The following is a 240,000-nucleotide window of genomic DNA, read 5'->3' as shown; positions in this document are numbered from 1 at the left end:
TGTCTGGAAAGAGCAGACGCTGACGGACAGGTGACATGAAACAGCCTTCTCAGCTATGTCCTCTGGGACTCGTATCCTCAGCCACTGACTTCTGAGGGTGCATTCGCTTCTGCGGTTATACCATCTCCCTATTGTTCCTCGGAAACAAAGAACAGAAACATAAGATCCTTCCATTACCTGGTACAGTGCTCCATTCGGACACAACAAAAGGGAGAGAGAAGCCTAGGCTCTTCGAACAATGAGGAATTCACTGACCCTGTGAAAGAAATGCCCACAGCTGCCTTTTTCTTTTCTTACCCCCTTTCTTTCAAAATATTCTAGCCAGAAAAGAATATTTAATTCAGGGATGGAAAAGCCATCCGGAGACGTACCTTATTTAAACAGATATGATATTTGCATCTGTATTCTGAAAAGAATTTGGTGAAAAGACTAGCCTTGCCCAGGGAAGCAGGGGGAACCATGAGAAAGCAAGAATGGTCTGGGAGAAGGACACAGGGACTTCCTCAGTTGGTACCTGCTTACACACTGGTGCAAGGTCCACTGTGACTTCACATCCGCTGTTTCCACACATCTGCAGGGTTATTGAAGATAAGCCCTTCAGTTTGGAACAGGCCCTGGCAAAGTCTTGCCTTTCAGGAGAACTGCCCTGAGAGCCCACCATTCAAACACCATCCATTTAGAAATTAGAAATGGGAGTCACTATTTGCAGATAGAACATGGTTCAAAGCAGCAACTTCTGAACTAGGACAGATCATGCAAAGCTTTTTATTCGCACAGATGGATTGATTATTATCATAATTAGAATAGTTAAGCTGTGTAGTTATATACTGTCCTAATCCAGAAGTTCCCAGAAGCAAGCTAGAACTGTGGTAGGGACTGCATAGCCCCAAGAGTCCTCTTTCTACCATCAGTTCCAGGAATGGTACCCTGTAGGGGTGAATCTAAGAACCACCAGGCTGGATGCTGAGAAGAGTCAAGAAGTCTGCCTCTTTCAGACCGAGCATTGTGAACTGGAAGATGATGGGTGTAAAGAACGCACTATCATTTTCCTGTCCATGGGGCGTGCACACAGATTCCATGACCACTGATGTTACAGAAAATGGTAGACTGGCAGGCACACTGGAAGGGCAAAGATTGGTAAGAAGGATGTGACTGTTTTCCCTTTCTGAAATGCCTGCTCCTGGAGGTGCTGCTGGTAAGGAAGCGTGGGTGTGTGTATGTGTGCACATGTGTACACATGTAGATAAGTCCCAAAGACTGATATCAGGTCTCTTCCATGATCACTCTCCAACTTACTTTTTAATATAGAGTCTCTCTCTAAATGTGGAGATGGCCAGTTTGGCTGGCCCGAGAATACTCAGTATTGTCCTGCCTTCACCCCCTCCAACACTGTTACAGGTGCAAGGTACCACACCTCAGTTGTTACATGGGCTCTTGGAATTTGCTAATGAAAAAAAAATAGCTCTTATCCTAAAAGGGAGAAGCAGCCCATGTGGACAGCCACATCCATCACTGCTGGCTGCTACTTGAACATTCAGTGTGGGAGAAGGGGAGCAACTTGGAAAGTGAGGACTCTGGAGCAGTTGGAACCAGCCTCAAGCCTTGAAAACAGCCATATAACCTAGGCACTGAACTGGAGGTCCTTGGGGTGGGGTACATGAAAGCCTGTGTGACCATCGTGAGGCAAAGTGAGAGCAAACCCCAGGTCTCTGCCAGCAATCCACCAATCTCTATTGACCGAGAAATAGGATTTGAGAGTGCTGTTTTTAGTATATATGGGTGGTATGTTTAGTGTATGGGTGTGGCATACATGGTATATGTAGCATATATGTGATGTATATCCTGTACATGTGTAGTGTTTGACATGTGGCTTGTTTGTGTGTCATGCATGTGTGGTTTGCATGTGTAGTGTATATGTGTGAAGTGTATTATGTGTGTGTAGCATGTGTATATACATGTGTGTGGCATGTATGGTGTATCTGTGTGGTGTGTGTATTTACATGTGTGCATATACATGTGTGGCATGTGTGGTTTAGGTGTATAGCATGTATGATGTTATGTAGGTGGTAGGTATGGTATAAAGTGTGGGCATGTGAAGGTCTCACGTTTCTACATGTGGTATCTGTGCTTATAATGCAAATGTATTGACTATATGTATGAAGGTTGGCTGTGTCTGTGTGGGAGGTATCTGTGTGTGTTGCCTGTATATGGTGAGGGTGTGTGGGGGTGACACATTTGTGGTGTGTGTGTGTCTGTGTGTCAGTCAGTGTCAAGCTGGAATCTGTGGCCTGAATGCTCATAGGAGCTTACTTTGCTCAGGAGAATAGACAATGTTTGACAGCTCTGAGAAAAGCATACAGCCTGAGGTTCCCTCAGCAATGCAGTCAGAGTATGTGAATGAATCCAGTCTGGCAGGAGTGGAGGAGACCCTGTGTGAGCCCCAAATCCTCAGCGGTCTCATCTGTGAGCCCACAATAAAGACTGTGGGTTGGGACGGTGGGTTGTGGGCCAGGGTGCATCCGTACACCTACCCAAGAAGGAGAGTTCCACAGGCTCTCAGCCCTTAATGACTGTCTCCTGTGCCCTAAAATATTGATAGTCTAATGCTGCAAAATATTAATGCAGTAAAATACCTGACTCAGCCATAATCTCCTTTTCTTGTTCCCTGGAGATGCACGGATAGCAAAGTCCGGGTTCTTTATTTAAGTTTGTACACAGTTTTACACTTTGCAAAGCATCTTCCATACAAAATCATTTGTCAGTGACCTGCCCAGCCACTAGCCCTCCAAACTACCAACCATGCGTGCTTTTTAAAAATTTTGTTTTATTTTTCATTCCTAGTGTTGATCCTTCCTATGATGATTTCCTCTTCAGTTAAAATGAGGTCCACATGAGAATTAACTGACTCCATAAAGCCATAATGTTTGAACATGGTGTCTGTACACAGTAAATGACCAGTAAGTGGTAGCAACAAGATTTACTGCCTGGGAATGTCTTTGCTTTGTGTGCAATGCTTCATACTGAAGTTAGATAGTTAATCGATCTAGCTGATTAAAAACATGATCTCTGTGAACCTGAAAAGGTGTAATGGCTGACAAAAGGAGAGAAGGAAGAAAGGAAGGAAGGAAGGAGTGAAAGAAGAAGTAAGAGACAAAATGGAGAGAAGGGAGATGAGGAAGGAGGAAGAAAGCAAAGAGGGCCCGTGCTTGATAATTTTTTTCTCAACTTGACACAGGCTAGAGTCATTGGAGAGGAGAAAACATCAATAGAGAAAATGTCTTCTTAATACTGTGCTGTAGGCAAGCCCGTAGAACATTTTTTTAAAGTAGTGATTGATGAGGGAGGGTCCAGCCCATTGTGAGTGGAATCATCCCTGGGCTGGAGGTCCTTGGGTCTATAATAAAGCAGGCTGAGTAAGCCATGTGAAGCAAGTTAGTACACAGCACCCTCCATGGTCTTTGCATCAGCCTCCAGGTTCCGGACCTGAGTTTCTGTCCTGACTTCCTTTGATTTTCAACAGTGATATGGAAATGTAAGCCAAATAACAACACCCCCACCCGGAGTTGCTTTGGTCATGGTGTTTCATCACAGCAATAGTAACTCTGACTAGGACAAGTTGGAACCAGATAGTAGGGTACTGCTGTGACAGACCTGACCATGTTGTTGGGGGTGAGGATTGTGGAGGGACTTTGGAACTTTGGCAACAAACAAACAAACAAACAAACAAACAAACACAAGCCTTACCTAACGACCCAGCTATACCACTCCTGGGCATATACCCAAAAGATGCCCCAACTTATAACACGGACACATGCTCCACTATGTTCATAGCAGTCTTATTTATAATAGCCAGAAGCTGGAAAGAACCCAGATGTCCTTCAACAGAGGAATTGATACAGAAAATGTGGTACATTTACACAATGGAGTCTACTCAGCTATTAAAAACAATGAAATTCTTGGGCAGATCACAAAAGAACACACATAGTATGCACTTACTGATAAGTGGATATTAGTTCAAAAGCTCAGAATACCCAAAATACAATCCACAGACCACAAGAAGCTCAAGAAGAAGGAACACCAAAATGTGAATGCTTCAGCCCTTCTTAGAAGGGGAAACAAAATACTCAAGGGAGGAAATACAGAAAGAAAATTTGGAGCAGAGACTGAGGAAAGGCCATCCAGAGACTGCCCTGGGGATCCATCCCATATACAGACATCAAACCCAGACACTATTGCGGATGCCAAGAAGTGCATGCTGACAGGAGCCTGATACAGCTGTCTCCTGAGAGGCTCTGCCAGAGCCTGACAAATACAGAAGAGGATGCTCCCAGCCAACCTTTGACCTGATCACAGGGACCCCAATGGAGGAGATAGGGGAAGGACTGAAGGAACTGAAGGGGTTTGCAACCCATAGGAAGAATAACATATCAACCAACTAGACCCCCTAGAGCTCCCAGGGACTAAATCACCAACCAGAGTACACATAGAGGGACCCATGGCTCCAGCCGTATATGTAACAGAGGATGGCTTTGTTGGGCATCAAGGGGAGGAGAGGCCCTTGGCCCTGTCAAGGCTCAATGCCCCAGTGTAGGGAAATGCTAGGGCAGGGAGGTAGGAGTGGGTGGGTGAGTGGGGAAGTACCCTCATAGAAGCAGGGGGGATAGGGAATGGGATAGGGGGTTTCCAGAGGGGAAAGTGGGAAAGGGGACAACATTTGAAATGTAGATAAATAAAATATCCATTTTTCTAAAAAAGAAGTGTGTGTATGTGGTTACAGAATAAAAATATATATTCACTAAACCAAACAAACAAACAAGCAAACAAACAACACTGAGTGTTGAGAGCTCAAAGCTGATACATAGAAACTTAGAAGATAAGAATGTTGAGAACAGTTCAGATGATGGAGGCCAGGCTTGTGAAATCTTATAGGGAAGAAAAAAAACACTCTAATCGGGGTTCATTTGTTATTTTGAATTAAGATTCTGTGGCTCCAATTAACTGTGGCTGACAAATCAGCTGTGATTACCAGAGACCAGAACCACTAAAGTAAAACTTCTGCTTTGCAGAAACAATGGGTGCTGGTCAGCTAGGGCATCACTGAGGCGAAGTCTTCTGGGAAGTGTTTTCTCAGTCAGCACACAGGAACTGTGCCTCAAAAGCTGCCAAGGTTTAACTCCTGATGGTGTTGAACTTGGTAATGTAAGGGCCATGCAGGCAATACTGGTTTTGAAGGCTTCATGAGGTCAAAAGCTAAGTATTGGCCCCGTGAGGCCAGCAGGAACTATTGGAGAAAGTGTTGCCTCAGCAGCAGCTGAAGCTCCAACATTAAAAGGCTCTTGGAGAGAAGTTGAGGCTCGGACCATGAAGAGATCCGAGAAGATGCTATTGATAAAAGTATAGCCACAGAATATCTACCATTTTGGAGATGGAAGTATCATGGGATGGCCACCAAGAACAGCAGTAGCAGTGGAGCAGAGATTTCCCAAGCTCAACAGGCAAGTTGTGTGTGTGGCAGAGGGCAGCGTTTGAGAAGTGATGCCAGCTCCCTGGGGGAGGCCAGAAGATGGTGAGTGAATCCCAGATATTGAACACTGAATTATTTGCACTGTTATATTTTTGCTGTCTTCAGATTGTGACTGTGCCCTCATTCTTCTCTTTTGAAGTAAGGAAGTATCTAGTCAATTTTCTTTTCTTTTTTTTTTTTTTATAAAAGCCCACAGATAGAGGGACTTTGAATTTTTAAAAAGAGATTTTAAATTTTAAGAGACCAAACTTTTAAAGTGCTTGCATTGGTAAAGCTAGTGGGACTTTTAAATTTGTAATACATTTTATATTTGTGGTATTTATTAATCTGAGACCTAAGGAATAAACCTCAAAGAAAAGACCCACCTGATTATTCTGGAAAACAATTGAAGGCTCAAGTCCCGAGGAACAAGACCTGAAGGGAGAGGAGGGAGAACAGAGGGCTCTTCCAAGCCACAGAAGGTCTCCGTAAGCATGTTTCATGGGAACTATTACAGGATTTTGAACAGAGGATGGCAAGGTATAGCATGTTTGTCAGGTCCCTGTGACAACTAGTTCTAGTTTTATTTCTTTTGCTGTGATAAAACACCCTGACAGAAAGCAACTTGAGGGTGTTACTTTAGGTAATAAATAATTCATCATAGCAGGGAGGTCAAGGTGACAAGAACTATTAACAACTGGTCACATACAGTCACATTCAATAACAGAGAAGTGAATGCACGCATGAATGCTTGCTTGCTTGTACTCAGCTCAACTTCATTCATTCTACACAGTTCAGGACCCCACGAGGAAATGGTGCGGTAATGAAGTCTCCCATGGATATACTCACAATATAGACAATCCCTCATTGGGGATTCCCAGACACTTCTAGGTTGTGTCAAGTTGACAATTAAGCTAACTATGGTACCAAAGAAGATGGGGGTGGTATTGGCTAAGGTGAGGAAGACTATGGAGGCAGAGACCCCACTTTGGTCGTGTTGATTTGAGATGTAGAAATCCCAGTTATCAAGAGGTAAAGGGTAGAAGAGTGTTGAGTGTTCAAAAATCTGAGCCAGCACTCAAATCTGAGGGAATAGTTTACTATGTGATTCTGTAACAGCTGAACTCCCTAGAGAGTGACTGTTACTCCCTAGAGAGTGACTGTTACCCCCTAGAGAGTGAAAAGAGCCTGCCACTTGAATCTTAAGTGTTTTTGTGTGTTGAGGGCTTGGTCCTCATGCTGCACCACTGGAACATCAGGTGGGACCTTCAGAGACTACAGACTGGTAGGTCTTTAGGTCCTTGGGAATGTGTTGGAAAAAGGAACTGTGGAACCTCAACCCGTTGCTCTTCTTTGTGTTCCCTAGTCATGGCTGAGTGGTTTGTCTCCTCCACACTCCCAAAGTGATGTTTTACTTCAGCCCTAATGCAATAAGGCCAAGCAACCACAGGCTGAAGCCTACAAAGAAATGAGCTCAAATGAACCTTTTCTTCTTGAAAGTCAATTGTCTTAGTGACAGAAAGCTGATAATGATCCAGAAAAGAACCCTAATATCCCAAGTATAAGAAGCTTAAAGAAAAAGAGGAAACAACAGGTTTGTGTGAGAGAGAGACAGACAGACAGAGAGAGAGACAGAGAGAGAGAGAGAGAGAGAGAGAGAGAGAGAGAGAGAGACAGAGACAGAGACAGAGAGAACTGAGGAAAATGAAAACCCAGATAGAGAGGGCAGGGGTGAGGTACAGTGGTCCTTCCCAACATTTATGATTGCTAATGACTCTGGGCAAATGAGGGCTAGAATTCACCAACTTTGTGCTATGATTAAGATCAAATATTTTCATGCCCTAGATTGTGTTTTGGATGATTCAGGCCCAAATCATGCCCAGAGTTTAGACTCCACGTCTATCAAGCTCAGTGTCTACTGTTGATACACAGATCCAAAAAAACAAGCTTACATATTCAAGATCAAAACACCAACTCAAGATCCACAAATAGAATTTAAAAATATAAAATCCGAGTAGCTGTGATATTCCCAACAAGATATAAAGCAAGTTTGTGACCAGAGCACTATGATCATGAGGACTAAGCCACTAACCTCTCAGAGGCAATAAGACAAGCCTTCACTCATGTCTCGGTGAATACTGTGTTCTCCAACCTTAGGAAGAGTGGATACATGAACATGGAAACCGTGTTCTTCAGTCTTAGGGAGAGTGAATACATGAACATGGAAACCGTGTGTTCTTCAGCTTTAGGGAGAGTGAATACATGAATGTGGAAACCATTTTCTCCCACCTTAGGAAGAATGGATGCAGAACACAATTTTCATTCAACAGCAAATGACTTTGACAAAACAACAACAAATATCTAGAAACAACAATAAAGCAAAAATCCAAGGAACCATGTGGCAGTGTATCTTCTGGTTACACTGAGATTCTGAGATTCATTTTCCTAGTTTGTAAATGCATTTTTAAAAGTTATAGTTTTTCTTTATCCCTGTTAGTTCCCAAATGAATAAGACAGAGCCTATAAGATTTATTTGATGAGCTTTACAGCACAATAACTGGGTAGTCAATGATCTATTCTAATCCCCGAGATACTTGCATTTTAGTATTGGTCTGGCTCTCTGGAATTCAAGTGTGTTTTTCCATGTCTCTTCCAGTTCCCTTCCTTATGTCGAATCTTCTCTCCTATTCCTCCACCCCCTTCCCTGGCTAGTGGAAGTCTGGCCCTATTCTCTTTTTTTCCCCAGCCATTAGCTAATCAGATTTTATTAACAAGTCAGAGAATAAATGGGGAGCAATGTTTATACAAACTTGAGACAAGAGACACTTAAAAAAAACATTATAATGCCATGTCTAGATTATAACAGGATATTGGGGAGGGGGTAGAAAAATCATCATTTGAATAATACAAGGATAATCTTTATACAGTGCACAAAATATCTACACTGGTTGTTAGATACAATGGCCCTGCCAGGAGGATTAAAATCTTTGGTCTCCAAAGTTTCACTTTAAAATGTGGAGAAAAACACCCATTGCTTACACCTGTCTTGAGAACTGAGCAAGATACCCAGCATGGGTGGCTCATCAGCTTTATAACTACCTGGCTCCCCTTCCCAACAAGAATTCTAGTGCTGTCTTTGCTGGAAGCTTCCAATACAAGATTCACTACACCAGTTCCAGTGTCCAGAAATACCCAGAATGGGGTCAGCCCCTCCCAGCTTTCCTGAGTGTCACTGAGACTAGAACAATGGGCTCCAAGTCTGTGGATAAACACCTTCAGGCCTTATTCTATCTCTATCATGTTAGGATTGAGGTTCTTTACAGGATCTCAAATGGCCAAGAGCAGAAGTGCTAGCTTGTAATTCTAATTCTATGTTTACAACTCAAAAAGAAAACCCTTGCTACTGCACAGTGAATGCATCTCCATCCAGTTCACCTCTCCCAAGAGGAACATTTAGTGAGGTCACTATTACTGGTTAATACGAAATACAACTTTCACCTCAAAGAGAATAAGAGAGAGTTTAGTATGAGTCAAGTACAGCCATGTCTCAAGAATACAGATTCAAGGAAAGACCTTCCTCTGTGTCTATGAACTTTGATGGTCACAGAGCAAAAGGAAGTCAGAAGTTGATGCATTTATCAAATGTGAGAAGGTGGTGGTGCTCAAAGAGGCAGTTGTGGCAAAGCAAGGAAGTCTGCATGGTATCCCTTGTTGCTACCTGACAGCATTCCTAGATTTGGGGTTCGTGAAACAGTTTCCAAAGCTTTTGCCTGATAGTCAAAGGGATGTTAGTTAGTTCAGACACAAAAGTGTGATAAATAGTCATAAATCAAGGAGATTAAAGGTAGCTAATGGCAGTTTTATCTCTTGCTACCTCCTCTCCTCTTCCCTCTTTTTGCTGTGATAGGCCAATCCTTCTATAGACCCTTCATCACAGACAGAAACTTCAGTTCACATTTTGTTGGTTACTTTTTGGGGTGCTTGGGCACGAGCCCGCATCCATCTGAGGAGAAGGGTCTTCTCAGTGTCTCTGGAAGAAAAGCAGACAAACATTCTGTCCAGACCAACCTGACCACCTACTCAGGAGTGGCTCACATCTGAAGGCTCTTGGAATCTTCTCTCTACTGGGAGAAGAGCTTCTGATCAGTTTACTAACAAGAGCTTGAAATCACTAAGAATAACAAAGTTATTAATTTAAGCAATACCTTTTGGCTTGTAATTAAAGCATGGGAGTTTTATGTGAGGTGATTGACATGTTTGTATCACTTGGTGACGCAGGAAGTAGTCCTTCCCTCCCATTCTAGCAGAGGAAGCTAAGCTGTGAGGAGGTGTTATATTCTATGGGAGAGCACACAGCAAGGGTATCAGGATCCAGTTCTTACTGTGTGGCATGCAGAGTCCCTCACAGCTAAACTCTCGTTACAATCACTACCCTTACCCAGGCAGGACAATGGGAGGTAGCTCTAATTCTTCATTTTTGTCCCCTCTTGTTCATCCACAGTGCCTACTAAAAGACCTACTTGAAGCAATCTGGGATATTCTTTCTGTTATTTTGAGGTATTTGTTTTTGTAGCAAATGTACTTCCCTCTATTCTTGCCCACAGGAGAGAGAGTTCAGCTGTGCAAAATTCCAGGTTGCCTCCTCTTTAGTTTAGATCTCCCGACCCCTGACGTATAGTCTTCCGAAAAGATGTCCAGACCAACTGAAATGCAAGCATTCGTGTGAGTGCAGCAACATCTCTTTTTCATTTTACAGGAGGTTCTGGGGTTAGATTCCAGGACTTTGTGTGTACAGGCAAGGTGTCTACCACGACCTACACCTCAGACCTTGTCTTTGGAATTCTTATGTGTCCTTTCTGAAAATTTCCTGGCATTTGGTGGAACTTAATTATGTGTCTTAACCCCAAAGTAATCTTGCCTGGTTGATCCTAACTAACACTGTCTCTATGTTCTCTCCATTGCGTCCTGCAACAGGAAAGGACATTCTCTCAGACCTTCTTTGTCCTAAGTACACTCTTCCATCATTTCTATCTCTTTGCCTTTTTGGCCCTGGGCTACAATAATTTCCTGAATTGAATTACACAGAACCACTAATCCATCACCACAGATTTTACCTCCATCCTTCCTGTCCTTTATAGCCTCACTGGGTTTGTCTTTTTTTGCTCAGAAATTGTGTTATCATTGTTTTTATTTTTAATCTCCAATGATTCTTTTGAGCTTCAATTGCTCACTTTATTTTAACAATACAAGTTCTCATTTCCTTGACACAATCTTACAAAATTTCCCTCAGGGAAACATATGGAATTGTGAGTGAGGTTCTCCGCCACCCTCTCAGCCCACGGTCTTCCTGCAGCCAGTTTTCCTGGTGTGTCTTGTGTTTTCACATTGTCTACACATGTGGGTAATTGGAAGCTGATATTGATAGACACTGGCAGTTAGTGTGGGCGTCTGTTGCCTGCTCAGTGGTCTTTGGGAAAGAATAGGGAGTGGATTGGAGGGCAGGAACAGCCCTCATACTGTCCCTGAGGTGTAGTGAAAATGCACAGCTGTGAATCAACTCAAGGGTTTCTGGTTGCCCCTAGGACTCATGTGTGACACTGGGCACATGAGCTTACAGAAGTAGGGTGGACTATGTTTCTGAGGCATCCCGCTGTGGGAATGACTGAGTAGCTACCGGTTCACCCACCCAGCCTTGAGTCTCTTGTTGCTGCTGGGATCTAAAGGCCATGTTGATTCAGCCAAGGAAACAGGCAGAGTAGGGCTAAGCACACTCAGGTTCTCACTGCTGCCTAAGGCCTCCTGTCATCTTCACCACCACCCCAACATGATCATCAACCCACTCAAAAGAGTTCCAAAGTCCAAGCTGTCTCCACTTAAGTACTTCTGTAGGAGCCAGAAGGAGTGTGTCTTTGGGATTCCACAGGAAAAGGAAGTGACTGAGACCTTTAGACAATGAGCTAAATAATTCAGTCCACAAAAGAAGCTGCCCTGCTCAGCCAGTCTGCCGATGACCACCCACCAAGGACCCCATCACTAAGGCATCTTCCTTCTTACTTAAGTCAGTGTTCAGAGTCAGTGATGACAGGGCTTTCCGAAGAGCCTGACTTGTGGAGGATTCCACTCTCTCACCAGTGAGATCATCATCAAGTGATTCTCTGCCTGTAGAAGGGGTGCAAACTGCTGTCAGGGTGATGGTGAGGGTGAGAACATTCAGATCAATCCTGGAAAGGAGGTAGGAGGAAGAAAAACAACCAGGAGAGGTGCCCACAGCTTACGCACATGCATTCCAGTGGCCTTAAGCCTGAGGTAACCTTTTTAAGGCAGGGTAGTATTTATTTGTTGAGTGACTACCCCATGACCTTACTTCACCAAATCAAAAGAAGAAAAAAGGAAGAAAAAAAAAAAAGAATCTCAGTGACGATAGCAGCACACCTCTCCAGATTAATTTGCCCAAGGGGGCTGAGCTTATGCCTGCCCTATAATATCAATGCATTCTGAAAGTGTATATTCATTTTGTTAATAGAAATATATCTTAAATGCATGGGGAGGCTAGGTTAAACCTTTAATTCCCTGTATCTGCAAATGCGCCTTTGTGTGTGTGTGTGAATAGTGTGAGTATATGTATGTGAATGGTGTATGTATGTGGTGTGTGTGGGGTATAGTGCATGTATATATGTATGTATGTATGTATGTATGTATGTATGTATGTATGTATGTATGATGTGTATGTGAATAATGTATGTACATGTGTATGTAAGTATGTGGTATGGTATATATATATAAAAATATATATGTGTGTGTGTGCATGTGTGTGTGTGTTGTGTATGTGTGTGTGTGAATGGTGTATGTATGTGCTGCATGTGTGTAAGTATGTAGTATAGTGTGTATATGTGAATGTTGTATGTATGTATGTGTGTATACTTGGCATATATTAGTGTGTGGTGTATGTGTATGAATGGTATACATATGTATGTGTATATGTATGTGGTGTGGCATATGTATATATGTATGTATGTGTATGTGATTTCTGTATATGTGTGTGGTATGGTGTGTGTATATGGGTGTGTGTAAGTATGTGGTGTGGCTATATGTATATATGTGTGTGGTGTGGTGTAGTGTGTGAATGTGTGTGTATGTGTGGTGTGTGTGTATGTATATGTATGCGGTGTGTATGTATATGTATGTATGTGTTGTGGTGTATGGTGTAGTGTATGTATATGTATGCGGTGTGGTGTGTGTATGTGTGTGCATGTGTGGTGTGTTTGTTTGTGTGTGGTATGGTGTGTGTATGTGTATGTATGTGTGTATATGTGTATATATATGCATGTGTATATTTATGTGTGTGGGTTTGCATGTGTCTGTATGATTGTGTGTGTATGTGTGTGTTTATGCAAATGTGTGTCTGCATGCATGTGTGTTATGCATGTGTGTATGTATGTATATGTGTATGTGTGTATATGTGTGTGTTTATGCATGTGTTGTGGTGTATGGTGTAATGTATGTATATGTATGTGGTGTGGTGTGTGTATGTGTGTGTATGTGGTTTGGAGTGTGTGCGTACATGTGAGTCTGAGGTATGTGCACTCATGTACACATATGTGGAGGTCCAAGCAAGATAGCAAGAGTCTTTATCCATCTCTCTGTATTGCTTATTGCCAGGTCTCTTGCTGAACTTGAAGCTCATCTTTTCTTGGCCAGACAAGTTGATCAGCAAGCTCTCAGAATCTGCCTGTCTCTACCCCCTTCCCCCAGAGATAGGGTTACAGGCACACCCAGTAATACCTGGCTGTCTTAGTTTGCTTTCTGTTTCTGACAAACACTGTGATAATTAAAAGCAATTTGAAGAGGGAATAGTTATTTCATCCTACTCTTCCACATAACAGTCCATCACTGAGGGAATTCAGGGCAGGAACTGAGGCAGACAGCATGGAGGAACAGTGCTTACTGGCTTGTTCCCTATGAGTTGCTTAACTACCTTTCTTAGATAACCCAAGACTCCTCCTGCCTAGGGATGGTATGACCCACACTGGCTGTGCCTTCCTACATCAATAATCAATGAAGACAATTACTCACAGAGAGCCACAGGCCAATCTGATCTGGGTAATTCCTCAGTTGAGGTTCCCTCTTGCCAAGTCACTTAGGTTGTATCAAGATGGTACACATCGGCCTTCCTTAAAACACGAGTGCTGAGGATTTGAACTCAGGTCTTCATGCTGGCAGGGAAATCCCTCTTACCTGAGCCACCTCCCTGGCTCTCAGCCTTAGTGTTTGGATGCAGAGTATGGTCTCTCACTAAGGTAGACCCCTTCCCAGCATTTGCTTATCACGGCCTCCTGGTGTTGCAGGTCTGTGCTACCATGGCCAGAATTTTACCTGGGTACTAGAGATCTGAACCCAGATACTCAAATTTGCACAGCAAGCATTTTGTCCTCTGAGTCATCTCCTCAGATCCATCATAAGCAGATAGCAGGTTTAGGAAGAGAACATGTGCGTTAGAAGCCACCTTCCCCGAGTTCGGATTCAACTGGTCATTACTCAGTGTGATCTCAGTCACCAACCCTGTACCTCAGTGTCCTCCTGTGACACGTAACTGCATGCCGTGTCTCCCATGATTTGAGGAAGAAAGAAGGCATGGTTGGTGGCACCACTCTGACAGTGACCACGACCAGCAAAGTGTAAGCAGAAGGAATCTAGTCAGGTATCTGTAGACCACATGTGTCAATGATTATCCTTGGTGCTGCAAAAAATTACTGACCTAAGCAACTCAAGTGGGGTATATTTCAGTTAGAGCTGACACACTTCTTCATTGTGGGGAAGACACCACAGCAGGTGGGGTAGTCATGGTGGCAGGCACAGGAGCACGCTGGTCATATTACAACTGCAGTCAGGAAGTGAAGAATGAAGAGAAAAATGGGACTGAGCTTAAGCTCAAGGCCCATCCACAAGTCTTACCTCCTACCCCAAGGCTCTGTCCTCTACAGGGACCTTCTTCCTCAACATGCCACCGGCTGGGGCCAAGTGCTTCATCATGTAATCTGGGGAGCCATTTCACATTGTAAACACCTTAGGGGGCATTCCTAGGCAGGAAGTCCTGCCCAGCCAGCTGCCTGCTATGTTAGAGGACTCAGGCTCCTGAACCCCATGTGCTCGCTCTGTCTTCTGGGTCCACGGCCGTCTTGTCCTCCTGGTCCAGACTAGTGGACACAGGCTGCTCTCAATGCAGTCACTTTCTCACTGGTCCTCCTCTCTCCAGACTCACCACACCCCAGTCCCCTCCACCACAACAAGCCAGGCCGGGGTCTGGCAAACAGACTGCTCCAGCACACTCTGCTGGGAGGTGCTTCTGGGAGTTACTCTCCTACATGGGTCCAGCTCTAGTGAGTGACAGACAGGTGTACTGAACTAGTAAGGATGGCTTCCTTCTCTGGGGCCTCCAGCACCTCTCTCCTGCTATGTACTCACCATGCAGGTAGAGTTCTGGAACTTTCTCTGTATGGACCATTCTGTGACCTTCAGAAAGGTCATGAGAGCTCTATCCTGGGATGAAGAGTGCAGGCTCTGAAAACTGGACCCCGGGCTCTGAATACCATTCTCTATGCTCCCCAAATAGTAACGCCATTCCTCAGTTTCTTTAAGATGAAAACAGTGAAGGGTAGACTGACAGGGATATGGCTAGGGTGATACAGTACACTTCGGACCTTGCTTAAGATGCTACCAACAGACCCAGTATGGGAAAACAAACCCTGTTTACCATCTCATTGTGTAAATGCCCATTTGTGCTGAATAAGACTCTTTCACACACCTATTATAGCTGAAATTATTAGTAATACCATATTATATTCCTACTAGTGTTTACATTTCCACTTCATAATTAACTTCCATTTTGTTCCCATGCGGGTTTAAATAAGGTCCGCACGTTGCAATTGATTGGCAGTAGCATAAGGACCTTTAAATTGTCATGAGGGTGGATGAGTGGACAGTAAACACTCAAGGCTTTCTGGGCCATATAGTCTCTGCTACAAGCCCTTAAGCAAACGAGTATGGGTGTGTGTCCATAAAACTTTATTTATGGACACGGGGAACTGGCCAGATTCAGGTCCCAGGAAGACATCTGTCAACTCGTGGCAAATTGACTTGGTCACACAAAGGCTTTCTTCTTTGTGTAAGAGCAAACCATGTGTAGTATTGTATATGTTCACATTTGCCTCCCCTCTCTTTCTCTTTCTCTCTCTCTATTTACATATATATAGATATATATGTATTATATACACACATATGTATATATGTGTGTATGTATATATATGTGCATATACATATATGCATATATACATACATGTATATATATCTATATATATGTATGTATTCACAAGAGCTAGTCTAGTTTCATTTTTGTTGCTATGATAAACTATCCTGACAAAAAGCAACGTAAGGGTTAAGGGTGTGCTCTACTCTCACAAAGGACTTCATTTCAGTTCTCAACACACAGGTTCCCAACTCTAGATTCAGGTCCAACGCCCTCTTCTGGTCTCTTCAAGTACTTAACTCACATGTACACATACACACCCTACATACATATACACATATTTTTAAATGATAAAAAAGTTTTTGAAGGAAACTTAGAAGAAAAGAATTTATTTCAGTGCACAATTGCAGGTGAAAGTTCAGGGAAGTCAGAGCAAGAACTTGAAACAGCTAGGTTTTACATCATATTCACAGTCAGAAACAGAAAGAAGGAAACACAGGAATGCCCACTTGTTCTCAACCCTCTGCCTAGGGGACATTGCCACCAACAGTTGCCTGTGTTTTCCTACATCAATTCAGACAAACTCTATAGACACTGAGGAGGTCAACACAGTGTAGACAACTTCTCACTGAAACTCTCTTCACAGATGATTCTAGGCCACAGCCTATTGACAAAGTTACCCATCACAGGGTAAAAAAATGGCAATATTCTAATTATATAATTTCATATTCACATATTATGGGCAATGTATGTCAATAATGAGAAACATGCCCTTTTGTAGGATTATAGCTGGTGCCCATTGTAGGGTTATTGTAGTCCTGCTAGAGGGCTGGGGCCACTCAGGGAGGCAGGATGCCGGAAGTTGAACACGCTTACCCCACGCAGCCGGGTGGGTGTCCTGCTGTGAGGAGCCCTGGGACACCGCTCCGGGGATGGGGAGCGCAGTCTGGGAGCAGGACACAGCTGGAGCTGGCTTGGGAGTCCCGGGGCCTGCAAGGAGGCTGGGGCTGTCAGGTTCTCAGGCTCTTGGGCCTCCAGGAGCCGCTGTGATGCTATGGAAGAGCTGAGAATGGAGTGGGGGCTCATAGGGCTGGTCACCGGGGTTTCAAACCTCCTCAACCCAGAACCAGGGTGCCTTTCATAGCCACACACTCTTCACCAATATTTTTCTTTAGAAGGAGACATAGCTTGTACAGGAATCAAGAAAACAAATGCTTGATCCTTGTCCTTTCTCTGCCAGCTTTTAAATGTAATGAGTTGGGTTCCTTAGCATTCTCCAACGCTAATCAATGTACCTTTAAAAAGAACATTCCAAGCAAACAGATTTTTAACATAATTGAAGTGTTTGGAGCTACTGCAGTCACTGTTACGCGTGACATTTAAATGTCCCAGCTTCACCCTGCATGTGATAGGACCTCAGAACTCTTTGATAGCAGCCCTGCCTTCGTGTTCTAGGTTCCCTCACTCACTCTGTGGAGTCAGCCTTTTCTCTCTAGTTTCTTTTGGAGGAAGTATTTAAAAAGCAAGCAAGCAAACAAACAAACACCAAAAACCACAAAAGACAAAAAACAAAAAAGCTAATCTGAGTAGCAGCAGGAATCCTCAGTTCCTGGAACTTTTTCAGTAGACAGCAAAGAAGAGACAACCCCAGCAGAGTTCTGAACCCAAGGGGAGGATGCGCAGGATAGGTATGTGTAGAAGAGGAAAGAAGGCTTCGGCCCACAGATGCAGTTCACACACACTCTGGCACTGAGACAACTCAGGTCGTTTTTACACATCTATTTTTTTTTCCACAGCTGAAGATGGTTTAAGTGCATTTTCTCATGTACAATCACTTTTACGAACTATGTTTAATAATAATGTGCACAGGGTACTTTTTCCCCTCCCTCCTACTCAATCCCCGTGGTTTCCTGCTAACCCACGAACTGTATAAGAAAGATAAAACATGGCTTCAGCAAGCAGTTAATACCTAACCTAGTACATCAGTACATAACCAGGAGACCGTGGTTGGCAGCAGTTGTTATAACAGTCCAGAGAGGTGATAGATTACATACCCAGGAAATTATGGTTTGATTATTGGCCTCTAGCATGTCCCCATATTCTGATCAGGAGATCTAATTCCTTTAACGCCCAGGGCTCTCAACAGATTAGCAACCTGAGTCAGTTCCTCATTCTTGCTTGTCTCATCTCTGAATGTTCCCATCAGGTCTTGGAACCAATGATCCAGCAAGACTCTGCTAACCTTTTGTTAATCAACTAACTTGTTTGGAACAGGTTGATGGGCAAACTGTTGTTAGAACTAAGTTTTCATTGGAAAAGATCATGTGGGTGTTAGCTGATTGCCCAGACCTGGGCCTTGTGTTGACTTAACCACATCACCATCGTTAACAAACAGAGGAGTGGTGATCTATATCATTCCCATAATCCTCAGGGACAAACAAGAATAAATCATAGCCCAAGGTTTCCTTTTCTGGTTCTGGGGAAATGTCTGTCACAGACGGAGTGAACGTAAAGACTTCCAATAGCAATGCAAGGCAAAAGTGAGCCAAGCATTCCCTTAGGAAAGGACAGGAGATTCTGTGTGAATATCTATCTCCACAAACCTTTGCAACCTGGGCCTAACACCTCAGGTCTTAAGGAGAGAAGCCTGCATTACACTCATGTACCTTTCCCAGCAGAGATTTGGTCATCTCCATTTTAGTTTTACTTTTTCAGAATAGAAGGCCCTGGGACTATACACTGGAATTTGGAACCAATCCAAGACTTCAGCTGACATTTGCATCTCATTTCTTCCAGGTTTAAATCTTCCTTTCAACCACTTTCTTTGTTTTTGTTTTGTTGTTTATTTTGTTTTGTTTTAATTCTAACAGTGCTGGATACCCTCCCCAGGCCACCTGAATGGGATTGTCTGGTGAAGAGCTGAAGGCAACTTCCCTGGGTGATTCTAATAAAGTCACGAGGAAGGGCACAGTCACCAGTGTGGGTGGGGTGCTGCCCAGGACTGTCGTGTGAGAATCCAGGCTGAGAGCTATCTAGGGAAGCCCACAGGTTTTCAGTAGGTGGACATTGTAAGATGAAGACTGAGCGAAGGAAGGCAAAGTTGATAAGACAGAGGTATAAGGTCAGGGGAGAAGCTCATTTGGTAAAGAGTTTACCTTGCAAGCAAGAAGACCTGAGTTTCACCCCCCACCACCCACTTAAAAAGCCAGCCTACACTTATAATCTGTCACTGGGGAGATAGAGACAGGAGGATCCTTGGGCCTTACTGACCTGCCCAATCTAACCTGATCATCAAGTTCTATGTTTATTGAGAAAACTCTTTTTCAAAAAAATGTGAGGTGGAGAGAAATTAAGGAAGGTGCCCAGCACTGACCTCTGCTCTTTTCACACAAGCAGACATACGTGAATATGTCCACATGCACTCAAAAACACGCCCAAAGAACTGTGGCTGGAAAATTAGGAGACAGGGTAATGTGGGACCGTGAAAGGCACCCTGGTTCCCGGTTGAGGAGGTTTGAAACCCGGAGACCCCGAGGGATGGTAGGCATTTCACCTGACTCTCAGGAAACCAGGCTGGTCACTAGCTACGTGGATTTGTGGCCATCAATCACATAAGGGTAAGGCCCCAAGCCCCTCCACAGGTAGAGGACGAGACCAAGACAGAATTCCATTATAATGAGGTACCTAAAGGCCTGGAGGCTTGGCCAATGAAACGTCCCTTTCCAGACACTCCTCCCTGCAAAAGGTATTTTAATCTCAGGCCCACTCTGAGAAGTGGGGTTCGGTTTTACTCATTCACTTTATGCCATGACAATAAATGTCTTAAAACCATGGACTGCCTCTTTTTATCGGGATCTACTGTGGGAAGCCACAGAGAAGGGCTTCGCCTACAGAACTGCTATCTAATCCCCGAAGAAAACCTACCTGCGCTCCCAGAGGCATTCCCCGCTAAGCTCAAGCCTAACTTGTCCAACCAAGGACTACTCCCTGTTGGACCAGCTGGAGTTCCCCCTCCTTTCTCCCTGGTCCTGGGCTAGACCCAGCCTGTGGGCCCCGACTCCATTCTCAGCTCTTCCGTGGCATCCCAGTGGCACCTGGATGCCCAAGAACCTGAGAACCAGACAGCCCCAGCCTCTTTGCAGGTCCAGAGACCCTCGAGCCAGCTGTGTTTCCGCACCTCAGACCATGCTTCCCCACCCCCGGAGCAGTGTCCTGAGGCTGCCCCAGCCATATGATAGAGTGGACGAGGGACCACTATCCTATAGGGTAAGAGTAAGAAAGTCTTCAGTGAGTGGAGGATTTAGGACTTCCAGGAGCTCTGGGACATGTAAGAGGCAGACAGACTGAATACAGACATAATTGGGAGGATCTGGATGTCTTTTATTAATCAAGATAGTAAAAGAAATTTTACATGTGTAATATTACTTCTTGCAGTAAACTCTCACCGCAGTGATGCAATCTTCATTAAAATGTTGAATTGGGGCCAGAGAGACAGTGCCATGGTTAAAATGCTTGCCGAGCAAGGGCAAAAGAGTGGGTGAGTATGGCAGTCTGCCTGCAATTCTGGCCTTTCAAGGTAGAGACAGGGCATTCCCAGAGCATGCTGGTTAGCTAGACTAAATCATATGGTCGAACTCTGAGCTTGATAGAGAGAGCCTGCCTCAATGAACGAAGTAGATAGTAATCAATAGAGGATAGTTCCCAACATCAACCTGGGACCTGCACATGTATGTGCACAGGGTCCAAACATGAAGATATGCATACACATCAAACTACACACACGCACACACACATGCACACACACACACAGACACACACACACACACACTCGGGGGGGGCATTGGTCACTGTGATATATTTGTTATTTTATTTTGTGTTTATATCATTGGGTATGTGCCCCCTCACATGTACTTGTGGAGGCCAGAGGTCAACCTTGGGTAATGGTCCCCGGGAGTTATTTTAGTTACTATTTTATTGCTGTAAAAAGACACTATGATCAAGGGAACTTTTAAGATAAAGCATTAACTTAGGGGCTTGCCTACACTTTCAGAGGGGTTAGTTCACCATTCTCATTACATGTGTGGTGGCAGGCACTGTAGGGCTTAGAAGCAATGGCTGAGAGTTTACATCTGATCCTAAGGCAGCAGGCAAAGGGGGGCGGGGGGGTCTACAGTGGGCTTTTGAAACCTCAGAGCCAGTGAGACACCTCATCCAACAGGACCACACCTCCTAATCCTAACGAACACCTCCAACAACTTGGAAACAAGCATGTGAACGTATGGGGCCCAATCTCACTCAAACCACTCTAGGAGCCCTCCATTTTGTATCATTTGAGGCAGGTCTCTCACTGGGACCTGGAACTTGCCAATTAAACTCGACTGGCTGGCTAGTGAGCCCCAGGGACTGCTTCTCTCTGCCTTCCCAGTTGCTGGAATTACAGGAAAGTGTTGCCATGCCTGGATTTATAAGCGGGTGCTTGGGATTAAACTCAGGTTCTCGTGTTTGCAGAGTAAGCACTTTACCAATTGGACCCAGGTGTGTTTTTATTTTAATTGTTAATGTCTCTCATTTCGGATTCACGGTTTATTAAACACAGATCGACATACCGAGGCCCTCAGCCGTTTGTAAGAGTGAAACTGGGTCCTGGAACCAGAAGCTGGAGAAGTTGTGGTGTGAGAAGAGCTCTGAGTGAGCAGAGCCAGCTCTCTCCAGGGGATGCCAGAGGCAGCCCAGGTCAGGAAGTGCGGTGCTCTATGACTCAACTCTTCCTGCCTGGTCCTGCTCCTGAGCCTTGTGTGAAGAAAGCTTTTACCTGGAAGTTCTTCAAGGCTGAAAAGTGAATGGGAAGGAAGACCAAGGGTACCTCATGAGGAGACATCAAAGACCACTCCCCAGCAAACAGCTGGAGGTAAAGCTATCATCTCTCCTGCAGCATCAGCCAGCAATGAGGATGGAAAATGCTAAGGCCACACAGAATGAAGACAAGGGTCTGGTACTACCACTTCAGGGCCTGGCCAGTACTTACTTGACAAGATGGCCCTACCACTCGTTAAAACGGCATGTGCCCTTGATCCTCTCTCTATGTAGTTGTTTATATACCTCTCTTTTACCAGGAAAAGCTTGGGATATTCACCCTACAAGAACTAGGGAGTTTCAAAAGGGGTTGGGGATTTGGCTCAGTGGTAGAGCGCTTGCCTAGGAAGCGCAAGGTCCTGGGTTCGGTCCCCAGCCCCAAAGGGAAAAAAAAAAATCAGTCAAGAACTAGGGAGTTTCAAATACACACATTAATTAGACTTCAGTTATACAGATTTCCCTTGCGTCTTTAATGTCTTGAGTTCTAACTTTTTTTTTTTTCCTTTTCTTTTTTTTTCCGGAGCTGGGGACCGAACCCAGGGCCTTGCACTTGCTAGGCAAGCGCTCTACCACTGAGCTAAATCCCCAACCTTAATGTCTTTAATATTGACCTTACACCTTATACATCCCGTAGCACCTAGGTCAATGTCACCTTATACCCCCCCCCCCCGCCCCGTGCTTCCAAAAGGATGCTGTCATGCTGAGAGTTGTCTGGGTGGTCCCCAACCCCTCAAGACTGGACATCAGGGTTTGTAAATCACCACCTATTTTAAATTGCCTTTTTCTTACCACCTTGAATTTAAACGTTGTAAGAGCTCTTGATAACTATGCAGATTTATGGGGAATAACAATTTAGGTTGTATCCCGGGATTCAATCAGGCCTGCCTTCATGTGGCTTGGATAGAGCTCAGAGGGGAAAATGCAACTTATAACCAAAGTCATTTAGAAAGCAGAATCGCTGAAGATCTCAGGCAGAAAGGTCCCCAGTAGAGCGAGATAGGGTTCTGACACTGGGAAGGACCGAATAAGCAAAGGCATTTGTATCTGGAAGTTCCAGTCAAGTATTAGGGAAGCTTGGTTCCCTAATACTGTTTGAAGATGGTCTTCTTCTTCTTCTTTTTTTTTAACCAACATAATTCAGCTGGAGGAGACACAAAGATTTCTTCTGTTCCTTGATTCAGCAGAAATCGATGAGTTTAGCTGGTGTAATTGTCCCCCCTGCGTTCAGTACCTGAAATAAAATAGCCCTTTGAATGCATTTCTGTGGCTTCAGTGTCTGGCTAAACAAGTATTAATTAGATAATCTGCGGAGAGCTGGCGGGCGGATGAAAGGAGAGGGCTGCATGGCAGCCTCATTTGGGACCCTGATAGTAATTCACTAACTAGGTGGACTGGCTGGATTCCGGAGAGACTGAGCTCAGCTCCTAGCAGAACTGAATCTGCATTAAAGACAAGAGGAGGGCCAGGAAGATCAGGCCCAAGGCTACCTCCTCAGCGTGTGGTGTTGGGTTCAGGGGAGGGCAAGCAGGCAGGAGCAATAACCCAGACCCCTTCTCAGGAACTCAAAATCCCCTCACCTGCCTCCCGTAGCCTCCCAGCACTCCCAGCCTACATTGTACTCAGAGAACCAGCTAACTCCTAAGAAGCTGGAAGGGGAGATCCACGCGTGGGAGAAGCCCGGAGAGGCAGCCAGACCCTGTTGGAGATGCGCTTGACAAGCGGAGAGGCACGTTCTTTCACAGTTGCTTGCCCTGCGCTCTGACCCTTAAGTCATCCTGGCAGTTCTGCCTCTGCAGGGGTCAGTGGACCCCTGCTTACTCCTTGAACGCAGGGCCAGAAAGCCAGTTTGCGCTTTAGCTGCCCCTTTAAGGGTTCCCGAAACTTTCCAGCAGCTCTAGGCTGAGCCTCGTCATATCCGTTAGCCGTGGCCTCCCGGGCACGTTCCGGGGAAATTTTGCACTCCAGTTTCCCTGGGAAGAGGCGCGACCCGCGCCCATCCTTGACCTTGGCCACGGAGGAGGGGCAGGGCCTGCGGGGCGGCGGCCGCCAGAGGGGGCAGCGGCAGAGAACTTGCTCAACTCCGCACCGCCTTCTCCAGCCTCCTCCCCGTCCGCCCCGCCCCGGCCGGCCAAGGACCGCAGAACCGCGCGTTCGCAGACTCGCCGAGCCCCCGCCGCGGGGATGGGCGCGCTGCTTCGAGCACTCTTGCTCCCACTGCTGGCGCAGTGGCTCTTGCGCGCGGTCCCCGCGCTGGCCGCGGCGCCCTTCACGCTTCCCCTCCAAGTGGCCGGGGCCACGAACCACAGAGCCTCAACTGTTCCCGGGCTCGGGACCCCCGAGTTGCCCCGGGCTGATGGCCTGGCCCTCGCATTGGAGCCTGCCAGGGCTACCGCCAACTTCTTGGCTATGGTGGACAATCTTCAGGGGGACTCTGGCCGCGGCTACTACCTGGAGATGCTGATTGGGACCCCTCCGCAGAAGGTAGGATGTGGTGGTGGGGTGTCTAGGAATTGACTCCGCGTGGTTTAATGTCGCCCCTAAAGCTGTAGCTTTCCCCGGGAAGAAGAAGGGTCGGGGAGGTGCATGGGTTGGGTGAGGTGCGGAGGCGCGCGCTAGGGACGCACCGGGGAGCGCAGTCTCTGCCCCAGCACTGCTCAGGGGGTGTGAGCAAATGTTTCAGAACTTGGTGGCCCTCCTTCACCCCGTGGGGCTTGACAGCTGAAGGGACCTGTAACATAGTTCGTCCCCAGGAGCGACTCCTCCTTCCAGCAAGAGCAGTACTTACTGAGTGGGTGGGTGGGTGGGGTCTTAAAAAAAAGGTGCTGTTAGATGCAAGGAAATCACTGGAGTTGATATCGTCTCTGTCTGTGCTGTCTCATTGCTAAAAAGACTCTTGGACAGTATCCAAGGCGCGGTACCCTTTAAAAGAGATTTCTCCATGAGCTCAGCTAAAAGACACCCGGTTCCAAAGTGTTTCTTTGCCCAGCAGAGCCGCCTTCCTTCCTCGGAGTTTGTTTGCTGGCTTCCTCATAAGCTGTCTGGGCTGCCCAGCCTCTGGGAGCCCTGCACCCGCCAAGGCATGCATCCTGCGGGGGTTGGAGAATGTGAATGCCATTAGCTGCTGGGAAACACCGGGCGCCTACGGAGGCGAAGATAAAACAAATGCGGTCCAAACAGCTTTCTTCTCTGCCTTGTGCTGATGTTCATTTAACACGTGTATCGAGGGCACGCGGCCTCCCAAGCACGGAATCTGGCAAGGGAAGCAAAAGCCTCCCAGAAGTGGTCCGACCCTCTCCAATTCGAATTCAAGTTGTCTCATGAGTTAAATGCACCGCATGAAGATACTTTATTTTTAACATTGTCGTTGGGATTTTTTTTTCATGCTGATGTGATTGCCCATAAATAGAACATGCTCATGACTTTTGTATAATTCTAATTAAATTATTCAAGACTTTTAGGAGATGCGCCATGCTAATTTTTAAAACGAGAAACTGCAGAATAACTTCTGTAGTTGTTTAGACCTTCAAGCGTGTATTATTTTACCCAAAACGTTGGCAGCGGTTGCTGTACAGGGTCCTCGTGTGCCCAATCCAGAAGCGGCTGCAGGGCAGGCTGAAGGGGGGCCTGTGTCAGCTGAGGAGGCTTAGAGTCCCCTGAGCAGTCAGACCTCCACCACGTGAGCATGATCTCAGGGTAAAGGGAATCCTGTGAACTGCCCTTGGCAGGACTGCACAGAACCGGAGGGACCTGCCTCTTTCTTCTATACACAGGCCCTGACTGAGTCCTCATGTGGGAAACTTCTACCTTAGGGATGAAAGTTCTCGAGTTCTAGGGCTGGGGAAAGGGGAACCAGGGGGGAAAAAAAAAAACAAAAAACCCCCAAAGCTTTAAAGAAGAGAAGACTTCGCTCACAAAGTTCTCCTTTGCTTTGCCTTTGTTGGTGATTCAGTGGCCTTTACCTTAAACTTGGAGATGAAGTTTAGTTAATTAGCCAGGATGTAAGGAGCTCCCAGGTTTGTATCCTTAGCACAGCCATGGAAGTAGTTCTTCTGGGGTTATTTCTCAACTAGACTATAGCATGCTTCTAAGGAACGCTGGTCTGTGACAAACAAGTATCTTTTCTGCATATATCGTCCCACAGGGGTGAACTATTCCGTGTTGTTGCCCTGGCATGATGAAGGGATAAACTGCTTCATGGCAAAATCTGTGCATCGGATGCTTCCATTGTAAACACTAGGTGTTGGTGACCTGGTTCGTAGTCTGTTCTGCACTGTCTCTGGTACCAGCAGGGGTTTGCAGGTGGCTAGAAAAAGCAGTAGGAGGTGACTTCTGAACCCCAAAGACAGTTCCTGCTCTAGTAGTGGGCACAGGGTCAGTCATGTATTTCCTTTTTGTTCTCTGAAAACCTCAAGTAAAATGCTTCGAGAAAGAGAGGGAAGCGATAAATGAACAAGACTTCTTCAGTTGTTAATAATCATAGTGTCTTCAACCTCCGTGTGTGATGAACACCTTGACAGATGTGTTCTCTCTCACAACCACCCCCTTATATCCTAACTGACTTGTGTCGGGGGGAGGTGTCTGTTGAGGCATGCATGCATGTTAGTGTATTTGCACGAGCGTGTGTCTGCCGTGGAAGTCACACACTTGGGTGTTATTTCTCAGGGGGGTGCTATCCACCTTGATTTTTGAGACAGGCTCTTGGTGGGATTAAACTGGCCTCCTATCTCTGACTGTTGCTTGGTGCAAATATTCACCACAAGCCCCAGATTTTGTCCTAGCATTGCTATGTGCCTTGAGAATGGCAGGGGTGAGGTTTGGAAACATTGAATGACTTGCTAGGAGAATGGGTAAGAAGGAGAGAGGGTGGAGAATGGAGCCCAGGTCATTAGGCTGAAGAAGCTAGGCTTTGAGCCACGGGCAGATGATGTTTATCTGCAGGTTTTTAATCTGCTTTTCCTTGGTTTGTGCTACAATGTGCCATTAGTGCTCCCTGGCCAGTGCTTTGGCGTTAGGGACTACGTGTCTGACTGTACCTAGAGTCTTTCCTATACTCTGATCACCCTTTCTCTTTCCTTTGAAGGCCACACTTAAGGGCTATCTTAAGGAATAGTTGCATGCAGGAAAGTGCTTGAGTGGAAGGATGCTAGACAGGAGTCTGGGTGCAAACCAAAGCTCACCAGAGTCCTGCTACCCTATGGGAAGGCCAGCCATTGGAAGTGTGCTTACCCCTGTGTGCTTTCATTAAGAACTGGGATCCATTGTCCTGCCTACCGACTCCGTGCGGAGTCAGAGGCTGCCCAGCAGCCTGACAGAGCCTCAGAGCCCTGTACTGGCAGGCAGGCCCACGTTGGCATGGAGATGAGAGTCGGGGTTACACACTGATACCATTATGTGACTCCTATCTAACAGGAGAGTGACATCCACTGGAACCATGCAATTTGCTCTTATTAATAATAACAAGAGTGTTCAAAAGTTATTGTAATTATAGCAATTTACATTATTTAAATATACTCTCATGCTCACACAATAAATCCAACTGAAGATAGCAAAGGGCCACAGATATATGCTGTATGGTGTCTCAAAAAAGGCTTTGGGGGCTTTCTGTTGGAAGATTTCTGTCATCAGCATTGGTATAGGTGAAACAACTGGCCAACTGTGTTCACATTTACGCCTTCAAATATAAACATTTAACAAAGTGCTTTGGCACGTGCGCTGGGTTATTGATCAACCTCTTACCACGGCAATTGAAAGTACAGAATGAGACTCTATAATTTAAGAGCTTTTTTTTTTTTTTTTAAAGAGTAAATCACTGGGCTCCCCCAATCACATTAAGCTCACAGTAAGTGAGGCTAGAAAAAGGAAAGCGGTCGGGTGAAGGGAAACCGGACAGGAGGTCACTGATATGCTCGCAGTTAAAGATGATGAAGAAAGGGAACACCGGACTAGCTGTTGCCAAGTTATTCAGCTCTGGTAGTTGTCCTCAATCCTTCAGGTAAGATGTGGAGTCCGTGGACATTAGGAAAAGGATTCATCAGAGGATGCGAAAGACAGACAGACAGAGCTCAAGGAAACAACGCCAGCACCTACCCTTACTTCTTGGGTATCCAGTGTAGAATGTCAGACTAAAGGTTTTGGGGTTTTTTTTGGATGTCAGATCAAACCCACACTAGAAAAGTGTTTCATCATTGAGCCTTGTGTCTCTATTCCTCAGGCCCAGCGATCTGCCAAGTTTGTCTTGTTGGATTTCCATGCCTTCCTGAAGAGACCATACAGTCATTTGATTTAATTTTAAGATGGAGACAGACTTATCCAGACAGACTTACCCACGTCTCCACAGTCATGCCATGAAGGGGCGGGTCCATCCTTCCAATCAGATCCATCTACAACTGGGGCCCCTGTCCGAGTCTCAGTTAAAGTGACTTTAGAAAAGAGCCGCCTTCCCTTTTCTAAGTATTTTGGTGCTGCCGAGGACAGTGAGGTGCATTTGTACCATGGATGACCTGAAGAAAGTGTTTCTCCTTTCTGAGCCCTCAGTTCCCCGTGGTTAATGTTCTCTTACCTCTGCATTAGTGTCTTCTGCTTCCCTAACAAACTCCACGAACCGGAGGCTTAAAGCAATTGAAATCTATTCCCCCTTATGGCTCTGAAGGTTCGAAGCCCCAAGCCTAGGGTGTCAATGATGAGACCATGTATCCTCTAGAGGTTCCAGGGGAAGATACCTCATTTCCCAGCCTTAGCATCTTATGGTCTCTGGGGTTCTTCACTTGTAGCTGTATCGTTCCAGCCTCTCCCTCCATCTCTGCTGACTTTCTTTCCCCTGTGTGCATCTGTCTGCAGTCATTACAAAGACACGGGTCATTGGAATGCCTTACATCACCTCTTTACATCCGCAAAGACTCACATTGCAGACAGGTTTATGGGGCTTGGAGTTCCAACTCTGGGCTGTACAGATAATGGTGGTCCCATGGAACCCCATGGTCTATGATGCTGCAGCTGTCTGTCTTAGTCGCTTTTCCTGTTGCTGGAATAGAAGACTGATGAAAGCAAAATCAGGGAGAAAGGTTTGATTCCAGCTCACAGCTCAAGGAGAGTCCATTGTGAGGGGAACTCTAGGTGGCAGGAGCTTGGAGCAGTTGGTCTCGTTGCTTCCACAGTCAGAATGCAGCAAACAATAAATGCAAGCTGCTGCTTAACTCCCCTTCTCCGTTTTATTCCTAGGATCCCATCCAGGGAATGGTGTCATCCATGGTAGGCAGGTTCCCACCTCAGTTAATACAATCAAAGCAGTCCCCACAGGCCCAGAGGCTCATCTCCCAGGTGATTCTAGAATCTTGTCACGTTGACCGTTAATACTAACACTCGTGCCGTGTAAGCGTATCTCATTATAACTCTGCGCTATTTGCACAATCACAAAATCGTCTAATGCCACACCTCAGAACATATCCCCATCCAAAATCGGTGACTGCGTCTGCTTGCAGGAATACAGTTTTATTCTCACGTCTTTTCTAAGCTTGTAATTTTTAGATCCCACTTGTTAGAGGTCAACAATTTCAAGTTGGAATTTCAAGTGCCACATTCATTAGGATTGATGAGCAGACCGGGGTTTGGGTTGTACTAGTCAGGAGCCTGTGATAAGACAGTGGACTGGAGGAGGCTCAGTGGGAGGGGGTTTCTGCATTCTCATGTTAGTTTCCCCACTGGAGAAGAGTCTTATAAATGTTTCCCCTGTCTCCTGTCAGGTGCTTTGTTCTAGGGCATCTGGAATTTGTGTTTTGATTGGAGCTACCCACCTTCTGCAGGACCAGCAGTCTTTAAACCCTGTGATTAAGAAACTCTCTTGTTGAAATTTGTGCTCTTATCAGGCACCCCTCAAGAATCAGGATGTGTTTGATAGGGAAGTCCGCCCAAGGGCTCTTTCCTGACACACCCTGAGTATCTGCTTTCCTGAGTCAGAGGTGGGTCAGCCTAACCTGTTTTTCGAGGTTAGCTGCCCAGCCTTCCTGTTTCCTTCAGGATGCTTGCAGTTCGCACTAACTAAACACCAGAGGAAGACAGTAAGATTAGCTGTTGATATCTTTGTTTGGTTTCTGTTGCTAATAACAAAATGCCACAGACTGAGCAAGTTGTGGAGTTTATTTTGGCTGTTTCTAGTCCAAAGTTGAAGGCCTGTATCTGGGGCTGTCTCCTTGTTGGCAGAGTCCCAAGGAGACATGGCATGGAGAGGCCCTAACCAAACTGGCATTTGGAGCTGATCCACCCTCTCGGTACTTTTCACCTGTTATTCTTATCGACTGAATGCATTCAGGCGCTCACAACAACAGAGCCAAGACCAACTCCTCAAGGACCCACCTCTTCCTGCATTGTCATAGGAAATTAATGTGAGAGTTGAGGTGACCCTGCAAGTCAAACCATAGTCATTATTTTACATACTGGCTCAGCCCTGGGTGCTCTCTGTAGGGTCTGGTCACAAGCTATGGGATTTATTTTCTACCTTTTGTCTTCTGGGGTCAAGCCTTTGGCTTTGAATACAGGGTCTACCCTGCATGGCCTGGAACTGCTAATATCTGTCTTCTCCCCATGCTGAGGGTAGCAAGAACAGGGTGGCCCTGTATATGTTTCTCCATCCTATTTACACCTTACTTATTACATTTATCTACTTATTGTAGGAGGAATATGCACATGCCACAGGGCATGTGTGGAGGTTGGAGGACCATTGTCAGAGACAGGTCTCTCCTTCTATAGTGTGGGTCCAGCTATCAAACTCAAGTCATCAGGCTTAAGGGCAAACCTGGTAGTCCCTGCTAAGCCGTCTCTCCAGCCCACATCTCCTTTTTGACTAACAGTGGGCCTTCTCTCTTGCTGTCTGCCTGGTTCCCTTCTGGTCACCCTGCTCTGCTACTCAACCCTGGCCAGCCACTGGTTAAGTTGTGGATGCGGACAGAGCAGAATGTTTCTGTGAGGAAATGGTTTTTCTGGGCTTCTCTAACTCTGAGCTGTGAAGACACATTGTGGGTTGTGGGTGGAGTGCGGGAAAGGGTGAAGGACACATGTTTTGGGTCACTTTCCTGACCCTGTCAGTCTGTGCGTGAGACACAGGTGAACTGGACAGCACTCAGCTCCCCTTCGCCCACGCTTGACACTGTTGCTACCCAACAAAAATGGTCGTGTTTTAGAAGCAGTGCCTTATCATGCTGACATGCTGGACTGGAAATAAAAGCAGTGCTCTTGATTTAAAGACTGCCATCCAATGCAGGTCTCTGGGTGGATGTCGGACTTTTATTACATTGTATACCCACGCTGGGAAACACACAATGTCGGTGCTGCCGTGTTAGGGTGATGGAGAGGAGGATTGGGGGTGGGGAAGGCGATACCCTGGATCAGCTCCATCATTCCAGAGAGCCATGATTGCAGTGGGGAAAAGCATCTCTTTCTCTCTCACACTAGCCCAAGAGTCTCCTGGTCCCACCGCAGATCACCACTGGTTCCACTTGAGCAGTGGTTTTGGCAATGGGAAGGAAACAGGTTCTAGGTATCAGTCATGCCTACCCCTGCTAGAAGCCAAAGTCTTGTATATGGATGGGCTGGGGTATTTCTGGGACAACATTGAGGTCACTGGGACCTGATCATGTTGACAGAGACTTGTTGCTAGATATGAAGCCACATCTTGCTGAAGATGAACATAGATTCCAGAGGTTTTGAAGGACATCAGAACCTTTCCATCCCAGTTGGTGCCCAAGAGTTTTTCCCACTGAAAGTCCCTCTGGGGCAAGTCTGCCTTTGTGGTGTGGCATGCTCAACACTGAGTGCTGAACCCATATCTGTTATTTCTGGATTTTGGTTGCTGGGAGGAAGTTAATTAACTTGGCTGAGCCTCAGTCTCCCAATCTGTAAACTGGGTTATTTAACTCAGTGATCTGAGCTTTCATGGAAGCCTGGACCCTCCTCAGTTATGATCTGTTCTATTGACCAGAACCTTTGATGAGTCATTCGGGGAGCTTCAGAAAGGAAGGATCTGGTGTCCCAGTCGGCAGGGACAAGAGCTTCTGGCTCATAGACCACAACAGGAATCATTGCTGCTGGGAATCCACTGGCTCACAAGAGCTGGCTGCAATGCAGAGTTCTGAGACAGGGTCCGTGCTTCCTAGGTGAAATGCCATACCAGACCTGAAGTTCTGCCATGTCTCATGTCCTTCAGCCAATGCTGGATTCTATCCTTGGACTCTATATGGAGACCATTGCAGAGGCCAGCACCTCCTCTGACTTACGCACAGTGACCACTTCTCCTCTTCCTAGACAAGTACCTCTTGGGTAGTTCCCCTTCTGTCTACTTTAGAAATTTCTATACTTTAGGCAGATTGTGTTCCAGAAAAGTCCTTATATTGGGCAATTGGGAAGCCTGAAATGCAAGTCCTTTCGATGCACTGCTCAGAGTCACTGTGCTGAAGGCAGCCTTTTGAAATACTTCGTCTGCCACTGTGAATCCAGAAAGCTTGAAACGTCCAATATGCCACTAAGTAAAGCCAAATGAAAAAGAAAGAGCTAATCAGAACCCAGCAGATGCCCTGTGCCTCTACATTGACCTACACTTGATCTTAGCCAAAAGGAGCTCTATCTATGGTCACCCTGCTGCTCCCATGGGATTGTGACGTACAGTTGTAGGTGCTCAAGGATCTGCACAGAGGCAGTGCAGATGGAGTTGCTACCTGTGGTGGATTAACTGAGCTCCCCATTATCTCAAGTTAGACTGCTCATTGTACTAAAGCAGAGAGGTGGCTGTGCTAACTGTTGGGCTCTGTTGTACTCTCTAGAGCTGTCCTGGCTGGGAAAATTGAGACTCCCCGAAACCACACATGCAAATCCCTTTATTTTTCTCAAGATCACTTTTAATTTCTCGTGTGTATGTATGTGTGTGTGTGTGTACATATATGCATGATCACATGAGAACTGGGAGAGTCCAGAAGAGGCCATCAGGTCCCTTGGAGATGGAGTTATAGGCATTAGGAGTCTCCTGGTGTAAGCTCTGAGAACCGAGCCCTGGTCCCCTGGAAGAGCAATATTGGATCTTGAGCCCATCTGTCTTGCAGCTCCCTCTAAATATGTTGGAGAAAAGCTAGATGGATTACGGGCACCCTGTCATTCACGGTTTTGGTGTCTACCTGTGTCAAACATTATGGAGAAGGGCAGAGAATCCAGCCTGAAAAGGCAGCTTTCCCAAACATCCTGTTCTAGGCTATAGCCAGCCTTAACTGGAAATGGTTTGTTCTTAATTTTTACAAGGTTATTTATGACCTACAGCAGATTAGAAAGAAACAGAATTAAGAAGTGGGCTTGGGTCCTAGGGAGATAGACTAGCCAGTAACTTACTTGCCTGGAAGCAGGAGGACAAGAGTTCAGTCTCCAGAACGAATGTGAAAAGACCCAGCTCAGTGAAGCATGGTTATAATCCCAGAGTTAGAGAGGCAGAGAAGGCAGATACCTAGGGCTCAGTGATGGGCCAACCTAGTCAACCAACAAGCTTGTTAGTTCTGTCAAGTTGACACAGGTCATAGTCATTTGGAAATGGAGATCCTCAACTGAGAAAATGCCTCTAGAAGATTGCTCTACGGGCAAGTCTGTGAGGAATCTTTTTAATTAATGATTGGTGTGGAAGGTGCCACCCCTGGACAGGTGGTCTGGGTGCTGAAGGAAAGCAGGATGAGGAAGCCATGAGGAGCAAGCCAATAAGTAGTGTTCCTCTGTGATCTCTGCTTCAGCCCCTGCTTCCAGATCCCTGCCCTGCTCGAATTTCTATCCCAGCTTTCCTCAATGATGAATAGGGATGGGACATGTAAGTCAAAAACGAACCCTTTCCTCCCCAAGTGCTTTTGGTCTTGGTGTTTATCACAGCAATAGACAGCAAACTAATGCAGAGGTTACCTTTTTTTAAAAAAGTGATAGCAACTGAGGACTAATAACCAGAGTTTTATTCTAGCCTCCAGGTGCATGCAAACACATGTGTATACATGCATACACATGTGAACATATGTGTATACACATATGCACATGCACACACAGGTGTGAACACATGGATGCCCACACACTCAAGGGAACTAATCTACTACTAATACATGTCAAGGAAGACGAAGACAGGACGGATAAAGTATGTGTTTCATGTTTATTAGGAGAATCAGCTGTGGTCAGATGTGTTGAGATCTCAGTTCAGCATCAGCTATAGGGTAAGAGTTCCAGAAATCCAAGTTCCAGTGAGCAGAGGGAACACCATGCAAGACGCCTGTTCTAAGACCTGGGATTGACAGTTAACTACACAGAGATGGTTCTTGTTTTTACACACTCCGTGTTCATGTGAGGAAGACAGATTGTAAAGAAAGCAAACAGTATTTTTGAGAATGCTGTGCCAAGGTGCAGCCTGGGAACGCAAGTCCCGGAAAGAAGACTGCTAACAAGGCTTTGGGAAAGACACTGCTGAGAACGTGCAGATGGGGCTGGTCTGACACAATGAGAGGGATTAGCCTGGAGAACATGGGGCAAGGGTGAGCCAGAAGGTGCAGCTGGCCTCCTCACGCTATATGCGTGTGTGCTTGTGTGCATGCGTATGTTTGTATGTGTGCATGCTCATATACATGTTTGTGTGTGTGCGTGTGCATGTGTGTGTGTATGTGTGTGTATGCACATGGGCGTGTGTTCCCAGACCCTGCTTCAGCTCATCCTCTCTCATCTACTTTATAAACAGAATTTGGAGTTGGGCTTATGAGAGAAAACACCTTACAGAGCATGCATACATTATACCATATTACTTATGGACAGTGTGTGTGTCTAGGACTGAGCTGTGGAGGGTATTATTAGATATGGATGGCTTGGAAATGTCTGAATTTTAAAGGAAATTGAAAACCTGAGTGACCAGGGAAGCAGCATGGTAGAGACCATTTATCCCATTGAGTGTCGTTTGGTGGTCTTTTCATTTGGGGCCCTCAGGACAGGTGTGGAATCAGGAAATGGGTGTGCCTGGTTTACTGAGGAGATCCCAGGATATACTAGGAAAGCTATGGGTGCAGGAGATGGTACCAGGACTGAATAGCTGAAGCCCAACCCTCGATGGGACCTGTATTGGTTACTTTATGTTGCTATGATAGAACACCATGACCAAGGCAACGTATAGAAGGAATGGTTTATTTGGGCTTATGGTTGCATAAGAATACAAGTCTATTGCCATCACTGTAGGCAGGCATAGCAGCAGTCAGGCATGTGGGCTGGAACAGCAGAAAGAGCAAACTAAGTGGTGAGAATCTTCATACTCTCAAAGCCCCACTCCAGTGACACACTTCCTCTAACAAGGCCACACCTCCTAAACCATCCCACACACACACCAAAATAATAGTGCCACTGGCTGGGGATGGACTGTCCAGTTAAATGAACTAAAGGGAACATTTTCATTCAAACCACCACAGGGAGCCTTTGAGAGATAATGTCAAGTAAATACAGCAGGCTGGGCTGAGGACAGGGGTGCCAATGGGTGCCACCACCCACTCCTGTCTCTTATGGGCTGTGAATGATATTGCCCACCACCAAATGGGCAAAGTATAATTCAGCCCACCTGTCCTACATGAGCTAGAATCTAGTTCTGAATGCCTCTGTGAGCCAGACTGGAGTAGACTCTAGTTTGGGCTTTGCTTTGAACTTTTTCTGGAAGATGACAGTCTGATGTGTGAGGTACTGAATGAGAAAGGTTGGCCGTGGGGGTGGGGGGTGAAGGGAGATTATGTTTGAGGCTAAAAACAACCACAAACCTGCCTTTGAAAGACAAGCCTTCTTCACATAAAGACATTCAAAGGCTCTGGAATGTGAGAAGCCTCACATTGTCCAATAGCAGTGCAGGAAAGGCTTGGGATACTAGAAGTGCCAGATCTACTCACGTCCTGTGACCCATGGGCACACTCAGCAAAAAATATTTCTGGTGGTTTTTGCGCCAGAAAAATCTAGCACATCATAGTTTTATTGTACTCTTATCAACAAAAATTCTTAAGTATAGTCATGCCATATAGGACATTTTGCTCAACAGACAGACCACATATGCAGAGGTGATTGCTCAGAGCATGATGGGGTGGAACAATTCTAACTGTCTTGACACTACAGGCATTGTGGGGTCCTGCCACAAGGCATTGCTCTCATATTGATGGTAACGCTGGTATAAGCAAGCTTGTGTACCAGCCATCATACAGGTAAGAGCAGTGCAATTAGGAACAGTGATCATACTTTAGAAGTGTAATGGGAAACACTAATACTGGTTTATCGATGTACTATGTTCTTATGTTATTTTAGAGGATGTTTTCTACATATAATAAATAGGTAATAATACCCACCCTCAGGCCGGCTCTTCAGTGGGAGTTCTAGAAGACTATGCCATTCTAGTTCCTAGGATCCAAGTTGTGATAATATTGAACTTGACCCTACACGAGCCTAGCCTAGTCTGCCTATTTATGTCTTAGTTTTTAACAGAAAGGTTTGCAAAGGTTTTTATATTTTAGTCTAAAACTAGAATAGGGAGTATGGCTCAGTGGTTAAAGTGCTCGTTATGCAGAATTCACATACATCCTGGGTGTGCATGGTCTCCTGTCTGTAATTCCGGCCTTGAAAGGTGAGGCAGGGGATCCTTAGAACATGCTGTCTAGTGAGACTAGATGTATAACTCTGGGTTTGATTGAGAGACCCTGCCTCAGAGCAAACAGTGGAAGAGCAATTAAGGGATGATATCCTACATCAAACTTGGGCCTCCATATGCACATGCACACATGAACACAAACACCACCTGAACACCACACATACGCATGCTTTCATACACATACAAACATGGATGCCACATATCCGTAAAAAACATCTTAAAAGTGAAAAACACATAAACTAAGGATTCGATGAAGGAAAATGTTTTGTGAAGTAGTAGCACACTGTTTTACTAGACACAGGTAAAGACAACTAAAAAGTTTATGAAATAAAAGAGATAAGCATTCTAGCAAGGTAATTTGTAATTGAAGAAAGAAAAAAAATGTGGCCTACAAGCTCAGTGTAGATGATGTGTGTGGTGTCTTTAACCTAAGCAGTACCCCAGAGCAATTTACTGAAGACGTTCCCTCAAGTCATCCACCAAGGTAGTTCCTTGAGGCGGTTCACTGAAGTTTCCTGAGGTGGTCCACCAAGGTATTTCTCTGAGTGGCTCATTCAAGTGTTATCCTGAAGCAGTTCTCTGAGGCGGTGATTCACTGAGGTGATACCCTGAAGAGGTACACAGTAGGCCTCCATGCCTGCTTGCTTCTCACTCACTGGTTCCTACACACACACTTTGGTCCTCCAAACCCAATTCATAGTCAGTGTCTTTGCTTATCCTTGTACTCAGATATGGGTAGATTTAGAAATCTCAGTACAGCGCTCAGTACAGTGATAGGCTCATATAGATGTGTACCCTGGACCAGTGGTAGCATCAAGGTGCCTGGGTATGTAGTAAGTTGCATTGTGTAGGTTTGTGTAGATACATGCTGTGGTGTTACCACAACATAGAACCACCTAACACTTTTCATTGCTAGGTTGCATGACCGTTTGCAAACCTCAGGCTGCTGGGAGCCTGCCTGCTGCTGGTGTTTCTCGCTGGAAGGTAGCTGATTGACCAGAGCATCGGCAGTGTGTGTGTGTGTGTGTGTGTGTGTGTGTGTGTGTGTGTGTGTGTAAAACGTGGTTTTGTGAGTGTAAAGGTTGCTCAGTATTAATAATATTTACTCTCTTTGATTCTTAGTTATACTGGGACCAGAAGCTGATGGCTTCCGAGGAATTATCACCCTTTTGCCTAACAGTGGGAGAATTAGGTAAATGATTTATTGCCAGGCAGCCAGAAGCCTCTCTCTGGCTAGGCTGGTTAACTCTGGGGAACTGAGAGGAAGGAAAGGAAAAGAATTAAGATCCTTTACACAGGCAAATATGGACATATGCGTTCATATACCCACACTCTGGTCAGGCCCAACTGTCTGTCTAATCAGCTCCATTAAGTTTTCATGCATGCTACCTACATACATATAAACAAACAAACATATACATTTGGATGGATGGATGGATGGATGGATGTATGGATGGATGGGTGGGTGGTTGTATGGATGGATGTATGGATGGATGGGTGGATGGATGGATGGATGGATGGATGGATGAATGGATGGGTGGATGGATGGGGTAGAGCTCCACAAGCCACCACACCACCTTTATTTCTTTTCTCTGGCCTTTGTATAAACAAAAAGTTCTTAGAAAATTGCCTCATAGATAAAATGTTACACAAAATGAGAGTTACAAGAGAACGTTGATATTAAGTTCAAAGCAGTGTTTCACTCTATAAGCTCATTCTTTACAAATTCAAAGCAACAGTTTCAAATGGCCTTGTCTGATTATAGTGCACACCTGGGGACCTGAGTACTTTTCCTTGAACACAAATTTGTCCCAAGCCTATTTCTCTTTTTAGTACGATTATGAAAGTTCATTGTATTCCTTATTATGTAGACTTTACTTACTACCACGAGGAGTGGACATGGTCTATTCTTGATACTAACTTTATTACATCTTTCTAGCAAAACAGCTAAAACCATCTCTTAAAATGTTCTTCCTAAAATTATTTGAATAAAGTCAGGAGTTTTATCGAATCATTAATTCATCTAAACAGCATTAATTCACGAAAGTTTATCTTTATGATCTTCAGGAAAGCTCCTCAATAGGATGGGCTAATTAGCCCAAGAATTATTATATTAATTTAATAATGACAGGAAAGGTATATCAGCTGCAAGAAGCAATCCTGAGATGAAGTCCTTGCTGCAGAAGAGCTCACTCATCACAGACCATGCAAAAACTGATGAGCCACCTCCAGGAAGGCCACCTCCAAGACTTAGCCTATCCTAGATGTCTCCTGACATCAAGCTATACAGTATCTTAAAATTATTTTTATTAATAAATATATACACATTTTGGCGTAAGAAAGAACTTCCCTTGTCCTTCCTTCTGATTTCTCTAGATCCCAACAGTAGAGCCCACAATGCTGCATGGAGTAGTCAGGCTGTAGGCGATATTCTAGTCTGTATGCATAGAGGGCAGCCTCACATCGCACCCAGGAAATGAACTTCCTGTTTCCCTCCATGTCTGAGTTGATGCATCACTGGGGGCCCTCTTGTGTCCTTGCTGTCCTGAGCTTGTAAATCATGAATCTGGCTGTCCGGACTGAAAGATCCCAGTCTTTGCATCAGGTGTAGAGACTCAGCATACAGATCCTTTACTTTAAGCCTATTTGTTCACCAACCCAGTCCCGCGGGACTCTTTGGGGGAGAGGGGGTGGGGCTACTGGTCCTCTGCACATCCAAGGATACAGGAGTTTGCTCTTTTTCCGTGTCTCCTCGGTTCTGTAAGCACCTCCACTCTCCACTCTGTAGGAGGGCAGCTGGATTGTGGGGTCCCGGAATCTGGCCAAATAGCATCTGAATTTGAAGCTCTTCTACATGGTCTACACCGATGTGGACAACAAGCACGGTGCACTCGCGATGCCCGGGACTTTGTACTGTACCACTTCTTTCTTTACCCCCTGGAAACTTCTGGGACAATCTCAGACCTAGTGTTCACATTGTTATGAGTGATGGTTAGTGTTGTAAAGTTGAAAGGATCCTGGATCTCCCAGGAAGCAAGTCTCTGGGCATGCTGTGAGGGAGTATGTAGGTTAGGTTAATTGAGATGTGATGACTAAAGTGTGAGCACCTTCTTGGTTCCACGGGCCGGGGTCCCAGAGTGAATGGAAGGATAAAATGGGCTACCTGAGCATCACTCTTTAGTTCCCTCTGCTTCCTAATTGTTTTTCCTAATTATCAATGCCGTGTGACTAAATGTAATATAAGCCAAATTAACCCTTCCTTCTTTAGGTTCTTTTGCTGGGCATTTGATCACAGCAATGAGCCAAGTACCAGATACATCATGAGTTAGGTAGGGTGGGTCTTTTTTTTTTTTTCCTATTCCTTTTCTTAAATTCTGAACTTAGTGTGATGCTTAATATTGATTAACATTAATGTGGGAAGACAACCTTAACTGTGGGTGGTGCCATTGCACGGACTGAGGTCACGGGCTGACTAAAACGGAGAGCAAGCTGAGTGCAGGCACCCACCTTTCTGCCTCCTGACTGGATATAATGTGACCAAGCCTCTCATGATCCAGTCACCATGGACTGTAACCCTCCCTCCCTCACATTGCTTCTTGTCTGCTATGAGAATACTTACTGGTGAGCCTTTCCCATGTAGAAACTCACCACAGATGACAGCTCTGCTCCTCTTGACCCGTCTGTTGATATTGAACTCTCCAGTCTGGTGACCCTGGCTCCCGATCGTTTCTATTGAGTCTGCTTCGGCTTTCACTTACACCATGGTTTTAGCTTCCAACAGCGCTTTCTGTTTCCCTAAATGCTTTCTGTGGGATCTTACTTCTGTGTCAGCTGCCTTCCTTCTTCCTCAGGGGAAATTAATTATGATTTTGTTCGACATGTTCTTCCTGCCTTTCATGTTTCTCCTCTGAGAGCCTTTTCTCAGTTGAGGGACTCTCTCAAACATCTTCCCATCGTTCCCTTTCTGTTCCCGTCTGAAGGCGAAGCAGGGGGTTGTGGGGGTGTCGATGGAAGCTCAGCACTGTGCACATGGAGCCTAGAACACATTTCCATTGACACCCATGTGTAGTGTTAGAGACACGCAGTGACTGGGACTCTGTGTGATGTGACTGTATATATTATTAACAAACCAAACTCAAACTCCTTCCCATGTCTTCTTCAGACCCAAAGCATTTCATCGCAGCTTCCTTCATGATGCAGATTAGAGATACAAATAATGACACATGTGGTCCTTTCCTCCTGAAGGATTTAGGGAAATCAAAGATTGTTTTCTTGGTCAAAGTACAGGTGTAGCTTCTTTATATTATTTTTAATTTTTTTATACTTTTAACTGTGTGTGTGTGTGTGTGTGTGTGTGTGTGTGTGTGCGTGTAAAGAACCTCACTCTGTAGCTTAGACTATCCTATAACGTACTATGTAGCATGGTTGGCCTCAGGCTAATGGTGATCTTTCTGCATTAGCCTCCTAAATTCTGAAATTATAGCCTAAATATGGCCTCCCAAACACATTTTGTATTGTCTTGGCAACATTAATAGCAAGATACTTATTTCCAGTATCGATATTATAGACCCTGTTGAGAATCTAGACTGTGGGTATCATGAGAAGATATATACCTGAGGTACAGAATACTATCCACAGGCAAACCTGGCCCATGGCCTGATTTTATTAATAAATGTTTACTAGAACACAGACATGCTTGTTTGCTTACACATTGTCTGAGGCAGCCCTTTAGTTCATGAGCGATAACTGAATTCTACAGATAATTTGTGAAGGATGTTATGTAGCTTGTTGTTCTGGAGTCTGAGAAGTCCAAGGTCAAGTGAAGATCTTACTGTGTTATCACATGGAAGAGGGTATTGCATGTGATTGTAATTGTCATTACAAGGCAAGTATGCCAGTGTCTTTGTTTGGGTTTTACTGTTCACAGATACCATGACCAAGGCAACTCTTATAAGGACAGCATTTACTACAGGCTGGCTTACAGTTCAGAGGTTCAGTCCATTATCATCAAGGTGGGAACATGGCAGCATCCAGGCAGGCATGGTGCAGGAGGAGCTGAGAGTTCTACATCTTCATCTGAAGGCTGCTAGCAGAATAGTGACTTCCAGGCAGCTAGGATAAGGGTCTTAAAGCCCACACCCACAGTGACACACCTATTCCAACAAGGCCACACCTACTCCAACAGGGCCACACCTTCTGATAGCGCCATTTCCTAGCATAAATCATCACATCCAGTCAAAATCTCTTATTATAATAGAGTCACACTGAAGACTGATAACCTCATTTTATTCTGATTGCTTCCCAACTTCAAACACCATGAACGTATAAAACTTTGAGATTACGTTTTTGACATCTGAATTTCCAGGGCCACGTTCAGCTCTAGCAGGCTACAGAGTGGAGAGGTTGCAGGAGGTATCTTATTACCACGTCTAAAATGTTTTGATCTGACATGATACAGGAAGCATCTGTGGTTTACACTTACTTGCTGCTGACCAAGGAGGGAGTGTTAAGGAGCTACCTGTCCAAGAAGGCTTAGTCCCCAAATGGAAGCTTCAGGTGGGAGGCAGCCAGCAGCGAGGGTTGGGGAGGAGAAAACAGCTCTGAAGAATCCAGAGTGCCCCACAGGAAGGAGTCCACACCCAGGATATGTCCCTTGCAAATCACCCAAGGATTGTTCGCACCTATATCTCCATCCTCCCTGCTCCAGGGCTGGAGACATCACTGCAGAGTCCTAAGCAAAGCAGGGGAATAGTAGCATACTTAGCCATACCACCTCTCTGCTATAGGATGCAGGATGCAAATCAGGCCCATTTTATTAGAAGCTGGTCCCTCTCTGACTAGCCGCCAGTGGAAGCTGAATCCCAGTGACAACAAAGGTAAGTCCCGTTGGGCAGTGATTGGATTGGGACTGGCTTTATGAAGGAACTGAGGCTTGTCCCACTGGGTGAGCTGGGTCTCCTGGCAGTGAATTAATTCTTGAGAGTGTGAGCAGGTCCTTAGGAAAGAACATCCCCATGGTGGAAGAGAAAGGTGGCTGCACAGCTGGTTCCCTTTCTACCATGCCGTCAGGAAGCCTGGTGTTGACATCGTGTGTCTAGGATTTCCAGCCTCCAGAACCATGACCACAGTGAACTTCTTTTCTTTCCACAGTGCTCAGCCTTAGGGATTCTATTACAGGAACATAAAATGACTGAAGGAACACCAAGCAGGAGATTTAGCAGTTGATAGGGCTGGACTTGTAATGCCTAAACTCAGTATATATCTACAAAGCTAAACCCCGTGAGAGATTTTATAGCACATGTTTGAAGACAGATGCATGGTTAAGAGAAGCTTCTGCTGTAATGTCCCATAATGCAAACCCCATGGAAAGTAGCTCTGAAGTGTCTAGAAAACTTGCATATGCATTTATCTTTGAATAGATCCTCAGACATCTATTTCTGGGGGTTTTATGCTAAGGTTATGCCAGGGGAAAACACGAAAAGCAATTCATGACGCTCCACCATTGCACCAGTGGTGATGAAAAGTGGTAAGAGTCTCACATTTTATCGAGAGGGGACCCACTTATCAATCTGTGATCACTGACACATGACAACCCCATAAAATTGAGCAGGAATGCAATGTATGTGATTGCTGAGAAAGGAGAAGTGGGAAAGTATCCCACTGCTCATCTGAGAGCAGCATCTAGCATGTACAGGAGACTTGTTCAAGAAATGACCCAGGGTAGAGATCTCAAAAGTTGAGCTGGATATAGTCCAGGGAGACTGTGATGACCATGTTGCAGGCAGGAAGTAAATTAGAGAAGGTTTGCCTTGGTTTTTTTTACCCAGGAGAATAAGGAATGGGACTTTGCTGAGTTGTGATAAACTCCATCTTGTTGGGTCACCTGCCAGTCATGTAGATCACCAGTGACTGTGGTTCACCAAGGCCTGAAGCTCATAGCTGGCTTCAGTGTGCAGCCCTCCTCATGTAATTGACCTTTTTCTTCATTTGTTTGTTTGTTTGCTTTTTGGTTTTTGTTTGTTTTGCTTTGCATTTTCAAAAATAAGATTTCTGAGGAAATATGAGTTCTGTGTTTTCCCTCTCAGAAAATCAGGGTTGCGGATTTGCTGCCTGATCTTGTCAAAAACTAATGTTCTGTTTAGAAGGCTGGGAGGAATTATAAACACAATTCAATCAGGTCCCTATAAGCTGCTATTTTTACACCTCGAGAAACTACTTTTATAAGAACCTGGTGCTGTGAGCAGTCCTGAGCCATTATCTGTAAATATTTCCATTATTATGAAATGATGTCAGTTTACTGCCTACCAAAACACTTTTAAAACCTGAGCTGGAAACAGAATTTTCTACATACATAAAAAATCTCCCAAGGATTTTGGTTGTTTTAAACAAAAAGACACTATAGAAGGCCAGAAAGATAGTGTAGTGGGCAAAGGCATTTGATATAAAGCTGATCTGAGTTTGATCCCTGGGACCCACAAGGTAGAAAGAGAAACCAATTTCTGCAGGGTGTTCTCTGACCTTCATACATGCATTCTCTCTCTCTCTCTCTCTCTCTCTCTCTCTCTCTCTCTCTCTCTCTCTCTCTCACACACACACACACACACACACACACACACACACACACAATAATGAAAAGGTAAATACTAGAAGAAAACATTACCTTCTGCTGTATGTGCTAGATGAATTGGCCTAAGGGAAGTGACAACTTGCTAGTCACCATCTCCCCTGTGCAGATAAGGAAACTGAGGTACCAACTAGTTGCCTGGCTGAGATCCCAGAGTGTATGCTCTGGCTAATGTGCTGTTACATATTTGATAAATTTCACACCTGGGCCAGCATAATTCAGAGGAAGGACATACATGGGTCACAGGTCCATACACAGAGGGGTTGGATATGCAAAACTGTTTTCACTGAGGCACATTGCCAAAGTCACCTATCTGTGAAGGTTAGAGAGTGCTAGTTGCCCACTGGAGTCAGTGTGTCTTGGTTCTCTTGGCTCATGGTACTGAACTGTTGTAGATACTCAGTAAATATCAATTCATGAGTTCTTTGACTGATGAGGCCCTCAAGCATGACTCTTGAAGGATGCATCTGCTCCTTCATAAGTGACATCCTCTACCAGTCAGACCCAGAGCAAACCAAGGGCTCTTTGAAAGCCTTCCTCCACAGACACACTGGCTCCCAGCAGCAATCCCCACGCTGAGCATCGAAGCAGTATATTTTACATCTTTCCAATTAGATGGGATGATCACGCACCCTTGACACTGACCTGAGGCTCACTGCCTCAGGAAGGCAAAGTATTGGTGGTACTGCTCAGCTGTTCCCACTAATGGGAGAGATGGGCTCATTTCCCACACCACGAACTCATCTCCTTCCCAAGACAGCCCTTCCTGCCTCTCTTAACCTGAACTAGGGAAGTCAGGTGAGGGCATGGCTAAAAGTAGCTGAGAATGCTGCCAGTAGCCATCAGCGAGTCTAATAAGTGTGGTGCAGGTTCCTACCCCACACCTGGACTGAGGCATTTTATTTCGATATCTGGATGGAAATGACACCTTCACTGGGCTCCACCCATGGCTGTACAAGGAGTGAGGAGTCTCTTGGGACAGTTTGCTTCCCAACTGGACCAAGGAAACCAAATTCTAAGAGGAAGAGTCTAGGGGTACCGCCGAGGTACAGCCTCAGGGTGAGGAGGGTCCTGAGAAAGCAGGAACGGGAGCAGTGCTGATTCAATGATGACTCAGAGTCAGCAGTGGATGCAAGCTGTCAGTTCAGGTGCTCTCTCTGTTCCCTGAGGATTCTCATCACTCTTCCGTCTTCTCCTTTCTTACCTCTCTTCCTTTCTTCCCTCTCATTCTTCTGCTTTCTCCCTTCTTCTCATTCTTTTTCCTTCTCCCGACCAGAGGGCCTGAACCCAGTCTTTTATTGACTAAAGCTACATCATCAGGGCTGTGGTCATTGTTAATAATTATTTTTAGAAATCCTTAAACTTACATAAATTCTATGACTCCCAGGTCATTAATTCCATCCTCTGCTTCCTTAAAACAGAAACTAAACACAAAGCAAAAGCATATTTCCTCATAGTTTTACACAGCCTGTTCTTCACGGGTAGCTGGGAACAGCTCTCGTGGTTTCCTGATACAGCAGACAGCAGTCCTTAGTAACTATTTTCATGTAAAAACAAAAAGGCGATGACTGCTAAGGTTAAAATGATTTCTTACAAAGTTTTAAAGTGTATGTAAGTAAAGGAGCTAGCTTTTCCTAATATCTCTCTAGGCAGTGTTGTCTTCAATCCTTCAAGTAGCCAGGAGAACAAAATGCTAACATTTTATATGCTTATACATCAGCTTTTAATTCCTTGACCTTTGTTTCCTGTCCTAGCCTCATATACTCTTCTTCTAATACTATTTATTTCTAAATCATGTACAAGTCTTTCTCCTATAAAATAAACCATCTATCATTTACTTGTTTTCTATAGATTCCTTTTCTTCTGGAGATCACATCTTTAATGCCCCCATGTTCACCATGGCTAATTAATGCAGTAGTCATTAGACTGGAGGGTACATGTATCTCCTCATGATTCCAAATTCAAGGCCAAGTCTGGCAATGAACTATTTCTACAAAGGACCATGTCAGCTTTTATGGCCTTTGTGGTTATGTTGTCTAGATCCTTTCCCATGGCCTTAAAGGCCAAGAAGAAGACTCCACAGTCGCATGACCACCTCCATTCCTCATTTCTGAGAACTGCATGTTTCATTTACTATGGAATGATTGACTCTGAGTAATAAGGGAAATATATCCCCCCCAAAAGAGAGGCTAAAAGTAAAATAGAAGAGACAACAGATCAATTCAGGCCAACAGCACTCAGCACACATGGGGGGTCATGGGGATCAAAGGTCTGGTGATGCTCCAGGGGCAGGAACTGTGTCATAACTCCCCTTACGCAGCCATGCCAGACCGGGTAGGGTGCCCTTTCTTTATGGCCTCTGATTGGGCTCAGAGAGAGAGAAGCTGGTGTGCGATAGATTCTGATTGCCTTCCTTCCTGACTTCATGGCCTATATTTCACTCCATGAGGATAGGTTTGCGCCACACTCCAGCTCTGAACTCTCACTTTGCCCAGCCACGCCATGTGCACTCTACTTCTAAGACTGGGACAGGATAACCCCAACAACGGCAGTCACTCCCTGCCCATGCATACTTCCATATGTTGACTACACTCCTTCCTTTAAGGTGACTTCCCAGGAAGCCTCCAGTGGAATGCTCTCTGTCCTGATAACAATAAGATTAAACTCAATTCAGCTAAAGTTCATCTAAGACTTTGGGTCACATAAATTCAAACCTCACTTGCTTCAGTGACTCAGAGAAGCGAAGGATATAGTCGTATCCACTCTCCTCCTGACTACCATCTCTTACTGCTGCCTGTGTACACGTGTATGTGAGGTCATGGATTGATTGAAGCCGAGCTGTTGGCCAGATCTCAGGGCCATATCCTTATACTACTGTATTAACCACCCCCCAACCTGTGGGTGATTTTTGACCCCTAAATTCAGCAGTCTTAGAGTATCACTGTTGAGAGACAGTCTTTAGAGAGGTAACTAAGTAAAAAGAAGGCAGTGGGGTGGGCCTGATTCTGTCTGCCTGGTGTCTTTATCAGAAGAAGTAGTTGGAATACCATACTAGGATGTGCAGAGGATAGCTATGTACCAGCCAAGGGGAGCCACCTGTCCCTTAGACTTCAGCTCCCAGGGAGCGTAGCACTGAGGTGGTGTGAGCTGGATCTGTGGCATCTTCTTACAGCAGACTCACACCTACTTCTGTCCAAGCTCTTGGTTCTATAGTCACCCCTCTAGCTCTGTCCCCGACCTTGAACGGAAGATGTGAGGACATCTTCCGTAGCAGGAGCCATCTGGATCCCAGTGTTACCCACCACAACATCTCACCTTGACAGCAGTGAGGAGGGAGTGTCTTCTATGCTACAGCCTAGCATTTAGCCTTCCTCTCTGTGCTACAAGGAAATCTTCATACTGCATGTTAAACAGCATAGAAGCTTACCCATTAGCCACTAGACATTGGAAGCTATTTAGCTCCCATCACACCAGGCAAAGTTTTAAGAGAAACTTAATAGAGTTAAAGTTATTTGTTTTTTTTTTTCTTTTTTACGAATCAAGATACATCCACTTGGGGCAAAATCGTGACATTCTGGTGAATCTGAAATTTATGGCTTCTTTTATAGCCAATCATCCAGGAGTCAGGGCTGTCTGGCTGCCTGAGCTCTGAGCACTTGAAACAAAAAGGATTGGAGTGTTTGGTACAAAACCCGACACTTAAAAGCATCAGGCTTTCAGATGTGACGCTCTGAATGTCGCCTGCATCTTAGCAACTCATTGATCTCCCAGCCCAGAAGCCTCCTCCAGGAAGAGAAGGTTTACAAGGACAGAGCAGCTGCCTCAGATCTCCACTTTGTCCAGGAGCTGAAAGGCATAAGGGGTGGCTGACTCGGAGCACTCCCATGCCCTCTTCACCTGCAGCCTGCGGTTCTTCTGTGTATAAATCAGGCTGCAGGAGATTGGGTGGCTAAATCTTATTCTCCAAGTCTGCACTTGAGGCCTTTTCTAAAAGAAATCTGCTTGGGGGCAGAGGAGATAAAGTTTGAGTCAATTCTGAACATGTCAAACAGTAACCAACATTTTTCAAACTAGCAGCCACAGAGGTTTTCAGGGTAATCATCTATGCTTAAAACTAAAATTCAGTTGTTTTTAAGTCTCTGGGTGGATGCTGACTGCTGGCAGCCCTGGTTGGAATAGGGTAGGGGGTTGGAGTGCTAAGCAATTACTCTATGTGTAGGGTATGTTTGTGTACAGGTGTACATGCCATATGTAAGCATACATGTAGAAGCCAGAGGACAACCTCAGGTGTCACTATCCACCTATTTTTGTTTTGTTGTTTGTTGAGATGAGGGTCTCTAAATGACTTGGAAATCACCAAATAGGCCAAGCTGGCTGGCCAGAAAGCCCCAAAGGTCCACCTGTCTCTACCTTCCCAGTGCTGGGATTATAAGCTCATAGCACTAACTAAGGCTAGCTGTTTTTAAATGCAATTGTTTTTGTGATGATCAGCCATGACTTCGATGGGTATACGTCACAACAAGGATCATTCTTATCTAACATGTACAGAAATCATGTGTCACTTCATAGCTGGGATATGTTCTGAGAAACGTACTCCTTACTCCTCAATGAATGTACTCTTACCGAGGATGTCAGCCGAAGCACGGTGGGGCCATGGATACTAAGAGTTGCTAGGCAATATCATCCTTGTAAGAACATGCAAGTGTGTACTCAAACCCGCATGGTGTAGGTCAGTTACCTGTGGTGAGCATTAGATGCATGAGGCTGCTACTGATGTGACACCGCATGCATTTACAATATTATTGTTACTCGGAAATGATGGTTTTAAAATGGTGTGTGTGGAGCTAGGAAAAATGGCTCAATAGTTAAAAGAGTATTCGCAGCTCTTACAGAGAACCCAAGTTCAGTTTCCACATCACATGGCTCACAATCACCTGCAACTCCAGTTCCACAGGTTCCAGCCCCCGGCTTGCATGAGAACGAACCTGCACTCATTTGTGCATACCCACACAGAAACACACATGTATACCTCATTCAAATAATTACGTAGGGGCTGAAGAAATGGCTCAGTAGTTAAGAAAACTGGCTGCTCTTCCAGAGGACCTGGGTTCAACTCCCAGCACTCAAGTGGTGGCTCACAACTTCCTGTAACTCCAGTGCCATGGGAACATGGGTACCTGGAGGCTCCAAGGGCACTAGGTGTGACACAGGAGTGGACAAAACACCCATACAGCTAAAATAAAAGTAGATCTTTACAACGTAAAATTAAATAACAGATCCCTTTTTTTAAAAAGTAACTATATAAACTAGAAACATGGTTGCTTACTAGCACAATCAGTAATGAACTGTGTACATAATTGCAGGAGTGCAGTAGATCTGATTGCACTAATAACTGCCACTGATAGAGGAGGAACGGATTGCATATGGATTGTGAGACCAGCCATGTCGTCAGGTGATAGGAATTTCCCAGATGATATACCTCATTAAATTAATGGGTGCTAAAGGAATGTCTCAGCAGTTAGGAACACTGGCTGCTTTTCCAGAGAATCTGGGTTCAATACTCTCAGGGAACAGAGTGTGTTATACATTATATGTTGCTGGCTGAAACCAACTTGCACAATATATGGCCGTAGTTTCATGGTTTGATTTGTGGGTGTGGAGGTAGTTGGAGGCTGGAAGCTTCAAGGTCCCCAAAGAGACCTTAAATTAATTAATTTTCCTATTGTAGTAACAAAATATCCTGACAAAGACAACCTGAGAGAGAAAGGGTTTATTTTTGCCTCCAGTCCAATGTGACGCAGCTGGTAACATTGAATTTGTATGCAGAAAGCAGAGAGAAATAAGTGCTTGTGTTCAACTCACATTATCCTTTCTATACAATCCAGAATTTTAGCCTAGGGAATGGTGCTTCCCACCATGGATGGGGGTTCCCACTTCAACTCACCTGATCAAGATAATCTTCCATAGGTATACCCAGAGGCCATCTACCAGATGGTTCTAGACCTTGTCAAGTTGACTGTTGAGATTAACCATCTCAGACTGAGCCTAAACCAAGGTGATAAAAAGGCAAGAAACTTTGTCACAGGTCCAATACCTGGCACGTTCTCAAAGGAGCGTGCAATTTGCCTCCCTTGACCCCAGATATAGAGGTCCCGAACCTACAAGCTGCCAAGCAAAAGTGAATCACTGTGAGGTCATCTGGTCATCAGGGCTATGAAATAGTTAACTAGATGTATCCTGAGGACAGACTCTAAGTCCTTCTTATCAACCATTTGTCCCAAGAAATAGTTAGGCTCCTGGCACAGAATGGGGTTGGTAAATACTTGCTAAATTAAACTGATGAAGAGAAAATGTGAGTCTGGTGTGCTGAGCACACTCCGTTGCAGAGGATATCAATAGAAGCCTGGTTAGACCATCAGTGGTAATTGACAGCAGTTCTCCATTGTGTGAGTTGTCCCATCAGGGGCATTCACTCCTGGCTGCCACGCTATTCACCTGGGAACCCATTAACAGCCCAGATGCCACCTGTATTCTCTGGTTAGACTCCATACCTCTCTTGTAAATTTCTGGGCCAATCATTGTGATCAGCCAAGATGAAATGATGACTTCTAAGATTCCTCTCAATTTTTTGACTTTTATACTTAATAAACTAATTAAGCTGGATCAGGTAATTACTGTGGTTCCCCATGTGAACAAATACATTCAACAAATATCCAGTATACACTTGACATCGGCGTGGCCTGTGCAGGGCAGGGAGCTTACGACATTGTGCAGATAGGCAGAAGTCCTGGCCCCCTGAAACACTGTCAGTGAAGAGAAACAGACAGAACAGCCTGCTCTAGACCTGCTATGTGAATGTGGTGGCAAGAGGAAAACAAGAATGTCATAGTGTCCTGGAAGCAGAGGGAAGAAAGGATCCCTGGGATACGCCAATCCTGTGATGAGCAGAGGCAGAGAGAGTCCTGTGGAAGAGAGAATCCTAGAAGTATAAGACTCTGAGGGTTGTCGTTACAGGAATAAAAGAGCTGTTTAATGGGGTGAAGTTGGGCTCAAGTGAAAAAGACAAGGAGAAGATAAGGAACCCAAAAGAGCCCAGTCAGCTCTCTTCAGAGCGTAGCTGTCCAGGAGAACAAAGAAATGGGGTCAAGACTGGAGATCAATGTCAGGGGAGAAAACATGATAAGGTAGGGAATAGTCCACCATGCTTGTAAACAGTTTTGTCCTAGTTGGGAAGTGGTGAGTAATGATAAAGAGAAGGATGGAAGGTAGAAAGAAAGGGACAGCATCCAAGAAAAGGCCTGAAGCTGGGGTGCGGCTGGGAGCTCACACGGATGGAGCTCAGATGTGTGTATCAGTGATGTAGGAGTTCTCTAGGGTGGGTGGTTGAGAGATTGCTAATGTTTACATGTTGCAGTGTTTCCCCCTAAATTGTTTTTGTTTCCCCCACTTCTAGAACGTTCTAGAAGATCCCCATCTAAGTTTCCCGTACCATAATTAGGAAGACGTCTGCATTTCACCTGCATGTATGCAAAAGAGAGGCACACCTACCATTTCTCCTCTGGGGTTGTTTTCTTTCAAAGTACCTAGATATCTTAAAGATAGGTAGATGCCTATAGAGCCCTCACACCTATCCCCAAAAGAACTTACTTGGAAATTTATATAAAACAAACAAACAACAAAACAGCTCTTTGAGCAGAAAAAAAAATGGCATCTTTGATCACCGTATGCCCATTAAACTTGTTTTTTTCTTTTCTTGTGAGCTTACCATAAAAAGGAAGGAAGGAAAGAAGGAAGGAAGGAAAGAAAGAAAGAAGGAAGGAAAGAAGGAAGGGAGGAAGGGAGGAAGGAAGGAAGGAAGGAAGGAAGGAAGGAAGGAAGGAAGGAAGGAAGGAGAAAAACATTTGCTGAGCACATAGAAGTAGCCCATTGCTTAAGTGGCTGGCTTAGATTTGGCAAAGGGAGGCAAATTGGAAAGAGCAGCCTTTCTGTGTTGCTTATTCCAAGTTTGGCTGAGCGAAGAGGCATGAGGAAAGACGGATACGAGAGGAGGCAGGTGCATTTTAAAGATTCCACTGTAAGCGAGGTCACCAGTTTCCATGCAGAGAGGAGCCTGGGCTTTAGTGGCAGCCTAGATTAGCAACTGCCACTAGCATTCTGGAATGAATAAGCAGTAAGGCCAGGAGTGCCTATTCATTTGTGACACTTAGAACTCATAGCCATTCTGTGATCTGGTAGTACATATTCTGGGATGTATTTTTATAGATATAATCAACGTTTGAAAGGCCGTCCCTCCAGGCCAATCAGCAGGTTGGCCTTAAATACAAATGGGAATCTTGGAAGAGGCTGGCCATTGTGGTGCGTACCTCTAATCCTAGCTCTGGGAGACATACAGGAGGAACCTTGGGCTTCACTGGCCAGTCAGTCTAGCCAACCTGGCAAAATCTGGGCCCATGAGAGACCTTGACCCAAACAAACAAAAACACCAACATGAACAGGATCTAAGGAATGATAGCCAAGGTTGTCCTGTGGTTTGCATGCACACGAAGAAGGAAAGAGGGAGGGAGGGAGGAAGGAGGGGCAGAGTCAACTGGTAGAGGAAAGGGCTTGGAAACTGTACTTGGGGGTCAGTGGATAATGTGAAGTAAAGTATATTTGAGTCCTTCCCGTAACTAATTCAAAATGGATGAAGAGAAGGCTGGCCCTTTACCTTCACCTAAGGTCATAGTTCCTAGGAAGAGGGCGCCAGATCCCCTTCATCATCATGAGTGAGGGCCTGGTAGCTAGCTCACTATTTATTTGAAATAATTGAGACTTTAACAAAGAATCTAACGCACGGTCTCCAAGAATTACTTCCATACCAATGTCACAGCAGTATATTTCATGGTAGCAAAGGGTTGGAAGCCGGTCAACTGGCTGCTAACAGACGGATGAGTAGATTGAAAAATGTCAGTATGCCTTGGATCAGGTTACTGTAACAAAATACTACAGACTGGGTTTCTCATAACCCGTAAATTCAGGTCTCTGTGTTCTGGAGGCTCAGATTTAAGACCAAGGTGCCAGTGTCATCAGGTTCTGATGAGAACTTTCTTTCAGGTCATTGCCTGCTGACTCCTCAAACCCTTGAGGAAATGGCAGGAAGAAGGCAAGAGAACTCCCCCTGAGGTTTTCCTATAAGGATGATGGTCCTGTCCCTGGTTATTACTGACCACCGGGGTCCCCTTCTCACCCATTTATTATGAGGGTTAACATTTCAACATAGCAACACAGGCATTCAGCCTCTACAGCATGTGAAGATCCAGACTGAACATAAAGAATTCTGGTACATGCTATATTGTGGGTGAGTGGGAGCCCCGAGCCTCAAGACCATTGTACTGGGTGAAGTCAGCCAGTCTCCTCATGTGCTCCCTAGATCAGTCAGACTCATAAAGGTAAAATATCAAGGTGCCTTTTGGCGGGATGGGTGTGGGTGAGATCCAGAGCTTCAGTTTTGCAGGATTAAGCCTTCTGCTCTGAAGGGAGCTGGGAGTGATGCTCACACAGACCACAGTGTGGAAGGGTTCCATGGCACTAGGCTGGACACTCACAAGTGCTGAAGAAGTGCTAAAGAGAGAATCTCTTAAGCAATGGAAGCATAATCTGCCAATAAAATCTGGTGACCTATTAACTTAGACTGGAAGTAAGAAGATAGAGTTCTAGTACAGAGAGGAATTCTGGGATAGGGTCAGGCAGGGTTTCATGTGGGAGGGGGGGGATTTGCCTCAAACTCTGTGGAAGGTGGTCACATGAGCCCAAGGAGAGGTAACTAACCACGAGGCATGACTTAGAGTAGTTTGAATGAAATAATTGAGCTGTGAGCTAGCAGAAATGGAGTTAATAGCTAGCTATTGGCCTAGCCATTTATTCATATATAAGAAGTCTCCAAGTTGTTATTTCAGGGAACTCGGGTATGGAGTAGCAGGAAACCTACAGTTACAAATGGTGCCCAATGTGGAGCATAGAATATGAATCTAAAAAGAACCAGGCTTAGAGCCTGAACATTTCTGGGTGGAAGGCACAAACCAGTCCTCTCCGGAAGCAGAGCGGGTTCCTAGATAGATATGGGGAACCAAAGCCAAGTGCATTTCACAGGTGGGGCTCCTTTAACAGAAACCACCCACTTTACAGCAAAGCCAGCAGAGAGTAGTGAGCAAAAGGCCCATGAGCTGCATGGTTGGGAACTCTCACAACTTCTCTCAAGCACAGCACGGTTACAGGAAAAGGTCAAAAAGTGTGCTAGAGAGAGTTAGATGGCCCAATTCAGGTCCACGCTGGAGAAGCCTACAACCAGAGTTAGGCTGAGAAGGACCAACTCAGGAGGGACAGGAGCCAGGAGCCAGGAACCAACAGCCTGTGCAACGAGCTAGTTGAGCAGCAGAGAGATGCTATCTAAGACACGTGGGAAAGGCAGGGAAAGCTGAAAAGTCAACAGACTTGGTAAGATTCCTGGGAAGTCCTAAGGAGAGAGCTAGAGATTAAAAAGAAAAGTATTTTCTATATTAAGAAATGGAAAACGCAATGACACAATGCATCTGGATCTCATAGGATTTTGTTTTGCATATCAGCATACAAATAATTGTTTTTTTCAGTAACAATTACAATTTTATATATCCTGAGAGAGATCAGACGTAGATGAGGAAAGGCCTGAAAGATGGAATGTTAGATTAGAGGCCACAGAACAGAGATTCGATGATTCTTTAAATCAGGATAAACAGCCCTCAGAAGAATCCCATCTAGAACTTACAGTAACAGCAAAAAGGGCAGTTCTGGATAAGAAAATTCCACAGTTACTTGGGGAATTAGAATGGCAATCCATGGAGATGCAATATATTGAGTTAAGGGTACAAATTATGTTTTATGCTACGTTGCAACAAAGTCATGCAATAGACTGTATGTTTCATTTTGTAGAGTTTGGAGAATTAAGCTACGTGCACATGTTGATACACCACGCTACTGATCCATATTCAGAATTCCAATGGGCTTCTGCCTTGAGTTCTGGAAAGGAAAGATTCTGAGATTGCACACTAAATAAAGTTGGTGGCTATCTTAGAGATGCCTTTGCAGATTAAAGCTGATGATGACATGGTAATGGACATGTGTAGCCATTAGATTACAACAATTGTCTAGACACTATGGCATAAAACGTGTTACAGATGTATCTTACAGTCCTGCAGGTCAAGCAGTTAAGGAGAGATATAACATGGCTTTAAGGGAAATGTTCGTAGAACGGATGTCTCAAAGCTAGTTTACATAATGCTTTACTGACTTTAAAAATTAACTCTCAACAAGGCAGCTATCACAGCTGCTGAAAACATTATATTATGGGAAAAACTGCTGGACTAAATCATCCTGTTTATGTTAAGGATGCCCTAACCCCAGAATGGAAGGAAAGAAATGTGTTCCTTTGGGAAAGGGAATTTGTATTTGTTTCCACAGAGAGGGAAAAGCTATAGATTCCTTCCAAACTGATTTTAAAAAAAAGATTTTGACAGGGGAGGGGCTCCTGAATATCCTGGCTGATATGAAAGACATTAAAGAAATCAAGAAAAACGATAAAACAGGTAACTATATGCTGCTCCCTGGACATAGGAACAGCTCTGAGACAGCCTGAGACATGAAGAGGACTCCAGCCAGAACGTCAGCCACACAGAGCCAACAAATCCTGTGACTACAAAAGCCTCGAGACTTATTATGCCATCCTTTCAAATGGCATAGATAGAAAGTTATATTGCAGTTTGTCTATACCGTCCAAACTAACTTATGAAGAAAGACAGATGCCTTACCTGCTAGAACAGAGAGCAGAAATCATCTTTAACTGATTTGTGCACGATGCACATTTCATACGTACATCAATGCAGAAATGTCTGTTACTCATGAAAGTTGATATATTGACAGACACCCATGAAGTCCAGGTGGCCCTGACAAGAGTCACCTTTGAGGATGCTGAGATGCTGAGATGTATTTATTCCAACATCCTGCTTGATCCTACTTCAGACTGTCTCAAGGCTGTTCCGTCAAGGCTGTTCTGCATCTGAGACAATTTCAAGATGACTAGCATCCCAGAGTGTTCCAGTCAGGACTTCAGTAAGCCCTGGACTTTCTCAGCATGCAGAGAGTAGACAACAAATGCTACAGCTAGCTTTCCTAAGACTTACCAATGTCCCAAGTTTTAGTCCCCCCGCCCCTGCAAAGGAAAACAATGTCCCCAGACAGCAGGAAGCAGTTTTGAAAATGACACTCATATTCCCAAGAATGGGATAGATGGTTTTTCTGTCCTTCAGTGAGTGGCGGGTGTTTGTCGACATTAATGGGGAGTTGGCTGCAAGTTGCTAATGGCCTTGATCAGGGAAGAAACAAAATGAGGGAGGTTCAATTTAGAGATTTCTTTCTTTTTCTCTTTCTTTTTCCTTCCTCCATCTTGCCCCCCCCTTTCTTTTCTAAGTTAGGGGGAAAGTGGAAGAAAGGAATGAAAAGAAAAAGGGGGACATAGGAATAATATAAGAATAATAGGAATACAAAGAATAGATTATTGATTCTACTCTTAAACTACAGAGCTGATACTAGCCAAAAACTTACATTGGTATAGATCTTTGCATACTGATACAAAATTAAGGTTATGTTTGGTTACAACATACTATGTATCAACTCTTTTTGTGGTTTTGTACCTACATAAGTCTTAAAAATGCAATGGTAAGTTCTGGCCCTTTTGAAAGCTGCTATTACAAACTGTTTAGGAAAATTAAGCAAAGCAAGTTAATAGTTAATCAGTCAAACTTATGGTCATGTTAAATACTAGTCTAGTTTATTACAGAAATATGTTTCCAAGGTTGAAAAAATTATAAATAGCCAGAAACAAACAATTCAGGTATGCTATAGGTAGATTGTCTTCAAAATCCTCAAAGATCTTCAGATTTGGCATTTAAGAATGTTCTATTAACAAAAGGGCTCTCATGACAATGAGACGGGTCAGCTCCTGGCAGTACCTCACTCTACTTCAAAGGAGATGATGGGCCTTGAAGAACCTCCAAATGGAGCCTGCTTCAGATGCAGCAAGCCAGCCACAGGGCAGAAACTTTCTTTGCTCTAACTGTGACAGTATGCTGTCCAAACTGGACAAATGGGACACAGGGAAGTTGATTGCTGAGCTTTTCCAAGACAGGGTAAGCAGTCGTTCATATTTCTTGCTTCACAAAATTCTGTCAGGTATTGTGGGTCAGGAGGCTCAAGATGAGTCTCCAAAAACAGAGAGAAGTTGGAGACTGTTCAGGAAGCAAGGTCTCTCTGTCCTTTCTATACATTTGGAAGCCGCTTTGCACTTTCTGCATCCTCAGGTAAATTTCTTCCTTCTTAGGTCTCTGGTGGAGTTGAATACTAGATTGTAAAAGTCTCACATTTAAGCTTAATTTGTTTAGGATTTAAGAAAACGTTCTTAAGTCTACGAAGATGTTTTAGGTTAGTGATGCAAGTTATGATAAAAATCGAGTCAGGCACAGAACTCTGAGCTCACCAAGATAGGATAGAATACTTTCTCCAAGGTTGCCAAATGTATGGACTGAACCTTGTGAATGTAATCGAACTTGATAGTTTTCATAATTGTCATTATTGTTTCTAGTTTATTATTGTAAGAGAAAGGGCCTTTTAATGGACTAAAAGGGGGAAATGTTGAAAGAATATCTTGCATAATGCATGGGAGTATCACCTGTCAATAGAAGGTTGTTGGCCTGTTAACTTAGGCAGGAAATGGGGAGGGGGGTAGACATTCCTGTACAGAGAAAGGATTTCTGGGATAGATTCAGGCAGGGGGTGGGCTGGGTGAGGGGATTCACCCCAAACTCTGAAAAAGATGGTTGCGTGAACCTGAGGGGGTGAAACTAACCATGGGGCATGACTTAAATGAAATAATTGAGTTATGAGCTAGCAGAAAGGAGTGAAAGCTATTGGTCTGGGCACTTATTTATGTATAAGAAGTCCCAGAGTCGTTATTTGAGGGGACTTGGTTGTGGATGGAAACACCAGCGGTTGCAGAGGACAGATTTTATGTTCTGTATATTTTACTGCAATGAAAACAAATTCCTAAAATAAGTTCAAGGAGTAATTTTTTTTAAACGAGTAATGTTTTTAAAGGAACTTGAAATTTTCTGCTGCAGAGGCTGGCGTGTGTACTCTGCCTCCCTTTTGTGACATTTACTGAAAACTGTGGCAATATTTGAATGTTGGAGCAAAGTGAACTGTATCCTTCTAGTGAAGGTTTGTCTTCCAGCTGACTCTTCAGTCTTACTCAACAGTTCTAAAGTGAAGGAAACCTAGGAATCAAAAACTCAACAGCGTGAAGGGAAGCTTAAGTGCTTAAAAAGTGGACAGAGGAGGTCATTTCTAGGCACAAATGTCTCCTAAAACACCTAAAAATGTCTAATAGGCTCTTGGAGGTTGGGAAGGGCTGGCTTGTCATCTTAGAAAGACAAGGCTCGAGAAACTACCATGTCTGTTCCCAGTGCCACCAAACTGAGGACAGAGTGCCTTTTGTCTTTTTTAATACCAAAGTGGTTTAGTAAGGACTTTCTTTTCTGTGGGAAACAGATCCTTGTTTTTGTTGGTGGAGGTGAACAGAGTCTAGCCTTGTGACAGACACGTGACCGGCAATGTCTGTCTGTCTGCATTTTATCTGTAGGCTCATACCCTACAAAGGAGTGTAACCTCAGAGGCTCAGAGAAGGTTTGCAGCCCCAGGGGTCCTCTAGAGAAAGGGCCCTTTGTTCTCTTCTGCAGAGCCTCCTGGCCTCATGTCCTCCCTCCCCAGAGAAGGGTTCTGTAGGAGCATAAGGAACAGACCAATCAGAGGGTCAGATCCAGCCCCATTCATCTCATCACACAAGGGGTCACCTGGGAAGCTGGGTGGATATGAGGCTGCTCATAGTGTCTCTCCTTCTAGTCCAGGCTTCCTTTTTCTGTCCATGAGGCAGAGTGACATCAATGTCAGCAAAGACCATTGCTGACGGGGTTTGGACCTAGCCTGCCTGGTATTTCCTGTCCTGTCAGGCAGCATGAACTGGACTCCTCCTGGGACTTCAGAGGCTTGTCTATTGCAAATGGAGCCTGTGTTCTGTGTCTCCATTCTCAGCATCCTGGGTGGCTGAGGAGAACTTTGGGGCCATATTTAAGGACAATAGGCTTAGAGGACTGTTATTTATCTCTTTGCATGAAAACTGTCACAGTCTCCACTAGGCATTTTAGATAGCCCACCCAAGAACCACCTCAGAGAATGAAGTGTGGAAAGTTGAATTTTTTTTCTAGTTTGTTCCTCAGGTGCTATGATAAAAGCACCTTGGGCAGGGAAGGTTTTTATTCCATTCTTACAGGTTACAATTAGAACAGTGGTTCTCAGCCTGTGGGTCACAAACTCCACAGGGCACCATATCAGTTATCCTGCCTTTCAGATATTTACATTAGAGTTCATAACGATAGCAAAATTACAGTTACGAAACATCAATGAAATAATTTTATGGTGGGGGGCGTGGCCACAACACAAGAAACTATGTTAAACAGTCGCAGCGGTAAAAGCTTAAGAACCACTGCATTATAGAGAAGTTGGGGCAGGCCCTCAAGGAAGAGCAGAGGTAGGAACAATAGAGGAAGGTATGTACTGGCTTGTTCCCTGGCTCGCTCAGCTGTCCTTAACAACCCAGGCGTACCTGGCTAGGGATGGTACCACTCACCCTACATCATTGATGTAATGACAGGGCTTGCCCACGTCATTCATAAAATGTCCCACAGATATCTACAGGCCATTACAACAGAAGCAGTTCTCCAGCTGAGGTTCCCACTTCCTAGAGATGTCAAGGTGATGGCCAAAATTAGCCATCACAGGGTCCCTAAAGCAGGGGTAGAACTTATATAATTACTCCCACTCATGGGAGAGGAGTTACATACATGTCCAGTTACCCATGGGACCTCAATGTCCGTCAGTAAAGATGAGTGTCGAAATAATTATTAATCAATTCCAGTGGCTGGTTCACTACCTGCCCCAATGGTGTATGTTAGTGAATGAAACACACACAGCCTTTATATTTTAACATGCCTTAAATAGCACAATAGCTGGGCCACTGCTTAACCTCCATGTGGTTAATCCTAAGTTATTACTTACTAATTCCATGTTCAATACTAACTACTCTGGACCCAGTTGGGCATCCCTCTGGGCTACACTCTCCCAGCTCCTTCACGTGGTGGCTATGCCTATGTGTCCTGCACTCTTCTCAGGAATGGCTTCTCTCCTCTCCTCCTCTGCTCCTGGTTCCAAGCCTGGGAAATCCTAAACTCCTGCGTCTGTCTGTCCTCCCCAGATATTGGTCGTTGGCATCTTTATTTACCAATCAGAACCAGCTGGGAACAGGTTCCCAGAAGCTACGTGCAGTAGCTCTCATGTAAGCAGTTTTTGGGGGAACATAATTAGCATTTGTAATACAAGCAGCCACAGATGAGAATTTATAACTTTGTGTTAATTTTTTATATTTTAAAAACCGATTTAGATGAAGTTTACACGTTAAGTTCCAGTGGTGTTCAGTGTGTACACACAACTGTATAACCACCAACTCAGCTTTAGAACACTTTCATCACTCAAAGAAGAAATTCCACAGCCATTCATGACTTCTCATTTTTTCAAGAAGAGCCAACCTGGTGTGTGTGCTGAAGGCTGGGACAGGTAAGGCATAGTTGGTAGGTTGGGAGGGAGACATGGCCACACCACTCTACCCTACATATCCCCTTAGCCACCTACCATTAAAGGAGTGGGTTCTATCCCCATTAACTCATCCAACCATCCTTCAACTTTTCAATAAGTACTATGGAATACTTGCTGTGTCCAGGGCTCAGGATAGAAGGTACCACTTGATATTTGGTGGGGATAAGAAAGGGGACAAAAGATACTCTTGCAGAAATGCTGGAGTTACAATAGAGGAGACACATGGGCTTAACAGAAGTGTTGGTTGAGAGAGTGAAGAGCTAGATTAGCAGGGAATTTGGGTGATGGGGGCTCTGGCCAGGGTGGGGAAGGAAGAGCAGGCATTGCGACCACAGTATTTCTAGTCATTGGATGGATGTTCTAGAAAGAACTCAGTGGTGATACAGTCATGGACAAATGCTCCCCCAACACAGGTCACTCCTGGAGGTTCTAAGGCACCCATCCCACTACTGCCTGCCACAGGACCAGACTGAGTATCAAGGGAAAATGTCTGAGTCTGCCAGTCACTGCCAGCTGAGGACTTCTTGCCTGCCTCAACCTCACAGCAGGGAGGAGGGGGTGTGGTAGATACCCCAATTCAGTCATCTTTGGTACTGAGGTCAGTTCTGTTAAGAATTCCTCACACAATCATTTAGTGTCTTCAAGGCGTGAACGTTCAGCAAGGCACTTCGGTAGACACTCATGTGATTCTCAAGGACCAAGACTTGGAGAGTGTATGTGGACCACAAAGATTACACAGCCAGTAGCAGGCTAAGCTGGGGTTCAAATCCAGACATAATAGACCCCAAATGCTTAGAGAACACTTACAGAGTGTGCCTTGAGTCCAGAGCTGGAAAGTGAACATGAGTCTGTTAGTCAATGGATTCTGCAAAGCAGACTCATTCCAGAGCATTGGCTATGGGGTTGGTGTAGACTCTCTCCTAGAAATCTGTCTTTTGTACTCAACATAACCAGGATGGCTGTTCCCAAAGTTTCCCCACTCTCATAGCTCCCAGAGCAAGAGGGTGTGTGGACTTCCTCACTTCTACAAGGTTAGCAGTAGCTCCATGTTCAGGACTGGAGTTCAGAGCTCAGGCTTTGAGTGACTTCTTAGGTTCTGAGGGCAAATGCTTTCTGCATCCTGAGTGCCGATCTCTGCTCCAGAGTTTTTAGCCAGCCATTACCTGCTGATGCCAGATATTCCTCGAGAAAGCAGGACCCAGATAAAAATGTTGCAGTCGAGCCCCAACTTACATGGCAGTTGGTAGCAGCTAGGGACCTGCATGTCCTTCAATATGAGTCTTTCTGCTAACGACCCAGTGCCACACCCAATCATGTGTGGTACAGCCAGAATAAATTGTGTAACCAACCAGCCTCAGCCGAGTTCAGCAACATCTGTTTATATTAAGAAACACTCTTAGGAAGGAACACCCATTCAGAGCCTGCCCCACATGTGCCCCATACATATACAGCCACCAAACTAGATAAGATGGATGAAGCAAAGAAGTGCAGGCCGACAGGAACTGGATGTAGATCTCTCCTGAGAGACACAGCCAGAATATGGCAAATACATAGGCGAATGCCAGCAGCAAACCAGTGAACTGAGAACGGGACCCCTGTTGGAGGATTAGAAAAGGACTGGAAAGAGCTTGAAGGGCTCGAGACCCATATGAACAAAACTGCCAACCAACCAGAGCTTCCAGGGACTAAGCCACTACCTAAAGACTATACATGGACTGACCCTGGGCTCCAACCTCATAGGTAGCAATGAATATCCTAGTAAGAGCACCAGTGGAGGGGAAGCCCTGGGTCCTGCTAAAGACTGAACCCCAGTGAACTAGATTGTTGGGGGAGGCGGCAATGGGGGAGGATGGGAGGGAACACCCATAGAGAAGGGGAGGGGAGGGTTTAGGGGGATGTTTGCCTGGAAACTGGGAAAGGTAATAACAATTGAAATGTAAATAAGAAATACCCAATTTAATAAAGATGGAGAGAAAAAAAAAGAAACACTCTTAGAAAACTATCTTTTTCCCCTTTCTTGGTTAAAAAAATAATAGTATTATTAATAATCTGGGGTTGTAGTAAAATGGCATGTGGCAATTGTTTTTTTTTTCTTTATTAATATGTATTTAAGTCTAGGAGATTCATTTCTAGAATGTGAGCCTTGGAAGAACCTGATTAAGGAAATCAGCTCCTGCCATCCCCCTGATAAACGAGTGTGGGCAAACAGCCCTTTCGTGGGGCAGGAAGGCCATGGTGGGTACTGTTGCCTGGGCTGCCTGGCAGACTCCAGCAGATGGGCTAGTGATACAATTAGGAACCGTTGTGTTAAATGAGCCATTATTTAAATTATCTGCTGCTTTTCGTATCTATTAACCTGCTGGGAAAGAGACGGTGGTATCTGAGAAATCTCAGGCTCATCACTAATTGGATGAATCACCCGGTTTTTCCCTTTACTGCCACATTTTACCTTATTGCAGCAATTAGCAAATGGCTCTCTGCGGGATTATTGCCCAATGCATCACTGAAGATTAGGAGGGGCGCAGGCAGGAAGACACATGCTGGTTTGCAGCAGGAGGCAAGCCTGTGGCTCCTCACATGGTGCTCATAACTGTTCTTATTTTTTCCATTCTGGTCCCCTGATTAAGGGACATCAGTTCTCATCGGAGGCTGCAATAACAAATACCTAGTCTGGGTGCTTCTTAGTGGCGTACAGCCATTTCTTGGGTGCCTGGTTCCTGGTTGTAGAAGCATCACCTTGAGACAACAGAAGGAGAGATACTCGGAGTACTTTATGACAACACTAATCCCATTTGTGAAGCTCCCTCCTATGGGCACCCTACTCACAAGCTACTTACCCACCTGCCTGACCGTTCCTGCCCACTCACTCACTCACTCATTCACTCATTCACCTACTGCAGGCCCTGCTCCTAAATGCAAGGATACCAAGGGCTAAGTCTCAACACGTGAAATGGGGCCAGAGTCCCAAACCTTTAAGCCCTAATAGAATGTAAGGTGAAGTTTGTTCAATCTCCTGCTTGCTTCCCCTGGTCCTCATGTGGGCCTTTGTCGGGGAGAGTACCCTATATTGGGGCTGGCACCTGGAAAATTTAGACTTCAGTGTATTAACAATAAGCCAGGCCCTTGGGAATGGAGCCCTTACTGTGAAAGGATAGTAGAAGGGATACCTGTGACAGACAGGCAAGGCTACAGTGGAATATTTCTGAAGCGTCATGGGGTTTGGTACTATCTGGAGGCCACATGAGCAAAGGGCTCCAATTGCACACGAGTTTGGAGTTCTTAGGTATTGGTCAGCTTTTCTGGTTCGTGCGTCTGCCAGAGGCTGTATTTGTGCAGGGAGGCCTGGTGCCTGAAGCAGCTTGGTCCATGATGGTGGGAACAAGAGGCAGCTAGTCACATGACAGTAGCATGACAGCAGGAAGCTCAGGCCAGAAGTTGAGCTGTGCTATAAACTCTGAAGGCCTCCACTGGTCTTAGGTCACCCAGTAAAGGACTTACCTTCCCAGGATAGTGCCATCAGCTGGGGACCAAATTTTAGACACATGAGCTTGGGGTTGCAGGGAGTTGGAGGGGGAGCGCTTTACATTCAAAATGTCATACTCCTTTATCCTGAGCAATCTCTCTCCTCCTGCAGCGTACTCTAGGAATAAGCACCTTGGTGTTTTCTGTGGGGGAGGGATCCTTGCTCTGAAACGAGTGGACTTGAGCGGAACTTGCTGGGAAGACGTGGTAGCCCAGTAGGCCTGGGCAGCAGTAAGAAATGGTTGGGATCACAGGACAGTTTTTGTCTGGGTTGATTTCCTCCCTACTTGTGTACTCTGCTTTCCACTGGAGGAGGGCAGAGAGCAGGGGGGCAGATGGAAGGATGTGGGGATAAAAGAGCCGTGTTCATGGGAGCCTGCGGAGGCTACGATGAATTCCAGATCCTGGAAAAGGGTGGAGTAGCAACTCAGAAAGCCCCCATCACTGGGGCCCTTGTGCTGAGGACAATAGTCTTGCCTCGGCCTAGACATGCACGAGAGGTCAGGGTTAACGTGGAATACCAGGCTACCTGGCAGCACACAGAAAGAACAGGACTCTGGGGCAGGCTGGCATCTCACACATTTCCTGACTGCCGTTGGGTCCATGGTTGCCAGTGAGACCCCAGAGACATCTGTGCAGTAGCCTAGCAATGGCCATAGGGAGACAACCAGTCTTGTCTAGCAATCTGTGGCTTTTATTGTCTGTGACTCTTAATGATCAACAAAGAGTATTTCTCTCTGCCCTGCCCCCAGTTATTGTTTTTAGGTGACTTGTTTCTTGCATAACAGCCTCTCCTCTTTCAGAGGTCTGACGTTCCCTGGCTGCCTCAGCAGACAATCCCAAGTGTCCAGGGCTTTGTTACTTCCTCTCAGTCCTTCAGCGCTCTACCTTTCTACCCAAGCAACTTCAAACATCATATCATAGTCCGGAATCAGGAGCACTCAGGTCTGTCGGTTACACATCAGCTGGGAGCAGAACTGATGGGTGTCTGCTAGTCAATCAGAGTAAGGGACTTAAGACATGTTCCTGATAGGCAGCCAGAGAGAGAGAGAAGGGAGAGAGAGAGGGAAGAGAGAGAGAGAGAGAGAATTGATTCTATCTTCTTCCTCATACTTTTGATTGGAACAAAGGCCTAAAGGTCTGAAGGGCCTTTACTCATACCAGTAGATCGAGTGCCTCAAGGCCAGACTGAGACATGCTTACCTCCAAATTGTGAGCCTATTAGCCTCCCTGTTTTTGTTCAAACTGACAAACTATAAATTAGGAGAAGGGAACCCCTCAAAGACTCTTACGCCCCATACCCAACCTTCAAGGAACAAAACAGATTCTGCATTCCCACGTCTCTCCTCTGTAGAGAGTCCATCTGTATGCCTGTATGTGTGAGTGGGTGTGTGTGTGTGTGTGTGTGTGTGTGTGTGTGTGTGTGTGTGTGTGTGTGTGTGTGTGTGTGTACTCACCCCTAATAAAAGCCTTTGTGTCTGAGATTTCCCCTACTTTTTATATTGTACTTGAGACTTCTCTGGCTGTAATTTCTTAACTGATAGAGCAAAACCCAATCAAGACCCATAGATAGTAACCAGTAGCCTCGGTGCCGAACATGCTGTATTTCAAAGTCCCTTCAAAGCAAGGATGGGTCTGGCTGCTTCCACATGCACCACGTATATGACTTCTGTTTCTGTGGTCCTCTTTAAGCTAGCAAAGAATGGGTCACAGAAGCCAGTTCTGCAGGCAGTGAGTAGACTCAGAAACAGTCACCTTGAAGATGAACAATGTGATGGAGCGACAGGTATCTAGAGTGAGCCTGTCACAGCAGAGCAAATGGGAAAACATTGTTCTAACCATGTGAAGATTAGGGATTAGTGATACTAACAAGCAGCCAAAGAGACAGGATAGATACTTCCCACACTAGGAGCTTCTTGGGGAGAGCTCTTCCTACATCTCACTTTGGTTGTCCAGCTCCCAGTACTGTAAGAATGAGCATGCGCTATCATGCCACCCAGTTTCTGGGAATTTGCTATGGCTGCCCATGGAGTGTTGAGCCCCATAGCTCAGGAGAATTGAACCAGGCCTGTCTGTACTAAGATGCATCAATAAATTGTATAGAGCTTTGTGGCTAAGGGAAGAATTTCTCAGGTATCCAAGGGGGAAAAGAAAAGCACTGTGAATGAGGGACAGTAAGAGAGGCCTTGGATTTCTCATCAGGTGCTGGGTGTTGAAAGACACTGGAGAATATCCATAATGTGAGAAGTCCACAAATGTCATCCAAGTCTACAAAACCCAAGCAAGACATCATTCCAGTGTGAAGACCTCAATAAGCATATGGGAGGAGAAGGTGGCGCCCATCCTGGGGTACAGTCTGAGCTCCCCTAAAAGGACCTCAGGACACAGCACAGAAGTTGGCCATTTGTGGGCTAGGTGAACAGAGTTTGGACCTCAGTCTGGCAGGAGGTGATGAACTTACTTCCTTGTAGGATGACTCAGCCACAGTGGGAAATATAGTTCTCAAAAACAAACCCCTGAACCAATGAGATGGTTCCACTGACAAGAGTTCCTGTTGCCAAGCAAGACAACCTGAGATTAATCCCTGGCACCCACATGATGGGAGGAGAGAAGCAACACTCACAGGGAAGTGTGTCTTAGTGTTCTATTGTTGTGAAGAGACACTATGACCACAGCAGCTCTTACGAAGGAAAGTGGTTAATTAGGACTTGCTTATAGTTCAGAGGTTTAGTCCATTGTCATCATGGCAGAAGGCATGGTGGCATGCAGTCAGACATGGCACTCAAGAGCAGCTGAGAATTCTGTCATGATCTTCAGGCAGAGAGAGACAAGGTAGGCTTGAGCATTTGAAACCCCAAAGCTCACCTCAGTGACACATTTTCTTCATTAAGGCCACACCTCCTAACCCGCGTCAAGTAATACCACTCCCTAATGACTAAGCATTCAAATCTATGAGCCTACGGGAGACATTGCTATTCAAATCACCACAAAGTGTGTGTGTGTGTGTGTGTGTGTGTGTATAGTATGTACATGACTGTGTGTGTATGTGTGTATATAGTGTGTGTGTATATGTCTATAGTATGTGTGTGTATAGTATGTGTGTGAGTGTGTGTGTATGTGTGTGTATAGTGTGTGTGTGTATGTATGTGTGTGTATAGTATGTGTGTGTGTGTGTGTGTATGTGTGTGTATGTGTGTGTGTGTAGTATGTGTGTGTATAGTATGTGTGTAAGTGTGTGTGTGTATGTGTGTGTGTGAGTGTGTGTGTGTGTGTGTGTAGTATGTGTGTGAGTGTGTGTGTGTATAGTATGTGTGTGTGAGTGTGTGTATGTGTGTGTATAGTGTGTGTGTGTATGTGTGTGTGTGTGTGTGTGTATATGGTGTGTGTGTGTGTGTGTATAGGTGTGTGTGTGTGTGTGTGTATGTGTGTGTGAGTGTGTGTGTGTGTGTGTGTGTGTGTGTGTGCTGCTCATCCAGATGGGCCAAACTCAATTCTTAGCACCTTTGTTAGGTAGCTTACAACAACCTGTAACTTCAGCTCCAAGGGATCCAATACATACTTCTGGCTTCTACGGACACACACACACACACACACACACACACACACACACACACACACACCATTTTTTTTTAATGTGGGTCTAGGGAGATGGCTAGGTTGATAAAGTCCTATGTAGGCATGAGGACCTAAGTTTGGATCCATCACTCCCACATGAAAATCTGGGCACAGTAGTGCACATTTATAACTCCAGCACTTGGAAGGTAGGTAGTGGAGACCGGCAAATTCCTGTAACTGATAACCCAGCCAGCCTAGCCAAATCAAAGTCCCCCAGCTCAGTGAGAGACCCTGTCCCAAAAACTAAAGGAGAAAACAATTGCAGAGGACACCGGCCATCAACCTCTGTCCACATGTTCTTATTTATATTTGTGTGTCCACGTACACATGTGCACACACAGATTTTGTTTGGGTTGACCACACACAGACTTCTTGTCATTGCTTCATAAATAATACACCTGTTTTCATAGAATTTACATTGTGCTAGATACTTACCATGAAGAAGCAGTGTGATATGTCACATAAGTACACAGGGTCCTGTGTTCATGGGTCAACCTGGTGGCCAGCAGGGCTAGCATGACATGAGGTGTGGTTTCCTAGAGACAAGCTTGGCACTTGCACAGATTCCAGCACATTGAAAGAATTGACAGGCTCTGACTTAACAGGCCCTAGGTGGTTCCTAGCTGTGAGCAGACTGAGGAAGAAGGTGGGAATGGCATGGGCCATTGTGGTCCCCTTGTACCACCCATGTGGCACTGTAGGAAGGGAGAGGAAGCTCCCTGAAGATTTACCCTGAACAAATGTTACAGGACTATGTTAACTTAGATGGCAAAGTCTCGAGGATCTGGCAGATTACTTTCTGGCTATGTATATTTATTTCCTGGATGCTACCTTTCCTGTCACATGGCATCCCCTGTGTCCCTGTCTTAATGAGAGTTTTCTCTCACAGAGAATGTCCGCCGGGCTGCATTATGACACTACCTAATGATCCCGTCTTGACTTGATCACCTCTGACAGATTACTAAACGTGGTTCCACTTACAGAAACAGGAGTTTAGACCTGACACCTGTGGCAGGGAGAAATCCAGGTAGAGATGTTGGATGCCTAGGGGTAGGGGTAGGTAAGCCTGGGGATCGTTAGCACAGTCCAAGCAAAGGAGAACTCCACAGGTCACTGATGGCCTAAGAGAAGGCACAACAGAAACTTCTACAGAGTTGGAAGAATGCCAGACAGAGAGAGGGTCACCAGGAGGAGGAAAACCTAGCAAGGGCGGAGTCAGGAGGACTAAGGGAAACTGAACCAAGTTAGAGATAGAAAGTTGTGGGCCTGACCAAAGCTGAGGGTGCTCTGATTGTTGATTAGAGGTCTTGGGTTAAAAACTTGCCTGCCTGAGAGCATTGTCTGTAGCTTGTGTACCCGGATGTTCAAACCTTAAGAACTTTCACTGCTTATTCTGTGCTTGATTCTAACATCTGTGTTTGTTTACTAAACTGTCCATATTTGGACTGAGGTTAGATGCTAGGTGGATAGCACGCTTCACCCCCTGGGGAGCCATTGTTTACTGGAAAGATGGGTCAAACAATTAACATACAGGGCTTAGTGTCATTGGCCACCAGGGACTGCAAATTAGATAGCGTTCTACACCCACTAGAACGGCTGAAACAGCTAATAGGACCACCAGCTTTCAGAGAGGGCATGGAGCAAATGAGCCCAGTGGACCATAACACATTGCCATAAAGGTACAACTCGTGCCTCTCGGCTTGAGAACTCCTCCATTCATTTTTACTTAAAAGGTGTCTACCCTTTGACCCAGCAGGTTTCCTTCCCAAAAGAAATAGAAACACATCCACAAAGAGACAGAAATGTCCAGGCAGCCTTCTCTATCATAAGGGCACCACCGGTTCCCTCAAGAGAGGCAGAGACAAGCAATGGATTGCAGCCTGGTGGTAGAGAAGAGTAGAAACTCCAGAGCATGTAAGAGTCTCAACGCAGCTGGGCCAAAGTAGAAGAAAACTGCATGGTTCCAGAATGTTCAAGAACAAAGGAAACTTACCTGTTCTAATAGAAGACCGAAACTGGCATCTCCTAAGGAAGAAGGGCAAAGAGGACAAACGGGACATTTAGGGGTAATTGGGGTTTAGGGATGCCTTGGCTTGGGCATGGAACCTGCCTAAAGTCACCATCAGACTTCTGGCAATTTGAGCTTTTGTTTGTAAGAGGTGGGGGTCTCAATGTGCAGCCTGCCTAGGCAGCCTCCAGCTCAGCACCCTCCTTCTCTGCCTCTGCACTGTTGGGGTTGCAGGCATCTACCCCCACCATCCCTTCATTATACCGAAATGAGACTTTAATGACGCTGAAAAGGAAACACTGGAGCCAATGCTCAGCGTTTAGCAGCAATGACTGCTCTTGCGGAGGACCCAGGTTCAGTCCCCAGCATCCACATAGCAGCCCACAAACATCTGTAATTCCAGTTCCAGGGGTTCTGATTCCCTCTTCTGAATTCCACAGGCACCAGCACACGTGTGGCGCGTTTAATACATTCAGGCAAAATACACACGAAAAGAAAATACATTCTTAGTAAGGATGCACTTGTGAAGGGTGTCTTCAGCGACTCAGCAGGGAGATGGAGTAAAAACCAGTAACACAGAGGTTCCTGGGGAAAGGACACTGTGGTGGGCTTGATACTCCAAGAAATATTTGGAAAAGCAAGAAATTTCCAGTCAGGGATGAAGCTGTGCAGAATTCCAGAAGTGACTAAAGAACTGGCCATGGTATCCAGTATTACTGACTCGAAATGCCCTGTGTTTAACCAACCTGTCTGGAAGACTCTTGAGGTATCTGAGGCAAATCCCACTTGGTTCTTGTAGCAGTGTCTTCCAGGGCTGTGTCAGGTTTCCTATATAACCTCAAATGTCATTTTCTAGCATTTCTCCCTAAATCAGTATGGATATTGGTTTCTACTGATTAATAAATTGTTCTGCTTGGTACTTCTACAAATAATTTGAGGCTTTCCAATTTTTTTTTCTCCTTAAAAAAACAAAAGGTACGGATTCTTGTGGACACCGGAAGCAGTAACTTCGCAGTGGCAGGTGCCCCACACTCCTACATAGACACCTACTTTGACTCAGAGAGGTGAGTGGCTTACACACAGCTGCAGGGGCTAGCCTAGTGGTGAGGCCTGGATTGGCATCTTTGAGAATGTCCTGGAACAAAACAGCCAGAAGGCCATCTGTCTCATTTCGAAGGAGCTGTATTCACGTGTGCATGTTTGTGTGTCTGAGCGTGTGTGTGTGTGTGTGTGTGTGTGTGTGTGTGTGTGTGTGTGTGTGTGTATGCACACAACACATGCACATCTTCTTCCAGGGAATTCACGTCAGGCTCTGCTAATAGCCTTGGGGAAATCACCTTATGATTTTCAAGTGTAACCCATCCCTTGTTTACACAGAAGCTACACTTCACAGTGTGGAAAGCCATTGGAGAGGAAGCCCACCTACGTGTGTCCCAACCACTGCATATCAGGCTCTACTTAGGTGCCAGGAACGCCAGGGTCTCTTGTTTGCACAGCTGGAGAGAGGGCAGGGACTGCCTGTGGCACCTCAGGTGGCTCCTCATAGCATCTCAGTACATCAGTGCTGGCCCCTCCCTCAAGGAACAAAGAGCTTCTCTATGGCATGTGTGTGGAGTGGATGGAGTCCCTGTGTGTGTGCCCGGGCACCAGCAGGTTGGCATTTGGTGCTTTTGCTGTCTTGTCCTAGTCACACTGATGGTTCACCCTGGTCTTTGTCTCTATTCATTCCCCCATCTCCCTTCCATCACAGCCTCTGGACTACAGGACAGTGTTGCTCCAGATCATTCCTGTTTAACCCTGTAGCCTGGGAAGTGAAGGAACAAGGAGTCTCTCTGAATTCCAGCTTCCAGACCTTAAATGCCTTGTAATAAGATCAAAGGCCATGATACTTAACCCCATATGTAATTCTTACGAGTTTGGGATAGACCATGCAGGGGTTGCATATCTGATCCAAAAACCATGCAGTGCCCTCAAACCTGAAACGCTTGAGCAGCCATGTGACCCTGCAAGTGTTCAGTTCCACTACCGACCTCAGGTCATTCACAACACGAATGCCCCAAAATACCTTGTGCAGTGACCTTAAGGCCTTGTGTAAGGCATGCATGACACAGATGAAGCTTTCATCTAGGCGTGGGTCCCCTTTCCCTGGTACCTCAGTGAAAACACTCCAGAAAACCTGAATCTGAAGTACTTCTGGGAAATCCCAAGTACTGGGAAATCTACACCAGCCTAAATGAGGGTCAGGAATGGGGTGGTATGAGTAAGGTGCTCAGTGTATCATATGAGTGTGCCAATGAGAGACATGTAGAGGATGCTGGACACCCGTGTGCAGATTATGAGCTCTATGGGACTGAGACCCCACAGAGGCCATTTTGGGCAACTGGCTTAGATTGGTTACCTGGTGTTTTGGGTGAAAAACAATCCTCATGAGCTTAAAAATAATACATTACATGCCTTCTATTTACATATTAGGTAATGCTCCAATGTATGCTAAGTCTGCCCGAAGGTCCCCAGGCTCAGATCAACAAATAACATTCCACCCACACTCATTCCATGGAACTGAGGAAGCCCTGTGGTGGGCAGACGGTTCTGGATTTTAAGGGATGCCCTGCCTCTTCTAGGATTACACCATTCCTGTCACTGACCTACCAGTGGCCCAAAACACCTTCCCTTCCAGACCCATTGCTTTGCAGGCCAAGAAGTCCCAGCTCACAGATCTGGAGCAGATGCACGGCCCACCCCCAACCCCTAGCAGTGCAGAATTCCATTCCTAATCACACACCTGTTGGCAGAAGATTCAGAAGAAGGGAGCAGGGAAACTGGAGCTGTTATAAATGAGGGTGATGTAGATACACGGTGCACTGCACATGCAAGGGCCTCCCACAAGGCAACTACCTGCAGCCCCTTGGCAGCTTCATTTCCAGCTCCATTAGGGCCAAAGCGCACCCAGGAATCCTTTGACAAGACCATGCATGCAGTTGTTGAAACACGCGAGGGTAAAGAAAAGTCACCATTGCTGATGCTCTATACTCTTATCACTCTGTGTTAGTTGGTCAGCTGTGGACAGCCATGACAGCTTTCTCACAGACCCCCGCAGTGCGTGTGGTGCCAATGAGCCTTAGTTCTCACTCAGGCTCCAGCAGGCCGTGTCTTTTTCTTGTTTTGCTTTCCTCCTCCTTCAGGCGAACTCTGTGCCTTTAGCCAGGTGTGTAGGAGGTGGGCAGAAATTCCCCTTTATCCTGTGCAGTGAGCAGAGCTCCCAGGCCTGCCTTCATCTGAGTCAATACGAACTCTTGGGCTTTCCGCTGCTGCTGTGACCGGTCATCCTTCCTTCCTGTCAAGCCCACAAAAGGGCATAGACACCCCCTCAGCTTTGCCACCTCAGATCTATTTCCCTGGCTTTCAAGTAAATAAAAAGAGAAACAGCAGAACACACCCAGGTCTAGAAAAAGCAAGACTTCCCTCTGTGCTCTGTCTCTGCCATTATTGCTTTCTCCTGGGTGAGGACTGGGAGAGGGAACTTGTTTGTGCTTAGAGTCAGCAGAGACATAATTATTATAAATAATATGTTCTCTCCATATAAATTATCATCTGTCTAGTACTCTTTGCTGATACTGGCCGTTGTGAGGTTTTTCAGCCTCTGAATCTGATGGAAGCCAGAGGACAGCGTCTTTCCTTCTGGATCTCTGACAAAGATGTCTTTGTGGAGATGTGGGCCCTGCCCTGTGATGTTTGAGTATTGAGTTGGCCCTCGGATTTCTTTGTTATAATAAGGCTCCTGGTTAGGCTTGACAGCCTCTGATATAAACCCCAAGCCTTCCTATGTTGAGGTTTTGAACTTCCTGAAGCATTGTTCAGTAATTGGAGATTGGGCTCAGGGTTCTCTGAAAAGATCTCTTTGATTTATAGAAGACTACGGGCCACTATGAGTCATTTGTGCGGCTTGTCACCGTCATGAGCCCTCTTTGCAGCTGTTGAATGCCAGTGTATAACTATGCAGCAAAAGGGAAAGGGCCGCATGGTTTTCAAATGCATTTTCTTTTCAGACAATAAAATGGCCTCCAGCCAACTGGATAGGTGAAAGGTCCGATATGTACCTCACTTAACCCTATGCATGCTTGTCTATTAGTGTCTCACTCCCATGCTCCATCTGGATTTAAACCCACAGAGATGTTGAAGCAAAGAACCAATTCATTTTCTGCGTGATGACTATGAGTGAGATTGGAGAACCAAAGAACCACCTGGTGGTATCTTTCAGGAAGCTAGGGGGCACACAGATGTCTTCCAAACAGTAGGGACAGGTCTTTCTCTTGGTTGCTCAGGTAACTTTTCAAGATGGTGGTTGACCTGTCCATCAGGGGCTGGCTTCTTTGGAGCCTGAGAACTTGAACCGCCATGTCAGACCCAAGGCTCCCATTCATTCAGCTCTGCTGACCTCTGAAATTATTGACAAGTCACAAGGACCAAATCACCAAGCCTACTAGTAAATGCTAAACCCTGTGATGTGCATAGAAGTCTTATGAAGAGACCTTTGGGGCCCTCAGCATGCCCTGGGCTTGGGAGAACCAGAGCTGACCCAAGGACTTCACTTCTAAAATCAACAACTCCACCGCTTCCATGTTCTCTGGAAACAACAGCAGCTTTCTCTTGAAGTAAGATGGCCCAAAAGTTCTGTTCTTGGCTTCAGCTGGTCTCTCTTTTTAGTTCTACTTTCCCTGAACTCTCTGAAGAGAGGCAGGATGCCTTCCAAATCTCCCTCAAAATGTTTTTATTGCTGTGAGCAGACTCATTTCTGACCACCCACATCCCTGACTGTTTGCCACGTCTGAGCATCTGGAATGGAAGCCTTGGAAGTGAGAAGCCCATCCAGGGTTTTCTCCTGATATGATTAATACGAAAAGCCAAGTGAGAACTGAAACGCCATGTCAGACAAGTAAGGTGTTAGCAAATGAGGATGTGGCGATCACTTTAAAGTGCTAATAACCCGCAGGGTTGCTCAGGATCCTGCCCAGCTTCCCCTCCACTGTTTCAGTGTCAGTAAAGGAGCCCCAAAGAGGGTGAGCTTACAATTATAATTTTCCCACATTCTCCCAGAAAATGTTTTCTACAGGGGTGGCCACTGATCATGTGGAGCTGTTTAAGTTAATTAATGCTAAATGAAGTGAAATCAAAGTTCCCAGCCTTCTGGCACCTTCCCATTCCAGTAGCCACATGTGGCTTCCATAATGGATGACACACATATAGATCAGCCTGTTCTCAGAGCAGGTGCTGCTGGACAGTGCTGTCCAGGTCACTGGACCATTGAGAAGTCTGTTGCCCAGAGACATGAGACAACACCTTTCCCTACCAAGAATGGTTGCCCCCTTTTTAGGAGGCAGTCAGATTTTAAGTTTAGGGGTCTCAGTGGTATCATCCTGTTTTCTAGAACAACCTTGAGTTTTCTAGTGATAGCTTCTAGATTGGAGAAAGCAAGGAAGCCCTTTGGTAATTATACTAATCGTAGCAGTTTTGTTGCAGACTGATTGGGAGCCAGGATTTTGTTCTAAATCTGTCACATATTGACCTTTCTAGTTTGCATAGGTAGTCTTCAGAGGTAAGGTCCTGCCTTATACCAGAATATTGGGGAACTGAAGCGGAGAATGCTATAGTTTGGTCCTGAATGATACAGCTAGTAAGTGTGTGAACATGTACGGAAACCCTGGTGCTGTAACTCCTGCCGCCTTTCTGTTCTCTACAAGGAGCATCGAATTATCTAGGAGCATCCCTGTAAGACAGCTGCAGTAGCAGGAAACCAAGAAACATGTTGTATGGATTATGATGCCACTCGGCCTCTTATTCTGAAGAGCATGCTGAAGCCTAGATAGCATGAAAATAAAACACCTTTCAAAGCCCAGCTTGAGGAAGCTGATGGGGGGAAGATAGCTGATCTGCTAGTTAATTTATGGGTTCCATAGATGTAGACGGTGAATCGAATCTGACTGGCTGCTGGAGATGCACGCATGCACACACACACACACACACACACACACACACACTCTCACACACACTCACACACGTATATATGTAAAGTTTTATGCTTCTGTGTGGTATGTGGCTGTTCCCTTGATACAGCACCACTGCTCTGTACCTGCAACAGAGATTATAAGATAAGCAAACGCTAGAACATTCCTTCATAGGAAAGATGTGCTGACTCCTACGCCAAGCCCTTCTGGAAGCATTTCTGAACTTGACCCGCTTATCACAGGAATTAAGATGTCAGCATTTGTTTCCCTTACTGACTTGCACTGTAGATGCATTTCCCGCTGTGTGCCTGGAGCATCTGAGCTTGTACCAACACTTAACTCGATCTTTGATCCATCCTCAAAAGCTCAAGTCCCAAAGGCCTTACAGTGAACGCCACATGCCTGTCTACCTCCACTTTTCTTTTCACGTCTGCACACCCTCAAGAGGTTTGTCTGAGTTTTCCCACTGACGTGACCAATGCCCGATGGTAGCAGGTGTGAGAAGACTTCAAGGGCAGTCGGCTGCACTGTACACACGGTCTTGCAAGCTGCAGCTCTCCCCAGCAACGTATCTGCCCATTCTTGCTTTGGTTAGTCTATCGCGGTAATGGAACCATGTTGCTGTTGATATACACAAAGCTGAATGGTTTCCATTCAGGCGGGAGGGCCACCGGCAATAGGCTCCCAATGATGTCCAAGTTATCGGCGATGGGCAAAGTGAAACCAATCTAGAACGTGGAGAAGCAGAGAAGCTTGTGGGCAGTGGGCTTGAAGACGCAAGAGGAGAAGATGTGGGTGAAGCTCAAAGGCCGGGTTATTGACTTCAGCTTGGTCTTTTTTTTTTTTTTTTTTTTTTGGTTCTTTTTTTGGAGCTGGGGATCAACCCAGGGCCTTTGCCTTCCCTAGGCAAGCGCTCTAACCACTGAGCTAAATCCCCAACCCCTCAGCTTGGTCTTTAATCACCACCATTTTTACCTCACTAATACCAGGGGTGCTTCCCGAGTTGCCAAGTAGACCTGGAAAACCGTGCCAGCTGCAAAGGAGGCTCTGACTACGAAAGTATTTTAAATAGCAGCGCGATTTCAAAAGAAAAATGGATAGCTTTCTTTTCATGTTCGTGTACAGATGTCTTTTCTTTACGTTTCTCACACTTATGAATATTTTAAGACCAAATGGACTGCTAAGCCAAGCGTGTGACTTTTTTTTTTTTTTAAGATCCTAACAGGACATAGAATAGCAACACTGGTCCTCCAGTTTTATTCATTTCAGTCGTGTATGCCAAGTAACATCACTGCGTCCATTTTTGTTTGGTTTGTTTTGTTTTAAGAGCTGCTGCACCTTTAAATGTCCATAGCTACATGGCCAGCCTTTCAGTCTGTACTTGAATAAATATGTTTATTTTCCGTGAATTATCTTGAAGGTTTTAAACAGAAATAACCTCAGAGTTTTTAATAAAGTTTATTTACCTAAAATGTGCCAATAGCATCTTGCTCACCCACAAAGCAATACACTTATCAAAAATCGTATTTTTGACATTTGACTATATGATGGGAACTTTCTATTTTAAGGACACTTGCCTCATCCAGTTGGAATTTGCACCTTAAAAGAAAAAGAGGGAGGGGGATGGGGTAGCTCTTCACTGGAATTAAATGACATAAAACGTTTGATACTGTAGTACTTTTATAAAATCAGCTAGATATCATTCCCTGTGATTTTTTTAAAATAAAAAGTCAATTATGATTTAAAAAGAAAAAGAAGGTTTATTTTATTTCGCAGTGTGAGGCTACAGTCTGTTTTAGTATCTTTTCCTTTGCTGTGACAAAATCTGTAGGCAAAAGCGACTTAAGGGAGAACAGATTTGCTTTAGCTCAAAGTCAGGGTGGAGAAGTCTAGGCAACAGGAGGTTCAAACAGCATGGGCGTGTAGACTGAATATCACTGACTTTTCTTCTGCAGCTCCAGCACGTACCACTCCAAGGGCTTTGAGGTCACGGTGAAGTACACACAGGGAAGCTGGACTGGATTTGTTGGTGAGGACCTTGTCACCATCCCAAAAGGCTTCAACAGCTCTTTCTTGGTCAATATTGCCACTATTTTCGAGTCTGAGAATTTCTTTTTGCCTGGGATTAAGTGGAATGGAATCCTTGGACTCGCTTATGCTGCCTTGGCCAAGGTAAGGCGGGTCTTTCTCTTCAAGTTAATCAGATGAAGCGACGAGGCTGTGACAACCAGTCATTAAAGGGACCGACACGGGGGTCCTGTGTGGTAACTACTAAAAATCACATAGCTGATAGAGACAAGTGTTCACACTTCACACAATGAAGTTTCCAGGCATGTTTACATTTCCTTTAAGATAAAATATTAGCTCCGTGTGTGTGTGTGTGTGTGTGTGTGTGTGTGTGTGTGTGTGTGTGTGTGTAGGTGATGGGGGTAATGAGTATCACACAAAACATGGAAACAAGAGGTTGGTATCAGGTGATTTCCTCAGTCACCCTTTACCTTGTTTTTTGGGACTGTCTCTTAGTGAACTAACACCTTGCCAAGTCAATTCAATTCAATTGATGAGGGTGACATTAAAGGGAAACATACATGTAATTAAGCTCTTACGATCATATGAAGATGACACCTATGGAAGACACTAAGCCACCAACCGAAAGCAACATCCTGCTCTCCTGTCACACCAGGGGACCTCTGGGGAGAGACCAGCAACTGGTATATGATCAGATGCCCTGAGGATAGCCAGCTCCTACAGAAAGAGCCAGGAAGAAATATTGGAATATTGTGCTCACAAAATCAGAGCCTTCCCAAGATGAGGCAAGACAGGATTGGGTCATCTCCAATACTGTACTTGGGTCAATACAAAGAAATAGTGGGGTGCTAAAAGAGGATGAGCAGTTGCCAGAGGTAGGTGGATTCACAGAAGCCTAGGCTTTGAGAGACAGACAGGTATGTGTGTACTTGAGAAAAACAGAAGGAGTCTCCTGCCCTGGCCCTGCCACTGGGCACCACTCCTTGGTTCAGCCCTACACCTTGAGCCCTAGCTCAGTTCAGGAAAGAATGTAGCCACATGAGCAGTGGACCTGTCTGGCCCAGGACAATCCACCCTAAATAAGACGTGTTCAGCTCCAGTCTATTAACAGTGGGGTGTTGTGGGCAGGTCCTTGGCTTCTCCTGGAGAAGGAACAAGGGTAACCAAGTGCCTGTCAGATCTCAGGCCGGGGACATCACAAGGTAGCCATTCACTCAGCTCATGTTCATGTGAGGCAGACCCCGTGAGGCCCTTGTGTCCCATTTACACATCAGAGCTTTAGCATCAGTTGAAACATGAGCCCCAGGCCACTCTCACCCTACTGCAGAACCAGGACTGGTTCAAGAGCCCCTTTGTACTTGGCACTGTGGGTCGACTTCCTAGATACGAAGACTGGTATGAATCCTGCTCAGAGTGTGACTTTGGGCAAATCATATCCTTCAGTGGTTGGAGATGAAGGATGAGATGCTTTAAATGCTAATTATTCTAAAGAATAATCCCAAATTAAACTTAATTAATAGTATGTAAGGGCTTCATGAGAACAGAACTTTGGGATTTCTCGGGTGGCATCGAGACTCTCCACAGGACCTTTTAATCATTTCACCCACAAAATCCCAAGATTACTGGCAGCTAGCTTCTGAACTGCATCTTAAGGACCAGCTGAATGGCCTAGGTCAGGTATCTTATCTCTGAAATGGTGTGGCTGGCCAAGGACTGGGTAATAGTCCTAATGTGGGTGCTCTTGGTGGGTCCCAGGTAGTTCTCCAAAGCCTATGCATCACAACCACCAGGGGCATCTTAAGCTACAGATGCCAGGGTCCTCTTCATACCTTCTTGGATCTGGGTCCTTTGGGGTTGGTTCTGAGCAACTCTAGATTTCTTTAGTCCTCAATTGTTTCTAAGGCCCAGGCCTAAAGGGAAAATGGTTCAAAAATTAACACTATATCTGAGCTCTGCATGTATCAGGTTCTTCAGACAAAAAGAACTTGAGCTTCTTAAACCCCAGAACAGACAGGCAACTGTGATCACATTTGCTAGAGAGGGGAACAAAGTCAGGACCAGTTCCAGGATTGGGCAGACATGAAACAAACATGCATCCTCTGCTGCTAATGGAAAGAGGACCGAGATGAGGCCCCAACAAACCCCACTACCCAACAGTGGACTTTGTCTTTCAGTCCACCAAGATACACAGCCTCTCTGCAGAGATCACATGGGGATATGATGCTAAATCCGTGGTAGCATTATGGGAGCAGAGGAATGAGCAGGTGGTCAGAGAGAATTGCATTGAGCAAGTGAGGAGGGTCCTATCTCATTCATAATGGAGCTTCAAATTCTCATAGCTAGTGAGCAACGATTCCTTCAGAGTGGCCATGGGCAGGCTTTCATCCCCCACAACTGAGCATTTCATCTGCCTGAAAAAACCGACTATCCTTTCAGGGCATGGTGGTGCACACCTGTAACTCCAGATATTCTCAAGGTCAATACAAGAGAACTTCCAGGGCAACCTACGCAACATAGTGAAACTCTGTCTTGGATGAAAGAAAAAAAATATGGCACCTCAGAAAATTAGCCAGCCCTGGCATCTTCCATCTGTACTTCATGGCAACTGCAGCGCTAGTCTATCCTAGCCTAGAGCTGTTTACAGAGAACCCCTTGACCTTGGACACTCTTGTAAAATAGAGATGTCCTCCAAACATGTAGCTCTGTGCAGGAGAGGTGCTGGACAAAGAGGGTCTGCAATTCTGCAGTAGGGAATGTCCTGGCTGTTGGAGCTCATCTGTGATTGCTGGAGTATCAGAGGCTGGGATATGGATGCATTTTCCTTGAAGGAAATGCACATAACCTTTGTTATGTGTATGCTGGGTGGCTGTGGTCGAGAGGGGTAGGTAGGAGTTCTAGAGTAACTCTTTTCTCTTACTCTAAGTATCTGAGCCTGGGTCAGTAGCCCACTACCACAGGTTCACATAGCTCCTCTCCTGAAATCGTGACAAACAGCTTGAAGCATCCTAATAGCTCCTGGAGACTTTTGTGACAGAACCTCAAATGTCAGACAGGAGGAAGCAAGATGGCAAGCCTGAGTGATCACAGCTGGTTTCAAGCATGTGTATTAATTAACCATGAAGATTCTTTAAGTAGAAAGACCAAGAATCCCAAAGGAGAGTGATGCTGGCTGCACCAGGCCACCCTTGTCTTCACAGTGGTTGAAGCAGTAACCGTCTTTCCCACTTTTCTGCAGCCATCAAGCTCTCTGGAGACTTTTTTTGATTCCCTGGTGGCCCAAGCAAAAATTCCGGACATTTTCTCCATGCAGATGTGCGGGGCTGGATTGCCAGTAGCTGGATCTGGTACCAACGGAGGTAGTCTTGTGGGTATCTTTCAGTCTTAAAGGGATGAAAAATCACCAATTGTTGGGGTTTTTGTTTTATTAGAAACAAATGAGAACAGTTAGACACATAGTCTAATGTAGGTCTTGTTCAGGTACAACACAGGGAATGCTTAACTGCTACTAAATATTAGGAGCCATAACTTCATTAAGGACAATTCAACGGACTTGTCTTACAACCTTTAAAAGATGGCTAATGATCTTGCCATCTGGAAATGTGACTCCCATTGTTTAGCCAAATCTCACCCCACCTGTTTTATTGTTCCATGAGAGTGTACAGAGCAGCTGGCTTTTCATGGGAAGATTTGCCAGCAAGTAAGGGACAAGGGGGAGGTACAGCAGGTAGTTCTCCTCTAGGAAAGGCATACATACTTACGATTTCATATACTTGATCAGAGACAAGACCACCATGTCTCTCCCTTCTTCCCTCACCCTTCACTCCTTCTCTTTGTTCCACCACTACATAGGCACATACCACCCAATAACAATTTTAGAATGAAATTGAATGGAGCAATTTACCTCACAGGGGTAATGCAGGCCAAGCTTTCCAGCACGGGAAGTCAAGGTGCAGAAGAAGGCACCTCTTTGAGAGGTGTGTCTAGTCCCTGTTCTCCCTGCAGCAGGATCAGCACTAGTCATTGTCTTTAACTAATAGTCCACGTGCCCCAAGCATCTTTGTTGTCTCCTTCTGAAGAGACAGGATGGCCTAGGATAGTGGGGTGCCATTATTTTTGCAAAACAATATCTTGATTAGGAAATCATATGGTCTGTTTCCCTCATCTCCAACTTTCGAGGCAGTAAATCAATGCCAGTCAGCATGGTTTACTATTTTACTATATTTGTTTGAGGGAATTCTCAGCATCATAAAGCTGGAGCTGTATTCCTGGAATACCAGTGGAGCATCTTTGTCAGACTATGACAAAGTATTGTGGGACATGAACATGTGTACACACACACACACACACACACACACACACACACACACACACACACACCACCTTCCATAAATGGATAGTTTTTAAGCATCAATATTTGCTGTAGAACATCAGAATGAAGTAAAGGTACTTTTTTGGGTGATGTGTTATCCTGAGTAAATTTTTCTCTGTGGAAGCTATTGATGTAGTCACATAGGTTTTACATCTAACATTTGTAACTGTTTTTCCCCAGGTCCTGGGTGGGATTGAACCAAGTTTGTATAAAGGAGATATCTGGTATACCCCAATTAAAGAGGAATGGTACTATCAAATAGAGATCTTGAAATTGGAAATTGGAGGCCAGAGCCTCAACCTGGACTGCAGAGAGGTGAGTATTTTCCATTCCTGTTAGATTCTGCCTATAGGTGCTGGAGAAGCTTTGGTATTTAACCAGTACCTGGGTATGAACTCAAAATGTATGTCACATTACAGGGTAACTCAGAAGATCATTACAGGAAGACATAGATCCTTTATCTATGACGAGTTCAAATCAGTAAGTTACACACATGTACAAAAGGGCACACACACACACACACACACACACACACACACACACACACACTCCAGCCTTCTCCCAACCTCCTGGAAAAATTAGTATAAGATGGTGAGTGTGAATAACAGTGTCCAACTTCATTTTCATCTTCTTGGCCAGATGGTCCCTCAACTCTATTAAAAAAGAACTTTTATCTAGATAGAAAATGGAAAGTAACTGGCATCAGCTTTATCCTCCTTAACTCTGAGACACACACACACACACACACACACACACACACACACAGCTCTAACAAGAAGAAGACTCCTAAAGATGCATAAGTTTGACTCTGTCACTAGGCAGGTCTACACACAGTTATTACATTGCTATCAAGTGCTAGAGAGTTGGGTCCAAAGTTCACAAATCTATATTGTCAGAGGCCCTTAGTTACCACTGAAGACTCCAGACTTGGATCAAATGAAATGGAGTATAAATCGTGTATTATATGTGTGTCATTATTAAATATCCTTCCCAAAGGCAAATTGGAGGTGTCGATTAAGAGTTGTCCTTTCCTTTCTATTGATAATATAAAAGTAAATTTTGAACAGTTTGTTGAAGTTGCTTTTAAAAGGGTCACTTTAATTTCTAAAGTTCAGTGTCCCTCTGTCCAACAAGAGAGGAAAGCAACTTGGGCAGGTCCAAGAGGACAAAAAGCTCTGTCTGAGAGCCATGGGTTATGGTTATGGCTGTCCCTCTGTTATGCCTCAGATTCCTTATCTATGAAGTATCTGTGTCTTACATGGACATCTCCTGATGCCTGAGCTCTAGAGTATAATAAATGGCTTAGTCACCACTGAGCTGCATGATAGAAATGAGGTTACAGTATGTGGATAAGGCCCAGCACTGCTCAGTGTCTTTCCCCCTTCTCTGTTTCAGTATAACGCAGACAAGGCCATTGTGGACAGCGGCACCACACTCCTGCGCCTGCCCCAGAAGGTGTTTGATGCAGTGGTGGAAGCCGTGGCACGCACTTCTCTGGTGAGTCCCAAGATACTTGTGGATTTTCAAGGATGGAGCTGTGTGTTGTAAGTCTCTGAACTACTACTCAGTGTTCCGAAGATCCTAAAGAGCAGGTTGTTTGGTAGACTGTTGCTTGTGAAGCTCACTTAATCAAGTTACCTTTGGATGGGAATCTCTGTGCAATATCTCCATGTCGACCTCAGAGGGTTTGGTTCCCAGCATGCAATACTTCCAGTATTTTAACTAATAGTTGAGTTGGCACAAGATTTTTTTTTTATCTGAAGTAAAAAATCATCTTCGGAATGGTTACATCGTATGCTGCTTAATGACAGTCAGTTGGTCTGAGGGCAGCATTGCCAAGTGATGCTGTTGTTATGCAGGCATCATGAGGTGTACTTACACAAACCTGGGCGATATGGGCCAATCGTTAGATACAAAGGTAGACAAGATGGCTCGCTGGGGAAAGGTGCTTGCCATCCAAGTCTGACATCCTGAGTTGGATTCCTATGTAAAGGTGGAAAGAGGGAACCAACCTCTCCACATGGTTTGTATACCACATGTGTGGCCCCTCTGTATGTGTTTACACATGAGTGTTCCACAATAACAATAATTAATAAAGTCTTAAAAATAAATGAAACATAAGAAACATAATGAGTACACAACATATGGCTTTGCAGTAAACTCTATAAGAAGTACACAGAATAGCCATGAAAGGTGTGTAAATCAATGCCTAAACCAGTTACATAGTGTCTGCTGTTACCCGCTTTTACACAGCTGTCAGCCCGGTAGGCATGCCCACGCCAGCACCTCCACAGACCTGTAAGTGAAGCATTGGGCTATGATGTCTCGAGACAATAGGAATGACCCCCTCCATTACAATCTTGGAACCCCCACGGCTTCCTCCATACTGCCAATGGTAGAAAAACGTATCTAGCACGTAACTGTGTGCTAAAGTAACAGGGAAGCACAATTGCATTTGTGTCCTTTAAAAGGAAGCAAGCCCCAAATCTGTTTCCTCATTGTTCTTCATTTAACCCAGAATGGCATCCAAACATCTCATAGAAAACAAACTAGTTGGCCAAAGTAACACTTGTTTGATGGTTGTGTCCTGAAATACAAATATATCTTGCTGAGGGCAGTGTGTTAGTCAGGGTTAACTAAAGAAGCAGACAAATAGAATTAATATATATATGATTTATTAGGTGGATCACAATAAACAAACATTGGCTGACAGTTGACAGCCAAGACTAGCCATCAAAAACATCATAGCTTTTGAGGCTTGCCTACTGTTTCTCCCAACATCATCCCAACATTCCAGGGAGTGTAGAAGCATCTGACCAGCACAGAGGATAAAGCACCTACTGTGCAAGCAGGAGAACTAGAATTCAGAGCTCTAGATGCCATGTCAAAGCAGTCATGGGCATGGTGATTTCCTGCAATTCTGCACTGGGGAGGCAGAGACAGATTCCTCTGAGCCGGCTGGCTAACTAGACAAACTGAAACTGATATTTCAGGTGCAGCAAGAGGCCTTCTTCAGTAGACTGAAGGGCTATCGAGGGAGGCACTCACATCGACTATAGGCCTCCACAGGTCTTAGGTTTTCTGTAGCCGTGATAAAACAGCATGGCTAAAAGAAACTCGGAGGACAGGTTTATTTCAACATGCTGTCCCGCTGCCCTAGCCCCGCCCCCACCTCCCGCAGCAGCTACCCAGCTACCCCGCTGCCCCGCTGTCTGGCTGTCCCGCTGCCCCGCTGTCTGCTGCTGTTCCTCTTACTCTGCCACGTCACCAGTGCTGCCCTCTTCTGTCGTTTCTTGGCATGAACCTCAGCAGCCTGCTTGCACAGCTCAAGGGGTGCTTGGACCAATCACAGCTTTTGTTTGACCACTAACAGACATTTGTTCTGAACCAATCGCAGCCATTTGTTTGGACCAATCATTGCCTTGCCTCCACACAATACCTTTTCTAGACTACCAGGGGAACTGTTCCTTGCCTGGCCGAGGTAGACATGGTTTCAGGATCTTCTAGAGTTCACCCAGGCTTACCACAACAAAAAGTCTGCCAGTAACTGTTTCAAACTTCCCTGGCTTAGGCTGTGGGAAATGTGGCTGATAATGGTCCAGCTGGCTGCTAGGCTGATAATTCTTTTTGCAGAACAGCAAGGAGGAGTCAATCAGCTGCTAACTAGGAAGTCAAATTGCTCTGCCCCAACATTTTTGCTTATTACAGGAAAATGAACGTCACAGGTGTACTTAAAAGTACAAACAACATTGACAGATTTTGTAACTGATAATTTAACGATATTAACACTTCCCTGTGCCCAGAGAGAGGTGGGTCCCCCTTGTCTTTCTCGTGTCTACTCAGGGTCCTCACTAGAGGACCAAACATGAGCATTTTGTGCCCAGAGCCTGCAGATGATACTGACAAGGGGCTGGAGGGAGACCAAGTTGGCCAAATCCCAGCCACTAACAGAAAAGCAGATAACCGTAGATGTGTCAGATTCCAGCAAAAAGCCCCAGAGGAACCTCTGTTAGCCTGTCCCTAAATTGCAGAACCCTGGATCTCTATGGGAAGAGTGTGTGCACAGGGGTTGGTTTCTAATGTCAGGCAGTGGTCCAGAGCAGCCATGCCAAAAGCAGAACAAATCCCTATCTTTGCCAACAGCTGCTACACCCCCCAAAAATGCTAAGTCAGTCTTTTCATGTTGTAAAGTTAGAATGCTTGCTAAAAATCAGACCCTACTTAAAATAAGGAGCATATGCCCAGTGCTTAAATAGAAGTGTGTCCTCTGCAGGAGTAGTGTGAGCGCCTTCAGGTTTTACCTTCCAAGCTTTAAAGGATCCACAAGACTCACAAGGACCAGGGTAGAGCATCAGGTGTGTAATAGCCAGTGAGCTACAACCAGCCTTCGCATGCAGCCCGGCAGGTACGTGGAGAGGTGAGCGGCTCATACCCTGAGTTCATCTCAGCATCTCATGACTTAAGCAAACCACGAGACAGAGGCCAGGAGCTTACAACATTTGTTTGCTGTGTCTAAAATTATCCCATGATTTCACTTAGCACCTGCATCGGGGAGGAAAGGCAGGAGATCGTCAGCCTTGGGTGGGGCGTGTTCTAGTAGTGTGTGTCCTTTGCCTTACAGTGGAGGGCCTCTGGGCATTGGTCCCCTTTACTACAAGACTCAAGGGAAGCCCATCCTCTTGGCCTGGGTCTCTCCCTACTTAAGCAAAAGGCTATATCTAGACTAGAAGAAACTATAATGTCTGGCTCTTGACCCCCAGTGTGTGTTATTCAGGCAGAATGTAGAAAAAATGGTTTCTACATCTGTGTATAAAAGAAGCCCCACGCTCCAATCATGCCAGTTATGGCGTCTCAGCCCAGCACCTCCTTGGCTGTAGAATCCATCATCAAAATGGCACCTACACAAAGTGTCTTCCAACTTTAAAACTGACCCGAGTTTGGAATGCAACAGCCCTTGGGGAGACTTTCAGGGACCTCCAGATCTGACCTGTACCATCTAGACACGTGCCTGACCTCTCTGGGACTCACTCTTTATTAATATGGAAGCTGGCTGTGCATTTCACTGGAACACTGGGCATTCCTCGGAGGCCCAGGCACTCTTAGCTCTGTGAGATCCAGCAAGATGATGAGTCCTCCATCCTGACTAGCTCATCAGAGAAAGGGTCCTATGGTCCAGTCGGTGATCCATCACTTCTGTAAAAGACAAAGTGTATTAGCACCAGCAATAGAAATAGACGAGTCTACCCTGGCTGTGTGGGAGGATTACCAGGTGGCTTTGTGCCTCAGAGGGTGGGTGATGGCACCTAGCATGTGCCATTGTTGTACACAGCACCCACCCAGTGTTCAGGATGTAGGTGTCACCTGTTTCTTAGGACTGGCTCCTGGCCCTGGCTTCTCCCAATCTCAGGAATAGCCTGTCATCCCCCACCGCCATCTGCTAGTGACTCTGGGGTACATAGCTATCCCCACCACTCCCTAGAGCTCAGAGAACTCAGGGTGTACATGAGCTGTACGAATTCCCACTTAATCACATCTGAGGTACTGCTGAGTACAGACCTGGGTAAGTGGAATGCAGGCTTTGTTGCTTCACAACAGTCCCTTCTTCCCCCTCAGCCTCCTTCACCTCTCTTTCTGTCCCTGGCTCCCAATGGGCAGGTTCCTGTCAACACTTTGCTGTAGCTCTGCCTCTTTCACTCCCAGCCCTGAGCTCTTGTCAGGGAAGCTCCACTGGTGACACTCCAACCCTCGTGCCCCATGTCTCTGTCAGACACATTCCTTCCACCAATATATGACTCAGGCACAGGCCAGGACCTGAGGCTAAGGTGGAACAAGAGCTTGTTAATTCCCCTGTGGGTGGGAGTGGGTGAGTGGCACCACTTTTCCAGACCCTGATGGGTGGCACAGGTGGCTGCCTTTTGATTCTGGATGTCACTTTCCCCCCCACAGGTTCCTCAGTGCTATCTTTGTATAGAGTTTGGGGGCACACATATTGAGTCCTACACAGGCAGAGGTGAGAGACACTCCTCTGAGAAGTTCTAGGTTCAAAAACAAGGTCATTCATTACCAGGAAGCAAGATTTGTCACCATGAGCTGGCTCAGGGAAAGGCCAAGTAGGAGACAACTGGGGCAGTGTGCTTTTGTTAATCCAGGAGTCAGGGAGGCTTTCTGGATGAGGTGAGGTCTGGTCTGAGGTCTTAAGGAGGGATGTTTAAGAACAGTGCACTAGGAAGCACCTAGTAGAAATGAACCCCTGGAGTCCACAGGCAGACAGTATACCAGAATGCCTTGAAGGCCACTGTGATTGGGTAGTTTTAACTGTCATATTGATGACATTAACCAGACATGGGGGGCAAATGCGGTTGAAGAATTGTCTAGATCATGTTGACCTGTGGGCATGTCTGTGAAGGTAGTCTAGATTGTTCATTGAAATAGAATACCCCGCCCACTGTAGGTGAAACTATTCCCTAGCCTGGGCTTCCCAAATTGTGTAAGAGATGAGAAAACTGGGTAAGGGCAGTCAGACAGCACAAGTTAGCTTCTCTCTGCTCTCAACTATGAGTATAACATGACCATCCATGTCGCCCTCCACTGTCACATGTTGGCTGTAACGAACTGTCTCCTGAACTGTAAGAGGAATGATTAATTCTCTGTTCCCTGAGTGGCTTTTCATCAGGGTAGTTTATCACAGCAACAGAAATGAAACTATATTAAATGCCTTTAGAGGTTTTTTTTGTTTAAAAGGCTTGTTGCTGTGTGGCCTGGGGTGAGCTGTCACACCTCTATAAGCTTTAGTTCCCTCCCTGGTAATGTGAGAGGGTAGCGTGCATGGTAACACACACAGGTCTGTGCGTTAGAAGGCTAAAGTAGTCATTCGCAAAGCATTTATCACAGCTAATCCCAGGAAGTGATCTGGGTGCCTTTGCAGCTTTAATAATTATTATTGTGTCATCACCATCTCTCTTCCAGAAGACTGATGTCCCTGTCACTCTGTCCAAATGAGATGTTGTTTATCCCTGTGGGCGTCTAGTGCTCGGGACCAGGGAAGCAGAGAGCTGTTTCCTGTTATGCACCAGGCTGGTGCCTGCTTCTCACAGGATCTGTTTTGTCTAGATTCCAGAGTTTTCTGATGGCTTCTGGACCGGGGCCCAGCTGGCATGCTGGACAAATTCTGAAACTCCATGGGCGTATTTCCCTAAGATTTCTATCTACCTGAGGGATGAGAACGCCAGTCGCTCCTTCCGAATCACCATTCTGCCGCAGGTACAGACCTGGTTTGTGTTCTTCACGTGTAACTCACACAATCAAGTCTCACTCACGACTAGGCACCTGTGGCCACCACCTTGTTGCCCGTGCTTGATACCGCAGGTCTGCTGGTCTCTGTCAGTCTGCCTTATCTAGTAGGCAGTGAGGGAGCCTGTCTTAGCTTGAGCCTGGGATGTTATGGTCTCACCTCACATGTTGTCATATCAATCCCATCCGTCTTTCCATCATCAAATGCCATGGGTGATAGTGGAGCTCTCAGAATGCTGATGTCTATGTCCAGTGAGCTCAGTAACCTGGGAGGAGTTAAGGAGTCAGCAGATAGTGAGAATCTGATCACCTGTTGAAGTTCAAGAAAGTGGCCCTGAATAGCTTGAGCCATCATTATTTATACAGAAATTTAGAGTATGCATTCAAACATATCCAGTTTCAGATTTTCCTTTAATTCTTATCCAAGAATCTCAACAAGTACTTATTAAAATTCATTTCGAGTTCCCTTGTTTCCTTGTAGTCAGTGATTAACCTTTGCCCATATCTAAGCAGTGTAGTGTTACCATCCAAATGATTAGGTCATAGCTAAATACACCTGAATATTGTGAGTCAAATGATTTAAGTATTGTATTGCAAGACAAATGATTCTATCTAGCCAGGCATATTCAGTTTGAATTGTATGCAGGTGGGCAGCAGACATGGCATTTCAAGGTAAAAGACAATAGAATCAAAGCATAAACTTTCAACAGCAATATAACCTTTGTATTTTATCACCGTCTGATTCAATAAGCTCACGCTGTTTTAAAATGTCTTCATGTCATTACCTGTGTTAGTTTTATAGTCTGATTCTTCTCTATACAACTTTTCCATAAAGAGCAGAAATTAACATTTTTTCCATCAACCCATACCATTTCCTTCTTTTAAGTAAGCTCTTACCTAAAGCAAAGGCGAATCTATCCAACTTATATTTCTTTTAAGAGCGTAACAAATTTTACTTACTAACTTATCCTAAGGATGAACTAACTTGTCCTGAGAATGAACTCTTTACTGTTGACCCTAAGGCCCTATCTCTTTGGGCCCTCTCTTCCCTTAGTATGTTTTGAGGCTTCCCTCACTACAATGTATTGGCAAGTTTAGGTCCTCAGAAGAAGAAGTTATCATTTCCAAGCCCTTTCCTTTTCCCTCATATATTCCTATCAGTTTTGAGATCATCCAATAAGGAATCTTTTTAAAGATCTTGATCAATCATATTCTTACTTAACCTTTTACGTAAGCAGGAATCGTGATGCCAACTCCCAAGGATAGTTGTTCCAACTATCATTCCTACTCCTCCTTGCTAAGTAGGAGAGAAGCTCAAAGGCCCTTGCTTCGAGGTCATTCCCAGAACATTCATGCACCTTTCCCAGGAAAGGCAACATGGCTCCTGCCATGAGAGGAAATCTCTCCAGGCAGCTCTGGTATCTTAGCCCTTTTCCCTCCCTGATGTCACCCAAAGGAACCTGGAGTGGACATAGATTCCAGGGCTGGGGACACACTCCCTCCTGTCAGTGTGAGATGCCACACGGCCTCAAGCCATAACCACAGGAAAAGGTAAAGAACTTGAGGCCACCTGTGACGTCTACCACAGCTCTATTTCTACTCTGTCTTTGTATCGATAAAGTTGGCCTGTCAGAAGTAAGCGCCTCATACTTCCTGTAACAGCAGGAACTCTTGTTTCCCAAGTGGCTCAGTAAAGCAAGTTGTGTCTTCCTGAGCCATATCTCCTACTCCACTCTCCAATCCTCCTTCCCTGAGCCCTAGCTTTGTGAGGGAGCAAGATGGACCACCAGACTGGGAAAGGCCTGGGTGAGCTGCTTCTGATCTCACAAGGGGGGCACGGTGGAAACATTTCTCTGCTGCACGCCTCTGCCTAACCTTCTCCCTCCCTAAAATCTAGGGAGGTCAGATTCAGGGTTCCTGTCACCAGAATCTTAGGACAGGACTTGAGACATGTGCACACACACACACACACACACACACACACACTTACACACTCACATTTATTATTGATGTTTTATTATCATTATTTATTATTATTATTATTATTAAAAAGAGCCTCTAGCCAAACAGAAAATTCTGGGTTTCTTTATACACCCTTAAAAATGTGCTTACTCTCAGTCTGAACACTGCCAGCTGTCCGTTTATGCTACTTCTGAGAGTCACTAATATTGTGTTCTTATAGATTATAAAATATATGATCTGGAATTATTTATTTTAGGCAGAGTCTCACCACACAGCCCTGGTTGACCTGGACTAGAACTCACTGTGCAGGCCAGACTAGCCTTAAACTGAAGTTTGCCTGCTTTTGTCTCCCAAGTCTATTATCTTGAGTTCTTCATGCACACAAAAGGACCAACTAAGAGATGCAAACATGGGCTGGAGATGGCTCAGTGGTTAAGAGCACTGACTGCTTTTCCAGAGGTCCTGAGTTCAAATCCCAGCAACCACATGGTGGCTCACAATCATCTGTAATGTGATCTGATGCCCTCTTCTGGTGTGCCTGATGATAGCTACAGTGTACTTATATATAATAAATAAATAAATCTTCAAAAAAAAAAGAGAGATGCAAACACACTCTGGGTCCCATCTGGCCACTTATCCATGTCTGTCAGTTGCTTCATATTTGATGCATAATCTTTTGTTTCTGTGTAGCTTGTTCATTCAGAGGTGATAAGAGGTGCCTTGTACATGTACTTGGGAATCCTCTATGAAAAAAACCATATCCTCCACCTTTGCCTAATATAAGTGGATCCTCTCTTGATGTTGTGTGCCCCATTGAACACTGGCCAACCTTCACCTCATACATTCATGTAACACACATTTGCCAAGCCCCTACTCCAGGCTAAGGTCCCTAGACTACAAGGAAGAGGTGAGTAACTCCTCACTTTGAGGCAGTGCTGACTGACTGATAGTCTAATCGTGCAAGATGTCTACTGAAGAGCCAGTGACCTGGAATAAAGCACTGTACTCATGTGCATAAACCCGCACTCCAAAACATGCACAGCACATATATACGTAATTAAAAATTTAAAAAGCTTTGAAAAGTAAAGTTTATTGAGACAATTTTGATCTCATGTCCCAGATGCCTGGAATGGTGCCATTGTCTCCCTTGATCTTTGGGGACCAGGGGAGGGCCTCTGGGCACAGTGGGACCTCCCGTTTTCTGCTCTTGTATAATCTGTGCTTTGTCCTGTGTCTTTACCCTTGTTTCTTCAACGAACAGCTCTACATTCAGCCCATGATGGGAGCTGGTTTCAATTATGAGTGCTACCGTTTTGGTATCTCCTCTTCCACAAATGCGCTGGTGATTGGCGCCACCGTGATGGAGGGATTCTACGTGGTCTTTGACAGAGCTCAGAGGAGGGTGGGCTTTGCAGTGAGTCCCTGTGCAGGTAAGTGTGGCTTGCATGGCATAGGAACACCCTAGAAAGGCGGCCTTGGTAAATGTGCCCACCTGGAACTCTCAGTGTCTCGCTGGGTACTATTGAACCACTTGACATGTGCTCATTTACAGTAACCAGATGAACGATAACCACCGAAATGACTCGTGGGCTTATCGAAAGATGAAATGGAAATGATCCACATAAGTGTATATGAGAGAGAGAGAGAGAGAGAGAGAGAGAGAGAGAGAGAGAGAGAGAGAGAGTAGAATACTGGGTTACTGGGTGTTGAACCCAGAGGTGTGCACATATTAAGGTAATATCTACCACTGAACTATACCCTCAACCTTTTACTTCTCAACTTTCTTAATTTCAAAACTGCATCTCTGAAGGGGCTCAGGAATGCTTTGAACTTGGGATCCTTCTACCTCAGCCTCCCATGGAGCAGAGATCTGGACCACCAGGCTCAGCACATAAAGCCTGTCTTCTATTTCAGTCACACAGCAGGCTGTGGGAAAGTGCTAGTTATTGTAGTTGCACTGAAAATCACTTCTTGCCACGCAGGAAATGAAAGTGCCCAAGAGTCCCGCTGCTGAATTAGAGTTTGATTTCATCCTGAGGGTTTTGGGAATGGAACTCAGAGGCTCAGGCAGGCGAAGCACACGTCCATCATTAAACTGTGTTCCCAGGTCATGAATTATGATGTTCCGGTTGTTGATGCAAAGTTAATAAAGGAAGGAATTCATGGGAATCTGAAATAAGAAGTAGTAAGAAGTAGAGACCTGTGGGTGCTGTGTTTTAGAGTCCTAGAATAAGGCAAAGGGATAATTCTCTCATAGAGCATGTTGGGTGGAGTAGTGTGAGCAGTCACCTCAGAGATGCTCTGCCGAGTCCGGCTGAGGCCTGGGTGGGACTCCACAAGGAAGTTCCTCGCCTGCCAGCATCCTCCAGATTGGCACCCGCTCCAGGTGGGGTTCACGTAATACCCGTTGCCATCAAAGACTAGGTGAGCAGTCCAAGTTGCCCAGAAGGAGGCAACTGAAGACTCAGGCATGTGATTAAGTTACTGGACAGAGAAGAAGGAGCGCCTGTCTCAGAGGAGGTGGTCAAGAAAACTGCATGGTTTCAAACTAACCTTTTAAGGGACTAAGAAAACTGTTTGCAGACTGAATGTAGTGGGTCATGCTTATAATCCCCATGCCAGGAGGCAGAAGTCTTGCCTTGAGTGAATTTGCTTAAGAACCTGCCTCAGAAAGTCAAAGGGGGTTGAATGCGATATGTGGGTAAAGAGCCTTCCTAGGATGCAGGACGCCCTGGCTCAAGCCCTACCACAACGACAGCATAAAATCAGATGTGATGACATGCGTTTATAATCTCAGCTCTCGGGAGATGAAGGTAGGAGGGTCAGAAGTTTAAGATTATTTTGGCTTTCTTTCCTGCTGTTGTAATACAATAGCCCAACAAAAGCAACTTAAGGAGACAGAGTTTATTTGACTCTCTATTCCGGGTTATAGTCCACCATGGAGGGGGAAGTCAAGGCAGCAAGAGCTTGAAGCAGCTAGTCCCATCCCATCCACAGCCCTGAGTGGAGAACAGTGAATTAATGCACACACGATACTGCACAGCACATTTTCTCCACTCTCAGGTTGAGAATCCCCTTTCTAAGGAACGGCGAAACCCACCATGGGCAGGTTTTCTCACTGCGATTGATGCTATCAAGACAATCTCCCACAGACTTGCCCCCAAGCCAGGCTGATCTAGGCAATCCCTCACTGAGACGCTCTCCTAAAGTTGCGGTAGGTTGTATCAAGTTGACAGTTAATACCAACCAGCACAAAGCAATCAAAGGTTTAAGGACAGCTGCTGTTCATATCAGAGAACCAGCATCTCTGAAGGTGTGGTAGCCATCTGGAGAATGAATGTAAGGACCGTGTTAAGGAAAAAACTACGGGCTGGAGAGATGGCCCAGTGGTTAAGAGCACTGACTGCTCTTCCAGAGGTCCTGAGTTCAAATCCCAGCAACCACATGGTGGCTCACAACCATCTGTAATGAGATCTGATGCCCTCTTCTGGTGTGTCTGAAGACAGCTACAGTGTACTCATATATAATAGATAAATCTTAAAAAAAAAACATTACATGTGGTCTATAAGGATATTCAGTCACCCAGACATATGATATGTCACCCAGACATACATGATGTGGTGGTGATGTGTGTGTGTGTGTGTGTGTGATGACTGTGAGACTGTGTGTGTGTGTGTGTGTGTGTGTGTGTGTGTGTGCATGAGATTGAGAGAGAGAGAGAGAGAGAGAGAGAGAGAGAGAGAGAGAGAGAGAGAGGGAATGATCGATCCTGTATACAGGTGCATGTGTGAGTTTGACATTACACTCGTACATGTGTGAACATGCATGTGGAGGCCAGAGAACATCCTAGCTGTCACCCCTCCGGATGCCATCTACCTTGCTTTTTGTAACAGGGCCTCTTGATGACCAGGCACTCACCACTTTACCCACGCTGCCTGACCACAAATCCTTGCATCTTCTTGTCCCTGCCCCTCAGTTCTAGGATTACAAGTGTCTGTCACCATGTCCAGCTTCTTCACATGGGCTTTGAGACATCAGACTTGGGCCGCCATGCATATATGATGAATACCTTACTAGCTTGAGCTGCTCCCCCATTCCTCATGTATTTACTGTATAATTTATACTGTTATGATGCCACTGAGATCTTTCCCCATCTCGTGACAGTGTGGCCTAAGACATCACAGCATTCTCAACTCTGAATATTACACTTCCTTTAAGGCAATCTTAAGAACTAAACCATTTTCCCCACCATCCTAGTTTCCATATTAAATGTTATTAAGCCAGGGGCTACCCTTGCAGCAGCTGGCATTGTGTGCATATAACACCTGCCAGGCTGTGGTAATGGTATGCTATCTGAATAGACCACTGCTGGATGTGGCTTGGCATTGTTTCACAGAGAGGCAATGCAGCTGTACTGATTTCACTCTGAACTCTTTGATGTTGTGATGCAAGGTTTTTTTTTTTTTTTGTATATGACATTTAAAAATATTTTTAAGGCCTTGGCACTTACACACTTGATTGCACAGCTGTGAGAAGGTACCCTAGTATATGTTTCTTCTTCAGCACAAATTATTTGCTATCAGAGTCATTGCTTTCCTGGGGCTGCCGTTACAATAGACAAGCTCTGTAACGCTGTGAGAAATTGACTTATAGTTATTCTTAACAATATTTTAAATTCTAGAAAGCATTCATTCACTTCCCAGTACCCTCAGGGGATGGGTCCTAGGATGCCTCTCAAGTATCAATATCTATTGGTACTCGAGTCCTGTGTGCAAAATGGTGCTGTGTACACAGGTAACCCAGACTTGAACCCGTTTCTCTATCTCTAGCAACGTGATACAGTCCAAACACAATGTAAATGATTCCTGTTTTCCTTGCTCAGGGAACAACGAGGGCACAGCCAACTGCATCCAGCCCATCTTTTCAAGTATTTTCCATCTGAGGCTGCTTGAGTTCACGGACTCATCGACAGAAAGGGCTGACTGTGCATAAGGCATGCACACTTACAGAAAGTCCGATCTAATAGACTTTTAATCATATTTTCCTCAAAAGCTTGTGGTAAATGTAGCTAGTACCCCTCCCTCATCTGGCATGGATTCTTCTCACATTACTGCACATGTCTTATTTTGTCAGACAGGTGCAAGTGCTGTATTGCTGCCTAACAGCTTTCTCCTGAACTTGGCTACTCTTTACTGCGGTTCCTAGTGCAGTTTCTAAAGATCTGGTTATCACCTGGAGCCATCTGGCGTCAGCTGCCATCGCTGCCAAGCTCACGCATGTGGTTGTTGACAGGAGTCCTTTGTTGCCAGAAAGCATTGCCACAACCTGCCTGAGTGTCCTCAAAGTAGTACCTGGTCCCTCCCTGATTGACTGGTCCAATTTGGGGTGCCATGAAACCCTTAAGACATAATCCAAAGTCTTTCTTTACCCCAGACTTGATGGTAGTCCCTTTGTGTATGCCTTACTATGTTGGTTCTGCACTGTAGTAGAGGAGAGGGCTATGTGGTTAAATGTCAGGAAGTGGATCTCAAATGGAAACGCATCTTGAATTCTGTCTACCATAAAATTGGTTATGATTCATTTTCATTGTCAGTTTGGTACAGCCTACAGTCGCCAGGGAAGAGAGCATCCTCAAGATAGCCTCTGGGTCGGTCAGGTTGTCCTCTGCCATGTCTGTAAGAGATTGTCTTGATTACATTAATTCAGGTGGGAAGGCCAGCCCATTGTGGGTGGTACCATTCCCTTGGTTTCAGTCCTGGACTGTGTAAGTGTAGAAAAGGGGATTGTATACAAATAGACACATAGATCAATAGAATCCATTCTTTCTGTGGATTTGATATGACCAGGTGTTCCAAGTCTCTGCCACAATCTGAAATAAAGGGCTGTGACCCTAAATGGTGTCAGAATAAATCCTTCCTGGGCATGAAGACAATGAGCCCTTGTGTGAACCTCAGGTCAGGGAATGACTCTTCTATGCCCCATGCGTGTTTAAACCTGGGATGATATGAGCACACTGGTCCACACCCATAGTCTTTGCTCTTTGTAAAGCTGAGGCAAGGACATCCCTCCAGCCAGGAGTTTGGAGTTAGCCTCCATAACATTGCAAGACTATCTATTTAAAAAACAATACTGATAATATAGCTCAGTGATAGAACATGCACTTAGCAAATCTAAGGCACAGTCTTCGATCCCCAGGAACAAACTAACTACATAAATAGTAGGAGCTGCACTTTAGCCTCCGTCTGTGATAAATTCCCCACAGAGCCAACCAAATTGATGGGGGCAAAAGTTATGGGAGCTTCCAGTATTTCCCAGTGCTCACCCCCCTTTTTTGGCTTTATAATTTTGGGCAGCTCTTAGTTTATAGAGTTCACTGAGGATTGCAGTGGGGGAGCAGTGAGCAGAAGCCCTTCACCAGAATCCCTGAGGCTCCAAGACTGACTTTATAGACTTCCTGACTTGTTTTCAGCTGGAGTACAACAGGGTGGCCATGGCTCTGGGTCACTTGGGGAAAGTGCCTAGACAGTCTCCTTTTCTTTGTGTGTATATATAGACTGTAGGTTGTATGTGAGTGTGCACGTGTGCATACTAGTACATGTACACATGGGTTCTTGTGCTTATGGAGGTCAGAAGTCAACTTCAGGGTTCTTTTTGTCACTCTTCGTCTTGTTCTTTGAGACAGTGTCTTTCATTGGTCTGGAACTTACCAAGTAGGCTACACTGTCTGTTGGGCATGCCCCAGGGATCCACCCGTCTCTGTTTCCACCACACTGGGATTATAACAGCGTGCCACCACACTGGGCTTTGTTTGTTTGTTTGTTTGGTTTGTTGGTTTGTTGGTTGGTTGGTTGGTTGGTTGGTTGGTTCTAGGAATCAAATCCAGGTACTCAGGCTTACTCATCCTTTGTCATCTGAGCCTTTCCCCAGACAGCTTTTTTCTGCTGTCCATGCCAATTCACACACCCTAGAGAATCTGTGCAAATACGGAACTGTGCAAATTAGCTGGATACTGTGAGCAGTGTAGAAATGACCCTCCCAAGTCTGTGGCTTATCCCTATTCTAGGCCCTGGGGCCCCTTCATCTGGCTCCATGTTCCCTTGTACAAGTGTCTTCAGCTAAGCAGATAATAAAGATAGAGTTAAATTGACAGCTCGGCTGTCTTAATGCCTGCAGGGCTTCTGAAATACCATCAGTCTCTTTTTATAGATGGAGACATTTAGCACCCAAGAGCTATATAGATTTCAGCTCATACAACTTGAAACACATTGTGGATTATGGCAGCCATTCCGTGGAGTTTTTCTTGCTGCAGGTTGAAAGTGGATCATCTGGTACAGCTCATGTTTAAAAATAGGGCTGGTGGTGTGAAGACGAGCCTCGGAGGGAGATACGCCTGTACTTATCTGCTTAGAATATTGTCAAAGACACCAAAAGCTGAGAACCACTGGCTCCACGTTGTACAAATGAAAACCCTATGAATAGCCTGTGCCTACTGCAGAGAATACAGGCTTGAGAAGGCTCATCCAGCAAAGTGCTTGCCACACAGGCATGAGGACCTGAGTTCAGTCCTTAGCACCCATGTCCAAAGCAGATATAGTGGTGCGCACCCAATCTGATTGTAATGCCAGATTAGGGGTGGGAGGGTGGATAGGAAGATTCCTGCAGGAGGGAGGGAGGAGAGAGAAGAGAGGGGAGGGGCTGGCTGTGTATCTGCAACCCTTCTAACTGCAGAGTAATATTCCTGAAGCAGCCATTTGCAGGAGATGTCTTGATCACAGATCTTCAGTTTAGTAAGGCCCTTTGTTTCGTTTTATGCCTCGTGTAGGGAGGGGATCTGACTAGCATCCTTAGTAAAATGATATATCTCCCAAGGCATTCGTGATTAACCAGGTCATGGTCTTCTGGGGACAACAGAAAAAAAAATACACAATTAAAATGTTAACCTCAGACATTGATAAAAGAATTAAAGTAACAACATAGTAACAGCTGACTGTCACGCGTAGCACAGTACACACTTAACATCTGCTAACTCACCTATTCTTCCAACATTGTCACTTATAGGGGCAGTTACACTCCCGTTTTACAGATGAGGAAAGTGAGAGTCAAAGCACAGAGCAGACAGGGCAGTTAAGTTCAATGAGGTAGTCCCTGACAAGGAGCAAACATCTGAAGACAGAGTCCACTTGCAAATTCACTCCCCTCCCCACAGCGAACAATGACCTCTCATATATAGACCCATCATAGCAAAGTCAAGTCAACTTCATAGCACAGTTAATGTATATAATAAATGCACAGACACCTAGTGAGGGGCTGCTCCTGAAAATAGCAACCAGACATAGCTCTTATTGTTGCTGTTTTTGAGAAGGGTCTGAGGCTAGCTTCAACCTCCCCATGTGGCCAAGGATGACCTACAGCTTCTTATCTTCCTGCTTCCCCTAGTGCTGGAGTTACAGATGTAACTACCACAGCAGCTTGGGCAGTGCTTGGCATGGAGCCTCAGGCTTCCTGCATGCTAGGCAGGCTCTATACCAAACAAGTCACATCTCCAGTCCTCAGCCTCCGTTTGAAATCCAGTTTCCTCCATTGCTCTTGTGAGCGCGTGGTTGTTTCTAACTAATGCATTATGTCTGACAAGCTGAGATTGGTACTTTTCCCAAAATTTCTTAAAAAGGAGCAGGGTGAATGAAAAAGTTAGGAGGAGGAAGACATGATGAGTCCTAAAGTTGGAGAAGATTTTAGATATAAAGGAGAAAGCAGTCAGAGATAAGAATCCAAGCTGAACATGGCTGGCAGACTAAATGGGAAGGGAAAGCAATAGAGGAGCCACTGACCAAGAGAGGTGGCCCAGACAAAGCCAAAATGCTGAGTTATATAGGGATCAGGCTAGGGGAGGAGAAACCATCAGGAGGGAGAGGTTTAGGGTGGTGGCACAGGGAGGAGTTCTGGGAGGAGTCACAGATACTGAGGGATGTTGGGAGAGCCGGCCAGCATCTACTTTAGTATGTTAATAGCTACCTCAGTCACACAGGTTTCTAAGACCTAGCACATAAGGTCATCTTCTGACTTCAAAGTAACAGTATGTTCAGTGAAGAAAATGTGATTTTATTGAGAGTTTGGTTTTGTTGTTGTTTTGGGGGTGCTTGGGGCTTTTGGGGTTGTTGTTGTTGTTTATAATACACACACACACACACACACACACACACACACACACACATATATATATATATATATATATATATATATATATATATATATATATGTATGTATATATGAAAAATACAGACAAATACAGGCATTCAACTTGAAGAAGATTTCTGGGGTTGGTTCCCTGACCTGCTGGCATGGCTGTTTCTTAAGCACTCCATGTGATGTCCTTTCTAGAATTGTTACTAGCGTGTATTAATTAATTGTTCATATTAGTAAGCCAATATGATATTCTTACATCCCTATGCATTGTACATGAATCAAACCCTACACTAATTATTCCACTGTACCTGACCATGCCCTTCTCAGTTCTTTATAGGGGATAGGAGTGTCTTTGTGATTTTGTGAGTGAGTGAGTGTGTGTGTGTGTGTGTGTGTGTGTGTACATGCACACGTCTCTGCAATCTATGAATTTATATATGGCTCACAATAAGTTCTGAAAATTTTTAGTTACTGTTTCTTCTCCTTGGTCTCCTACCCTTCTCTTTCCTTTGGCCCTTTAACATGAATAAGAAGTGTGTGATAATCCATATACACTGAGGTTCTCTGTTTGGTTCTCAGTGTTCTCTGTGTGTGTCAGTTCACATTGTTCTATTATGACATCTTTAATTTGGTTGGTCCTTTTAGAAGATTTATTTTTATTTTTTTATATAGGGGTGTTTTTATCTGCATATATGTATGAGCACAGGAGTGTACTGCCCACAGAGGCCAAAAGAGGGTGTTGGTTCCCCTGGAACTAAAGTTACAGATGGTTTTGAGGTACTACGTGGACACTGATTATTGAACCAAGGTTATCTTCAAGAATAACCAGTAGTCTTAACCACTGAGCCGTCTCTTCTGCCCCTGATGCTCTTTGTTTACAGTGCATGTACCATTAATAACACCAGTGTGGTTTTCATGTTATGTATTATACCAGGAAGATTGATTTAGGTCTTCTAACATCTTCTGTATCTCTATTGTGTTAAATATTCCTCTGACTTCCTCATTAAAATATGGTGTTAATCAAGCCCATAGTGTCCTGTGTGCAACTGAACTCATCTTTGGCATTTCTGGCTAAAATTCTTGCCTGTGTCCTGCTTTCCCTTCTTCTCTATGTGAACTATAAATTGTGTATTCTATCTCCTTGCTGTAGTCTGCGCTATAGACTGAATGCTTATCATCCTCTGTCTTAGTTAGGGTTTCATTGCTGTGAAAAGATACGATGACCAAGGGAACTCTTATAAGGACAGCATTTAGTTGGGACTGGCTCACAGGTTCAGAGATTCAGTCCATTATTATCAAGGAGGGAGCATGCCTGAGTCCAGGCAGGCATGGTGCAGGAGGATCTGAGAGTTCTAGACCTTCACCTGAAGGCCACTAGGAGAAGTCTGATTTCCAGGCAGCTAGGATGAGGGTCTTAAAACCCACACTCCCAGTGATACACTTCCTGCCACAAGTCCATAGCAACTCCAACAAGTCCACACCTCCAAATAGTGCCACTCCCTGGGCCAAGCTTATTCAAACCACCACACTTCCAGGATTTCTCTATGGGAGCCTAATATCCAACACAAGACATTGCCCAGCCTCTGGGATTGAGCTTCTGATACGAGCAAGTATCCTTCAGAACCCAAGGAATGAGATCCAGGAAACTTGAGGCACCAAAATCCAAGGATGCTCAGGGTTACCCAAGCCTCTTCTATAAGACAGCCAGCTGTCCACACTGACTCTAAGTAATGTCCATCATCCTTAGATGATGTCAAGACTAACAGTATCAGTTCCATTCTGAGATAGCCCAGTATCTCCACAGAATCTAAGCATCACCTCTAGATGACATCACACCCACCTCAGTGTCAGGTCCCTTCTGTGAGATGTCATGGTATCTCCACAGAATCTGAACATTATCTCTAGATGACATCTAGATGACATTACTTAGTGTCAGGTCCATGTAACACCTGCACTCGATCATCTCTAGATGACGTCATACTTCTCAGTGTCACACTGTGTTGTTTAGGAAATATTGACAAGAGAAAGGTCTGCATGTTTTCAGTAGAGATGCCATTATTCTTCTGGACTGGTCTGGATATGACATGGACAGGACTCCTGGATATGAAGAGTTGGCTAGACTTCCTGTTGAAGGCTCCAGGAGGCCTTGACCCTGGTGGAGCTGTCTCCTTAGCATGAGCCTGTACTGCAAATCCTACAGCCACTGTTCCCCTGGACTTCTGCAGCATACATATGCATCTCTCTCTAGCCCACAGCCTAGAGGCATACATCTATTTCAGGACACTCTTCATTTTTTCTTTAGCATTGTTTTACCCAGTGTTCCATTTGTTTCAAGTGGGAGGTCAGGCTGGCCCCTGTGACTCCATCTTAGCTGGAAGCAAAAGTGGTTTCAAGTGATTTTGGATTGCTTCCCACCTTCCTGCATCGCCATCTGCGCACTGCGCAGGCTTACTTTCATCCATGTACTGGCTGACACATCTCATTTACAAAGTAAATTTGAAGAAAGACAAATGACCTGCTTCACAACAACATTTGCAACGTAAGAAAGATTTTACTATCGGAAAGATTCCTACAAGTCCTTGAGAACAGAGAAATGAAAATGCAAATGATCAATAAAGTTTTTCCCTTCTTTCTCTCCGCAATCCTGAGGACTGAACTCAGGGCCTCCTGAATGCTCAGAAAGCATACTGCCACTGATCTGTTATCTCCAGTCCTTAGTAGTTCTCCCTCTCAGAAGCAATGTAATTGAAAATCAAAATTAAACATCAATCAATGTGTCCATAATATGTTTTTTAGATAGTCATCAAAATAGCTGGATTAAGATTTAATGACAATGATTTTATCATAGAAAACATTACACATAAGAATGTTAGTATTTTTCTGACTGTTGTCTCTATGACTGTTTCCCTTACCTCTATTTGCAAGGTTTCTACTGTAAATTTGCATTACCTTCCTGACTAGGAGTAGAGTCATTTGTCTTTGGAAATTATAGGGCGGAGCTTGGCACTTTTCCATAGAGAGGCAGACAGGAAATGCTTCAGATTTTGCTTACTAGATGAGGGACTGAGTCATCACTCCAGCACTATAACCCAACCAAGAAAACCCAGGATGGATAGTGATGTGGCTGTGTGTCAGGAGACTTTGACTTTCAGGAGGAAGTGGTGGGTTGGCCTTGCCCCCTGGGTATTGTGTGCTAACATCCCTTTCCTTCCCTCCCACTGGGGAATTCTGGGGGTGTGGATCAACTGAGGCTGCATCTCACCATGCTTGAGTGTTGGCAGGCTATGCTCACTGGTTGGTTGGTTTAGTTGGTTGGTTAGTTTGTCTTGTTTTTTTGTTTGTTTTCCCCCTCAAGTGTTTTTTAAAAAGCTATTGTCATGGAATCTATACAGGTCAGAAAGTATGACCTTTGCAAAGGAAATGAGCTATTTCTTCCTCCTTTAAAGGTATTCCTTAAAGACTGTCATCCTACTGTCATTTTGACCTTGTTATCTTCCCCAAGTGAAAAAGATCATATTTGACAAGACTAGAGATCCTGAGGCTTGAATCAAAACAAAAAACAAACAAGCAAACAAGAAAAACAGAAAATGTTTTGTGGTGTGGTATTCCTTGGCTAAGAGAGTGATCAGGAGACCTTCCTAGCCCACTTTCCCCTGAACCCAAATAAAGCCTTCGGCTGCTACAGCCCTGGAAGGAGAGGCAAGCCCAGGTGTATACAGTCACAAGGGCAAGGTCACATGAGTGTAGGCCGTACACAGTCATACATCATTCTAAAGGATAGTGAGTAAGATGATAGGTAGTCTGAGGTAAAACTCACTCTGATTTACACCTGGGAGGGGCTCAAAGGCTCATTCCAAGAACAACCCATGTTATGGGGGAATAGAGACTATAAGACTCTTGTCTTGTTTACTTGGAGGTTTCTCACAAGCTCTCAGAAGTCTCACTTCGATTCATTCATGGACCTTATTCCAACACCAGAGTCTTTAGCAGAGGCCAACATGGCATCCTATGTTTCTGAGTCATCATTTATACCACAAGTCCTATGTTTGTTAATTGATTGCTTTTGCTTCATGGTCTTTCCGATTCAACATAGGATGGGGGTAAATGGACTCTCCCAAGCCAGTGTGGTTAGGGTAATTTTGGAACCACTAAGAGTGAATTGGGCTACATGTGGTAGCTCAAGTGTAATCCTAGCACTCAAGAGGCTGAAGCAGAAGGACTGCCATAAGTTCAAAGGTAGCCTGGGCTACATAGCAAGTTCCAGGCCAGCCCAGGCTATAGAGTGAGACCCTATTGCAAGAAAACCAACCAAACAAAATACTAAAAAGACTTGTTTGGTCTCACTGAGTATAACATGGGATCAAATTAACTTTGCCAAAAGACCCCTTCCTCCCTCATCCCAGGCAGCTTTCTGATTAGAAAACTGCCCCTCTTTCTACTCCTCCTTCGTCTTCACTCCTGAAGGCTGCTGCTCCTGAGCCATCTCTAAGTACACACTTGGTATTTGAGCAATCGGGGCCTCAGTGTAACCAGCTGTGAGCTCGGTGCCCACTGCCAGTGAGAACTTCTTGACTCACAGCTGTGACCTTTCTCCTTCTGTCTCCTCAGAGATCGCAGGTACCACAGTGTCTGAAATTTCTGGGCCCTTTTCCACGGAAGACATAGCCAGCAACTGTGTTCCAGCACAGGCTCTGAATGAGCCCATCTTGTGGATTGTGTCCTATGCCCTGATGAGTGTGTGCGGAGCCATTCTCCTGGTTCTGATCCTCCTGCTGCTGCTCCCGCTGCACTGCCGACACGCCCCCCGAGACCCTGAGGTGGTTAACGATGAATCCTCACTAGTCAGACATCGCTGGAAATGAAGAGTCTCATCTGAACTCCAGCAGCCTTGAACTCAGCTCTCCTAAGAGAGATGTCTCCAATTGGCTTCTCTGTCTGTTAGTCTGGAACCTCGGCCGGGCATCTGAAGGCCTTCCAGACTCACTGTATCTTGATCACTCTTGATTTCCAAGTTTTCAGGTCTTTTCTACTTCAGAGAGAAATGATAATAAAAAACACCTCATTGTGAACCAAAACAATGCATTGGGCTTCAGGCTTTATGGGACTGGTTATGCCAAACTGCCCAGTGTACCACCAAAACCAAAAACAATCCAAAGGAAAAGAAAATAGGCAAGCTGTGGTTACTTACTATCTTCTCTTCAACCTCAGGAAAAATGAGTGCATTCAGTTGCTTGCTCTCTTGTCTAGAGGAAACTTTTGGTACCGACCTTATTAAAGAGTATTTGGTCCTAGACTACTACCTAGACTATCTAGAACAAGTAAGAAGGCTTTCAATATCCTGGCAGGAGAAGTAGACTTGAGCCTGATGAGAGAATCACTCAGCCTTCTTCTGCACCCGACTGTACTGCAGGACCTTGGGCAGGTCTCAGGATCCCCAGCAATGAGAATCCACACACAGATCGCACATCGCACATCACACTAGCCCTTGCCAGGAAGATCTTTGCCCACCTAGGTAGAGTGAGATGGCTGGCGTTCTAATGAAATGTAGTTTCTTTGGCACGCAGGTAAAGACGCCACTCGTGTGGCTTGGCCAGTATTCTGAGTTTGAGTAGAGTTCAGGCAGCTTGATTCCCACTATTGCCCTGGCCTGTACAATGAGGCAGAACAGGTGCTGGGCTGCGTGCTGCTCTTGACATTCTGTCACCAAGCTGGCCATGGTCACACACACTTCCTCAGATTTCAAGTTAATTAATCATGTTTTAATGAGGAAAACAAACTCTCTCATCTCTGCTGCCATAATTGTTTCTTTTCTCTGAATCTTCTTTGGAACTAAATTGGTAATTACTGATCTGGGAAATGGAGACGTGGCCAGATGCCTGTGCTTCTGACCAGCTGTCAGGGAAGGAAAACTCGTGACTTGGAGTCATTTCCACTTTTCTGAGTCCTTTGAAGCCATGCATTTCCCTTCATAAGATGCCTTGGGACCAAGTGTGCCAATCCAAAGCAATCTGAAGGCACCTGACTGGCAGAAGACTCTGTGGTTCTTTCCTGGGGGGAGGAGATTTGGGGGAGTGGTAATGCCTTGGCAATGGGAGATCAGCAGTACCTTACTTTCTGCCATTTGAGGCCTTTGCCAAAAACAGGTGGAGGAAGCCTATTACTCCATGTGGCCACTTATTTGTGAGGGGAAGTTAATTGACATACAAAGTCACCTTGTGGACACCCCTCCATTCCCATACCAAGTTCAGTGTTCACTTTGCAATGCTACCTGCTACCAGGATAGGTTGGACATAAAACATTCCACCCAGAGTGCATAGCAGGAATGTCTTTGCTGTTCTTTGTGCGGATGCCGCAGCCATCTGTTCTGCTCACCCCGGTCACCTCTGTATTGAGAAATAAATGGCCATGCCAAGGACACACTGGAGCCATCCAGGAATGTCACAGTGAACTGGAACACTACCCAGCAGCCAGAGGAACCTTCTGTGAAATTCTCATGGGAGAGGAGTTGAGCTGTTGAAGAAGAAAGATCCAACCAAAGCAGGGATAGCTTTGTGTTCTCAAATGCTCGCAGACGTGTCGAGCATGCTCTGGTTGAGCATGAATAATTTCAAAATTCATTACAGAGTTAGAAATCTCTGGAAGTGGGATCTGTTCACCTGTTGATTTTTCCATTGAGTACTCTCTTCTAGTCAGGTCTGTGTGGAAAAGAACCAAGTTCTCCTAGACTCTGCCCCCCTTCCCTGTTCTGTGAGGACACTGAATCCCTGAAATAGGAGGATTGCTCAATCTTCCCACTCATGATATCTGATTCTCTGTATTGGGCTGGGCTTCTGAAGTGCAGGATGTCAAGGCAGGTGGAAGATTACCAGAATTTTCTGTATTTTATATCAAATGTGTCTACCTTTGTATCTCAGATGCCACTTGATGTGACATTTTGACAGGAATACTTAAATTACAAAAGCAGAGCTTAGCAACCAGAATGAAATCGACGGTTGAATTTGGGACATTTTCCTGGCATATACTTAGTCAAAACTGTGGTGACGCCCACCTTCTCAAGTTCTGCAAATTGAGACTTCACTTGGCAGACTGTCAGGAATGTTTGTCTTGAACAGGAATCAGAATAGTAGCCTTTTAAGGGTCTCAGTTTTACCTAGAATAGAATGAGGAAAGGACTGGAAGATCTCTCTCCCCTCATTCAGAGTCACTGGTGATCTGTGTCCAGTCTCCTGGTATGGCCTATGGAATTATTTCTTCTTCTTCTTCTTCTTCTTCTTCTTCTTCTTCTTCTTCTTCTTCTTCTTCTTCTTCTTCTTCTTCTTCTTCTTCTTCTTCTTCTTCTTCCCTTCCTCTTCTTCTTCTTCCCCCTTCCTCTTCTTCTTCTGCCTCCTCCCCTCCCCCTCCTCTCCTCCTCCTCCCTCTTCTCTTTCTCCTCCTCCCCTCCTCTCCCTCCTCCTCCCCCTCCTCTTTCTTTTACCACAAACAAGTGCCTGGAGTTAAAGAGGCAGGTGTGCTACATACACATGACCATGGGATTCTTTTCCCAGAACATATCAATCCTGAGCATTTTGGAAAAAATTTATCTGACTGGTCCTGAAGCCCAGAGGTTTGGGTTGGAGATACATTTGGGAAGAAAACTATGACCAGAAATCAGCAATAAGGACTCCAAGGAACTTTGAGGAAGAGATTTTTCTGAAGCAGATTCCATTCTCTCCTTTAAGAGGCAGGGAGGGACTACTTGATGATTTAATTAAGAGCGGGAATTTGCTAAATTGGCCTTGCCACTTTCTCACCTGGTGGAGCGTCTACACCTGGCTGGAATTTGAGTTCCAGCTTCCTCCCTGGGAGTAGAATGTTGCCCAGAAGTCTGTCCCACAGACAAGGATAATTGGGTTTCACCGCATTTATCTTTATTAGCAGAAACCAAATTAACTGGACAGCATCCCAGTGTGATTTCTTTTGCATGAACTTACCAGAATTGATTATTGGCACACCCACAGGAGAAAAAAAATCTCCAATATGGAGAAGCAATACGAAACAGGAAAAAACACACATATAGGATTATGTACATCTCCAATCTGTTTTAAAAATTACAGAGCTGAATGTGTAGCTATTTGCCCATTAGACAGCAAAGCAGTTTGGGGGGGGGGTAAGAGAATCATACTACGAGGAAAGCAAAGTCCCGGAATAAGCATGGTTAGTGATTTGGAAAATGATTCCGTCTGGGTGCTAGCTTTCTTCCATGCTCAAGTTGGCCTACTGTGTTGAAGGTGTCATTTTTATTTTACAGAGCTATAACTCTCCTCCACTCAATTTCAAGAATGTTTCAGCACTGAAGTCAATGTAGACATTCGGGATTTGTGGGAGGCAGGCAGCCTGCATGTTGCCTGAGCCAGAGATTGGTCAATTCCATCAGCAAAGAGTCAAGAATTCCTGCAAGTTGATAAATTCTAACCTCTTAGAGGAGGACAAGGCCTGAAGGAGTCAGGAGAGAGGTATGTTCCCCACCTCAGTCTGCAGTTTTAGTGTTCTGGACAGCCAGGATATCCCTGCACAATGTAGACAAACCACTTTACTCCATTTTTTTTTTTTTTTTTTTTAGCATGGCCTGTTTTGGGAATCTTCAAAGGGAGGCCCTTAGGTTGATCACTGGCCACTGAGCAGACATTCAGCAGAGGACAATTTGTTTTGTTTAGAAGATGCCTATTCCAGTAAAACCAGAGTTCTTTGAGTTCAGAAGCAGGACCCAGGCCTGAGGCTGCAGGTTCAAGGCTATGTGCTGGGGAGTTCACTGGGCAAAGGAAAGTTACTTGGTCCACATTGGTTTGGCCAAGTTTCTTTTGGGGACTGTGTACCCAGGAAGGACTTTTGACAGTCAGAGCTGGATAGTTCCATGATAAACCAGCCTTGTTGGACCACCCACCCACTCTGAAAGCTGCTCTCAGCCTCAAATCTGTGCCCTGTCTACAATGGCCCTGGTCTTCTTACAGGAGTGTGTCTCATGGGTCTCAGGGTACGTAAGTACCCAGTCTCATTCAGAGTTAGCATGTCAAGCCCAGGCATCTGCATTATAGTCTGGTCAACTACACTGGGTCAAACAGTGAACTGAAGCAATTATTATGTTGCTAAAGATTTTGAAAACCTAGCCGATCGTTCTGGTGACACCCATGTGTCTACAAAGGCCACGAATGGGTTCATTAGAAATAAGCAAGAATTCACAATGTCAAACTCAAAGGACAGTGATTTTTCCTTCCTCTCACCACACAAACTTCCTTCGGATTTTGTATCAGATGTCACACCCAGATGCCCGATGTTTCTAAATTTAACTGTGCCCTATTACTTTTACAGTAGTTACTCTTAAAGAGAAGATGGTAGATGGTGGCTGGACTGTAAGTTCAAATCCCTTTTAGGACTTGTGTTTTTCTTGATCAAGCCTTGGCTTATATTTGCATCCCAGTGGCAACCAGAAAGAGTGTGGTGTTAAATCATCCATTGAGGAATGATCAGTGTCAGGAAAGGGCCAGGCTCACATGCCCTCATTTACAACTGGAGAAATATTTGTGTGAGATCAGCTGGGGATGAATGATCTAAGCTGTAGCACATGGTGTGTCCCTCACACGTCAGAGTAGAGCACACAGCCAATATGAATCTTTACCCATATGCTTCATAATTACAACTGGTAGAGGTACAATCAGCCCTCTCTATGCACAGCTGTGATCACATTGGTGCCTGTAAAAACAGAACGGCGCCTGAGCTCTCTGTGCAGCCCCACCTGATTCAACGCTGCTGCGTCTTCTTTGGTGGGGCGGAAACTAGATAGTTTGTATTCACAACAGGTGCACAGATCAGGGACTGGGGCTTGCTGACTTCTGCTCCTTGTTCTGTATGAACACTACTAGAACCTTCTGAGACAAATAAGCTATGGCATCCTATCAGGAGAAGAAAACCCTCACAGAGGCCCCACATGTCAAGATGGGTACTGCTGAATGAAGAATGAAGTATTAAGAGAGCACTGGGTGATCTCCTGAGATTAAAAAACAAACTGGCATAGCTAATTAAGGCTTTATTAATCAGTAATAAAAATCACAAGAGGAAAAAATTTCTTGGGATTAGGAGTGGAGTTCAATAGTATAGTTCTTGCCTAGGCTTCACGAAACCCTGGTACTGAAAAGGAAGGAGGGAGGGAGCGAGGGAGGGAAATGTCTTCATAGCTTTGTGAACTCTTGTCCTTTGGCCCAGGAGTATAAAATGCTGTCCCATTGACTCCTCCTTTGTTGCAGGATCACACATTTTTACCAGCGAGGAGCTGAAGGTTGGTTTCTTTAGCAATGACTCAGTTCAAACCCACAGGGTAGGTGGGGTTCTCACATGCAAGTGAAAGTTGGAGTTTGACGAGTAACCTCCTGCCTCTGTTCATCTGCACAGTTTCGTACTCTTCAGGTTTATGATGCTCTCCTCTAGGCACTGAAAGGGTTACTCGTGTCTCCTGTTTCTCCTGTGTACAAGGTTTAGGTTCTACTGGAAGAGGTCTAAGCCATGCACCAGGCACGGCGGCACATGCCTTTAATTCCAGCACTTGGAAGGCAGAGGTAGAACTCATGGTGTCTGGTGTACACTGTGAGTTCCATACTACCCAGAATTACATGGTGAGACCTTGAGGGTAAATATATAAAGAAACATATAAATGATCCAAGCCATCTACTGAACTCTAAAAGAGGCAGGAAGTAGTGTTTTATGCAACATATTTTGTGTAGCTCAATGTATTTTGTGTAGCTCACATTTCTTTTCCTATTTTCCTACAGGGTTCTTGAGTGTAAATTGTATTTCTAAAGATGCTTCTAAATGGTTGCTTTTTGGGGGAATCTCCCTCCATTTCTAGGGCACTGAACTAATTTCAAATCAAATTGTGGTTAGAATACTGTGAGGAACAAAGAGGCATTCGTGCCACAAAGCAACTCCTAACAAATGCCTACGTGATTTCTGGGCCCTCCAACCTGGAGTTTTCTAAAATAATCTTATTTTTGTACTTGTCCATCCTGCTAAGATGTATACCACTGAAAAGGAGCGAGGTGTCTGACTCAGTCTGAATAAATAACACTTCCTACCTGGGTTCGGAACTGTTTCTTTAACCTCATGCCTCTTGGGTCTCAGCTCTGGAATTCCTGCAGGTCACAGAACATACGGATTTCTGGGAAATAAGAAAGCGAAGTGAGTGAATGGAGGGCCCAGATTCAATGCAGGACTAGACCCTGATAACCAACTGCCAGGCACTGCTCAACGATGCACGGCCTTCATGTTTGCCTTGGTGTGGCCCTTAGCTCAGCTAAGTTACCTCAGAAGCACTCCTGCAGTCAGGACCTGGTGCATAACCATCTGTGTGGTAAGGATGTGGCTTAGTGGTCCAGTCCCTAAAGAAGGCCCCTCTTGGAAGCAGGTGAAATACTCAGTAAACCAAACAACACCATCTGAGAACTGTGATTTAATTTTTAAAAATAGGTTCTTCAGGGGCTAGGGAGATGTCCCAGTGGGTTAAGTACTCGATTTGAAAGCAAGAAGACTGAGTTCAGATCTCTAGTGCCCATGGAAAACCAAGCTACACCAGGGCTGGGGTAATACAGACAAGTGGATTCCCTGGGCTCGCTGGCCAGCCTGTTTAGTTTGGAAGAGAGAACTCGAAGTTTGGTAAGAGACTCTGTCTCAAAAAGTAAGATGGAGAGCAATAGAAAAAGATACCCACAATTGAGCCCTAGCCACTCAGAGAAAAGCACAGCTGCCCCCACTCAGAGACACTCATACCCTATATGTGACAAGGAGACAACACAATGTAGGCTCTTCCATAACTGTACACTACTATTAACAGTACCCATGACAAGAGGAAATGAAAAAATTCTCAAGTTCAGACACCATTTGAGCTGGTACAGTGCTATGTTCCCATACTCAGACCTGGGATGGGGAGGGTTGGAAGTGGGGGTTGGGGAGACAGTGGCTGGGACAGGATGATTGTGAGTTCCTGGCTAACTGGACTACATGTGAGACCCTGTCTCAAAATACAAGCAAAACCTGCATTAGAAGGAGGCAGCAGTGAGTGGGTAAACAGCCAGGTTGCTTCTCTCTGATCACCAGGGAGACACTTCCCATTGGTTTTGTTTTGGAAACCACAGTCCCAAGAGAATTGCTTTTTGCCATCCCTATGTGTGGGTGTCTTTGCAGGTGTGATTTGGCATATCTGTCACTAGGTGGAGCTGTTGAGAAGCTTTGTGGACAGACCTGTCCTTGGATACTGTAAATGCCTTTCTCAGGCAGGTTTGTTGAACGCCTATCCTTCCACTCTGCTGCTTACAGGTCTCAGCCTGCTTCCAGATCAAGTTTTATCTTCAGATCTTCTGTGTGTGTGTGTGTGTGTGTGTGTGTGTGTGTGTGTGTGTGTGTGTGTGTGTGACTGTCATGCTGAGAGGGAAACTGAGGCACAGAAGGATGCCTTAACGTGTCTAGGTCTTACTCTCAGAGGTATGGACCATGGTCCATATTAAAAACAAGACAAAATAAAACAAATAAAGCCACCATTTTGCAGAACTGGAGAGATGGATCCGTGATGCGAGCTCAGGGACCTGAGTTCAAATACACAGAAAACACACACACACACACACACACACACACTTTACTTTAAAGTTTGTCTCATTACTAGATCATCTTATCCCCATGCAGTTGCTCTTATGCGACTGAGATGGAAAATCAAAGAGGTTTGGGGGGAGTTTTTGTTTTGTTTTGTTTTTAATTTGCTAACACCAAACCACAACAAGTAAAATGTTCAGGATATACAACATTAAAGGAAAGAGACCAACAGACTGTGGGCTGAGATATTTCTCCCTCAAAGCAACTCTAAACTCACACACTGAAAATATTTTCTAATCCCTGAGGTGGGAGCAGGGACACAAAGAAGATACCTGGTCTCCTTCAGGAAAGGACACGGGCAGAGTCAGGAAGCTTGGTTTTGTGGGACAGATCACTCAGGCCAAGACCGAAGCATGCGATTGTGACATAGAGCATAAACATGAAGGTTTAGCATATCCAAACTGTATGTAAATGAACAAAATGTAGTCAGCGTGTCTGAGCTTCAGACTAGGAGCCCTACTGATCCAGGAGGATTCTGCAGTCAAAAGTACACTTTGGCAGCATCCAGCTTGTGAAACCAATGAAGAGTTCCTCGGGCTTGATTATAGAACACAAGTGAGTTAATCACAGTAACATGGGTGACCACCCAAATAGCAGCAGCACCTACAAATCAGACCCCATGGTGGACTGCAATCTCAGAGAAGCTACATCGTGAAGACCTTCTCTCAGAGACCTTTCACTAAGTATTTACTCTAGCATCTCCCAAGCCACTTGTATCTGGGAAAGAGAAACGTCCCAGGTGAGGGTCTCCTGATCCTCCCTGTGGAGTCATTGCCATAACTTATCTACCACCATGGTGTGCTGCTTTAATCACCATGGCTGTAGGGATAAGGCCAACATGGAGTCTTGCTTTAAGAGGTGACAAGAGCTATAAGCTGCCGTACAACAAAGGTCTGGCTGATTCCATCTTCTGTGGACAAGTATAATCTGGGACAGCCTACCAAGGAACAGGGAAGCTGGGCAGGACTTCTAGGAGAACTGTCCACAGACTATGCCCTGCCTTAATGCACAGTTTGGGCCAGTTGTGTTTTAGGGTTTTATTCTTGGTAGCTCAGGTGAACACTGGCCCAGGGGGAAAGTCTGACCCTTTTAAGACTAGTGACAGAACAGCTACATAATCTTGAGTTGTGTGCTTTTCCATGCCCCTGACCCAGAACTGGACATGTATCATTTGCTGAAAACAGAAAATACAGAGGTTAAAAGAAGCCTTCTAAAATGAATATCCATTTGTGGATATTGGTTGATAAACAATGGTATTGGTAATACTATTTGCTGTCTGGTTCATTTGGGATCAGTTGGAGCCAATTGGAGCCTATAACTTGGTCCCTTGTAAAACGCTGTTAAAGATTTCTATAAAGCAGCACTTCATTCTTTCAAAATATGATGTTTTTGTGCTGTTCAGTATATCCAAAGCCAAGTCCTTTATCAGTGACAGACACACAGACATAAAGGCAGGTTCATAAGACAGCCTAAGGCAGGAACAAAATCAGACTCACAATGGAAGGCAGAAGATCCGGGGATCATGAAGTGAAGAACTCAAATCAGGACTTGCATTCTGTTAAATGACTCCAAGGGGAAGTGCTTTTCTTTCTTTAATGTGACACAATGCATTATGGGTGATTCTTAGTTAATCCCTAATGTGTGTAATCCTAGCACGGGGCCATATTGCAGCTTCCTATTAATGTGAGAATGTCAGGGCTGCTTAGCAGGGAGGGCTGGGCTGAGGTGCTATAGAAGCTGAGAGTGACATGTCCCTGTCTTGCCTTCTACTCTGGGGACCCAACTTTCCCATGACTCCCAGAAGGGTTTCACCTGGCCTTCCCCTCCCACCATGTTGACCTCTCTGTTGGATTCTACATCTTCATTCAGGCAACCCAAAACTGAGCCTGGCATCTATGGCCATAAGCTTCTTCCCGAAGTCCATACTACTTCATGGTGGCAGAGATGCTACCTTAAAAGTGGTACTCGGTTGCCTTATGGGAACTTAGGAGAGTGGATCTGTTTTTTCATGCAGGAAAACCCAAAGTGGCTGCTCTCAGAATCTGTCAGCATGTGTTTTCTGCTTAAATGTGACATTCAACATTTCTTTATGATTTCTCAGCCTACACTGGTAACTAAGAGTGGGTGAGCATCACCACTGTTTTGTCTGTTCATACTGCCCGCATTGTCTTCCATTGGAAACACTTGATCTATCTCCTTGTTCTCTCTCCCCCATCAGGAAGAGTGGCTCAGTGCACCTTCCTTTGCTCCTACCTGCTCCCCATCCTGTGGGATTCAGTCCCCCTCAAATACAATACAAATCATACAGGTGTCATTTAGCAAGAATTTTATTGGAAGAGCTTGAAGTGGAAACTTCTAGTTTCTTTAGAAAGTTATGTCAAATGATGTTTTGCTGGGGCACACAGGTGAAAGGGTGTCTTGCTGAAGCAAACTTGTGAAAGACTGTTGTCCTGAAGTGGACACAGGTGAAAGGATGATTTAATATTGCAAACACGTGAAAGGACCCATGATGAAGGAGATAAATACGGCCCCACAAAACAATGGGAGACGAGCAACTGAGCGTTGGTTTGCTCTGCCTACTTATTCTTCACTAACAACGTGCATGTAATGGTTTGCCTTGCATAGCATTGTTGGGCTCAACTTTTGGTAACACTGCCATTAGAAGAAACTTGCCTAAGAACTACTTGTGAGGTTCCTGAGGCAGTTTGCTCCTTCCACAGCCTCACCTCAGGCTGGCTGGCGAGCTTTCTTTAAGATTGATCTACAGCTGCTGGTTCGTGCCTGGTGTCTGCCTGCCTAGAGGACTGATCTGCAACTTCTGAGTCTTATTTGGTGTTTGTTATGCTGCCAAAGAAAGTTGAGCTCACCCCCAAAGAACTATTGCTGAGCACTTCCCCCATATCTTAATAACTTTTCTGTTCCACTACCTCTGATGGGTGGTGGGCTAAAAGTGAGGTTGAACCCTTGCTAAAATTAGGTTGCAAAAAATTTATGCCTACAAAGAGCTGTCCTGCCAGGACTCTGTCACACCTCTAGCACTACTCCAGGCAGAGCAGTACAAAGCCAGGAGACATCCCTTCTGAAGTACTCAGCCAGGACATCCTCCTGACAAAGAAATGGCAGTTAGGAGCAGGAAGGACCCTGAGAGGTGCCATCCTCCTGTGCTTTGAGAGGGTCGTGTCTTACTACTGAAGTAGAATGACTCTCCATGGCTCCTCTCTTCGTCTCCTCAGAGTTTGCAGAGGGCATGCTTCCACAGTCTAAAGGCAACATACTAACATAAGGTAAACAGCTAAAGGGTCATTGTGCAGGGGAAGCTAGTTGTGACCAGGGAAGTCACATAGCAAGCCTGATTAATTGGAGAATTTGGCAAGCTTCCGCTGAGCCTCATCCAGCCTTAAAAGCCGCCTCTTCAGGAACTTCTTCTTCTCTCTGCTGTCACTCTGCTCAGTCAGGAACCAGTTGCACTTACTGGTGTCCTGTAGAAGCTGAAGCATTGCTTTCTCCATTTCCTGCCCAAATGTTTGCAGGATGAAGTACTGGATGATCAGAGGGATCTGTCTCCCAATGTTCCTTCTGCACTCCTGGAAGTAAGGGACAAGTCACAAGGGGTTGAAAGTAGAAAGAAAGATCTCCTAGGAGTTCCAGAAGGACCCAGATTTCCAAGGATGGATATCCGAACAGGTGCAAAATACTAGCCCAGTCTTAGCCCCCATTAGCATACAGACAGAGCATGACCTAGAGAGGTATCACGTTGGAATTTGCCCAACTAGCTTCCCTGGACATCAAGTGGATGGGCCTTCAATCAAAAAGGGTAAAATGAACTGGAAGGTAGTCTACAGATAGCCCAACTCCATTTGCAAATGGCAGGTCTCTCTGCTGACAGCATCTGTCTTTGTAAAGCCTCAGACTTCTCAGCAGCAGGGAACAGGGTTATACAAAGTCCCAGGCAGAGCCCTGAGTTAGCTACCTGAAGGAAGTCAGTCTCCAACTGGGGGAGAGGATTCTCTCCCAGCCACACAGTATACCCAACTCTCCCTATCAGAGTAGTGTCTTAAACACTCAATACTGATGGCTCTGCAATTCTCTAAGACTCAGTTTCCTTCCCTGGGATGCAGATACCCTGATCACCGCCCTCTGGAGATGGTTAAGCCAATTCATCTTATCAAAAGATGGAGTAAAAGGAAGTTAGGCAGATCAAAGTACCAAGTTGGCAGTTTGAGGACATACTGCACGATTACATACTGCTTAGGATCAAAGATTGCTGGAATGTGGCTCTTCTCCAAATGGAAGTGGGAAAGAGAGATGTTAGGGATGCAGAGGGAATGAGCACCTCAGCCACCCAGACATGGACACCTTGAGGGGAAGCAGGGCCACAGCTGGGAAGAAGGACTGATACCTGCAGACACAAACCCCTGACTTCAGCTACAACATGCAGAGACCTTTCTACTATGCTCTAAGAAATGAGCCAGTCAGGAAGGACAGATGCCCTGTGCTGGTAAGAGATCCCTGGAGTGGCCAGACTCGCAGATACTAATAAGGTGGCGGCTGGGAGTGGAGAAAACTGGAATCAATATTTAGTGGAGACAATGTTGTTTGTGGCAAATGAAAAGTCTTGAAAGGCCATAGGGCTAATGTAAAGGTTTTTAATGTCTCTAAATTGTGACACCATACAGTGGTTGAAATGGAAAGGCTTATGTTTTACATGCTTTACCAGAATCAAAGCAAAGAAGTTAAGTAAGCTATAGGGTCCCAGAAAGCCAAGCTGCGTGGCACACTAGACACACAGGAGCTACCCCGAAAGGGTCACATTGGCCCTGACATACTGAAAGGCTCCCAACCAAGCAACACAGCACCTAGAAAGCCTAATGTACAGAGCAGATGTACACATAGCCACATAGCCTTTCAAAGTGAGTGGCAGAACATTCTCCAAGGACACAGGCCAATACCTGAGCCTGCTTGATGCTGAAAACTAAGACGTCCAGGTAGGTTAGAGGTGTGGTGAAGCACTTGGGAGTCTGAGGTAGAAGGACCCCTGCCCCTGCCTGCCACCAGGAGTCTGGGGCCACCCTGAACTATGCAACTGGGTTCCAAAGCTGCCTAAGCTGTAAAAGGAGACCTTGCCTTTAAAAAAAGAAAAAGAAACAAATGAAAAAAAAAAAAACCAAATTACTAAAGATGTGAAGTAACTTAAGAGGTACAAGAAGATCCTAGGAACTTTGCTAAAATCCCAGAAAGGCAAAGTCTGATTAAAATACAACAAACACAAGTCCGGGGAAATAGCATTCCCACTACCGAGCCAGGTCTCTCTGGGGCTCATACTGTAGAAGTGGGTTATGGAAACTGCCAGCTAACCCTGGGAGGCAACACCCCTCCCCCCTCTGAAACAGCTGCAAAGCCCCACATTCCTGGTGAGGAAGGAATCCCCTGGGACTCAGGAATTTGCTGTGACTAACTTACACACATACCCCTATATGGAAAGGTACCCTGAAGGAGAAAGAATGGGCTGGCAGCCCAACTGGAAGCATTCCAGAATTTACCTGGTAGTAGGCATTCAGGTGCTGGGTCATCTCAGTGGTAGTCAACTCCTTTCGAGGAGAGTTATGTTGAAAGGCACCAAAGGTTGACTTCTCTTTCTCAGCTTCCTTCTCTCTGATCTCCTTCAAGGCTTTCTTGTAAGCCTGGTCCTGGCAGTAGACAATCTGTTCCATCTGGAAGTGAAGTCGGATCAGTTTTTTGGCTTCTTTTTCTTGGTTAAATCTGATGTCTTCAATTTTGGACTGCAGGGAGAGAAAAAACAGTCATTGACCTTCAAGAAAGGCATCACGGATATTAAGAACACAGGCTGCCAGGCACATCCATCACCTGGGAACAGCCCCAGGGTCCCCTTGCTCAGCTCGTCCATGCCATTCTACCAGCTAAGGGTAGGAACCAGGGGAAGCCTGAGCCAGATGTCAGTCTCCCTCCCCACCCCCCGCACCCCCCATGGGAGGCTCAATCTTCAGTGCTAACCTGATTGAATTTAGAATCACTCAGGAAACTAGTCTCTGAGTAGGAGAGGCATTTTCAGAGAGGTTTAAATGAGATGGGAAGACCTGCCCTATTGGGGCAGTGCTATCTGATGGATTGGGGCTCTGGAGTAAGTAAAAAGGACAAAGAGCTGAGTGTAGGATCCAGCCTTCCCTGGCATCACAGACATCACAGACTGTACACCCTCAAACTGTAAGCCAGACCCTCTGTCAAGCTGCCCTTGCTGTGCACCAGGTCAGAAGTAAACATCTCTCAAGGAATGGCAAACAGGTTCCTCCCACTTTTATTATACTTCATGTTCCAGTGAAGTGTACAGAGTAGAGGTAGGGCCACTTCCTCTAGCATGGAAACATGCTTCCCCCTGACAAGGCTTCCTGGACCTGGGGTCTCTGAATTTATTCCCTCCCCTCTTTCCCTTCTCAAACCTGTTTTAACCAGAAGACCTGTAACATTGTCTTGAAGACACAAACTATACATTTGAGTCTTCACCTCTCTTAACAGACACAAGAAAGTTGGAAAGGTCTCCAACCAAGAAATCTGGTCCATATCACGCTTATTTATTATTCTCTTAAAAACAAAATGTATTTGGATTTACCTTGGCAGTACTGTGGAGGTTTAAAAAATCACCAAAATTGTTTGATGAAACCTTTGTGAAGGCATTTTTGACCGTTGCTGATGAAAGAAAAAAAAAGTTCAATATTGACAAGACCATCTGTATAGACTGGGAAGGAAAGTAAGGTAAATGTGGCTAAAACCATGTTCCCTCTCTGTCTTTTCCTCATCCCCTTGTGAAGACAGGGGAGGGTGCGTTCTGTGGCTCAGCAACTATGCAAGTGTCTGAAATCTCTCTATCTCTTGTCATGGCTTATGCCCCCTTTATCCTAATCAGCTTCCAAGGATATTTCTAGCAAATTATAGATACAGCACTTCCTTGTAAAAACCCACTCCCTCTGTCTTGTTTCTACCCGTGAGCCCCTTGTGCCTGGTTATCTACATGAAAGGAGCCCAAAAGCCATTAATAGAAGTCAGAAAGTGCACGTTAGTTCCTTTCCTCTGGAGAATTTACTTCTGTCTGTGAAAGTTGTCATATAAGTGACTAAAGCCTCTATGCCACGGAAGACAGATGTAGACATGATCACCTGACAGAACCTCCCACAGGATGCTCTGGGAGAACCACAGTCTGACACAGATGCCTCAGCCATGGCACACAGGGCACACCCTGCAAGGCCATCTGCTAAGGGCTGCCAGCTGACCTACTCTGAGGGTCACTGCTCTTTGGTATGGATACAACGCCATGGGAGGGTCCTTTGTAGTTTCCACATGGTACACAGCATCCATGAAGCTTGCTCCCAAGTTCTGTGATCACCAACTCAGAGGGCCAGCCAAGAGAACCTTGGCTCTGACAGTGCTGCTGTATCGAGGGACAGTCTCTTGGGACCTATGGGCTCTGTGCCAACTCCAGGAAGTAGAGCAGCAGTGCAGGAAGTACGTGAAGTTCAAGGGGACTTCGGCTGGACAGCAGAAGTGAATTGGCACTGATCCCCGGAGGCAGGGCTACTGCTTACACAGGGAGAGGAAAGCTGAGGCAGAGCCCCTGCAATGGTGAAGGACCGGCTTCACCTCACATGAAAGACTCTGGCTGTGCTCTTTCCAGGATCAAGGTAAGGACCTAGGAAGTTAGGTGACTGTCTTCTGACAGTGAATCCGTGTGCCCATAGGGTCAGAACACACTGAATTCCTGAACACCACAGTGGCATCTGGAGCACAGAAAACCTGCCACCTACCTAGAACTAGCCCAAGAGAGCCACTCTGAGGTGTAGCACTGCTCTGAGGTGCTCTGAGGTGCTAATGTCCCCTGCCCCAGAAATAAAATGCTAAGTATGATAACAGCATTTCTCAGTAACCCTCTGTACCGCTCACCAGCAACCCTGTCAGTACTGCCTACTGACCCCGTGCAGGATTCCTCTGTACCCTTGTGTAACATTATTCCTCAGTGACTCAGAACACTACTCACTAGTGACCCTGTGCAGCATGTTCAGAGCGGGTTCTTCCAGGGCCTTGACTTGCTTCTTGATAATGTTCTCAAATGCCTTATAGTCCACAAACCCTGGCAGCTCCCGGCCACGATAATGACTTTCAAATTTTTCCATCTGGCTGTGTATCTCAGGAGAACCTAGGGCTGGAAGAATTGTTTTGCAAAATCCATTAAAAAAAAAAAAAACCCTCCACTCCAGACGTTCTGAAAAGATGAGCAGCAGTGAAGAAATTCAGTGAAATAAATGTTGATCTGTTCCTCTGAAACCACAATAAGCAAACAGTGTCAAAGGCCACTTCTCCCAGTTGAGGCAAAGGTGAAACCAGGATCCAGGAGGAGAAAACCAGAAGAAGAAATGACCACAAAACAACCTTGTGTGTGAGGGTTTATGACTCCATTCGGAATTGGCCAGAGAGGGGTCAAAGCACACTGTGGGAAGAGACAGTGCTCTGAATAAGGGGTCCCGGACGAGCACCTGCACGGCCCAAGTGTACATAACACAAAATGCTGGGTTCTCTCCCTATTTCCATAACGATATTTGTGGGAGACAAATATTAGGTGCAGACCTTCCCAATCTCCCTTTGTGAAGTCCTGACTGTGCTACCTACCTCAGACTGGAAGGCAGCCCCTTAGAAAATGCTGGCCTTTCGCACGCAGTAGGACTCCTTTACAGTGGACTTGCCAGTGACTTCAGCAAATCACAGGTCTATGCTATGACCCAAACTTCAGGCTTCTGACACCTTACCTTAAGGAACCGCCACCCTCATCACTGATCAATTCTTCTCTCTCTCCATCCCTGTAGTCACGGTTGTGCTTTCCATATACCTATGTACACCATGTGCATCTGCTCCATACGCAAGGAGCACAGATCCTTCTAGAAGCCATGGTTAACTATCATAGTTAACCTGCATTTTTCACTAGACATTCTTAAGAATCCAGGAAAGATAGCCTGGGGCCTAGAACTGAAACAGAGCAAATATGGCTCCTGTGCCCATGCTCTAGCCATTCTCATCCTCAGCATAACACTCCCAAGTGTCCCCCAAACCCCAGGTCTGTGGTGTTTCCTGGAGTCACTGCTGTGGGAGTAACACGTCCTCCAGGTTCATAACTTCATCCCTACTGGGCTGGCATTGAAGGTGGCCTTTAAGAAGTGACCAGGACATCCTGGCCTCACCCTCACAGAGGAGAGGTGTGTTCTCAGAACAAAAGCCAGAAGAAGCTGGTTCCCATCGTCCTCATACAAGGACCAGGCTAGTCTTGAGAGCACCTCATCTTCTGGTGCCTTGACCTTCAACTGTAGGCAAGACCTTCTTTACCTTTAGCAATTGAATTCAAGTTACTGAACTATGAAGCATATCAACCCAAATAGACACTCACTTTTTTTGAAATGTTCCTCAATATAATCATTCCAAGCAAGAAACTCATTTCGCAGTTTGGTGAACAGCCGGCTTTCTTCCCATGATATGTTTTCTTGTGCTTGTACCAAACTTAGGATATCCTTATTGAAGACATTGATTTTCTGTGAAGGAGGTAATATATAAGGCCAGTTGGATAGAGAACATGCATGCCGTAAGGATTGCATAATAGGGAGAAAAGTCTTTGATGTCAGGAAATCCCAACCTCTCCTTCCCCCTCCCCTTTTGGATCCTGGAGGAGCACGCTTCTGCCAGTGTGGGTGATTGGAACACGTTCCACAGTCCCTGTGAGCTCCACCCTGATTCCATCAGTGCTTCTGCCCCTTGCAGTAATACTACTGGACACAATGTGTTTCTGTCAGTCTTAGGAGAGGGAGGATCCAAGAGATCCCTGTGAGATAGTGACTGTTGCAGGAATCATCCATGGGAGTCACAACCAATGCTCACATTCATCAGAAAGGACAGCCTCTCACTGTTATCTTCTGGTATGTCTGCTCCGTACTTCTGCAGCTCCTCACTCGCAATCTGATGATTCTCATTTATTTGATTTTCCAATATTGGCAGCGATTTCTGAAGTAGAAATGAGTGAGACATACAAATACAGACTGGGAATGTGAAGGAGGCCCCAAGCCTACTCAGAAGCATGGCTGTGACACAAGCAGCTCATCCTCTCACTCTGTGTCTCCTCAGCTATGAGCCTCAGCAGATACGATTTAATGGCACCACAGAGAATATGTGTGATGTTCTGACAGCCTCTGAAGATTTCTCTGGTGCACACTAGTGTTTTAGACACACCATTTCCACCCAGGTCTACCTGCACATGAGTGCTGGGCATACAACTCCATAATGTTGCCCACTATATATGGTTTCTACTTAAAAGAATCAGCCAGGGACAGTTCTTTACATAGCGACACATGAACTCTGCAGAGAGACCCCACAGAGCACTTCCTAGTAGCTTCTGAAACAAGAGCAACTGGACTACCATGAGATCCCTCAACTCTTGAGTTTTCTTCCATGATCTCTACAGTTCTGCTGTCCCTAGGCAACTTGAGGCAGACAGCTCAATGAGAAGCCACCTCTTTCTACATCAAAGAAGCCCATAGAAGGTCACTAAAGGTCATGGTCCCTGGGAGATGCACTGATCTCCACCTCCATCCTGGGGGCTACAGGAAGAAGAACATTGCTGAGTAAACAGGTTTGACAACTAACTAAATCCACATATGCAGTATATTCTCACTCCCCAGGTGAAACACTAAGGCATTTTGTGATGCCCACTCCACCAGGTCAGAGAAGAGCAAGCAAGGCTTCTATCTGAAGACCTGGCTTGAGTTTTAAGCTCCCATGATCAACTCCATAGTGAGGTCATGCTACCCAGAACTCAGGGTGACAGCAGTAGGAACCAGCACAAAATATTCTGATGCCGGAGTCACCAATTCCCAAACACTACATGTCTGTGCAAAGGTAATCTCTACTAGCTTGTATGCCCAGGACTGTCCCGGTCCTGGCTTAGCTGAAGGAACATACAGTTGCCCCTGCTTACACAGATGTGGGAGGTGAGCTCCATGGTCAGTCTGTTTGCCAAGCAGGGCACTGTGGCCTTCCCATCCTCGAGAAGAACTCTGAGGGAACAGGAGAGAGGGTCCCATCAGACCTGGCCAGAAAACAAGTCTGCAGCCTGCTGTGGGGGGATCCAGGACAGTTTGGGTACTATGAGTAAATGGGATACTTTGAGATTAGTGCTCATGGAGTACTTAGAAGTGGGTTTGTTGAATGATGCAGGGGAATCAGCTTGGATAGTTCTACAGTGGACTACAATGATCCCCCTCGGCTCATGTAATAAAGTAAAATCTGTTCTCCAGAAAACACATGTACACAACTACAGATATGTTATAGCACACACATCCCCATCTATGTGTGATACACATAAACACACATACAAGTATACAACACATCCTTCCATGTGTTATATGTGAGTAAACACACATATGTATACTATACATTAATATATGTATACATTTCCATATAGGCTACACATGTACAGATGCACATGTAATACACAACATGAAAAATATACATAATGCCTATAGATCCCAGTCTTCATACACTGACATACATGTCTACATACATGTGATGGGAAATGATAAGGAAATGGATAGAGACACAACCTGGCCCAAGAAAGCCATTAGCTACTGATGGAAGGAAGCCACACTGTTCCCCTGGAACCAAAATCTGTGTTCCTAAGAAGTGTTATCACTCTTGAACTTATAAGGCAGCAGAGAGGTGCTGCTCTTCCATGAGTAACAACACACTCCTACTTGGGTTGAATTAATGCACCGGTCAATTGGTAAGGGCTGACAAGATGGTCACTAGGGGGTGCCTCCCTCTAACACTATCTGAGTTCAATCCTGGCTCCATCTTAGTTCACCAAGAAGAAAACCAATTCCACACATTGTCCTTTGATTCCATATGTGCACCATGATGTTCTCACACTCTCTCTCTCTCTCCCTTCCTCCCTCCCTCCACCCCCCTCTGCCTGTCTCCCTCACTCCCTCCCTCCTCCACTCTCCACATCAGGTCTGCTCTTGACCAGCAATTCAGCAATTTTAAATACATGGGACAGCATAACAGAGACACCTGAATTGAGGATGTTCCTTGAAGAAGACTTGCTCATTCTGAAGAGCCTCAGCCAGGCTCAGCTGCTTCTGGATGTCCTGCTGACCCCTGCACTTGACTATCATGTAGCCCTTCTTCAGGTGGCACACAAGGTTCCGCACCACATCCACGACCTTGTCTTCAGTCCCTCTGTCCACCAGATCGGGCTTGGTCAAGATCCCTGCAGATCAGGCATTGAGATCAGAGGACACACAGTGACCCAGGGCTAGTGGTTAATGGCGTTGAACACAGCTCATTGTGGCTGGTACCATCCCTGAACCATCCTGGGTTCTACAAGAAAGCAGGCTGACCAAGCCAGTACGCAGCACCCCTCCATGGCCTCTGCATCAGCTTCTCCTCTGAGGTTCCTGCCCTATTTGAGTCCCTGCCCTGACTTCCCTGTGATGGACTGTTACCTGGAAGTATAAGCTGAAATAAATCCTTTCCTCTCCAACTTGTTTTTGGTCATGGTATTTCATCACAGCAATAGCAACCCTGACTAAGAAACCATCTTTGGCTTAGGCAGACAGGGTCACTAGAGAACCCATGCAAAGTGGAAAGCCACCCAGAGAGACTTATGTATGTAACCTTGTGAAGACAGCAAAGCCCCTCTGTCATCTACAGACTCCTCAGCACCTCTCCATGGCCACCTCATTCTTCATTCTGCCATGGACTTTACCATGGCTCCTGGCCCAATGAGTCTCAGCAGATATGATTTCCTCCCTGTGCTTGTCCACCTCTGACTCCTCGGGCCTTTTCTACCAGGGAGATGAGATGAGGAGGTCCCTTTTTCTGGCCTCAGTGGGATTCTGAGCTTGGTCCATCTGGATCCTGGAGCTGTATCTCACTTGCACTCAGTCACCATTGTTATTGTTGTAAGACCCCAAAGTGGCTCTACAACAGAAGCACCCACAGAACATAAATTGACAAAGTGACCACTGCAATAGCAAGAGGGTATAAGGTTTTGTAATCCACGTACGTGGGGTTGCTCATCCACTCAGGGAGAGGCAACCCCAAACTCCTTTTATTCCTTTCAGAGGGCAGACTTCAGCAACAGGGTTAGCTGGCCTATTCTCATTAGTGGTACACAGGACAAAGGAGATGGTCAGGTATTGGCTGGCCTACTCAAGAAGCTGTTCTTGGCTCAGTTGGTCACTTTCCTCATCCATCCCTACACCTGGCCTTGGAGAATTACTGGGAAAGGGCTAAGTTGGCACGTCCCTTAGAGGGGGGAATGAACTGGGTGGTCGAGCAGGGTCAGGATAACATCTTGCGGTTGTTCTTGGAATCTACCTCAGGGAGGGGTAGGGGGAACAGTTGTTATTGTTTTGTCTTAATTAACTTAGTCAGAATTGCCTCAATATCTTGATCACTAAAATTTTGTCATAACATTAGGCAACCTGACGTCAGATGTATCTCTCAGAAAGGTCACAAGTTTGTCATAGGCATCCTGACCACCAGACGGATTTCGCAAAACCTTGTTTTTACAGCTTTGCTTTTCACATCTATGAAACTTTATTTCTTCATTATCTCCCACGTTCCTTACCTATGGTTCTATCCCCTTGAGGGTCCACCTCCTGAGCCATTTTCAGGGCCTCTGTGGTGGCAATGTCCACATTGCTGGGGACCACCACCAGGTTGATGGTCTCCTGTTTCTGGATGTATTCAGTGATAAGTCTCTTTATCTGTAAGAATGAGATAGTCACTCTTAATTGTGGAGACAGGATCAAGAATGAGATGGTCCTGAGCAACCACTTGCTTCAGGGTTCAGGCCCTGGCCTCCATAGACTGCACCCATTTGTCTCCTTGTCTCCATCAAACATGGAGGTCATGGGAAAGCCTGGCTATCCAGTCTTACTTCCATGTCCACAATGTCTCTCTTAGACATAGCCCTGGACATAACCCAGCACCCCTGTAGCCCAATGTGTCTAGAGTCTCACCTTGTGTTCGATGTCTGCAGGCTGGTCACCTACAGCCACTCTTGTGATACCAGGAAGGTCAATCAGAGTCAGGTCTGGGACATGTGGAGAGCTGACCTCCAAGCTAATGAGATCAGAGCTAATCTTCAACCCTTCCCCAGCAATCAAGTTCTGGGCTGAAGATGAAAAAGAAAGCCCATGGCAGTTTAAGGAGCGCATCTCATTCCAGAGACTTTTGGGGAAATACACTGTAATTTGAATATGAAATGCTATCCCTGAGATGTTCTTATATAGAAAGATTAGGTTATATTGGAAGGTTCCAGACACTTAAGAAAATGGGCTCTAACTAGAAAAAAGTAGATCGCTAGCTGCAGGCCACAGGTGTTTTATATATTATTTCTGCCCCTTCCTGAGTTCTTTGTGCTTCTTATCTGCCAAGAGGTAAGAAAGCTGCTCTGGGTAGAGAGGAATATTCTTCCTTGTACCCTGCTGGCACTATCAGTGAGAGTCACGTGTGCACACTGAGGACAGTGATGTCCCAGGGAATCCATATGGAAGGTAAAATTTCAGGGAATCCCTAAAACATGAGTGGACATCCATAGGGCAGTGAGCTCATCCTGGACAGGAGGAGCCCTTGCTGCAGGTGTCTGTCTGTCTACACATTGCATTTGGCTCCTTGCCCTTAGTAACAGAAGCTAGGGTGGAAACTCTCACATCAAAACCTTAGCTAATGTCACCCTACTCTACTCAATAGCCACAGTGTTTGAGATGTTTTCTTCTGATGTATGCTGGAAACACAAGTGGCCATGTGTAACAGGGTTAATCCATTCCAATGGCCGCAAGCCCTAAATGAGATCATGAAGTTAAATGACCCCATGGGTCCAAATGAGGGAAGGCTCCCAATGTGGAAAGGCCCAGAAAGTAGAGAATGTGAACATAATGGGGGCTCCCTGTCCAGAATAAGGAGCAATGTATGCATGTACATACCTTTATTGATTTCACTTTCTACCCGTGAAGGGTGTGAGATCTCAATCTCGGTGTCCTTATAAATGACCTTGCCGTGCCATTTTTCTCCCTGCTTCAGTTGCTTCAATTTCAGCACCAGAGGACACCTGGTAACAATACCTAAAGGGGACAGCCACATCAGTCTTGGGCTCTGCCATAAAAGGCCTTGGATGGATGACCCTCAACATCTCACACACTCATCTGAAAACACTGAAAACAACTCTCTCTGGCCTCACCCTTGTTGGCCTGATGCCTTAAGTGCAGGCTTACCCCAAGCCTATTGGGAACCAGATTATTTTTGTACATTTGGGTTTGGAAGCTACCAATGGTTGGAGGCTTGCTGCTTCCTTGTGATGTGCTGTTCAATGTGTTTATTTGTTTTTTTTGTCGACTCACAAGCTAGAGTCATCTGGGAAGATGACTCCATCAGACTGGGCCATGGACAAGCCTATGAGGCCCAGTCTTGACAAATGATTGACATGAGAAGGGTGGGCAGCTGGCTGCCATTGGTTCCACCCCCTAAGCAGGTTATCCTGGGTGCTATAAGAAGGCAGGCTAAGCAAACCATGAGAAGCAATCCAGTAAGCAGCACCCCTCCATGGCTTCTGCTTTAGTTCCTGCTTCCAGGTTCTTGCTTGAGTTCTTCTCCTGGCTTCCTTCCATGATAGAGTGTGATCAGGACAAGTAAGCCAAATAAACCCTTTTCTTCCCAAGTTGCTTTTGGTCATGGTCTTTGTCACAGCAACAGAAAGCGAACCCAGGGCTCCAACTGTGTATGTAGCAGAGAATAGCCTTGTTGGGACACCAGTGGAAGGGGAAGCCTTTGGTCCTGCCAAGGTTGCAGGGGAATATGGAGGGGCAATAAGGGGGATGTATGGGGGGGAATACCCGTGTGGGGGAGGAAGAGGGGATGGGAACATATGGACAGGAAACCGGGAAAGGGAATAACATTTGAAATGTATGTAAAGAAATATATCAATAAAAAATTAAAAAAAAAAAAAAAAGAAAGCGAACTAGGACACCCCAGCCCAGGAGGCATCAGACTACATCTTCTTTCCTTCCTTCCTTCCTTCCTTCCTTCCTTCCTTCCTTCCTTCCTTTCTTCCTTTCTTTGTTTCTTTCTTTTTTTGCTACTTACTTTCTCATTTATTGCGTTTTTAATTTACATTTTAATGTTATCCCCATTCATATGCGAGTATTTCCCACTAACCCCTTACATACCTACTCACTATGTCTTACAGGCTGCTTTATAGTCCCCTATTAGAAATCTCTGCAGATTCTACCTGCGTGTCACATCTTACCTGCATCATCACTGATCTCCTGGGCCTTGAAGCTCAAAGAGCAACCCTAACCTGAACACCGACATTTATGCACCTTGGGGATGATGGATCTCAGAAAAGAGATCATAACGCCCATGCTTCCAGACACTTGGTCACATCTACAGACTGAGATTCTACACAATCCACAAATGTACAGTGAGTTGGTGTGAGGAACTGAAAGCCCTACTCCACATGCCTGGCCATGACATCTATAGTGACTCTGTTGGATCCAGAGCCTGAAAGGAGGTAACTTAGGTTGATGATGGGCTTGAGAAGCTCCGTGGGTGGAGTCCTAGCAACTAAGACTGGCACCCTGTGAGAGGAGGAAGAAACTGTAAGACCGCACAGAGGAAAGTCTGCCCACAAACCTAAGAGGAAGACCATGAGAAGCCACACCTTAAACTTCTTCTTGCTGTGTACCCAGAACTGAAAGGGGACCTGTTTCTACCTTTGAAGTCCCAGGGCCCACAACCTAGCAGAGTGACTGAGCTCTCACCACTGCCTCTGGGGAGGGCCACTCCAGACAGTGCTTCCAGCACAGAGCTCTTCCCTGAACTCTGGTCCCCAATGACAGCAATGGCAGGCAGGGCCAGGTCTTGCTCCACACCCAGAGCTCGAAGGGAGTCGATGAGGTCAATGCAGGGCCGCACCTTCTCCTCATACTGACTGCAGAGGTTGTCCACAGACTCCTAGAGGGGAAAGCAAGAGTGAGGTCGTGTTCCACAGGAAGTGCTCCAGCAATAACCACTGAGTTCATTCCCCTGATAGAGTACTTAAACAGATGCCACTGTTGTTATGAAGCACAACAACACATATGAGAGAACAGAGAGTTGGAGAGTTGAGTAACAAAGCCAAAATGTGATGGCTAGTTTGGGATCCAAACGAGACAACCTATTGCCTTCTCTTAATTTTTCTCTCCTGTGCTGCTTTCATGAAGTCACACATATAATGACTAAATATACACAGTTTTTTTCAGATATCCAAACCCAAACAAATTCAGCCCCAGCACACCAGTACCACAGGAACTGTGAAAGGCATTCTGTGTGTAAAGGGAAACATGACAGGAGAAGAATCCTGAACACTGGATTCCACATAGGGTGACTGCTTTAGTTTCTTCTGAATTTACCATCCTTAAGTGATACCGAAGCACAAACAACAGCAATGCATTGTGGGGTGTTTGGTTAATAGAAAAGAAAGACCATGACAGAATGGAAGCTGACAACACATGGAACCATATTCCTATTAATTATACCTCCTACATATTAAGTGGTATTGTATCATTTAGAGGTGCCATATGCCTATCAAATTAAAAATGTACGCTATAAACATCAAAAAAGCAAACAATAAACAGAGAGCATAAACTGCATTCACAAAAATATAGTGTTTAAGCTGGGTGGTGGTGTCAGTGGTGGCACATCCCTTTAATCCCAACCACAGCACTCAGAAGGCAGAGGCAGGTAAACCTCTCTGGGTTTAAGGCCACCCTGGTCTACAGAGTGAATTCCAGGACAGTCAGGGCTACACAGTATCAAAAACAAGCAAACAAACAAACAAGCAAACAAACTATAGATAGATAGATAGATAGATAGATAGATAGATAGATATTGTTTAATAAAAAGGTGAAACAGAAACTTAACATAGAAAGAGAACAACAACACTGTGTTCTCAACCAACAGCAGCATATCATATTAAATATAAATGGCTTAAATTCTGCTCCAACAAGCAAAATGATTCTGAAAAAAAAAAAAAACACAAAGAGGGAGGATGGCAGCCTCTGGTCCCAAGATGTTGAAAAACTACAGCAAGAAGGTCTGTTGTTTCACAGAAAAGAACAGGCCATTAGTGGATCAGACCACACAACCCTGAAAGTCACCACATGAAACTAGTGTAGACAATGTGCAAAGGCAATGTGAGGGAAGGGAGGACTTTTTGCTCAGCAAAACTGTCATATACTTAAGAGAAAAGACTTACACCTCTAACTCATAAAAATAAACTCATGATTAGTGGAAAAGTTAAAAAAACTGTCTTAGTTATTTACAATGATAAAACACCAACCAAAAGCAACTTGGAGAGGAAGGGGGTTACTGAGGCTTTCAACTCTCACATTCCATCACTAAGCGGGACAGGACCTCAAGGCAGGAACTTTGAGGCAGAAACTGAAGCAGAGGCCATGTAGGCTGCTTACTAGATTGTTCCCCATGGCTTGTTCACCTTCTTTCTTACAAAATCCTGACCATTAGCCCAAAGGGTTGCATTACCCACAGAGAGCTGACCTCTCCCATATCAGTCATCAATTTAAAAAGTTCACCACAAGCTTGTCCACAGGCTTCTCTGATAGGGCATTTTCTCAGTTGAGGTTCCCTCTTCTCAGATGCTTCTAGCTGGGGTCAAGCTGACTTCAAATTAGCTAGCACAGCCCTACTTTCAGAGATACAATCGCAAAGGCAAAATTAACAAAAGAACTTACTAATAAACACAATTTTATGAGAACTAAACACTTGCTTGAAAAAAATCCAGACAAGTCATAGAGAGAAAATATATATAAAGCATCTATCTGAGCAAAGATTTGTACCTGAATATATTAAAAAGCCTCTCAAAAATCAACAATAATGAAAATCTACCACATAGCTTCTCCAGGGAGGAAATACCACAATAAGAACTCAGGGAAGGCTGGAGGCTGTAAGGCCGGTACAATATATCACACCCAGGACTCAATATTCTGCCAGCCCCTAATAACCCCCTGGTTTCCAACTAACAACATTCAGTGAAGGAGAAAGATTACTTGGCCCAAGCAAAGTAATCAGCTGAGATCAAGATCTCCATCTTGCCTCAGAAAGACAAAGCATCCATCAGGGAAGCAGCAGCCTTTACTCCTTTATAGCTTCCCATATGTATGCATAACTGCAGGCTGAACCCTCTGCTCAGGTGAACACAGCTCATGACCTATGGAGAGTGGCTTGCTTTCTTTCTTGCTTGCTTGCTTTCTTTCTTCTTTCTTTCTTTCTTTCTTTTCTTTTCTTTCTTTCTTTCTTTCTTTCTTTCTTTCTTTCTTTTCCTTCCTTTCTTTCTTTCTTCCTCCTCCCTCTTCTCTCCCTCTCTCTCTCTCTCTCTCTCTCTCTCTCTCTCTCTCTCTCTCTCTCTCTTGCTACTTACTTTCTCATTCATTGAATTTTGATTTACATTTTAGATGTTATCCCCTTTCCTGGTTTCCCCTCCAGAAACTCACTATCCCTTCCACTCTTCCTGCTTCTATGTGGGTTCTCCCTCACCCACCCACCCACTCCTTCCCACCTCCCTGCCCTGGCATTCACCTACACTGGAGCATCGAGCCTTCACAGGATCAAGGGCCTCTCCTCCCATTGATGCCCAACAAGGCCATCCTCTGCTACATACGCAGTTCTTCTTCAGCTTCATGTAGTTTGTGAATTGTATTTTGGGTAGTCCAAGCTTTTGGGCTAATATCCACTTATCAGTGAATGCATACCATGTGTGTTCTTTTGTGATTGTAGGTTAGCTCACTCAGGATGATATTTTCTTGTTCCATCCATTTGGCTAAGAATTTCATGAAGTCATTGTTTTTAGTAGCTGAGTAATATTCCATTGTGTAAATGTACCCATTCCTCTGTTAAAGGACATCTGGGTTCTTTCCAGCTTCTGGCTATTATAAATAAGGCTGCTATGAATGTGTCTTTGTTATATGTTGGAGCATCTTTTGGGTATATGCCCAGGAGCATTATAGCTGGGTCCTCAGATAGTACTATGTCCAATTTTCTGAGGAACCTCCAGACTGATTTCCAGAGTAGTTGTACCAGCTTGCAATCCCATCAACAATGGAGGAGTGTTTCTCTTTCTCCACATCCTCACCAGCATCTGCTGTCACCTGAGGTTTGATCTTAGCCATTCTGACTGGTGTGAGGTTTATAATCTGAGTTGTTTTGATTTGCATTTCCTCGATGACTAAGGATATTGAACATTTCTTCAGGTGCTTCTCGGCTATTCGATATTCCTCAGTTAAGAATTCTTTGTTTAGCTCTGTAACCCATTTTTTAAAAAGAGTTATTTGGCTCTCTAGAGTCTAACTTCTTGAGTTCTTTGTAAATATTGGATATTAACCCCCTGGGATGTAGGATTGGTAAATGTCTTTTCCCAAATGTTGGTTGCTGTTTTGTCCTATTGACAGTGTCGTTTGCCTTACAGAAGCTTTGCAAATGCCATTTGTCAATTCTTGATCTTAGAGCATAAGCCATTAGTGTTCTGTTCAGGAAATTTTCCCCTGTGCCCATGTGTTTGAGACTCTTACCTTTTTCTCTTCTATTAGTTTCAGTGTATCTGGTTTTATGCGGAGGTCCTTGATCCACTTGGACTTAAACTTTGTACAAGGCGATAAGAATGGATCATTTTACATTCTTCTACATGCTGACCTACAGTTGAACCAGAACCATTTGTTGAAAATGCTGTCATTTTTTTTCTACCGGATGATTTTCACGCCTTTGTCAAAGATCAAGTGACCATAGATATGTGGGTTCATTACTGGGTCTTCAATTCTATTCCATTGATCTACCTGTCTCTGTACCAATACCATACACTTTTTATCACTATTGCTCTGTAATACAGCTGAAGGTTAGGGACGGTGATTTCCCCCAGAAGTTCTTTTATTGTTGAGAATACATTTCGCTATCCTGGGTTTTTGTTATTCCAACTGAATTTGCAAATTGCTCTTTCTAACTCTTCAAAGAATTGAGTTGGAATTTTGGTGGGAATTGCATTGAAACTGTAGATTGCTTTTGGCAAGATGACCATTTTTACAATATTAATCCTGCCAATCCATGAGCATGGGAGATCTTTTCATTTTCTGAGACCTTCAATTTTGTCTTCAGAGATTTGAAGTTCTTGTCATACAGATCTTTCACTTGCTTAGTTAGAGTCACACCAAGGTATTTTATATTATCTGTGACTATTGCGAAGGGTATCATTTCACTAATTTCTTTCTCTGCCTGTCTATCCTTTAAGTAGAAGAAGGCTACTGATTTTTTGAGTTTATTTTATACCCAGACATTTTGCTGAAGTCGTTTATCAGATATAGGAGTTCTCTAGCAGAATTTTTTGGCTCACTTAAGTATACTACCATATCATCTGCAAATAGTGATATTTTGACTTCTTCTTTTCCAATTTTTATCCCTTTGACCTCTTTTTGTTGTCTAATTGCTCTGGCTCAAGTAGTATATTGAATAGGTAGGGAGAGAGTGGGCAGCCTTGTATAGTTCCTGATTTTAGTGGGATTGCTTCAAGTTTCTCTCCATTTAATTTGATGTTGGCTACTGGTTTGCTGAATATTGCTTTTACTATGTTTACGTATGGGCTTTAAATTCCTGATTTTTCTAAGACTTTTATCATGAAGGGGTGTTGAATTTGGCAAATGCTTTCTCAGCAGCTACTGAGATGATCATGTGGGCTTTTTTCCCCTTGAGTTTGTTTATATAGTGGATTATGTTGATGGATTTCCGTATATTGAACCACCCCTGCATCCCTGGAATGAAGCCTACTTGATCATGATGGATGATCTTTTTGATGTATTCTTGGATTCAGTTTGTGAGAGTCTTGAGTATTTTCATAAGGGAAATTGGCCTGAAGTTTTCTTTCTTTGTGGGGTCTTTGTGTTGTCTAGGTATAACTGTAATTGTGGCTTCATAGAACGAATTGGATAGTGTTCCTTCTGTTTCTATTTAGTGGAATAATTTGGACAGTATTGGTATCAGGTCTTCTATGAAGGTCTAATAGAATTCAACACTAAACCCATCTGGTCTTGGGCTTTTTTGGGGGGGGCGTTGGGAGACTTTTAATGTCTGCTTCTATTTCTTTAAGAGTTATGGGACTGTTTAGATGGTTTACCTGATCCTGATTTAACTTTGGTACTTGATATCTGTCTAGGAAATTGTTCATTTCACCCAGATTTTCCAGTTTTTTTGAGTATAGGCTTTTGTAGTAGGATCTGATGATTTTTTTGGACTTCCTCAGTTTCTGTTGTTATGTCTCCCTTTTCATTTCTGATTTTGTTAATTTGGATACACTCTCTGTGTCCTCTGGTTAGTCTGACTAAGGGTTTATCTATCTTGTTGCTTTTCTCAAAGAACCAGCTACCAATTTTGTTGATTCTTTGTATAGTTCTTTTTGTTTCTACTCGGTTGATTTGAGCCCTGAGTTTGATTATTTCCTGCTGTCTACTCCTCTTGGGTGTATTTGCTTCTTTTTGTTCTAGAGCTTTCAGGTGTGCTGTCAAGCTGCTAGTATATGCTCTCTCCTATTTCTTTTTGGAGGCACTCAGAGCTATGAGTTTTCCTCTTAGCACTGCTTTCATTGTGTCACATAAGTTTGGGTATGTTGTGCCTTCATTTTCATTAAATTCTAAAAAGTTTATCTTTATTTATTTCTCTCTCTTGATCAAGTTATCATTTAGTAGAGCATTGTTCAGCTTCCATGTGCATGTGGAGAAACCAAGATTCCATGACAAAACCAAATTTACACAATATCTTTCCACAAATCCACCCCTACAAAGGATAATAGACAGAAAACTCCAACACAAAGTGGGAAACTATACCCTAGAAAAAGCAAGAAAGTAATCTTTTCTTCAACTAACCCAAAAGAAGATAGCCACACAAACATAATTCCACCTCTAACAACAAAAATAATAGGAAACAGCAATCATTGGTCCCTAATATCTCTCAGCATCAATGGACTCAATTCCCCAATAAAAAGACCTAGACTAACAGACCGGATACATAAACAGGGCCCAGGATTTTGCTGCATGCAGGAAATGCACCTCAGTGACAAAGACAGACACTTCCTCAGAGTTAAAGAGTGGGAAAAAATTTTCCAAGCAAATGGTCCCAAGAATGGAGTAGCCATTCTAATATCAAATAAAATTGACTTTCACCCAAAAGTTATCAAAAAGGATAAGGCAGGAAACTTCATACTCATCAAAGGAAAAATCCACCAAAATTAACTCTCAATTCTGAATATCTATGCTCCAAATGCAAGGGGACCCACATTCATAAAAGAAAATTTACTAAAGCTCAAAGCACACATTATACCTCACACAATAATAGCATGTGACTTCAACACCCTGCTCTCATCAATGGAAATAGAAACTAAATGGAGAAATGGTGAAACTAACAGAAGTTATGAACCAAATGGATTTAAGAGATATCTATAGAACATTTCATCCTAAAACAAAAGAATATACCTTCTTCTCAGCAACTCATGGTACATTCTCCAAAATTGACCATATAATCAGTCACAAAACAGGCCTCAACAGATACAAGACAATAGAAATAATCCCATGCATCCTATTAGATCACCATGGACTAAGGTTAGTCTTCAATAACAACAAAAAAGATGGAGAGTGGCTTTCAATAGCAGCTCACCATTGCCTGGCTCTCTTCAGAGGTATCAGGATGTTTCTGTGGTGTCCGGTGACTGCATGCAGAAGTCCGCTCCTTCATTTTGACGTTCTAGGAACTCACTCTTGCGTGTTTTCCAGGTGGATTCCGGTTGGACATAAAGGGTTTGATTCAGAAGACTCTGGAAGCCTTGCCACTGGGGTCAGGCACTTGAGTGAGAAACACATGGAAGATATTGATATCTGAAACTGCCCAGCCTTCTCTGTCCATCACAGGTGTCTGTGCTCCCTGAGGCATCCATCATTTCCTCTTCTAGAAGAGGTGAATGCATTCTGTGTGTACATTAGGAAGGCAATCACAAAAGAGGAATGATTCTAAAGCCACTCACAGAGTCTGTCCATCTAGAAATTTTTAGACACAGACACAACTTTTACTTCCCTGTTTTTGAAATACCTCCCATTTCCAGAACATCTCAGGTTTTAGAATAAAGAGTGCCTTGACCCTCATCTGTTGTTCCATGGCTGCTTTAGTTGGTCTTATGACACCATCAGGTCCCCAGGGCTTGTGTCTCATGAAAAAGGGTTACATGTGACCAGTCTTCAACAGGATTTTGGGGCATCTTGTGTGTTTTTGCTTCTCTGCTATGTATACACTGGGTTCTGTCTACAAACTACAAGTGAGGGTGACTCTCTGCTGAGTCACCTTTGGAACTTGATGGATCCCAGAATCAAAACAACTCAGGGGTCATACCTACTTCTGCCCTCTCAGTGCCCAGGGAAACCAGCTGCACTTTCAGTCTAAAGTGAACTCATCTGCCCACGTAGATTTTGTTCCAGTCAAGGGGAAGAGGCCCTGGATTCAGCACCACCCTATTCATGGTGAATGCACAGGGTCTGCACTTCTGCGACTTCTCCTAACTCTTTCCCTCTGCAGATCCCATTGCATAGACTCCATCAGGGCAGCCCCACAACATTTCATGGAGGTTCCTGCCTCGTAGGAAGGTCAGGGTCAGGTGCATCACAAGTATGCTGGGTTCTAAGCATGGCTAGCCAGGCAGGCCTGTGGCCATTCCTGCTGTCCTTGGGGTTGTTGGCTCTGCTTCCACTCTATAGTAGACAGTGGTCACTTGCCAATGGTCCTCTTGTGCCATATACCATGTATTCTGGACAAAGATCCCTGTGGAAGGGCTCCCCTATTGGGGATATGTCCTCAGCCCAGTTGGAAGCAGGAACAGCATGGGGGTAGAATCCAGCTCTTTTCACTGTCAGAACCCCTAGCCACCTACTACCATACCTTTCTAGAACAATTCTAAGATGTTAAGAGTGGGAGCCTTCCTGGGTCCATCAAGGTGTTATAGTGGACACAGAGAGGTTCAAGAACCCTTTCCTCTCCAGGATTTCTGCCCTCCATGTTCCCTGCAGTTGAGCCTTTGAGAATCAGAGATCTGAGGGACACCTGCACTCAGCAGAGTTAGGGCTTCCGCTCACACAGAGCAGGTCCTTCCTGTCTAGGGACTGGGAAGACCCTGGACAGATGCATTTCTCTATGAAGATCCTCTGTCAGCCTTTGCAGCAGCCTGCCCCTGGGTCACCTGGCTTCCTCCCACCCTTAACAAGAGACCTCCACCGGCTTTCTCACAGACTCCTGGCCCATGCAGCAGGGGATCTGGAACTTCTCATTTAGGTCTTAGCCCCAGACCCTGGAGGACCTGGGACCCCGCCCTCTCCTGCTGCCTCCTGGCAGAGATGATTGCAGTTTGGGGAGCTATTTCAAACTGCCCCCAGAATCAGCAGCTGGGTGGGGCTCTGTGTCTAGCCCAGAAGCTCCACCTGTGCTCTCACTGACCCCCTTACCTTAACAGCACCAAGAAATGTCCCACAGTTCCCCCAAGGATCCACAAGAAACCCAGAAGCATCCTTGCCCTGAGCTAAGGGGTGTCCCCTAGATACTCAGCAGCCTACTGCTTAGTGACAGAATGCATGGCTTTCTGGCTGCAGTGTCTGTAAACAGCTGTCTCCACCCCTTCCTAGAGAGAACTGAAACAGAGAGATTGCCTGAGCTCACTGCCTTCCCATCATCACATCACACACAGTCACTGACCTCATTATTGGAACAGCACCAACAAATGCCCTGCAGTGCTCACCAATGTCTGCAAAGGAGCCTTACAAGGTATCCTCTATCCTCGCACAGAATTCAGTGCAATACTCACAGCTCCTGGGTTGGCGACTGAGTGTGCAGCTGCCAGAGCTCAGAGCTCTTTAAACAGTGCTGGCTCCGCCCCTTCCAGAGGAGAATAGAAACTTAGTGAAAAGGCCTGAGCTTGCTGCCCACCCGCACCCCATATACACATATGGAGTCCAGAAATGAAACAGAAAGGGAGCTCAGAAATGAAACTCACCCTCAGGGGACCATGTCTTGGTCCTGAGCACTGGAAATTGATACTGTAGTCTCAACCTACCAACACAGTCTATATGGACACCAGCTCAGATGGCTGCCTGTTTTCCCTCAGGATCCTCCCAGCTCTGAGCTGCACCTTCAGCCAGTTTAACACAACCTACACTAACTTTCTCTTTTCACTGGATTATTCCAGCTGCACTAGGACGGGTCAAAGACAAACCACACCAGGAATCACTGAGGAACCCTGCCAGCCCTTCTGGGTCCCTTGTGACCACAGGTTTAGAAGGCTGAGCACAGTGCTGCTGCAGGGCTGGTGGAGGTGACAGGTGCTGGCCTCCAGGGGCCTGCTGCACCTAGCCCTACTCTCCAGAGAAGAGCCCTACTGTGCAGAGAACATCCTCCCAGCTTAGGAAAGTAAGAGTCTCTCCTTTTCAGAGCCCTTGGACTGGCTTGCTGCAGCCCTTTCCCTGGGCTGCCTGTCCTGGGAACTGGCAGGACAGACACTAGGCTCCTCTTAGAATAGACCACGTCATAGGGTCCTCTTGTGACCCTGTCACAGGGTCTTGACCTCTGCCCTAAGGCTGCCTGTGCCCAGTGCTGTGCCTATGCTGCTGGCTTTTTCGAGTAGAACCAAACATAGTTTCTGCGGCTCAAGAAGACATGGAGAACGGGGAAGGCAGATTTGGTGACCTCACACATCTCCCAGTACTGTGCTATTATTTTGAATGGCCCTTTGCTTCTCGTCCTTCCTCTTTTAGCCCTCCCTTTTGCATTTCCCTGTCACTTCAGACTCTGGTTTCAGTTTCATTTCTCTTTAGGTCTTAGAAATTCAATTCAATCTATGCTGAGAAAGAGAACATCTTGCAGGACTCAGGTCAAAAAGAAAGAAAAGAAAAAAAAGAAAAGAAAAGTCAGGGACATAGATCTAGGATCAGGGGGTAGTAGCTTAGAAAGGTAGCAATGGAGTGAGGGGCAGATGAGTGACCAGAAAGCAGTGCTGGAAGGAGGATCAGGAAGGCTTGTGTCAAGGAAAAGGAACCCTGCATATGAGGGAAAGGACTGGGCTGGACTGGGACCAGTTGGGTGGTGGCCTTTTGACCGATTCCTAGCCTGAGAGAACTACAGAGTAGCCCCAAGCTCACCTTTGGAAGCTCAGTCTTAGACCGTGCTGATGTATCACAGTATTGGGAGCATGTTACAAGAAGACCTGACCTAAACCCCAGCACCGGGGTAAGAGACCAGGATACACATGGCACAGAAGAGAGATGGGCCCAAGCCCTGGTTACTGGTATCACCAGGAGGTAATGATGTGTTTATAGAATGTTAAAGAGAGATATTGAGCTCAAGAACTCACCAGGAGAGAATCTTGAGCTCAGAGCTACCCCTGTGCTGCCCTTGAGGATGGAGCTTTTCACTGACCCTGGTTCTAGGACCTTTTCCTTTGGGACTGTGGGGACACTTACTCTGACTGACCAGCGGGGGAAGGGGGCTTACCAATCCTCCGAAGTTTAGGCTGCTGAGCATTAGATCTCCATGTGACAGCAGGGTGGATGCAAACAGTGGAGTTTCGAAATCAGAGTCTTGGCGATGTGTTTATAAAAAGATGAAGGGCGTGGGGGATGTGTTCTATGGAGGTGTGGCGAGGTGTGGTGCGGTAGGGAGGAAGTGGGTGCCTCTGCGGGCCCATGCTGAGGCATCCCTTCCCCCTTGAGGGACCAACCACACAGTATAGTATAGGATAGAATTTATTCAGGGCATGGGGAGGGGAGTTAAGAGGGTAGTAGGGGCAGAGAAAGGAAAGAGAGAAAGAGAGAGAGAGAGAGAGAGAGAGAGAGAGAGAGAGAGAGAGACAGAGAGGCCAGCTGAGACATGGAGATGGGGGAGGGAATGGGGAGAGAGTGGGGGGCAGGAAGGGAAGAGCAAGAGAACAGCAGAGCAGGGGTGGGGGTAGCAGTCGCTTTTATAGTGTCAGCCATATCTGGCTGTTGACAGATAACTATGGGGCAGAGCTTAGACAGAATGCTAACAGGTAAGCTGGAGTTTTAGTTCTGAGAGTCAGTAGAGATGGGTCTTCCATCTGGGAGAGAGTGGTGCCCACTCTGGCCAATCTGCTTCACTCTTTAGAGTTCCTAATCAATTTTTCCTTCCTTTCTTTCTGCTTCTCCTATGTAGACCATTGTGTTGTCCAGGTCTGGGATGCTGCATCTGAAAACAGGTGCCACTTCAGTATAGCCAGTACCACCACCTGTCCTGCCTTCCTTCCAACATGAGGTCTCATGTGCTAAGAAGGGATTCTGGGGATCAGTGATATGACTCAGAAAGTAAAGGGACTTGCTATCAGTCCTGCCAACCTAAGTATGGTGGATGTTGTGTTTTTTAAAAGATAAGGAGAGAAGGAATATGTTTGGTAGATGTGTAGTCAGGTATGGGGGTAGGGGCTACCTCTGCGGGCCTATGCTGAGACATCCCTTCCCCCTGAGGGACCAGCCACACAACAGTATAATATAGAATAGAGTTTATTCAGGGGATGGGGGAGGGAAGTTAAGAGGTAGTAGAGGCAGAGAAAGCCAGAGGAGGCAGGGAGTAAAGGAGTAGAGGAGGAGAGGAGTAAAGGTCAGCCATGAGCACATAAAGGAGGGGAGGGGAATGGGGAAAGAAGGGACAGAGGAGAAGAGGGGGGATCAAGAAAGCAAGAGACAGAGGAGGGGGCAAGCAGCCCCTTTTGTAGTGAGTCAGGCATACCTGGCTGTTGCCAGGTAACTGTGGGGCGGAGCTTAGACAAAATGCTAACAGTGGAAGGTCAAAACAGTCTCCCAAAATCTCTTCTCACACATGCCCCTTGTCCATCCCTAGACATAGGACTAAAAAGGTCCTTAAGTCGATGACTGCCAAGTACAAGAGACCGGAAAACAGCACCAGGTCAGGGACAGCGAGGGTGAATTAAGATGCCTACCCCTCAGTTCCTAGTCCTCCTCAAGTCAGGGTCTCACAGTATAGCTCATGCTGGCTTGGAATTCACAATGCAGACCAAGCTGGCCTCAAACTCACTGCAATCTTCCCGTCTCGGCTTCTGAGTTAGCTCACTCTCTGCCTCATGCTCATGGATGAAGCTATGAGCTGTCAACTGTTCCTTTACTCTGCCATCATGGCCTGAAACCATAGGCCAAATTAAACACTTTCTTTTATACATTGTCTTGGTCATGGTGTGTTATCACGGCAGTAGAAAACTAAATAAGATAAGACTATGTCCCAGGCCGGGAACTGAATCTCCAGCTCTCTCCACCACAAAGAGGACAAAAGTACATGGTTCCCTGCAACCAGGAGCTGCCAAGGTGAAGAAAACCCAAACATTCAGAAAGGGTAATTGATGTGAGGGTCTTCACAGCAGCCACCTTTAAGGCCATCTGCCCCTTGGGAAGATCACAAACAATCCTAGCAGTGTGCGTCTATGGGGTCATGGACACATGTCTGTCTTCATTTGCTTGAGTTCTAGTATCATGTGCACAGTGCCTCTTGAAAGCTGCAACAACAGAGAGTAAACACTGAAGTGAAAACTTAAGGGCTCTTTGGAAAGTCAATTGTGTTGGATGGGTTTTTCTGGGGTGAACACATGAAGGAGTGTTTTGCCGAAGAGGACACAGGTGAAAGACTAAGGTAGACTCATGAAGGAATGTTTCACTGAAGCAGACACAGGAGCGAGGATGTTCTGCTAAAGCAGACCCACGAAAGGACATATGACGAAGGATTCTTTGCCTACGACATGCAAGTATTAGTCCGCATTACATTGCATAGTTGAGCTCCATTTGTCAGGACTCTGAGGACTCCCAGAGGGTCATATCAGAGCAGAATTTAATTGAAAATCAAATTCTAGGTGAGAGAGCCCTCAGTACTAGGGGGCATTTAGAGGTCTCCTCTTGTGTGGACCACTGTAGCATGATGAGCGAGTACAGGTTAAAGCTATACGGTCTGCCTCCTGCCTCGTATGTTATAAAATGGATGCTGCCCCAAGAGCACAGGGCGTCAGTAGTCCGGCTGGCTCCTGCGGGCCGCCTCTTCCTGAGTACCTGGAGGATTGGACCAGGCAACGCTTTCTTTCCACTTTCCCTGTTTGGTATGTGAATTCTATCACCAACAAACAATAAGAATGAATCCCCGGGCTCTGGCTATAGCAACAAAGCTGTCATGAATCAGCCTGTCCTGTGTTGACTCTCAGGGAAAGCTCAGCATCCTCTGGGGCTCTGTCCCAATGTGCTGAGTGACCGGATAGGCAGGGCCGCTGCCCACCTACCTGACTCTTCCCAGCTCCAGTTATCATTCAACTGGAGGTAAGAGCAGCCCACATGAAACATAGCAATAACTTGGGTTACAGATAGGAAGGTAGATTCTAATAGCATGGAGGGTAGGCAGTTACCCAGCTACTGTGCTGCCTAGGGCATATTAAAAATATAAAGGCTGTGTGTGTCTTTCATCCGGGAACATAAATGGTCAAAGGCAGGGAAGAAACCTCCAGTCGGGATTTTTAATATTTTCTATTACGTGTAATTGGTTGGGCCTGTGATATGGTTCTGAATCACAGAGGGAGACTGTGGCAGAGCAAATCCACTCACCTCAAGGCCAACGAGTGACTGGGCTGGGCCCGAGTCCTACAGTCCCCTTCAAGGGGACATTCCCAATATCCTGACTAACTCTTGCTAGGCCTACCTCCTAGGAGTTCTATAAGCTCCCATTACTGTCACTCTGGGGACAAGTTTCCACTACATGGGCCTTAAGGGGATGATTAAGAAGCAAATGATAGAAACTGCTAAAATATGCTGCAGGCAGACACAAGCCATGGCCAGTAAGTCCAGGCCTGAAACGGGAAATCAGGCAAAAGCACAGTAGATGTGCTGTCTATAACTCTCAATTTCAGTCAGTAGAATAAAACCAAACACAAGCATCAGATATAAATGTGAAGAAAAGAATCTAGCTGAGGCTGCAAAGGCGTGGCCTAGTTCTTTGTCCTCTGGAGGGGTTCCAAGCACAGCAGAAACTGTTGTAAGAGCAGGAACCCCCGAAGACACAAGGGCCCCGTTCAGTGCTGAGGCCAGACACGAATGCAGCTGAGAGCCAGGCACCACCTGATGTGACTGCACAGTCAATGCTGCAGTTTCCTCCCCACAGTGTGCTCTGTAGCGAACAGCAGAGGGTGGAAAGAGTTGCCACAGAGTGGGATAAAAGACTGGGCATCCCCAAGCCAAAGACCTGAAGCCTGCCTGGCTAGGAATGCCCTGAGCCTGTTGCCTGACAATCGGAGGGGTCAACATGTCATATCATGAGATATGATGGAAATGCATTTCCTCCTTTCTTACCCAGAAGGCAAAAAAGGGTACTCAGTGATTAACAATGACTACCATCTTGGTTAGACCTGTAATCAGCTAAGGGGCAAGCCTCTGGGCATGCCTGTAAAGGGGTGTTTAGATGAAGTAAACTGAGGAAGGAAGGCACACCTAGAATATGAGAGATACCTTTCCTTGGGCTGAGAGGGGGCACTAGTGGCCATCCCTCTGCTTCCTGACTATAGATGTAATATGACCAGCTACCTCCCACGGTCCTGACTTCCTTGTCACGATGGACTGAATTCCTAAAACTGAGAGCCAAACTCTTACGTTGCTCTTGTTAGTTATTTAGTTGTAATGAGACAATTCACTAATACAGGTACCAATGCCCAAAGGGGTCTGTCCAATTGTGCTTGGGGCTTATTTGTGCCCAAGAGATTTGGGATTCAGAGTAAGATATGCCCAAGACTGAGCACAGCAGAGCTGGGCTCTTACTGACATCCTGAGGCTAGATCCAGGCCCAGGGCTCCCCCACGGGCACCCATAGGTATCCCCTGTTTACAGAAGCATCGGTGGATCTCTGCCTGTCTTCACATGGTACCAATACACAGGTCTGTGCCCAAACTGTCCCTGCTCATGAGGCCAGTAGCCAGGCAGGAAGGACTGGCTGTACTGCAGCAGAGCCAAGTCCTAACTAATCATGTCTGCTGTAGTCCTACTTGCAGGAAGATCACATTCTGAGGCACAGAACATCAGCATAGGAATTTGGGGGAAAGCAACAGAGCCTATAGTCAAGCTTGGGTCAGGATCCTACCTGTGATCTGCAAGAACCAATGTAGAGACTAGACACCCTGAGGAGTCTGTCTCTGAAACTCCTGTGTTTTTTCCTGGGCCACAGGACTGCTTGATGTGCAGTGGTCACTGGGTCATTGTAGTTCCTAAATGTTCACCAGCCTCTGTGCTAACAGAGACTCATCTCCCTGCCATGACCATGCAGCTTACTGTGTCCTTGCAGAGAGCTGGTGTATCCTATGTGGAGCTGGCCAGGTAAGTCTTAAGGTAGGGGGCCATAGGGAGGGAGTAGGATGGGTGGCAACACATATCCAGACAGGAGCAGGGCAGAGAGCTTCTGAATTTTTGCTCTCTCCAGTGTCTTCATTGGATAGGAAGGATCCAGGCAGCTGGATACTGGTATCACAAGGAGAGATCAATACACCTGTTTCCCAAGAGATTGGAATAGATTGATGTGGCAAGTATGCTGGAGTTCAGGGTACCAGGTGTTCCCAATTATATTTATTGCCGCTGTGTGTGTGTGTGTGTGTGTGTGTGTGTGTGTGTACTGTGGCAAGGCCAAGGCCAATGTTGAAGACAAGTATCTTCTTCCAACCCTCTTCACCCAACATTTGTGTATTTGGTTATGTTCGTGTATAGAGACAGGTGTATAGGCATATTAATCTATATGTGCATGTGTGGAGGCCAAAAGTTAGTGTCTTCCTCTATAACTTTCCAGGTTTTTTTTTTTTTTTTTTAAAGGATCTCACACTGGCCCAAAGCTCCCTGTTTCAGTTAGGCTGGCTAGCTATCATGCCATTGCTCTCCGCCTTCCCACCAGCACTGGAAACACATGCCACCATAACTGGCCTGTACATGGTCCTGGGGACCTGAACTCTGGTTGTGCTTATACAGTACAGGAAGTAATTTCCATCTGCCCAGCCCTATTTTTTTGAGATAAGGTTTCTTAACTGAGACTAAAGCTTGCTTCTAGACTAGCTGACCCTGTGATCTCCTGGGAAATCCCTGTCCCTCCTCCCATGTGGGGTTTACATGTGTGTGTAACCATGTCCAGCCTTTTTTTTTTTTTTTTTTTTTTAAGATTTATTTACTATGTATAGTGTTCTGCCTGCATATATGCCTGGACGCCAGAAGAGGGCGCCAAGATCACAGATGATTGTGACCCACCATGTGGTTGCTGGGAATTGAACTCAGGACCTTTGAAAAAGCAGTCAGTGCTCTTAACCACTGAGCCACCTCTCCAGCCCCGCGCCCAGCTTTTTACATGATTGTTTAGGATCCAGTTTGGGTTCTCATGTTTGTGCAGCAAGCATTTTATCCACTAGACCATTTCCCAGCTCAGGCTGCCCTGGCTTTGAAGTCATTCTGCTGGCATTTGAAATCACTCCCTCACTTGGGGCTGAGAAGCAATCACACTGGCATAGTCTAGTGGCTCCGCTGGTGGCACAAGAAGGAGCTCTGAGCCAATTCTAGTTAGTGACATCTGTCCTAGCGATTCCATCCCTGACCTGCTGACATGTGCCATCTGACTGGCTATATCCTTGGAAAGGAGTCTAACAGACTAAGAGCTCTACGGCTGTCTTCCTGGGAGCAGATCACGGCTAGGCCACAGTGCCAGCCTCCCTCCTTGACAACCAGGGCCTTGCACAGAGGCAGAGTTGACAGAAAATAAACCCACACCCTTCAGGGAAGTTTAAAAGCCAAACGTGAGGAGACCAAGGATGATGGTTAAGGCCTCATTCATTCCCCAGAAGATAAATGGCGGGAACAAGGGTGTCCCACATGACAGTGGGATAAGAGCTCACTCTGAAGAGCTGTGGAGACCTGTGACAGTGGCCTGACGTCGACATGAGTAGAACAAGCTCAGCAGCCAGCAAGCAGTTTTGCTTCTTTCCACCCTCCATCCATCCCCATCCCCAAAATGACTCCCTTCTGCCTGTTGTCCTGGCTTGAGAATTCCTTCACCGTACGGACGGCAGTGAGATAACATCAGCTGCTAAGAGTCAGTGTCACCAACAATGTCTTATTGTTTACAACAAACTGCAAATCCACATCAGCCCTTTCCTTCACAGCTGGACTCGAAGGAACAGAATCCTGTGATGTTCCAGCTGAGCACATCTGTACGAAACAGGTCTACTGAGGTCCACGCGCCGTTATCTCAGCCCCTTGGGTATGCATCCTTCGATCTGGATCTCTGCTGGCCAGCCGGAGTATCTGTTCCTGGATTGATCTGAGTGGTTGATCTAGATGAGGGAAGGAAAAGGGTGTCATTTACTCACTAAGCTCATCACTGGATCTCTGTCTGCTATGAGCAAAGTCGTGTGAGCAGAAGTCTCAGAGTGGGAGTTCCTCCAACCCAGGATAAAATTCTTCTCAACGCCTCCTCCATTCTTCCTGTCATCCCTTCCTTACTTCCTGCTTCCTTCCTCTCATCCCTTTCTCTTCCTTTCTTCCCTTCCTTTCCCTTCTTCAGTTTCTTTGATTAGAGATAGCCTTGTTTTGTAGTCCAGGATAGCCTGGAACTCACAGTGATCCTCCTGGATCAGCCTTACAAGTACTAAGATTATAGACCTGAACTTCCATACCCAGCCTCCCTGTTTCTCTCAATAGTATTTATTTTTTTAAGATTTTTTTTTTATAAGTACACGGTAGCTGTCTTCAAACACACCAGACAAGGGCATCAGACCCCATTACAGATGGTTGTGAGCCACCATGTGGTTGCTGGGAATTGAACTCAGGACCTCTGGAAGAGCACTCAGTGCTCTTAACTGCTGGGCCATCTCTCCAGCCCTCAATATTATTTGATGGCAGCTCTGGAACTTTTCCAAAGGATAGGAGCTCTTCTGCAGTCTACAGCGTGGCTTAGTAGAGAAGCAACGAGCCTTTGAGAAGCAGCTATGCAACATGAACTCACCTCCAGATTCTATTTCATTTGACCTACTCAAATGTGCATAGGGAGAGCATTGCTGTGGGGACAGCACATGATCTAGCTCTTGCCTGTGGGAACAGACCCATGGCGTCTGGACTCCACACTTGGAGTTTTCAGAGTGTCTTCAAATTAGTACTTGCCACTCCGCAAACATGCTTGCACTCGAGTGGGCATGATGCCTCTATACTTGTAAGTCTTTCGCATGTAATGACACATCCTAACTTAGTGCCTTTTCTCACACCGCAGCTTCACTGAGAGGTAGTTCACACGCCACGGAGCTCACCTGCAGACAATCCCCGTCTTTAGCACATTCCCAGTGCATGCAACTGTCACTACATCAATAAGACATTGTCATCACTGAATGAGGAGTCACACACTGTAGCAGTCATCTGTCTCCTTCCCCGCCCCAAGCGGCCACTAACCTTCTCCCTGATGCTTTCTTTGGGTTTGTTCCTTCTAAGAATTTTGAATAACAAGGGAATCAACCTTCTGTAACTTCTGCGTTTGCTTTGTACCATTCTGCATAACATTTTCAAGAATCCCCATACAATCGCTAATGTCACGGTTTCATTTCTGTACATGGCTGAAGAGTTCCCTTCCACAGTTACTCTATGTTAACACTGCCCTCACGCTGGAAGAACGCTGCTATGGAAACCTGTGCCCCAGTTCCTGAGTGAAGGCATGCTTACAAGGACCTGTGCTGGGCTGGGAGTAACTGTCTCGTTCATTTTCAAGAAACTGCCAGAATGTTCCTCAGAGAGTCTACCTCATGTTACATCTCTCGCAGCCATGTGAGATTTCTAATTTTTCTAGACTTGTTATGATTACAACTACCACAGTGAGCCTGCGGCTCCATCTCAGTGTGATCTGAGCTGGTTTTGTTCTGATGACTCAAGCTACTAAGTTTATTATTAATAGTAAGCCACAAGTTTATCAGTTCATGTGCACATCTGTTCAGAGGTTCTAGCCATTTTTCAATTGGATTATCTTTTTAATCATTGAGTTGAGTTATTTACATATATTAGACACAAGTCTGCTATTTGCAAACATTTTCTCCTACAATTGCTCCATGGTTTTCTTCCCACTTTGTTGTTGTTGTTTAGGATCTCAAATAGCCCAAGCTGAACTTGAACTCAAAGATAACCAAGGATGGCCTTGAATTCCTGATTGTCCAACCTCCACATCCTGAACACTGAAATGCTAGGCATGTGACCCTGTGCTTGGCTTCTTTCTTTCTTTGTGTGCTCTTGGGAACAGAAAACTGTGGGATTTGAAGCTGAACATTTTACCTTTCCTTTAGCTTTTATTCTGCACACTTCCAGAAGCCCCTGCCTAGCAGAGATTTCTGCCTATTTTGCCATCCTGCTGAGAGAGTTTGACAGTTTTACCTCTGCATATGGTGTGAAACAGGGATCCAAATCCATTTTCTCCCTATGTGCTATTTGGTTTTCCCTGTACACTTTATTAAAGAAACTACTCACTCCTGAAGAGTTGGTCTCTGTTCATTCTGTAGGGAAAATCGTCTGGTCAGGTACGAAGGGACCCTCAAATTTTCTGGGACCCTAGTTCCAATCACCCATCTATGCCTGTTCTCAGAGTGCCATGCTGTTCTGATGACTGCAGCTTTGAAGTAGGTTTTGAAATTAGGAGACCTAAGCCTTCTCCCTTAAGCCTGCTTTGACTCGACTTTATCCCTTTCCTACAGAAAGGTGAAATAGCTTGCCTAAGGCCACACAGCCCGAGGAGGTGTCTATCTGTGATATGGGTTATTTGGGGTGAAGGGAATCCTGAGTTCACTTTCAGAGTGTGCCACAGAAACCAATGCAAGTGGGTGCCTCCTCACCACACAGCTGCTGGAACCATAGAACGAGCTGACAGGAAAGCTGAAAGTTATTCTAAACCACATGTGTCCCCACCAAACAAGCCCTGACGCCCTGTCCCCTAGACTCATGCCTATCTCCCCTAAACCCCTGTGGGTCTAGGGGGCCAACAAGTACAACCTCCTCCCTTTGAAGGTGACCATGAGGCCTCCATTGCTTGCAGCACACAGCAGGATGAGAAGTACCTTCTCTGCAGGGCTGGCTTTCCATGTGCAAGATCACTGGGTGCTGTGGTGAAAACATGTTTTGACTGGAGCATGCCAACCCGACCATGGCCTCCAGGTTCTTCAGTTTCAGATCTGAGGGCATCCCAAAAGATCCAGGATCTCTGGAGCTAGTAACAGTGACCTGGGTGTTGTGCCTCCTCTCACGCCAATAAGAGGAGGCCGAGCTGCTCCTGGTTGCCACTGTCTTCTTTAAACCATGGTGCCAGACAGTGGGAGCAAAGTCTCAAGCAGAATCATATGTGATTTGGTGTGTAACCCTGGACAAAGATCAAGCTTTGCCCTCTCGGAATTCTAGCTAAGTGGAAAGATGGCCTCATCAGAGCAGTGGGCCTTGGCTGTGCAGCCAATCTCCTTCTCTTCAGACCCATTTATGTTGGTCAAAAAGGGTTAGGGTGATGGTTCCCGGAGGCCATGTAACACCACCTATCAGCTGGGATGCTCACAGGAGACACGGTGATAAGTCAAACTTCACTCGCTTCTCTCCTTTGATCTTTGCTTTGATAAAGGGAGGCATCAACTCTCCTCCAAGGATGGCAATCAGCCTGAGCAGCTCTGTCCAGTGCATTTCGTACCTATCATATTGTAAGTGGTTCGTATAGAACTGCCCCAGGCAGTTCCCTATCTGATTGTGTGATTGCTATCTCCAGATGAGGAACTAAAGAAGGCTAGCCTCCTGCCCAAACAGAACAGTCACCGCCAGTGACCAGAACCAATCCCAGGATCCCATTTATAGTCTGTAGTGAGACTAGAGAAGTCTGGGGTAGAACATGGAGCTAATGGAAGAGGCTGACCAGTGCTCTGTGGGAGTGACTGCTGACAGAACACCTTTATACACCATAGCCCCATCTGGGAAGGACTGGGGAAAGTCACTCACTTTTTCTCTCTCCATTTCTGCAGGGAGCTCAAAGCCCTTTGCTGCAACAAACACCCAGCTTGATCTGAACTTTATGTTCTTGATTTCTTTGCTTCCAAGGGCTTCTATGGCATCCTTTGCTTGAGCCTGCAGTCTGGGCAAAGGAGAAAGCATGAGAAAATCTCCTGTGGAAGTGGCGTGTGTGTGTGTGTGTGTGTGTGTGTGTGTGTGTGTGTGTGTGCGCGCGCGCGCATGCATATGAGTATGGGAGTGATTCCTGGCATTTGCCATGATCATTTCTTCCCTTCCCTTGTAGAAGCATCTCCTTCCCTACACTCTCCAGGAGTTGCCAGATCCAGGGGCCTTTGTTAGTCCCCTGGCTGGCGCTCTTGTCACATGGGGAAAACTGCACATACTTACTTGTGGCTTCCGTCATCATGCGTCACCATGAACAGCAGGGATTTCGAAGGGGTGCTCTGAATAAACTTGGTCATTGGCCCAGAGTTATCTGTAGGGTCAAGGCCAGACAGTAGTTCAGAGTCTTATCAGTGAGTGAGGCTGCTACCCTGGTTCTCAACTTCCTTCCTCCTCTGCTGTCACCTACTCTCTGAATGTCATGTTCCCTAGACTGGCCCCAGGGGCTCTAGGGGTGCCCTGGCTACTTCCTCAGGAGTAATGTCCTGGGTTCCATGGGAAGCTATCTTAGAGAAGCCTTGGGAACATGGACAACTTGCAGCAGGTACTCAGGGTACAGCAACCGTTACGCTCAAAGATGGAAACAAGATTGATCATGCAAAGTGGAAAGCCCTAAATAAATTAAACCCCGAATCTGGAGGTAGCCACACCTGGTACCAAACCCAGCTTCTGCAAGCACCCACTGGCCACCTCCGCCATCAGGAACAAGAGGTCAGTCCCAAGAGTGATGCCCTAAATTAGTGTTCAGAATTGTGACAGACCCTATCCTATATTCAATAAACACAGGTCAAAGGGACTCCCTGCTTCTTCATCAAGCCATTTCCATTTCCCCACGGGGTCTACGCAGTTTAGTCTTCATTTTAATCAGAAAGGACTTTTCTTACCACCTTCGTACATGTCAAAGTACTTTGTCGATATTACTTTCCCCGTCTCATCTGAAAAACAAAAAGAAAGAAACGGCCTTATAAGAGATAGCTCAGGGGACCCAGTGTACAGTGGTAATCCTACTACCCTTTTTGGTCTCATTACCTCTAAGTGACTCTGGAAGAGTCCCTAGCCTGAAGAGGAACTGTGTGGTGGGATTAGTCTTCCAAATCCTGGACAAAGCAACTCCATCTTGTGGTCATCTATGTACTAATCTGCAGCAAAATAAGCTGTCCTTCCCATGGGCTGCAAGCCATCTTGCCCATGGTCAGACAGTGTTTGTTGAAACCAGAGCCCCTGATAAGTGTAAGGTTGGAACACACAGAGACAGGGAGCTTGAGCTTGGGTTTTGCACCCCACATGAAGTCTGAAGTCACCTCTGCCTCTTCAACACTAGGTGGTGGGCTGAACTAGGTTTGCTTGTAGCCTGGGAGCCTATGTAACAGGACCTTGGTAGGCAGAAGGTTGGGAGATGGCTGTGGCAAGGCTCTGAGAGCTCCAGGCTCCAGTCAACAACCTGAATGAATTCATTTATGCCACCAGGCTAGACCTATTGGACTCCTCGTCTGTGCCATCTGTTCCTTCCTTATTTGGGGGTGAATAGATGTTCCTTTTACTTCTCCCAGGGAAGCCATACAGCAATTAGGCTGATCTCCAAGGAGCACCTCCACAGGGAGGAAATGGTCTAGGACTCTGATCTGGCCCAATTACAGGATCTTAATGCTCCTCTCCTTTCGTCTCTTAACCATTAGAGCCCCCCAGACCTTTTCACTTCACACTAGGTGTCCAGAGGGGTCGTATGACTGAGGGTGTTTTGTCCTGTCCCACAGCTCTGCTGACACTGGCTCTGTAATCAGATGTTTCCTGCATGACTCCCTGTTCTCTAACCTGCTGTGTATCTTACTGCAAGAGACCTTCAAAAGCACTAAGACCCCAGAGGAAGCCAATGCACCTACACAGGTTTCCATGGCCCACAGCAGCCAAATAGAACTGGCCAGTGTTGTTTCCTCTATGGGTCACCAGGATCCAAGAGCAAAAGAATCCAGGGTCCGGATCTAGGTAGATCTGAGCTTCACTGTGTCCCCTCTGCCTGTTCTTCCTCAATTGCAAAGTCTCTTTTAGATTCAGTTTTTGGTTATTTTGTTGTCGTTGGGCCATAAATAGTTTGTAAAGTAAGACTTTCAGGTGAAAATTATGTGATTTTAGAATTCATTACAGCGTAAACCTAGATATGAGGAAACAAGTTGAAAGACCATGGTCTTGAGGTCTCTCAGTGGATAAAATGCTTGTCTTGCAAGCATGAGGAACTGAGTTCAAATTCCAAGAACTCATGTAAAGCTAACACAGGCATGTGCATGTGAAATCCCAGGGCTTCTGTGTAGAAATGAGAGGTGGAGAATCATAGGCCTGCTAGTCTGCTGTGCACAATGGTAAACACAAACAAACAAACAAACAAACAAAACAAACAAAAAACCCAAAGCAATCCATGGAGAAATCTCAAACAAAGGGTCAGGCGTGCAACTACCTCTAAGGTTGTTCTTTGACCTCTACATACACGGTGACATACATGTGTGCACAGTCATATGAATATGCATAAACACAGAGGGGAGGAAGGAGGGAAGGAGAGATTTTTAAAGAAACATAGAAAAGGTCTCTGCAGAAATCCTGTTCCAGGCTCTGAGGGAATTTCTGAGAAACACTTGTGTCACTTACAGTCAACAACAGCGATGTTTATCCCTCTTGCCACATTCCCCGTCTTCTCTCCTAATAGCCTGAAACGTGAGTGAGAGTCAGTCAAGAAGCTCCTATACAGGCAGGATGAGCAGGCCTCCCTCACCAGGCCTTCTGTGTTCAGGGCCTGATACTCCCTCTCCTTCCTGCTGCTTCTACCACTGGTATGCAGTGGCTGGGACTGCTCCCCCAAACAACGCCACCCCTGTTCTACACACCTGCAGGATTCAGATTCAGTTCCTGGGTTCCTGGAAATTGCATTTCATCTTACAAAGGTCAGACAGGAAGGTTCTTCACCAAGGCTTTTGCATTGAGTCCCTCTCAGCCCAAGAAGCCATGCCTGGACTCACAGACTTGAGGGAGGATAGCGGCTCCATTCCAAACTGGGCTTCCTCCAGTCTCTGCTTCCTTCTCCCTCAGTCTCCACTTCCTTCCCCATTCTGGACCTGCAGGTTCTACCTGCCTCATCCTTTCACCCACCCACCAAGTCCAACCCAGATTATCTCCTTGATAAGCACTTCCTATTATATCACTTATTTTTGCTTCCCTTTTTAGAAGACTTATTTTTAATGGATGTATAGCTTAATGGGTGAGTGCAGAGCTTGAGGAGCTCACAGGATGGTACAAGATACCCTGGAGCTGGAGTTAAAGGCAATTTTGAGCTGCCTAACATGAGTGCTGGGAAATGAAGTCACATCCTCTAGAAGAGCAGTAAACACTTTCGACCATTGAGACAGCTCACTAGCCCAGTTTTTGCTTGTCACCTAGCGAAAATGAGATGTCAGTATCATACATAATTTTAATTCTATTTTTGAACCCTAAGTCTGGGAAGACTAAAGTATTTCCTAGAGACAGTAATTGTCATCAGAGGTCATAGGAATAATGTGTGGGTGTGTGTTTAGGATGCGTAAATTATATGTGCATGCATGTGGTATGTCTGTGTATGCACATGTGCATAAGTATGTTGTATGTGTGCATAATTTTGCATGTATGCATGCATGTGCTGTGTCTGTATTTGCACATGTGTAGGTGTGCACATGTGTATAAATATGTGCTATATAATTATGTGCATTTTATGGACTTTTGCTGAGATTGGCATCAACGAGTCAGTAGTATCAAAAAGAGAATCTGAAGTTCATCCTTCATGTCAAAGCTATAAGGTGGGCAACAGGTGCTTTAATGTTTAACTGAAGGCCTCCAGGAGCCTCAGGGCCTAGGGCTTTTCGAGTGTTAAAGAGGCAAGGAAGCACTCTTATCCTCAGTAGTGAAAAGCTGGGTAACTCTAACCCCATGGGAAGCACTATATGAGGAAGAACACATTTTTAAAAGATCTGCTGGGATAAGAGAGAAATGAAATGTAGCCAAGAACTTCCCAGACCAACAACTGACTGAAGACAGACATTTCTGGGGTGAGTCTAACATTGAAAGAGAACTTTGCCCTTACAGGATAGGAGCCCAGAGAAGTCAACAGCACTTTGGAAAGCCACAAAAGTCTGAAGGGAAATCAAAGGCCTCATCAAATCTCTTGGATTTTATTTCGTTAAGTCACAAAGGGTTAGATAAAGAAGACAAAAAACAGAATTTGTGGCTATTAGCCCAGATTTTATTGAACTAGGCAACCCCAGAAAATGATATTTAAAATGTGCTCATGTCACCCTGAACTGCCAATAGCTTTGGGTCCCTGGGAACAGTAAATGAGAAAAGAAGACAGAGACTCCCATCTTTCTGTGCTTCATGTGTGACTGGGAAATGCCCCCTGCTAGGTCCTGTGTTGGGAGCTTGGCCCCAGCCTGATGATAATGTGCTTTAAGAGGCTATGGACTGACCCTGTGCTCCAACCGCATAGGTAGCAATGAATAGCCTAGTGAGGGCACCAGTGGAAGGGGAAGCCCTGGGTCCTGCTAAGACTGAACCCCCAGTGAATGGGATTGTTGGGGGGGATGGCGGTTTTGGGTGGAGGATGGGGAGGGGAACACTCATATAGAAATGGGGTGGAGGGCTTAGGGGGATGTTGGCCCAGAAACCCAGAAAGGGAATAACAATAGAAATGTAAATAAGAAATACCCAATTTAATAAAGATGAGAGAAAAAAAAATAAAGATGGAGAGAGAGAAAAAAAAAAGAGGCTATGGAATTCCCTGGAGGAGGGGCAAGTGCTTTTAGAGTATGCTAATTCCTGAAAGAGCAGTTAAAAAAAAAAAAAAAAAAAAAAAGGCAAACCTGGAAGCTGAGCATCTCTGGCTTCCTTCTGACCACGAAATCTCCTTGTTTACTCTCATTATTGTGAAGTTACTTGCTAGGAGGCAGGGCCAGCCATGCGCTTAGCCCTCCTGAGATATGAGGCAGAGTTCTTTTCTACCACAAACCATCCAGCTGCTCGTATACATTACAGTGGTGAAAACAGATTAGTGAGCATTTCTTGCTGCTATTTTTTCTTTTTTTAAAGAAATGCTCGGATGGACTGCCCAGCACGCAGTCAGAAGAAGCTTGACAGGCTAGGGAAGAAGTCAACAGAAGCAAGGGCAAAAGGAGCCAGCAGACAACCGAGGCAGACTCCCGGGCTCCAGCCAGCCAACTGAACTCCGAGATAACAGCACTTAATGCACTCAACACGAAAGTTTCGATTGGAAGTCAACAGAACAAAACAAAAAACAACAAAGAGAAAGCAGGCTCACTTGGAAAAAGAAGAAATGGGTTTAAAAACTAAAATGACAAAATAATCTAAAAACACTAGATGATGGCTGGCTTTAAGGACAGATTAGACACAGTAGAAGAGACCAGTGGTGATAGTAAAAAAAAAAAAAGTTCTGTCCACAGTCAAGGGCAGAGAGAGATGGGACAAATGGGAAGTAAACTGTGGGGTATGAGGGATAGAGCTCTGAGGGTCAATGATAAGGAAGAAGTCAGCAGAGTATCAGCATTCATTGCTCGCTAAGTGACGAGATGTGGCCACCTCTGCAGAATCCTGTCACTATGACTTCCTGCCAGCATGCTCTGTTCCCTCAAACAACGAGTCAAAATAAAGCCCTTCTCATTTAAGTTGCTTTTGTTCAAGTATGTCATCATAGAAACGGAAAAGAAACAGGAAATCTGTCCAACACGGTGAAATACACTTATTTAAGAAGTCTTGAAATGCCAAAATAAGATAAAACAGGGCACACCAGAGTACAGATGCTGGGATGAGAGATGAGTACAAATGTCGTGAAGGTAATCTGAAAGGCACAGCAAGACCCAGATCTGAGCTTCTACCGTGGACCCCACGAAATGCACTATCTCAGTGGAGACGCACGGGCTTCACCTGTGAGGTCAAGCATCACCGGTTACTAAGCAGAGATGTGCTCAAAACTGGTGGGGGGCGACTTGGAGAATCCTGTGCTTCTTCTACTAAGTAACTGTATTTGTAGTTAAAATCTTCTCACAAAGAAAGGGCCAACCTGGTGACTTCGCTGATGAATTACATGGAACGATCGTCAAAAGAGACTACGAAAATCCAACCGAGGACACATAAAGCCCTCAGAGACACCATCACCCTTCCCCAGGGACGCAGTGGTATTCTTATACCCCTACCTGATTTTCAGCCTTGCCAGAGGTTAGGAACATACAAGTACAGCCTGAGAGGGGAAAGAAGGGACGCGGGCAAACAGACTCGTTTTCTTACACACGGTACTTACATTTCATCCTCAAAGCAGATCTTGGCATACTTGTCTAGGCCACCACCGCTGAGCAGCCGGTAGGCATAGGTGTCAGGAGGACATGGGGACCAATGGTCACATTTTTGTCTTTTGGGGACTGGGGCTGTCAAGAAAAAAACAGGACAATCACAGTTCCTTCCCACAGGTGACTGCTGTGTGGCCACTGGTGGTAACAGCTCTGTTCCAGGACCAACTCCTAGTGTGGTGGAGAAAGCCTTGAAGCAAAGTTGGCAGCTGCTTTTGGATCCTGGGAGCACTTCTCAAGACACACGCCTGATGTAACCTGATTTTGTCTTCTGATAACAGACTTGGATACTGAACCTGGGCAGCGATGTTGGATAGCTGCCCACAGCTGCCGACTCACAACATACGCAACACTGGTGGACGCAAGCTTTCGGGTCCCACTTCAGGACATGTGGCCCTAGAAGATAGACATTGCATGTCCACCCCACAGATGAAGAATACATGCTTCTCTCAAGCACACAGAGAACATACTTTGCCATACTTGGCCTTTGGTAAAACCCTGAGAAGAAACTAAAACATTCTCCAGTGAAGAGCTTGTGTAAGGGGTTAAAATAAAATACAGCAAACTTAAGATTGAAATAACATTGAAATGATTACTTGGGCTTTAAAACTGACTCAGCAGTTAAAGGCACTGGCTTCTCTTGCACACGGCCAGCGTTCAATTCCCAGCACCCACATGCTAGCTCACAACTCCAGGTCCAGGGGATCCAGTACCCACTTCTAGCTCCACAGGCACTGTTTCCATAAAGTGCATAGACATTTATTTATACGTGCAAAATACTCACATACATAAAATTTGGTTTCATTTATTTATTGGCATTATTGTTATTATTTTGTTTTATTTCTCTCAATATTCCTGGCTGTGCTGGAACTCACTCTGTACACAAGGTTGGTCTTGAACTCAGAGATCAGCCTACCTCTGCCTCCCAAGAGCTGGGATTAAAGTTATGAGTCAATAGTGCCTGGCTTATTTTGTCTTTCTTTCTCTCTGTCTGTCTATACAGGGTCTCGCTATGCAGTTCTGGCTGTCTTAGAACTCACTGTGTAGACCCAGCTGGCTTTAAACTCATAGAGATCCACCTGCTTCTGCCTCCTGGATTAAAGACATGTGCTGGGATTAAAGGCATTTGCCACCACACTGGCTAAAAAAAATTTTTTTTGATCTTTTAAAATGTTTTAAACCCTTTCTGACAACATAATGGTGAACCAAGAAATGAGGACTTTCAGAAGCTAAGCAGGATCCTGAGCAATCAGTGTATCAATGGAGAAAATCTAAACTATCTTAACAGGACATTGTACACCCTGGAGCTCAGTACTTGGGAAGCTGGGGCAAGAGGAGTTTGAGTTCAAAGACAGACTGTGCTATTTGCCACAATCCATCAATCACTCTTCTGCAGGATGATGTAATCACGTAGGTGTAGGCAGGTACAAGATAGAATGAGGCCTGTCATTGGATGAGAAAGAAGGATGGGTGGGAGAAAAGTTTTAGAGAAAAAAGGAGACTAGAGGAGGCAAGAGGAAGCTGCAGAGAGAACATGGAGACTGATGTTGATTCCTCTCTGTACATTTACAGATTATTATGAATGTTCTTAAGGTATGGATGTGTACAGGGCTTTGTATGTTTAGGTGGGCAATTACATCTTATCAACTGGATCAGGTGTTGTGTGTTCTTTCACGTGGCGATTTAAGTTTAAGAGAGTGTGCAGCAGCTAGAGACTATGGGCTACCACAGAATTGGGATGTGTGTTTCTGGCATGGTGGCAGCCTGCCTTGGGAACTAGATGGACAGAGAGATTGTTGCCAGGCTCAGAAAGAAGCCTTTGGCAGTGTGATATGGGATAGAGCAAAGCGGGCGATACGCTTTGCTAACTGAGATGAAGATATCTATCAGATATCTTGGGGCACTGCGGTGCCAGACCTAGTGTGGGATAAAAGACAGCCTTTTTTTATAATTTTACAGCAACGCTCTCCTGAAACAATGAAAACAAAACACAACAAAAAGATACTAAAATGTATGGAATTCAGCAAAAATAACTTTAAAAGCAATAAACACCCACATCAGGGAAGAGGAAGGCTTTTCCCTGGTATTCTCCTCAGGGACCATAACAAGGAAGAAACACTAAGCCTGTGAAAGGAGGAAGGGAGAAATAAGACGGATCCGAGCAGAAATGAGTAAAATGGAGAACACAGAAAACAGAAAAGATCAATGGAGCAAAGACTCGTTTTATGAAAAATATCAGCAAAAAGTAGCACATTAGATTTTAAAAAGAGAGAGATTGAGAATATTCAAATAAAATTATGTATGGAAGAAGATGGATTTTGGTGCCACAGGAGAGAGGCTGCTATTCAGATGAACAGTCCTCACACCACAATGGCGTGACACAAAAAGAAGCCCATTCATTCTTACAACCTACCAAGACCAAATCGTGAAGAAATAGAAAACCAAACAGACCAGTTACAAATAAAGGGTGAACCAGTAATAAAAACATCCATCATTAAACAAAAGCCCAGAACCAGATGGCTGCATTGCTGACTTCTATCAGACATTGAAAGTTCCTTCTCAAACTCCTCAAAAGAAAACTTCAAGCGGGGGAGTACCATTACAGGAGACCAGCTTTACCCCAATACTGAAGGACACTGCCAGGAAATAAAACTATAAACCAAGTTCTCTGATGACCATAGATATAAAAATCGTCCACAAAATACCAATAGACCAAATACAGGAACACACTGAAGGGTCCCTCATCACAACAACAGTGGGATCTTTCCCAGTTTGCAAGGACAGTTCACCACATAGAGATCAGTAAATAAGAGACCACACAGACAGAATGAAAGGAAAAGGCCTCACCGGAGTATCGGTAGATAAGGAGACGAGAAAATGTGATAAAAAAATTAATATCTTTATGACAAAACTCTCGATAGATTAAATGTAGGACTCAGCACACTGAGCCCAAGGACTTGGGTTTGTTTTTCCCTAAAACTAGAAACAAGTTAAGGGCACCCCGTCTCCCCACATCTATTAAATGTACTGCTAGAAGCCTCTGCCATAGCAGTTATGCGAGAGAGAGGAGCGAAGCATCAAAATAAACTTATGTAGTCTGTTGGCTATGGGCATGAGCCAATAGAGTGAGAGCACTGACTCCATTAAAAAAACTGTTAAAACTGACAAATTCAGAAAAAGCTCCAGGACACAAAGTACACATGCACGCACACACACCAATATTAATATTCCTGTACTCTAACAATAAATTATCCCAAAGAAACTGAGGGAAGTGTCTAACTTATAATTGTTACAAAACAATAAAATGTTTGAGAATAAATCTGACCAAGAAAGTAGATGTCCTGTATGCTGTAAACAACGAAAGAGAAACAGAAGACAGTTGTGAGCAGCGTGGCCTGTTTGTGAACTAGAATAATTAATTCTGAAAACACTCACACTTTCCAAAGTGATCCACAGATTTTAAATCCCAATGTTGTTCTTCACAGAAACAGAAAGCTTGCATGGCTGGCAAGATGGCTCAGTGGTCATGGGTTCAAACACACTGACCTGGGCTTCGTCCCTGAGCCCATGTAGAAGGTGAGGAAATTGCATACAGGACCACAAAAGATCCTTCACAGCCTAACAAGTCTAGAAGTGGTATGTAAATTGTAACACAAAACTTTAGCAATCAAAACAAGTTGTTGTCATTAAAACAAACATATCAACCAATGGAAGAAGAGAGAGAGAGAGCCCAGAAACAAACCCCCACATTCAGTCTTTCAAGTTTTGGAAGAGATGCATTGACCAAAGAGGGTAAAGAGACTGTTTAATAAACGGTGTTACAAACTAGAGATTCTCATACAGATGGACAAGGCCAAGTTATCTCACATCTTACACAATAGCAGGAACTCAAAATGGACCAAAGATTGAGTAGAAAAGCAGGAACTGTAAAACACCCCCACAGTACTGTTGGCCAGGCAATGACTTTTCTGAAATGATCTCAAAGGCTCAGAAGCACAGGCAACAGAGGAGAACACAGCACAAAGAAAGAGACAACCAACAAAACAGGAAGAAGTCCTGGGCCGGTTATCAGATACATGACGAAGGTCCAAAGTACATAAGGAACCCCAGAAGTTAAGTGACAAGTGACATTTTAAACCTGATTTAAAACAGGCAAAGGGGTGGCCAAGATGGCACCCAGATCCCATTCTTGCACTCTTCCTGCAGCTTCCCGGGTATTTCTGAAGATGTTGAAGTCAGTGTGCTAATGAGAAACTGCACTGCCGTGCTCATATGTGTATACAATAGAATACTATTCAGCCTTAAAAGGGAAGACACATCCTGTCACGTTGGGAAAACTGGAGGACATCCTGCTAAGTAGAAAGAACAGAAAGGCAAATACCACGAAACCTCCCTCACATGTGTTGTCTAAAGAAGTGAAGAAACACAAAAGCAGGAAGTGGTCAGCAGAGCCTGGGAAGGTGCAAGTGAGCGGGAGGGAGATTGGAACGGCTTTGTGAGAGAATGCACGCGAGTCAGATCTGAGCTTGTTAGAGCAAGAGATTTGCCTGAGACGTAGTTGATGTAACACGTTGTGTCATATGTTTGAAAATAGCTACAGGGGCCACCTGCATGTGTTCTTAAGTTGTAAAACAACTTCTGGCCAAAAGATCCGCTGTTGAGCTCCAGTTAGCCATTTCACAGTGTTTGCACAGATCAGAATGTCACTCTGTATCCACATGTACATACAGATCATACGCTTGAATTTTAAAATAAATGAGTCTATTGAAAAGAGCCATTCAGGCCAGTGAGAGAGATCCACAGAGAAAGGAAACTTGGTGCCAAGCTTGAGGACGTGACCTTGACTTCCCAGAATCGACATGTTGGAAAGAAAATCAACTCTCAAAAGTTGTCTTATGACCATAACACCTCTGCCACTGCAAATGCACATGTGTGCATGAGGTAATACTTCCTTTTAAAAGATAGGAACTGTGATGGGGTAAACAGTACTGCCCCTGGAAGAACCTGCTGGGACAAGTCAAGGTTCAGAGAGATGTCATGACACTGGGTGTGCTACTGTGTCCCTGATAGACATGGCCCTAGACATGGCTTCTTGGTGGCCACTGTCCTCTGCTGGTACTTCCTGCCCCAGGTCCAGCTTCCAGCTCTTTAATTCCTTACTGAAGCAACTGGCTTTGGGAACTGCCTGGGAAAGGTTGCCTTCCTCACAGCAGCTTACCTTTCTTTCAAAGACAAGTGAGAAGGTGCCCTTTACGTATCTTGCCAGTCTGACACTGCTAGCTCCAAGTAACAATTGAAAACAGAAGCACACGACTTTTTTTATAGCCAGAAAATACAATATTTGTGATCATCCCAATACTTCCGGACTTTTCCATACACTCAAAGGCATCTGCAAAGTCATAATATGGATTAAACATGTTTAAACAGCATAGTGTGCTAACTTTACATTTCAAGTAAAATATTTAATGTGGTCTTCTTGTTAAGCTCCAGGCAAACAAACTTTTAAGTCAACTATTCAACTCTTAACATGAAAAAGTGCTGTATATGCGTTCTCTTTCCAGTGCTAGACATTTTTTAACACTCTAGAGTATTTTACAATTTTAAAAGATGGTGAGATGTTGTGTGTGTGTGTCTGTGTGTGTGTGTGTGTGTGTGTGTGTGTGTGTGTGTGTCCTGGTAACACACCCACAGATGCACACACAGAGACCAAAGGCCAAGTATCTACTGTTCTCTGCCTTATTCCTTTAGGACAGTGTCTCATACAGGGCCAGATGCTTTGGTACAACTAGGTGGCCAATGGACTTCTAGGATCCACCTTTCTCTGCAATTCTGGGGCTACAGACATGTCCAGCTGTGCTCAGCTTTTTATGCGGGTTGCTGGAGATTTGAACTCAGGTCCTCATGCTTGCATAGCAAGCACTCTTACCACCTAGTCATGTTCTAAGCCCCCCAGTTAACCATCTTCAAGGTTTAATAATGATACTCATTCCTTGGATGGTCTCCTGAAAGTGTGTGGAACAAATCTCTTTACAGGCAATGAGCACAGTTTAAAAGTGGTGCTTCCTGGTTTCCAACTTTGCCAACATTCACATCTATAAATTCAGTTTAGAGAGAGGGGTCCTCAGAAGAGAGGACCAGTAGACAGTGCCATGCCTCACACCCCTGGCCTGTGGATCACCGTTGGAAGACAAACGCCTCCTCATTCTTCTTCAGCTGGCTGTGATATGGGTGTGAGTCTGTGCATAAACACTGTGTGTGCCCACAATGTGCTGTGGTTGTAGAGGTTGGGGATCCTTGACCCTAATGGTTGTTTAAAGAGAAGCCCTATGGGCATCATACACTTGTCAGGTCCCAGAAGACAGACACTTAGGACAGGACAACAGCAGCGTGGCCAATTGGCACACGAGGCAGGGAAAGAAACCACAAATGGTAGTTTAAGTTGGTTATAAATCTGGTTGCACAATATAAGCAAGAAAATTGAATCTGATGGCCGTGCGAAGACCTCCCAGAAGTGAGGAAGCAGTAGCAGTCTGATTGTTCCAAGAGCTTGGCTCTGTAAACCTCCTAACATTCAGAAAGCAGCGAGATGTTAAATTAGTCATTAGACCTCGGAGTAACAGGGAAAGAACAAAGAAGCCAAAGAGCATTTCTTTCCCCAAACGCAGGAAACATTTATAACAATCAGTGTGTATTACAATTTATACCTGCAGGATGTAATTACAGCTGCAGGAATGTGTCAGCAGACACATTAAATAACAGTTTTAACATGTAGATACATATGAGTCACGGTCTATCTGTGTTGCCCTGGTTGGTTTGGAACTTGCTTTGTAGACCAGACTGATCTTGAATTCAGGGAGATCTACCTGCCTTTGCCTCTGCCTCTGCTGGGAATAAATGTGTGAGCCACCACACCAGCTCTTTAAAATATATTTTACATTGTAAACACAGCAGCAAACCATTCCCAAGTCAATTTACTTCAGATTTATTAAAAATTTTAAGACACTTTGTGAGGCTGAAAGGCCAGCTGGCCGAGTTTCCCTCCCTGCCCCTATTTGATAAACCCACCTCCCTTAGTCCTCTGGGGGGCTATGGCTCCACAGCACCTAGCACCAAGAACGCAAGTGACAGTCCCAAGAAACATGTAGGCTTTATCTTGATCGTGTGACAGTCTCCCAGGTGTGGGTGACAGGTTCTGAGCGGATAGGAGACAGCTCCTTTTCCTCTGGATGGGAAAGGATCCAGATGCTTGCTGTCAAAAGCTCACAAACCTTCAGAACAGCCATGGACTGGGCTCTGGCTAGGCTATTCCTTCTTCCTTGTTCTTCATCTACCTGTCAGTCAAAGTGGTTTGGGGCTCTGGGTTGACCAGTTTAACAAGCAAACAAGAGCCTGCCTGCTCTCTTGGCATTTTTGTCTAGGCTCTGCCCCACAATTACCTGGCAATAGCCAGGTGTGCCTGACTCTCTCTTTCTCTTGCTCTATTGCTCCTGCTGTCCCCTTGCTCCTGCTCCCCTCTCCTCCAAAACTCCTCCCCCCACCTTCACATGCTCATACCTCACCTCTACTCCTCCCCCACCCCTCTCTGTCTTTCTATGTCTCTACTACCCTCTCAACTTCCCTCCCCATGCCCTGAAAAAACTCTATTCTATACTCTACACTTGTGTGGCTGGTCCCTCAGGGGGAAGGGATGCCCCAACATGGGCCCTCAGAGGGACCCCCTTCCCACACACCTGACTATATATCCACTGAACATATTCCTTCTCTTCCTTTATCTTTTTATAAAACACATGCTCAATATAGCAGATTCACTAGATCTCCCCAATGTGGACATCAAGGGGTCTCCCTGGCCTCCTCCTATGAGACTAGCAACAGAGAATGACAAAGGGCTGAGAAATTAACAGACGGAAATTAACAGGCAGAAAGTAGCCTGCAGGGAGACAACAGCCCTGGAGCTGCCTCACTGGAGGCTAACACCCACTGCAGAACGGGAAGCACCTACTAAGACTATGAACGCCTTCCATACCGAGACTCAAAACGGTGACTTGGGGTGAAGATTCTATGCTTTCTTGCTTTCAAATTCATTAATCACTAAAAGTACATTTTTACTGTTTTATAAACAATGTTTATATGTCTATGACAGAGCATTTTTTGCATTAAGCTTTAACAATTTCATATATGTTACAATGCACTTTGATTGTTCTCTCCCTACATTTTAGAGTACAGTTTGACATTAAAAATTTCCCTGGTGGTAGATGGGTCACCATCTACAGGGGACAATACCCATGCTTGAGGTGAGAAACTGGAGCAAGACCTCATGCATGGTTGGGGGTCACTCTCTAGCCTGGTCTCAGACCCCCTGGCACGCTGATGCTATCTCATGTTGGTGCTGCTTCATATGGCTATGTACATATGAACTTTCTGGAAAGCAGGCCTTTGATTTTCTTCAGAGTCCCTACAACCATGGGGCAGCAGTGACCAGAGAGACATAGAGGTGGGCATTTGTTTTCTTGAGGGGCCTGAGAATGAGTGGGAGACCAGTATGTTTTTGGTTTTGGTTTTTTGTTTTGTTTTTTTCATTAGTAGTGTGCATTCGCCAAACCTTCCACTCATTTCCTAGGAGCACAGAATGACTCTGTGGAGAGAGGTGCCTGCTCCTAAGTCCAGGATCCACAGCTCCCTCCCACCTGGTCATGTCCCACAAGGTCACTGAGGACCTCACCTAGCCTCAGTACTTCCTATGAATCCTCTTCTTCCCCAAGACAGCTGATAGCTGATATCCAAAGGGACAAGCAGAGGCTAAGGTCCATGGCCCACACAAACCCTGCTCATACCAAGACCAAGCAGCTGTTACCAGATCCACAGGCAGGAAGCTGGCATAGGTGAAGGCTGCAGCCTGCCTCTCAAAAGAAATACTGTCTCCAGGACTCCAAACAAGTCCATGAAAAAATTCCTCTTCACCGCACGTCATTCTAAGGCTAGGTTAGTTAGTCACAATAAATACAGGTTCTTGGATTCAGTCCTAGACCCATACACAGGTTTCTAATATCCTGGTGTTAGGTCCAAGAATCTATCTTTCAAGAAAATTCCCTGATTTGGGTGCTCTGGTTTTCTTCATCCTGGGAATGAGGGTGATAATCCTGAGGGTTAGGAGGCATACTGGAAAGTTACTGGAAAGCTGGGTGATGAAGTGTTCTGTTACAGTGCCTCTGTGTCTTTGCATGCAGTGGAAGTCATGGAACAATGTTCTATGGGGCTCAGACCTCTGTACACTGAGGAGTTCAGAGGAACAAGGAGGGTGGGGTTGGGTGGCCATGCATAGGTAGTGTCACTGTGGCCTTTGTTAAACGTTTGTCTAAGGTTTGTCAGGGGAGCATAAGGAGAGAGAGATGGGGCGAAGAGGCTTGGCAGTAGCAGCCAAGAGTTCTAAACAAGACAGCATAGAGAGGCCACTCTGATGAGGCAACAAAGGAAAGTGGTCTAGGAAGTTGGACTCTCTAGTGCCTCTGCGGTCCTCCAGGATCCAGCATCAGTGGTGGTGCCCAGACAAAGGAGACAGAATATGCAGAAAGATCACTCACTCCTTGCAGGCCAACATCTGCTGCCCTTCTTGTAAGGCCTAGATATAGACACTTCCAAGACTCTGAATACCTACTATATGCATGTCTGGAATTGGCAATGGAGTGAGAAGTTTGTGGTTTCTTATTTCAAATTCACACAGCACTAAAAGTTGTTAGCATTCCTTCTAGGCTCTGCCCAACAGTTACCTGGCAACAGTCAGGTAGGCCTGGCTTGGTATAAAGGGGCTGTTGGCCCTTCCCCCCCCCCTCTCTCTCTGTCTATCTGTCTGTCTGTCTTTCCCTGTCTCTACTCCCTTCTCAACTCCCCTTCCCATGCCCTACATAACATCTATTCTATACTATACCCATCATATGGCTGGTACCTCAGGAGAAAGGGATGCTTCACCATGGGCCCGCTGAGACACCCCTCCCACCTCACCACACCTGGTTCTGCTAAATATATCCTGTCTCTTTTTTATAAAACACAACAAAAGTACCTTTTTAATAATCTATCTCAAAATGAAGTGTTTTCACAGGAGTTCCTTAGCATTAAAATCCCCTATCTTAGTCACTCTTCTGCTGCGAAGAGAAACCAGGAATAAGGCAACTCATATAAAAGAGAGCATTGAGTTGGGGGTATGCTTACAGTTGCAGAGGTTTAGTACCATTGTAACCATGGCAGGGAGCATGGAAGCTTACAGGCAGGTGCTGGAACAGTAGGTGAGAGCTATACCCTGATTCAGAGAGGGGAAAAGAGGAGGGGGAGGGGAGGGGAGGGAGGGAGGGGGAGGGGGGGAACAGAAGGGAGGGGAGAAAAGGAGAGGGAGGGGAGGGAGGGAAGGAAAGGGAGGAGAGGAGGGGAAGGGAAGGAGGGGAGGGAGGGGGAAGGAGAGGGAAGGGAGGGGAGGGAACAGAAGGAGGGAGATAAGGAGAGGGGAAGGGAGGGGAGGGGAGAGAAAGGGGAGGAGAGGAGAGGGGAAGGGAAGGGAGGGGAGGGGAGGGGAACAGGAGGGAGGGGAAGAGAGAAGAGGGGAAGGGAGGGGAACAGAGTAGAGTTGAGAGGAAGGGAGGGGAGGGGAGAAAAGGAGAAGAGAAGTGAGCAGAGGGGAGGGGAGGGGAAGACTGAACCTGGCACTAGCTTTTGAAACCCCCAGTGGCACACTTCCTTCGACAAGGCCATACCTTCTAATCCTTCTGCTTTAAAACAATTCCACTCCCTGATGACTAAGCGTTCAAACATAGGAGTCTATAGGGCCATTCGTACTGAAACCACCACACCTCAAAGGAGTCAGAGTTACAGGCTGGATTTGTCACAGTTTTTATGGCTGCTCAGCCTGCATGGTTTGGGGCTCCTGGAAAGCAGTGTAGCTGCCTCCTTCAGACAGACAGACACCCGCTGACCTACTATCACACAGAACTCTCACAAAAATCACAATCCACTTTAGGAGAAAAAAGAACGGAATTAGGACTTTCTTGGGATCACAAGATACAAAAAGAAACAACCCATAAGACCATCTCCTTTCCCCTCCCCCCCCCTCTCTTCCCCTCCCCTCCCCCCCCCTCCACTCCCCTCTCCTCCCCTCCCCTCTCCCCTCCCCTTTCCTCTACTCCCCTCCCCTCTCAAGATAAGAGCCTGGCACCTCTACCTTCATTCTTTATCAAACTCCTTCACTTTGGGTCACCTGCTCACCTCTGCATACAGTCCCTCAAGGAGAGCTTAACATTTACATTGTCCCTTAAGAAGTGTTCCCCATCCCAGGCTAAAGGCACAGAGAATGGCCACTGTCACTAAAGAAAGAAACTGAAGAAAAGATTAAAAGATTGAAAAACATCCCATGCTCCTGGGCTAGAATAATTAATTGGGGGGAAACAACCATTTTGTCAAAAGCAACCTACAGATTCAGGATATTCTCACTCAAAACGCCATAGCTACTCTGCCTCTTTGTGGAAAAAAAAAATTGAAAAGTTGAATGGTAACACTCACACACACATACACACTACATATACACACACATACACCACACACTCATATACACACAACACACTACGCACAACATATACACTCACATACCACAGACATATACATACACACTCATACACATGTGACACACTACACATACTCACATACTACACACATACTCATACACCACACATATTCACACAACACATACACTTATATACCACATACTCATATACACCACACATACTCACTCAGATAACACACTTAGACACCACACACATATAAATACAAACACACACAACACATACTCATACACACTACACATACCACACTTACACAACAACAACACACACACACACATATATACATATATATACATATGTGTGTGTGTGTGTGTGTGTGTGTGTGTGTGTGATCAAAAAGAATATGGCAAGAGATATCACCACACCTGATTTCAAGTTATACCATGAAACTATGGTCTTAAAACAGCATGGTACTAGCACAAGTCAATGGACTAGAACTGAAGGCCTAGGTAGAAGTCTAAACTTATGCAGTCACCTGATTTTTTTAACAAAAAATGCCAAAAAATACACATTAGAGTAAAGACAGCATCTTCAACTAATGGGGTGCTGGGTAACTTGTATTTAACATGAAGAAAATGAAACTCACCTTTCTCCCTGCACGAAACTCAACTCCAAATAATCAGGAACCCCAACATAAGACCTGATAGTATTAAACCGCCATACCGAATACAGTGGTTAGTGCCTCGTATTGTCTCCTGGGCTGTGCAAGAGCTAGGATAGGCTTCTAGTTATAGTAGCCTCCAGTCAGAAGAACACGCTACACGATTCACCCTCAGTTTCCAGCCGGCCAAAGCCCTGTAGCCATCTGTCGGTCATCATCCAGGTAATGTCCATTTGCTTCCTGCCTCAGCCCCGTAGCATAGCACTCTCATCCTCCTACTTGGTGACCTTTGCATTATAACCAGCCCCTGGTGCAAACTGCAGGGTGCTTACTGCTTCCCAATGCCAAATTATCAACACACCCTCTGTATCTAAGGTAGGGGTGTGAAGAAATGCTCCTGGCCAACCTTTTACACTACAAATAGTTACCTTGTATCTCACAGATGCCTGGCGAGATACCCCACAGACAGAGGGATGCTGGCCTTAAGTGCAAAACTTAAAATGGCAACTCAAAAGCTCAGTACCCATATTAGTAACCATATAAAACAATTCTTTCAAATTAGATTAAATGCAAAACAAACTGTAGGGAATAAATATTTTTAAATTTTGAAGAAAGGAACTAATGACTACTAGGCAGAGTCCCTAGATTGAGCAGGAGCCCCACTTTGTCCCTAGTTTTCAGATTACCTCCTGATGGGCTAAGCCTTAGCCTCTAAGCTAAGGCTGGGTGAGCCTCAAAGAAATCGCAGCAAGGAAGGCCTGTGGGGCTTCTGGTCAGGTTTGTAAATTGAATTGGTTCCAATCTACCTAAATGGCTACCAGAAGCCTGAGGAGCCAACAATTAAAAATATCTCTGGTGCCCTTGTGATGGATATACACTCTCTCTGTCTACAGATGTCTGTAGGCTTCTCCAGATTCTGTTTTGCATGGCTGCTTTTATGGTCCCTGAAACACTCATCTGTCCAGTTCTGGCCTGAAGTACCTCTCAGCTCTCTTGACTGTTTAACACATGGTCACACACTCTCAAACTGGGTTTGAGTGGTTACTGGTCAAGAAACAGTAAGTTCATCTCCCGTCAAGTACAAGAGGCCTTCACCAGGGCCTCTCAGAGATGGTATTTTTTTGCAGCTGAGTAAAGAACTCATGGTTTTATGGCCTTCTCTTCAGTGGTTTGTTTCTATAGTATTCGGTACTGGTTTCACTAGGTAAGGTCATTCCTTGGTCACTTCTGTAGATGGGCCTTCTTAGTCACTTCTAAATCACTTGTCTGAGTGATGGCTAAAAACTTACAGAGAGCATGTACATTCCAGGGCCTCAACTCCATCCTTGATCCTCTGGCAACATCAGGAAGTCTCTCCCACCTGAACAAGAGGAAGATGAAGGGGCCCAAGGAGGGGCTCCAAGGGGCTTCGATGGCTGCATGTAGGGTGAGGCCATTCCTTGAAATCTGTCTCACCAGCCATGTTGGGAACACTAGCACAGCACACCTGGCAGCATACGTCTTGTTTTCCTCTTCACCCAGCTTTGTCTGTGCTAACACCAGAATGATTTATCTCCCATGTGGTCAGTTCTGTCTTTCTAGGGGAGGCTCCACACTAGAAACAAGCCATCTTGACGGCAGCCATACCATTTGGGTTTCTAGTGTTTCCAGTACACCCTCCGGGGTGGCAGAAGCTGCAACCACTGTGCTAAGGAGCCCTTGCTCAAAGTCTGCTCACTAGGCCACATCTTCAGGATGGGTTTGAAAGCACACGTAAAGGCAGACAGAAATAAAGGAGGCAACAAGCTTCTGCCGTTCCTCCATGTCCTCTGCTGACAGGCAACACCAGTCTTAACCACACCATGTACATGGTAGGTAGGTGAGACACAGGCAAAGGCCATACAAAAATAACACTGAAAACCAAAACACCCCATCAGAGTCAAGATCAATGAAGGTCCTTTTACTATTTTATAATTTTAAAAAATGGAATTAATCTTTCCCTCCAAGTACTACCCAAGGTCTGACTCTGCTTAGCTTCTGCAATCAGGAAAGACCAGGTATATACAGAGCAGTACAGCCCTAGATAAAAATGAATTAATTGAAAAGAAAAGGTATCTACAATTATTTTTAACCATCACTTAGTTTTGTGCAAATTAATCTCTAGACTTTATTTCTATGTTTAAAAGCACTAGCTTGGGCTGGAGAGATGGCTCAGTGTTTAAGGGCATTGTCTGCTCTTCCAGAGGTCCTAAATTCAATTCCCAGCAACCACATGGTGTCTCACAACCATCTGTAATAGGATCTGATGTATCCCTCTTCTGGTGTGTCTGAAGACAGCTACAGTGAGTACTCTCTATATATAGATGGATAGATAGATAGATAGATAGATAGATAGATAGATAGATAGATAGATAGATGTATATATATATACATATATACATATATATATATATATAGAGAGAGAGAGAGATCAGAGAGAGAGAGAGAGAGAGAGAGAGAGAGAGAGAGGGAGGTTTCTGGATGTATCAGCACATGCCTGTCATTCTGTTCCTCTAGACAGGGGTGGGAAGATCTCCAGTTGAAGATCTTCTCAAGCTGGGGCACCTTAGAGAGGGCCTATCTCAAAACAAAAACCAAACAGCATCTATGTCCAGAAAATTTTTAAAGGGGACACTTTACTGCCCTGTGTCCCACTGGGTATTCAGTACCATTTTGGGCAGAGTTCATGCCCCTTGCAGCGTCTTTGTTCTTGAAGGCTGTGGTTTACTTCTGCTTTCTTTCCCAGCCAACTTTCACAGTCAGGAGTGAAGGAAGAACCTTCATGTGCTCCGTGGGGACAGCTTTAATTAACACCTGTTGAATTCATGAATGGATTTTGACAGCACCCATTTCCTTCCAGATAACAAACTCCCTCCTGGTATGATCAGGATGAGGTAAAACAGACATTGAGAAATAGATAATACCATGACTCGGCGAGATATCACCAGGAAACTAAGAAGCAAGCTTCCACCACATCTTGCCTCATGCTTGTCTCCACATGGTGGGCTGTGCACGTCTGTCCTTATGCTCAGAGGCTACTCTGCTGTCCCCTGACCATTTGTTCCCAACTGTAATTTTCTCTTTGACTCTTTCTAGGGCTCTCCCTGGATGACCTTCTTCCAGCCTTCACCCTAAGCTGTGTCCGTGCAGTCCTGTCTTCCAGTACAACACACGTGGTATGGAAAGCTGAGGTTAGTGCCTGGAGTCATCGGCCTTGACCACTCTTCTGTTTTGTTGGTTGTGGCAGACACGCTCAATCAAACTCTGAAGCTAGAGATGTGACTAGTCTCCATAGCCGGTTTACTCTTGAGATCCCCTTACTCTGCCTCCCAAAGCCTGAACTACAAGCACGCACCACGCCCAACCAGCATTTACTTGACTGCTTTGGATCCAAATGAGCCATCTCTCTACACCTCCTGCCCCACCCCAGTTCCTTTAAAGTCTGTTCAGTTACTTCTGCCTCCCAGGGCAAGACTCGAGAAAAATAGTCCTTTAGCCAAAAACAAAAACAAACAAACAAACAAACCCTCTATAATTAGGACCCCAAACCTTCATACTTTCCATGGAAGAAAGCTGAGACAAGTCTGAAAAGGGTAGTTCAGTGAGGCTATAGGTAGTCATGGCTGTGCAGCCTGAATCCAGACTGGTCATGGCTGACCAGTGGCATATGCCTCAGGATGCTGTTGAGCTGACATCTACAGAGTCCCTCCTCTTCCCCCCTTCCCCTCCTCTGCATCCAGCTTGTTCCAGCTCCTAGAGCCTAGCTGCAGTACTCACCTTTGAGAACAGGTCTCTCTCCAATGCTTCGGATGTTGTAGAGAGTGTTGGAGAGGGGCACGTCAGGAATGAGCTCCGCCAGCAGGTACCCAGAATACCAGGCGCACAGGGAGGAGAAAATAAACAGTAGTGCCTTGAAGATGCCTAGAGAAAGATGACAGGAGTTCCTAGAGATGTCAAACTTCACGATGGACACTCGGGGATCCCGTCTACAGCCTATTACTGTGCCCATTTCTGGGGCCCAGGCTCCTGGGAAGGTAGGTTTTGGTGGGAAGAAGCAGGCACGTGAGGGCCCCATGGGCACTGCAGTGGAAGGCAGACAATGCAAACAAACAACAAGGAGTGTTTTCTAGAGCAGGTAGCTATAGTGATGTTGCCCTGCACCTCAGAGCTTCCTCACAGGTTCAGAGTGTGGGTCTGAGGAACTGCCACCACCCAGAGCCTTTGCAAGGCAAGCTCAGCCCTGAGATTGCTCCTGGGGTCGGAACAGAATCTCCAGAGGGTAATCTTAGTCTGCTTTGTTGTTTGTTTTCAAGCGTGACATTTCCCTGTTAAAAATGGCATCAAGGGACCCTGAGCAGGTGCAATGGATGGCAGCTGAGACTCACGGTGGACGTCCCCTAAGTGGGGTGTGCAGAGTCACCCACGGATCCTGATGGTTTGTGGTTCCCATAGACCTTTGCATGGTGGCTTGCTCTCAAAAATCACCCAGCCACAAAGAGCCACAGATACATGCTTGTAGTCCTTAAGGAAGACATTCCCTCCTCCTCAGTGCCACAAGCCTGCATCAGCCGTAAGAGATGAAAGAAAGTGGGGAGAAGGAGGCAGGAACAGTGAGGAAAGATAGAGCTAGGCAGGGAAGGGGCTGAGCAAGTTGGAGGCGTCACAGGAGAACACAATCTACAGCTTGGCAGTCACAACTACAGAACCTCAGACTTGTCAGAGTGTTTCCTCCTTGTCCAAAGCCCCAAAGAGAAGTTCTCTCACTGTGTGCTCCATGGGTCAGAACAGTAGTAAGGACAACTGTGAGGCCCATGGAGATGAAGCAATGATGTGAGTGAGAAATGTCTCATGGTGTGTTATGTGCATTAACACTGGGTCCCCAGGTAGTGCTGCTGTTTGGGAAGGTTTTACAAACTTCAGAAAAGAGTTTTGCTAGAGGAAGCAAGTTACCAGGGGTGGGCTTTGAAATGTTATAGCCCACCCTACTTCCTGCCTGCCCCCTGCTTCCTGACTACCAGTCAAGAGGTCCCTACTACCAAGCCTTTCCACATGGTAGATTCCGTCTGGAACAGCATGCTCTAGAAAATTCTTTGGGGCAGATTTTGTACTAGGACAGCTGCAGAATATGAACGACGCCAGGGACAGACCTTTGCATGCTGGTCTGGATGCTCTCATCCTAGTCCTTGTATAAAAAAGAAAACTGGCAATTGACCCGAAACTCAGAGGGTTCTCCAGACTCCCACACGTGAGAGACCCTGAGCAGGAGCTGCTGTGCTACTTTTGGGATGGCTAGAGAACAGATTATCAGAATCGGTGAGGGGCTCTGACAGGAAGAAAACGGAGAATGTGCAGAAAGCCAGACACCGTCCCAGGGAAGACTCCACTTCATGACAGGCCTGCCTGTGGGCAAACAGTAAGCTGCAGCTCGGACTCTCATCGGGGTTCTGTTCTTGGGTAGGAGGTACAGTCACTGGCCTAGCTTTTTGCATTGACATGAGGCTGACTAGAAGAGGGCAGAATTAATGCCAAGAGCATTTGTAGTACAGGCAGATAGAACCAGGAGTATCTGGGACCAGTTTACCACTAAAGGAGTGGGGACAGGGGCAGATACAAAAACTCCCCATTGGTGGCTTGTACTCATACCTTGGGCTGACATAACAAAGTACTGCAGACCAAGATTGTCCACTGAGACACGTTTTTATGACAGTGAATGCTGGGTACCAAGATCAAGGTGTCACAGGGCCAGTACCCCAATGCATATTGGCTTGTAGATAGTATCTTCTTCCTGTGTCTGAGGTGGTCATCCCTCTGAATGGGTCTGTATCCTGATCACTTTGTCCTGAAAGGACAAAGTCCTGTCAGCTTAGGCTATAACCTATGAACTCATTTGAACTTATCTGAACACTTTAACTGCAGTCCCATTCTGAGGTCCTGATGGACAGAACTTCAGCACAGGAATTTGGGGACAATTCAGCTCCTATCAGAGGTCCAGAGGCTACAACACGGCCACTCTACATCCCTGGGCAGACAGGACACGGGCAGTCTGTCAAAACTGACTCCCAGTACTAAAATCAGCAAAGACTTGGCACCAGAACTTAACATAGGGAAGGTGCTTCTAGAAGGTGGGAGCCTGGAGACACTTGGGTTGGTAACTGCCCTGGTGGGAAGAGATCCAGCAGCTTCAGAGGCAAGAGAGGAAGAACAGAGTCCAGGATCTTGTCTGTGGTTCTGTAACCAGGGCCCAATCTTTTCTCATGTAATGATAAAGCCATCAACTTGGGTAGGCACCTTTGATCCATTTACTACACAGGGAAGCCAAGGGTAAAGGCCAGCACTTGGCCCAGGAGGCTATTAGGTGACTTCAAAGTACTTGGTCCTCAGATTTATGTGTTCTGTGCAAGTGTGTGCATCTGCATGTATGTCCATATGTGTGTGCACATGTGTGTTCTGGACTTTTTCTCACTGTTAAATGCCTAGGGCCTCTAAAACCTGGACATAAAACTGATGAGTCAACAAGAAAGCAATCCTAAGACTATCTAATGCTATACACAGACTCTTTTTTTTTCCTTCTGCAGCAAAGTGTTTATTGCATCTTGAAGAGGAGAGACCCGAGCCCCAAAATGGCGCTGCTTATATACACCCTAGCACGGCACGTCCACACCTGATTGGTCGCTTACCCATGATCTCATTGGGCACGCCCCGGAATGGGCAAAGACCTGGCACGAAGGCACTCTTGCACATGACACAGTTAACTTCCTGAAAGTCGGCTGCTATACGGAGGCCAGCGCCATCTTGTAATGGCTAAGCTATCCCAGCTTTCCACGTGGGGCACAGAATCCTTAATGTTGTTGCAGAACTTATTGAAAGGCTTGTCTAAAGTTGAGGTCTTAATGTCACAGAAGGTAACCCTATATGACCGGGCCCCAACTGCATGAGGAAAGCGTCTGCCCTGGATACTGCAGTGCTGTATACACAGACTCTTATGGCTCACAGAATCCTTAAAGGAACAGATATGTTAAAATGAGGTAATCTAGAAGGACCCTGACCCAACTGACTATCTCTTTTCAAGAAGAGGTGATATGATACAGACACACTTGTAGGAAGACCACTGGTCTTGATAATGGCTTTCCTCCAATCTGAGAGAGGACAAGGAAGCTGTCCCTAGTGCTTGCCAACATTCATCCAAGTCCCTGGCAATATCCACGCCTTTTAGACTTGGCAAACCAGGAAGGCTGAGGCTAAAGAGCCATCTCTCAGGGCTCAGCTGGGTTTGGTGTCCACTGTCTTCTTGCCTGTCCATTAACCACCTAGGAAGTGCCACCATTAACCACCTTGCCAACACCCCAGCTGAGGGAGAAGATACGCACAGGAATGGTATCGTGGTAGCTTCCTAGGCCCAGTGAGAACAAATCTTAAGCAAGATAGATATCTGAGTCAATGACAAAGTCTACTCCAAGAGCACTGCCAAACCCTTAGCTCGTCAAAGTAATGCAGCCCCTCCTTTCACAGCCACACCTGCTGGAGAAGTACAACTGGTGAAACTATCTGAAATCTTGGATAAATGGGCCACATAGCTTTTGTGTAACTCACAAGGGCTGTGTAGAAAATGGCTGCCCATGAGAGAAAGCAACTGGTAACTTCCAGCTCTCTCTATGTGTAGTCAGGAAAATGATATTCTAATTGTACTGTATGGAAATAATGAAACCATTCTTCCAAAGGCACCAGAATGAAAGCCAGTGCCCCGTGTGAGGGACATGCTTCGTTTACATTCATTTGCAGGGCCAGGGATTGCACCCCCCAGATTTTGGTTGAATTCTAAGTCTCACAAAGATCACAGAGCTCAGTCACACAAATAAGATTGTCCGACAACAGTACAACATGATGCTGACCTTGTTCATATAGGTGCACACGCACGCACGCATCTCCACTCACTTATCCTACAGGATACCCAAATCAGTGCTGATGCGGATACACAGGTAGGAAAGCGGCCTGAGAGGGAAGTCAAGGGCACTTCCCTTTCTAGGCCTGCCATGTTTGCATAGCATCTGCTGTGTTTGCCACGCTGCCACTGTGGTGGTGCTTGCCCTCAGAGAATTGGCGTCTTCACAGTGTAAATGAGACAGGGAATGACAGAACTCTGTCCACAGAAGGCAGGCCCTGGGAGACTCAAAAACTGAGGAAAACAGCGAACTATCTCCCCATTTACTGTCTTCCCAAGTCTCTTACCAACGCCAAGTACCCTGAGAAAAATAAAAACACAAGACAGGGTGCCTGGGTTCTGTCAAAACCATCAGTAATTGGAGTCCCCACTTCTCCCTTCCCCAAGTAAACCCCAAATGGGGCTGTCTTACTGTCCTTTCCACTTTCTGTGGATTCCTAAGCTGATCATCTAACCCCAACTAGCAGCCAACCCCTACCCAGCTGTCCTAGCTCTAGGCCCTTCCACTCAGGTAGGCTGGTCCCCAGGGACTAAGCCACCTTGGTCACACCTGCTCACCCTCACCTGATGTCTACTTTGTAAGTAGAAGAGGACACACAACCACACCCCCATTGAGTAATAAGAAGAGATGGAGGGAGGGGTAGCCCTCTCAGAAATCTCAGCTCTCGCACCTCAAAACCCCCAACCCCCAGATTTTGGTTGAATCCTAAGTCTCACAAGAGGTAGCCCTGGCTAGAGCCTTTGCCCTCTGTCTCAGCTTGGCAGTTAGGGAGGAGAAAGGATGCTGCCACCTCCACCCACGCAGAAGCAAGTCTAGCTGCACTGGCACTCACCTGCAGTAACTGGACGCATCTTCCAGAAACTGCTTTCTTCCTACCCAGCTCCCGGCTGTAATTCTCAGGAACCTGTAGAAGCTGGCCAACCTGCCTGAGCTGCACATAGAATGGGACCGCCCTTTGGGGCAGGCAGACAAGGGCGGACCAATTCCCAGCAAATGGCAGAACCCATAAACCAGGAAGGTTCAAGGAGCAGCTGGCAGGCTGGCAGGCTAACAGGTATGGGTGGGGCTCCACAGCTGGTAGCACCCTGGAGTTCCAGGGTCACCTGAGAAGCAGGAGGCACTTTTTATCCTGTTCACCTGGAGCTACAGATGGCCAGAGGCCAGAGCTGATGTAGTTAGAGACATCACACCACAGTTTACAGCTAAGGGACGACAGGTGCCCCTTAACAATACCATTCCTGACCTAATGGCTGTAAAGAATACATCAGCTCAAGTCTTGTGAACACAGAATCCTAATGTTAAGCCTCTACTCCAAATGCCAAGGCTCTATATTGTGTCCAAAATAATCACACTGCCCCCTTGCTGGCATGTGTGGTGCCCACCTCTTACTTTCTTTACTGGTGGGGTGATTATTTTGGGAAAATGAGGTGAAAGAGAGAGGGGGGGTGGCGAGCGAGCTAGCTCTAAGTCGCTTGAGACATGTATATACAGGAACATGGGGTCCAGAAATGGGGTCAGGTGGATGGATTAAAGGCTACCTAGAAGACTTCCCCACCCATCCACCTGAGTAGGCACAGTGCCCTCTCAAAATCCAGAATTCGGGTTTTTACAGAACTTTTAGCTCATTATAGTCACAGTGGCCTCAAGTAACTAAGGGAAGCTGAGGCTCCAAGAGCAGATCACCCCAGTCTAGCTGCTGTAGGATTTCCTCCTCTTCCAAGGAGCCCAAACAGTTGAGTCATAAAACACCACGTACTCTAGTATACGGGGCATGCCTCTCCAATGCTATGGATAAAAAGGGAGAAGTATTGGCTATGACATGATGGTTAGTATTGAATATCAACTTGACATCTAGAGTCATCTAGGAGACAAACCTCTGGGCATGTGTTTGAGGGGTTTTCTAGATTAGTTAAACTTGGAGTGACTACCCTGAATACGGGTGGAATCATTTCATGATCTAGGGTCCTGTACTGAATGAAACAAAGTGTACTGAGCAACAACAGCATCCATCTCTCTCTCTCTTCTTATTCCTGACTGCAAACACAACTGACCTCAGGTTCTTGCCACCAGGATCTTCCCACCATAATGGACTGTGAGCTAGAATAAAGCCTTCCCTCAGTTGCTCTTGTACCGTGGGATTCATGAGACTTTCTGTGTTGTTTCATCCAAGCAGACAATGGAAACAGACTGCTCTCACCTGCTACAGTCCTCCCAAATCAGAGGGACCAGGTGACAGGGACCTTTTAGTCAGGCTCCTTCTCAAGGACTCAAGGACTGTACCAATGCTGAGAATAACACCTGACACTACAGAACGCACGCATTGCTCTGGAGCATCAAAGCCGGCCTCCACCTCTGTTCAACAATGACTCGAAATGACAAATCTACAACTCCATCATCGCCTCATTTTCATCTACCGAGAGTCTTACCTTCATCCTCCCCTCACTTGACTTCAGAAGTGAAGCTTTTATCTATGGGGTTGTTTTCATGTATTATAATTATGATTGAAAATTTTTTTCTTTCTTTTTTTTTTTTATTAAAATTTTTATATACATTTAGTGTTATTCCCTTTCGGTTTCGGGAAACATCCCCTCCCCCTCCCCTTCCTTATAGGGTGTTTCCTCAACCCTCCCCCATGATTGAAAATTTTAAGGTATGTGTGTTTTTGGATATTGCCTTTTATTATTCTCTCTCTCTCTCTCTCTCTCTCTCTCTCTCTCTCTCTCTCTCTCTCTCTTCTCTTTTCTCTCTCTCTCTCTCTCTCTCTCTCTCTCTGTGTGTGTGTGTGTGTGTGTGTGTGTGTGTGTGGCCGCCTACATGAGTTTATGTGCACCATATGTGTATGTGGGAGCCCTCAGAGATCAAAAGAGAGCATTCTAACTTCCAGAACTGATGGTCATGGGTGCTGGGAACTCAACCACATCATCTGTGAGAGCAACCAGTGTCCTTACCCACTAAGCTGTCTCTCCAGCATCATCCTTTACAACAGCTAGGTTTGTATTAGTGATCTCCAGAAATTGTCATTTTTCAGAGTTAAAACTACCTATGAAAAACCATCTCTTATACTTTTATATTCCATAGAGTTCCTGCTCTCTCTTCTTTTCCCTCCCCTGCCTTCCCTTTCCTCCTCCCCTTCTTGTTCTCTACCACAACCAAGGGATATGTGATCCAAAGTTGACTCTTTCCTCTGTGAAGTTGATCTGTCAGGTGTCTTGTCACAGTGCTGAAAAGCTGACAAGCACAGCACTTAGGCCTATCAATACCTGTGTAAGATTTCTTTGTCCTTTAAGGCTTTGAGGCAGCCAAACACCGGGGTGAGTTGAAGGCGGTTTCAATTATTCTCAGCTGACCAGCTATGAGGAAAACAAAAGGTTCTCCATGCCCTTTATATTCCCCAACTATGCAGCATGATGGACGGGCTGACTCCATGGAACTCTTCCAAACTTGGAAGAGGATACATTCATTTCCGGGGTCAGAGAGGCAGACATAGCCCAGAGAATCCCAGTAAAAGGCAGATCTATTTATCTAGTTCTAACCTGTGGGTCAAATTCCTCTTAACATTAAACACTGTTTCAACCCCAGAGACACAGGGTGTGGTCGTTTAAGAGAAATGTGTCTCCTTAGTCTTTGGCATTTTAATAATTGGTTCCTGGTTGATGGTGGTGTTTGGAGACGCTTAGGAGGTATAGCCTTGCTAGAGAAAGTGTGTCCTTGGTGATGGGCTCTAAGAGAGGCATTTCCAATTGCCCCTCTCTACTTTGTGCTTGCATTTCAAGATGTGAACTCTAAGCTGCTCCAGCCACCACATCCACCGCCTGCTGCCTCTGCTCTACCATCATGGATTCTCTAACCCAAGTTACCCCTTCCTTTCCTAAGTTACCTTAGTCATAGTGTTTACTCACAGCAACAAAAATCTAATTAATGAAAAAAGGTGAAGTTCAAATGTTTGGGCAAGAAACCTGAGCAATGGGCTGGAGAGATGGCTCAGCGGTTAAGAGCACTGACAGCTCTTCCAGAGGTCCTGAGTTCAATTCCCAGCAACCACATGGTGGCTCACAACCATCCATAATGGGATCCGATGTCCCCTTCAGGTGTGTCTGAAGACAGCAACAGTGTACTTACATACATGGAATAAATAAAATAAATCTTAAGAAACCTGAGCAATGCATCAACTGAGAGACTGCAGGAGGCTTTGATCACATGAGCACCACAAAGCAGTGTTAGGAACACATGACCTACTTCACGGGTACTCTAGTCCCTGAAGCACTAGAGACCCCCCAGTCACTCCTTCCTTTGCTATTTAGGCAGCTGAAGTGCACTGCATCTCTTAGTAGCCCGAGGCCATTTAGTAAGAAGCTGGGTCTCTATACTTTTGGTCCCTTATGGGAGTGTCCCAGGGTCCTGTGGCACATTCCAAGAGTTCTCTCTGAAGATGACACCAAGTCAGGGTTCATCTTTAGGCCTTCAATAGACAAAGAAGCTCCATAATTTTCTACTGACTGTTCTTTGAGACGCTGAGTCGCTGACATCATTTTTTTTCTCTCTACTCTTTCTTATTCTCCTCCTGTAAGCTGAGAGCCTTCACTGCTGAACACAGGCCTGGGATGCATGGTGTGTGAGGACAGAAAACAGTGTCAGCACCTGGCTCATTTCCTCTAACCCATTTGCTCTAACTAGGCCCTGCCTTCCCCAGTCCCACCACCTCCTAAAGGGTCATTCATATTCTAAATCCATCGTTGGTTAGCACTGATTAGTTCAAAGCCCTCATGTGCAGAATGATCTCTATCAGTTCGAGGCCTGTCTGATCTACAGAGTTAGTTCCAGGATAGCACAGAGCACAGAGAAACCCTGTCTTGAAAAGTTCAAAAGTACAAAAAAAAAAAAAAAAGGAAGGGGGAGAGGGAGGGGAAGGAAGAGGGAGGGAAAGGGAGAGGGGAGGGAGAACCCAAAACTGGGCATCCACCATCACAAGAACCATAGGCACTAAATTACAAGACATTGTAGTGATTAAAATGAGAGATGCACCCCCATACACACACCCACATACATATACCAGGCTCATGTATTTGAATATTTGGTCACCCGTTGAGGGTAATGTATTAGTAGGGGTTTTTAGGACACCAAAAGTAATTTGAGGAGGAAAGGATTTATTTCACCTTACAGTTTATAGTCCATCTCTGAGGGAAGACAGGACAGGTACTCAGGGTGAGAATCTGGATGCGGGAGCTGATGCAAAGGCCATGGAGGGGTCCTGCTTACTGGCTTGTTCCCCATGGCTTGTTCAGCTTGCTTTCTTATAGAACCTAGGACCACCTGCCTAAGGGGTGGCACCACCTAATTAAGTGCCCTACGGGTTTGCCTAAAGTGGGATTTTCATGGAGGCATTTTCTCAGCTGAGGGTCCCTCCTCTCAGATGACTTAGCTTGTGTCGAGCAGACATGAAGCCAGCCAGCACAGGTGCTATTTGGGGAAGCTATGGAAACTTTAGGAGGTTCCAAGTCTGGCTTGGGGAACTCACAGAAGCAGGGGCACTTTGAGCGTTTATAGCCACACTCCACTTACCTGTTCTGGCTCTCTGCTTCATGTGTGTAATTAAAAAATGTCGTCAGCCCGCTCCTGCTCCTACAGGCATGCTATCCCTTTCCTGCCATTGTGGGCTCCAGCCCTCTGGGACTAATGTAAATGCTTCTTCAAGTTGGTTTAAGTCACGGCACTTATCACAGCCACAGGAAAGTAGCCAACACACTTGGCCTGGAGTATCCCAACAGAAACCATACTTTTCAAAGGTAGTCCTTACAGACGGAAAACAAAAGTGTCTGGGGAGACAGAAAATGCTTCTAGTCAGCATAGGGCTGCAGGAACTGCTACATACAGGAAATGCAAGGGGGAGAGGCTGACAGAATCCCCTTCTCAACAGGGATGCATTAGTAGATCAGCAAGGGCTCCCAGCCTCCCCATGAGATACAGCCCCACATTAGAGAGGCTGGATAGCATGCATTTATACATAGGTAGCTACCAGGAAGTTATAGCTATTTGTGTGTGTGTGTGTGTGTGTGTGTGTGTGTTTTAACTGGAAGCAGGGTGTTTTCTAATACATGGACAATATTGTTCCTGAAAGTGGAGCTGAATTGTCAGGCTGGAGCCAAGCAATTCTTTATGGCTAAGGGCTATACCTAAGACAGCCTAGCCTAGTTCCTCATGACCTGAGGCTGTTAGCCAACACTACACACTCCAGAACCTAATCATCAGGTCAGGGGGCCTAGGCCTGGTTCTAGGCAGGCCTATTTCCTAACCCTTCTCCCTAGAAAAAGAGGCCTGGTGCTGACCCAGCAGTGTCTGCTCTGTTAGGAGTCAGATCCCACAAGACCTCATGTCAGCAGCCACACATCTCCCTCCCTATGAGAGAATTAAAACCACTGTGACAGAAGAGAGGAAGTCCCTGCCTTCCATCACCTCAGCAATGTTACCTGCAGCCAGCCTCCCAGCCCCATGGACACAGCCTACTTATTCCTGTCTCCAGCTGGTGTGACTACACTCCGTTCTTAGACTGCAGGGTTGCCGTTTCTCTGGTGTCATTCTTCCCACACAGCCACCACCATGGTCTTGAAGGAGAACCCTGCATGCTGCCCAGACGGTGCCTGGAAGTGCTCTCGGGTCTGCTCTGTGGAAGGTTCTGGAATCCACTCCTGGGAGGTGGCCTTCACTGGTGGCCCGGGTAAGGTCCTAGTCTCCCCTTGTGTTTCCAACATGAGCACAGACATGAATCAAGGCCTCAGTACCCAACTTATCTGGGTTTAGGGCACCCAGGAGTGAAAAGAGCTCAGGGACCCACGCAGTGAGAACTAGCGGGAGAGTCCGACTCCCCTCATAAGCATTCCCTGCGTGAAGAAAGCCCTGGCTGGAACCAGCGGTGCCTGGGATCCCTTGGCGCTGCCCTACCCTGCCTCCTTCCCATCTCCTCCACTGGGACCCTTGGTCCTCACCATTTTGGTGTCTCCAGCCTCTATGGGCCCGGAACAGCCGTTCCCCTGCCATGTGCCAAGACCAGCTGACTTTACAGTGCTCCGCCCTCTGTTCCTGTTGCCCCACAGCGCCCCCTGTCTTTCCCTACGCTCTGCACAGCCTCTTCCGTCTTAAGGCCCCCAGAGAGCAAGGCCTGCATTGTGGGGATTCCTCCATGAGGAACGGGCTGGGATATGTCCTGGGTGGCAGCCAGGCTCTCAGGAGGGTTACTCGGGCCTGTGAGACTTCACCCATTAGAGAAGCCCACAGGGATGCAACCCTAGAATGGGAAAAGTCCCCTCCCCTGACTTTAGAGGTATGTGTTGGTCTTCTGGGGCCTGGAAGGATCATTCAGTACTCTGGAAAATCACTGACTACTCAAGCCAGGCTCCACACCTCTTCTGAAGTCCTAGGCCCTTATATTTAGGAGTACAGACTGAAGTGCTTTTAAGTTAATTTCCTTATTTTAATGTTTCAGGGAAATACATCCAACATCTTGTCTTCTAATCCAAGCAGTACAGCACTTTCATGTCCTTGTTCCAAAATGGGGCTTAAGGACAGCTTCCTGGCCAGGCATTTGCAGATTTGTGGCCTCCTGGAAAGGTGGGTTTCTCTGCATGCCCCCCTGGGATCCAGTCCATGTAGAATAAATCCTTCATCCCAGCAGGAGCTAGAAGCCAGAGGATTAGGAGTTCTGCCACTTACTGATTTCAGGGCCAGCCCAGGCTACTTGTAATGGTGTCTCAAAACATTTCCTGAAGTCCCCGACCGCATCTGTGATGCAGATAGGGTAGAAAAGATACAGTTGTCAGGAATCTCAGACAGAACTGTGATACATGTTTCTACCTGAGCCGAACACTGGCTCTTTAGCCTGCTCCACCCTGGGATTAGTGTTATCAAAACCCTGCATTACAAGATTGTAGATAAGATTAAACTATGGGGTGTGAGCTTTTTTTTTTTTTTTTTTTTTTTTTTGAGACAAAGGTAACACCCAAACATCTAGGATCTGCTTGTTCCCTTACCCCCCAGCACTGATTTCACGAAAGCGGTTTAAGCGCAGGCTGGGGATCCTAACTGATCTCTCTCCCCAGATCGCTGGCCTGGGACTTCTGCACCAGAGTTCATACTGACAGTGACTGCTGCTTTTAGCCAGGTCCACACATGGAGTTAAAGGATGACTGAAGTACAGGATCCAGACTCAGCCCAGGAAAAACCCATTTGTTGTATGAGAACTCAACTCAGGATGAATCTAATATGTAGGCAGAGTGAGTCCACAGCTCTGTTAGCCAGGAGGGTGTTGACACCCTGGGGGGTGTTGATGGGGAATTCTTTCCTGAGGGGCCTCTCTGTGTACATGAGTTTGCCATGCAGCAATCTAATCTATGTCCTTTTGGCAGCCAGTGGCACTGCCTGCTGTTTCTAAAAAAACAAATATCCCAGGTTGAGCACTCCCGTGGTTCACAATAGGAGTGGAGAGGGAAGACCCTGACTCTAGAACAGGCAAAGAAGAGGCCTGAGATCAGCTCTACCTGGCTCTCTTAGAACAGCAGCCCATCTGCCAATGTCCTACTACCTAAGTGCCACCTTATCTAGAACCATTGGGGACTCCTATATGCACCTGAACACTGTTGCTGTTCCCTTTGCTAAGTGTCTGTTCTTCATCTGCATCTGAATGGTATATGTCAGATGTCATCGGGAAAAGGGCCCTGGAAAAGCCATATACATTGTCCAGACTGGAGGACTCTTCAAGGGCATGAAGAAACCTATGTTGGGCGTAGCTAGATGGGATGAAACAGGGCAGGGAAGCCTGAGAGGGCATCTTCATGGTTGTCCTCACAGGAAACTAGAGCAAAAAGCTGGCTGCTGTCCCAGAGATCCTGCTCTCTGAACCGTGCAACCAACTTTCTTGTCAGTTGTGCAGGTTAACAAGGAAATAGTAGACTGTCCATAGCTCTCAGAATCCAGGTGAAGTGTCTCCTGACACAGGGCAGGTGGGAACCGAGGCCAGGCCTAGGGACTGCCTGACATAATGACAGGGCAGGCAGCGGGGACACTGCGGAAATGGGCTATGGTAAGTGGGGTCAGTGGGTCTGGAGTATTTGTCTCAGCCCACACCTTGCCTCTCAGAACTCTCCCAGTTTCTGACTTCCACTCCTTCACAGCATTGCACACCATGTCAAACACTCATCATCCTCTTCTTGTTGGTCTCAAGTTCCATGAGATTTGGGCCTTTGGCCCAGAATTCTCAGGACCTAGTTCAGGCTTTCGTTGCAATGTACTCCACAAATATTTGTGGTGTGACCAAATGAAGTTAGCAAACAGGCTAAGAATCCGGTTTCTTTTAACGATAACCAAAGAACACCTATTTTCTCTTCCCCTTCCTCTGACAGTTGATTTAGGGCCAATTTACCTGCTTGTCAAGGAGTGACTGGACTTTCCCGGTAAGAATGGAAGGGGTGCCCCAGTGATCCTGTTGCTAGGGCTCCCTTCTATTAGCAGAATTCACTCTGTTCCATGAAAGGACTGGCTTGTTCTGCTCAGTGACCTCATGACACCATCTTCTGTTCATGAAGAAAATTATGCTTAGAACAACAACAATGAAACAAACAAACAAACAAAAACAAGTGCACACACACACACACACACACACACACACACAAACCTTTGTAAATAAAATAAGCAGATGCCTTGCAAATCACCACAGGTTAATTGATAATTTTAATATAACAAATGAGCACTCTGGATGCCTGGCCTGGAAAAGCATCCGAGAAAGGCACTGTGCTGATATAGACTCCAAGTCAGGGATGCTGCATGCCGAGCTGCCCAAAGCTTTATGGAAAGTGACAGTCAAAGTAAGGGTAGAGCTAGTTTATTCCCTGCGAAGGTCCCTAGGACTACCCAAATAACCTAAACAAAAATTGGACATAGCCACGGTGCTGGATGATATCTCAGGGACTTATTCTCCGTCACCTGGAACTGATGCAAATCATTTCCCAGCATGACTTAGAACTATTTCTAAGAGAAATAGTTAACTTAATGACTTAATGACTTAATGACTTTCCTTTATACCGCCTACACAAAATCCACATCAGATCAAATACCTCTTATGACGTGGGTGGGGCAATTTCGCAGCTCACCGGAACTGGGCTAGGCCCAGTTTAATTCATGCCAGTTGCTCAGACCCTGGCTTGCTGGTGGTAACATGGCGGTCACCCCCAGCACTATGTACAGCACTGGACTCCAGGGTACCTGAAGACAGGAGAATGATAGATGTGTATCAGGAGAAGTGGAGCCAGGCCAGACTGTGGTGCTTGAATTTGGATCTTCTCCTTTAATGAGGCTACTAAGGCAAGTGCTTATGTCAACGTGGCCCAGCCAGGGGTGGTATCAAGGCGAGGGCAAGGGGAAAGCTAATCCAAGAGTTCAAAAGACAGGTCATCAAAACAAGCTGGGTGAGAGCAGGAAGCTTTGAGCTGTTGAGAAAGCAGAAGAAATTAATAAGCAATGCAGAGCAGAGCAGAGGGAGGTCAGAAGGACTCTGGTTCCAGCCTTCTTTGTAAAGGCAGGAAGCCATCCAACAAGGCAGACGATGAAGCAAACCCCAGGGGAGTTAGGGGTTGATGATAGATAGGCCCTCCTGAAGGAAAGGATACATATCCATCCCAGCACCCAGCCCACAGACCATAGCAACCAGCCTACACCAGGAAGAAACCCTCAGTTCCAAACGCTCATGCGGACATGATCAGAGTCAGAATGAGAAGGTATTTCTGCTCGACAGAATATACAGTATAAGCTCCTTGATGTCAAAGGAACTAAATGGGGAAATTAGACATTAATGATTAGGAAGAAGTGAGACGTGACATGTCAGAATATATGAAATTCAATTCGATCCATGTTCACAGCAACACGAGATAGGTGAAAACTCCCTTCCCATTAATAATAGGAATAAAAACTAGGGGCTGGGGCTAGAGAGATGGCTCGGTGGTTAAGAGCACTGACTGTTCTTCCAGAGGTCCTGAGTTCAAATCCCAGCAACCACATGGTGGCTCACAACCACCTGTAGTGAGATCTGACCCCCTCTTCTGGTTTGCCTGAAGACAGCTACAGTGTACTTATAATACATAATACATACATACATACATACATACATACATACATACATACATACATACAAAAACAAAAACTAGGGGCTGGAGAGAAAATGTTTGCTGCTTTTCCAGATGATTTTGGGTTATTCCCAGCAACCACGTCAGATACATCCAAAATGTCTGTAACTCCAGCTACAGGGAATCCGACACCTGTCTTCTGGCTTCCATGCCCACAGGGCATGAATTCCTCACATCTGGCGTACTTGTGAGTTGGCTTTTCTGGTAAAAGTCACCAGCTGGCATATTCTCAGCCAGCTTGGTAGCAGAGATGTGTCCAGTCATCTGACAGTGTCCGTTATGCTAAGTCCAGTTGCTACCCTCAAGTTCTCTTTGTGAGGCAGGCCCAGTGAGCTCAGTGTTGAGAGGAGGACAATGGTCTTAACTTTGTGCACAAACAAATTGAATTATTTGGGGAACTTGGTTCCCTGTGATGGTTTTAGTTCATTGGTCTTCAGCAGTGGTCTGGAGTAGGAGACACACACGTGAGGAGGTAAAATGAAAAGGAAGTGTTGTGGGCTCTTAGCAAGGCCTGTTTCTGGGAACTTGTAGAAGCGGCCAGAACTTAAATAGCAATAGGCTTCAATACAAAGAAGGTACTTAAATCCTCATGGCTGTCCCCAGGGGCCAAAGTGAGTTGTGTTAGTGGAGAACTAGTCACATCTGGGCACTGGAACATGGGGACCTTCTGAGTCCATATTCTTTGTGATTTGTAGGGCAGCGTCCCGGCAGTAGGGATTGTACTTGCCCTAGTTTACTGCCTGTTCATGTAATAGATGTCACCGCATAAGGCAACTTGGGAGAATGATTTATCTAGCTTACAGGTCCAAAGGGAAGGTAGGGCAGACAAAAAGCAGGAAGAACCTGGAAGCAGGAGCTGAGGGAGAAATGCAGCTTACTGGCTTTCTCTCCATGGCCTACTCAGCTTACCCAAAAGTCCTGATCAGGATTTTTGAGGACCTACCCATCAATGACCCATCACTGTCTCTACTCCAACTTCCCAGGCCAGGTAGTCTGAACAGTTATAAGAGTGCTATAAAATTTATTCTCCCCCTGGATGAGGACTTGTCATTTTTCTTCTTCCAGCATGGAATTTCTGGAGAAATTAATCAAGACTTCAAAAATGGTGCCTGACCTAATAGGCCTTTGTTGAAAGAGATAAGTGGTACACAACCCTGTACCACTTAACAATAGGTTTAAGGAATGTGCCCTTCTTCTGGCTACGGTTCTTCTGAAATTCTGGACAGAAATAACAGATAGACAGGAGCACTTTTCGTGAGCACAGATACCCTGGAGTTCCAGAGGTTCACCAACTGAGCATCTAAATCCAGACTTGTGATTCTTAGACTTGAGACTGGTGTGGCCTACAGACTTCAGACATGGAGCCCTATTGCCGCAGGTACTAATGGCAGAGGTTCAGTATCCTGGTATCTCCTGGTAGGAATTTATTGCTCTGTGTGCAAAGCATGGCTTATTCTCTGGGTCTAGAGGTGCCAGGCACCAGTACTGCTGCTCCTGAGGCCAGGTATGGGAATTAATTATTAACTCAGTGTCTCCTGAGATCTCCTAGTGCAGGCCCTTGCAGCCTTTTAGTCTGGGCTTATATTGTGTTTTAGACTCTTTGAAGTCTCTAGTCCTCCACAGTCATAGCTGTTATATGACTCATCAGCTCAACCTGCAGGGTCTTCCCTCCAGGACTTTAAAGTTTTCAACTGACCCTTAGATTTGCAACTCAGAGCTCCAGGTTTGGGCCCTCAGCTCAAGATGGCTCAAGAATACTTAGCTACCTCTTCAACTTGGATCTTAGGGTAGCAGGCCCTCAGGTCCTGGTGAGTACAGGACTCTTTGGCCATTTCCTTGTAAGAGTCTCTGCTGAGCTGAAGCCCCAGGGTCTTGCTAATTATTCATGCAACTAGCCCAGGGTCCTTAATGAAGATAACACATGGGCAAGAGAAAATCCTGAAGAAGGCCTTTATTGAGCTTACTGTAGTTCAACTGCAGTTTCCTTAAGGTATCTATGAAGTGTTCAAATCAACCATGCTGCTGTGGTGACACTCTGGACTGTCACCAGCTCTCCTCTAGGAAGCAGAAAAAAGAAAAAGTATCTGCTGTCAATCAGTTATCTTTCCAACAGTTTATCCCACTCAAAGAAAAAGTAAACACTAGTGGGGACTTAACAATGAGGAATTGTATTCAGCACTGAGATTCTCATCATTATTAACCCCTAACAAAATCCCCCATACAGGGATGAGTTCATGAACATGTCTCAGATAGATAATCATGTGTTTTACAAAGGTCCTCACAAACACTAAGATGGCTTTGGTGTCCCCATGGATGATAGGACCATGTGAGCCAAGTCCTCCTAAGTCTGGTCCACCCTTAGCCAAAACATCACATGTGGCTAGGATGTCACCTCTGAGCCAAGAACTGTTCTGTCTCTCTGTGGATGGCTTGCCTCAATGCATGAGTTGATGAGATGATAAGAAGGCAGGATAAGGAGTTCCCTACCCACCCTGCCTGGCCCATGGCTGGTTCTGTCAGCCATAACCATCTTCTTCCTTTAACTCTGGCTCCATGGAGACGTGCTGATCAGAGAGCTGAGATCACATGTCACATACAAAACGTGTGCCACATACAATGCTCAGTTCTGGAGAGATGCTCACCCCAGCCTGAGGTTGCCTACTCTGTGAATAGATTTATCCAGGAGATGAGAAAGCCCTGCTATACCAGAAAGACTGAAAGTCTACATCATCTTCAGCCCTGGGTCTAACTCAGGGTGACAACGGGACCGCAGACACATGTCACTCTTGCTCTGCAGTTGGCTGAAAGTCCTCACTCTTTGCTTCATAGGCCAGAACTCTCCTCAGAGCCCCTACCTTGCTGTCTTTCTGTGGCATTTATATTTACTAAAAAAAATTTTTTTAAAAATCTTTTACCCAAAAAGACAGTCTGCCTCCATGTCTCTCTCGAACTCTAAATCTGAAGTTTTTCTTATAAATTTGAAAATAAAAAAACAGAAAAAAAATTAATACAACACTGCCTATTGTAGTGGTTTGAATAGAACTATCTCCCCATAGTCTCTGGCTTTTGAACACCTGGTCCCCAGTTGGTGGTACTGTTTGTACTGTTGATGTACTTACTGTTTGTAAGGCTTAAAACATACGGCCTTAGTGGGGGAAGTAGGACACTGAGAACAGGCTTTGAGAGTTTAATGACTTGTGATCACTTCAAATTCACTCTCTCAGCCTCCCGTTGTGGTTTAAGATGTGAGCCTTCAGCTCTCATCTTACAGCTTGAGTTGGCAGCCCTTCCAGCTGCCATGCTTGCCCCGCCATGATGCTGATGAGCTAGCCTCCTTCTGGAATTGTAAGCTCAAACAAACTCTCTCACAAGTTGCACTGTAATAAGATGATATTTTATTACAGAAATAGAAAAAAAATCCTAATATGCCTGCCCATGGGTGGAGAAGGCTATGAATCTGAGACCATGCTCTTGGTGGGAACATCTTGCCTTATAGAATCCAGATGCTGTGCTGATTCACAAACTATGCTGTACCCCACAAACTGTTCTTACCCCGATATCTGTAGTCCTCCATACGTGCTGCCCCAAAAGCAAATCTTTGCTAGGTGTCCAGTTCCAAGCTCAGAATCTCACAAACTCAGTAATCCCCCAACTTTATACTGATCAATGGGATCACAAGGAACATGGGTTGTTCTCAACCCCTAAGAGGCACCCTATATGGTTTCCCACACTTAAATTATCACCCAGAGAACATTCTGCCAGGAGATACTTCCTATTCAAGTTCATTTGTCCTTTACATACAAAGCATCAAATCACACCAAACATCTTACTCACCCAAGGTAGACAACAGTTTACACTCAATATTCCAACAGCAAAACAGAACTGTGACCCACCCAACACTCCAACTTCAGACCTACCCATCTGTAGAGCCTTGAGGTGTGCTGGACAAATTCTGGCCTGAGCGGATCAGTTCAATTGCAGAAGCCATGATCTCTGCAGGTGGCACAGGAGTCTCCTCAGCTCTGAAGATCTGATCTGTTGGAAGCTTTCCTAAACTTCATGGCTCCAGATCCTGCTGTGGGAAATCGCTCCACATTAGAAAGACAAAGCAAGGCCACTAGAGGGAGACAAGATGCTCCCCTGGTGTGGAGGGAGATCCCTGCCAGAAGCTGCCACCTGATGAGAAGATCTCCCTAGATATTTACACGATTCTGTAACAGAACTCTTTCCTTCACTAAGATTCTCCACATAACCCTGCCCTTCCTTGGTGGCCCTGTATGTCCTGGAGGTGGCCCACTGGCTCCAGGACTGAGTTCTGTCTACAGCTGTCCTATCTCTCTCACCATGGAGTAGGGGTTTGTGACCTAACACATGACCAAAAAGCAAGTTGGGAAGGAAAGTGCTTATCCGACTTACACTTTAAGATCATAGTCCATCATTGGAGGAAGTCAGGATAGACACTCTAGCAGGGCAGGAACATGGAGCCAAGAGCTGGTGCAGAGGTCATGAAGAGGCTTCCCATGGCTTGCTCAGCCTGCTTTCTTTTAGAACCCAAGGATTCTGGGTTTATACCAGCCTAGGGATGGCATCATCCACAAAGGCCTGGGCCCTCCCCCACACTGATCACTAATTGAGAAAAATGCCTCACAGCTTGATCTCATGGAGGCATTTATTCAAATGAAACTCCTTTCTCTTTGATGATTCTGACTTGTGTCAAGTTGACACACAAAACCAGTCAGTATAAGCCATTGGCATGACAGTTTCAAAGCAGAGTATAACAACCAGGCACATGTCCTTATACAATGGCCAATATGCTCAGCCTAAACAGTGTGCTTCTCACAAGCGGCACCCCATTCAGAGCTTTGTATGGTACACAGCAAGTGTGAGCAGAGCTGTGCATTCCCATTCAAAGGACTGTGGACCCAAAGTCATAGGTTACCATTGCCTGACTCTGGATCCCTCCCCATACAGATGAAGCTTCAACTACTGCTTTCACTGGTTTTGTGCTTCATGGGGCTGAAAATCACTGGAGGTCTGATTTGAAATGTGCAGAGTTGGCTGGGCATGGTGGCGCATGCTTTTAATCCCAGCATTCAGGAGGCAGAGGCAAAGAGCTCTGTGAGTTCAAGGCCAGCCTGGTCTACAGATCAAGTTCCAGGACAGAGAACCCTGTCAAGAACCCAACAGAAAGAAAGAAAAGAAAGAAAGAAAAAAGAAAGAAAGAAAGAAAGAAAGAAAGAAAGAAAGAAAGAAAGAAAGAAAGAAAGAAAGGAAGAAAGAGAGAGAGAGAGAGAGAGAGAGAAAGAAAGAAAGAGAGAAAGAAAGAGAAAGAGAGAGAAAGAAAAAGAAAGAGAGAGAGAAAGAAAGAAAGGAAGGAAGGAAGAAGGAAAGAAAGAGAAAGGAAGAAAGAAAGAGAGGAAGGAGAGGGGAGGAGAAGGAAAGGAAGGAAGGAAGGAAGGAAAGATGGAAGGAAGGAAGGAAGGAAGAAAGGAAGGAAGGAAGGAAAGAAGAAGGGAGAGAAGGAAGGAAGAGAAGGGAAGGAAGGAAAGAAGCAAGGAAGGAAGAAAGAGAAGGAAAAATGCAGTGTGATATCAGAGAAGATAGCTCCTGATATCATATAGGAACTTAACCAAGATTGTTCCTGATAGCCTCGGAATTAGGACTGGCCATTGCAGCACAGGTAACACAGAAACAGAGCCTTCATTAGTCCCACTGAACTTCAGTGTTGGTAGGTGCTACCAAAGGGGAGAAGGGTACTATTCATTCCGGTACCACCAGAGGGCAACCACAGCAAACCAGCTTCAAGTTCATAACCAGTTTATCTAGAATCAGCCAAGCTCTCACTCCACCCAACCGAACCAGTGTTCGTGAAGCAGAGCGGTAGATGCCTCTGACACAGAGAATAACTGGCTCCAGAACAAATGGAAGCGGAAAAGGCAGAGAGGCCATGTCACGTCCTTGCAAGCAAACTCAGGAAGACAGAGCACGGACACAGCTGCTGAGTGGCTAACCCCGGGCTGACTTCAGTGACTATCACTATCACTAAAGGGTAGACAGGCTTCATCATCATGTGAGAACTGAAGTTCCAGGGAGCAGCTCCATCTGTGCTGAAGATCTTGCAGATGATTGACTGACTGACAAAGCTTCACTATCATGGACAGTGGAAATGGTGGCAAAACTATCTTGGACTAAATTTAGCCCCCCTGAAAAGCCTTTTATTGCCCACCTCTATGTAGGGCTGTTGGGTGAAACTTTTGTGGCTGTCTTAACTCAAACTAGTACCACTAGCACCTACCCATGCAAAAACGAACCAAGTTCTCAGGCCTGTAGCAGAGGTTCACCATGCCCCTTGCTATAACCTGCTTATTAATGTCTCTACTAATGCCATTGGTAAATGCACCCAGTTCATGACTTTCTTTGTTCAGTGACTATTAAAATACCTATTAGCGCTTTCACAGTAGAACATTGTTGGACCTTTATAGGCCAGGATTACAGAGGCAGGGTCAAGGGGAGCTTCAACCCTAATACTTCAGATGAGTTCAAGAGTTGGCTCCCTCCCCACTCCAAACCTGGCACCATGAAGCCAGCTACCCCACCATCAACCCTAGGAAGAATTTGTTACCCTGATTACCTTGTTTGACCTTATAAAGCAACACAAACACACACACACACACACACACACACACACACACACACACACCATACAACAATTGAGTATGAGGATAAAGCATCTTCCAACACCCCTGCCTTGGAAAATGGTGTAATGACACACAAACCCTACCCCAGAGACCCTAGCCACTTCCCTTGGGAAATAACCCCCCCTTCCCTCTCCACTAAAATGAACCAGTTTTCAAAGCTGTTCCCAGGTGTGTGTTCTTTGCCCATGCACTCATGACTAACATACCTGTACCCACTCATACATCACTAAACTTCTCTCCCTCCAATACAGCTTGGTGCACAACAGGGCTGGCTACCTGAGGGAGAAGTAGACCTGGGATGGCAGAAAATATCATTTAAGACACTCCAAGTCCATTTTCATGACCATGGTCACTCACATTTGGCTCAAGATAAATCCTGTCCTGTTTCCTTTGGAGTAAGAGTTGGGTTTTGCCTCAACTTTTGCAATGAACCCAGATGGATGACTGTGAATGTATGCTCTTACACAGTAGGAGATCAGGATATATTCCACAGAAAGACTGGGATGTAAAATGCAATTTAGAAATCAGGTATGCATCCTGAATATGGGACCTCAACAATATCTCAAAGCTTTCAAGATCAGGTTTCTGTTGCCCAGGCAAGTGGGCCATCTTGACAAGGCTAGTGCTCATGGAAGAGCTGCACTCCACATTCTGTTTCTTTCCTACCAAGCACAGACAGTTTGTGATGCCTCTTGCTGGGTCATGGACTTCCAAGTCTCTACAGCATTAAAGAAGCCTTGAGAGTTCTTATCTGGGCTGTGGGAATGGGATCTGTTCCTCCTACTGGGCTGCAGGGTTCCCATAGCTCCTAGTCACAGAGAAGAGAGACAAAGCTGAAAGTTCCAAGGGGCCTTGCTACAATACTGTGTCCCCACTGGGAAATTTCAATATTGTTAGCACTGGTTTCTTAAATTAGGAACAGTGGATAGAAGCTGCCTAGATGCTGGTATCTGCCCTGTGGCAGTTGGCCAGGTGACTGGGTTGCTCAGAATGAACCTCCTGGATGATCCTCTCTATAGACCCATATAAAATAACTCCTGATGTAAAATTGTCCCTTGTTCCCTGGTCAAAGGCTTTATATATGACAGGAAAACCCCTAATTACTACTTCAGAGTCTTGCATTTTTGCAGGGTGACATGGAAATTTCTGGTTTCTTTGGAGACTCAGCTGCATCATGGGTTGTTTTTCCGGAAGCTGTCTTATGAGAGGATATTCTGCTGAAGCAGACACTTGAGAGGATGTTTTGCTGAGGCAGGCACTTGAGAAGTCCTGGGGTGTTTGGAAAGAGTATAAGTAGAACCCAACAGACAGTGAACGATGCTCTTGTACTGGTTTGCCTTGGAACGCTTCACTGGTCTCTGCTGATCTTCACTTGTCCTGACATCATAGAGAGAAATACACTGAAGAACTTCTCGTGGTATTCTGGCTGCTTTTTGCTCTTTCTGTGGACTTGTGCTAATCCAGCAGAACCTTTCAGTTTCCACTGGATCTAGCCGCTGCTGTTAATTCACGTTTGGTGTTTGCAGAGTGGACTGGACTACTGATATCCTGACAATGAAGATGGGAATCACCCCCCAAAGAATTCCTTCTAAACAGGTTCACATCCCACCTTGTCCTATTAATCATCTTTCTCCCCTATCTTTGGTTGGTGGGCCATAAGGAAGGTTGAAGCACTTAAGAACCCTTATATTAAAGTAGGTTTTGAACAATCTAAGCCTACAGCAGGGCGGGGTGGACTTGGTGCTCTCTCCCAGCTCCAGTCTCTGTGTTCCTTTGGATCTGAATCTTTCTTGAATGAAAGGCTTATAATTCAAAATCTATACATAGGTAATCCTCATATAATATACTTTATACGTGATTCAGCTCTTCTTTAGAATATACTGTATATATAACTTTGATTCAACTGTTGTTCAAGAAAATAGATTTTTTAAAATAGCAACCATATGGCTCTCCTCCATCTTGGCTGATGACCTCGTCAAGATGGAAGCAACCATGTGATTGGCAGCCATCTTTACTAAAGTTAAAGAACACATGTCATGTGACTTTACTGTCTTAAGATGACCACATGGTATAAAGCAACATTTATAAACATTTATGCAACTTGTTGATCCTGCTAAGTCCTCTGCTTATCACTATATCTCCTTTTAAACTAAGGAAACAACTGGCCTCTAAAATATTTTGGATTGCTATGGAATTTTTGTCTGGTGATACATTTTTAAGGTTATAAAGGTCTATTCAGATGAATGAAAACTGAGTTACATCTACATATGTCTTTGTTTCAAATGTCTTTGCTACATATGTCTTTACTGTTCAATACCAGGATTCTAGAAAATTAAAGTAAGTGACAACTGGGTTTAATAAATAAGATATATTTGATAAATAAGGTTTATGAATTCCTAAAGTCTACTGAGGTTTACAGTAATATTCATCTAGCTTCTTTGTCTTTGCTCAGGTTGTTAAGCTTTAGCTATTTAGATAAACTGAGCTGTACCAAAAGACTGTAGTATTCTATGATAGTACATTATAAAATTGTAGATTGATGTCTATATGCAGGTGAGGGCTGACCCAAGTTAAGCTGAGGCCTGTAAATGGACAATGAGAAAGTGGTCTGGGCAGAGTTTTGGTAGGGGAGAGAGAAGAAAAAGAAAGAAGAACTAAGATGGCGGCAGAGAAGGATGACTTACATCCGTGTGGCCTTAAATGACCATAGGTAGTTATGAATATTTCTTAAGGGATGGATTTCTATAGGTCAGTCTATCTTATCTAAGTTAGTAGTTTATTTCTTTATCAACTGATTGTGAATTTACTGTGTGGACATGTTGTGGATTGAGAAGTTAACATAATGTGAGGTCTGAATTGAACCTCTATGGGGACTTCCTGAAATGAGACTCATGAGGCAGTGATGGATGCAAAAGCAAGAGGAATTTAATCATTTTGGCATGTCAGGGTAGTCCCACTTCAAGGGATTAAAAATAATTAAAAATATCTATATTTTAACACAATATAAAATATATTAATATAATAATATAATGGTCCTCAAACTCTTCAGAGATCTGCTGAATGTGGGACTTAAATTGTTTATGAGATCGCTTCTCGGCCTTTTGGCTAAGATCAAGTGTAAATTGTTTATGAGAGAGCTTTCCAATATAGAAGGAAATGTTCTTAGCAGGAACACTGTGGTCTCCAAAGTATATACATGGGGCACATGACACCCTCACCTCAATTGTGGTAAAACTAACCACTAGGAAACACTGTCCAATGCCGCATCTGTTGCCAGTGTTGAAGCCTGCTCACCTAGCATAACTGTAGCCATTTTGTTTATACCTGCAGCCAGCCATCTTATGCTTTACATGGAAACTCTCATATGTGCTGTTACTAGGAAACTTTGTCATGCTCATGTTGATTGCATATTCTGTGATGTTCTATGCTTTGGTGTTCTAGAAAATCAGTGGCCACAGAGGTCAGTTAGAACTGCTTTGTATAATTAGCCACAATAATCTTAGACCTGAGCCAACCTCCTGGCAACACTTCCTGCACCCATGTATGAGCTTTTATGGCTTTTGTCTTTATAAACTGCCCCTGGGATGGACTCCAAAATGAGAGAGATACCTGCAGCAATATAAGAAGCTATTTGTAATAAAACTTCTGTTTTCAATAGGGGTCAAATAAAGTTTTAAGTTTCTGAGACCTCCCTGCAAATTGGCATCCTACTTTGGCAGAAAGCAACATGTATGTGGCTAACTGACATCCTGTTTAGCAAGTTAAGATATGAATGATAAGCAAGTCAAGTTGGCCTAATGCAGGTGAATAACCCAACCAATGGGAACAGGATAAATGTACAGCAAAGACATGTTTCTATGGAAGTCTCCTATCCTAAATCCTTATTGGTGGAATAACTTGGTGAAAATGTTTGTGGATTTCCAGCTTCAAAGCTCTGTAGGATTCTGGTTCAGAGTCCCAGTCTCCCCTACTGAGTCTGGTCTGCATCCCTGATTGTCCCTGACTATCCCTGTCTGACTGAGATCACTGTTCATGTGGTTTGTGGGGCAACTCCTGGACCCAAACAACTGAGGTTCTGCCCAATATGTGGAGCCTTTCCCAGGTTCCTTCTCCACAGGAAATCTCTCAGACTTGGGTCAGGCAGCCAGAGGCCCATGCTGCTCTGTGTAACAGCTGAAGCTTAAAACACCATGTGTGGCAGAGGAAGACCGAGGGGACCTCCTAGGACTGCCATTGTAGATAGTGGTTAAGTCTAGGTCCTTTTTATTGATACATTGGCCATTGGTATTATACCTCTTGGTATAATTTATCCTTCTCAGATCTCTGATATTGACTATAGCTTTAACTGCCACCCCCCCAAGGCTACAACTGCCTTCTTTTTTCACATGTAAAAATCAAGCCTCAGGCCTCACTTTCCTGGGGCTATGAAATCTTCAGCTGAGAAAGCCCAGATTCTGAAAGGAGATAAACTCACAGATGTTTTAAAACCCAAAATATTTTTGGGCTCCTGAGCTTTTACTATGAGTCAAAGGTGCGAGTCTATTGCCTTTCCTACAATGTGGGATTCAGTATAGATTACAACATGTCATAATGCCAATACATCTCAAACTTTTATCTCTTTTTGTAAACGTAAAAAACATTCTTGTAAGCTTCAGGGTGTAAGGGTTCAAAGGTCGATATAGACCCCAAACTCGGAGCGAATGCAAAGACAAAGAGAGCTCATTCTGCAGAAACAGCGAGCATGTGGGGGTGGAGGTGGAGGTGGGGTTCAGCCATTCTTTGAAATGGTGACCCAGACAATGGCATGGAAGCCTTCTTACAGGGAACCAGGGGAACTGTCTAGAAGCATTAGGAAATCTAAAATGTTATTGGTGGGTGCTGTAGGTCACAGGCGCTCAGTGGTCTGCGTGCCTATGTCATAAATGTGTAACCACAGGTTGAAATAGAGCTTCCCAGCACAGATGGCCCATTCTTAGGTACGATATTTTCTCGTTTCGGTGATTATCCCCAGCCTGTTCTTTGGGAGGGGGTTTTACAGTCTGTTCCTGGAGCTGGTGCCTTATGTCCTTCTTTTTGAAATCAGGCCTGGTCCTTAAATGGAGACAAATAGGGTTTATGTCATTCTTTCAAGGGAATCGACTTGAACCTATCTTTTGTAGGTCAAAGGAACTGCAGACAAGTACTAAGTTATTCCTCTGCCAGTGAAATCGTGGAAACAAAGTTTTTAAGAATGTAGAAACAAGGTTCTGAAAATGTAAAAACAAAGTTTTAGTAGACGAGAATGACAAGGACTCACTGACCCAGGCCAAGCTAATTAAGACAAAATAAAAATAACTGCTCTTCCTACCCTTCCCTCTGGTAAAATCTGAAAACAACCACAAGATGGCACCACAACCCTGCCCGAGCAACAGTTCCTCCCCGAACACTGTAGGGAAATTTCCAACTTAGCCCTTTTCCAGAGATTTTCCAAGGTCAGGTGCAGGGCTAGATGAGGAAAAGTGACTGACTAAGCCAAGAACAGCCCCTTGAGCAGGCCAGCCAATACCAGAAAACATCCTTTGTCCTGTGCACCACAAATGAGAATGAGGTAGCTACCCCTGCTTCTGAAGTCTGCCCTCTGTAAAGAATAAAAGATGTGTGCTTTTTGAGTTCAGGGTTGACTCTCCCTATGAGGCTGAGCAACCCCATGCATGTCGGATCAATAAAACTCTTGCCATTGCATTGGTCCAATCGTCAATTTGTGCTCTGTGGGTCATGCACCTAGGCTAAGATCTTGGAGGTCTAACAAAATGAGTCAATTCAAACTAGATTAGAGTATATAAAAGCAGGTTTATTAGGATACTGCTCTTGGGCCAGACAGAAAGATCCAGAGGGGATGGGGAAGAGAGAGAAAGCAGGGCTACAGAGAGAAGGAAAGGGGAAGAAGAGAGTTAAAAAGAACCCAAAAAGGCTGGATTATATAGCAAAGAGCCTCTGGGAGGAAGGGAAGCCCAGATTCTGAGCTGGAAAGTTCAGGGTTTGTGGCAGGGTATGTCAAGTAGGGGCTGAAGGATGCTGGGAGAACCTGTGTTAGCATTTTAAGCTCCACCCTGACAGTTACCTGGCAACAGCCAAGTCTGCCTGACACCATAAAAGGGGATGCTTACTCCCTCCTCAATCTCTTGCCCTTGCTCCCTTTTATTCTCCCACTCTTCCCCTCTTCTCCTTTGTCCCTTCTCTCCCCATTCCCCACCCTCTTCTCTCCACATGCTCTTGCCAGGCCTTATTCTTCTCCTCTCCTCTCCTCTCCTCTCCTCTCCTCTCCTCTTCTCTTTCTCTCTCTCTCTCTCTCTCTCTCTCTCTCTCTCTCTCTCTCTCTCTCTCTCTCTCTCTTCCTCTGCCCTACTACACTCTTAATTTCCCTCGCCATTTCCTGAATGAACTCTATTCTATAGGACATTGACAGTTTCCTCAGGGGGAAGGGCTTTCTCCACTTGAGGCTCCCCTTCCCCTTACTTCACCACACCTCCATAAAACATAACCCCCTTCTCTTTATCTTTTTATAAATACAAAACTGGTGACAAAACCCAGGATGTTGGGATGGCAATTGTGGCTTGAGTCCCGACAAACCACACCAGGCCAACATGGTCTCATGTGGAGGAGGTTTATTGGGATGTGGAGACAAGAGGGCAGGAGACAAGAGAGAGGAAAAGAGAGGAAGAGAAGAGAGAGAGAGAAGAAGAGAGAGAGAGAGAAGAGAGAGGAGCAGGAAAACTCTGCCTTTTATTTTAAATGTGATGTAACTGCTTCCAAATGAAGGTGAGAGCTGAACCAAAGGTATGCTAGGAATGTATGGCTCTTGCCATGGCAGCAAATGGTGACCAGGTGATGTCACTGCTGGAGGTCAAAGCAGTTCCTGATACCATCAATCTGGTAGGCAGGTTTGCTTTGCTGTGTGAAATATGCACCTGGGACCCTTGTCCCAGCTCTGAAATCCAACAAGTTTCCCCACCTTCCCCTTTCTGAGACTGGGGTCTCTCCTCCTCTCCCTGGCCTTGGAAATCCCCTCTCCTAACTACCAGAACCATGAGTCTGAAAGTTTCACACACACTGGATACAAATTTTCCTCTAAGCTCCTTAACTTCATGTTCTCGACAAAGTCTGTTTGTCCCAGCAGACTTCAAATCAATACAGACTTCTCTAGCAACTCACCCGCACTAGGAGTTCCTGTTGGTCTGCCTACCAGGCTCTGTCCTCTGGGGGATCATTTGTGTTTTAGGGAAGGAGAAAGAGGGGATGATGTGTCTCAGCTCAGTGGATCTCTGGCCCAGCTCTGGGGAGCAAAAGCCTTTGTGGGTTAGAAGAGTTATTTACAAAGCTTTGAATGATGGGCCCACCAAGCTGGGGAGTGGAAAAGAAAAGATACAGGATGGACCTGTTAGAAATGGTTTTTGGACCTCTTCAGGCAGTAGCAGTTCAATCAACTAACAAAATAATTCACAAATATGTCAGCAGTCCAGTTCAGTAGTGTCGGGATAGCAGCAGTGGTGGCACAACTTAGTAAGGACAGCCAGGCTTCAGCTAAACCAAATGAGCAAGCAGGGAGGGACCAGGAGGGATTCCAGGAGAAGTTCTTGACAGCACCTCTCTTAGTGAAGGAAAGATCAGCGAAGACTTGAGACCAACAAGTGTTGCACAGCTAGTTCTACCAGCAAGCCAAGCCCGGCCTCCACCACAATCCATTGGGTCCTATTTATACTCCCTCCAAAATTCACGTGTCCTTCACAGGTCTTCCCTCAGCATGAAGTCATGCCTCAGCACATGCTTCTGACTTAGCAAAATTCCATGTGAATCTGCATCAGCTGACATCAATCTGCTAATCAGCTTGAGTCTGCAGAGGCAGCAAGAAACCGTCCCAAACCACCAGAATTTTTTGGCGCATTTCTCCCTGTGGGGTTCTAACAAATGGAGTTGAACTACTCAATGTGAGGGGACCTTGTTGTAGGTAAAGAGCCCTTCATCACATGTTCTTTCACGTGCCTGCTTCAGTAAAACATCCTTTCACCTGTGTCTGCTTCAGTGAAACCTTCCTTCTCATGGTTGCCCCAGAAAAAACAACCCATTACATCTGACTTTCCAAAGAACCCTTAAGTTTCTACTTCAGTGGACATCTGGTCAAAGTTTATGAAAACTACACTCACCCTTTTGCTCAGTTACTTTTCTATCATTGTAATAAAACACCATGATCAAGACAACTTGTAGAAGGAAGGGTTTTTTTGGGCTTAGGGTTCTAGAAGGATAAGTATTCAGCCTGGGAAGGTAGAGGCCAAAAGCTGGACCAGCAAGCAGACTGAAAGCTCACATCATGACTACAAGCACAGAGCAATGTGAACAAGAAATATCATCGGTCATTAAACTCCCAAAGCCAGCCCCAGTGACACATTTCCTTCAGCAAGATCACACCTCCTAAATTATCCAAGCAGTGCATGTTTGATTGGAACCTCCAGTTTACTCCCTCCCAACCCTCAATGGTCCAGTAAACTCCATTCCTCCCTCTCTTTCCAACCCTACCTGTTCACTCAGAAAGCCTACAGTCACCAAAAACCCAGTTCTGCATTCCTGACATTCCTGGTAAGTATTGTAACCCTGTCCCCTGAAGTTGCTAGCCATCCATATCCCACCTTATGGGACCATGTCTGGGCACAAGCCCAGTGTGTAGCAGACCATTGTTTTCCTCTTGTTCAGAGCCATTGCAAGTAAACCTACCCTTTTAAAATTTTACTTTGGCTTGAATTGGATTATTTCATCGGTGGAGGAAACCTATTAGTGCCATCAACCAGGGGACAAATGTTCAAATGTCCAAGACTATGGGGGACCTCTCATCTACCACCAGTGATAATCTGCCTACCTGCTGTGTATTTGGTAAGTATCTCCAGCAGTGTATTTGGTACAGAGAAAAGATAACAGGAGAAGTAGGATCTGGTGGTTACCATACCTTCCCTTTCTGGTAGGAAAATGGAAGCGAGCTCTGGCTATGTAGATGCTGGATTCTGGCCCCTGAGTTCTCTTGTTCCACTACCTTTCCTCCCATCCTCTAACACAAATACAGAGCCCACTCTGCATGCATCTGTGCCTGTCTGCTCTGTCCGCAAGCTTCTCTTCAGCCTCAACACTGCATGAGACACAGGGATTAGAGACCTCTCCTGAGGCAAGGATAGAACCTAAGCAGGGGAGGTTGGGGTTTGCTCTGCAATTCTTTCAGTCCTGGACACCAGCAAACATGTGAAGAGACTGAACAACAGAAATGTACAGCGTAAATATTCATTTAAGAATAGTTTCATTGGGTCAGCTAGCAGTGCCAAGGATAAATGAAAGGCAAAATTTACGTCCTGGAGTTTAAGGTTTAAAAATATCAAAATTAAAGTACCAGGGACATCCCCAAAAGCCACAACCTGGGCTAAGCCCCAGGAAAAGGACCAGGATGTAAAGACTTGTCAGATGTAAAAAACCTGGAGTTCCCAGGACAAGGCTGACCCATAAACCATCCAAAGCACAGCTTATCAGAGTCATACTTTAACCAGATGTCCTCTGACTTGATATAGGTTTTTCCCCTCCTGGGGCATTCCAGGAAACCAGCAGCCCAAGCCTAACCAGAGGTGTTTCAAATACAGATGTTTCATCCTTTTTGACCTTTTAAAAATAATGAGGACCTAAATACCATCTATCTGTTCTTATGATTTAGCAGCTCTGTTCCAGGAAAGGGGCCTAAAACCTTCTGGTCATTGTCCCTTATCTCCTAAGAGCCATAAAACAATTGTCATTCTTAAGAAATGGCCCCTAATTCAAACATCCCTCATCCCCTGGTGTCTGCTCTGCCTCTGCTTCTCTTTAAAGCCTGAACACTGCATGAGACTCTGGGATTAGAGACCTCTGTCTCCTGAGGCAAGGATAGAACCTAAGCAGGGGAGGTTGGGGTTTCCTAATAAATTCTTTTCAGTCCTGGACACCCAAAATGGTGTCTCTGTGTCTGGGGCATGGCATTTCCCAAGACTTACAGGGTGAGGATCTTTGTAGGGACTGGTGTTTGACCTCCCATCTCCAAGGCCACTGATGCCAGGTCAGCCCAGTCCTTTCCCCTGTCTCACAACCTGTTCTAGGCCTCTTCCTCTCAGCACTCCCCAGTGATAACACCTCTGCCCCTTCTCCAGGCACTGTGACCCCCCTGAGGTACAACACACTGATTGCAGTTTCCCTCCAGCTTCCCAGGGGCTTCAGCCCTGAAATTGGCAGGTGAACACTGAACTAATTTCCTAAGAACAGAGAAATGAAAGTGAATCTAAGTCTGGGCTGGGAAATGAAACAGGGAAGGAGGAAGGGAGGAAAGGAGGGACAGAGGGAGGAAGTGAGGGGGAGCAGTAGAACAGAAGGGAGCTAAACAAATCAAACCACTGTGTGAGATGATATGTGCAAGGTCACTGACCCTGTCTTCCCCATCACTATGTATTCTAGGGCCAAAAAACTTTTTATGCCAGGAACCATGATTGGTCCAACCTCTGAGAGCTACCAGCATGGCTCTGAAAAGGAGAAACAATTACTTCCCTGAGCTGGGAGGATGTTCTCTGCAGAGCAGGGCTCTTCTCTGGAGAGTAGGGCAAGGTGCAGCAGGTGCCTGGAGGCAAGCGCCTGTCACCCTCATCAGACCTGAAGTAGCAGTGTGCTCAGCCCTCTAAACCTGTGGTCACAAGGGACCCAGAAGGGCTGGCAGGGTTCCTCAGGGATTCCTGGCATGGTTGTCTCTGACCTGTCCTAGTGCAGCTGGAATAATCCAGTGAAAAGAGAAAGTTAGTGTAGGTTGTGTTACACTGAGAGGAGGTCTGGCTGAAGGTGCAGCTCAGAGCTGGGAGGATCCTGAGGGAAAACAGGCAGCCATCTGAGCTGGTGTCCATATAGACTGTGTTGGTGGGTTGAGACTACAGTATCAATTTCCAGTGCTCAGGACCAAGACATGGTCCCTGAGGGTGAGTTTCGTTTCTGAGTTCCATTTGTGTTTCATTTCTGGACTCCCTATGTGGATGTGGGGTGCGGGTGGGCAGCAAGCTCAGGCCTTTTCACTAAGTTTCTATTCTCCTCTGGAAGGGGCGGAGCCAGCACTGTTTAAAGAGCTCTGAGCTCTGGCAGCTGGACACTCAGTCACCAACCCAGGAGCTGTGAGTATTGCACTGAATTCTGTGGGAGGATAGAGGATACCTTGTAAGGGTCCTTTGCAGACATTGGTGAGCACTGCAGGGCATTTGTTAGTGCTGTTCCAATAATGAGGTCAGTGACTGTGTGTGATGTGGTGATGGTAAGGCAGTGAGCTCAGGCAATCTCTCTGTTTCAGTTCTCTCTGGGAAGGGGTGGAGACAGCTGTTTAAAGACACTGCAGCCAGAAAGCCAAGCATTCTGTCACTAAGCAGGAGACTGCTGAGTATCTAGGGGACACCCCTTAGCTCAGGGCAAGGATGCTTCTGGGTTCCTTGTGGATCCTGGGGGGAACTGTGGGACATTTCTTGGTGCTGTTAAGGTAAGGGGGTCAGTGAGAGCACAGGTGGAGCTTCTGGGCTAGACACAGAACCGCACCCAGCTGCTGATTCTGGGGGAAGTTTGAAATAGCTCCCCAAACTGCAATCATCTCTGCCAGGAGGCAGCAGGAAAGGGTGGGGTACCAGGTCTTCCTGGGTCTGGGGCTAAGACCTAAATGAGAAGTTCCAGATCCACTGAGCCTTTGGTCCATGAGAAAGCAGGTGGAGGTCTCTTGTTAAGGGTGGGAGGAAGCCAGGTGACCCAGGGGCAGGCTGCTGCAAAGGCTGACAGAGGATCTTCATAGAGAAATGCATCTGTCCAGGGTCTTCCCAGTCCCTAGACAGGAAGGACCTGCTCTGGGTGAGCTGAAGCCCTAACCCTGCTGAGTGCAGGTGTCCCCTGGATCTTTGATTCTCAAAGGCTCAACTTCAGGGAACATGGAGGGCAGAAATCCTGGAGAGGAAAGGGCTCTTGAACCTCTCTATGTCCACTTTAAGACCTTGATGGACCCAGGAAGGCTCCCACTCTTAACATCTTAGCATTGTTCTACACAGGTATGGTAGTAGATGGCTAGGGGTTCTGACAGAGAAAGGAGCTGGATTCTATCCCCATGCTGTTCCTGTTTCCCACTGGCCTGAGGATATATCCCCAACAGAGAATCCTGCCACAGGGATCTTTGTTTAGAATAACTGATAAATGACATATAGTGTCCACACAAAAATCCACTATGTACTGTAGAGTAGAAGCAAGACACCCACCTCAGGCCTGACTTCATAGGAAGGCATGGACCCTGCACACCTGTTTACATGTCTGGCCTGACCCTGACCTTCAGGTAAAGCATGAGCCTGCATGAAATGTGGTGTTCTCTGTGCAATGCCATCTGCAGTGGGAAAGAGTTAGGAGTGGGGAGAGAGGAAGCAAGGGTGCCCTGCAGGTCCCCTGAAAATCAGGGTTGATCTGGTTCTGGGAGCAGCTTCTGCTTGACTGGATCAAGATCTGGATGTGCAAATGCAGTCACCTCAGGTGGAGAGTACAGCTAGCTACGCAGGGCAATGAATGTGCAGAAGAGGGTGTGACCTTTCAGGTTTCTCTGCTCCAAAGATCCACCAAGTGTCAAGGTAACTCAGGAGCATTGTACACACTTATAATTTGCAGACAGAACACAGGGTCTAGATCCCAGAACAGGAAACAGAAAGGAACAGACACCTAAGTCCTGTTTTGACTGGTCACTAGGAATCTTTGGTCATGGGACACAAGGCTGGAGTCAGTGATATCCCTTGACTATGCAGTGAGACTAATTAGGACAGCCATGGAATGAATAGATGAGGCTCAACTGAAGTAAAGGGGGTGTTCTGGAGCCTGGACTCCCTTTAATATGTAGTCTTTCCAAAGCAGAGGAAGGAGGGCTGTGTCTGAATTTTTTTTAGACTAAAAGACTCCATGAGTACTTTTAGAATTACTCTACTTTTATGACCCCCTCCCATAGAGGAAACAAACACCTGCCTTTCCAGAAGGACCCCTGGGATGGGATGGGCAGGAAAGAATTTAGGCGTAATGGTGGTATATTTGGTGTAAATTTTAGCCAAGATGTCAAAGGTTGTTTTCCAGACCTTTCTAACTTATAATACTCATTTCCAACAGAGTGCCCCATTGGAAGAAGAAATAAAGATGGTTCTTAGCACAGAAGAAAACAGAAGTGCTGATTTTGTCAACTTACCCAGTGACCCACTGCCCGATGGAGAGACTGGCCTAGGGGAGAACAACAAGGTATGACCCATGTCCATCTGAGACCTGCTCCTTTATGTCATACCCCCTGGAGATGGGTCTCCCCAGGATGCAGGTGTGTCTAGTCTTATCTTTGCTTGGGCCAAGAAGAGACCAGTGGCCCTCTTGTCATGGCTTTCACTGAAGGTGTCCAGGATTCCATCTTGGGAAAGGTGGTATTTGTAGGCATTGCCAAGGCCCTGTCTACTGCTATGTTGTCCTCTCTGCCCATACCATGACTGTGTCTCCAGCTAAAACCCCTGCAAGGACTCATTGAGGCACTACCTCCTGGGAGAAGCCACTTGCCATTTTTTCATAGACCTGGGATCCAGTTTTGCTTAGAAGCAAACCTGGTCTGTGGAAGGAGACCCATCAGCATGTTCCCAGTCTGGCTCAGTCAGCTATCTGATCTTGGGACTGTCTACCACCCTTTAGCAGTGGGTTTTCTGTTTCCACAGTGGGATCAGCAACCTGACTGTGGAGAGGAGAAAGTGCAGCTGATGTTGGTACTCAGAACTTTGTTGTCATTCCCTGTTTGTGAGATTGGGTCACGTGGCTGCCTGTCTAAGTTAAACCCAACATTTAAATCAGTGTTAACAACAGTGTCAAACATCATAGGCAATGACAAGGATCACTGTCTCTCCCTAAATTTGTTTGAATTTCCTTCTTGCTAGGCTATAACCCTCAGAGTGAGAGTCATGAGAATCTCACAGTCAATGACCAAGTTCCTGACAAAATCGACTTATAAACAGGAAAGGTTATTTGGCTTCCAGTTTCAGAGATTAGATTCCATGACCATTAGGTGCCATTGTTCTACAAAGCTGATGTTTAGTGGCTAGGGAAGAAAGGAGAGGTAGAGGAATGGTGGGGACCAGGTTCATTTCAAAGCCATGCTGCCTATGGTTAGTACCCTGGTCCCAATTATTCCAATCCCACCACCTCCCAAGAACAAGCAGCTGGGGACCAAACTTCACCAGGAGGTCTTCGAGGGGGATGTTTCATATCTAACCTCATCCACTCACACTCACATGCTCAGGCAGATAGGTACTGAGTGTCTGATCTGGGAGTTTTCAGACTCACAGGAGCAGCACAGCTTCCTCTGCAGGAGGAAGAAGCCTAGGGCTGGAGCCATTTGCTTTAACAGGCACAGGTGTACTCTTGGAGGCACAAGTGAGACTCTTAACACCTCTTGGGAGCACAGCTCTTGTCAGCAACAAAACAAGCCCTGGAAGACCTGGCACTGCAGAACTGGGAGCCAGGGCAGGGATGTAGGGTACTGTTGCTAAGATTCTTTCCCTAGGGGAGACAACAATGTATGCCCCTCCTCCTAAGGTCCCAAGGACAAAAGAAGGTGCAGTTAGACCAGCATTCACCAGGGAAGCAATGCATTTGTTAGGCTTCCTTTGCAGATCAAGGGGCAAGGGTTTACAACAGGAATGTGAGTGGCCTTAAAGCAACCACACTGGAAGGTCTGCACCTAGCAGGGATGATGGCTCTCCCAAAGCTGTGTAGAGGAAGTCTCCTCCCATCACTACTCCTCACATATATCCTCTAGTCTATCTCCATTCCATGATCCTCTCCTTCCTCATGTGAGGGAAGCTCCAACAGTCTACAAAGTTGGAAAGGTAATGGCTATGTGACTGCAGAAAGCTTCAGCAGAGGCTACAGCATGGGGAGCAACTTAGGAAGAAGCAGGCAAAAGATACTGAAGGGAAAGTCTGTGGTTGCCAAGAGCAGGAGGCAGAAGGGCCTGCTAGAGGGGAAAGTGTCGGGTAAGGGTAGGTGTGGATGTAGTGTCCCAGCCCTGACAATGGTGGTTTCCCTCACCTGGGGATGGGCTACCTGTGCCTTAGCTTACTGCTCTATTTTATCAACTGTTATGAAGGGATGATACAGGGGCATGAAAAAAATATTGCTTGGAATCAGACTTACTGCTGGGCACCATGCATAGTGAGGTCTCAGACCCAGCCACCCAGCAACTATCCTGAGTATGTTCAGTGGGGTCAGACCATAGCTGGCTAGAGAGTTCAAGTCACCTTTGTTGGTGTTAGGTTGAAACCCAAGATTAATCCTCTGTCGAAGATATACTTTGCAAACATTTGCTCCCTAGCTGATATTTTTTTTCCTTTTTTTGGAGACCAGATAACTCTGATGACTTTATGAATTCTTGCCTGCCTTATGCCATTTTGACCATTTCTAAGTAAGAAGGACCTAACCCACATTTGTAGATTTTTCTGTTGTTGTTGTTTTCAAGAATTTCTAATGTGTTGACATTGGAAAATAAAATAAGTCTACCTATGAAGGAAACAATGACAACTTACTGTGTGGTGTAAGAACCCTTTTCCTGCAATGCCTCCATCCTCCTATCTGTCATGGTCTTCCTTTTCCTTTCATCAGAAACCCCACAATGCATTGCTGCTGTTAATGTTCAACTATCATCAAAGGATGGTGAAGTCATACCAGTCACCCACCACTTGTGGTACCCAGTCCATTGTATGGATTTTGGATGTCTCTCCTGTCACTTTCCTTCTGGTACACAGGATGACTTTTTCAATTCCTGCCTTGTGGATGTGATGGGGATGAGTTTCCTCAGTTTCATAAATGGAAACTCTGTATTTTGCCATTGTTTTCTGGGTTGACATGTGTCTTAGGGTTTTATTGCTGTGAACAGACACCATGACCAAGGCAAGTCTTATAAAGGACAACATTTAATTGGAGCTGGCTTACAGGTTCAGAGGTTCAGTCCATTATCATCAAGGCAGGAACATGGCATCATCCCGGTAGGCACGGTATAGTAGGAAGTAAGAGTTGTACATCTTCATCTGCAGGCTGCTAGTTAAAGACTGGCTTCTAGGCAGCTAGGATAAGGGTCTTAAGAAGCCTATACCCACAGTGACACACCTACTACAACAAGGCCACACCCACTTCAACAAGACCACACCCATGCCAACAGGGCCACACCTTCTAACAGTACCACTCCCAGGACCAAGCATATACAAGCCATCATGATATTTAAAATAAGCATCTCCTGATTTTCACGAGAAAAGCAAAGGGGAGCTTCAGAATGGGCTATCTGACTCCCAAATGGTGACATTTCAGTCAAGGTGCTTACTTCTCCAAGTTTCAGAGGGGTAAATTATGGCATCTATTCATAACAGAGAACTTTAATTTAATTTAATATTGTTTAGCTTAATTGCTTTATCATAGAATGAGAGAGATATGTGCAAAGTGCTGTGACCTACCCAGCACTTACCACTAAACTAAATCCTCTCATCTTCTTTTCTAACAGAGTTGCAATTTAATTAACACTTTTTAAAAAAATACATAATTAAATAAATAATTTTTTAAAACCTTGAAGTCTTCTTACAGATTATAATATAAAGGCCACATTACTGGTCAAAGACATACTAAGGCCAAGCCATAAAGTGTTTATTTCCAGTCCTCTGAGTAGCTTGACCCTTGCCCTAAAAATGATATTTTTGCTAGGGATAGCAGCATAGGTTCCCATAAATATTTTTTGAAAATGGAGGTGTAACCTCGTTGTTAAGATGGACTGGCATATGCTACCCCACTGTTTTCACACTGCCATTATTTCTGATAAGAATTTTGGTTATCAAGCTTATCTTTGTTCCTCTGTAGGTATGGGGTCATTTTCTGACTACTTTTAATATCTCCTGTTTATAACTAGTGAGCACCTGAAGTTTGTTGACTTTCTTCATCCTTTTTGTTAAAGTTGTCATTAAAAAAGCAGGCCCTGTCTCTCCCTAGGTAGTAAGGGAAAGTGGCTCACTGAACTGTAAGCTGCTCAAACATTGTCACCATGAGAACAGACACTGTATGTAAAAGAGGTTAAAGGGGAATTAAGGGTTAAACGTGTGGACTCTAAGGCAGTGGAGAAGATGAGTGTAAAAGCTATGAGAAACATTCCAAACAGGTAGGAGAAGCAGGGCTCTGATCCAGTGACACAGGGCAGCAGGCACACAGGAAGCACTTGAGGATGCCTGTAGAGTATGATTGACCCTCTTACATATTGACTTTTAATCAGGCTAACTGTAACACAGAAAATTGTGTATAAGGATGGCTTCTAATAAGTTTGCATTTGGGAGGCCATCTCAGACCACCCCACAGACAAGAAAACAAATACGAGGTAACCAAGACAGACTGTAGCAACCACTCGATGACTGTGGTAGAGTTCTTTACTGTAGTGGAGCTACAAACTGATCACCGTGAGAATACAGAGTTTAGTATAATAAACCCCACTGGAGATCTGTGATGCATGTGTATTTCAAACATGGGTAATAACACTTCAGAGCAACCAATAGCTGGGGAATTGTCACGTTCAAACATGGATTCAGAGTTGGATAGAATGGGGCTTCAATTACTCCTAACTGAGCAGGCATTACATAGGCAGTATATGAGCTGGTTGGGCAAGGAGACAGGCATAGGGTATGTGTTTGCTCTGCCATTGGCTCTGCCTATAACAGTCTGGAGAATTGACCAATTACCACTGAGATTACTTCAGCCTTTTCTAGTTATTGCCATGACCCTATAAAAACTGAATGACTTTACCTCTGCCTTGGAAACCCATGTCTGTCTGTCTGTCTCTCTCCCTCTACGCTCTCGCTCTCTTTTCTCTGGAGATAGTGAATCTGGGGTCACCCTTGCACGTCCATTACTGGACATCAGGAGCGCGCTGTACTTTAGGTGCTTGGAACACACACAACATGGATCCTGACTCTTTCATCATCAAGACAGAAGAATCGGCATTTTTGTAGTTCCCCAAATATATTTAACTATTTCTCATTGTCTGGGGAATTCTAACAACACATGCATTGCTCTTGAACTCTGTTGGCTTTGCTGGAACATCTCTTTTGAAGCAATGACCTCACTCTTCTTTTCCCTCATTCAGGATTCTGTGAACAACCTCTGCAGTCAGTATGAGGAGAAGGTGCGGCCCTGCATTGACCTCATCGACTCCCTGCGAGCTCTGGGTGTGGAGCAAGACCTGGCCCTTCCTGCCATCGCTGTCATCGGGGACCAGAGTTCAGGGAAGAGCTCTGTGCTGGAAGCACTGTCTGGAGTGGCCCTCCCCAGAGGCAGTGGTGAGAGCTCAGTGACTATTGCTCTGCTAGGCTGTGGGCCCTGGGACTTCAAAGGTAGTAACAGGTCCCCTTCCAGTTTGGGGCATAGCAGAATAAAGGTCAAGGTGAGCTTACCATTTAGCTTGTGGTGCAATCTTAGATTTTCTTTCTCTTCTCACAAAGGCACCAGGTTCAGGGTCAGTTACTAGGGTTCCACCCATGCAGCTTGTCAAGCTCTCCATCAGCCTACATTACCTCTTTCCAGGCTCTGTGTCCACAGAGTCGCTCCAGGTGTTGAGTCTGAACACATGTGCTGAGGATGGGGGCAGCTTTAGTCTATCAAACACTCCCATTGTACATTTGAGAGTCACTTGAACTCTGCAGCTTGCAGGAGCTCTGATTGAGTGGGCCAGGTCCCAAATCCCTTCCTCTGAGGTGACTGCTCCTTTCAGAGAAGAGGCTGGTGTCCAGGTTAGTGTTGCTGTTTAAATTCTATGGCTGAGGCAGTCATTGGACACTCAGGGAGCGAACTGGTTCAAGGACACAAAGTGAGAAGACATAGACACGACAAGAGTAGGAAGGAGATCATAACATGAGGCATGATGAAGTAGCCTGGAGGACAGATTGAAGAGGATGTGTAAGCTAGTAGGACATGTCAAGTATTTTAAAGGTTCTCCCAAAGTCCCTATGGCACTGAGAGTGCCACACTAGGAGGAATCCCCTAAGCGTTCCTTAGCTGTCAGCCTGAAGTGGTTGTTAGCTTTTGCCCCAAATGCATAACTGTGACCTGGGTTCTTCTTCCTACAATATAGGCCTGAGGTCACCCTGGACAGACAGCATCAGAGTGAGGCCAGATGTTTCTATTCCCAGCAGGTCTGCAGATGAGACTGTGAAGGTGTGGGCACCTCTAGTCTAAGGCCCCATACTGGTGTGTGCGGCAGAATACTAGATTAACATGGACCTCATCTTATAGGTATTGTTACCAGATGTCCCCTGGTGCTGAAATTGAAGAAGCTGAATCAGGGTGAGGAGTGGAAAGGCAAAGTCACCTATGATGACATCGAAGTGGAGCTCTCTCATCCTTCAGAGGTGGAAGAGGCCATCAACACAGGTCAGTACCCTGTTTCTCTCTTGTCCTCAGACTGTCTGCTAACACTGTGTCTTGAGACAGAGGAGAAATGATGATTCTGTCTGTCAGGACTTGCTCCCTTCTAAGCTACTGTCACACAGGAGGCCTGCACAGAAGAGGCTTTGAATTCATTCTCTGTGGCTGTGGCACAGCTCCTCACAGAATGCCTTATAGGAGGATTTACATCGTATTGTGGATTCAGAGGGTTTTGTCCATGGTCACCTTTTCCTATGATCCTGGGAGCAACATTATTGTGACAAAGACAAGTGGTAGCAGACAGGAAACAGAATGTCACAGAAATAAAACATATGGACCTGCCCCCAACCTCCTACTTCCTATAGCATAGTTCCACCTTCCAAAGTGTCAAAATATGACCAGTTGAGGACCAACGCTACTTTTCAGTGCAGGAGCCTGCGGCATCACTGCCTGGCCAAGACATGCTTTCCCAGAATTCTCCGGTTTAAGATCCCCTCTATCTGCCCTGTAGTCTCCTTATTCTGCCCCACTAAACTTGACCAGGCTATCTTTTTCCTCCTTTCCAGGTCAGAACCATATTGCTGGGGTAGGGCTGGGGATCAGTGATAAACTCATTAGCCTGGATGTCAGCTCCCCACACGTCCCAGACCTGACTCTGATTGACCTTCCTGGAATCACCAGGGTGGCTGTAGGCAACCAGCCTGCAGACATAGGACGCCAGGTGAGACTCTAGGTCCTACTCGGACACATTGGGCTACAGGGGTGCTGGGGTATGTGTAAGAGAAATGTTGTAGAACTGGAGTAAGACTGCATAGCCAGGCTTTACCACAAACTCCATGTTTGATAGAAACAGGGAGGCAAATGGGTGCAGTCCCTGGAGGCCAGGGCCTGAACCCTGAAGCAAGTGGATGGTCCGGACCATCTCATTCTTGATCCTGTCTCCATAATTAAGAGTCACTATCTCATTCTTACAGATCAAGAGACTTATCACTAACTACATCCAAAAACAAGAGACCATCAACCTGGTGGTGGTCCCCAGCAATGTGGACATTGCCACCACAGAGGCCCTGAGCATGGCTCAGGAGGTGGACCCTGAAGGGGATAGGACCATAGGTAAGGAGAGTGGGAGATAACAATGGTGTGTGAGTACAAATGAGATACATCTCCTGGTTCCAGATGAACTAAGCTTAGGATCCCACTGAGGACAGAGAAAGGGACCCCCTCATCTCATCTCCCTGGTGAAAAAGGTCCAAGGAGCCAGAGTTGGACAAGCACAGGGAGGAAATCATATCTGCTGAGACTCATTGGGCCAGGAGCCATGGTAAAGTCCATGGCAGAGAGAAGAATGAACACCTGTAGTTTGGAAGGTGGCCATGGAGAGGTGCTGAGGAGTCTGTAGATGTTAGAAGGGCTTCACTGTATTCACAGGGCCACATACCCAAGTCTCTGTGTGTGGGTTTGCTCCTAGCATGGGTTTTGTGTAGATCATGTCTGCCTCAGCCAAGGATGGGGTCCTGGTGGCCAGTGAGAGCTGAGCTTCCTGCTATCTTGGAGCAGGGTGCATTCTCTGATCTCAATGCCTGTGCTTCAGGGATCTTGACCAAGCCTGATCTGGTGGACAGAGGGACTGAAGACAAGGTCGTGGATGTGGTGAGGAACCTCGTGTGCCACCTGAAGAAGGGCTACATGATAGTCAAGTGCAGGGGTCAGCAGGACATCCAGGAGCAGCTGAGCCTGGCTGAGGCTCTTCAGAAGGAGCAAGTCTTCTTCAGTGAACACCCTCAATTCAGGTGCCTCTGCCATACCGTCCCATGGAGTGAAAATTGCTGGTCAAGAGCAGACCTGACATGAGGGGTGTGTGTGTGTACAACAAGCCTGAGAATGCAATGCACCTTGGGAACCACTGTAGAATCTTCCTTTAGGCAAAAAAAATGCAGAAAGTAGTACTTAAAGAGTGGTAAGTTGTGAAAAGGGGAAGGGGACTTGCGAAAGTGCCACAGTCAAATGGTACAGGAACCAGAGTCACAACAAGAGCAGAGCAGAGGAAAAGAAGGAGACGCAGATCCTGGCAGTGCCTTTGATATGTCATAAAGGTAGCCTCAGCTACGAGAGATATCAGTTCAGACATTCATGGCAGGGACGACTGTTCACTAGCTCCAGAAAAATGATGCCAGGTTATAGCTCGGTAAGTTACAGCATAACAAAGGCCGGGCTGCAATAGACACAGTTGATAAGGACTGAGATTCCAAACAGACCTGCTGCTGATGGCTTCAAATCCCACAAGACCTCTGTAATTTCCTACTGCAGGAGCATTCTTTTTGAAAAGGCTGTCTTAATCTTAATGAGAACTCTTTGATTTTTTTTCCATTAGGTGTGATGTTGGCTATAGATTTTTCATATATATCCTTTATTAAGTTGAGTGAAGCCCTGTCCATCCCAAGCTTCTCCATGACTTTTGTCATGAAAAGGATATTAGCTTTTTTTGTTTGTTTGTTTGTTTGTTTTTGTCAAAGCCTTCTTCTGTGTGTAATGAGATGATCCTGTGATTTGTCTTTGAGTTCATTGTATGCTGGATAATATTAATTGATTTATATATGTTGAACCATCTTTCTGTATCTGGAATGAAACCAACTTGGTTGTGATGAATGATAATTTTGTATGAGTTTCAATTTGGTTGCCAATAATTTATTGAAATCTTTGCATATTTCCTCATCCAGGAGAGTGGACTGTAATTGTCTTGTTTGTTTGTTTGTTTGTTTGTTTGTTTGTTTTGTGTTGTCTGGTTTCGGCATCGAGGTCATACTGGCTTCAGAGAGAAGAGTTTGGAAGCTAGTCTTCATTTTCTCTCTCGTGGGAAATTTGAACAGAAATGGTGTGAATTCCTTGTAGGTAGAATTCTACAGGGAATCCATCTGATCCTGGGCCTTTTTTAGTTGAGTTTTTATTTCTGTTTCAATCTCTTTCCTGGCTATGAATCTGTCTAAACTATTTATTTCAATTTGGCTTAATGTCAGTATGTTCTATACATCTAAGATTTTACCCATGTCTTTTAGGCTTTTCAGTTTCATGGGATGAATTTATATATTCTTTTTTCCAAGAAAGTCCTTATGAGTTCCTGCATTCCACCTGAATCTATCGCAATGCCTCTCTTTTCATTTCTGATTTTATTAACCTGGGATCTCTCTCTCTCTCTCTCTCTCTCTCTCTCTCTCTCTCTCTCTCTCTCCCTCCCTCCCTCCTCCCTCCCCCCAACTTTGGTTAATTTAGCCAAAGGTTTGTCAATCTTGTTTATCTTTCCAAAGAAGGAACTTTATGATTTTTTTCTATTTTATTTCACCTATGTCAGCCCCGATTATAGTTTTACATTCCAATTCAATGTATGGAGGTGTTGTTTGCCCTTGATTTTCTAAGGCTTTCAAGTGGTCGTTAAGTTATTAATTTGTCATATCTCAACATTTTTATATACTTATGCTGTAAACAATTCTCTTAAGACTACTTTCACGTCATAGAATTTTATATGTTGTTTTTATATCCACTCAATTCTTAGATTTTTTCATTTTATTTATTCCATCTATCATCTATTGTCTATCATCTATCTATTCATCTATCTACCTATCTATGATCTACCATCTATCTCTCTATCTATCTATCCAGCAAATTATTGAAATCTTTAAATATCCATACTTCTTCCTAATAACAATTATTATTCAGTAGTGGGTTGTTTAGAGTCCTCGACTTTGTGTATTGTTTGTAGTTTTTGTTGCTGTTAATACATAGCTTAATTCTGTTGTGGTCAGATAGAATAAAGGATGTTATTTAAAGTCCTGTGTTTGTTGAGATTTGATTTGTGTTCTAATGGGTGATACATTTTAAAGAAAGGTCCATGGACTACAGAGAAGAATGTAGTCTTAGTGTTTGAGTAGATATGTGTGTGTGTGTGTGTGTGTGTGTGTGTGTGTGTGTGTGTGTTACGTCCATTTGATTTTTCTGTGTCTGTCTGTCTTTTTTCTTTCTATTTTTTTTCCTTTTGAGATAAGGCACCCTGTGTTTAATGTCTATAAGATTGTATTGTCCTTTTCCTATTTTGTTCCTTCCTTTAAGTATAAAGTGTCCCTCCTTCTGTCCCTCCCCACTCTTGGATTTAGTCTTTATTTGTCGAGACAGGGTTTCTTTGTGTAGCCCTAGCTATCCTGGAACTCATTCTGTAGACCAGGCTAGCCAGGCTGGCCTCAAATTCACAGAGATCCTCATGCCTCTATATCCCTAGTGGTGAAATTAAAAGTATGTACCACTATGCCTGGTCCACTCTTATCTCTTTTGATTAGTTTTAGGTTTATTAGGTATTAGAATATCTACCCTGTTAGTATCCGAGATCCATGTGCTTTTCTATCCTTACCTGAGGTTGTCTATCATTGATGGTAAGCTGTGTTTTCTGGAGGCAGCAAAAAAAAAAAATAGATGGATTCTGTAATATTCAGAGTTATTATTCCTGGATATGTGCTAATTCCTGTCATTGTTGTTGCTTTGTTTGTTTTTGACTATGCATTTTGAGACAGTGTCTCACTGTACAATTCTGTCTGTCCTGGAATTCACTATATAGACCAGGCTCACAGACTGCACTACCATGCCTGGCTTTCTTGTTGCTTCTGTGGTGTTCCTTGACATCTTTTGATAGACTATTGTGGTATTGCCTATGTATTCCCCATAAATTCTTGGTTATGTTTATCCTTCTCTTCAGATCCAGGTATTTTTTTAAGAATCCTTTGTAAAGCTGTTTTAGCACTCATAAATTCCCTAAATCTGTTATATCATGGGACATTTTATTTCTCCATCAATTTTAATAGATAGCTTTGCTGGGTATAATTGCCTGGGTTCATGTTTGTGCTCTTTCAGAACTTGGAATACATCTTTCCAAGTTTTCCTGGCTTTAAAAGCTTCTAATGTGTACCTGCCTTTAATCCCAGCACCTGGGAGTCAAAGACGGGTGGATGTGTAGGAGCTGGAGGCCAGCCTAGTCTACATAGTGAGTTCTAGGAGAGCCAGGGCTACATACAGAGACCTGGGTTCTAAAAAAAAAAAAATCAAAAGTAAAGTTTTCATTGAATTCCATTTCTATCCTACCATAGTATGTTTGTTATTGTTGTTTGTTTGATTAAATAAATTGATCAGTGTTAGAAATTTAATCCCTAATAAGAATAAGCTGTCACAGGCAGGAAGAGTTCTAACTTTCTTATGCCTTGTATCCTACACATAACAGTGTACTGTGTGAACACAGATTTTGATAGCATGAGACTAGTATAGCTTCATGCCTTGAAAAGCTCATGGCGTAAATCCTCTCTTGGGTCAGAGTGAGTCTCCCCACTTTACTTGTTCATCACACAAATGCAAACGCATGTCAATGAATTTGTATAAAGACCTGGATATGTATGTATTGTGTATATTTCTGTGTATTATGCATGTGAGTGTGCATGCATGTACTCATATGTGTAGCCTATATGGAAGGGTATGTATACTAGTATGAATTATGTATGTATATTGCAGGAGTTTTGGGGGTCCTGCTTGAGGTTTAGTAATAAAGACACAGTGTACTACAAAACACTGTACAGTACAAGGCTGCTAGGCTATTTTGGCGGGCAGTCCCTCAGCTAGACATCCAGACTCCGCCTGTCTTCCCTGCCACTGTCTCTCTAGCACATGGCTCTCTCTGCTGTACCTCCCAGTACTGCTCCTGTTCTCCCTCTGCTTCAGCTCTAACCTTCATGCCTTTATTAACCAAGTGCCTCACTCCTTCTCCTACAAATAAAGTTATTAGCATAGTGAGAGAGCTTCCACAGCTTACTCACTCTAGGACAATCAGCAGCAGACAGGATTGTGCTCTATGCCTGCAGCTGACCAGGTTGACAGCTACGTGACCTCCCCCATGGTAGCTTGCTTTATTAACATGATAATCTCAGAGAATCATCTTTTTGGCCAGATAAGAAAGTGACAAACATTTAGAAAGACGGTGTTGTGGCTATAGAAATGAGAATACCATATATCTTGCCAGCACCTGGCACTGCAAACACAGCAATTAACAATTGAGAATACAGGAACAGAGCTTCACAGCCAGTTGTTAATGTATCTGTGTAGATAGATAACTCTGACACATGTGCTGTGTGTGTTTACTCACTTACTACATATGGAAGGATTTGTTGTGTACTTGTGTGTGAATCTATCACACATGGAAAGGGATATGGGTGCTATGATAACATATCTGTAATTGGGTATGTTGTTTTGTGGAAAGCAGAGTTTACTGTGATTATTACCTGAGCTGTGGGGGATCATTGCAGAACTATCCAAGCTGATTCCCCTGCATTATTCCATAAACCCACCCCTGAGTAGGTATCCCATTCACTGATAGTACCAAAACCGCCATGAACTACCCATAGCAGGCTGCAGATATGTTTTCTGGCCATGTCTGATGGAACCCTCTATCCTGTTCCCTCAGAGCTCTTCTGGAGGATGGGAAGGCCACGGTGCCCTGCCTGGCAGAGAGGCTGACCATGGAGCTCATCTCACACATCTGTGTAAGTTTTAGAGATCCTGCTAGAAACAAGTGTTTGTGGTACCCGTTGGACCTGTTGAAAACAAGAAAGAGCTTAGGGGTGTTGGGTTGTTCCAACTTCCCCTGTTTTAGAAGCTGCTAGAAGGTGCTCTGTGGCATTTTCCTGCAGAGAATTCATGTATACATACATGTCTCTGATACACAAGGAGGTGTCCCTGGGTGGGCGATATTTTAGGAACCAACCATGTACAGTGGACAGGATTATGTACCGTATGGAGGTGTGGGCAAACCTGGGTGGAAAAAGATGCTTCTTAAGTGCTTCTCTACACCAGGAAAGTTGTCTCAGGACTTTAGAATGTTGTCCATGTGTCATGATGACTGTGTAGCATAGACATGGGGCCTCCTTTGCATTCCAGTCTAAATTTCCATGTTCCACTCACCTCTTTCCATTTCAGAAATCTCTTCCTTTGTTGGAAAATCAAATAAAGGAAACTCACCAGAGTACAAGTGAGGAGCTGCAGAAGTATGGTGCAGACATACCAGAAGATGAGAATGAAAAAACTTTCTTCCTGATCGAGGTGAGTATTGTCTGTGTGTTCAGACATGGCGACTACATAACTCTCTACACAGGAATCTCTCTGGCATTCTTCAGATCCCATGTCTCCACAGCTGATGGAGATGCATTCTGCCCATTTAGTGTTAAAAGGGGAGTCAAGATAGAGACCGTGGTTGAGTTCATGGGTGGAGCTGGGTGGCGTTTTTCTTTTGTCCACACTGAGAGAAGAGATCTCCCTGAGGATCTCAAAGAGAGAGGGGTAAGGGAGGTATTTCCTGCTGCAAAAGTCCCTTCTCCATAAACTTCTATTGGGCCCAGCCACGAAGATTCTCCTGCCTTCAGGGTACACATGTTCTTTCACTATTTTATCCCTTGCGGGAAATATCTCTCCTTATATTGATGTTTTTCTTCTTGACAGAAAATCAATGCTTTTAACCAGGACATCACTGCCATAGTACAAGGGGAAGAGATTGTGAGGGAGAAAGAATGTCGCCTATTCACCAAGCTCCGTAAAGAGTTCTTCTCGTGGAGTGAGGAGATCGAAAGGAATTTCCAAAAAGGTGGGTATCTTGTTCAATCTGTGTTGCTATCCTTAACAATCTTACACACCATTGTTATAGACACTAGAAGTTCATCATTCACAGTTCTGGGTGCTTAGAAGTCCCAGGTCAGGACACCAGAAGGTGTGGTGTCTAGGGCGGTCTTCATCTCTACTTCCATGATGACCCAGCCTGGTCCTTGTGTGAGGAAGATGAGAATCAGCTTCTCTTGTCCTCTGTTCTGAGAACACTCATCTCCTCTTTGAGGACGGGGCAACCATGTCCTAGTCACTTCCTAAAGGCTTGCTTTTCAATGCTAGTACACTAGAAATGAAGTTCTGTTTATGATCTGGGTAATGTATCAGATAAAGACCTGACAACAGACCGAAGTACAGATACTACCAAAGCTAACTTGGTGAAACATGGAGGTTTTCTGGGTGTGGGGTAAATAAAGGAATATGGGTGATTACAGACACAGAAATGACTCAGAGACATCTATATCCTCAAAGCCCACCCCAGCATGAGTGATTGCATATGAAATCTAGTGCACACTGCACACACTGCAAGATAGTGATCTTTCTGGGTAGTTCAATTGGTCTGAGCCTCTGCCGAGCAGCTTGACTTGTCTATGCCTCTGCCAGGCAGCCCAGCTCATCCAAGAGTGACTTTCAACAGTCCCTTTTGTGTGTATGTGTGTGTGTGTGTGTGTGTGTGTGTGTGTGTGTGTGTGTGTGTGTGTGTGTGTGTGTGTGTGTGTATACTTGAGGAGGGGGCCTAGTGAATCTTATCAGTTTCAGAGACTTCCTGAAACCACTCATTTGTTTACTTCCTGAATTTTAAGAGCTTTCCAGGAGGTGGTAGTGTTTTATTTCCCTTAGGAGCATCCTATTTTTTCCCACCTCCCTCTTAATATCTTATGTCTTAGGAGCACCCCTTCAAAATGGACAGTTTTAATCTTGGAGGAAACTGATGCATGTGCAGGGCCTTCAGTCTGGGGTATCTTAATGTATTTCATTATGACAATGAGAAGATAATACAAGTACATGCAGCCCTCAACCTCTGCAGGACCCCACCTCTCCATCTACATATCTTCAGAATCTGAAGCAGGGGAAAAGTTTTATACATTTATTCTTTGATCATATATCAGTGCTGGCATGGCTGACAGGAATCCAAAGAACTTTTCCTTCCTTGAAGTTGCTTGATGAAAACAGAGAATTGGTTTTTACAGATGGAGAATGTGAAATGGTACAGTTGCTATGGATTACAGCAGTGACCCCTCAGAGAAGGGAACACATGCTGCCCACTTCCACTCCCTGGGGAGATTTGGAAGGAAGTCTACAGGAAATAGACAACATACAAGTCCTTTGGCTTTGACCTGACATTTCTACCCAGATTTCTACACGTATTCTACTCTAGGAATTTATGCATACTTGTCAATCCTTGTAAGGGCGTGAGTCACAGTGGACTAAATACCACCCTAAAAGACTCTTTTATATTTAGTATCTTTAAAAACCTCATCTGAAAATAGTCCCACCCTAAGCTGCTGGTTGGTTAGGACCATAGCACAAGAATTTTGAGGAAGGCAATTCAGCTCTTACCATCACTCAGTGGAGTATTTGAACCCACAGAAAGGTGTGGAAGGAGCAAGAATCACAAGCTACTTGGCTGATGAGCCTTGCAGGCAACATACTGAGCCCTTCTGTCACAGGGGCCTGTGTCCTGCAATTCCATGTCAAAGACACTCAATCTACACATGGAGTAGCCAGAGGCAGAGCACAGGGTGCAGAGGTGGAGACAGAATAAGGTGAGGGACCAACTGTTGGGAAGAATAGTGGTTCCAGGGGTGACAGAAACTTCCCAGAACCAAGGATAAGACTGTAGAGCTCAACTTATAACTCTCTGGATATATTTAATATCTTGTTTAATGGGGTAAGTTTCCTTTTCATTAAAAAATATTCTTTAGGTTTGATCTTCTTCAACACCTACATGGTGACTCACACATCCAACTGTACCTCCAATCCCAGGAGATCTGACACTCTATTCTGGCCTGTGGTGGCACTGTATGCATACTGTACACAGACATACATGCAGGAAAAACACCCATACACATAAAATGATAAAAACAGAGAAATAGCAAACACAACCAAACAAAAAAAATGGTCAGTTCATGGTAGAGAAAGCTGCGACCATCTGAGTCTGCTGCCTACTTCCAGTAGAGAGGAGAGGGACTAAGTATTTTGTGTCATGAAGAAGGGATCAAGTCACATTGAGGACATCAGATAGCTGTCATCTTTGGCTGAAGGGTGCCTCTCCTCCCATCCACTTTTTAATGCTGTCTAGGGTTCATGGGGCCTAATGAGCCATGTTCACTGACCCTTCTTTGGTCAAAATTCATAAATCCACATGCTCAGGTCTTTTGGAGACTATATTTTCCTTTGGTTTCCACCTCTTGGATTCTATCATGGTCTCAGACTCTGATCTTGCCTTTTGCCTTAACTGAGAAGTACCATTGAGATGGCATTCTTCTCTATGAACCTGAATATTTTTCTTTCTTTCCTTTTCCTTTTAAAGATTTATTTATTTCCTTTATATATATGAGTACACTGTGACTTTCTTCAGATGCACCAAGAGAAAGCATCAAATTCTATTACAGATGGTCATGAGCCACCATGCTGTTGCTGGGACTTGAACTCAGGAACTCGGGAAGAACAACCAATGTTCTTTACTGCTAAGCCATCTCTCCAGCCCTCCTGCCCCAGTAGCTTTCAATATGCAGACATTTATTTGCTGCACTTTATCTTGGTAAACTCAAAATGGGTTTGTTTAACAAAGTCTGTAAAATGGATTTATAAACAAGTAACTATACCTCCTATTGTAGGTTCTGCTGCTTTATATAAAGAAGTCTACACATTCGAAATGCAGTATCGTGGCCGCGAACTACCAGGGTTTGTGAATTACAAAACATTTGAGAACATCATAAGAAGACAAATCAAAACCCTGGAAGAACCAGCTATGGAAATGCTTCACAAGGTCACTGGTGAGTGTTGCACAGGGTCTCACTGAAGAATGATTTTGTTGCTCTTAGCCATTTTATTTCTGGGATGGGGACACCTCAGAACTCTCTCTCAGCATGAGTTCTAGGCAGGGGCTGGGGCACAGGTTTTCTGTGACCCCAGATACTACTGTAGTGTTCAGGAATCCAACCTATTCTAACCCTGCAACAGAGTCCTGTCACCTCCTAGCCCCTTAGCTCAATCCTATAGAGACCACAGTCAGAGTCCTTCATGCAAGAGGGTGAAGCCTGGGTGTGCTTCTCTCTTCCCTGGGCAAAGAAAGGAGAATGGAGGGAAAGAGAAGGAAAGCACCCACATCCCTCACCTCTGCCCTGGTTTTGCATCTGAACAGCATGAACTCATGTTACCCCTCACCACATTAAACTGCTTCTTTCTCTCTTTAATCAGAAATTGTACGGGCATGCCTTTACAACGGTTTCTGAGAAAAATTTCTCTGAGTTTTTTAATCTCCACAGAACTACCAAGGTAAAACCAAATGTCTTATTTTTAAAGCACAATGAGTAACAGTAGAGAGTCGGTGTTTTGGATTGAGATTACTTCCGCTTTTCTGTGCTTGCTTGGGAAATGCTTAATTAGGTTCCTGCTTAAATTTTAATGATGAGGCTACTGGTGCTGTCTGACTAAAGTAGGGATGTGGACAGGAGGGTGAAGGGATGAAGGAACAGAGGGAGAGAGAATTCAGAGATTAATGCTGAAGTCCACAAATGAGTACCCTCTCAGGGAGGCTCAGAGGCCCACGTTTAGGAAGACACTCCTGACATTAAGGGAAAGGTGACAGATATGGGACTCAAGGGGGACATTAAGATGGATTGTGGGAAGTGAGAAATTTATTGGAAGAGTTGTTAGTGTTATAAGAAAACACTATACCAGTTGCTCTGAGGAAAGTTAGGCCCCAGGTCTCCAGACACCCTGACAGGGATCTGAAGAGAAATGAAACTCACAGAATGGACTCAGGCTCCCTGATAAGTCTCTGAGGGAGGAGCAACATTTCATAACCCTGTAGCCATGCTCTCTGACACCCCAGCAGGCAGAAGGAGAAGCAGTGGGGAAATGACGCCACTGGTAAGCATGAGATAACCATCAGTAGCCTTTCAGTGTCCTTTGATGTGTGCAGGGTGTCTTAGAAAAGGTATTTCCCAAAATGAGAAATCAAGGCATCTGAAAGCCTATTGAATTAGTAGGAGAGCTGATATTCTGTGAAGCAGAGGTAAGGGAAGGGCTGCTGGATTCTTGGGGCCAGATTAGCAGTGTGGTGTAGACTCCATCAGTGAGAATGCTGAATGAAAGCTCTCCTCCATGGCTGTCCTTAAGGCCGAGGACACGATGCCCATAGATGACTGTCCTAAAGTGACCCTTCTTATATCTGCACATTCTCTGGTAGAAGCTTCTTCCTTCTTTCCTGTAGATGTCGAAGCTGCTGAAATAGCAAGGACAGTAGCTGAAGAGAGTAGCAAGGGTCAGAACTGAGAGTCCACAGAGGTCCCAGCCCTTGCCTACCTGTATCCCTTACTTCTCTACTTGTTGTGGCCAAATACCTGATAAGAACAACTTAGTAAGGGTCCATTTGCCCTCACTGTTTGAGGGGATATGGTCTGCTGTGGCCAGAAAGACAGCAGTAGGAATGGGAGGCAGATGGTCACACTTCTCAGTTCAGAAATGAACTGATATGAATGCTCATATTTAGAAGCCCAAACTATAGGATAGCACTGCCCACATTAGGCTGAGTTTTCTGTCTCATTTAAACATCTCAGGAAATACCTTCTCAGACATGATCTAATGGAGAAATCTGTGTGATTCTAAACCTAGCCAAGGAAATGAAGAGGTGATTCAGTAGTTAAGAATGCTTACTGTTGGGACTGGAGATCTGGACCTGAGTTCAAATCCCACCAACCACATGGTGACTCACAACCATCTGTAATGAGATCTGAAGACCTCTTCTTGTTTGTCTGAAGATGGCTACAGTGTATCTGCAGACATGAAATAAATAAATAAATCTTTTTTTAAAAAAAAAAAAAAGCATGCTTACTGCTCTTGGAGACGACATAGGTTCAATTCCCAGTAGCCATATTTAGTGGCTCCAATTCCAGGGGACCCAGGCCCTTTGTCGGGCCTTTGTAGTCACTTGCATGAATATGGTGCACAAACACATAACACACACACACACACACACACACACACACACACACACACACAAATATACAAACTAATCTTTAAATCCATTCAAGTTTGACCCTTGTAGCAGGGGGCTATTCATACCTAGCTCAGACCTCCCCTGATTTCCACCTTCAGCTCAGGGTACCTCTGCACAGATGAGTTGAGCAGGGGGCGGGGGCAGGGGAACAGGGGCTACTTCCAGGTACTGACTGCTTTTATTGCTGCCAAGCGACCAGATGCTTGTGGACCTGTGGAATGCCCTGTGTTCTTACCCCATGGTAAGCAAATCTTGATGACTATTGGCTTGCTCTTCTCTTTCTTTGCAGTCCAAACTTGAAGACATCAGATTAGAACAGGAAACAGAAGCAGAGAAGTCGATCCGGCTTCACTTCCAGATGGAACAAATCATCTACTGCCAGGACCAAATTTATAGGAAAGCCTTGCAGAAGGTCAGAGAGGAGGAAGCTGAGGAGGAGGAGAGGAAGCATGGCAAAAGCAGATCTTCTCAGTCCCAAAATTTACAGACCTCATCCATAGATGAGATCTTCCAGCATCTGAATGCCTACCGCCAGGTAAGTGTGTGAACACATGGAAACTGGGTTTTAGCCCATGTGTTCTCTTTGTTTCGTGTGTCTCTCTGTTTAGGGTGGAAGTCTGCAAGGGGTTTCAGGACAAGTATGTCCTACAGCTCTAGGTGAGCCTCTGGGAAGTGGTTCTAATTCATTCAAATGAACAGGAACCTTAGAGAATTAGATATCTGCCTTTTATGGTCCATGCGACCCTGGCTGTGTGGCTTAGACTCTCAAATCATCAACTTTCTTCTCTGTAAGATGTGTTTTCCCCATCCTGAGTACCAGTGATGGAGTGTAGGGCCCTTACCACAGTATTGGGAATCCATGAGCTCATCAAATAGAAGTTAGGTCCTGACACCTGTTTGGTGGGGCACACATCATGAACCCCAACTAAAAGCAGGTCCTACTCAGTCAGAGCCACAGGAAATTGAAGCACCACACAGGGGAAGTCATGGTGACCTTCTCATCAGACCTTTGACCTGATCACTGCCTACTAGATGGCCAGCCTTGTCATGTGGTCAAGCCCAATGTGCCTGCATTCTATGGCCATGCACCTATATATGATCATGTTGGCTATCTGATTCTGGGACTCTGACAAGTCCAGGGACCTCAACAATTGGGGGAGCAGGAGGTTTTTCCTTCCTGCCTGGCTTTCTCAGAGTCCATGTGTCTACTTGCCATACTGCGTGATTCAGGTCTTGTATGCAGACATCATCTCTTTCTTTTGGCCAAGGCTCTGTTCCCACCCACGGCACCCATGACTGGTTTTGTTGGGTCTCTGCCCCTTACCTCCTCACCTTACCCTTTCCCATTGCCTCAGTCTTCTGCCAGGATACTGAGGGGTCTGAGGGAGGGCTGTTCCTACCAGCATCTCACTACTCAGAGATGACATGGTATGCTCAGGCTTCCTGCACCTCCCCTCAAGCCTTTTGTGTCTCCCTCTACTAGGAGGCTCACAACCGCATCTCCAGCCACATTCCATTGATCATCCAGTATTTCATCTTGAAGATGTTTGCTGAGAAGCTGCAGAAGGGCATGCTCCAGCTCCTGCAGGACAAGGATTCCTGCAGCTGGCTCCTGAAGGAAAAGAGTGACACCAGTGAGAAGAGGAGATTCCTGAAGGAGCGGTTGGCAAGGCTGGCCCAAGCTCAACGCCGGCTAGCCAAATTCCCTGGTTAAGCTGGCCCTGGCCTTTCCTGTGTCTCCTGGATAATGATTCAGGGACAGAAGGGCTCCTGCCTTCCCTTAAGCTAACCACTACCCTTTATCCTATAATAAGTATTAGTTCTAAGATGTGAAGGAGCTTTCCATTCACTCTGAGATGATAAAGAGAAAGAGATTCTCAAAACTCAGCAGTTAGATGAGTAGGAGAAGCCACTTTGCTGATAAGACAATAGCTTCACTCTGAGTACCATTCCTATTCACCATATCCTCATTTTAGAACCCTGCCAGGAACAAGTATTTGCTGAACAAATGGGCCATGACGTTTGGGAGCTGCCTATTGCATTTCTTAATAAACTACTTTTCTATGACTCACTTCAAATTGGTGGAAGAGGGTTGCACAGGACTGCAGAGGGTGGAGGGCAAATGGGAAAAAAAGATGGGTCACTAAGGCCAACCCCGTTGAATTTGGGAACCAAGAAGGGTTTACTTCTAGGGACCACATCAAGTGAAGAGAAGCTTGGAAAGACAAACTTATCAAACACGTGCATGCTTTGTGTACATAGGCACTGGCCTGTAGGAACATAAAGCCGTCTCAGTGTGAGCAGAGCTGTGGGAGGTTCTGCATGCCCAGCTGAAAATGAATAGTAAAAATATCCAGGGTCAGACCAGGTAATCTTAGCAACCTGCAGGAGAGCTGCAGAGTCCCTCCATGGCTGGAAGAGGATAGATAAGCCTAACCCTCAGACTGACTCTCCCAGAACCCAGCTAAAATCTACACAGTACTTACACACAAACACACCGTACAACCCTTGAGTATGAGGATGAAGCATCTTCCAACACCCCTGTCCTGGAGAATGGTGTAAAGACACACAAACCCTACCCCAGACAACCTAGACACTTCCATAGGGAAATAACGTACCTCACACTGTTTCCACTCCAATAAAATCAACTAGTATTCAACACTGTTCCCAGGTTCTTTGCCCATGCACTCATGACTAACATACCTGTACCCACTCATACATCACTAAATTTCTCTCCCTCCAATACAGCTATGTGTGCAACAGGTCTGACTACCCTGAGGGAGAAGTAGACTTGGGATGGCAGAAAATATCATTTAAGACACTCCAAGTCCATTTTCACGACCATGGTCACTCACATTTGACTCAAGATAAATCTTCTCCTGTTTCCTTTGGAATAACAGTTGGGTTTTGCATCAACTTTTGCACTGAACCCAGATGGATGACTGTGAATGTATGCTCTTACACAGTAGGAGATCAGGGTATATTCCACAGAAGGACTGGGACTGAAATGCAATTTAGAAATCAGGTATGCATCCTGAATATGGGACCTCAACAATATCTCAAAGCTTTCAAGATCAGGTTTCTGTTGCCCAGGCAAGTGGGCCATCTTGACAAGGCTAGTGCTCATGGAAGAGCTGCACTCCACATTCTGTTTCTTTCCTACCAAGCACAGACAGTTTGTGATGCCTCTTGCTGGGTCATGGACTTCCAAGTCTCTACAGCATTAAAGAAGCCTTGAGAGTTCTTATCTGGGCTGTGGGAATGGGGTCTGTTCCTTCTACTGGGCTCCAGGCTTCCCATTAGCTCCTAGTCACAGAGAAGAGAGACAAAGCTGAGAGTTTCAAGGGGCCTTGGTACAATACTGTGTCCCCACTGGGAAATGTAACATTGTTAGCACTGGTTTCTTAAACTAAGAACAGTGGATAAAACCTGTCTAGATGCTGGTAACTGCCCTGTGGCAGTTGGCCTGGTGACTGAGTTGCTCAGAATGAACCTCCTGGATAATCCTCTCTATAGACCCATATAAAAGAGCTCCTGATGTAAAACTCTCCCTTGTTCCCTGCTCAAAGGCTTTATATATGACAGGAAAACCCCTAATTACTAGTTCAGAGTCTTCCATCCTTGCTGGTGACTTGGAAATTTCTGGTTTCTTTGGAGACTCAGCTGCATCATGGGTTGTTTTTCCGGAAGCTGTCTTATGAGAGGATATTCTGCTGAAGCAGACACTTGAGAGGATGTTTTGCTGAGGCAGGTACTTGAGAGGTCCTGGGGTGTTTGGAAAGAGTATAAGTAGAACCCAACAGACAGTGAACGATGCTCTTGCACTGGTTTGCCTTGCAACGCTTCACTGGTCTCTGCTGATCTTCACTTGTCCTGCCTCATAGAGAGAAATAAACTGAAGAACTTCTCATGGTATTCTGGCTGCTTTTTGCTCTTTCTGTGGACTTGTGCTAATCCAGCAGAGCCTTTCAGTTTCTACTGGATCTAGCTGCTGCTGTTGATTCACGTTTGGTGTTTGCAGAGTGGACTGGACTACTGATATCCTGACAATGAAGATGGGAATCACCCCCCAAAGAATTCCTTCTAAACAGGTTCACATCCCACCTTGTCCTATTAATCACCTTTCTCCCCTATCTTTGGTTGGTGGGCTATAAGGAAGGTTGAAGCACTTAAGAACCCTTATATTAAAGTAGGTTTTGAACAATCTAAGCCTACAGCAGGGTGGGGTGGAGTTGGTGTTCTCTCCCAGCTCCAGTGTCTGTGTTCCTTTGGATCTGAATCTTTCTTGAATGAAAGGCTTATAATTCAAAATCTATACATAGGTAATCCTCATATAACATACTTTATACATGATTCAGCTCTTCTTTAGAATATACTGTATATATAACTTTGATTCAACTGTTGTTCAAGAAAATAGATTTTTTAAAATAGCAACCATGGCTCTCCTCCATCTTGGTTGATGACCTTGTCAAGAATGAAGCAACCATGTGATTGGCAGCCATCTTTACTAAAGTTAAAAAACATATGCCATGTAACTTTACTGTCTTAAGACATGTAAAAACATGGTATAAAGCAACATTTATAAACATTTATACAACTTTTTGATCCTACTAAGCCCTCTGCTTATCATTATATCTCCTTTTAAACTAAGGAAACAACTGGCCTCTAAAATATTTTGGATTGGTATGGAATTTTTGTCTGGTGATACATTTTTAAGGGTATAAAGGTCTATTCACATGAATAAAAACTGACTTACAGCTACATATGTTTTTGTTTCAAATGTCTTTACTACATATGTCTTTACTGTTCAACACCAGGCTTCTAGAAAATTAAAGTAAGTGACAACTGTGTTTAATAAATAAGATATATTTGATAAATAAGTTTATAAATTCCTAAAATCTACTGAGGTTTACAGTAATATTCATCTAGCTTCTTTGTCTTTGCTCAGGTTGTTAAGCTTTAGCTATTTAGATAAACTGAGCTGTACAAAAAGACTATAGTATTCTATGATGGTACATTATAAAATTGTAGATTGATGTCTATATGCAGGTGAGGGCTGACCCAAGTTAAACTGAGGCCTGTAATTGGACAATGAGAAAGTGGGCCGGGCACAGAGTTTTGGTAAGGGGAGAGAGAAGAAAAAGAAAAAAGAACCAAGATGGAGGTAGAGAAGGATGACCTAGATCCGTGTGGCCTTAAATGACCATAGGTAGATATGAATATTTCTTAAGGAATGGATTTCTATAGGTCAGTCTATCTTATCTAGGTTGGTAGTTTATATCTTTATCAACTGATTGTGAATTTACTGTGTGGACATGTTGTGGATTGAGAATTTAACATAGTGTGAGGTCTGAATTGAAATTCTATGGGGACTTCCTGAAATGAGACTCATGAGGCAGTGATGGATGCAAAAGCAAGAGGAATTTAATCATTCTGGCATGTCAGGGTCCTCCCACATCAAGGGATTAAAAATAATTAAAAAATATATATTTTAATATAATAATATATTAAAATAAAAAGTAATTAATATAATCTAACTTATATATACAGTATAATCTAAAAAAGAGCTGAATTACATATATAGTATATCAGGATTAAGTATGTATAGATTTTTAATTATATTATAAGAATATAGTATTATTATATTATATAATAATATCTTATTATATAATAATATTGTATTATATATTATATATATTTATATATTCTATATATTGTGTATATTATATAATTAATATAATATTTTATTTATAGAAATAAATGTTATTATTGAGTCTTAAAATCCTAACTGATAAAAGCTATTAAGCTATAAACTGTAATACATTTAGAGACAAGCTTTATTTAGCCTCATGTATGTGTTTTCAAGGTTAAGCCTAAAATCATGTGTATTTAATAGATAATGGTCCTCATCCTCTTCAGAGATCTGCTGAATGTGGGACTTAAATTGCTTAATGACAGAGTTTTCCACTATAGAGGGAAATGTTCCTAGCAGGAACACTGTGGTCTACAAAGACTATGCATGGGGCAAAGAGAGCTCATTCTGAAGAAACAGCCAGCATGTGCGGATTCGGGGGGTGGTCAGCCATTCTTTGAAAGGGTGACCTAGACATGGGCATGGAAGCCTTCTTACAGGGAACCAGGGGAACTGTCTAGAAGAATTAGGAAATCTAAAATGTCATTGGTGGGTGCTGTAGATCACAGTGCTCAGTGGTCTGTGTGCCTATGTCATGAATGTGTAACCACTGGTTGAAATAGAGCTTCCCAACACAGATGGCCCATTCTGAGGTACAATATTTTCTCGTTTTGGTGATTATCCCCAGCCTGTTCTTTGGGAGGGGGTTTTACAATCTGTTCCTGGAGCTGGTGCCTTATGTCCTTCTTTTTGAAATCAGGCCTGGTCCTTAAATGGAGACAAATAGGGTTTATGTCATTCTTTTAAGGGAATCGACTTGAACCTATCTTTTGTAGGTCAAAGGAACTGTAGACAAGTACTAAGTTACTCCTCTGCCAGTGAAATCATGGAAACAAAGTTTTTAAGAACATAGAAACAAGGTTCTGAGAATGTAAAAACAAAGTTTTAGTAGTCAGAATGAGGAGGCCTCACTGACCAAGTTGAAGCTAATTATGACAAAACAATTAACTGCTCTTCCTACCCTTCCCTCTGGTAAAATCTGAAAACAACCACAAGATGTCACGACAACCCTGCCCGATCAACATTTCCTCCCCAAACCCTGTGGGGAAATTTCCAACTTAGCCCTTTTCCAGAGGTATTCCAAGGACAAGTGCAGGGCTAGATGAGGAAAGTGACTGACTAAGCCAAGAATAGCCCCTTGAGCAGGCCAGCCAATATCTGAAAACATCCTTTGTCCTGCGTACCACCAATGAGAATGAGCTAGCTACCCCTGTTGCTAAAGTCTGCCCTCTGTAAAGAATAAAAGATGTGTGCTTTTTGATTTCAGGGTTGACTCTCCCTGAGAGGCTGAGCAACCCCACGCATGTGAGTTCAATAAACCTCTTGCCATTGCATTGGTTCAATCGTCGATTTGTGCTCTGTGGGGTCGTGCACCTAGGCTAAGACCTTGGAGGGCTAACAAGATGAATCAATTCAAACAAGACTAGAGTATATAAAAGCAGGTTTATTGGTGTACTGCTCTTGAGCCAGTGAGAAAGATACAGAGGGTATGGGGAAGAGAGAAAAGGCATGGCTACAGAGAGAAGGAAAGGGGAAGAAGAGAGTTAAAAAGAACCCAAAATGTCTGGATTCTATAGCAAAGAGCTTCTGGGGGGAAGGGCAGCTGAGGTTCTGAGCTGGAAAGTTCAGGGTTTGTGGCAGGGTATGCCAAGTAGGGGCTGAAGGATGCTGGGAGAACCTGTGTTACCATTTTAAGTTCCACCCTGACAGTTACCTGTCAACAGCCAAGTCTGCCTGACAGTATAAAAGGGGATGCTTACTCTCTCCTCAATTTCTTGCGCTTGCTCTCTCTTTTTCTCTCACTCTTCCCCTCTTCTCCTTTGTCCCTTCTCTCCCCATTCCCCACCTCTTTCTCTCCCCATTCTTCACCTCCTTCCCCCTTCCCCAACCCCCTTCTCTCCACATGCTCATGCCAGGCCAGACTCTACTCCTGTCCTCTACTCCTCTCTTCCCTTCTCTTTTCTTCTCTCTTCTCTTCTCTTCTCTTCTCTTCTCTTCTCTTCTCTTCTCTTCTCTTCTCTTCTCTTCTCCTCTCTCTCTCTCTCTCTCTCTCTCTCTCTCTCTCTCTCTCTCTCTCTCTTTGTCTCTCTCTCTCTGCCCTACTATCCTCTGAACTCCCCATTTCCTGAATGGACTCTATTCTATACTATATTACCTGGTTTGTCAGGGGGAAGGGCTGTCTCCACTTGAGGTACCCCCCTTCCCCATACTTCTCCACACATCTGTAAAACATGATCCCCTTTCTCTTTATCTTTTTATAAATGTAAAATTGGTGCCAAAACCCAGGATGTTGGGATGGCAATTGTGGCTTGAGTCCCAAAAATCCACACCAGGCCAACATGGTCTCATGTGGAGGAGGTTTATTGGGATGTGGAGACAAGGGGGGGCAGGAGTAATAATAGAGGAAGAAGAGAGAAAAGAAGAAAGAGAAGAAGAGAGAGGGGCTGGAAAACTCTGCCTTTACTTTGAAATGTGATGTAACAGCTCCCAGGTAGAGGTGAGAGCTGAACCAAAGGTATGCTGGGAATGTATGGGTGTTGTCATGGCAACAAATGCACAGGTGACCAGGTGATGTCACTGCTGGAAGCCAAAGCAGTTCCTGATACCAACAACCTGGTAGGTAGGTTTGCTTTCCTGTGTGAAATATGCACCTTGGACCCTTGTCCCAGGTCTGAAATCCAACAAGTTTCCCCACCTCCCCCTTTCTGAGACTGGGGTCTCTCCTCCTCTCCCTGGCCTTGGAAATCCCCTCTCCTAACTACCAGAACCATGAGTCTGAAAGTTTCACACACACTGGATACAAATTTTCCTCTAAGCTCCTTAACTTTATGTTCTCTCCTAAGTCTGTTTGTCCCAGCAGATTTCAAATCAACTACAGACTGCTCCAGCAACTCACCCACCCCAGGTGTTCCTGTTGGTCTGCATACCAGGCTGTGTCCTCTGGGGATCCATGGAGATCACCTGTACTCTGGCCTGGCTGGAGCACTTAACCCAAATAACCTTTCCCTTCTTTTATACCTAGAAGCAGCCATGTCCCTCCTTTTATTTTTCTTTTTTCTTTTCCATGGAAGCAGAAGGTGTCATTTGTGTTTTAGGGGAAGGAGAAAGAGGGTACTGCTGTATGATGTGTCTCAGCTCACACTGGAAATGCTGTCCTGGTGAGTCCCGAAGTGCCCATCTCTGGGGACCACAAAGAGCTATAGCAAAATGCTTCCACTTTGTGGGTTAGATTTACTGTTACGTTATTTATTTCAAAGCCTTCTTTGAATGATGGTTCTTAAACACTCTCACCTCCCTTCTAGCCCACCACCCACGAGAGGGAGTGGAAAAGAAAAGATACAGGAGAAATGGACCTGTTCAGAAATGGTTCTTTGGAGCAGGTCCCATCTGCATTGTCAGGAAATCAGTAGTTCAGTTCACAAGAATCAGCAGCAGCAGCTCAATCAACTCACAAACAATTCACAAATATGTCAGCAGTCCAGTTCAGTAGTGTCGGGATAGCAGCAGTGGTGGCACAACTTAGTAAGGACAGCCAGGCTTCAGCTAAACCAGAATGAGCAAGCAGGGAGGGACCAGGAGGGATTCCAGGAGAAGTTCTTGACTGTACCTCTCTTAGTGAAGCAAAGATCAGCAAAGACTCGAGACCAACAAGCGTTGCACAGCTAGTTCTACCAGCAAGCCAAGCCCGGCCTCCACCACAATCCATTGGGTCCTATTTATATTCCCTCCAAAATTCACATGTCCTTCACAGGTCTTACCTCAGCCTGAAGTCATGCCTCTGCACATGCGTCTGACTTAGCAAAACTCTATGTGAATCTGCCTTAGCTGACATCAATCTGCTAATCAGCTTGAGTCTGCAGAAGCAGCAAGAAACCATAGCAAAAAACCAGAATTTTTTGGCGCATTTTTCTCTGTGGAGTTCTAACAAATGGAGCTCAACTACTCAATGTGTAGGGAACCATTGTTGTTAGTACAGAGCCCTTCATCACATGTTCTTTCACATGACTGCTTCAGCAAAACATCCTTTCACCTGTGTCTGCTTCAGTGAAACCTTCCTTCTCATGGTTGCCCCAGAAAAAACAACCCATCACAACTGACTTTCCAAAGAACCCTTAAGTTTCCACTTCAGTGGACATCCGGTCAAAGTTTATGAAAACTACACTCACCCTTTTGCTCAGTTACTTTTCTATCCTTGTAATAAAACACCATGATCAAGACAACTTGTAGAAGGAAGGGTTTATTTGTACTTAGTATTCTAGAAGGATAAGAATCCAGGTTGGGCGGCGGTTTGTAGAGGCCAAAAGCTGGACCAGCAAGCAGACTGAAAGCTCACATCATGACTACAAGCACAAAGCAATGTGAACAAGAAATATCATCGGTCATTAAACTCCCAAAGCCAGCCCAGTGACACACTTCCTTCAGCAAGATCACACCTCCCAAATTATCCAAGCAGTGCATGTTTGATTGGAGCCTCCAGTTTACTCCCTCCCAACCTCCCATGGTCCAGTAAACTCCATTCCTCCCTCTCTCTCCAATCCTACCTCTTAACTCAGAAAGCCTACAAACTGTCACCAAAAACCCAGTTCTGCATTCCTGGTAGCTATTGTAACCCCCTCCCCTGAAGTTCTTAGCCATCCATATCCTCACCTTAAGTGAGAATGCTAAGGCACAAGCCCAGTCTGTAGCAGACACATCATTTTCCTCTTGTTGAGAGCCATTCCCAAGTAAACCTGCCCTTTTAAATTTTTACTTTGGCTTGAATTGGATTATTTCATCGGTGCAGGAAACCTATTAGTGCCATCAACCTGGGGACAAGTGTTCAAATGTCCAAGTCTATGGGGGACACCTCATCTACCACCAGTGATAATCTGCCTACCTGCTGTGTATTTGGTAAGTATCTCCAGCAGTGTACTTGGTACAGAGAAAAGATGACAGGAGAAGTAGGACCTGGTGGTTACCATACCTTCCCTTTCTGGTAGGAAACTGGAAGTGAGCTCTGGCCATGTAGATGCTGGCTTCTGGCCCCTGAGTTCTCTTGGTCCACTACCTTTCATCCCATCCTCTACCACAAATGCAGAGCACACTCTGCATGTGAAAGGCCCTCAGATTAAGGAGACTCTCACTCCAGTCCTGAGTACACTCCCACCCCACAAACACACGGGACTCAGTCTTGATTTAAAAACAAGAGGTTTACTTGGGATACCAATGCATTGGGGCTCAACACGGTCCTCACGCAGGAGAGATGTGAAGAGACTCGAACAACAGAAATGTACAGCGTAAATATTCATATAAGATGACACAGTTTCATTGGCTCAGCTATTTCGGTGCCAAGGATAACTGACTAGGCAGATGTTTCTCGTCCTGGAGTTCCTGGGACAAGGCCGCAACCATATCAACACAGCCTTTTCAGTACCAGGGACATCTGACTTGATATATGTTTTCCAGACCTGGGGTTCCCAGGACAAGGACCAAGGATGTCTGACTTGTCAGATGTTTCTCTCCTGGAGTTCCCAGGACAAGGCTATAGCTATGTCAGCACAGCTATATCAGTACCAAGGACGTCTGACTTGATATAGGTTTTCCCCTCCTGGGGCACAATCTATAGTGGTCAGTCAGCTTCCCGGAGATGTTTCCTGCCTTGTAATTGCCCTGCAGTAAATACCATCTATACCATCTATCTGTTCTTATGGTCCGGCAGCTTCCTAGAGAGTGGGTGGGAAGGTGCTCTCTGTACTTTCTGGTCTATTGTCTAACGTCTACGGGCTAAGCAAGGGCCAGCTTAAAAGATTATCATTCTTAAGAAATGGCTACACTAATATCAAACAGGGATCTTTCACATGCATCTGTGCCTGTCTGCTCTGTC

At 45.3% G+C, this 240,000-nt stretch overlaps 4 protein-coding genes across 4 annotated transcripts; 2 read left to right on the top strand and 2 right to left on the bottom strand.

Annotated features, from left to right (window-relative positions):
- Positions 1-23,643: 23,643 nt before the first annotated feature.
- Bace2 (beta-secretase 2) lies at positions 23,644-105,703 on the top strand. Its single transcript, XM_032900357.1, has 9 exons — positions 23,644-24,080; positions 70,770-70,858; positions 77,752-77,968; positions 81,060-81,188; positions 82,374-82,508; positions 83,589-83,690; positions 89,304-89,453; positions 92,707-92,875; positions 105,237-105,703. Exons 1-9 carry the CDS (start codon positions 23,781-23,783, stop codon positions 105,488-105,490), a joined length of 1,545 nt encoding a protein of 514 aa, XP_032756248.1. The 5' UTR covers positions 23,644-23,780; the 3' UTR covers positions 105,491-105,703.
- Positions 105,704-115,608: 9,905 nt separating this feature from the next.
- On the bottom strand, positions 115,609-139,560 carry LOC116898940 (interferon-induced GTP-binding protein Mx1). The gene is made up of 14 exons (XM_032900356.1): positions 139,213-139,560; positions 137,094-137,278; positions 130,169-130,361; positions 128,336-128,473; positions 127,370-127,524; positions 126,976-127,114; positions 125,412-125,610; positions 124,318-124,396; positions 123,225-123,347; positions 122,740-122,881; positions 121,342-121,506; positions 119,923-119,999; positions 118,838-119,077; positions 115,609-116,881 (listed from the first exon to the last, which is right to left on the bottom strand). The coding sequence occupies exons 2-14, from the start codon at positions 137,169-137,171 to the stop codon at positions 116,651-116,653; spliced, it is 1,959 nt and encodes a 652-aa protein (XP_032756247.1). The 5' UTR covers positions 137,172-137,278; positions 139,213-139,560; the 3' UTR covers positions 115,609-116,650.
- Positions 139,561-147,295: 7,735 nt separating this feature from the next.
- Positions 147,296-179,129, bottom strand: Fam3b (FAM3 metabolism regulating signaling molecule B). Its single transcript, XM_032900355.1, has 8 exons — positions 179,020-179,129; positions 174,025-174,168; positions 157,983-158,106; positions 154,295-154,353; positions 152,542-152,592; positions 151,883-151,970; positions 151,484-151,616; positions 147,296-147,816 (listed from the first exon to the last, which is right to left on the bottom strand). Exons 1-8 carry the CDS (start codon positions 179,036-179,038, stop codon positions 147,727-147,729), a joined length of 708 nt encoding a protein of 235 aa, XP_032756246.1. The 5' UTR covers positions 179,039-179,129; the 3' UTR covers positions 147,296-147,726.
- A 30,128-nt stretch (positions 179,130-209,257) lies between these two features.
- On the top strand, positions 209,258-230,523 carry LOC116898937 (interferon-induced GTP-binding protein Mx2-like). The gene is given in 14 exon segments (XM_032900352.1): positions 209,258-209,358; positions 214,265-214,457; positions 215,410-215,547; positions 216,108-216,262; positions 216,516-216,654; positions 217,133-217,331; positions 222,029-222,107; positions 222,541-222,663; positions 223,060-223,201; positions 226,059-226,217; positions 226,642-226,655; positions 226,657-226,719; positions 228,735-228,980; positions 229,929-230,523. Coding segments are annotated over 14 exon segments (1,980 nt in total). The 5' UTR covers positions 209,258-209,259; the 3' UTR covers positions 230,160-230,523.
- The last annotated feature ends 9,477 nt before the right edge of the window (positions 230,524-240,000 follow it).

The sequence above is a fragment of the Rattus rattus genome, chromosome 4 (genome assembly GCF_011064425.1).
Source record: "Rattus rattus isolate New Zealand chromosome 4, Rrattus_CSIRO_v1, whole genome shotgun sequence".
NCBI lineage: Eukaryota > Metazoa > Chordata > Mammalia > Rodentia > Muridae > Rattus > Rattus rattus.
This window is presented reverse-complemented; position numbering and strand designations above follow the sequence as displayed.

Coding starts and splice junctions, on each gene's coding strand:
- Bace2 (XM_032900357.1), top strand. CDS start 23,781: ATGGGCGCGCTGCTTCGAGCACTCTTGCTCCCACTGCTGGCGCAGTGG. Junction 77,969..81,059: donor CTTATGCTGCCTTGGCCAAG/GTAAGGCGGGTC, acceptor ACTTTTCTGCAG/CCATCAAGCTCTCTGGAGAC. Junction 92,876..105,236: donor TGCAGTGAGTCCCTGTGCAG/GTAAGTGTGGCT, acceptor CTGTCTCCTCAG/AGATCGCAGGTACCACAGTG.
- LOC116898940 (XM_032900356.1), bottom strand. CDS start 137,171: ATGAAGGAGCGGACTTCTGCATGCAGTCACCGGACACCACAGAAACAT. Junction 127,115..127,369: donor CTGCAGACATCGAACACAAG/GTGAGACTCTAG, acceptor TCATTCTTACAG/ATAAAGAGACTTATCACTGA. Junction 116,882..118,837: donor ACCTGAATGCCTACTACCAG/GTAAATTCTGGA, acceptor CCTTACTTCCAG/GAGTGCAGAAGGAACATTGG.
- Fam3b (XM_032900355.1), bottom strand. Junction 152,593..154,294: donor AAACATCGCTGTTGTTGACT/GTAAGTGACACA, acceptor TTTGTTTTTCAG/ATGAGACGGGGAAAGTAATA. Junction 151,971..152,541: donor CTTTGACATGTACGAAGGTG/GTAAGAAAAGTC, acceptor TTGACCCTACAG/ATAACTCTGGGCCAATGACC.